Genomic DNA, 288,358 nt, shown 5'->3' with positions numbered 1-288,358 from the left:
TGAGGGGTTTATTTCAGGAATAACTGACTTGTGAGACTAAAATCATCTACACTTGGTCCAGTTACAATCCATTATCAATACCTTCAAGCTAAGCCACAGGTCTAATCTAACTTAGTCACTAGACTAAACTATGGTAGAAATATCCCAGCAACGATGAGAAATATCACCAACTCAATAGTGTTACTTTTTCCCTAACAGTCAGTAGGTATTAAAAACTAGCTAAATGGAGATAAATTTCTACTTCTGGTTTGCAGCTTTTAAAAAGTAATGCAAACTCCTGGTTTTTGGATCTAATTGGTAGCACTGAGGTCATCCACAGCCTGTGAAACTTTTTAGCTTACTGAGACATTACCAATTAAAATTTTAAACTAAGATCCATGTATGTTTATTTTTTCCTGGCTAATACTAAATATTAAATAAGACAACACAAAAAAGCAAAGAAAATAGGTGTGTGTCAAATTAAAACCTATGTTTTTCCTTTAATCAGACACCAATCGTGCCTGATACACTGTCTAAAGGCAAATCTGAAGGCTGTACCCTGGTTATACACTTAGTCCCACTAAAGAACCTTACCGGAAGCCAAAGTTCAGACCCCACTCCACTCCTAAATGCTTCAGAGGGATGAGACAAGGGGAGACACAACCCACATGAAACCTAGAAACATAAGGCCTGCACAAGCCATATGGGCTCCCAAGATGAAGGATCACAAACTGACTGGATCCTAAGGACACTTTTTAACTCTCTTAGTTGCACTGGAGTTACATCGTTGTTGTGGCTACCGTAATTTTTCTGTCTTCCAGCCCCCAAAACCAGACCAGATCCTAAATGCTGTGCTGAAAGTTAAATATCCCACAATCCAGTTTGCCAATATTGCCAAATAGAGAAAGTCCCTTCCAAATCCCCAAAGCTGGCAGCCAGCTAATCTCCTGGGCATTACCAGGGATCAAGCAAGTTTGATATGGTTGGGAGAGATAAGACTGAAAAAGGGAGCCCAAAACAGCTACCCGACATACACAGCAAACCATGTCACCCTTTCTTCCCTCTGCAGACAAGGTGATGGCATTTCCAGCACAAGCAGATATCAATAGCAGAAAGTCCTGTGATCCTCTTCCCACCTCCCCATGTCTTGCAGCACAAGGAAGGTGGGAAGAAAGAAAACAGAAGGAAAAGGAAAAGACAGACATATGGAACACCACTTCAGCAGCTCCCAATGAATTAGCCCTGCCATCCCCCCCACCCCCAAAACCTTCTTTTCTGGCTCACATGAGTCTGCCTGGTTAGCATGGTGAACTATGGGCATAGCTCAGAGAATTGTGACTATAGCCTTTCAATGATAGAAGTACAGAGTTGTACCTTTCTATGAGTCTTGTAAGATATACATGTTTGGACAAACCCTTAAAGACCACTTTACTTCTCCCAGAGCTGAAACTTACTGCACAAGTAGTGTATTTGGTTTCTATGGAGTTCTTTGGGGAACAAGGTACTTAAGAACGTGTGAAACACCACTGGCTCTGCATTGTTACTGCAGCAAGAGCTGAACTGAACACTTCAGATATAAATACCCAAATTATTGAAAAATGGAACCCCTGTAATAAGGGGTTTTCTGTTCAAATAAGAAAGCAAATAGTAATTAAACCCAAAGATAATTTAGTCAGGATGGTAAGGGACAGTAGCAAGGCATTTAATAGTTAAGTATTCTGGATGTAATGCATATGTTGGATCCTAGTAATAAATAACAACACTGCATGCCTAAACGGAAATTTCTCTCCATGGGTCTGAAACTTCTTTAAAAAGATGGGTACTACATTAGTATCCCCACTTCTAAGGATGGGGATGGGACGTACATAGTACGAGTTGCCAGAAGGTTTAACTCCCAGTTCATCTTTTGTGCTCAGCCAACAAAATTTTTTTTTTGAGACAGAGCAAATCAGTTAAATAAAAGTCTAAGAAAAAGACCAAATGGAGATGTTGCCCAGTTCCATTACCGGCAATCTATTTGAAGGAGTGAACAAACAAGTTCTTTTTTTCTTCCAGAAAACGTGTTTATTTATTTAAATAAAAATTGGTGCCAGTAGAAACAATAAACCTTAAATACATGAGACAATTATATACAACTCAGCATTATAAAGTATATACATCATTTTTACTGATACAAATAAATTTATCCCAAAATAAAAGGATGGTGGATAAAGCAATGGAAAATGTGACAACTCGCACATGTCAGTCTCAGTTGGAAAGTTTCAGGATTCAAGTGATTCCAGGCAAAGTGCCAAACTTAATTTGGCTTCTCTCAGACTTAAAAAGCCCCTTTGGAGTAAATCTACCAAAAAGCTTTATATGGTCTGATCCAAAGTTCATTTAAATCAGTGGAAAGGCTCCTGCTGACTTGAGTGGATTTTGGACCAGGCCTTTTATGAGCACTGGAGACTTTTTCCAAACATTTTTATCTTTTGCTCTATCAGAAATATAGAGCAATACTTCTGAATACATCACATTACATTACATTAACCCTTCCAACTAGAAATAGAGTGCCTATTCCTAACTGGCAGACATATAAAGGGCTCTTGGATCAGTTAATTTCTGCATTCAGTGTTCATATTTTTCAAGTTGTCTCTCAAGCTCTAAGGTCAGTAGATAAATTATAGAGCTATTTTAACACAGGAAATATGTAGAGACATTTTGCAAGCACTTTCCTGCTCAATGCTTCAGACTGCAGTTCTTTTGCTCTCATGGCTACAAATAAATCCAAACATCATAATAAATTATAATAAAATATAATCCATAGCTGAAACAATCATCCTTTGATACAATAGTAACCTTTGCTTATTTAGAGAAGTGCAGAAATTTAGTAACCAGTGCTGGGCACTTGGGAAACCACAGTTCTATTGAATAAGGAAAAAATATTGTAATAGTGCTTTTTAACAACTATTGGTCATCACAATACGGAAATGCATGTGCCATATGCAACATGCAGTAGACAAAAGAAGCGACCTGTTGCCTATGTTGAGCAGAAGGGCTAAATACTCTTAGGTGTAAATGGATGCAGCTTTATTGATTTCAAAGTAAGAATTTAGCTCTAAAAAGGTAACTGGAAATTCTATCCTTGTAAACAATAGGAGCTTTGCTGAGGAGCCGGTATTACACCTTAATAAGTCCAGTTCTCTACTGTTTCACCCACAAAATGCCATTGAGTCTAAGAGAGCATAGCAAAGCAGAATTTATTCCAGCATTTCTAATCCTTACAGTTTGTAGCAAAGCTTCTTTTATATTACTAAATATACCTTTCTAATTGGTTACTCGCAGTGTGGGTTGGCATACCTGAATGAACTGGCATGGGCAACAGCAGGAGCAAAGATGAAGTGGCATGGATTTGAACATCAGCTTAGGACCCTCAGGATACTCAGTTTATGTAGGCTCTGTCATATCCATGCCATTGGGTCTTTGTTTCTATGGTTACTGCTATTAACTAAATTAAAACTAGCTTGGGTGTGCCCATCCTTCCTGCAAGCTCACCCTTGCCTGCAGTACAGACATATTCTCAGTCTCTGAAGCCTCTTCAAGTAAAATTGCAGTTGTCTGTGGTGCTACAAAACACACTCAGCAAAAGTAGAATCCCAGATCTATGAGAGTGGACATTAACCTTGCTGATTCACAACACGTGGGCACCTTCTCTCAATTTTTCCCAGACATTTGCAGAATTTTGAAATAGGCAGCAGATAGGGTGTGATAGTTACCTGGTAAGAAAAAAGTTATTCTCCATATTTTAGCTCTTACAGTAAAAATCTGAGGCATTAAAATTAAGCATTAGAGTCGCCTGTATTTTGTTGGTTCCATTTTGACTTGTGTGTCTCTGGGTTCTCATCTCCCAAATTTCAAGAATGTGTCAGCCTCTGGAGTACTGATGTCTGCTAAGAGTTCATCCAAGGTGGCACTGGAACAGGAAAGAAGAACCTTAAGCTCTCAACATGAATTCCACTCAGTAATGCTATGTTATTACTAAGATAGCTTGTGTAACTTCCTCTCAAAGCTCTGCAGGTGCTAGGAATTCCTATGGATGTTTTCTGAAGACCCTTCGCTGCTCTCATTCAGAAGGGATTCTGACACTTCCACTAGTTCAGCATCTGGCACCTCCTCTTGAATGGTGAAATGAATATCTGGTGAGGAAGACTCAGAACTCACACTGCTGCCTTCCAGTGAGCAGATAGCACAGGACAGAGATGGTACCATACTTTCGTGCAGCACGTTTAACATCGTGGGTATCTGCATAGACCTCAGTCCAGATATGGTTGGCAGAGGTTTCATGGCTGCGCCCCACTCCCTTTCCTCATCTTTGTAAAGTAGAAACAGATTGGATTTCTTCTCTTTCCTCTTAGATTTCATGTAGCCCAACATTATTCCCATTAAGAAGATTCCATAGAAAGACATGACAATCAGAATATAAAAGTACTCATTGCCATTACTGCTGTTCTTCTCCGGACTCTGGGATCCAACAGGGATCATGGATTGGGTTATGTTTGTATGATCCATCTCCAGCATTGATGCTGTTTTGCCAGAATTTAAGCCTAGAAGAGAATACATACGTTAGATCTCTCAATTACTGACATTTTTAATGCCCGAATTAAAGACCCACAGACCCTTCTTTGTCACTTGCACTGTCCTATCTTTTAAATGCTAGAGAACCAAACAGATTGAAACCTGCATATTCTGGATCACTTTCAACAGTAACATTTTAGTCTAATGAAATCTAATTTAAATACAAACAGAGAACATTAAATAAAAGCACACTATATTAAATACAATTCCAAAATATGACAAAAGGGCAGATCTACATGATTAGGAAGGAAAAAAAACTAGGTGGAAAATACTCTGTCAGTCACATTTATATAATTGAAATCAGGTTTTGTGTTGCTTATCAACACCTCAGAAGAAAAAGATAGTTATAAATGTTATTGCATTGAGTGGTATGAAGGGAGAAGAGAGATGCAAGCAACTTACGCAAATAGTTGTTCACTTTACAAAGCTCAAGAGACCTTTTCTCCACCAAATGCCGGGTGTTCTGAAAACTTTGCTGTGCTGCAAGCAGAATAAATAGCTCTCAAGAAATATATCATCACGTGTCCTAGGCACAGTTTATAATAGCTTTGTGTTGGAGTCAACAGATGAACTCAAGGCACTGCAGTTCAGCCCACTGAACTCTTGACAGCTGTGAAAAGAAAAAGGATTGGGAATCCAGTTACTCTTTTCTAACCAGAAACTGCCAGATTGCTCAGTCTGCAATCTGTCCCTTCCACTTGCCTCTCAAATGTTATATGCAAACAATTATACTGAGAGCACTTGAACATAGCGTGATAATTATTAATTCACCTCTGTCCTGCAATATAGAAAAATACCTTCTTTTCTAGCACACACTGAAAAACCCCTGCCAGAGCCAAGTGCACAGTTACTGCTTTCCCCAAACACTGTATGGACTAAAGTCTCTGATTGTCAGAGCCTTGTGCAGTCAAATTGTGAGAAAATGAGAGCAAAATGCTTCTAAATCAACACTGGCAATCTACACCCATTATGCTCCAATGTGCACAAGGGCACTCAAGAATCAGGCCCCAAATTCTGAATGGCCTTTTCATGGCCTAAATGGTACTTTTCAGTAGGACCATTGAGCTAATATTAATTTGATACTGTAGGGTGCTATTCACCTTGATAGTAACACCTAGTGAAAGGCCCTCCACACACAATAGCTAGACTGCCAATAAAAAGAGCTTCTGTGATTTCCTATCCAGGACACGCTGCAAAGAAATCTCTATGCCAGCCCCTGTATGCAGACAGAGTTTGGGGCAGGGTCATGGGAGGGGCCACAGCATCCATTAGATTAGCCCCATATCTCTCTCAAGTGGCTCATAGACTAGTGGGGCGGGAAGGCCTGAACAGCATCTTGGGATTTCATTCCCCATTTCTCCCCACCCCCACACTTTACACAGACAGCCCAATTAGTCAGGCCCAAGTACGTGACATGCACATCCCCCTTGCTGAACAGCTTCAAGGATGTTTATATGACAGGATACTTCAGCTCCAGGAAATATTTCACTGGTGCTTGTTGTTCTCCATTGCAGGTTCTGACCTTTTCACAGTAGGTTGTTAACTCTTTGTATCATCTCCAAATGTTTTACAGCATGTCCTCACAGCACGAGAGACTTAGAAATAAGATTGCATCCTGCTCTACATGTGGGTAAAACAAGGCAAAGAGAAGGTAAGTGGCTGAGCAACAAATTCATGATTGTATCAGCTGGAAGACCAGATCAGGACATTTTCAGTTCTGCTGTTCCCTATTTCTAATAGGCTCACCGGCAGGCAGGCAGACTTCAATAGCAGGATTCCCTTCCTCATCCCTTGAAACTGAGGATCCGCTCTCTAGGATGTTGATTGTAGCCTCTCCTCACACATTCCCATATGATAGCTCAGGAGTTGTTGAAATTGGACTAACGTCTGTTGGGATTTCATTTGACAAAATCTGTCTGAAACACCAGCTTGCCAAGTCTGGATTTTTCCTCCCCATTCCCTACAGATTACTGAACAGGCAGCAATATTAACCATTAAGTTTACACATAACTTAGTGCAAGACTCCCACTTGCCTGGTCACCTTTGGAGATTTTTCTTCCTCTTAGCTCCATGCTATAGCCACTCCCTAGATGACTTTCTGCCACTGCACACCCTCCACTTGGTGGCAGAAATTTGGAATTTAGAGCACTAAAGCTCATGGATCTAATTTTCTCCCTCAAATGAGAATATGAGACTTCCATAGAACTAAACAGGAGACACTGGTACTTACCAGCACAGAATTTGGCCTGGCACAATGCATTGTAGCAGGGTGACATTTCCTTCTCATGCCCGCAAGACTCAGCAAAATAGACCTTCAGGGAACCTGGTGGGGGACAAAGAGACAAGGAGAGATCTTCTGCAATTGCTGTTCTAGTCCCATAGCTGGAACAAGGACATGTGCACCCCGATGCAGGAAACTTTTCCAATCTAGACACTCATGGCCACTTATTCTGTATCGGGGTGTCACACATATTGCTTGCAGACCAGATCTGATCCAGCCACAGGATCCAGCCATTGGACTGACCCCATGCACTGCATTTGAAATCCAGACCTGGTCTAGTGTGCAGGCTGGACTCAGTGCCATGGGCACTGCACATAGCCAGGGGGCTGGCTTGGGGCATGTGGTACATTTGGCTCTGGTGCACATGGATGACCTGGGGTCTGTTCCAGACCAGCCCATGGAGCCAGTAGGCAGAGCTATCTGGCAGGGTGCTGAATGCAGCATGCACTCCATGCTGGCCTCTGGGGCCATGTGCAGTGCCCACAGGCTCACGTGCTGCCTGTAGTGCCAGCCCCAGAGCAGCACAGGGGCTGGCACAGGCATGAAATGCATGCAGCACCCCAGCAGACTGGCCCTACACATTGGCTTTGGCACAGCCTGTGGAGCCAGGTGAGTTTGACATCCCTGTTCTATATAATTAATGTGATTGTGGAGCCCCACTGACCATTCTCCAACGTTTCCCCTGGTACCTAACTTCTGTCCCCTGCTAACTGACATGCCAGAGTCTGGTTCTACTGTGTAGGGAGTAGAGTTCCCCCTTTCACCTACTCCACACGTGGTAAAGCTGTATGCAAACTAGCATAAAAATATTGGTGCAGCCAGACAGAGCACAAGGAAATTGCAGCTGCCACATCCCATACATTTATGCAATTCCCTGAACTGAATTGCAAAATGAGCTAAAGTCTGACTATTTCTCAAACAACATTGTAATTATGGTTAATCAGGCTGGCTACTGTCTGCAGGACTTTCCCAGTTGTCACCACATGCGACCCCAGATAGGAAATATACCGGGAAAAGGACTGGAGGGGAAGAACCTTATTGAAGATGTGCAGAGGGATGAGGAGACACTAAAAAGCCTGAGGGTATGAATGTGCAGAATTTCCCATAACAGTAATTCTGGTTCCCACACACCCCTAGTGTTACACATTAGCTGTGCTCATATACTTCTTTCATGAGAAGGATGATTTTACTCCCAGGCTGGTCTTCTGCAGAAGTCTGCTGCCCGCACATCCCCAAGGTTTCTCAAGTCACAAAACAAAAGAAGAGGATGGGCCAGCCAAGTCAGCCAATTATAACACTTTGAAAAGGTCATGGACTTGCTGCCATTTCCAGATAAGCTGCTCAAGACCCTCCCCTCCCGGTGAGTCTATGGCGACAATATGTGATAGGAAGTGCACAACTTCAGGGACAATTTTGTTCACCCATTTCATCCAGCCACAAACAGTCATTCGGGATCACAGCATCCCTACACATCGGAAATGATCTGATGGCAAAGGATATAACAAGGCACAGGAGATGGTACAGCATGAATCTATTCTCAAAATAAAGATTAGGAGAGGAATGGGAAATAGAACAAACACAGAATCCATTATCAGAACAACATGAACTATCCCCAGAGAGTCTGCAAGTCGCTGCAGGCTCACATGGAAAATACAGGCATAACCCTTTGTGGGCGTTAAAATCAGCACCAGGAGCAGGGCTTATCTGCCAGTTTTAACCTAGGAGTCAGGAAGGTTCTTGGCATAATTATTAAGAATTTGATCCAAGGAGATGCTGAGAACCTTCCAAGTCCCATTTGTTACATACAAAGAACTCAGATGCCTTTCTTCTCTGAAGCAACCATGTTACAAGTGAGATGAAAGTAATGGAAGAGAGAGATAAGAAGCACTAGGAGAGGTTAGAGGGAGGGGTGAAGTAGAGTTAAGTTTTAAGTGGAAAAATTGACAGAAAATCTAAAGCTGAAAGAATAACAGGAGATTCTCTTTGTACAGGTAATGACTGAGCAGTAGTTCAGAATAGGTGGACATGACAGCTGGGGAGAATTAGTATTTTTAGTTTACACCAAATTTCACACAAGCAACAATCAGAACCATAGAACAGTAGGGTTGGAAGGGACCTCAGGAAGTCATCTAGTCCTACTCCTGCTCAAGGCAGGATCACCCCTGACTAAACCAACCAATTCAGTTGTTTGTCTAACCTGGTCTTAAAATTTTCCAAGGACTGAGATTCCACAATCTCTCTGTGTAGAATGCTTACCCAGCTTCTTAGTAAGAAAGCTCTTCCTAACTGTGGATCGTGACTTGGATCTGACACCTGAAAGAAGGAGGCAAAAGGACAAGAGATGTTTGTATGCTTGGTTTTGATAGTTCTCTTACTTTAAAATGCCTGCACTGACACTTGGTCCCATTAAGAAACTTAAGCCTCTCAAAAAGCCTGATTCAAACCTCATGGAAGTCAGTTTCCATTAACTTAAATGGGCTTGGATCAAATCAAAAGAGAAGGTTAGGGCAGGAATGGCCGTGAGTCCCTTCCAAGTTCACTACTACTCAAAATCAACCATGCTTGAAGCTTTTGAGTTGAAAAGAGCTCTCTGAAACTTGAGATCTTGATTGTAAAATAGCCCTTTTGGGGCTAGTAGTTGGAGTAAAGTGGTAGTCTGGCAGTCTCCTGAGTCCTATCCCTATTTGTTACTGGTTTGCCTAGAACACTGATTCTCAGTCATGGTGTCATGATACACTCTTAAGAGTGCCACAGGCTGCCACAAAATATTAGCATTATTAGGTGTACAAACAGAACACTTACACACAAGTCACAAAATAAATCCAGGGATTTCAAATAGGAATCTACAGCTCTAGTGCCAAAAACATTCTTACCTGTTTTGATCTTCCTGAGTTCTTTGCAATGGAAAAATTGCTCTATTATTTTTCCATAGTCAAGAAATAAGTGAGAGCGAGGAGCTGGGATTTTCTATGGGGTGCTTTGAGTCTAAAAAGGGGTACCTTCCGTCTGAAAAGGTTTTGAGAACCATTGATCTAGAATGAAATGAAATGAAATAAATGAATAAAATGAAATTGAGTTTCAAATTTAATTGAAAATTACATACCTTTACTTAGTTGTCCCACTTGTAAAATGGTTCTAATATTTTAAATATGCTCTGAGGACATGATGCTCTAAAATATTTGCACATCACTTCCTGAAGGAATACTTACTGCTCCATACACAAAGTGCAAAATCATGACTATCTTTGTATATGTACGTATGTCTAGCACCTAAGCACTTCTCACATCACCATGAATTTCAGTGTCACTTTTCACCTCTCTCCATTGTTTCTCAAGCTGTTTAAACAAATTACAGTTTTATACTTATATGGCCTTTCTGGAAGGAGGTGAAAACAACTTGCTTCAGAGTCCACAACGCACCCAAATTAGAATATGAACACATAGAAAAGAAGTGAAACCCATTCCAATGAATTGTGGTTTGTTTAAGGCTAATATTAAAGGCCCCATGTGCAGGACACCAGCTGGTAATTGCAGCTTTAATATTAATTTGATAACACAGAACCAGTAGATTCTCCATTCTCAAACTATATTTCACAAATTGGTAAAACCTCGAGCATTCATCTTAGAAAATTACAACGCAGTAAGCTCTTGGTTGATGTTGAAAAGATACATTTTCTACCCCAAGACCTTTACAATTTATGTAAAGAGCATACAAATGTAGGGTCAAGGAGGAGGTTCTGTAGAGTGTGACATACTTACTTATACGTCTATGCTGGGTTTGAACTGTTTTAATTATATTTCTACTTTAAATACTGTTCAAAAGAGACGTCTGTCACTTTCACTGTCACCACTGGTGGATTGAATTATTGTATCTCAGGTTTTGTCCAAACCAAGAAAAATAGGAACCAGCATTGGTTATTAAACTAATAAATATGGAGATGGTAAGATTTTGACTTAAGTCCTCCAACGGAAGTCAGGGGAAGTCTACATGACCTGGTAGTTAAAATGGCAGTGATCATCTAAACTGGTGATCTTGCCATGAAGTTGTAATTGCAGCCCGTATTAGTGGTACTGTGTTGCATTTTCCAAAAGAAGCAGAGACATACAAGAAACAACAGTGTCTTTATCCTGAATGTTGACAAACTATTCAAGCTTCTGATATCCATAGAAATGCAAGCTGGGGGCCCCAAGGATGCAGGTTCAAGTCTACCTCTGAGAAAATTCAGGGGCCCTTAGTAGCCACTGGAAAATGTAGTTTCAAGTTGCTTTAAAGTAAAATTGAGAGGTCAGAATGGTCTTTAAAGATTGTTTTACATTTCTCACAATGGGCATAAAAAACTGATTAAAAAAATCACTTAAACATTCTCTGGTAAATGTGAGTGAGTGTGTTCTTCTAGGGCACAAAATAAGATGTTATAGCTTTGTCTTTCCTCATGTCGGTGTCAATCTCTCCTGCCACGACTTTGAAGAGAGTAATTAAAGGGAAACACCACATGAGAGGAGTGCTCACTTAGTTTTAATAACGAGCATCACAAGAAGTGTAACTCGGCTAGCCACCAGCTGTCAGTCCCTCAGCCGGTTCTCCCTACAAGTTCCCGATTCACTTATCAGTCCCCCAATGAATATTCACTAGGTGGGTGTTTGCAAGCCCGCTCCATTTATCAGCTCACAGCAACAAGTCCTTGCCACGGATCCAGACAGAGCTGCAGTCGTTTGGCTGAATGAGCAATCCATCTTCCAACAGGTTAGACACACTGACACTCACCGCTTCAACAAGAAATACAGGCCAATCTCTCTCTCATTGCCTGCGCCTCCTCACAGGGTTTCTTGCCATCTCTGGTGTCTAAAGCCTCAGGCTCCTCTTCCCCTTCTGGGGAAGCTCTGATCACACGGAAAGTCCTTTATACAATGTTTCTACCTGGCTGTTATTAATCTCTTGTTGTTTGCCACCAGCCAGGAAGGCTTAATTGGCAATTAAGCCTTTTGTTATTTCAATCTGATTGAACACCTCACTAAAGTCAGCAAGTAATAGATACTTCACGAAAGTCCACGACAGGTATTTAACATCCTGGGTGGGTGAACAGTCAATATGTCACCCAGTTCCATCCATGGGTCAAACAGAAAGTTCTCAACAAAATGGGTGCTTCGCCCAAACATTCCCATAACAGGAACAATGTCTCCCTGTTACAGTTAAGTCTTATTTTGATAAAAAAAATGCTAGTTTCTCCAAGGTATAGTTAGAAGTCAGGAAAGGCCAATGTTAAAATTACTCATGCCTTTTAACTGTGCTCTCTTGTGAACCTCTCCATTAGGATACAATCTTTAATAACATCCTCACATACTAAAAAATACAATAAAATACCACGAAGATTTTGGAACAATAGATCCACATTTGTATACAATTCACTTATTACTGCTCTCATTGTAGTAATTAGCCAGTATCACTATTATAATATAGGCCTTTGTCTTTCAATTCACGTTCTGGAGGGACACATGTCTAGGCAGAGCTCCACAGAATATGGGAGCTCTGCTCTAATATATGGAGAAAATCCTTAACACTACAAAATGCCCCAGTGTGACCAGGACAGCCCTGGCCTGAAAAATGGCTGACTTGGCATCTTAAAGTAATTGGGCTCTGGTCATAGTTTAAACAAATTTTATTTTGGAAAAATACCATCTTGCTGTGGAACCAGACAGAGACATCATAAAATAGGTCATCTCTCTGTGTGCTGCCTGCTGAACTGGAAGGTGTGAAGCCACCTCAGTGTGGCACTGCACATGAGCCAATACTGGTACCTGGTTGAGGCTACCATAGAGCATCTATATACATGCTCTGGGGTGGAAGGGGGCCTTTAATAAGAACGACTGAGAGCTACACTAATTAAAGCACCCACAGCACCACATGTATTCAGCATCCCATGCTTCAAAATGGTGGCGGGGATGCTTTAATTAAGCTTATTCAGCAAGCTCAATTAATAGAGTCTGCTCTGACCTGTGCTAATTAGCACACATCAGAACAGAGGTACATCACATGTATAGGAGCCCATCATTACAGTAGTTTTAGTCAAGTGCAGGTGTGCAGCTTTTTAATTTTTGTATGATAACTGCTTTTCAGCCCTTACAATGAAATTTCTAGGAAGTTATGATTGAGAAAAAGTAACTGGTTAAAATGGATACAGTTATACATCATTGCATTAGCAATAACTAAGATTTACCTCTAACAGAAGCTACACAATAAGGTAACTTTTGATTTTGAATTGATTTTCAGTAACTTATACTGGGATCTGAGCTCTCTTAGCCTAAACCAGGGGTGTCAACCTTTTTGCATGTGGGGCCAGACCACATACTTAATCATAGAATCAATGAGTGGGAAGGGACGTAGACAGATCATCGAGTCCAACCCCCTGCCATGGGCAGGAAGGAGCACTGGGGATGGCAGGGGTCATAAGACCCCAGCCAGGTGCCTATCCAGTCTCCTCTTGAAGATTTCCAGGGAAGGTGAGAGCACCACCTCTCTGGGAAGCCTATTCCAGGCTCCGGCCATCCTTACCGTGAAGTAGTTCTTCCTAATATCTAACCTAAACCTATCCTGCCTCAGCTTGTGGCCATTGTTCCTGGTGACTCCAAGGGGGGCCCTGGTGAACAGATTTTCCCCGAGTCCCTGCTGCTGGCCCCCAATAAGGTTGTAGGCAGCCACAAGATCCCCCCATAGTCTCCTCTTGCAGAGACTGAAAAGATTCAGGTCCCTCAGCCTCTCCTCATAGGGCTGGCCACAGAGGCCCTCAACCATATGAGTGACCCTCCTCTGGACCCTCTCCAGGTTCTTCATGTCCCTCTTGAAGTGCAGCGCCCAGAACTGGACACAGTACTCCAGCTGCGGCCTGACCAGCACCGCATAGAGGGGGAGCAAGACCTCTCTGGACCTGTTAGTGATGCCCCCGTTGATGCATGCCAGGTGCATTGGTGACTCATATTCATCCTGGAGTCAATCCTGACTCCAAGATCCCTCTCTGCCTCTGTGCTGCCGAGAGGGTCAGCCCCTAACCTATAACCATAATGCTGGTTCCCTCTCCTGAGGTGCAGCACTTTGCACTTGTCCTTGTTGAACTGCATCCCGCTCAGATCTGCCCACTTCTCTAACCTATCCAGGTGTGCCTGGATGCGGTCCCAGCCTCCCAGTGTATTCACTTTACCCCACAGCTTGGTGTCATCAGCGAACTTGAACAGGGTGCTCTCCACACCCTCGTCCAGGTCACTAATGAAGATGTTGAACAGCACCGGCCCTAGGACCGAGCCCTGGGGAACTCTGCTGCCCACACCCTCCCAGGTCGACATCAACCCATCCACCACCACCCTCTGGGTTCACCCCTGAATCACCCATGTGACTGTGCATTCGTCCATGCCGCAGTCCCTCAGCTTGCACACCAGAATTGGGTAGGACACTGTGTCGAAGGCCTTCTGGAAGTCCAAGAAAATGACATCGACTTCCTTCTTCACATCTAAGCTCTTTGTTACCTGGTCATAGAAAGAGACCAGATTAGTCAGGCAGGATTGGCCATGTTGCTTACCCCTCAACATCACTTCTCCTGGAGGGCTCTCACAAATGTGGCCCTTGATAATTTTTTCAAAGACCTTCCCCAGGATAGAAGTAAGGCTGACTGGCCTGTAGTTGCCAGGCTCTTCCTTCCTCCCCTTCTTGAAAATAGGGACCACATTGGCCCTTTTCCAATCCTCAGGGACTTGGCCCAAGCACCAGGAGTCCTCGAACAGCCGTGCCAATGGTTCCGCAATGACACCAGCCAATTCCCTCAGCACCCACGGATGAAGGTGATCCGGGCCCACCAATTTGGACACATCTAAGCCCTCCAGGTAATCCTTAACCAGGTCTGAACTAACAGTCCGGGGACTCACATCCTTCCCAGGCCTCTCTACGCTATCACCCAAGAGTGCCCCATTGTCAGCAGACAGGAACATGGAGGCAAAGAACATATTGAAGAGTTCTGCCTTCTCTCTTGCATCCATCACCAACTGTCCTGTCCTGCCTCATATAAGTCCAGTGTCACCCCGAGACTTCTTCTTGCTACCTATATACTTGAAGAAGGACTTTTTGTTATCCTTAATCCCAGAAGCTAATCTAAGCTCCAGTGCTGCTTTAGCCTTCCTTACCAAATCTCTACAAGCTCGGGTCAGGGAGGTGTACTCCTTCTTTGTCCCTGCCCCCTGCTTCCACCGCCAGTATGCTTTTTTCTTTGCCCTCAGGCCAGCCTAGATATCCACGCTCAGCCATGAAGGTTTCTTGGACCCATTTCCTGCCTTCCTGCGCAGAGGAATTACATCCTGCTGCGCCCCAAAGATAGCCTCCTTGAGGAAGGACCACCTTTCCTGGACCCCCATACTAGCTACCCCCTGGGCTTCGAGTGCCTGCCTGACTACTGCCCTGAGCACGTTGAAGTTGGCTTTCCTAAAGTCAAGCATTTGTGCTGTGCTAGTTACCCTCCCCACCTTTCTCTGAATAGCAAACTGGATCGTTTCATGATCACTGTCCCCTAGCCTCCCTTGTACTAGCACCTCCCCCACCAGGTCGTCCCCAAAGGCTAACACCAGATCCAGTATGACGTTTTCCCTAGTGGGGATGAGTACCTCCTGCATGAGGTATAGGTCCTGTACACACATCAGGAACCTTCATGAGTGGCTAGACCTGGCCGACTGCTCCTCCCAGTTGATGTCAGGGTAATTCATATCACCCATGACCACAACATCCTTTGCATGCACGGCCTCCCCCAGCTGCCTGGAGAATTCAAGATTCAGCTCTTCCTCCTGATGTGGTGGCCTGTAGTAAACCCCTACCACCAGATGCCTCTCCCCCCACCCTCCTTGAAGTTTGATCCACAGGGTCTCAGTTAAGCCTTCCTCTGGTCCCATTTGGAAGGTAGAACTGGTATACTGTTCCCTAATGTAGCATGCAACGCCCCCCCCCAACCTTTTTTTCCCCTTCCTATCTCTTCTAAACAACCTATAGCCCTCTATGTCTACTGCCCAGTCAAAAGTTTCATCCCACCATGTCTCCACTAGGCCAACCAGGTCAATTTTACTACTTGCAAGCAGGAGAGCAAGCTCCTCCTGCTTGTTCCCCATGCTTCTTGCATTAGTGAAGAGACACCTTTATCCCCCTGTGGGAGCCCTGGACACCCCCTCTTCCTGAGAGACAACTGGTCCTTTGGTTTATACCTGAGCTCTTACCTGGGCAGGTCCTACACCTGGTTGCTCCTGTGGATCCCCATACCCCAACGAACTTAGTTTAAAGCCCACTGGAGGAGGTCAACTAGCCTGTAAGAAAACAAACTCTTACCTTTGGGGGAGAGATGGAGACCATCACGCCCCAAGATGCCCTCTGCTCTGAAGTGCGGGTTGTGGTCCAGGAAACTAAATCCGTCATTATGACACCAACTCTGGAGGCGTCACCCAGTGGACCAGTGAGCCATATTCAAAGACCTCACAGGAAGTGGTATCACATCAGGAAGTGATGTCACGTGAACTTTGACACCAATGAAGTTGCAGAAAGTGACAATGAAATGGGTCTAACCAGTTCAAAACTCTCCCTTTATAGCATCCACCTCTGCCACTGTTCGGGACAGGATACTGAGCTAGATGGACCATGGGACTAATCAAGCAGAGCACTTTTTATGCTCTTATGTTCAGAAGCTCTTATGTTCTTTGGCCGAGCTTCCAAACTATGGCTGAGATTGCAAAAAGGGGTAGGTAGGCATGTTACAAAGTTGTCATAAAAGATTTGGAGCCCTCTAAATCCCATTCATTTTAATGGAAGTTGGCCTTTTGACTCAGCTTTGAAAATCTCAGCCCAAGGTGCCAACTAAATAAGTCAAAATATATTTTGCATTTCTATGCAGTGCATCTATGTGGGGCTCCCCAAGCATTTTACAAACATGAAATGAACCTCAGGATGAGCCCAGCCAAAGCAGCAGGGGCTCAGTTGCACTTTCCCCCTACCTGCACTGATCAGTCCCAAGTGGCACATGGCTCCGCTGCCATTTCTGCTGGCTGGTGCTGATTCGGGTGGGTCTATCCCATTCGGAGCAGCACGCAGCTGAAGCTGGCTTCCCACATGCTACTGGGGATGGGAGGAGCCTGGCCAGGTCACCATCGGCCAGCAGAAGTGGCAGCGGAGCCGTGTGCCGCTTGGGACTGACTGGTGCAGGCAGGGGTAAAATGCAGCTCAGCCCCTGCCACTCTGGCCGGGCTTGTCCCATCCTGAGCAGCACACAACTCTGCTGCTGCTTCTGCTGGCCGGTGCAGACCCGGCCGGGCTCCTCCCATCCCCAGTAGCATGTGGGAAGCCAGCTTCAGCTGCATGCCACTTTTCCTTGCCAATGCTGACCCAGCTGGGTCCGTCCCATCTGGAGCAGCATGCAGCTGAAGCCAGGTTCCCATGAGCTGCTGGGGATGGGAGGAGCCTGGCTGGGTCTACACCTGCCAGCAGAAGTAACTGCAGAGCCGTGTGCCACTTGGGATGGGACGAGCCCGGACAGAGTGGCAGGGGCTCAGCTGCATTTTCCCCCTGCCTTTGCCGGTCAGTCCCGAGTGGCACCTTGCTCCCATGCCACTTTTGCTGGCCGGTGCCAACCTGGCCAGGCTCCTGCCATCCCCAGCAACATGTGGGAATCTGGCTTCAGCTGCATGCTGCTCCAGATGGGACAGACCTGCCCAGGTCGGCACCAGCCAGCAAAAATGGCAGTGGAGCTGTGTGCTGCTTGGACTGACCAGTGCAGGTAGGGGGAATGTGCAGCTGAGCCCCTGCTGCTCTGGCTGGACTTATCTTGTCCTGAGCGGCACACTGCTACTCCTCCTCCCCCACATACCACGTCAGCAGCATTAAGCTGACACGGTGCATGTGGGAACCTTGTACCTTCCCCAGCCCTTCAGCAGCCATTAGGAAGCTGCTGAGGGGCTGGGGGAGGGACAAGGGGTGGGATTGAAAGTAAACCGTGTTTACTTTCATTTCCCATCGCAGCACCACAGGCCATGTGGCCCATGGGCCGTATGTTGGACAAGCCTGGCCTAAACTGTTCAAAGAAAAAGACTGCCTGTTTGAGTCACAATTCTCTCTTATAATAGTTCATTTTATAAACATAATTTTATCAACTTGGTCTTCTTTGTAATGAAATGCAATAAACAAAATATTTTACATTTCCTTACAGTTTTCCTCTGATTAGTAATCTGGGGCAGGGAAATGTTTGATTACAGAATAAAGTTTCACTGCACACAAAATCATTCATTAATCAGTAAGACAGGCTCACAACCACCAGAGTGCCTCCTTGGCTATGCTGTACCAATATGTACTTGCCCACTACAACTTGTTGTAAAGTGGGATTTTTACCTCTTTAGGTGTTCTTCAGTAGCCTCCCTAAGACTCTGGATGATTGTTGGTGTGTCTTTTGTGGGGCTTCTCCTCCCCTACACCCCACCCCTTTCCACTTGGGTGTTGTGGATTAGCCTCAATGAAGGCCAACATGGAAGACCAAAACAGGTAAAAATGTTTTTGGCACTACAGATTCAGATTCCTATTTGAAAGCTCTGGGTTTATCTTGTGAATCATGTGTAGGTGTTTATATACCTAATAATGCCAATAATTTGTGGCAGCCTGTGGCACTCTTAAACGTGTATCATGACACCCTGTTTGAGAATCAGTGTTCTAAACAAACCAGTAACAAATAGGGATAACATTGCACATCTAACATTACTGTGCAGCTAATTAGTAAAAGTTTCCTCCTGCATTGAGGCCCAGTAATGAGGATGCTGGCAGGAGATCAGACTGTGGCCCCGTAGTCTTGTGAAAATTATAACATCATGATAATTCAGTAAAAATAGCTTGGATGATGTGGTGGGAAGGTCAATGATGTCAAGTGCTTTCCTTCAGCAGGTGGTGTTTGTTGGTGCAGAGTGTACCTTTCACCCACACAGTCTCACATCCAGCATACCCCTTAGTTGGCATGCATCTTGGAGCAGATTCCACCTGGCCAAATGCTGTAGTGATGCAAGATGCATTCCTCCATGCCTATTTAATGCTCTTGGTTCCACCAATTCCCCACTACAAGGCTCTGGGTTCACAGATGATTGACCAGGATGTGCAGTGCCAGGGGAGTCCTGGGCTGGGTCCTCCCCAGCAGGTTTTGGCAGTGCCCATTATGCTACTCTCTCCCAGTTGCAGCTGATCTGTGTACTCCTGTGGGAGTCATCACAGGTGCTGGAGAATGGTGATGAGTCCAGGCCACTTGGCCCATCAGCTGCAGCAATCAAGCTGATGCCTGGTTCACTTCCCAGTGCCACCTGGGTGATCTTGGCTTTTGGAGTTGGATGAATGGAGTTGGAGCTTAGCCCCAGGGAAAGCATCCAGATTTCTGCCTGGTGTGCAGTGTCTGGGTTCTCCCCAGATGCTCACATGCGTCTCCCCTCACAGCTCCCCTTCTGGGCTTCTTTTGGGCCCAGAGCCTTCAGGCACCAGACCAAACAGCAAGGCTCCCTATAGCTGCATGGTGCCGGCTGGCCACCCAGACACCAGTGCTATGATAAGCAGGGCGTGAGTGCTTGTCACAATCAGACTTCTGTTATCAACAAAGTAAACTGAAAGCTCTAGTTTCTCCCAGTGGTAAATGCTTGCTTCATGGATGACACATATAGGGCATTTATAGATATGCTCCAGAAATGCGGGGGGAGGGGGAACCTGGAATGTCACATGTATCAGCCTCCCTGTGCTGAAAAATGGTGGTGGGGGTGCTTTAATTAAAGCTGGTCAAATGAGCTTTAGTTAGTGTCCCCACCACCATTTTTCAGTGTGGGGATGCTGATACACATGATGCTGGAGTCTGATGGAGCACAATAATTACCACACTCCAGCAGACTTGATTAATTGCGTCTGTTCTGACACTTTGTAATTGCAGTGTGTCAGAGCAGCATTGCTGCACATCTATAGGTGCCCATAATTATCATTACTAAATAAGTATGATTATATTTCGGAGTTATAAACTGGTAGAGAAGTAAGAACATATAAGACTATGCAGTAGGTACCTTGAAAATATTAATCAAGCACTGCAGTATTTGATTTAATTGCAGTATTTTTCATAAACAGTAAAAAAGGCAAGCGTTTTCTATTAAAAAAATTCTGAAAATTATTTCAGTGAAGGCTTTCATATTTTTTACTAATGCTATTATGAAAATCTTATGGTGTTTTCACTGGGTAGTGATACTGTAGTAGCTATAGCAGTAAATGTTGACGTAGGGGGCATGTTATTGATGCTTATTGCTAGTTGAATAAGGCTGTTGTCATCCCACAATTGTAGAGAGGGACTTTTTGAAAAAATGCTGCAAGACAAGTTAAGAACTGTTCATAGGACAAAGAGAGAAAATGATCTCAGAAATGAATAAATGCATTACTGTCCAAAAAATACTCGACGCTTAAGCTGGGTCTCTAGACTTTTCATTCCTTTGACCCATTTAGGATTTTTTTAGGGTGCTTTCACCCTTCTTGCCACTTTCACATCAAGTAGGTTTGCTATCTGATTTCATGTTCTGCATTCACAGTTCGTTTGCAAATTGTATTGTTTTTCCCTATTCTGCTTTTAACTGGGGGGGGTCACTGTTCCCCCGAGCACCGTCAGGAGTGACCAGGAATAACGGTCACAAGTTGGCAGAGGGTAGGTTTAGGTTAGATATCAGGAGGTGCTACTTCACGGTCAGGACAGCTAGGGTCTGGAACCAACTTCCAAGAGAAGTGGTGCAGGCTCCTACCCTGGGGGTGTTTAAGAGGAGGTTGGATGCTCATCTTGCTGGGGTCATTTGACCCCAGTATTCTTTCCTGCCATGGCAGGGGGTCGGACTAGATGATCTGCTCAGGTCCCTTCTGACCCTAGAAACTATGAAACTATAATTTCTTTTAGCACCATAGGCCCCATCCAGACATGTGTGGAATGTTTGGTTCCCTGGGGATAACTAGTGGCGGTGTACCTTGTGCCATCATTAGTTGTATTCAGGGAATGCTGACGCGTGGGCAAGTTGCCCTGAGTGTGGTAGAAGAAGCCGGGGCCCTGGGGGCCTCCTGGGGCTGCAACAGCAGCAATCCTGCCACGCAGAGCCTGTCTGGTGGCAAGTGCAGCTCCAACCAGCTAGGCTCCAGCTTCAGGCAGCACACACTGTTGCCATGTGAGCAACTCCACTTTTTTTCCTCTGTGGTTTTTGACCCCTAGACCCCTTTTGATCTCTGGAATCAAAAGCTATCCAGGGGCCAAAATCCCGCTTCGCACTGCTCCCTTGCAATGTGGAGAACAAAAGAATGTGCAGTATGTGGTGCTGCAAATGTGTTTGTGGCGCCACATACCTCACAGCAGCACTCATCTGGATGCAGCCATAGAAACCAAACAGTTATTTGTTTTGCTTTGTTTCCCCCAGAGAGATTATTTATAGCAAACTGGAAGCATTTATGTGAGACTTTTACTGTGGAATTGGCTAATTAGCTACGCAGTAACGTTGCATATCTACACATGCACTCCTGGAGCATGTGCTCTGGCCTAATTTAGGCCAGAGCAAACTAATTTACTCCACAGCAGGATAGCACTTGTAAATACAAGTATTATCCTGCTACAAAATAAAAAAACTCTGCAGTAGCACATGTGTACATGCTGCCCTCGCTGGCTGGGGCATGACGGTGCTTCAATATGGGAGCTTCCTGGTGGCTTTCCCTGCACTGAAGTGACTTTGTGCCCCAGCCAGCCCCTCCACAGCACATTGGGTTAGGGGGAGTGACCCTGGGCTGGAAGGCTGACCTCCTAGGCTGCCTGCCAGCAGAGCTGCTCTGACCTGGTTTGATTTGCATGAACAAACTCTAGCGCTTACCTCACTGGAGTTTATTGCTCCCAGGTGCACATTTAAATGGCACACCTGGAAGCAATAAACTCTGGAGTTTATTCATATGCATTAACTGCATATGTAGATGTACCCACAATGACAAAGATAAAATTGGTATTCTCCATGGCAGGAGTGGTCAGAACATGGCTTGTAAGCCATATGCAGGTACTAAACAGTTTAAAATGTGGCTACTAAAAAATAAGCAGCAGTTAAATAAAATATTTTTCCCTATATCTCTTCATTAATTATTTTTTATTTTTTCCATCCTGTGTTTATTATTTATTTTAAGAAGTGATTCAACCACAAACAATTGTTTGAGCTGAGGGGGTGTGCCCACATCAGTGCCTCTGAGGCATGTGGATTTTGGGAGTTCTGTGGATTGTGGAGCTCAACTGTGTCAAGATTTTAGTGTACAGCTTGGAGGGTTAGAAAAGCTTGACCGCCTCTGCTCCAGAGGTTACATTTCCCATTGAAGCCATGAAACAGAGTAAGGACAATAGATCCTGAGGATTTAAAGTAGTCCTATTATTGGCCAAGATACAATGGGAATTCTTGTGGTCTACCTTATGTCAAACAAGTTTTAAAAACTAGACAGGAAATTAATCACTGGGGAAATTAAATACTCTAAAGGCAAAGTGACAGATGTTGCCTAGGTTTAACTACAGCCAGCTCAGTTTTCATTTTCATGTTATAAGAAATGATAAAGCTGTCAATATTGAGAGAAATGTGTGCAACGATGCCTTACTTCCACGGCCAGGCATGCCATCTAATCAAATGAGATTCTGGGGTGTGCAAAGAATACAGTATGAGGCACACTGTTGCTTTTCTGTATGAAGCATGTATTCTGTTTTGCCAACATATAGGAGAGATTTCCTATGATATAACTATTAATAATCAATATTAACACTCTTATTGATGCCAGCACCTAAATCCAGGGGAATCGAAATATTGTAAGAAAAATAAAAACAAACATTTCACAAAAGGGCTTCACAGCATCCTCAGCACAGAAATACTACTCCCTTGGGGAGTAACAATTGTGCTTCACTTACAGCTCAGTAAGAATGTCAAATTGATTTGCCTTTCCCATGTACTGAAAACATCGCTGACAGCAATCTTCAGGCCCCTCTCTCAAGAAGAGGTGTGTAGCAGGAGAGAGAAAAGACAAATTGTGCTCCCTCAGTCCCACCACCAGTACAGTCCAGCTGAAGTCAACAGAGGTGCTTGGCCTTAGATGAACAAGCTGCACTTCTCCACAGTATTTTGTTTCAAACCCTGGAAAAATGTTTGCAAAGTATAAAGCTGCCCATGTTGTTTCATAGTCATGTCAGTGTAGCATCCCAGGTCACTATGACCTTAATCGCATAACAGATGTTTTATTTTTATATGGATAACAGATGCTGGATTCTATCTCTAGTAAACAAGGCACTCAGGCTCTCCTTCAGCATAAGGCTCGTGCATCACATATATTTATAATATTTCTTCTGAGCTTTTTTCTTGACACATTCACATTCATTGCAGCTGTTACAAGGAAATGCCATTCTTCTTTAATATATCAGCTCCCCTGTCACCCTATACATTCATGTGATTGGAAGTGTAGCACATGGGCCCATACTCTTTTTTTGTGCGAGACCCCTTCAATGCCCATGTGACAAGGTGGCATCCATTATTTATTTGTGGCTCAGGGGAGCCAATCTGATGATTGTGTTCAGTTCTGGTGCACAGAAATCTGCATATCTGCTCCAAGAGGAGAAGGCAAGAAGGTAGTCTTGCTCAACATAAAGAGCATCTCTGTGAATACATTTAGCTAGGAAAGGCGAACGTAGGAATATGATTTTTTGGAATTCTGCTTGACAAGGATATGAGAGATCAATGGCAATTTCCAGACTCCTAGCCTGGAGTCCTGGTCTCATTGAAATCCACGATAATTTGCCATTGATTTTAGTATGACCCAGGATTTCATCCCTGGTATGCAGACAGCAAGTGGGGGCTAATGAATTGGTGGTTCCTAAAAAATGACCACCTCCCAACTTCAGGTTGACTTTTGACCTAGATCTCTGGAGAGAGGTAGCAGTGCAACCATGGTCAGCCTTCAATTATGTTGGTGAATCACTGCTTGTAAAAACCGGTTTTCAGCAGAATTTCAAAATAAAGGCTTTGTTTGGATTACAAAGTCGCATCAGTGAAAGCTCCATTGACAAGGTGTCACTGATAAAACTGGTTCAAAGTGAGTTTACACTTGGCTACTTGTGCCACCACATCAAAATGAACAGATATAAGCATGTTGCTCTGTGGGTAGATATTCCAAAGTCTTTTACATCACATTTAGACATAGTGGGTGCATCTACATGTGCCCTATGGCACCATTGTTACTGCACCGTCATTTACTTCCTTTTGGAAGTACTAAATGACGGTGCAGTAACAGCTGTTACTGCATTGTGCCAGCGGTGCATGGTTATTTTTAGCCTCTACATCGCTGTAGCAATGCGCTATACTGAGAGAGTGTGTCTCTACAGCAACATAGCTGCAACCTGATGGTTTGGGCCCACTGATGCTACGTCGCCATAGCACATTGCTACAGCGATGTAGCATCATGTGTAGATGCACCCCGTATCTCGTCAGAAACGGTCAGTGGGAATAATGCCAAAGAGAAAGCCTTGCCAATACAACCCCCTCAGGTACAGAACAGGACTTCTCAATACAGCTGTAAGAAACCACGCTTCTTAAATTTGTAAATTGAAAATAAAACACAGCTTGAATCTTATTAAAAATCCGGAATCTATGGCCTTAAGAGGTTCATTTTAAGTGGTGAAGCTAGGAAAGATGTGCTTTTTAAGTACAGACATTTAGCTTGAAGTTCTGAGTAAGATACAGTTGGTCCTGAGATATATTTTTAATAAAAGAAAAATTAGAATTACCGCAGTAAAATTATTATTTTCCCCTTTTTGTTCTAAAACTGTAGCTGCCCCAGTGTAAACAAAGCACAGCAGATGCACAAAAATGGATGTTGTATTTTGCTCTACATGCAACAAAGGATGAGTTGGTATTTAATAAATCTAAGAGACAGGACAGGAAACAGTATAAGAAGAACTGGAAATTAACAGCATCTTAATATGACTTGAATACTGATAGGAATTTACTTAGTAGTGACATGTCAGGTCTTGGGTGAGAAAAAAATTTGAGATGAAATAAATTTGAGGAAACAAAAATATATTTTATTCCAGAGGAGAAATATCATCAGTAATATACCCCAGGAAGATATTTGGAGGTGAATGAAGAATATGAGAAGGTTCCATAAATATTTATTTGAATTATAAAGAGAACTAGCAAATTGCCCATCATCCCCTCATCCTCTCTGCCAGCACCCCACTCCACTGCCACTTCCAACGAGCAGGGTAGGGGGGCAGGGGCGGCAGCACTGCTCCTTTCCCTTCATCCCCACCGTCATGGTGGCACTGTGCCACCTCTGAGGAACAGGGCTGGGGTGGGCTAGCCTTGCCCCCCTGCTTCATCCCTGCTCCTCCTCACTGCCACTGTCACCTCCTATCCATAACACTCTTGGAGTACTTTGGTTGTTTCAGCAACCAATCAGAGTGCTCCAACAACGTTACAGGCAGACAGACAGACAAACTAAGCCCTTTATTATATTAGAATTTTCACTGGCTATATTCATGAACCTCCCTTTCATGAACAGTTAAACAATCAAGATTCAGCAGAGTAATAGTGAAAAGTAAATTTGAAAGGAAATATTAAAATAGCTCCTGAAAGCATTTTTGAGCTATATAATCATTTAAAAATCATCAATTTGTGGTATAAATCACCCAGTCAGGAAATAGAAAAATATAGTGTTTATGTGATTGCTCAGTACAGCGTGACAAGTTTTTTGCTACTACGTTATAATCTGGAAATCAATTTCCTAATTTCTTCACCAATAAACCTGTCTACAGAATGTTTTCAAACACAAAACTATCTGTCTTCATATAACTTATAACTAGAAAAAATAGTCACACTCGGATAGTTTTATTAACTGCAAGTTATTTACTCAGCTCCAGTGAGTATTACACACTCTAGTGAAGCAGAAATTTCTGTTGAAGTGCAATCACATAATAAATGCATTTATTCATCATTCCTTTCTAGACGCTTATTTTTTTCTTCCTAAACCAGCATTTCCTATCCAAGTCCTTAACTCTCTCTGTGATTAAAACAGGCTCTCTCTCTCCTGTCTTGTTCATATGAATATCCCACCTAAGTGGTCCAACCAGAGCACTTTGCCAGAACTCTGTCACTTTCAGCATGTCTTCCCTCCATGTCATTTCCTTGGCTCCTCATTGGACTATATATTATATTATAGATCAAAGCACAGAAGGGACTGGTGGTCTCCTAGTTTTATCTCCACTAAGGAAACCAATAATTTTTGTTTCAAGTCTGTAACTTGTGGTTCAAATACAAATTCCATTTTCATATATTCAAGGTTGTACATCACGCAGTCCCTGCTACAGTTTCTGTACTTGTTTCCCTCCAAATTCCTTCTCCCCACTCCACAAATTATTCCTGCCTTAATACCCTATCCATCTCCTTCATCACAATAGGAATGTAGAGAAGTTCAGGCAGTCTGTTGGGGTGGTACGCTAACTATGGCACTTCACACAGTGCCATCCGTTAGAGTGCCATTGAACCATTCTGGGTGGGAGGGACTTGGAATCTACTGCACTGACCCAGGCCAGCAGGTGGGGGCGCTCCAGCAGCATCCCAGCAGCTGCCCCTCTCCCCAGCTGCACCCTCCGCCCCCGCCCCCACCAGCTGACAGCTGTCAGTGGTGGCCTGGCAGGAGCAGAGAGAGAATAGACCCTCCTGCCCACCCCCCCGGCTACCCCTGCTGGGGTCTTGCGCAGAACTTAGATAGGCTCATCCCATGGGGCGCCCTCCCCCACAAGCATCTTGACAGCAGCAGCTGTGGCTGCCACACCTGGAGCTGTTTGGGGGGTGGGGTAGGACATAGCTGTCCCATCTCAGATGCCCAGCCTTACCCCTGCTGGGGTCTTGAGGGGGAGTTGGACTGGGCCCATGTGGCAGGGCAGGCTCCCTGGAGAATTGCTGTAGTACAAAATTAAAAAACCCATGAATCACACCCAACTGGTTATGATATATTATCTCTCCCTGTAACCTATATAGAAAATCCTCAAACAATTGCAACCCATACTAGAAGGAGACCTGATTCTCAAAGAGACCTTCTCAGAAGCACCCATCCTATCCTGTAAACAAGCAAACATCACCTAAAGCAAACTTCCTATGGCCCAAAACATACCAAATGGATCCAGACCATGCCAGGACAAGAAATGTAAAACCTGCCAACACATCACCACCACCCTCACAATTACTATACCCCACAGCAGAGCCATCAATGTTCCTGGATCTTACAGCTGCACCTCCAGAAATGTAATATATCTCATCCAGTGCACCAAATGCCCTGATGGAAAATAGGTAGGAGAGACCAGACAACAACTGTGCACCAGAATGAATACACACTGGAAATCTAGCAAAGACAGGAATACCCAATTACCTGTGGGGGCACATTTCTCACAAAAAAAACCCTATTCTCTGTCCAATCTCTCAGTTCTAATCCTCACAGGGAATTTACAAAATACCTTTCATAGAAGATCCTATGAATCATCAGTCTACTGGATCCAACAAATCCAATGTCTATACTGACATTGGATTTATGACACATTATAACCTGCCTAACACCTGACTCCCCAAGTAAACCCTCCACTTTTTACCAACTATTCTCATTCCCTCCCCCCACCACTCTCCTGTGTCTCATCCTTTGACTACAGCTTCATTCATTCCCCCTTTCCCCTGCCCCCACCTGTCTCTCACCTACTCACCACCTCAATTTACATTTTAACTGACTGGCTTTCTTGCAAAATACTGTCTTCTGACTGCTTTGCCACTCCCCATCCAGGAAGAGCACAGACCATCTGTAGATGCTTCCTCAGCCTGATGAAGAGTGTTTGTGCCCAAAAGCTTGCTAAGAAGAATTTTTCCAGCTATTTGAAACTATGAAAGATATTGGATTTACCCAAAGAAGCTTGTCTGCCGGATTCTCTAAAGCACTCTGCCCTACTACATCAGATGAGGATTAAATTTTCACACTATCAACCATTTTAAGTGCTCTGCAGCCATGAACATTTGTTGTGTTACAGCTACAGAGTGCTTTCAGGGGCCTCATTGCACAAAAAAATGTAACTTCTGTACACATCCAATATCTCCTTCCATTCTTCCAGGATCTCTCTAAACCTGAAATATGCTTCATAAATCCGACTACCAAAGCATCTTCATCTTATTCACATTCCCTCTAAAAAACAACTAAAACTTGAGTTGTCTATGAAAAGAGAAGGGTTAGGAAAGGTGACATCATTAGAAAAGGAGAAGCGAAATACCCATCTAGATGCGTGTCTCACTTAGCAACTGCAGGATCTCATTACTTGTCTTTGTTCTCTATTGCTTCTTTCCCACATTTCTGCTGATGACCTATCTTTGCTGGGTCATATCAAAGCAAGATGTGTTTCTCTGGGCAGGGACCATATCTTTCTTTAGTGAGATACCAAACATATTTTTGGGAACTGAAATAATAATAAAGCATCCCTGTTGGGACTATTTCTAAAACCGTCAACTTCTGAACATGTTCAAACAGCTGTCATCTAAAAAAGAAAGCTGTCAGATATGGCTCCTGCTTTCCCCAAAATATGAATATATTCCCTACCACATATCCTGAAGGGTTACCTTCAGTTCTTACCCGTCTGTGTTTGGTGTAAGGATTGAAAAAATAAATATTCTAACAACTAAAGTGCTGTTGTGTTTTTACATGTTCTCATATTCCTTAAGGGCTGAACCATTTTTATTCAAGTTTGATAAACATATTTCCTCAAGCAGAGCCAAGACCCCCATTGTGGAAGGTCCCCTGCACACAGAGATCCACGTACTGCACACAACACTGACAATGGGTCCATCTTTCTGATCCAGAGCTCAAGCACAGCCAATTTCCACCCAAAATAAACACCTGTGAAATCGCGTTCATCTGAAAACAGAAGGTCAGCTCAAAAACTTTTATATAAATGAAAATCCTGTTTAACCAGTCACAGGTGTTCTAGATATAATAATAGTAGCAATATTGTCTATCTACACTCTTACTTAGGTCAAGAACCAATTCCCAGGTATTTTTAAAACCCCTAGTTTGACCCCGCAGGTTTCCAGCACACCCTCAGAGGTATGACTTAGCATCTTAGGATCTCAAGGCGAAGCTTCCTCATTAGCAGTAGTGTAACTGAGGGGGAAGACTGGGGCAGCAGCCCTAGGTGCTGCCTTCATAGGCACAAGAGAGGGGCACAAAAGAAATGGCCACCACAGTGGCAGCTGGTTACAACATCACAATTGGCATGGCAGGAGCCAGTAATGGCCAGGTATTGGCAGTCACCCCAGGTGTGGACTTGCCCTGCTGTACTAGATTAAGTATTTACCTGAGCTAATCCAGATTGAAGCCCTGGAAACCCATCAGTGATCCCTTTATATCCCACTGCCTGTCTCTACTGTCTAAAAGACAGCAAAACAGGAGAGACAAAAAATGGACATGACTCCTCAAAGGCCTCTTTTTCAGTTTCCTGTTCCTCTGTTATGAAACCCTTTTAGGAATTTATATGCCCACCAAGTCTCGCCTCCTAAGCTTTGTGCAGAAAAGCAAGGTAATATAGATGGGGAGAGGAAGCTCAGGGGACCTGAGGGTGACCCTTAATAATTTCCCCAAATAGAGGTATAGAAAACCCCTTAAATTTAGCTCATGCAATGTGCAAGAGAAAAGTATAGTTCTCCTGGATTAAAAAGTTCACAGTTACACTTTAGGAAGCATTTGAAAAGATCAACATGCCTACGAATAAATTAATGGCACAGGTTTTTTTTTTTCTTCTGACCTAATACCTGACAAGCCAGTACTAGGTCCTTGACTTCAGAAAAGCCGACTTTGACAAGCTCAAGAGGCTTGTCAGTCAGGCCCTCAGTGACCATGACCCCAGGGAGATAGGAGTTCAAGAAGAGCGGTTGCTTCTCAAGGAAGCGATCCTCAATGAACAAGCTAAATCTATTCCAACACGGAGGAAAGGCAGCAAGAAGGCACAGCAGCCCTCCTGGCTCTCCAGGGACCTAGCAGACCTCCTGAGGCTAAAAAGGAAAGCCTACAAACCAGGAAAGCCAAGGCTGCAACTGAACTCCAACTAGCTTTGAGCATCAAGGACAACAAAAAGTCCTTTTTCAGATATGTGGGGAGCCGGAGGAAAAGCAAGGGCAACGTTGGACCCCTGCTAAACCAGATGGGGCAACTGACAACTGACACCCAGGAAAAAGCCAACCTATTAAATAGATACTTTGCGTCAGTCTTTCATCAGTCCCACGGGACGCCCATGCCTGCTGTGGGACAGGGAGATCCGGGTGATGGGGATCCCCTACCCTCCATAAATGCTGAACACCTTGAGAAGCTGGATACCTTCAAGTCAGCTGGCCCTGACAATCTGCACCCCAGGGTACTCAAGGAGCTGGCGAGCATCATAGCCCAGCCCCTGGCATGGATCTTTGAAAACTCCTGGCCCTCTGGTGTAGTGCCCGAAGACTGGAAGAAGGCCAATGTGGTGCCGATCTTCAAGAAAGGGAGGAGAGTGGATCCGGCTAACTACAGGCCCATTAGCCTGACTTCTATCCTGGGGAAGATCTTAGAAAAGTTTATTAAGGAGGCCATCCTTGATGGACTGGCCCAGGCTAACATTCTAAGGGATAGCCAGCATGGGTTTGTTGCAGGTAGGTCTTGTTTGACCAATCTCATTTCCTTCTATGACCAGGTGACCTATCACCTGGACGAGGGAGAAGAGATTGATGTCATATATCTTGACTTCAAAAAAAGCTTTTGATCTGGTATTCCATGATCACCTTTTGGCCAAACTGGCCAGTTGTGGCCTTGGCTTCACCACGATCTTCTGGCTGGGAAACTGGCTCCGTGGTTGGACCCAGAGGGTTGTAATTGATGGCAGTCACTCCATCGTGGTACCCTGTGACCAGTGGGGTCCCTCAAGGCTCTGTCCTTGGACCCATCCTGTTCAACATCTTCATTAACGATGTGGACATTGGAGTCAGGAGTGGACTGGCCAAGTTCGCCGATGACACCAAACTTTGGGGCAAAGCATCCACGCCAGAAGATAGGCAGGTGATCCAGGCTGACCTGGACAAGCTCAGCAAATGGACAGATGAGAACCTGATGGTGTTTAACACCGAAAAATGCAAGGTTCTCCACCTTGGGAGGAAAAACCTGCAGCATCCTTATAGGCTCGGCAGTGCTACGTTGGATAGCACTACAGAAGAAAGAGACTTGGGGGTCATCATTGACCACAAGATGAACATGAGCCTCCAATGCAATGCTGCGGCTAGTAAAGCGACCAAAACGCTGGCTTGCATCCATAGATGCTTCTCGAGCAAATCCCGGGATGTCATTCTCCCCTTGTACTTGGCCTTGGTGAGGCCGCAGCTGGAGTACTGCGTCCAGTTTTGGGCTCCACAATTCAAAAAGGATGTGGAGAAGCTTGAGAGAGTCCAGAGGAGAGCCGCACGCATGATCAGAGGTCAGGAAAACAGATCGTATGATGATAGGCTGAGACATGGGACTCTTTAGCCTGGAAAAGTGTAGGCTCAGGGGTGATCTGGTGGCCACCTATAAGTTTATCAGGGGTGACCACCAGGATCTGGGGGAACGTTTGTTCACAAGAGCACCCCAAGGGATGACGAGGTCGAACGGTCACAAACTCCTGCAAGACCGTTTCAGGCTGGACATAAGGAAGAATTTCTTTACTGTCCAAGCCCCCAAGGTCTGGAACAGTGTGCCATCGGAGGTGGTTCAAGCACCTACATTGAACACCTTCAAGAGCAAATTAGATGCTTATCTTGCTGGGATCCTATGACCCCAGCTGACTTCCTGCCCTTTGGGCAGGGGGCTGGACTTGATGATCTCCCGAGGTCCCTTCCAGCCCTAATGTCTATGAAATCTATGATATCTAGGTAAATTCCCATCAGTGTTCAAGTCGGACAGTAATGCCAATAACCCAACCATAGGGCCTGACTGAACATCCTTATATTTGTTAAGGAGTAGCTACTCCTAGAAATCATTTTTACTGAAGTCACAGGGACCAGTCATATTATTAGTTGCTCATGAGTGGGAGTAAGGGACTCACAATCTGCCTGTCATGGTTTAATCGTAAGTGCAGGCAGGTCTTCCAACTTCTTGACAGATGGAAGGAGACATGACAGTTAGTCAGTCAGTGGTGCTTGGCAGTGGTGTGGGAGAAGAGCCCAGTGCTTTTCTCCCACACCACTTGGCAGTTCTTGAGTTGGCCACAGAGCATAGCCTTCAGCAGATGATTTTGAGGCACGTGGTCCATGTGTCCCAGCCAGAAAAGCCTGCAAGCATTCAGCATAGTCTGCGAAGACTGTAGGCCAGTTCCCTCAAGGATCTCATTGTTGGTGATCCATTGGTCTCAAGCGACTCCAAGGATTTTTCTTAGAAAGTGACAGTGAAAGCTGTTCAATCTCCACTCCTGCTTGGAGTCTGTGACCCAGCTTTCACAGCCATAAAGGAGGGTACAAGCTTGATAGACAAACACTTTTGTGTTCAGGGTTAGCAGCTTATTGTTCCAGATATATGAAGTAAATTTGCCAAAGGTGACAAAGCCTTGCCAATTCTCACATCAAGTTCTCTGTCAAAGCTAAGTGAGCTGGTAAAGTTTGAGCTGAGATAGAAGAAGTGATCAGCATTGTCCAGAGCTTCATTAATTATGTAGATTTTGAGTGGGGTGTTAGTGCTTTGTGACATGACAACTGTTTTCTTGATACTGATTACCATGCCAAACATGGTGCACGCATCAGAGAATTTGTCCACCATGATCTGCAATTCATCAGGTGAGTTAGAAACTGATGCTGCATCATCTGCAAAGAGCAGATCCCAAACAGTGAGCCTTTTGCCCTGAAATCATTTGATGCTGAACAAGCTGCCATCTGTCCTTGATGTAATTAGTATGCCAGATTGATCATTTCCAAAAGTGTATTTAAGAAGGATAGAGAAGATGCTAAAGTCAGTAGGTGCTAAAACTCAGCCTTGCTTCATGCCAGAATCAATGCTAACTCAGATGATGTTTCATTTTCATACTGGATGGTTGCCTTCATTCCTTCATGGAACTACTTGAATAGGGAGAACACCTTTTGTGGACAGTCAGTTTTTGACAGGACCTTGTAGATGCCATCCAGCTAATGAAGTAAAAATTTCCTTTGATTGAAGAAGGATCAGGCTCACCATGAGAGGAAGCATGGAAACAAGCTTAACCCACTTACTCCCATTCCACGTGGGCTAAATATATGGAAAAATGTAGCATAATTGGTGTCTGCCAACTAGTGTCCAACCCTACTCACAGGCTGCCATTCTCAGGTGCTTAGTAAAGTGGTATTGCTCATGTAAAATGTCATTCTAATGATGCTCCCATTACAAGCATACATGGTGTGAAGGCATGTTTTCCTGGCAGCACTCCCCCCATAACTGGGGGGTCTTGTGGAAATGCCATTAGTCAGCTGGATGAGCTTCTAACTCTCACCCTTTTTTTTTTTTGGTCAAACAAGCAAATCACATGTGCATGTAGCAGAGTTCCCTGTGCTGGCTCTCTGTACTGCTGCCAAGATGAAAAACTTAGCAGAAAGAAAACAAAGGATTTAACTATACTGATGTAATAACACTGATGAAACTTCTGTGTGGACAGGCCCTAAATATATCTCTCTTTCCACCCACAACAGTTGTAAAGATTTCACACAAAACGCAGACACTGTATACACAGTTCCAAAGATGTGAAGCAAGGTAACTAAGGGAAATATGAGACCAATCAACTTGTTATGATGAAATAATCTAAGTAACAGTCAAAATATTGATTCACCATTTTAGATTTGCTTCTTGAACAGTTTCTGTGGTTTATTAACACTAGACAAAAATATTTAAAAAAAACTTAGGTGTATTGAAGAATACAACTAGCCAAACCTCCTTAGTAAAATATACTGCTCCCATCTACAACATGGTCCAGATGACACCCTGAATCCAAATACTGCTCAGCTTGCTTATAAGCAGGGTTGGCAAGCCAATTAATTGACCAGTCAAATATTGTCAATTGCCTAGATATTTTTTGACCAGTGACAGATTATTGTAATTTAAAAACAAACAAACATTTCTGTAGTTTTCTTCAAATAAATATTATCTTTATTGTTTTTGACACATTTCTTAATGGACATTTTTCTGAGTATTATTTGGACCTATTGGCATTTTTTAAAATTTTTGACCAGTCAATTGATCAAACTGTATTTGACTGTTCAAATACCCAACCCTACATAGAAGAGCACTCTGCTTAAAGTCTTGCAAGTAAAGCGAGCCAGATTCCATCCCTGATTATTAATTTTTTTTTTATCTCTAACCCCCATAATAAGTCTGCCTCTCCCTGTGTTTTAGAACCACTAGATTTTAAAACCCAATAGATCCATCACCAAAAAGAAGAATTCATAGATTCATAGATATAGGGTTGGAAAGGACTTTGGAGATCTTCTAGCCCGACGCCCTGCCATGGGCAGGATAGAAAATTGGGCTCAAATGCCGCCAGCTAGGTAATCGTCAAGCCTCATCTTAAAGACACCCAAGATAAGAGCCAGCACCGCTTCCCTTGGAAGTTGGTTCCAGATCCTAGCTACCCTAACTGTGAAGTAGTGCCTTCTAATGTCTAGTCTAAAGCTACTCTCCAACAACTTATGGTTGTTATTCCTTGTTACTCTGGGAGGTGCTCGGGGGAACAAGGTTTCTCCCATTCCCTGCTGGTCCTCTCTAGTAAGTTTATAGATGGCCACCAGGTTCCCCCTCAGCCTTCTCTTGTGGAGGCTGAACAGGTTCAGGTCCCATAGCCTCTCCTCATAGGGCCTGCCCTGCTGCCCCCTGATCATGCGAGTGGCCTCCTCTGGACCTTCTCCATGTTGTCCACATGCCTCCTGAAGTGCGGCGCCAAGAACTGGACGCAGTACTCCAACTGTGGCCTGACCAGTGTTGCATAGAGGGGGAGGATCACCTCCTCGGCCCTGCTTGTGATGCATCTGTGGATGCACGACAAGGTCTGGTTAGCCCTACTGACTGTGTCCTCGCATTGGCGGCCCATATTCATCTTGGAGTCAATAATGACTCCAAGATCTCTTTCCACCACTGTGCTTTCAAGAAGAGAGTTCCCCAGCCTATAGATATGCTGCCGGTTCTTACTGCCCAAGTGCAGCACCCTGCACTTGTCAGTATTGAATCCTATCCTATTCTCATTTGCCCACTTCTGTAACCTGTCCAGGTCCAGCTGTATCCTGTCCCTCCCTTCTAGCGTGCCCATCTCACCCCAAATCTTGGTGTCGTCCACGAATTTAAACAGGGTGCTTTTCACCCCCTCATCGAAGTTGCTAATAAAGAAATTGAACAGTGCGGGGCCAAGGACCGAGCCCTGGGGGACTCCACTGCTCACATCCCTTCAGGTTGAATATGACCCGTCCACCACCACTCTTTGAGTCCGGCCACTCAGCCAATTTGCGACCCATCTGACTATGTAGGCATCAATGCTGCAGTCACCTAGTTTTTTAATGAGAATGGGGTGGGAGACAGTGACAAAGGCCTTCCTGAAGTCCAGAAAGACTACATCTACCGTGACACCACGTCCAGTGGTTTTGTGACCCAATCATAGAAGGCAATCAGGTCGGTCTAACAGGACCTAACCATAATGAAACCATGCTGGTTGCCCCTGAGCATCATCCCCGCTGCTGACCCTTCACAGATGTGCTCCTTAATAATCTTCTCAAATAGCTTCCCCAGGATCAAAGTAAGACTAATGGGCCTATAGTTGCCCAGGTCCTCCCTCCTCCCTTTTCTGAAGATGGGGACCACATTAGCCCTCCTCCAGTCATCTGGTACCTGGCCAGAGCACCACGAGTGCTTGTAAAGCTGTTCAGAATTCAGATGCAGGCTGTGCTATGGTCCTTAAAAATAGCAATAATTGTACCGAAATAAACTACCACATCTCTAGCAATAGCCAGCTTGGATCTTGCTTGTCAATTCCTTGTTGCCAGAGTCACTTGCAGTGCATGGAAATAAATGCTGCTTTGGAAATTAAATCGCCACAAAACAGAAGACAGCTGGGTGTTATCTCAGAAAGATAGTGCATTTGGGTTGTTGGATGACATTCTAATTAATGAAGTGCAGCAAAACCCCCAGTTGTTCTTTTTTTTTTTATTATTTAAGAATACATTCCCTCCTCTTCCCCTAACCATTTCTGACTTTCTCTCTCCCCCTCTATTCCCTATAGATAAGTACAAGTGAGCTAATATATAGGATAAGCTCAGCATTTTATTTTGGTAGCAAGTTGGTTTTTGTTTTATTTATTTTTTCTTCTTGTTTTCAAATAAGTGCCCTGTTATGGATATCCACTGTTTTATATTGTATAACTATTATGTTTATACTGATTTTTACTGTTCTATATTACTGTTTTATTGATACTATATGATTTAGGACTACATAGGTAAGTTAGCATAAGTCATGTCAAGTTTCCATTTTGTTTGTCAAGTCTCCATCTTGTGTCCCTTGCCTGGGCATACTTTATTGTAACTCTATTATAATTGTGTGACTCATTCCTACCCCTCCTATGTAAATTGGTTCCTGGATGAATGGGGATGAATGAGGGTGCTTGAGAGACAATGGGAACAGGTCTAAAAATAGCTCCCTCTGAATAACCAAACCATCAACTCAATGACCCAAACATCACCCTGCCTTGACCCTCCTTGGCTCAAGATTTGGAAGACAAAGACTGCTGCAGAAATCAGTCAACCCACTATTACAGACACCTGAAACTGCATGTCCTTACCTAGAACTCTTGCCTAGGCACACCCCTGCCACTAGGGTCATAGAGGGTCTGCCCCTAAAAAAGGGGGCAGTGAAGACAGACCCAGTGGGATACCCTCTCCATCTGGATCGGCACAATGCCACACCACCTATCCACCTAGAGGCTCTACCAGAGACCCCACTCTGGACAACACCTTGCTGGAGAAGACCCTGACTGGCCATCGAGGATCAACTTATACCCCAGGATAGGTAGCTATCACTCACCTTCCTTCCCCCAGGAAAGGACTTGAACTCTGTTCCTCTTCCCTACCTGGACTTCAACCCTTCCACTGAGTCTGTGTGTGTGTGTGCGCCTGTGTGTGTGTGTGTGTGCGCGTGTGTGCCTGTGTGTGTTGTCTGTTTAATAAACCTGTTATATTTTGAAACCCCAAGTTGGGTTTTTGTCTGTTTCCTGACTTTTTCCTCCTTGCCACCACTTATCTGCTCCCTGATCTCTCAGCTTTCAGCCTCAATTTCCAGCCCCAATCTCCCAGCCTTCTGCCTCGCTCTTTCCTGGCTGTCTCCTCCTTGCCAACGGGCTTTTTCCCTTGCTTCCAACCCAGCACCAATGACCTCGAGTAACCCTGGGGCCACTTGACCTTAAGTAAACCCAAGCCTCAGTTTCTCAGCCCAGCTTCTCTCTAGTCCACCAGTTCTAATCCCAGTCCTGGCAACTTTCACTCCCTACACTTTCTCTCTCTCTCACCTTAACCTTCCCCCACAAGTATCCCAAGCACCCATACACACACTGTACCATCCAAGTTAGGAACTCACCAGTGTGCATGTGTAGGTGGGTGGTATGTGTGTAAACTGATGAATATATATTTTTTCATGCCATTGTGTGCATGATATACAAATTAGTGATCTGTGTACGTGTACTGAGTGTGTGCATATTGACAACTGATTGTTGTCTAATTTTTGATGTGTGTATGTGCTTGAATTGGTGATAGGTATGCATGTGCCTGGGCTGGTAATCTTGAGTGTGTATGTGCCCGAGTTGGTAGCGTACATGTGTGTGTGTATGCACCCAATTGATTTTTGAGTGCGCACATGTGCAATTGTGTCACACCCTCCCATCTAACAGTGCAATTCTGAAATCATGAGAGTTGGCCTGACCCCACAGGGCAACAGAAGAAATATACTGCAGTCTCCTTCACTTAGCTAATACTTGGCTTTAGAAATTATTCATCTCAAATTTGAGAATTAGGATGAGTTTTGCACTGGCTGTCCTAAAGAAAGATACAAGCTCCTTGTTAAATAAATACCAATTACAGAAAATAATTATTTTAAAGTATCTGTACTAGAATAGTGAACTTATATAGACTTTACATATATCCACATGAGTATATGTATACTCATATAGACTTACATATAGTGACTTCCCCCACAACAGTAACTTATTGATTTGCATTAGTTTAAATAGAAAGTGAATCAAGCTTTCCCCTCCCCCCAACGCTTGTTTAAAATACATGGCCTGATGTCCAAAAGCAGAAGAAGAGAGGCTTCTCAGAGGGAACTTACCGTGCAAGAGGAGACATGAAGTTGAATGAGCTTGTTCCAAATTTCCTACTATTTTCTTTAAATCTATATTTGGTGATGTAGTGAAGAATAAGATACTCTGATGAGTTGATTAAGTGATCAGTTGTGGATCTCTAAAAGCAATAAGGCATCTGACCTTGTAATGGCAGGCAAGCACATGGCCTTGGACACTAATGAGGTTTTTCCCTGCCTGAAGAGTATAGGATTAAGCCCTATGCATTTCACAAATCCTCCTAATTAGTACCAATGTTGTCAACTCTTGCATGTTTATTGATACCTGGGGGCAGATATTCAGCTACTGTGAGCTGTCATAGCTCCATGTACAATTGACACTACCTGAGAATTTGTCCCTTCATGTTATTCTTAAAGTTCCAACAACTGGAATCAGAGTGCCAAGAAAGTCACAGCTTTGGCAGATAAAGTTTGTAGTGGTTTTAGGGAAAGGCTCCAACACCAGAAATCAAATACAAAGAACCCAAAATATTTTTGTGTTTCAATTCCCTTGATTTTGGGGGTATGACTCTTTTCTATGCTTGAGTTTAACAGTGCTTTAACACAGTCTTAAACAGACTCAGAAGAGTCCCACTTGTACACTTTTGCTGCCCCCCTGAGAATTCAGTAAGCTTTGGTTTTCTTTAATTTATGTTTGAATCTCTCCATATTCCCTAAAGGATTGTAAGTGAGCTGTCACATTTCTCAGCCACATTTCCCTTGTGTTCCAATCTTAAACAAAATGGCCAAAAGCTTCAGAACAGGGCAGGGAAATCAGTCATTCTAGGCAAAGATTAGGGATTTTTTTGCTGACTGGAAAATATTCGCCAGAACTGTAGCCAATGTGAACAGGATGGATTGGAGTAGACTGCAGCAGACAGTGCTGTGAAATAACACAGTATGTGGTTTGCAAAAAAACAGATGGGAAAAGATTGGAAATTCCAGACTGATATTACTCCATTATTTTGCTTTTACTGGGACAGTCATACTGTTGTCCTCCCCCTATTTTCCATGAAGTGTGCAATGAAAGCACTTCCATTTTGTTGCCGTTCATGCTACAGTTAGCCTACACTCATTGAGATCAGCAGTACTGATCAGAGAATCTGAGGCAAAAAAGAGCAATCAGAGTTCATATAACTAACTTATATTTGCAGAGAACATTCTATTCAGGGATCTCAAATAACTTTATAAAAGTTAGATTCGATACATAAAGCATGTGTTATTATAATTCTTATTGACTTCGGTGGGCAATGTATTTAAGACTTCAGTAAATAAATAATATTTGGGCTTTCTCTAGCATTAGTCATCTTCTAGGGATGTCAAAGAACTAGATCTCAAGGTCTCAATATGAGTAGCTAAAACTTGAGACACCTCCAATCAAAATAATACAGCTTCATTTTCTTTATCTCAGTTTGCTTGTCTAGAAAATGGAGGTAACTAGCACTTCTTCGGAGTTGAGAAATTTAAATATTTTTGGCATAGAGCTTTGAGATCTCTAGGTGAAAGGTGACATAGAAAATTATATTATTTATTTTAAATGTAATGTTATTTATTTCTGACATGTTGCTGTGACTGGGAGCTGAGCTCAAAAGCTCTCATCTCAATAAGAACACAGAGGTTTTCCGCACAAAACACCTACTATATTTTAAGTATTTAAAGGAGGAGGAGAAGGAAGGAGAATCTTTTCTGAATATCTGCAACATATTTCTATATGCACTTCAGCAGGGAAAAGTGGTGAGAGAGAGAGCGCGTGGGACAGGGAGAGAGATAGCATGCAAGCATGTCATGAAAGACTGTGCTTTGTCAAGGAGGGTTTGCTTTGTGGAAGGCCACTTACAATTCAAAGTAGACAAAACTAAGGTAATAAATAAAAAGCTTAAAACAACTCCATGAATCTCTAAGAGCACTTAAGGCAACTCTAACTTGGAAGTGTAGGTCACTGTTGTTCCTCTAAGCCTAGGCATTTGGATCATTTTTATTCAGAGAAGGGTCTAGCATGCTCCATCTTGAGGATTTATCTGTGATTGCCTGATTGTTTTGAGCTTCTTGCCTCTTCATTTGAGCTGGTCAAATGGTAAAAATCCCAGAGAATCTACTGTTGCTGGCAGAGTTGGATCTGTTAGTTTTATGCACATTTGTAAGATTTGATTCATTCACAAATCACGATCATTTAATTTACACTGTTCTAAGAAGCAAACTCTTAAGTTTGCAAACTCTGAGAAGCAAATTCAAACTGAGAAGCAAACATTTCCATTTAAGAAACCTATTTCATCCAATTAAGAAGCAGAAAGAATGCGACAAGATGCATCAAACCACATGAACAGCAAATAGCAAGTTATGGAGGACAACTTGCAAGCAGTTGGAACTTGCTCAAACCAATTAGCCAGAAAATATTCATCTGTAATAATTAGCATTACTCACAGTATAACTTACCTGAAACAAGTAATTTCACAAAGAGTATGTGATTTGGGTAATAAAACATGCACAATGAGCTAACAGTATCTTGATACCTGTCATTAACAATCTACCAGTTCTGGCACAAATATCTAGTCTCCAACCCTAATGATCAGAGGGAAAAATGAGGGAAGAATTATACTGCTTTGTATCTAAGGAGCATTTCCACTGCCCTGTTGCTCTTTCTGTACATGAGTCTCAGGCCTCCAGTGTTTGTTCATTTGATACCCCAAGCCAGTGGGATTTAGCCTGAGTGTATGAATAGGTTCATGTACACTAGATATGTATGCTGCAGGCTTGATTTTCCTTCTTGTTATTCCAGGTATATAGCAGTGTGACTCTTATAGACTTCAGCACAATTATCCCAGATTTTCAATTTTCTTGTTTGTGAGTGGGTAGAGATTAAGACCTGGTGAGTATAATCTCCTTTTTCCAGTTATGCTTTCTGTTTGCACCAGCTGCAATGTTTCTATATAGATTTTTCCAAAACAAAATTAGAGATTTTTTTTTAAGTAACATGATGTATATGTGTAGAGCAGCCTTGCCTAAGGGTGAAGGTATACATTACACATAGACTACATACTAAATCTATGGAATGCTAAGCAGTGTTAAAGTTAGAAGGTGCTGCTGTGAGCAGTCACACGTTAGGGTTACTACCACCTCTTGCCCTCCCTGCTCTGACATGCCACTAGAGGGCTGGTAAGCAAGGGAACAACTAGGAACCAGGACACCTGGGCTTTAGCCCTACTGTGGGGAGAGAGGTAGAGAGGCTGAGAGCGATGTATCCTAGGATACACAAATTGTTCATTTTCTCTCTGATAAAGCAGACTGAAGTCACAGTAACATGAGCTGGTAGCATAACACAAAGTTAATCCTCGCCTGAAGTGGCGTAATCTTGAGATGCTCGGAGGGCATTCAGCACAAGTTAACAAGCTTTAACATGTGGATACTCTTGCTTTAAGTGCCCTTAGTATAGTCTAAGCATAATGTGCAACTTCACCCTAGATCTTCTTATGGCTTATACCACCTAATGCACCAGGATATTATCTCCCACTTTTATATCATGTGCTCTTCACTTAATAATTATAATTAAAAAAAAAAATCTCTACTCCCAAAAACTTAACTGAAGGGTTTGTTTGTTTTTTTTAAATGTTTGCATTTGTTTTTCGTTAAATATGCAGGATGAACAAGCAGTTTGCTAGATTCCCAGTGCCTTTAACCTTTCCATTCACCATGATGATCATTATCATTCATCCTTAGAGTCTCATATATTTTTCTATGGAGAGCCATCAACACTTAAAAATGACTACATCATAGTGATTTATATGAGCTAGCTCACTGGTTCCTGAAAATTGAGTGTGGCAGACAAAAAGTTTAGTAGCTGTTGCTCCAAAAAGGGTGCCTGTCTCTGGAACCCACATGCATGCATAGGACTTGCTTATACACATGGTCTGCTGGAGGAGCCCTTCTAAAACATACTAACCATTCATCGGGATGTTTCTAGGAGTTGTGGGGGGGAGGGTGGAATTTCTGATGGATTTGTTTAAGGAGCTAGTTAGTGCATATTTTAAAACTACAAGGAGTGCAAGCCTCACAGTATTGTGTGTGCGCACATATACTTGCACACAATTTTGGTTTTGTTCCCAAAATGCATGACTGCATACATATGCATGCATGCACATGAATTAATATCTAGTTATTAATTAAAAATATGTTATATCAAATAAACAAGCATAAAAAAAATCTTTGCCTGAAGTGATACCTTAATAATGTAATTGTCCTAGAGCCTCCTCAAAATGGCATAATCATAATCTTTCTATGTTCTTTTCTTTTGTCTGAAGGAAAAAATTATGCTGCAAGTCTACACATCTAAAACTATGAGATACATTTTTCATTTTTGACATTGGCTCGTGACTGCCAAAGAGTTTCCCCAAGTATATTAATGTAATCTTCCCTTCCTTGCGTTGGTAAATGCAATGAGATCATAATTTTTATGGCCTGTTTTTCAAGTGTTGTCAACTGAGAATATTCAAATTCTGGTTGTTTTGACTGTGCATATGAATTATATATCACAGTTTCCCTGTCTGGATGCATATAACTTCTAGAATGAGGATTCTAATGTGAAGGTAAGAGGTTATGAATTGATGATTTAATTGATTAGTTTTGACACACAAATATCATTCTTTTATCAAACGGTCCTGCCAATAGACTTTTTCAATGACATGTTTCTGGAAAGCAAATCCATAAGGGGCTCAACATGCAGCAGAGCAAACTTGGTAAAAATTCAAATGAATGTTCCTGGAAGAAATTACTCATTGTTCTCCCAGCTCAATTTGCCCACAACCAACCAGCTAATGAAATGTATATATAGTCTTTTTGACAGACAAAAATAATAGCTCATAAGAGAAAATTCAAACTTTTCTCAAGGAGCCAAGGAAAAGGAGATGATCCAGTGGTTAGGGGCACTATATTGGCACCGAGGCTATGTAGGTTCAATTCTGTTGCACCAGAGATTTCCATTGTGCGAATCACTCAGGTGCTTGGTTTCAGTGAAGCTATGATCATCATTAACACTAAGTGAGGATCTTCCCCTTGGCCTATCTGTGCCTCAACTTCTCCAAGGACAAGGATAATGCCATCTTTTAAGTGTGTTGAGAGTACAAATTCATTCAAGATTGTGAGGTGCTCATATACTACAGCAACTGGATGTGCTTAAGACAGATGACAAAACTGTTGAAGTCAGTGCATGTGTCTACATGTACATTTGATCTGGGACCAGTTTACTTGCAAGTAAACTCGCCAGTCAGTGCTCCTGGGCAGGCAGCCACACTTGCAGGGATGTGGAAGCAGATTTGCTACTCCTAGTAGCAAACAGCTCCCACATCCTGTGGCCCTGTAATGGTCCCCTGCTACCACGAGGGGGAGTTTGAGGCTCTGGCTGCAGCTGCCAGCAGCTGGCAACCATCTTTTCAAAGCAGCCCCACTCCCTGCTCCCTGGCCATCTGCCTCCCTGCACCATGGCTACTCCAGACCCTTTCCTGGCAGTGATCACCAGTGCCCCAAACTCCTGCTTGCCACAGGTTCTGGGCAAACTGCACACCCACCAATAGGGGCCATGGCACCAGGTATGAGGTGCTGACTGGCCACCTTATCCTGAACTCTCTGATGTAACCCAGCTGGACAGCTGCCCACAAACCTTCACATCCCATCACCCACCCCAGTACCTCACTCACTATAGACATTTCTCCAAAAAACACTTTACTGCCCTCACAACAAACAGACCCCCTCCCTTTCCTCCCTCCCCAACAACAGAGCCCCTCCACCACCCATCCCACCCCACACCAATAAAACACCCTTTTCCCCATGTGAACTATTTACAAGTGAAGTGCTGTGCTGGTGTGCATGCCCTCCCAGAGTACAGGGGTGGGCACCTAGGGATTGGAGCCTGGGGACAGATGCCCAGCACCTCAGCCTCTGGCTGTTCCTCTGCAAGGGTTTCCAGCCTATGGGGGTGGTACTGCACCTTCACCCAGGACCATGGGAGGACCTGTTGCTAAGTGATAGGCTGGTGCCATGGAGAGATGGGGGCTAGGGTCAGTGGATGGGCAGCGGGAGACATGAAGGCAATCACCAAGGCCAGGATGGTGTCCAGCACCTGGTGGTCATCCTCCCTGGCCTGCACTGCCCTGGCTATGACTGTGTCCTACTCCCACAGGGCCTCTATGCGGTTCCAGTACAGGGCCAGGAACTGCACCCTGAATTCCCAGGCTGCCCCACAACCTTTACCACCACCTGGAGGGCTACCTCTAGCTGCCCTACATGTCCTTGCCCCCCACAGCTGATGAGAACATCACTGCATCAACACATTCCCTGGCATGTGAGAGGCCTGTCCCCACCTACCTGCAGGGGGCATGGGCTATCCAATAAAGTTTTGCACTGTTCTAATGCCCTCCTGCATGCTGTGCAGGCAAAATCTGGGTCCCAGGGGAGTGTAGTCAGGATGGGCAAGGAAGGGGGTGCAGGGGCCAGAGTGGGGATGGCCCTCCCCCTACTATAGGGCTTACCATGCAGGTAGGGCTGGCATGCCCAGCAGCTCTAGCTGGTCCTGGCTGGAGGCAATGGTGTGGATGGCATCCAGGTACCTCATATAGGGCATGGATTTGCAGGTGCTCCCCAACCAATGACCGTGGTCAGTGATGGAAACCCACTGTTCCCACAAGGCCTTGACCTTAATGCAGTCTGCCATGCTGACCAGTCATGCCTGCGCTCCCACATCCAGCCTGAAAGCCCCTCATAGATGTGCACTTTGGAGCACCCACCCCATGTGAACTGCTGCTGCACCTCCACCTCATCCCACAGCACCATGAGTTCACCAGTTTCCTCCTGTGACCAACTGGGGCCCTAGGTAGTAGTGTGTGGCATCGATTATGATGCCATCAGGTCTCCCACACCAGCTCTGTGGGCCTCCTTACAGCTATCCCTGGGCTGTCAGGCCTGGGAAGGTGCCTGCAGCACCCAACGCAGGGGGACAGCATGGGACTAGGAGCTGCATGGCAAGGCAACATCTTGCAGCACATACAGGGTCCAGGTAGGCTGCTGGGGGGTGGCTGCAGGCAGCTTGAGCTGGACCCAGTGGCCTGGAGCTGGCTGCAGCTGGGCCCAGATGCTGCAGTACTGGATGGTGCCAGCCTGGCAGCTGCACAACACTGCAGTGCCAGGCAGTGGCATTAGGAAGCAGACAGGCTGACATAGGTAGCCTGTGGCCTGTGCAGAGGCAGCAGAGGCCAAGAGTCCCCCCACACTCCATGCTGTTGTGCTCCAGGGCCCAAAATGAGTGCAGGGTTTTAAAGGGCCTGTGGGCTGGGGCTGCCATAGAGGTAGCCCAGCCCTGGGGCAGGAGATGCTCTTAGTCCTGGTGCCCAGGGGCTGAGCACAGGCTGGCCCTCTAGTGGCAAGGCTCACTGGGAGCAAATTTGCTCCCTGTTGGCATCTACACACCTGCTACTGAGCAGTTACTACTCACAAGTAAATTTGTTACTTGTATTTGCAGGTAGCAAATTTACCTCGGGAGTAGTGAAGTTTACTGCACAGTAAGCATGTGCACATGTAGATGCACACAGTTACTATGCACTAAACTACACTGCTTTGCAATAAAGTATCTTGTGTAGATGCATCCAGTCAGAAGGGGAAAACATAATAATACCGTGATCTAGTTTTCAATGTTTCTGTCTGGGTGAGGACATGAGACTAGCCAAAGACCAGACGAGTAACTAACAGAAGGTGAATACAGGACAAAAAGTGTATAAAAACACTGCACACTGCCAGTGTCCTTTAAAGTAAAACAAACCAGAACAGGTGAAAGACAAATATTAATATCATGCATAGGAATGGACTGAATCAAGTTACAGTATTTCATGGATCCTACTGAACTGGACTTAGAGACAGTAAGTTAAAGCTGGGTTGCCAAGTTTAACTGGATACACAGTGGTATGTATTATAATCAAACTATTTAAATATCTGAGACTTAAATCTTAAGCATTTTAATATTTGAAACTTAAAACAACAGAGCAAGGAACAGAAAAACAGCCCCCTTAAACCACTATTAAAAACACATTCATAGGGGTGGGTCAGACTTGAGGACTAAAGCATTCATTGTTAATAATGCTTCCAACAGGAACAAAAAACCATTAAGAAAAGAATATTTACTGACTTCCTCATCCTCCTCTTCTACTCCTACTAGAAATTTACTGTGGAAAATAAAAGATTTTTCCCCCATAATACTCCACTTCCAATGTGAAAAGATGCACAGATTGTGACCTGCACTATTCAAACAACTTCCATTTGAGATGGTCACATGTGCCTCCACAGGAAACCAGTAGAGGTGACATGGTTCTGAACCTCCAGGACTTGAGTTTATTACCCTGGGAAAGACAGATTGAGCTAATCATCCCAGCATCAGAAAGATTTAATTATTGATTCCTTCCTCTCATAAAACATTGTTCATCTCCTTGGGGAACTGACTTACAATAGACTCCATTATGTTTATTTTCTGATCTACCCGACAAGTATTTAATGGGAATGTTATTCACTAACAGCAGCTGGGCTGGTACAGCTCAAAACTCCAGAGTGTCCAGCTGTCCTGAGGTTCCAGAAGTGACATTGGGATCATTGTAGAAAACAGTATGGATAGATTTAGGTTTGGTTAGGATGTAATTACAGAACTGAGGGAGGGAGGGGCAGCTATTATGTGGAAAGACAATGTACTAGGATCCACCTCTGTTACTCCCTGATTCACTATTTTCTATGTCCCCTCTCTCAACCCTCCTTCCCTCCTCACCAGGCATTTTCTAAAGAATACATTACACCTTCCCCACCTTTCTACAAAAAAATAGGCATATAGCTATGCTTCTGTAGAGTCTTTCTTTTGTTATAAAGGATAAAATAGAGTCATAATGGAGTTTTATGCACTTTCCAATAAAGAAATATTTCTAGTAAATAAAATAGAATGCTTATTTACCTTACCCACACACACCACACACACAAAACAGGGAAGGTGTAACTGCAGGTTACTTTGAAGCAAAATTCACCACTGGCACAAGGGGTACAGATCTGTTGGCAATACAAAAAAAAACACAAACCACTTTTCATCAGCAGAGAGCTTGGCTTTAAAGTTAATTGATGCAGAAGAAAACAGAGGGAAGGCATATATGGTTATTTTAGATAATTTGGCACTAGCTTCAAAGTGTGCAAACATGACCAAATTACATGGTAGGTGATATGCCTGACAAATAGCATCGACTTTGATGTCAAACACATGTGCATAAAGAAGGGCAGAATTAAATGCTAAACTGGGATGTGAAGAACAAAGTGCTTTTTTTTTCTTTTAATGTTACGGGGGAAGAGGAAAGGAATCCATCATTACTAGAAATACAAGGAAACAGCTTGAGTAATGGAAAGTTGATGATTCACTTGCAGCCAGGGGTAGGTGCCATACATCTGTTTAGAATTCATACACCATTACCAACTTATGAACTTGGTTGCACAGCCAGTGAGACCTGAACAACAGGAGAAATAATATTAAGTGGATGGATTATAGACATTAAAACCTACTGTCCTGGTAGATTTTGAGGAACTCTTCTTTCTTCGGAGATATGACATGTTAATTATGTTTGTAAAAAATGTTGCACTTAGAAAGCGGGTTTTTAAACCTAGTGCTCTGAGAATTGACAAAACATTCAGTTGATGAATAGCAGAAAGGCCTGTTTTAATAACTTTCAACAAGCTACAAAACTAAATAATACAAAAAGACTCCTTCCCAATATAAAACAAGCCATTAGTCTTTAGTATTATCTTAGCTGCACAAAGATCTTTACCTAATGCAGGCAGGAAACAATTCTTGTACAGCCTCAAAGCATGAATCCTTCACTTGTTGGCTGGGTGGCAGGATGGCTTGATCTGGACTGCACACACCTTGCTGGCAAATCTGCTTAGGGGATCTGTGACAGAAGTTCAATAAACTGATTTAACCTAAATCAGTTAAATTCTGATACTACATCCATCCAGGTTCATTTTAAACTGGTTTCAGGCATTTTGAAAGTGGTTTATGTACACTGTACTTCTGTTGTGTTACAGATTTGAACCAGTTTCTGATCATTTATACTGGGTTGTGTGTAATTTCTGTCCCTAGCGTGTGTAATTTAGGTAATTTGATAATGAAATTCACCCTGTGAATAGAGTCCACACAATAACTAAACCACTTAAAATGTCAAGTATAAAGAATAGACTAGGATTATTTTATTATGCAGTTAACATAACTGAAGTCAGAAAGGTTATTCATACCAGAACATGGAAACATGGCCAAATAAAGTCCTAAATAAATCCAGTAGTCATCCTTGGGCTCCAGAGCACTATTCTTCCAAATTTAGATAAGATGTGCCTGGTTAATTTATAAATCTGTCAGATGCTAAGAGACATTAGACAGTCTGATGGTAGTTGGCCAGATTATTTATGATTAAGGCAGGTTATTTGTCACTGCCAAGAATGGGAAAAGCCTGGGCCAAAAACAATTAAAATAATTAAAACTTCAGGTAGAGGGAAAAATAGGAAGTTATAACAAACACTATTTTGAACAATAAGATGTTTGTTAGGGGGAAATTATAATAAAGAAAGGCTGGGAGTTTAAATGAAGTTAAGTGGAACAGGAGTTGGGAACCTAACTTTTTTAATTATTCATCTTTGATGGTTCCAATCCATGTAAGTGAACTTCATTTTACAGTTAATAATATTTAAACATTGAAGAATAAGAAACTAGGAACTTGAAGCTGCCTATAACCCTGGAGTCACAGGGCACGTCTACACATGCAGCAGACTGCACAGTTGTTACTGTGCAGTCATTTAGTACTTGCTGAAGCAGCTGACCGGCAGTGTAACAAAGACTATGATACTACTTCTGGGGAAAAAAGCACTACAATGTATGACTTTTGTCAAGGAAACAATCGTGATAAGAACCATGTACTTTCATTAATGAGAAATGAACCAGAAAAAGATTGAATGTTCAGTTCAGAGCAGCACCCCAAAGTTTGGATGCTTCTCCAGACCTTCTCAAATGTGAAGATTGCAAGCATACACAAGCATTTTTGTTCATTTCTACACATCTTGTATCTCAGGTCAGAGTAGAAATATCAAAAGACCATCATATAGAATCTGGAGCTGCAAAAACGAATGTAATGGGACAGACATAAGCAAAACAAACATTTGTTTTAACTTTCAAAATCTTCCAATCTGGTGAAGTTATTGAGCTTGCTCTCTATTCTTATTAATCAGATAACAGTTCAGGAAGTAGCTGTTCTCTGTTCTATTTGAAATGCTTAAAGCAGGGGTGGGCAAAATACAGCCTGTGCGCCAGATTCGGCCCATCAGGCAATTTCATTTGACCCGCAGGTGCCCACCAACTAATTGTACCCAACCCAACCCTTTCATCCACGAGGGTGGGAGTGAGGTACCCACATATACATACACTCCCACAACATACCCTATTGCAAATCGCTCCTGCTCTCGTGAGCAGAAGGGCCCAGCCTGGGCAACATGCAAGTTCTGGGCAGGGTTGCTGCTGCCGCTACTGCAGCACTGAGGGACCTGCTCAGCTACCCCAGTGTCCCATTTGCTCCAGCAACCAGGTAGGGAACCACCAGGGGCGGTGGGGGGAGATGGAGAACAGCAGGCGGGCGGAAGTTCGGATTGTGGAGCTGGGGCTGGCAGCAGAGGGGAGCCTGCACCCAGGGGGACAGCAGGAGTGCGAATCTCGGGTGGGCAGGGTGTGGGTGTAAGAGAGGATGGAAACCCTGCCACACACACACACACTCCTTCCCACGGTACACAGCCCCTACCAGCAACAGCAGCAGGTGGGGGCACTTGGGGCAGTTGTGCCTGGTGCAGGCACTGCCACTGATGGTGTGTGGCTCTGGCCAGGGCTACACATGGGGAAAGGAGCACAGTCAGGCTGGCCCACTTCTATGATGGGGCTCCATGCAGTACACATGCAGCTCCTGCATTTGCACACCACTGGGGGAAGCCCTGCATGGTGGACTTGGCTATCTTTGCTGCTGGGGGTGGGGACCTGGTTTCCCTCTGCTTCTGGCAGAGTCCGAGGACCTGCATGACAGGGAGGGGTGAAGACAGCTGACTTCATCGCCAGGGCTTTCCCTGCTGGCACCTGAGTGCAGGAGCTGCACATGCACTGTGGGGAGCCCTCCACAATAGGAGGTGGTCAGCTGCACTGCACTCCTCACCACCATGTGCACGCTTGCAACTCTCAATAGCTCACGAAACTCATTAAGTGGCCCTCCAGCCAAAATAATTACCCTCCCTGGGTTAAAGGGAACTATAGAACATCTCAGGTGCAGCCAGAAGCGACAATGTTTACCTAATCTGACAACAGAAAGCAGTAAATCTCCATGGCCAAACACAAGGGCACAGCTGCAGACCGTTTCAAAAATGGCTATTTGGGTGAAAATCTGAACCCTCATGCAGTGAGGGTTCAGATGAGGACCTTTCAAAACATATTCTATAAGTCCTTCCTGCAGCCTTGAGCTGTTTTCAGAACAGGAATGGAGGAAAAGGGATCCAAGGGAGTTCAGTTTGGGGGGTTTCCCGCCCCCACTGGAGGGTGGGAGGGTATACTGGAGCCCCCCTGAGGTGTGGGGAAGCTGCAGTTCACTCACTCCACCTTCCAGCACCAGGTGGGAACTCCTAGAATAAGCTCCCTTTGCTCTTTTTCCCCACTCCCATTCTGAAACAACTAGGTCTTGCAGGGAGCTGGCATGGAGAAGGGTTCATTGCTAGGGGAAACTAGCTGCAGGCTTGCAAGCAGCAACTAGATTTCCCTCCCCCTGGAACCAACAATGTACTTCTGTTTGGGCTGGGGGATCGTTGTAACTTAGAACACTTCCTGCAAAGCATTCTCAGCTACAGCAGGGAGCTGCACTTCTGTCTGCACCCCTCCGTTTGCTGTCTGAATGTCTAATAATCATCATTGGCTGGCAAATTATTTATACTGGGAATTTCTAGCATAAATAAGGCCATACTAAAAAATATTGGAGATTTCTTGAAAAAATAACTGAAGAGAGGGGGACAGATGAAAACAATTACAATCAGAATCACTGGTAACTTAGGAGTGCCACTTTTCAATTATCCAAAATTGGTTTAGGTCCTTGAAAGTGGTCCTTAAAAAAAAACAAGGAACAAAATTGCTGCTGGCATATGCACATGCAGTTCTCTTCAAGTCATGTTTATTCCAGCTGCAAACGTGGTCCAGGGCACAGTATTAGCTTCAACATCTGTCATGCCTCTAGGCACAGATTTTGCAAGAGCATTGGAGACAAGCTCACGCACACACAAAGTTGCAGAAAATTATGAGGAGGCAGATTCACACGACAAGTATATGAATCCAGAGCAGCACCATGCCCCCAAGTCTAGGATATGACTGAATGCAGAGCATGTCATTCCTTTATGTAATTACACAGCAGAGACGTAAGCCAGTCTTCTATAGCTGTGCCAGATACAGCAACACAAACCCTGGCAAACATAGAAACTAGCAGTAGCATCCACAAAATTTGTGCTCACTCCCTCCAACCCCCACTGTACTATCTCCCTCCCAGCTGGTAACCAGCAGAGTAGGACCAAGGATTAAAGCTAAAAGAAATGCAGAATGGAAACGAAAGCAAAAAGGAAATCATGTTTAAAAAAAATCAGTTTAATATTTGTCTATCTTGTCCTTAGCACTACATTGTAATTTCTTCTTCCTTCAAATTAAAACCAAAAAGAAACACCCCTATTCTAAAAAAAACCCCTCACAAATCCCATTTCAAAGGTAACTCACTTCTCAAAGAAAACTCCTCATTGACATCAATATAGGCTCTGTTTCAAGCCTACAGACACTTGTCTAATAAGGAACAACTCTCTTTTTGGAACAAAATACACGCAAGTGAGTGATTGACATGCACCTGATGCAAGACTAGAAGCTTAAAAGCCCTGTCACCTTTCACTAGACAATACAGAGCTTTAGCATTTTTCTGATCAAGGGCACTTGTATGTGATAATGGGGTCATGTGTACATGTGATGAAAATGTCACTGTGTGGCTTAATGGCATCATGCTGTATATGTGCAGCAGTTTGGGGGCTTTTAAATGAGTTTGCATCATTGTAAACTAATCTACAACTAAAGTACATCCTGATGTAGTTTAGTTTGCAATGATGTGTTGCAGCTATCAGTCAGCTCACCCCACACCCCAGCCACAGGAGAGCTAGGTAGGCTCCTCAGAAAAAAAGGATTGGGTCCCTCACCACTTCTGCCTTTAGCAGGTGCCTGATTCTTTGATTTTATTTTATTTTATTTTTATTTGTTGGCAGAACCTGCCTGTCACCTCTCCCACAGCTGGGGGATGAGCTGCCAATGAACCATCCCAGAATGCAATCCAATTCTGTTGCATCCAGTCATCCCTCTTCACCCACACAGCAATGTGAACACGTTCCACATCATCGTGGACCAGCATTTCCCCCACACCTAGGCATCACACAGGTATATTTGGGTGAGAAAAAAACACCCATCTCATTCCTCATCACAATCCTACTATTCTCGCAGCCCCCAAGAAGGCCACTCAGCACATAACAGCCCCCCACCTATCACTCACACCAGTTTTCTTCTGTTATGCACAATTGGAGGACAATTGGAGTTGGGCAGGAAATTATTTTCTTGCCTTGTGAATATTTTTGAGATCTCAGACATGGTTTTGTTTTGCTCTAGGACACAAAAGACATCTTAAACCTTTTGATTAGACACCAGAAATACAGATCAAATCATAACCAAACACCTGGAATGAATGAGACAGTTTCAAGGGTCTGCTCGAAATTCAGCACTGGGCTATCTGGTTGTTTAGTCAGCCACTTTTAGTCTTTCTTGTTCCACTTTGCATAAAAAACCTAAATATTCATTAGTTTTGAGCAAGATTGATCATATTATTGGGTGGTTATGGCACTCATGTGGAAAGTAGGTGGCCTAGGTTCTAGTATTCCTGAATAAGGCAGAGTAGAGACTTGTATCTTGGCCTCCCACAATCCCATGAGTGCCCTGACCACCAGCTTACTGTCTGTCTCAAATCTCTCTCTCCTCTCATATAGATAATATATATTTTATTTTCCTTCCTCCTTGTATCTTGAGAAAACCTACCTGCTCATAGTCGTGTCAAAATGGGTATGTTCCCATGAAATACTTCACTGAATCAGCATTTTCTGACAGTTCTATAGTTTTCTCAAGAAATTTAAAATCAGCTGTAGGCACAAGCAACTGGCTTGTTGTGGGTTTCTGAATGGGAAAAAGTTGAGAATCAGTGAAGGAAAGGAGTAGACTTTCTGAACATAGTTAACCTTCATTGTTAAACTTAAACCTTAAGAGTTAAAGTATAAAGAACTTATTGCTATCTATTGACATCATTCTTCGGTAGAACCCAGACTAGCTATAGAACAATGCACTAATCAGTAATTAACATCTACAAAATATATTCAGTTATATCCAAGATGCAAACACAGAATGGAGAGTTGGCTTTGTGCACCATTTTGGGGGAAAGAAAAACATTAATTGCAAAAAGAACATGCCCCAAGATCATCTGTTATGCATCAGCATTTGTTTCGCATGCTTCCCAGGACATGCAACTATTGGAAGAATCTGTGCAGTTCTTTCTCACTTTAACTCATATGTCAGACATCATAATTATCTCTGACCTACTTGTACAGCTTCCTGAAAGTACCATTGATGAAAGAAAGAACAAGAAATTATAAAATGGAAGAAGACAGTTTATGAGAGAATTTGACTGAATTTAAAAGCTGTTTGAGAAAATTATGCTGGCACACATCCAGGAGGGGCCAGCAGGGGACTGCATGCTTAGGGGCAACCAACACGGGTTCGTCAGTGGCAGGTCCTGTCAGACCAACCTGGTGGCCTTTTACGATCAGATCACCAGATCATTAGATGCAGGGGTAGCAGTGGACATAGCCTTCTGGAAGTCCAGGAAGACTTTCAACACTGTCTCTCACCTCGTTCTCATTAAGAAACTGGGGGGCTGTGGTGTAGACACCCACACAGTCAAATAGGTTGCCAACTGGCTGGAGGGCCGCATCCAGAGGGTGGTAGTGGATGGGTCCTTCTCAACCTGGAAGGACGTGGGCAGTGGGGTTCCGCAGGGCTCGGTCCTCGGGCCTGCACTGTTCAACATCTTCATCAGCGATTTGGACGAGGGGGTAAAAAGCACCCTGTTCAAATTTGCTGATGACACTAATGTGGGGGGATGTGGGCACACTGGAAGGATGCAACGGGCTACAATCAGACCTAGACAGGTTACAGGGGTGGGCGGATGAGAATAGGATGGGTTTCAACACAGACAAGTGCAAGGTGATGCACCTGGGGAGGAAGAACCGGCACCATACCCACAGGTTGGGGAACTCCCCTCTTGTCAGCACGGAGGCGGAAAAGGATCTTGGGGTCATCATTGACTCCAAGATGAACATGGGCTGGCAGTGTGGGGAGGCAGTCAGGAAGGCCAACCGCACCTTGTCATGCATCCACAAATGCATCTCTAGCAGGTCCAAAGAGGTGATCCTCCCCCTCTATGCGGCACTGGTCAGGCCACAGCTGGAGTACTGCGTCCAGTTCTGGGCGCCACACTTCAAGAGGGATGTCGACAGCATGGAGAGGGTCCAGAGGAGGGCTACTCATATGATCAGGGGACAACAGGGCAGGCCCTATGAGGAGAGGCTATGGGACCTGAACCTGTTCAGCCTCCAAAAGAGAAGGCTGAGGGGGGATCTAGTGGCCTGGTATAAACTAGTCAGGGGGGATCAGCAGGCATTGGGGGAGTCACTGTTCCCCCGAGCACCGCCAGGAGTGACCAGGAATAACGGTCACAAGCTGGCAGAGGGTAGGTTTAGGTTAGATCAGGAGGCGCTACTTCACGGGCGGCTAGGGTCTGGAACCAACTTCCAAGAGAAGTGGTGCTGGCTCCTACCCTGGGGGTTTTTAAGAGGAGGTTAGATGAACATCTTGCTGAGGTCGTTTGACCCCAGTACTCTTTCCTGCCATGGCAGGGGGGTCGGACTAGATGATCTGCTCAGGTCACTTCCGACCCTAGAAACTATGAAACTATGAAATGGTTTTATATAGGGTGACCACCTTTTCCAAAGTGGAAGGGGGGCATATGCCTGTTTCTTCCCCCACTCCTCCTCCTCCCATGGCACGGCTGGAGCAGAGCCGAGTGGAGCCCATGGGTGACGGGGGCAGATGCAGTCTGCCTGCTGTGGGCTATGGGCTCCCCACTCTGCTGTCCTGCTCCTGGGAGTCTTGTGCCAACTGTGACACCATGCTGAAGTGCCCCTACCTGCTTGGTATCAGTGAGGAGCATAGCTGTGCAGCTGCTACTGGGCAGGCAGAGGGTGCCTTGGTATGCCAGAACAGCCAGCATGATGCTCTCTGGGGCAGGACACCAGGGCAGGGAGCCCTAAACTTGCATCCTTCCTGACCCCATGCACAAATCTGTGGGGCATATGCCCCCTCACCCCCCATTGCCCCCTCCCGAGGGGGGCCCAGCAGGGAGGTGGCTGTTCTGGTCCCTACTTAGGAAGAGGCAAAGAAATCGTTAAACATGTTAGCTTTGTCATCTGGTGTGACGACCAAGTTTCCCATGGCATCCTGCAAGGGCCCCACATTACCCGGGACCTTCTTTTTACTCCCTACGTATTTAAAAAAGGACTTCTTATTGTCCTTAATCTGGGAAGTTAGTCCCAGTTCCATCTCTGCCTTGGCCTTCCTAACTACCCCCCTACATCCCCGAGCAACTACAGAATAGTCCTCCCTGGTGATGACCTCTTCTTTCCATTGGGTGTAAGCCTCCTTTTTAGCAAGGAGACATTCCCGGATGCTTTTGGTGGGCCATGGAGGCTTGTGTGCTCTCCTGCTCCCTTTAATCCTCGTTGGGATTACCTTCCTTTGGGCTTGGAGGATCGTCTCCTTAAGGAGCGACCGCTCTCCTTGGACACCCGGCTCCCCTCCCCTCCAGGACCTCAGCGCTTCTCCAACTATCCTCCTTAGCTTGTTGAAGTTTGCCCTCCTAAAATCTAGGGCCGCTGCCTTACTGCATGCCTTTGCCACCTTGCGCTGGATGGTGAATTCCAGCAGGCAATGATCGCTGTCGCCCAGGTGGTCGAGCACCCGCAGCCCCCTCACCAGGTCATCACCTGTGGCCAGCACTAGGTCCAACAAGGCGTCTCCCCTGGTGGGGCCGTGCACCTCCTGGGTTAGATGGAGGTCCTGCACAAGAACCTACGTGAGCGGTCAGACCTGGCTGACTGTTCTTCCCAGCAGATGTCTGGGAAATTCATGGTCCCCCATGACTACTACATCCTTAGCCTTCACTACCTCTGTGAGCTGACCCAAGAATTCCTGGTCAAGCTCTTCTCCCTGGCTGGGAGGTCTGTAGTAGACTCCCACTGTTAAGTCTCTTTCCCCTCGACTGCCTTGTACTCTAACCCAAAACACTTCAGAGTGCCCCTCCCCTGACTCCTTGCTAATTGATGAGGATGTGTATTCCTCCTTAATATAGAGCGCCATGCCCCCACCTCTGTTTCCTATCCTGTCCCTCCTGTACTGCCTATAGCCCTTGACATTGACCGTCCAATCATGCATAGAGTCCCACCACGTTTCCGTGATCCCCACTATGTCCGGCCTGGTGTCAGCCAGCAGGAGGGCAAGTTCCTCCTGCTTGTCGCCCGTACTACAAGCGTTTGTGTAGAGGCATTTGAGGCTTCCTGCGGGTGTGTGTACTGACCCCCCTAGTCCCAGCGTTACCCTGGCCCCTATCTCTTACCTGTTTGTTCACTTCGCTCGTTGGTCTGGGCTGGGCTGTGGTTGTCGGTGCTGTTTGGTCTGGCAGTCTGAAGCCCTCATCTTCCCCTTCCCCCGACATGTCTAGTTTAAAGCCTGCCGGAGGAGGTCCGCCAACTTTACCTTAGGGGGATCAGCTGCTGCTGCCCCTGCTGCTGCTCCATGCGTTTCTGCTGCTCTCGCCTCCGCTCTGGGTCAGGTAAGGGGGCACACGTGTGCCTAAGACACATGTGTGCCTGTGTCCTTCCTCTCCCCGCTGCTCCTAGCTCCCGAGTGCTGGAAGCTACGTCAAACCGCGGCTTTTAAAAGCTGCGGTTTGAATTTCCCAAATTCAAATCATTTTGTTTTACAGTAGTGAAAGAAGGGAGGTGGCAGTCATTTTGAAAGGACTCTGATAAAGCAGGAAGGAAGTGCGCTGGTGGCCGTCTATGGAAAGGAGAAAATGAGCAACAAGGAATCAACCTCACATTTGTGAAGAGTAGGAAAAGGACATCACTTCTTACAATAGACAAACTGCGGAGGCAGAACTAGGAAGCCCAGCACATCAGGCTGTCTTATGACTTCCATTTCTGTAAAGTCTGAATGCTAATACATTTATCCTTACAGCATCCCTGGGAGGTCAGCTATCCCGATTTGACAGATGGAGAACTGAGACACCAAGAGATTAAGGGACTTGTCCAGTGTCATACAGGAAGTCTATGAGGGAGCAGGGACCCAAACCTAGGCTTCCCAATTTCTAGACTAATGCCCCAACCACTGGTACATCCCACCTTCCTGAAGGATCTCCTAGCAAAAAATTTTTAAAAATCAATAATGAAGTGAAAGAAGAGCTTCAGAATCATATACAAATATCAAAAGTGTCAAAATGAACACAGTTAAAAAGAAATATTAGAAGCTGAAAGAAGATGGGATGAGAAATCAAACATTACTACCAATCTGGATGAAAAAAATTAGAAAAATGAGGACAGAGATGTAATTAAAGCAGAAGGAATATAAAATGCAGGAACAATTAAAAGATTAAAGATATTCAAGACGATACTGATGGTTTTTGGAAATGCTGAATGATATTTCCTATCTTGTATTATTCTGAATAATATCTATTATATTTTGTAGGATTAAAGCCAAATAAAAACTAAGCTATGTATCACCCAAGACTTTTCATAGGGATATATAACGGCAGAAGCCAGGCAAAAAAAAAAATGAAGTGACTTTCCAAAGTCACAGGGTAAAAGAGTGAACCCATTCTGGACTATGTGGCTTCCTGTTTAGCCAGTAAAGGCTAAACAGTCTTAAATAAACAGTAAAATTAGCTATATATTATAGACAGATACCCTATATTCAGTGGTTACCACCAAGATGAGCTTTCTGCTTACATCAGAATTAAATCCCAGTTTTAAATCAATAAAAAGTAAATTAATGTAGGCTTTGGATTTTATACACATGCAGTGCTCTCAGACTAACTGAATTTTTACATCATATATAAATGCAATATATAGTATCTATGCTAGGAAGCATATTTGAAACACTCCTCCCGAAAATATGGGTCACAGTAGTTTCTTTTTTGTCAGATTTTTTCACCTGACCAATCAGCATGTACAAACCCCAGTGCATGCCTGGGGAAGCACGTAGGCATACTCCCAGGTCACTTTTGCACCACATTACTGGTCTGAATGAGCTAAACTTAACATTGTCAAAAGTATTTCCTTAATTCATCATAATATTATAAATATCCTGCCAAGAGAGTTTTCCCCCTCAGTATCTACTTCTTGGCTGTCGCTGACACTGCCAGAAGCAATCTCAGGGGGTGCACGTGCACCTGCGTGCAACCCCTATGCATCACCAATGCTAGTCACATCTACATGGCAATCTTTTGGTGCCCAGCAGCAGTGCCTACAAGCATGTCACCTTCTTTGCTGGCTGCTTCCTAAGCCAGAAGCAGTGTGGCTACATCCACAGAGTACTGTGCTTGGGGTAGCCCTGAAGTCCCATGTAGGTGTTACTACAAAGCATCTGGTTTAGGAGGCAGCCTATACTGTGAGTTTGAAAGCACTGCTACCAGGCATAGAAACTTTACCCTATATACACTGTTGCTACCTACCTGACTTACTAAGGAAGATTTAGCAGATACCCAAAGGAAGAGAATTTGGCAAAAATAGATGACGGTCATCTTGAGGATGGTGGAAACACTGACAGGGCCATTGGAGCAAAATGACAAAAATCAAGGGAACAACTAGTGTTGACAGGTACAGGGTAGATGTAGGGAAAATAAGGAGAAATTCTTGCCCTTTAAGCCTTGAGTAACATGCTTCCCTTTATAGCCAGTCTCTTTCCGCCAAATATTCGTTTGTTTGTCAGATGAACACATTCCAGCTGATGAACTACAGCTCCCTGGAGACAAATCCAAGATTCTTTCAAACATCCACTGCTGAGAGTTTGCTCTCTAGAACCTTGTCCGTCTCTCTTCTGCCATCATTGAAAGAAGCAAGAATTGGGGTAAACTTATTCCTGAAGCTGCCTTAGAAACTGAACTACAAGGTCCACTGCTTCCTACTTTGATGTTTTTAAGCTCTTCAGCAGAGAAATCCCAGTTGGACAAGTTAAGGGAAGTTGGGGAGATTGGATGTGGATTTGAAGGAAAGCCCTCCTCCAAGAAATCAAGGTGGTGTGAAGGAACTGAGGTGCAGGAACCTGGATATTTCCTTCTGATCTGTCCCATGGAAGGAACATGGGACAAATCAAGGTGTAATGACGGGGTATTTCTTGGGCAAGACAGTTGGTTTGATAGTGGGCTTAAAATGAATGCATTACTTATGGTTGAGTGGCTTAGAACAAAGTGTTCTAGCAAGAGCCCGTTCCCTTCAGCTTAAGTCAGACACAACACATTTGGTCTCTTCAAACTTTTCCTTTTACATTTTTCCTTGTATGTAATTTTTCTTGAACAATGTGACAAAGGTCTTGCACTGTATGTTCTGGTTTCAAGGGCTGCTTGCCATCCCTATCTTGGGACTTGCTAAGAATGCAGTCTTAAAAAAAATTATTACAGACTTTTTTCATACACTTGTTTAGGGGTGGACAGTTATTTTAGCTGGAGGGCCACTTCACAAGTTTGGGTGAGCTACTGAGGGCCACACAAAAAATTAATGAAGATATATTTTTTTAAAATTATAGATGAATCATATGCTAACTCAATTATGTACTATAAAATATATTAATTTTATTTGAAAAAATAATTTTTGTCCCAATTTAAGTTGAGTAGTATATAGAGAGGCTGGTCAAATAAACTTCAATCAAACATGGGTTAAAAAAACTGCCAGCTTGTGGCACTGCGTAGGGCAAGGCAGAAGGTGGGGCTGGGACTGGGTCTTCATCTGCCAGGTGCCAGGGAAGCTCTGCTGCCTCCAGGCTCAGGGGCAGAGTGCCCGCTGTACAGTCTTAGCTCCCGGGGAAGCACCTGCCAGGTCTGAACTGCAGGCAGGTGGGGAGCTGCTGGCCCAGCCCAAGTCAGGGCACTGGGGCCCAAGGCAGCTCGCCCAGGGCCTACTGGTTCTGCCCAGTGTCCCACACAGTGCCAGCCCAGGCTGGAGTCAAAATCACTGCCTGTGCTGTCTGCCTGCAGGCCAGATAGTATCAACTGGTGGGCTGGATTTTTCTTACCCCTGCACTTGTTGAACTAATGCATCAAGTGAAGGTATAAAGGAGAGAATGATGCTTGAAAGGGTTAGAGGAATATTTGTTGTTCATTGATTCTGTGTGGTCCATACTTGTGATAATTGTTTCCATATTTAATTGCTTATTTGGGCTCCGCTGTCTCAGAAAAATTTACACTCACATTGATTGGAAAGGCAAGCAACTTCATGGCCAAACTTCAAGAGTTTGGAAAAACAGAGCACTCACTCTGTCGACAATGATGTCAGCCTACAGCACTTGTGTGCTTAGCTCTCTATTGTATAGCAGTGAAACATGGGCTCCTTATGGCAAGGAAGAAATAAAACTTATTGAACAGTTTCCATCTTCAGTCTCCACCATATTCTGGGCATAACATGGAGTGACAAAATCACTCTGGAATGGGCCAGGATACCTAGTATGTTTGTGCTCCTAAGATGGATATGTGAACCACCCTCTATTGGTAAGGACATGTGAACCATATAAGTGATGGCTGAATGCCCAAGGACATACTCTATGGTGAGCTGACCACCGGCAAACAGCAACTTGGACAGACATCCATTTCGTTGATGTCTGTAAGAAAAACCTTTGTGAGCTGTGCATCGATGGCCAATGCTGGGAATCAATTTCTTCAGACCATTGTGAGTGGAAAGCTTCTGTGAAGCAGGGCCAACATTGCTTTGAGATGGAAGTTTCAGTAGTGAGCTAGAGAAGAGGCAGACAAGGCAAAGCAATACTTGGCATGCCAGTACAAGCTCAACCAAATTTGTAGGTGCAGCTTGCTGTCACCCCTTGGACTCTTCAGTCATTTAAGAAGCTGTGGCGGTGGTAGCCAGTAACCTATCAAGGGCACAGTCCCCATGGGCTCCTGCAACTGATAGCCGTCAACGATTCAATTATTCTCCAGCCCAAATACAACAGCTTTTATGTGGACTGTTATTTAACTATTGCCACTAAAATTATAGCGCCAGTACAAGTGTCAAAGTTTTTTCAGCTACTCAAATGCCAACTCTTACCTATTTTACCACCTCTTCTTAGATTTCTCTGAGTACATGCAGCAGTACTGATATTTTTAAAATCATTATGGTTCCAGCAGCTTTGAAGTAGTGCTGTCTCTAAAACTGCTGTCATCTACTCCCTGTCATATCTGCCTGGATATCCAAGGGTCAAAAAAACCCTCCATGTGTTGTGAGAACTGAGCATGTGGTATGTGGTGCCACAGATGTCTGTGGCACCACATACCACACAACTGTGTTCGACTGGATGCAGCCCAGAAGGGTACAGGGCTTTGTTTGCGGCACACTAGCAAAAAAGTTTGGCTCCCACACCAACCCCACCAGACGAGCCACCGCCGGACCGGATCCGGAGGGCACCGCCTGAACCGCACCCCGGCTTCGCTTCACTTCAAGAGGATTCTTCTGCCATGGACGACCCCGTTCCACCCGAATTGGACCCCTGTGATTGGACTTTATGGATCGAGATGCTTCCTTCGAGCCACTTCCTCCACCATTGCGGACCATTGTAACGGGTTTGTGTGTGTATCTCGGTCCTTTCTCTCTCAGCGTTGCGAACCCCCTCCCTCCCCTTCCCCCATCCCCCCACCCCCGGGCTTAGTTGGCTAACATTGTATTGCCTGTAACCTAGTCACGTTCCCCTCCTCTCCCCCATCCCTCTGTTGTTAGTGCCTTGCTCAGGCGCTCTGTATTTCCATATCAGCTTTGTCATCTTTTTTCTGGATTCCCAATCCAAAACATCTAATAGTGTTCTTGGTGGAAAAATCTAGGCTGCTAAGGCTGGGACCAATTGCTCTGTCCCAGTATTGTTTTTGTCATTTTTCTAGGTCTTGTTTACTCCAAAACTGCGGGAACCAGATACTGTAGCCTGTGAGACTTCCTTCATCTGGCCTTGAAGGACTGGTATATCCCATTAAAATCATTTATATATTCAAGGGGCTTGATACTTTCTGAACCTCCAATACACTATGTTACATCCATTTTTGCATACACACAGGACAGCTGTTTGATGCTCTTTGCAGACAATTGCTGGGTGGTGTTGCTTAACTTTTATTGTATATATTACACTTCCTCTATGCATACAATCTTTACCAGAGTTTCCAGAATTATTTTCTCTAAACAATCTACCTTTTCATTTTACCATTGTTTTGTCCCAGTTCTGGTTCTTTATTTTTAAACTCTTTGGGGCTTTCATCTTTACTTTATTGTGGTAAATCAGTAGTTTTCAGAACCTTTTCAAAACACTTTTTCTGTTGTAGACTCCCTAACCTTGGCTCCACGGGTCAGGCAACCTGCCTGGCAATGCCAGTACGTCACCTCCTAGCCCACAGTGCCATCACTCCCAGTCTCACTGCAGTATCCCTGATGACCTATTGCAGAACCCCAGGGCTCTGTGGAACAATTTAAAAACCACTAGTGTGGCTTTTGGCCTCTAGCTTCATGGCACTAGACACATTCAATCTTTTTTTTTTAAAACTGTACCTTGAAAATTAAACTCTAAAAATTAAGGTTTTCAAAACAATTAAGTAACATTTTATCTTTTTTTTTTTTTTTACTTCACCCTGAGATTAGGTGCCATAACTTTTTGCTCTCTTTTTTTCTCATTATTTGAGTAATCATACAAAGAGCCCTCTACAAAGAGTTTAGCAGCTGTAGGACCTTAGTAAAATCAATTCAAATGAATCAAATTATCCAGAATAAGTTTAAACTGTTTAAATTGTCCAGAATAAGTTCCACCATTAGAAAAATATTATTCAAAACAAAGCATACATAGAGGAGTCTAGCATCCTCTTATGCCTGCTCAGGAGACGCAACAAAATGGAAAATAATTCATATCCAGTCAGTACCATTTCTACCTCAGAAAGTCCAGAACTATTGAAGACCTGAACTATGGGTGCATATTAAGATGCAAAGTAATAGAACTGTATTTCAGAGCAACAAGATACTAACATGATTGGCATTATAAAAATAAATATTAGGTTATCATATTTAGACAAAACAGAGACCTAAGAGATTCAACACCAATTTATTCCTAAACAGATCACATGGCTGATATTCCTACATTTATCTTGAACCTTTGTCATGTAATCAACATAAATGTGACAGGATCCAAAAGCCAACTCATATCTTTAAGCCTATATTTATATTCTCAGAATATGAGGCGGAGGGGGGTATTGTCACCCTTCCCATACAAGGGCAACCATATAAAGGTTTAAATTGTAGAAATAATAGAAGAAACAGCATTTATATATCGTTTACAAATTGCTTAGCACATTACTGAAGTACTAAATATTGGCACCACACAAGAATAACACACATTTAAGATGTACTATGAACATTTATACTTTGGGAGAGAAAAATGAAACTGAAGATAGAAACAATATAATCTGTCTCCTCTCTTGGCAAAATCATTTCCAACAAGGGAGAAAAAAACAAAGCAAAACAAAAAAACAAACCAAACAGGCTTCCCTTTGGGGATGTAACATTCCAAGTGATTTTAACTCATCATCTTGAAGGGTGAAATGACATAGTTTAAAGACAGATTTTTAGGTAACATTGTTTTTGCTTTATTAAATTCAATGGCTCAGAGGGATTCAGGGATTAAAATAAATGCCCTCTTTTTAGGAAGTGTAAAAGCAGGAAGTACAGGGCCTAATTTATGAAACTCAATCTTACTTAGCTTTATTGTTTTAAACTTAAATCTTCAATTACAAATAAATAATTCATACAATATACCTCACTTATGATATACACTTGTCAGGTAGTCCATAGTAATAGCCAAGATTATATTGGTTATTTAATACAAACTCATTTTCAATTACAGTAATATACAACTGGTCCTTTGACTACATTTTCAGTCTGGTCCAATGTGTATGTGGTATAAAGAGGACCTTCCTCTTACCACCATAGAAGACAAAGATGTACACAATGTTATTACAAGCCCAAAGAAACAAACACATCACATTTATTTTTTTAGAAAGGCTGTATCAAGTGGTCTAAGTGGAATTCTAATGCAGGATAAAAGCTTGCGAATTTTAGCAGTATAAAGGGTTAATGCCAAGGATTTTTATCCTTTGTGGCAATTCCTGCATAAATTTACAAGCTTTACAGGATGTTTTATGTATGGCTTGAATTCCATCCATTTTTCCATTCTATTTAGAAAACTGATAGCACATAGGATGTGTTATCCTTGAAAATTTCCAATTTTCACACTGCTTTTAACTTCAGCTATGTAAAACATTTTACCACTGAGAAGACAGCTTCCCCTTGAGTACAGTCACATTTTTGTAAACTGCATTATTATTAGCAGCAGCAGCAAACTTGCAAGGTCACTTCTGACATCTAATCGCTAATTTCCCAACCATTCCCAGAAAAAGAAGTTTTGTTTATATGCAATATGAAACACTTTTGACATCCAGCTTGAAGGGTTAGGATGAAGTCTGGAAGAATTTCTAAAATAACACTTAAATCAAAAAGACACCAGGAGATTCCTCCAAGTGTTTATTTTCCACTCCTGGCTGTGCTTAAGCCACTCAATCATTTTTATAATACAATGCAACTGTCATAACTATGTACATTTTCACATGGGACTAATGTGAATTAGCTAATGATTCTTACTATCCCTTTTTTGATTCAGAATTACAGAAAATCTTCAATTTACAAGATCTTTTTTCCTCAGAAAAAAGGGTCTCAGCAGCCTCTCAGCTGCATTACCCTTCCCCATTCTTATCTTGAGAACCTATAAAGCATGAAGGCTAAACTCAACCTTTATTTTGAAAAGTTCATAGTCCTTTTCACCGCTGAAAATATGAACTGCTCCTACTGCAGAAAGTCTATGACCAAGATTTCTTAACATCATAGGTTCTTTGCAATCCATGAATAATGTCACACAAAAGTTTGCTGCGACATGGGGAATCTTTTCCATTAGAATACTGATTTTTAAGTTATGGAGGACGAGAGGACAAACAAGGACCCCAGACCAGCTCATTGTTGGAGTGACACAACACCAAGGTTTCCATATGCTGCCTGCTAGTTGTTTTTTCTGCTGAGTAGCCTACGCATCACACAAGGTGGGAGAGGAGGGGACAGATAGGACATCATAAGAACATGAGAACTGCCATTTACTGGGTCAGACCATAGTTTTATCCTGCCCAGTATCCTGTGTCACACAGCAGCAGACTGAATATGGAAAAGGAGAATGAACAGGATGGAGAGCAAGGTTTCTTCCACTGTTTCTCTCTGCTTGCAACCACCAGCATTTAAGGTGTAATGAGTTCTGATTCAGAGGCTGCACCCCTTAAGTGCCAAGCTCAGTAGCTACTGATGCACCCTTTCCTCCAAGAACATGTGAAATCCCTGAATCCAGTTAAAACTGTGAGCTTCCACAACACCTTGGGGCAATGAGTTCCACACTTTAATTACACTCTGTAATTACATCATACTCCACTGGACTAATATGGAAAAAATATGTGACTCCTGCATTTTAGTTTTGTTACACAGACTCCCTTTGTGACCCTGGTCATTTCATACCATCTGTTTCAGAGCCTCCTCCTGAGGTTCATGAAGTACTCATAACACCAAATGGGTTCAACCTGGCAAGGCAAGCCATTTACTTCCTCACCTTTTTAGAAAGGGTTATAATACTTACCAAAATATTTATTAGGTCCACCTGCATGTCTTTGAGATGGGAAAATAAAATTATTTTTATTGGTTGATACTCCTATTGAGTAAATAAAACATGCTATTTATTCTAAACCAATTCTATACTAAAGAAACAAGAGTAATTTATTTATACCAACTTTAAGTAAATCAGGGTATGGACAAATAAACATTTCAAAAGCTTTAAAAGGGCATGGGAGCTACTGCTTGGAAGCATGCAACAACCAGATGTAACAATTACATCTGCATAATTCTGCAGCAACACAGGTTGCTTAAATCCACTTAATTTTGACCATGAATGAAGCAGGGTTCAAGCTGGAGTGGTTTTATTGCACTGCTGTTGCCATAGAATCACACAGATGTAACAGTGACTCCTAGTATCAGTACCCTGCGATATTAACACAATTGTCAAGTCTGTCCATATCCTCAGAACTGAGAAATGGATTTAAAACCAAATGCCATACAAAACACCCCTGAATATAAGATGACTCCCCCCTCCCCGCATAATTAGATTCTAACAACAGAAAATATATACATTTATTCTAAGTTTCCATGTAGGAAATATAGTTATTGGGGGATCATCTTAAATTTGTCCTGTCCCATCTCCCCCCCTCCCGCAATCTCAACTACTGCAGGTGATGGAGGGAAAAAGTGATGATGGGGGCAGTAATGGGAAGCAGAGGGGGAAGCAGTAGTGGGGGCCTTGTGGTAAGGCAGGTGGGCAGGCAGGCAGCTTGCCATCTGCTACCTGTCCCCCCTACTTATCCCCCATTGTGCTTGCCCTCCTTCCTGCAATCTCAGGTTGCCCCAATTCCCCCTTCCCCACCTTTTCCACGCCACTTCTGCCACCTGCAGCCTCAGGTCCCTACCCTCACTTCCTCCCATCTCCCTACCCTGAAGTCTCTCCCCCTCCTGCCTGCCTCCCAACCCGCTTTGATCCGAGCCAGCAGGCTCCATCCCAATTGCAGGCCATGGCACAGAACATGGCTCCAGCTCCATAGCAGCAACGGAGTCAGCACTGCTGACCCAGCCTGGCCTTGTTACAACAGCAGTGGGGATCCAGCGCTGCTGCAACAGGGCTGGGCTGGAACAGCAGTGCCAGCTCCATGCCGCTGCTATGGTGCTGGGCTGCAGCCATGCTCCATGTCCCGGAGCTGCAGCAGGGATGCAGCCTGCCTGTACGGAGCAAAGGTAAGGAGGAGTGCAGCAGTGGGAGAAAGAAAGGGAGAAGCAGCATGGGGGGAGGAGGTAGAGCTGGGAGACTGGGGGTTGTGAAGGAGTGGCAGGCAGGGTGTGCTGAGGTGGTGGGGCAAAGGCAGGCAGCAGTTGTGGCCTTGGCTCCAGCCCCAGGGTGGGGTTGGAACTGCAGCAGCTGCCTGCCCTCCTGTCCCTTCCCTCGCTGCCTTGTGCTTGATTGTAAGGTAAGGGGCTTTTTCCCTTGTGCTAAAAGGGGTAAAAAAACCCCTCATCTTATAATCAAGTAAATATGCTATACAGGGTGGGGAGATGGTATACAGTTAGGCTGCACTCGAAACTTATGGCTGAACTGGAAGAAAAATGAAAACTAAAGCTAAAACACCTGTCTATTTTCGAATTTCATCCAAAAGTGAGTTTCAGCCCTTTTAACAGCATCAAATATCTTTTACAATTCTTCTGGAATAACCAAATTCAGAATTTTTAGTATGTCCTGCAGAGTGCACAAAGTGTTCTTAAGATGCTGGACTTATTTACTTTACCAATTTTACTACCATGACTTTCTAGACTAACAACCCCCCCACTCCCCAACATTTACAACCTGGAACAACATACGGCCTCTGTCCTTTGGAGTGCAAATTTTATTAGTTAACATTATGCTTTTCAGTGCCTATGCCACAGCACAAATCCAACATTTTTCTATATCTAAAAAGTAGTGAGACTCTTATGAACTTAACAGCTTACCTCGTCAATCAACTAGGAAAAACCTTTAGATTTTCCTTTGGGTACCTGTCAGTCATTTATATTTTATGATCTGACTCTTGAGAAAATTCTGAATTGGATAACAATGATCTATCCATCTCATTCTTACAGAAGTATTATTCTGAACCTCTTTTCAATTCTGATGAATTAATCTGACCAATTACAGTAAATTTCACTGAAACAGTTCTCCAGACCCAACAGCTGGTCAAATTCAGCACGATCTAGTAAGTATCATTTAAAAAGCCACCTTCCGGAGCTAACTTCTGACTCCTTGACAGAAGATACATGTGATACATTCAGCTTTCATCAGTACAGTGAATCAGGACTTCTATAAAACCACACTGGTTAACCAAAAGGAAGTATCAATTTAAATATCGTTTCAGAATAGAATTGTTCAAAGTTTGTGTTTTGAATCATCTTCTAAGAACTCCCAAATTAAAGTTTTACAAATGCCAACAGCAGCAATGGGTGGTTTCAGATGCAATAAGTATTTTGAGGAGCATATACCCTCTAATATAACAACAACAAATCAATATCAAAACTTACATTTTTTACATTATTATTATTATTATTATTATTATATTACATATAGCATATAAGAAAGAGAAATCTGCATTTAAACCCCCGTTTTTAATACCTGCACTATCCCAAAGTTTATTGATACCCTTCCACATTCCCCAATGACCAGGACCAGAATGAATGTTCTTTCTAAATATATTAAAAAATAAAAAATACACATGAAACATGTCTAGAGGCTGTCACTTTAGACATAAATAGCACCCAGAACTCAAGACAAAAACTATTTAAAAACTGAGCATCCTTTTAAAAAAAAAATCAAATCAAGAATTCGGGTGCAACAATTAAACCGCCAACCATGTAAAATAAATAGAATTATTACTGACAACATACTCTACACATCTACCTTCAAAGCAAGAGGTATGAAAAAGAACATGGCATTATTAATTGAAGGGGAGATTTTCAATGGTTAGGCAACCAGTGCGAGTTGGAAACCACACTGCCATTTGAGCCTTTAAAAAAAATGTTCCCCCACTTCCCACTACACAAATATGGGCTGCAGCTGGATTGAACCTGACTGATAACAATTTTTCACAAGTGACAAAGCAGGAAACCTGAATTGTGTGTGTAAGGCTGAAGGACAAGATACAATTTTTTCTTAAATTCTCCTTTCTAAAAGGATATTGTCTAACTCAATTCATTTGACTTAGCATTTTACAGAACTTGCTAGCTTTAAACAATATAACTTCTGTACAAAATGGCCTGAAAATAGTTTAAAAGTTCCTATTAGACAGGTTTTTCACAGGAATAGCTTTGCTGTGTTAAATAGCATATTTTGCATTACTAAAACCTAAAACAGCAATATCCTGCAGAAATGTCTACCTTTATACAGTGCTGTGCATTTCAGGTAATAATAAAATAACTTAAGAAGAAACCACCAGGCACATGCATCAAGTGTATTTCACAAGTCAGAATGTCAAACTTTTTTTTTCTTCCCAAATGTATACAAAACAATTGCACATTAACAAATAATCTGGCCTCTGTCCAATGACAATTTGATTCATATGCATTTTCAAATTTACATAATTTCACAACATCAATAACTTCTTATATTTAAATACTTATGTAAAAAAGGCCCCCAGAATAACCATTTCTTATACAGCCAAGTCATCTTTCTATACATCCAAACTTTAAAAAGTTACAAACAAAACATTATACAGGATATATAAATCATGTTTAAAAACTTGAGGCTTCAAAAATCATGGTTTCCCAAAAGGATTCAGGAAAACCCACACACTTACAAGGTAGCAGAAAAATGGGCAAAGAGAGAGACAGACACAAGTTTGCTGCCTTAACTTTTTACTAATCTTGCAATCAAATCTTGTGATGCTATCAGACGTAACAGTTTAAGCTGCAGATGAGGAAGGGTGTTTGTGTGTGTTGGTCTCAAGTGTTGAGACCAGTGATTCAAGTATTTCCTATTTGATCCAAGCTCACTGTCACAAAGCTGTACTGGAAAAGATGAGTTAGTTTACACGTTTCTCATACATTCGGTCAATGTCTGCTTGGTAGTGTATTGTAAGCTCTTTGCGTTTTAGTTTGAAGGCATCTGTCACCAGACCAGTCTCAGGGGTCCAAGGATCAGGGCTCAAACGAATTTTTACTGGTATTTCAAATTTCTCCAGATTAGCTGCAGTGATAAAAATGACAAATAAAAAGAGAAGATTTTTAAATGCTTTATCATGGTTTGGGGTTTCTGGTAACTGAAATAAAAATGGAAAGGCAGGGATTGTACTCTCCCATGGAAAAATTCATGGTGTATGTAGAACAAGAAATATTCCTTAAATGTTCTGAAGTTTGCCCAGGAAACCTCAGCACTGTCTACCAGTTAAGCCATGGAATTTGTGAACACTTATACTCCCCATTCATACAGCTTGTTGAAAATACGCCCCATGAGCTAGGCCTGTAATGCTTCTCCTTCACATACATACATGCAGAGATCAGGATGGCTCACTCAGAATGAACAGCCTTTCCCATGTTCTGACACTTACACTCTGACAGTGATAAAGGCAAGGGCCAGTACTCATACACCAGATTTTCTGCTCTCCTTTCTTTATATAGAAAGCTCAAGAACACATTGATTACTGTGGTATCTTCCCTTTCGATAATACCTATCGACACCAGCAGAGCACCAGCCACATACTGCTTATGTAAATGTCAGCAACTTCATATCAGAGAGAGAAGTTTGTTACAGTGGCCATGAATAGGCACTAAGTTCTATAAATGTTTCCAGGAGATGGGGAGCAGTACAGGTGTTCAGCAGCCTGCAGCTCATCCCTCTCCCCATGCCTTCATGAAGCCAGGGTGATCCTGGTCTGACAAGGCTTAGGGAGAAGTAGCTGCTTCACCCCTTCCAGTCCCCAGAGGGAGTACAGCATCAAGAAAATCCTCCCCACACCTTCCTCAGACTGGGGACATCCAGTTTGGAGAATGGGAAAGAGGTACCTTGCCTCATCCATTCTGCTCCCATGTGCTGTCAGCACAGCCTACATATCAAGGGGAGTGAATCATTATAGAAAATTCTGTTTTATGAACAAACTGTACAAAATGAAACATCCTTTCCAAACTGATGTGTATTTTGTTTCAAATACAAATGCTCCATCAGGCAAATATGAATTACTCACCTGTCCTAGCAGCCTCAGCTAGCACTTTCAGGACCTCTTTTTCTACTTCAGGACTGTTACAGATCTCTTCCCAGGTTCCTTTAAATCCTTTTTTTCGTGCTAATTCTATAAGCTCCTTTTGATTTGGCACAACAAATACAATGACGTAAGAATGGAAACTGAAAAACAAAACATCACAATCATTATGGTCAGTGTTCCCACTTGACTATTCATGCATTACTTAGTATCAGATGTGTAGAAATGCTTTAATCAATCTAGCAAATTAATGATCCCAACATCCCTTAAGATGTGCTGTAACTACAAAATATAAGTATTACATTCAACACTTTGAACTTGTAGGATTACAAATATATAAAAATATTTACTGAAAAATTGTTAAATATCAAAAATTGCTTCCATGGCAAGCTTTGCAATGGATCAATTTTTTATTTTACTGAAATCTTTTACAAGTTTTTAAATTTTCCCCTCTCTTGACCCTCTCCTTTTTTCCTTCTGTTCTTTCACAATGTACAATTAAATGATGGATGTCTTGAATTATCCACAAAGCGCCTTGTTTTCTTCTACTATCAATGTTTTTGAAAGTTTTGAGAACTTACACTGGGGTGGGAAAAATATGGCACATGGGCTGGGTCAGCCCTGCCAACTGATTGGATTTGGCTTGTGCAGGGGCACCCTCAAATTGAGTGGATCCGGTCCACAGCTGCTCCTGCAGCACCCCGCATGGGGCCGAACCCCGCATGGGGCAGCCGGTGCTGTGCTCCAGTCAACACCCACTGGCCCAGCCCTGGCCAATGCACACAGCTTTCAGCAGGACTGCTCTCAGTGTGACTTCTGCTCAGCTCCCTTCGCCTCCAACGGCAGCTCCTCCTCCCGTGACGGCTGTGCCACTTCAGGCTGGAAGGAAGCTTCAGCCAGGCAGCTCCTGCCCCAGCATGCAGGGTTCCAGCTCCAACTCTTGGCTGCCTTCCACCCATTCCGCCCACTCAGTGTGGGTGTCCATGTGGGTGGAAGACAGTCAGGAGCTTCACCTGGGCAACTCCTGCCCCAGAGCATGGGGCTCAAGCTCCAGGTCCTGGCTGCCTTTCACCAACTCAGCAGCCTGCACCATCTGGGTGAAGTGGGTAGAAGTCAGTGGAGACCTTGGCCAGAGCCCTTTGTACTGGGGCAGGAGCTGCCCAGCTGAAGCTTTCTCCGGGTCTGGAACAGCACAGAAGGAACCAATGCTGGAGGCAAGGGAAGCCAAACAGCAGCTGCACCAGGAACAGCCTGCCAAAAGCTGGGCATGCTGGTTGGGGGCAGGCTGGAGATCAGCCCCATGCAAAGCAGGTGTTGGGGCAACCACAGGCTGCACCATCTGGGTGACTTCTGATGCATGCACCCCCCTACCCCCTCTTTCTCCTCTCACCACTGGCTGGCTCCTCGGACTTAACACTCAGGCAGCACCCCCTGCCACACACAACTACTCCCACTCCTCGCCCCCTAGACAGGGCAGGGGCTGCCCTATGATTCTGGCCTCACCTGCCCATCTCACTCCCACTCTTCCCCGCCCACCCGCAGCCCCATCTCCAATAGGGAGTTTTGGTGAATTGTTGCGAAGGGAGGGGGGTGCTGACCCTGCCTGCAACAAGTATTCAAAACTTCCTATGTTATGCACAGCCACTCAAATATTAACACATGAAATATAAATGAAGTATAAATATAGCACACATACCACAGGCACACTTCAAAACTTTCTGAAAATGTTAAAAATATTCCATGACCACATATATAAAACTCTTTTCAAACAGTAAAAAAACCTTTATGTTAACAGAAATATAGGTGACCACTATAGCCCGAATATGAGAAAACTAAAGACACAAAGAAGTAGAAATCTTAACCGTCTTACCTGCTTGCATATGCACAAATATTATCTACCAGTGGAAGGTTCTTCAAAGCTGCTTCAACTTTGCCAAGGGAGACATATTCTCCAGCCTGGAGTTTCACAAGATCTTTTTTACGATCTATTGATGAAGGTAAACATTATATGTTATTTACAAAATGAAACGTTCTTGGCTTGATTCTATTCTGTGATTGACAGACACCTACAAAGGATATAATTATGTTTGGTTTTTAAAACAAGACGACATGCACCAGATAAATTTAATGTCACATTCCCGATCTGTGGCATGCCAAATCTGCCAGCTTAACAGATTTTACCAAACACGGTCCATATTTAATTGCATAAAGCCATTTCCCCTTGTAATATGTGTTCATTTACTATGCGTTTCATTTAAGGATATCTTTTGGTCAAAAAGATAACTACAATGAATACTGTGACAAAAAATAATTGAGAAAAGCAGGCTTGTGTTGAAATTTACAGGCTTCAAGTTGGCTGGTTTATACTGTACATACACAGCTGTACATACACAGCTTTTTGTGCCATTTTATTTTTGCAATTTAGATTTTAACTGCAACTACCCATGGGCAATAACTCCCAAGGGTTTACCAAGGCAGCCTGCGGATGGTCCCTTCACTGATCATTCTCTTGGGAAGCCAAGCTAGCCAACTTTCTTGCTAGGTATTATCCTGATGACTACTTTGCATTGGTCTAAACTGAGATTAGAATGTGGCCCATAAAATAAAACAAACAAAAAGTCTCTCTATATCAGTCATCTTCATTTTACAATTCTTAAATTGCTACCACAGTATCCCCAAGATTAATCAATACCCTAAAGCGCCAACTAACAACAGTGTAGGTGCTGTACACTTTATAAACCCAGGTTGTTTATTTAGATGCTTGAATATGGATTTAGGAACCCAACTTAAAAGCACCTATTTTTTAAATTTTGATCCGACTATATTCCTCTTCTGGTGTCTTTACTAAAAAAATCAAAATAGCAGAAAGACAAAGAAACGTACTTTATATTACCGAGAGCATACTGCTAAACACATACAACTACACATACATGTTCAAATGATCTAAAAAATTCTCATGGGTCTGTTTTCCTGGTAGAAAAATTTACCTGGAGGTGCCTGAACAGACATTCAAATGCTGAGCCCTGAAGTGCAGAGAGTCTGCAATGCTGACACTGCAGTCAGGAGGACCCTGTACACACATCTCAGACTGCTCTCTGCAGTTTCCCTTAGTCTGCCTAGAGACAGACTCACAGCAGCACCCAGAGCAGCCCTAATTGGCTGATACAGGGTCAGCATGCCTCACCCTAATGGTGTAATGTTCGGATTGTGAAAAGGGTGTATTCTATTTCCTGCTTGGCTGGGACAATAGTCTACTGAGTGACAGAGTATCTCCCTGGGAAGACGGAAACAAAGCACTCTGGGATGCTGAAGGACTGTGCTGTGGCTTCTCTCAAAAGAGAACATGTACAGACACTGACTCTCCCAGGGGAAACCATCCCAGGAGAAAGCTAACTTTGATTGTTTCTGGGTTATTTTTCTCCTGGAGTGGCCACTTTTGACTTCCACAGCTAAATCACTATTAAGATTCTCAGGGTGTGTCAACATGTTTATTAATGTGCTGTAGTTACTGTGCATTTATATTTGGTACTTGCTTAATAAAATACTAGCTAAATGCCCAGTATCTACAGTTACTATGCAGTAGTGCTGGCATACAGTTTTTCTGTGACACTTACTGTGCAGTAGCCTAATACTACTGCACAGTAGCATATTAGCACAGTTTTTGCCTGGTATGTTACTGCGCAGCATTATTAGGCTACTGTGCATTAAGCATCTCATGTGGATGCTCCCTAAAAGAATGAGAAAAGTACTCCATGTTAAACTTTCACATTTCAAATTAAATTTGCTGTGGTTGAAAAATTATCATATTCCTTTGATACATGTTAATTTGGACTCAAACCCTGCACCAATTTCTCCATTACTTGAGCATCTGGTTAACAAAAACACTACAAAATATTATCTTTAACTACACATTCATCTAACCTGTTAATTTTGAAGTAATTAAACACATTCTCCAATAACTCACCAATGATTTTTAGACAGCCATCTGCATGAAACTCTCCAATGTCTCCTGTATGGAGCCACCTCTGCCCATCCTTATCCACAAAGAAATCTTTTTTGGTTCTTGCATCATTTTTGTAGTAGCCCATAGTCACATTTTGGCCTCCAATAAGAATTTCACCTCTAGGATATGGTTTATCGGTATTGTAGTAGCCACCTAAAAATACAGGCCATTTTTTTTAAACATGATGTTAATGTAATTTAAAAAACCTGAAGTTAAAAAAACTGGGCAATAAAGTTGTTCCAAAGGAAGAATATATCGTTTTATTAAAATGTTGTCTAGATGTGTATTATATGTAGAATCATTTCAATAAAAATATATCATGTATTTTCCCAAATTTGATTTTATATAGCAGATCCTTAATTAGAGAATAATCTTTTGGTATACCAATCGAAACAAATTTCCAAACAGTTTAATTGGAGCAAAAGTGGATCAAACCACTTGCAGCATTCAGTTTACACAGAGGTGAGAAAAAAGTTCATTAAATGGGAGAAATTTAGAGGTAAGTGGAGGACCATCTCACTGTCTACACATCACATAAATACCATTTCAAGGGATTTAGTAATGCATAAATCTCTAATTAGTCCTAGTAGTAGTAGCTAATACTCCAAACTAGTGAAACAGATCCACCATCCAAATTAGAAAAGGCTACAAAGATGATCCAAAGAAAACTGAATACTTCTGAGGTATAATTTAACTTATTTGATTCAGCCTGTAACTATCCATTTCCATTCTACTGGTCTGTTTTATAAAATTCCTATTACGTTAATATGAAGTTCATTGCAATATTTCCTGACAAAGAGAAGAAGATGAAGAGACTGTGTACGCAGTGTACATTGACGGCCAATGACTACAATATTCTTAAGGTAGCAGACAGAATCCTGTCTCTGCTTCCAGTTTGTTTATCTTAAAGTAGATGGGTATGTGCATATGCAAGTAAATGTCTACATAAATGACATAGTAACATAAAGCTATAATGAGAGCTGTTTAAAATATCATAGTTATATTGATAATGAATGCTGTAAGTATTTATATTACAAGCATACAAGTAGTAAACCTTGAACACAGCTCAATCTTTCTCCTCCCCACCCCCAACATACACTTTCAGGTTAAATTTAACAACAACACCTTTTTTCTCCCCAAATACAGGTCATTAACTACAGACAGTTCTTGAACTGTTAGTGCCCTTGGAAAAATCTCACACGACACTCAAATCACGAAGAAAGGACCCAAATGTTTAAATGCTCTAAAAATACTAAAATACAAAAGCACCCTCCGTACCAAAAACAGTGTTGCCTAAGGCTCAGCGTATTCTATTCAACCTACAATTTCATGTTAAAACATATCAAAGCATATTTTAGTTGAACAGAAACTGTTCACAGGTTTAAATATAGTCCCTTTTTAATGGCCAGATTTGAACTGCAGTTTTGGATTCACACTTTATGTGGAATGTTGGGCGAAATCCTTGATCCCAACAGCCGTAACTTAAAATGTTAAAATTCTAATTTGTCCTAATTTTTGAGGGATGTGGGGAAGAGGAAAGCATGCAATTGTATAGAAATCCACTAGGGGTGTATCAATAGAGATTTTTGGGGCCCATACCAAAAGCCAATATTCAAGGAAGCATACCGGCCAATGCTGATCTGATTTCTGATACAGCTGCCTCCAGCTGGCAAGTCCAATGCGGTGAAAGAGGAGGGGGGAAGGAAGGGGGGTGGGGTAGAAGATCAATGCCCCCTGCAGTAAGGGAGGAGGCAGGGACAGGTACCACAGCTTGCAGGGGAGGAGGGGAGGTGGCTCCTGCTGCTACTTGCACCTTAGAAGGGGGGGCGGGGGGCGTGTGCTCCCTGGATCTACATGGGGCTGGGCAGGTTGCAGCCAGGGCTGCACGGGGCTCTTCTCAGCGAGGGCTGGGCTTGGAGTGAGTGCTGGTGGTGCTGGGAGGATGCTGTATCCACACCATATTTTGTCACAGCTCTGCTCCCAGACCACTGCCGCCAGCCACCTGGCACAACCAGGCTCTTCCCAGCACATGGGTAGAAACAGGGCATTAAGCCGGGGCTGCGCCAGGGGGCTGATGATGGTGGTGAAATTTGGGGTGGATGCAGCATCCTTCAAGCCCAGCCCCTGCCAAGAAGAGGCCTGGCACAGCCCTGGCTGCAGTCCACCATGTCCTGCACATATCCAGGGGGCACACGCCCCGCACCCTCCCAGGGTGCAAGCAACAGCAGGATCCACCTCCCTCTCCCCCAACAAAAGCTGTGGCTTTGGCCTCCCCCTACCACCCCAGGCAGCCCCTCCCCCCCCCACTGCAGGGGGTGTTGATCCCCTATTCACTACACCAGACTTAACATCTGGAGGCAGCTCTCCAAACTGCCAGCTCTGATCCTCGCTGCCTGAGTGCTGTGTTGCAGCTGTGTACAGCACGGGCATTTATCAGACAAATTAATCAGCCCCATTGGACTGATATCTGATCCAGCTAGTTTTCTTTATATTGGTACCAATCCAATATCAGACCGATGTATCAGTGCACCTCTAGAATCCACTGACAACTTTTTATTTTGTTTCATTGGAAAATGCTAATTCATTGAATCCAAAATGTTTCACTATTTGTTTTAACAAACTTCCAGTGAAACATAGGCAAGGCTCCAACAGAACTCTGCATGGTTTCCTGCCAGCAGACCTTGTGGGCTGTTCTCTAGCTTTGAGGCTCCAACGGACCTTCCAAATGGGCTGCCTCCAACACATTCATCCAACAAGCTAGTATTATTTAAACTCATTATTGGGATTCTTTCACTTTGAAACAACAAAACAGTCAGCCTAATTCCCTGATTTTGTTATACTATCCACTTCTTGAAGCAGACAGTAATAATTTTCTATAGCCAGCCTTTAAAATTACTGTGTAATTCTAAAGACTTCCTGATGAAAAGATACTCTGAGAGGATCATCAGACCATCAAAGAACCAGGTGCAGCTCCCTAGTCCTGAGATGCCCAGTTCCAATGCCAGTTAAAAGTACAGGGCACAGTTTTAATTTACAACGGAGAGGACTGAGTGACATTATACAGCCCAATAAATAAACACTAACTAAAGTTCTTGCACACACCAAAGTTCCATTATATAAACGGTCTTCTTACCTTCTTCCCAGTTCATCAACTTGATTTCACAGCAAACCAAAGGTGCTCCCACTCTCCCTGTAGTATAGTCCCAAACTAAAATAATAATAATAATTTAAAAAATCAATTAATCACATGGCAGAACCAAGAGCTTCAACTAGTAGTTGGGCAAGCAGCCATTTAAGGCAACAATTAGTAAAATTTAAGAATCTAGTGAGACGGGATTTTGAATCCCTCTTCTGAACTGCACCATTCTTTCTATTTTTATTGTATGACTTAGCAGGATGGGATGTCATAAAAGACAAAATGAAGAATAGTATGCGTTTGCTAACAGCACAGCTGTCAAAGTTCAACAACCCCTTCCTACTGAAAGGAGGAATCAGCAGTCCAAGAACAGACATCTTTTATTCAGGTTTCCAATTCTGCACAGAAACAACAAAAATGCTTGTGAGAGATCAGTAGTTCTTGGGCTGCAAAACTATCCTTTCCTTCTTTCTGTCTGTCCGTCCGTCCGTCCATCCACCCACCTACATACATACTAGAAGAGGGAAGGGTGAAGACAGACTAACAAAAGAATCACCTCTTCTAACACTTCAAATCAATGGATATTTTATTATTTTCTTTTTTAGAACAGTTACTGATAATGCACTGCCCACAAGCATATCCTTACTTGCAGATCCCTCTCATGCCCTGAACCCTTAGTTAAAGAATTCTTGTCTCTCTCGGACATAATGGGTATGCTTTAACCCTGCAAAGGGATAGAGAGAAGCGAATGCTTCCCACAGATCCTGTACTGCATTTGACTGAAGGAGGGAAGAAAAGCAGGATTCAAATACATATATGGACAACACTTCCCAAAGAACTCCAGTTAAAGTAAAGTTACTTCTTTTCTTCTTTGAATAATTATCCATATACCTATTCTCACTTGTGGATGACTCCAAAGCAATGCCAAGATAATATGGAAAGACAGGCCTCAAAATTCTCTAAGTGAACAGCAATTGTAGGATCACCTTATCAAATATAGAACAAGCTCCTGTGACAGTCTGGTGCTTGGTAAAAGGTACATATTGGGCTCCAGATAGCAGCCCCACGAATGCATTGCTGGGCCTGAATGCTGTATAGGGAGGCTGTGGAAGTAGCCTTGGTTCTGATAAAATAGGTCTGTACCACAAATGGTGGTTCTTCCTTGAGTTTCACAGTAAAGATTGACACAGCCAGAAATCCATTTAAACACTTTCTGATTTGAGATCACATTGCCTTTAGATCTCTCAACTAGAAAGACAAATGGCCATACAAAAGTGTAAGAATTTTTTGTTTTATTCAATATAGCCTGCTAGAGCTCATCTAACACCTACAATGGAGTAAGACCTCAACTGGGAAGATGCGAGACTTCAGAAGGAAGACTTACAAATTAATTTGCTGCTCCAGAGAAAAACTCACAACCACCTTTCTAAGAACATTTTTAGACAGAAATTTCAGGTGAGTCCCAAGGATACCTTATCAGGGTAAAGTGTGGTGGATAAAAGATTCACCATAAACACCAGGATTTCCTCCACCCAAGTGTGCACCACCAGGATGGCTACCAGCAAGAACGAGGTATAGAAAGAAACACGTTCTTCTCCACGGCAAAAAAGACATCTACCACACGACGACCAAACAAGAATCAGGGCACTGAACAAGGGATATAGATACAATCCCAGACAGTACTGAGAAATCCAAAGCAAAGATGTAAAGGGATATAGATACAATCCCAGACAGTACTGAGAAATCCAAAGCAAAGATGTAAGAGCAAGTTATTCTTGCTACCTTCTCAGGAAGACTGACTCCAAAAGGAAGGACAGAGATCCAAACAAAGACAAAGCCTCTAAAATGGCAGGACCTAGTGGCACTGTATTATGTGCAGATGTCTCAGCTGACAAATCACAGTTTGCAGGCTTGAGGAAAATTTTCAGCTTTTCTCTCTCAGATGGCTAAGTGGAATAAAAACAGAATAAAGAAAAAACTATGATTTTAGAGAAGCTCTCTAAGAAGTTGAGCATCTCGTTTATTTGGTAGGCCTCAGCTGCTCAAAATCTCAAACGTGTTATCTTTCAGATCAGAGGCTGAGAGGAAAAGAATTATGCACTTCCCTGGGCAAAGGGCATAAGGGAAGAGAAGACCAGAATATATCTTGTGACTATTACTGGGGCAGGAGTGGGCAAAATATAGCCTGCAGGCTGGATCTGAGCCACTAAAGGATTTTATTTGGCCCAGGTGGGTCCCATGGCTCTGCCTAGCCCAGGCATGGGGGGCAGCCCAGGTCATGGTGTATGTAGCTGGGCCAGCCACCCCCAGGCATGTGGCAGGAGATGTGGCATTGGTTGGTCTCCACTTCCTGGCAGCCCCTTCTGGCCACAACCACTAGTATCTCCACTGCTGCCAGACCTGGCCCCACTGTCTGGGCACCAAAAGCCACGGGTGCTAGATGGAGAGGAAGTGCGGGTAGGCAGGGTCTCCATGGAGACTGCCCCAGAACTGCTGCAGGCACAGCATGCTCAGTCAGGCAGATCAGGTGAGCAGGGAGTGGCATTTGGGAGTAGGACGGGCAGGCAGGGGCCAGGTCCAGGACCACAGGGCTGCAACACTATGGGTCCAGGGCCTGGGGCAGAGTCATGATCTGTTCTCCATATGCCCCTACCTGTAGAACAATATCTGTCACAGGAATGTATGGGGAGTGGATCGCAACTCTGTCCTGGGCCCTGGCCTCCAGCCACACACTGTCACCGCCACACGATCCCAGACCTGGCCTCTGCCCACCTGTCCTGCTCCCAGATGCTGCTCCCCACCTGCCTGGGGCACCATCCCATCCACCTGGCTGAGTATTCCCTGCCTGCAGTGGTCCTGGCTGGTCTCCATGGAGACTACCCATCTACCCACTCCATCTACCACCCTTCAGGGATAGGCGCTGGGCAGATAAGCCCAGGGCCAGATAGAATCAAATGCCTCCCCACCCACAAAGCCCCAGTTCAGCACCTCCCCAGACCACAACAGCTCAAAATTCCTCAAGTGATCCACCAGCCAAAATAATTCCCCTTATGCTAGGGGAAAATTTCTCTAATTAAGGGATCAGATTAAAAACACCCATAAGCCAGAAATAGGGCAACTGTATATGTGGACGATTATTTCACGGAGAACCTGATGTTTTGCAGTTCTATACACTAAAAAGGACATGCAACTCCATCTTCTGCCTAATGACAGATGTCAAATTCGATGCCTTCTGAATATAACAACGATACAAGATGTATCCTCTACTAAAACCAAAGTGAGTTTTTGTTTATCCTTCAAAATAAAAGGAGAAGAATATGCTGTCCACTGTTCAAATACATCTTAATTTTTCACTGGCAAAAATAAAAAGTGGCCTATATAAAATTAAAACTTAGCATAATGTATACTATTCCTAGATACCATGTGGTGTTTTGACAAATGTATAGTAGTTAATGTTTGCTATACTTACTTTTCTACTCCTTTTACTGTGTGAATTTGATATGGCCTCTACAAAATTTAGATGCATTTTTAGGTGACCGCATTTTTCTAAAATAAGCTGCCTGAAGTTACCTATGCATAGGCTTAAGAATGTATCTAAAGAAGTTACCTGATACTTCAAGTGTTAAGTACCCAGAAGCTACAACTGATTAATTATGATATTTATAGAATATGAATAACTATGCACTGATTCAGCTGAATATCTCACGGTATGCTCTAACATTCTTATATATAATATCTTATGATATTATTCATGTGACTTTGGGAAACCCTGGTTCAAATTAATTCACTATACACCTCTGACAACATCCCTCAGGGTTTGTTCTCTAAAACAGCAGCACTTTTTTAAAAACAGTATTCTCACGTGTTTTTTTCTGTCTTTGTTCTAAAATGCAAAATCCCCACAGTTTCAAGGTAGACAATATTTGGCCTTAGGCCACTGAAAAATCTAAGATTATATATAATCTTATGACCCTGCAAGTCTAAAACCAGAAATACTGGAATACTTTGGAAAAGGGAAACATTCCAAAGGATCCAAATTAAACTATAAGAATTACACTTTTAAATTATGAGATTTTAATTCTGGAAATATTTTAGATTTTTTTTTTAAAGAGCTTTTCCCTGTTTTTTCCTAGGTCACTTCAATTAAAAAAAAAATAAAATAACAGGCTCATTAACTACCTTAAAAACTTAAGTTTCTATTAATTGACTCACCATTTGTATGAAACGCATTTCAGGCTTTAGCTTTTTTGAGGGGAAGAAAAAGCACAGCACAGCACATTGGGCATTACACTGGATACTCTTACAAACAGCACAGAAATGTATTATTAGCAGGGATCTGGGTTTTCCATTTCCCACAGAAAAACAGAGTAAACTGGATTTTGCCTTTTACCAGAGGCAAATGTGGATTTCTCATTTTACTAAAGAAACCCGTGGATTTTGCTATTTTGCAATGAGCTCCCTGCAGGCTAGCAGAGTTCCAGCCTGCAGGGAGTGGAGAGGAAGTGGGATCAAGGCAGAAAGACATAGGACACCATGTACATAGAAATGCACATGGCCCCAGGCAGCCTGCAGAGCAGCTCCAGCAGGTAAGTGCAACAGGAAAGAGGGGTTGAGGCCCCTGTAGGAAGGGAGCTGGGCAGGGCTGCAGCTGCTGCCTAGCCGGGAAGGGCTTGGGGCCCAGCACCATAATGTGTGGCTGCAGGGGCGGGCTGTGGGCTTGAGCTTCCACCCTGCTTCCCTCGTTTAGGGTGACCTGGTGTGGCTGGGGACAGCAGGGCCATGCAGGGATTCCTCGCTGCTGTGAGCTGTCCTTCCGCTGACGCCCTGCTTCCCTCTGCAGTGGGGCTGCAGCAAGGGCTGCAGCATGGGGCTGCACCCCGCAAAGCAGCAGCAGGTGCTGAAGGCACATTGCCAGGGCAGTAGGGGGGCTGCTCGCAGCAACAAGGAATCCCCATGTGGCCCTGCTGTCCCCAGCCATGTTGGGTCACACCTGCTGGGCTGGGGAGGCCCTAGGGGAGGGAAGCAGGGCAGAAGCTTGAGCCTGCAGCCTGCACCTGTCCCAGGTACAGATCTGGGGGGTGGGGTCCCACCTGCCCCCCAGGAGTACGCACGGCAGCAGGAAGCTGGCTCTTCCTCTCCCCTGGATGAGCTACCAGCGGCCCCCTCCTGCTCCCTGCTGGGGCCCTGTAGCTGCACATTGCAGCCCTGGGCCCCAAGCCCCACCTAGCTGGGCAGCAGCCTCACCCTGTGCCTGGCCCGGGTACAGATCTGTGGGGCATGGGTCCTTCCTGCCCCCTGGGAGCACATGCAGCAACAGGGAGCTGCCCTGCCCAAGCCCACAGCGGGGGGGAGTGGGGGCAAAGGTCTGCAGACCCAGGTCCGTAGCCCTGGCAGCTGGGGGGCCTCTCCAGGAGGGTTGGGGGAGCAGGGGCTGTGGGTAGGGAGTGAAGGGTACTTACAGGGCCAGGGGGGTTCTGGGAGGGCCTTTAACTTTACACATAAATTTGTGACTTTTTTAGCAGAGAATTTGGTTGGTTGTTTAAAATCGGGGAAAACCAGGTTCCCTGATTGTTAGTTAGTATTTACTGTTACTCAGGTTTATTTAAAGCAGGGGTGTCAAACTTATCTGGCCGAGCCAGAACTGTGGTGCAAGACTAGTCCAGATGCCAGATTAATGGCATGGATCAGACCCACAGATGCTCCCTTCCCCACATGCCAGATCCAGTAGATGTGGTACCCACTGTAGCTGGTCTGGGACCCATCGGGAACAGGCCCGGCATCCTCGGTGCTTGGCTGCAACCACAGGAACAAGACATGGTGTGGGGCTTTTTCCCCCTCCAGCAGTTCCCTTCTCTCCTGAGAGCTTGGCAGCCAAGCTGGCAAGAGCTATGGCAATGGAGTTCCAGCATCACCAGGGTCTCTTTCTGTGGCAACAGCCAAGCACCTGGACAAGAGCTGCAGCACTGGCGCTTCAGCAGCACTGCAAGAAGTCTGATACCATGGCTCGTCTCTTCAGTGGCAGCCAAGTGCTTGGGCAAGAGCCGTGTTGCTCAAGCCTTCAGCAGTACTGCAGGAAGAGGCCTGGTATCATGGGCATTTGGTTACCACTGCAGGAACAAGCCATGATGCTGGGGTTCTTCCTGTGGGGCTGCTGCAGCTCTAGAATCCTGGGTCTCACCCAGGTACTAGCTGCCACTGCAGGAAGGCCGGCTATTTGGGACAAAAGTCTGAACTAGATAACCTGGCTCTGGGGGCCATATGTTTTAAACCTCTGTTCTAAAGCATCTTACTTGCACACAGGTCAGCTTTCCCTAGCCAAGTCAATAAGGCTGACTTGATTCAAGTCTTAGAAATTGTGTACATTACCTTATATATCAAAAAATTTGTGACTACATATACACAGCAATATTTATTTACATATTCTACCTCTACACAAAACAAAATCACTGCTGGAGAATATACAAATACAGACCACAGTTTTCAGATGAGCAAGGTGAATACAGACCATCGGTGATTGTTCCTGCCCCAGAAGATTCAGTTAAGCCATATCCTTGTCCCACAGGACAGCAGAAACATATGTTCATAAATCGCTGAGTTACTGCAGAAAGAGGAGCTCCTCCACACAGAAGGATGCGAATTCTGCCACCTAGCAGCATTCGTACTTTGTGAAAGATAAGGCTAAAAAGACCAAAAACGACAAAAAGATATTTTTATTGTTTGGGACGGGGGAAAAAAAAAACCCCTAAAGCTTACACTGACTTCAAATATCTTTCTTAATTTTGCAATGTAATATAATTTTAGTTTCATAAAACAGCATGCTAAATTTTAAGCTTTTTGACAAAAATTCACATGAAAAGGTTTTAGCTTTTATTTTCATATATTACTTGACAGGATGATGAAAACAGTCTTAGGGATGTATTATTGAAACTGTAAAGCCCTATGAGCTGTTTCTTATTGAACATTATCAAATAACTGGAGAAATTTACTGAGGACTAAAACATATACCTAGCTGGCAAAATTTGTATTCGTTAGGGATGCACCAATAAAGATTTTTTGGGCTGATACCAGGGGCCGATTATTAATGAGCCATATCGGCCATTACCTGATTGCCAATAAGCAGCCCTGCCGCTTGGAGAGAGTAAGTCTGTTGGGGGGAATGGGCAGAGTGAGGGGAAGGAGGGAAAGAAGGAAAGGGGTGGGGAGAAGAGGGGGGAAGAAAAGGGTGTGAGGGGGCAGATTGAGGCCCCCATGGTGAGGAAAGGAGTGGGGTTGGGACTAGGGCAGGTGCTGCCCAGCTGAGGCAGTGCACAGGACGAAGCCATGAGCAGCTTACCCAAGCAGGGTTACAGGGGGAAGGCTGCTCCTGCCACTGCAAACACCCCTGGGGGAGGCATGGGGGGGCATGTACCCCCCGGACCTGAACAAGGGTGAAGCCAGGTTGCCAGTGCGGTGCTGGGTTTTTCCCCCAGTGGGGAGGAAGCTGGGTTGGGGCTGTGCTCAGGGCAGGAGCTACAGGGTGGGCTAAAGCCATGCCAGACTTTACTGTAGCCCCCTCCAAACCCCCTCCTCCCAGCACTGCCACCACCCACCCCAAGAGCAGCCCTGACACCGCCCTGCCAGGAACAGCCCAACACTGCCTCGGCCCCAGCCTGCAGCAGCATCCCACAATCACCCCACACATAGATCTGGGAGGCACATGCCCCCTCATACCTCCCCCAGTGGTGCATGCAGTGGCAGGAACAGCCCCCCCTCCCTCCCGTGGCCCCTGGATGAGCTGTCCCGCACCTCACTGTGCCCTGACTGGGAAGAGCCTGCCCCAGCCCCATTCCTTCTCTCGCTGCAGGGGCCTCTCTCTCTCCCCCCAACTCCCCTCCTTCCCTCCCCCAAAGACTTACCAACTGCCAGGCTGGCCCGCACGCATGCTGTGGCTGCTTACATTCATGTAGCATTTATCTGGGACATTAAAGTCAGCCACATCAACCAAAAGGAGCCAACTGTCAATTATGTCAACATCAGGGTCAGCTCTCCTCATCCAGTGCAACTACCATTTTGATGAGTATTTAAAACAAATATATGAATAAAAACAGAATGGAAAAATTTACCTGTCACAGAGTGGTGTAGTGTAGCCTTTTGAAATTTGGTCCATTTTATAATTGTAAGCCAATATAAATAGATTCCGCTGGAAACCGGACATTGCATTCACTTTATTCATAACATTTTTGTAGATCCGATCCATTATTTCCTAATTACAGAAAAAAGATTAAATATGACTACGTTAATATCAACACTAAAATGCATTTCATAAAAACCTATGGTCTAGAAATGCTAGTACAATTTCAAGCAACAAAATCATTGCCATTTTCCCCTCTTTTATTCGTTACCTGGAGCAAAATCTGTCAGGCAGGCCAAGGAGTAAAATTTGAGCAGAACACTATGCAATTCTGACCTACGTACTGCTAATTAATGTTTGTTGCTGACTGCAGCTAAAGTGTATTGAAGTCTATGCATCTCCTAACCAGTTTCTCATGCTCTATTGGCAAATGTGGTGTGGAACCAGTGTATCAGCTAGCTAGCTCAGTATTTTCAAGTGCAATAGACAAGATTGTTTCTGATTCTTATTTTAGGGGATAAATCCCTATAGCCTTCTTGCTATGGCTTCATTGCTAGTAGAGCCTACAAAGGGACAGTGCCCTAGATTTAAAGTTAAATGGCAAGATATAGATTAATTAAGACAGTTATGAAGTTTTAATATACAAAGAGTATGGTGACTAAAATATTTTATTCTAATAGTTTGCACTGCATTCTATCTCAGTAGCTTAACTTACTGCAAAAAGTAATGTATTTTATAAATAACATATACTTTTCAAAGTATGCACATCTTCCCCTCCTTCCTCCCCTTAAGCCTACAAATGTATGGAAATTTATCCCAAGCCCTACTTTCCACAGTCTTTTTATGAAAAGTTGGCAGACTCATTGTCAGGCACAATTCTTTTTAGAAGACAAGAGAATGAATTTTTCATGCTATTTAAATTTTGCTTAAAATTTTAAATTTCCTTAAAATGTACATGTTGTTGGACAAATGCAATAAAAATCTAGCCTACAGATCATATTTAAATACACTCATGTAAATGACATCTAGGTTACCTACTATATGCAGTAAAGAGTGACAGAAGCTGAAATATCAGGAGATGGATTAAGTTTTTTCAACTTTTTTATGCATGTTTCCAAATCGCGTTGTCATCCAAAAGGCATGAATGTTAACAAATTGTAAGACAAACTCATAATTCTGGATGACTTCAATATGCATATCAGGTCACACCATATAACCTGACAGACTGGTGAAAATGGAAAAGGAAAGGGCAACAGCAACAGTCTGTTACTCCAATAGGGAGTGCACCAGTTTTGTAATTACGAAGACTATATTTTTAGCTCCCCATAAAACACTTCCTGGAATCACCCGTCCCAAATATTGACATTTGTCTGCAACATTACCAGGCAAAGAAATATGCATGATAGCAAGATTACCAAGCCCGTGAAAGGATCGTCATCTCATCTGTGCAAATTTCAACATACATGTCAAACCACCTACAAATCCCCAGAACAAAAGCCTTTGAAGAAGCTATACGTGACCAGAGCCAAGGTTTATCCTTTAAACAAGAGCCACACAAAATGGCAGCTATCAGCTGAATACAACCTCTGGCATCACTGAAGCTAACTGGACATGCTTCAAGAAACTGAGCTGAATGTTGTTAATACAACTTTGATGGTCAATGAAGCCGACTGGAAGTCCTAGAAGGAATCTACCTACATTGCTGGTTTGAACTCTTGGGGTTCAACAGTCCAAAAACATCAAAACAGGTCAAGGAGAACATAAGAGAGAGACAGCTTGGTGAGATCTATCACCAGTCAGCGTGGGGTGACTGCTAAAATACCAATATTCAAGAAAACTGCTTTTAACAACATTCACAATATTCTTCAAATCTAAACTGAGATCCAAATGAAACAAGAAAGCTAATGAGCTCGCCACACTTGAACTGAAATGACATGGAGAAGTTGTATGATGTACTTAAAATAGGGTATGGGCCTCTTTCAGGATTTCCAATCCTCTTATGAGTTCAGATGGAAACATTCTTCTGAAAGAAAAGGACTAAATTATAGAAAGATGGCCTAACTATTTTGAAAGCCTGTTTCAAAAGGAATCCAGCATCAGTAATGAGTCTATTGATGAAATACTTCAGTGTGCTGTTAATGGAATTCTTTCTACACAGCTTAATGTCTCAGAGACCAAAAAAGATGATCAAAGGACCTAACCTGATGCCATTCTGGATGAAATGTACATAGCTGGCAGAGACTATTTAATCCAGTGTATCAAATATCTTTTCTGTCAACATGGCATTAAGAAGTGACCCTCCCAGAATATTCAGAAATTTCTTTTGTCCACACACCCACACAGATTAATCATTTAATACGCAACAATCATTAGGAAACCTCCTTATTAGACATTCCTTTCACGATTTTTCCAAGAAAGATGCCAAACCACTTTAACTTTCCATGTCACTGAGAAATTGCTGCCTGAAGGCTAGGGCATTTCTAAAGAAAGAAGAACATCAGACCTACTTGCTGCACAGCAAATGTAAAAAAAAATGCACAGAGCAGAATATTGTGTCCTTATTGCTCTACACAAAAGTCTTTTGTCACTATCAGCAGAAGGCATGCTGACATTTCTAAGATTTGCTGCCCTGACCAATTTACAAATTCACTAATTTCACTGCGAAGGTTAGACAATTTCATAGGGAGGTGATGTAGGAGCCATGGAAGATAGAGATATCTCCACTCTATGTCTACTAATAAATGATGCAACAGAAGGCTGTATTCCTGCATCAATACTATTCAATGCATCATTTGCCACCATATTGTTCATTGCTTATATGATTTCAATAAAGGTATTCAAATTATAATCAAAGCTGTTTAAACCCAGACAGCTTCAAGTGAAAATCATTCTCTAGGAACATGTCCAGGAACTTCTATTTGCTAATGACTTGGACCTGATACCCATGCCTAGGAAGATATGCAAGTCATCATGGGCTACTCTGCACTCATACATTCACATTTTGCACTATTAGTTTTAAAAAGAGTGAGGTAATAAATTGGTCTATTCTTAAAAGCCAATCACCTCCCTGGATGACACAGGCACTAAGTTATACATTAATTAAGCACCGAGTTGCTCTCATATAAAATTCAGTTTCCAAAAAAAAAGTTCTAAAGCCAGCAGAATCATCAAAATTATGGATTAGTGGATGCATAACATTGTAAATAAAATGGAAAGTCTAAGAGATAGCCCTAACCTCTTTAGTCTTGTGAAAACTGCCATTTGACTGTAATTTAAATGGTTTAAGAATAATAAAGAAAACGAAAAGACAATATAGTTTCCTGAGTTCTGTACTGATCATATATGCTAAGTTATAAGTATTATGATTATGGAGCTGCAACAAGGACAGTCTTCTCATGTTGTTAGGATGTCTGATAATCAATCACCGCTCCAAAAATAACCAGCCCTTTTATGGACAACTGTGCTCTGGTAGCCATGTCCATGTTCAGCATTTAAAAGATGAAAGGGTTGTTTAAACACAACCTTGAGTCAATGCAATGATGCTCATGGGAACAAGAAACCCGTGAGTGCAAGACATGGTACACAATGATCCAAGGTGTTACATCTGCTTTGAGAATTAACCTATCAGGATGCAGAACACAAGCATCTACAACAAAAACAAACATAAGGGTCAGCTCTCCTCATCCAATGCACCTACCATTCTCAGTCTATTCTGCAACCATGTTTTAGACAAAACTGGAATTAATCAGCTACCATTTGAACAATGAAATAACTTTAAAAGGTATTAAACTTACTGGTACAGCTGCCATTAGGGTTGGTTTGAGCACAGTAATATCTCCTTTACTTCCTTTCTTTATTTTTGAGGACTAAGAGAGAAAAATAGGAGGAGGTTATGCACAAAATTTTATCATGCAAAAAGAAATACAATAATTCACCTAAACTTGAAGAGTTTACATAGCTTTCACTTTAAAAGCTGAAAATCAGACCAGTATTATTTCTGATATATAATATACTGATTCATACTTTGGAAATAAGAAGTTTCCACCATTGCTTTCCTATAATATTTTGAAACAAATTAAAAGTGTTAAAAAAACTCCTTGTCTGACATACATAAACTACGTACCTGATCAGATAATGTCTGAGGGGATGAGTAACCAATACGGCATCCATGTGATAAACAGACAAGTTCAGCACTTAACTCCAGCACATGAGCAAGAGGCAAATAGCCAATATAGATGTCTTTTTCCCTGAAAATAGTTTTAAAAGACACAATTGTACTGTAAAACTATTTAGCATTTTCAGGAGAACCATTCATCTTAATATAAATGAAACATCCTAGGGAACTAGAAGGGGTGAAAGCATGTCTGTATCTAAGAACTAATTTCATGTTATTGAGCACAAGGGTTTGTTTCAGAATTTGTGAAGCGTCTGCTTTAAATCTGGGACAGATAAGCAAAGCACGTTATTTGCTTTACTTAACAGGGAACAAAAAAATTGTAGAATGATCACCTGTAACTGAAGTGACAAAGAAATCTCAATGGGCACAATTCAATACAAGTCGAGTACAATCGCAGCAAAGAACTAGAAAGGGGAGTGGCCTATGATGAGTTTTAAGCTCTCTATGTCATACTGGTACTGGACTTCTCCAAGAGCTTTAGCATTCCCAGGCATAACGATGAACTCACAGCACTTTATGGAATCTAGGCAGCATTGGGTACTACAGCTCTGTCCTTGTATACATCCTTCCAATCTCGTGGCTATTTTTTTTTCCAAGATTCAAAATATTGCCAATACATGCTTTAACTTTTCTCCCAGTAAGAGGTCATGCCCTTAGCTTGAAGTAGGCAAGCAAATTAATAGCACTCTTTGAAAAAAACCTGAAGAAAATGGTCCAATGCCTGCTCGCAAATGAAAAATATTGCTCCACCAGCACAATGCAAGTCTCTGCTATAACAGTAAAGCTCATCTGTGAGAGGAGATACTTTCTACAGGGCCAATCTGAGACTAGGAGTTCCCAGAAGAACAAAGGACCAAAATTCTATCTATTTTGTTCCATGTAGAAGGTACATGGCAGTGCATGCTTTGACCTTGTCTTCTCTAATAAATCTTATCAAAACAAGACATTCCACTGCATGTATTTTCCTCTATAAAAGGACAGTATGAGGGAAAAACAGCACAAAAAACATTAATCACATCACTTTAAGCATTTCTGGCAAGCACTCCAATATATCAGAAAGGTAAGTCTGATACAAAATATGATTTAAGAATCCATATGAAACAGCTAACATGTTTAATAACAATTGATCTAGAACAGCAGTTCTCAACCTTTTTAGACTGATGCCCCCCTCAGAAAATGCCAGCTCTTAGTTTTCATTAATTCTTTGTGGAAAAAAAATTCTGTTGGAAAGAACTCAGTCTACCATAGGTTAGAATATTTTAACACTATGAATTCCTAGTTGAAAACTCTTGGCTTATTTTGTTAATACTTAATAGTGCTTACACTGCATGGTACCCCAGTTGAGAATCACTGATCTAGAACTTCATGTAATTACAACACATCCTTATGAAAATTGTCTTGGGTTTGGTTACTGATACATACCCCAAATGTGGAATCCTTTCTGCCATTCCAGTTATACCAGAAATAAGATTGCAATGAGAAATCATAACTCCTTTTGGAACTCCTGTAGATCCACTTGTGTACATGATTACTGCAATATCGGAAGGTACAGGCCTGGCCTGCTGCTTGTTTACTGTAATTTTAATTTAAAAAAAAAAAAAAATACACAAAAATGTGTAGAAAGCATACAGAACTTTGACATCTTAAACACTAATATATATAACATTCCTTATTCTGACAGACAGCTCACCGGGCCAGATTGTAGCCAATTCTGTATGTCTTCACAAGTAGTAAGATAAAAGTTATCCCCAAAATTGTTTACTCCAGGTGCACATACTACATAGCTATAACAAGCAAAGAGAAAGCCTCTTGTGAAGCTTCTACACATCCTGCACACATATGGATGGAAGGGCATGTGGTGAGGGGAGAACAGACAGAGCTCTGGCTCCAATCTCAAAAGGCACATATGATTTCACAGAAATAGCAGTGACCCAGTGTATATCCCCACCAAAAAAGTCTGTAAGAAGCTGAGAGCATGACTGAGCCAATTTGCTTCCTGTATGCTCCTGGGCCAGAAGGACTCTGTTTTACACAAATCTCTGGTTGAGCTCAACTAAAATCCTTAAGCCACACTATGCTCTTATGCAACATCCTCTGTGAAACTGGGTGTAATTTATTTAAAATGAAAGTCTCCACAGAATTCTGGGGATTTAGGCTCCAGTTCTGAACACATTTACTTGTCCTTTACGCCTATGAGTAGTCCCACTGACAAAGAGCAAGTTCATCCAGCCCCACCAGCCAGATGAGGGAAACGGGAGTGCCATACATCTCCCCACACACTGGAGCCAGTATGCAGGGACATCCATTACGGGCAGCTCCTGCAACATGCGCTGGCACCAGTCTGGAGTGTGCACTACTTGCAGTGCCCCACAAGACTGGCCCCAAGTGCTGGCTCCAGTATGGGCTAGGGCCAATCTAGTCGTGAAGCCAGCATACAATGTCAGTGTAATGCAGTCGCCAACTTGTGCACCATATACATTACACGGTTGCCCAACATATGGCCTGCCGGCCGCCATGCCATCCACCAAGCCGTTTTCTGAGGCCCGCGGTGTTGTGATGGGAAACGAAAGTGAACACCGTTTACTTTCGTTCCCACCCCTTCTCCCTCCACCAACCCCTAAGCAGCTTCCTAATGGCTGCCGAAGGGCTACGGAAGGGACAAGGTTCCCGCACACACCGCGTCAGCTTGACATTGCTGACGCAGTGTGTGTGGGAAGAGGAGCAGCTGTGTGCCACTCGGGATAGGATTAGCCCAGCCGGAGCAGCAGGGGCTCAGCTGCACTTTCCCCCAACCTGCGCTGGTCAGCCCCAAGCAGCACATTACTCTGCCACCGCTTCTGCTGGCTGGTCCCGACCCGGCCGGGCTCTTCCCAGCCCCAGTAGCACGCGGGAAGCCAGCTTCAGCTGCATGCTGCTCCGGATGGGACAGACCCACCCGAGTAAGCACCAGCCAGCAGAAGTGGCGGCGGAGTCTTGTGCCACTCGGGACTGACCAGCGCAGGTAGGGGGAAAAGTGCAACTGAGCCCCTGCTGCTCTGGCTGGGCTCATCCTAAGGTTCATTTCATGTTTGTAAAATGTTTGGAGAGTCTCACATAGATGCACTGCATAGAAATGCAAAATATATTTTGACTTATTTGGCTGGCACCTTGGGCTGAGATTTTCAAAGCTGAGTCAAAAGGCCAACTTCCATTAAAATGAATGGGATTTAGAGGGCTCCAAATCTTTTATGACAACTTTGTAACATGCCTACCTACCCCTTTTTGCAAATCTCAGCCATAGTCTGGAAGCTCAGCCAAAGAACATAAGAGCTTCTGAACATACGAGCATAAAAAGTGCCCTGTTTGGTCAGCCCCATGGTCCATCTAGCTCAGTAACCTGTCCCGAACAGTGGCAGAAGTGGATGCTATAGAGGGAGAGTTTTGAACTGGTTAGACCCATGTTATTGTCACGTCCTGCAACTTCACTGGTGTCAAAGGTTACGTGACATCACTTCCTGATGTGATACCACTTCCTGTGGTGTCTTTGAATACGGCTTGCCAGCCCACTGGGTGATAAAAAGTTCATGATCCGGCCCCACATTCAAAAAGGTTGGACACCCCTGATATACAATACGTAAGGGTAGACCCAGAATATGACACATGCAGCACACAGGGTGGGTCTGAGACCAACCCGCCAGTCATATTTTTGACATGCCTAAATAAGATTATTCACATGCATGAAGTTAAATACATCCATAAATGCAACATAGTGGCTTTCATTTGCATTGTTTATAAAGTTAAACATGTTGTGCAGATGAAATTTACCTTTTATGTTCAAGGTCAAAAAGAATAAATGAAAGTTTTATATCACAAGGAGAGCTACTAGTGCAACGCCTAGAGAGGAGGCTGACTAACCCATTCCATTATAAGGCTCTGCTTTTAGTCACTTTTAACTGCCAAATTTCAACTGTTTGGGCTGAAGTTTTCCATGCAAGGTGTCCAAAATTATGTTTATTATTTCACCAAAGTAAGTTCAACTGCTTCCCAGAATAAGTTAAAGAAAAGCATGTTGTTTTGTCCCAGTTACAAAATTGTTTTCAAAATGTTTGAGTAACTAAGGTACAAACAGGGAAACATAGGCGACTGGTAGGGGGTGCATGTGCCCCAACTGATGGGGCTGGTGCCCCCACAACGGCTGACACTGATACTGTCGGTAGGGCTGGTGCCCCCCTGGCAGGGGGCAGCTTCTGCAGGTGCCCCCCCAGATTCAGGAGGTATCAGTCACTCATGCAGAGAACCGAAATCCCTCAAGTCAGGTATAAATAATTTGCCTCCTCTGAAGAAACATCAAAGTCTGTCTAAATTTTAAGATTCTATTGGACTTTGGCAACATATGCACTAATGATACCCAAACCCAAGCCTAAAATTGCAGAGTAGGATTTTTTTCCAGTAATAACCCTCCTGACAGCTAAAGAATGCAGCTTTGGACATAGAGACTGAACACAGAAAGGCATGTAATACTCCCACTGCTGGCGCACATCATAGGGGGTGGGGAAAATGAAGTACCCAGGCTAGATTACAGCGAGAGAAGAAGCATAGCAGACAGAGACAAGCTGTCAAGTGATAAAGGCACCAGCTGAAAGATGCAGAGCAGAAACAGAAGAGGCTCTGTATCTTAGTAGGCAAGGAAAGAAGGGCCTGGAAATAAAAGCACACTCCTGTCAGACCTTGAAATAGGATCCAGGATTTCAAAGTCACCTAATTTCTCTACTGCCTAGCAATTGGGCTGTAAATACTCCTAATAAAGCAGCATCTCATCCCTCTCTAGCAACTGGTCCAAGTAGAAGAAAATATCTTGCTACTCCTGTCTATAACTCCATTAGATCAGGAGTTTTCAACCTGTTTTTTAGTCGGTGTACGCCCAGTGGCTAATTAAGAAGCAGGGAGGTGCCCCTGCCGATCGATGAATGTGGGGAGAGGGGGTACAGCCAGCAGCTGATCGATGAGAGGGGCCACAAGCAGTGGCAAAAGCAAAAGCACCGGTGGCAAAACCAGAAATGCCACCAACAAAACCGGAAGTGCCCTGCTTCTCCACGCCTCTGCTGCATGCCCCCTGGAACTTTCCTGCATACCCCTGGTTGACAACCCCTGCATTAAATTAAGAGGCGTAGGTTTATGCTGAATCAAGTGGTTCCATCTCTACTAATGATCCATCCCAGAGCCAAGATGGTGGTTATAACCAAAATGAGTTTGGGGGGAAGAGGGTTGGTTCAGTTTTTGTAAAATGTGGAATACTACTACATTTAAACTAACCCAACCATTGAATTCATCTTACAATTCCAATGTTAGATACGCCAAAGTTACCAAAATTAGGGTGACAAACAAAATTATTTCAGCACCCCTTTGCATGTACTTTGATATAGACTCTTATTGCATGATCATATGTGATTTTTCTCCAGGGAACTACTACCTCATTCAGTGCCAGGGACAGACAGTGCACAGAAATTAAATAATTCAGTATGAAATTTAAAGGTCAGGACAGCCAACCCTCTGGCAGCAAAAATAAGATTAAACTTGCACAGCAAATAAAGCTGTTATTTATACGACCTCTGATTCACTTGTAACAGAAGGTGAAAAATGCACAATGAAAGAGGCAGGAAAGTACACAAAAAGAAAGTATTTTCTTGTTTATGTAGTACAATAGCATCTAGAGATTGGATGTCTCTCCCTGATCATCAAGGGTTCCCACACTTACATTTGTACATAATCTTGTATTTAGCAAGACCAAAAAAAAAAAAAAAAAAAAGGGATTTAAATATCTAAAAGGGACAGGGGTAGTTGGAAGGTGGGATCAAATTCAAAAACTTCAGCATTGAAAACTCCTGGTCTGCTACCTCTAAACCACACAAAAGCCTCAGTTTAGTCCAGGCTGAGCAATTTGGCACCGATTTCATTCCTAAGCCCAGTTGGGATTGAGAAACTAAGTTCTCCCCTGAGGGGGTTTATCAGCGAGGCATTTTCACAGTACATTTATAGGGATGACCATCACATAAAATGCAAGAGCTGTTTAATATAAGATACGAGTCTCCCAAATGACTGCCCTAATAACTAGGCTACAGAGTAAAGCTCACTTTGGCTCTTGCTCTGGTCCAGTGATTCTTGATTTCCAGCTGTGGATAAAAGTAACACTAAACCATTTTAAAATGGACTGTGGGGAGAAGGAGCATGAGCCTGGAAGAGGGCATGAGCTGATCCAATATAGAGTTTCGTCTGTCCACTCCCAGAATTGTACAGTGCAACTAAAACACTGTAACTATAAACCTGAATTAAACAGATTTAAAAGTTGCAACAGTTTAGTTGTGATATCTTTTACTGAATCAACTTTATCACTGGGAGAGATGCTGAACAAAACTTTCAGGCCATCTTTGCTTTTCATAGATTTTCTAGACCATCACAGCTACAACAACACTCCAACAATTTAGTTTCTACTTTTAATGGAATAGAACAGGGAGATGAAACAGACATATCTGATCACCTTTAAAAAACTATATTTTAAAGTGGTTTAACTACTTATGTCGTTAAACATCCTCTTTTGCACAGTGAAGCAGCTTCAACAAGAGAGGTGAAGAATGTCTCCACCTCAGAACAATCTATAATAAGCTGGGGGTCAGGGCACACTGTCTTGGAAGATGACAAAGGTGGGTCAGAAAATCCTCAAATCACAGGGAACAGAACTTGGGAGTCCTGCATCCTGGGTGATTATTCCAAAACCTGGATAATCATAAGGGTAATTTGGTCCAACCCACTAAACAAATGCAGGTAATGCCCCCCATCCTAGTAACTATGGTTTAAAATAAAATAATGATTGCTTCTCTGTTTCTGAAAGACAGGTCTTCTGTAACCTGAGATAAAGTCCCATCCTGTGAACCCTGAATGGAAGTTCCCTGCAGCCCTGATTAAGGTGCCTCAACATTAAGGGTGGAAAGAGATGTCAGCTGACATCTCATTTTTATGGTGGCACAAATGCTGAGAAAATAGATAGATGCCTTTCGTTGCATCATGTGAAAGGAAAATCAGTTGCACAACAAGAAGCGGTAACAGACTCCACCACTTTATTGTGGTTGACACCTATTACTTTTGTGGTGCTTTCCCCATTCAGCCACACCCATACCTAGGGTCCGTCTAGGCAGGGGAAAACCACACTCCCCCATTCAGCCAGACCTTCCAAAGGAATCCCCCCCCAGAACAACTGCAAGTGCAGAGGGGGAATGTAAGTATCCTCCTCCCTGTGCTTGCAGACACATGCAGGGAGAATCCCTTGCAGAGAGATTTCCCCACACACATCTCCAAATATGGAGGAGGGACCTCTGTTTTTTTGCAGTGGCGACATGCAAGGGGTGCATGTGCACCCGTCAGGCTGCACTCCCCACTTAGGCAATGGGCAAGGAGGCAGGGGGAAGCTCTGGTACCCCCCCTGTGAGCGCCAGCAGGGGAACAGGGCCACCAGTAAAAGCAGCCACGCCACGCAGCCATGCCAGAAGTGATCGCAGGACATCTGGAAGCAGTGCAGCTGCTGTTTGGTGAATGAAATCAGCTGCTGGGGGACCCCTGCCCTGGTCAGCTCGATCAGCTACTAGGGATTCCCCTCCCCCAGTCACTGACTGGTGTGTGTGGAAGGGGGGGCATGTGTACCGGTTGCCCATGGTTTTTTGAGTCCCCGCCCTCCACACCTGTAGGCATGCATGAGGAAATCCACTGCAGAAGATTCTCCTACACCCTAGCACAGGGGGCACCTCTGCAAACCAGGGTTTCCCTCCCCTCCCCCCACTTACAAACATGCTCTAAGTTGGGACACACAAACCAGGGATGTCTGTAGACGTCCCTGGAGTGTGATCAGCTGTGCTGAGATGTGTAGTGACACTGCTGATCATGCTTCACTGAAGACATCGGTTTCTAACCTTAATGTAGGGCAGCAGGGGGTTAACGTAAATTGCATCCTTGGTATTTCTTATTGGCTGTATTAAAGCAATTACCCACTCAGTCTATTGACTCTAAGCAGCTTCAGACTCAGCACCCTAACCTTCCCCATGCATGGTCTAGAAATCTGAGATGTAAAGAGGATTCTGGATTCTACTTGGGAGCTTCAGCATCCTGGATTCTACTTGGGGGCCAGGTCCCTAAATTATGCACTGCAAAACTCAGTTGCAACATCTTAATTTCTCCTCAGATCTGACCTTAAAAAAAACAAAACAAGATTTTCACAGATGGTCACTAATTAAATGTTCCTTATTTTATGGATGTCCAACACCAAAGAGACAGGGTCAGATTTGCAGGAATGGTAAGGATTCACAAATGCACTAATGCTCTATGGGCATACCTACACATGCTTTTATATGCACCTAAACTTAATATGCCTATATTGCTTAATGCACCTAATTCACTTTAATAACCAAGTGCTAAGGCACATTAACAAGGTGTGCAGAACAACTTGGGACTCAAGTTAGTCCCAAGTCAGTTGACATACACAGCGTTAATATACTTTAGTGCATCTACGTGTATGTTAAGGCACTTCAGCTATTTGCACCTAAATTTGATACCTGCAAAAGCAGGTAGATGCACGTGTAGACACACGCCCTTGATGAGCCTTAAAATCAGGTTAAAGCACCTTAAAATCAGCAAGTGTAGATGTGCCCTATGGGAGTCACCCATTGGCATTTGGCATGTTCATTCGGGCACTCAAAATTGCTAGTCACTTTTGACAACTTGGGTCTGGTTTCCGAACCAAATATAAAAAAATTGGGAGATAAATACTACCTCTCACCTACACAGGAAGGTTGTAAAGGTAATTAACACTTTTGAAATGCCCAGATACTTTTTTAGTGATGAACGCTACAGAAGTCAAAGGAGAAATGAGTAATTCTGTACCCAGCATGTTGCCCATTGAGTAAGCATCCATGTGCTGAATAACGCAGGGGTCTAACAGCAAAATGTGCTTATGTAATTACAAGATTTCATAATGCTTGCGGGCAAGAAGGATGAATATATGTTTTATGACCACACTTTAACAATAACCCCTAACACTTGAGTGTTTTACTTTTGCAAAAGTTATTCTTGAAGTGCAGTTTTTGCATTTAATATTAGAAAGGTTGAAGCACTGAACTTTCTGTTGGTTGGGTTTGAAGAACTGCAATAATACACAGGGCTAGTACCTCAAAAGAAGAATTATTCTTGGAAAAGGAGAAACTGAGCACTTGAGCACTCAGTGTGTTGGGGAAAAAACTGCCCAAATTATAAGCCCCATGTAATCCACAGCAGATGTACTAACAACTAGGTGTGTGCAAAGTAGGTCCTATTCAATTCAGATTCAGCCCAAATCAGGGGCAGTGATTTGATTCGTTGAGTCAGATCACTGTCTCCATTCAATTTGGCCAAATCCAAATCTGAAGATTCAATGCTGAATCAGAGAATCACGATTCAGACACAGACACGGCTTCAAATGTTTTTTCTACATACCTTGAGGTACCAGCGTGGCTTGTGAACGCTGAGATGCTGGGGCGGATGGAGCATCTCACAGGAGTGTGGGGGGCCCCTCCATGTGCTCAGCAGTGAACCCGGAAGTGGAGCGGAAGTACTTCCCCCTGCACACACCCCCCTTCCCTGCCCCGCCCCCCCAGCTTGGCAATTGGCTGCAGAGGGACCCCAGGTGCCCCCCCACAGACCCAGGAAGGACCAGTTGCCAAGGGGGTGTGTGCAAGGGGGGGGGGGGGCTGCATGCTCCCCGGCAGACCCGGAAGTGGACAAAAGCAGTGCTTCTGGTCCCCTTCCAGGTCTGCTGCTGAGCACGCTGGGGAGCCCCCCAAGCTCCTGTGGGACACTTGATGCGCCCCAGCATTGCAGCATTCATGAGCCAGCTGGTACCTAGAGGTATGTAGAAAAAATATTTAAAGCTGTGTCTATGTCTGAATCTCTAAATTGTTCCGATTCAATTCGGAGAGATTGAAGGGTCCTTTGATTCAATTTGAAGATTAGGCCACCAAATTGGACTGAATCAAATCAGGGAACAAAGCTTTGCACAGCCCTATTAACCACCCACCCCACCTCCCAAAACAACTCCAATAAGCATTCACATGACCTGATTATTAATAAAAGGATTCTGTAACAAAAAGAGGAAAATACCAGAAAAGAAAGTGAACATATAAAAGATATGAACAAAGGAGAAAAACCAACTCCTTAGAGCCAAGAATCAGAATTTTCTCCTAAAATTAAATCAAGATAATAAATATCACTGGAATTCAGATTTCCGATTCTAATTTGGTGAAGAAATTAAAATAAAAATTCAAGAGACTGGCATAGCAATTTTTTATATCTTCTAAAATACAACAACCTAAAACCTTAGACATGAAAATTTTTCAGTTAAAAGGTTTTATAAGCATGTATTTATACCCAAATTTAACAACAGAATTAGTCAATGTCATTTACCATAAAATATATTATAATATTGTATGTGTTCTGAATATCCTGGCTATTTTAAACTAATGCATGTTGCTCACTTAGGCTGAAAAATAATGACCATCTTAAAAATTATTCTTCAATTTACATGAAATTTAAAGATGGTAAAGGATAGCTTTAATGCAGAGTCCCTCAAACCCACTTTGCTGAAATGTCTCAGGTAAAAAGTGGGGAAAACGTGAAATTCCATATGCTTTCCTACGTTTTTTGAAGAACAACTTGTTAATTTTACTCAGGTTTAACAGGACAATTTTCTCAACATAAATAACAACCATCCCCCAACCCCACCGTCCCCGCCCCACCAAGAAACATGAAATGACATACTGTTGTCTGCCTTGGCACCCATAGCTTGTACAGAAACCATAGTGTGTACAATGACACCCTTGGGAAATTCTGCCCATGTTGTTGGTTTGCCATCCACAGTAATAATATGTCGCAACAGTGGAACTTGAGAGACAATTTCCTAAGGAAATAGATATACATATTATTCTATTTTATAAGGAAATCAGGTGTGGTAAATTTTGTGCTAGGAAAACAACATAATATCTTTATAGACAAGTTAAAACACATTGATTTAAACCAGTGACTGATAAATGGAGCAATTTTTAGCCTTGTGAATCCTGCAGCTTCCTATATTCTGATTTGCAGGACTCTAGAAACAACTACAGTAAAAGCTGCCTTAACCGGCACCTTACAAGCCTACATGCTCTATTAGCCAGCATACCAGCTTGTAAGGTAAAAGTGTAACCAGAAATGCCCACCATGGCACTTCCAGGTTTGCTGAGCCCCCCAACCTAGGGCAAAGCAACCTGCGCTGCCGAGCCCCCACGGCCCAGGGAATAGCAGGCTGCAGGGGGCCCGCCTCCCTGTCCCTCAGGGCCCATGGGAGGGGCGGCAACACCCCAGACGTGGCGGAAGGGGTGGTGGCCTGTTCAGGCCTCTCAATTAACCAGCATATTTTGTTATCCAGCACCCACTGTTCCACATGGGTGCCAGATAACAAAGCTTTTGCTATAATTTAATTTTGCATTTAAAAATAAGAACAAGGACAAACGTTCATAGCCATGTACTAAATTTTAGGTGCTACAACTTGCAAATACTCTTTTTAAGACCAAAAATTATGATTTTTCAGATGCATCAGGCACTTAGGATTCCCACTGAATCCTGTTGAAAAAGGGCATATTGCCAGGTCATGGACAGTTAGTAGCATTAAGATCACAATAGATTATGTACTCGAATGATTTTTCTATACTATTAATAGAAGAAATGCTTAATTAAGATTTTTAAAATGCTTAAAATTGAAAGTATGCCATTCCAGCATGTAAAAATACACCAAAATGCATAGTTAAGTATTATTTAATTAACAAAAGCAAAATCTAAATTCTGGAGTGATTATAAATACTGACCATAATTCTAATGAACAATTGGGGAAAAAAGTAGAATGCTAAGCAGAAAAAATTCTTCTCCCACCCACCCATTTAATTTTGGTTTTCTTGGGCCCAGTATAGTTCTTGAAATCACCCCAACAGAAATTTTAAAAATTACGGCTGGGGAGTCCTAACTCTAAATGGGGCAACACAACTTAGGAGGCTGCGCAATGAATTGAGTTATACCAGCTAAAAAGGGATCGAGAGACTATATAATGTGCTTCACAATGAGTACACTGAAATGCAATGAGAAAATAGATGCTCTGTCTGCATTCCCTTCTGTTGAACTAGGGTCTCAAAATACTATGGATCTGCACAAACCTATGGAGGAAGGTAATAAGTGAGCTGGAAGAACTAATCATCTCACAAATGGTTTTTGTTATACCTCTTGGGCTCTGAACCGACATCACACTTGTGGGAACACAAAGCTTTATACGGGGAAAAAACATCAGGGTACAGACATCCTTGCCAAGCCACAAATGCCGAAAATGTCTATACAATAATACTATTAAACAGTTTGTCTCACTTTATCACAATGGACATCTATATGATTATGGTGCACCAGTTGAATGTACTGTTGAAAGGCAGAGGTGCATCATACATTCCTGGCACATGGGGACCCTAGGATCAGAAAGCCTCTCTCCAATTCCAGGTTACTTGTGTACTGGAGATACCTAAAACCTGTATGTGTGATGTAGCTGGGTGGTGCAAAGTTTTTTTAAACATCCCAGCACACCCAACAATCAGGTAATTGTCAACCCCAGACACAGCAGTCCTGGGGTCAGCCGGATTACACATGTGGGGTTTGGTTTTGTTCGTTTGTTTAAAGTCCCAGCACACTGAAGCCCAGCTTACAATCATGTCCCTGTGGCAGAGGAGAGAAGGGAGCCAGAGCTAAAGCACTTCCCTCACTGGGGATTTTAAACCCTGTGCCTGGCAGCTCTGGGTACAATACCAGGCCATGGGGATCAGAGGTTTCTAGCAGGATTTGAAGTCACCAGCAGGGGAGAACCCTTCAGTTCCCAGCCCAGGAATCCCCCACTGTGGCAGTTCAGCCAGAGATGCCAGCCACTTCTGCCCAAACAGTTCCAGTCTCCAACCAGACCTGGGGCTGTTCTAGCCATCCGATTGTCAGCCATGATCATCAGCTTACCACACAGGGGACTTATTCTTCAAACCCATTTTGAAAGGTGAAATGTGGGCAAGCCAGTCCTCATTGTAAGACACACTGCAGCACAATCAGTGCCCTTCTTTTGCCACAGTTTGCAGCCAACAGTGGCTAGGCAGCAGCTCTGCAGAAAAGGACCTGGGGGCTACAGTGGACAATAAGCTGAATATATGAGCCAACAATATGCCCTTGTTGTCAAGAAAGCTAACAGCAAACTGGGCTGCATTGGTAGGAATGTGGCCAGCAGATCAAGGGAAATGATTCTTCCTCTATTCAGCACTGGTGAGGCCACATCGGAGTATTGTGTTCGGTTTTGGGCCTCTCATTACAGAAAGGATGTGGACTAATTGGAGAGTCCACCAGAGGGCAACGAAAATGGTGAGGAGGCTTGGGGACACAACATATGAGGAAAGACTGAGGAACCTGGGCTTACTTAGTCTAGAGAAGAGATGACAGAGGGGATTTAACAGCAGCCTTCAACTACCTGAAGTGGGGTTCAAAAGAAGATGGAGCTAGACTGTTCTCAGTGGTGGCAGATAACAGAACAAGGAGCAATGGTCTCAAGCTGCAGCAAGAGAAGTTTAGGTTAGCTATTAGGAAGAACTCTCTCACGATGAGGGTAGTAAAACACTGAAACAGGTTACCCAGACCGGTTGTGGAATTTCCATCCTCGAAGGTTTTTAAGACCCAGCTAAACAAAGCTTTGGCTGGGGTAATCTACCTGGGGATGGTCCTGCTTTGAGCAGGGGGTTGGACTAGATGACCTCCTGAGATCCCTTCCAATTCTAACTTTCCAACCCCAAAGTTCCAACCCCAACTTTCTATGATTCTATAACAACTGTAATGTCTGTTTATAGCCCTTAAGAATGAAAAAATGCTTTATTCTTATTCAGTCATCTTTATGGAAGTAGTTACAGATGGATAGTGATTACCCATTTTAGAATTTATAAAAGGGAAATTCAGTTCTGTATCCAAGTTGCTTATAATATGAAACTAAATCCACAAGTTCATTACAAATCATTCCAGATTGTTATCTATGTAAAAATGAAGACGTACGTACAAATAATCTAGACCACTTTTAGTATGGTTGCAATACCCTGCTCAATTTAACTTATTTTTGCAACTTCTACGCACCATGTTATATCTTGATTGTAATAAGTAAGGAAACTACTACATTTCACATTACTTGGAAATTGGATTAAACATTTTTACAATTTCTGAAAATGACACTGACTCAAATAAAATGGGCATTACTCTAAGATCCACTCTACTGAAAAAAATCCATATTTACTCTTGCATATGCACTTTATACATTATTTTATTCTTCCTAATTCATTCATTTTTGATCTTGCAGGATACTGAAAACAAAGGAATCATGGTTCAGATTTTTCAAGGCAGGGGTCCTCCCCCCCAAGCACACAGGCCAGTTTGGGCCCTTGACACTGGGTCATCCAGCCTGCAGGGTTCCCAACAGGTATGTGGGGAGCCCTGTGGGCTGTGGCCCTGTGCACTAGATTGGGCAGGGCCAGGCAGCGGCGCCCAGGGCCCTGATCCCTGCATGGGGAGCCAGGTAAAGGGCACCTGGGGCCCTATCTGGCACACAGGGGCAGCACAGTGCTTCATACCAGAGCATGGGGGCCAATCGAGCCCACAAACCAGCCCCACACCATTCATCTCGCCCCCAGGGACAAAATCCTGGGCACCACTGATTTAAGGTATTCAGGCATTTTTTCACTTAAGTATTATAAGGCCTCAGTGATTTGGCCAGTTTAGTATCATTTTCACAAGTGACTACACCTAAATCCGACTGATTTTCAGTTAACTATTCTTACAGTGTGGAGACAAAAACCCGTAGATAAAAAATTCTTGCATTGTAAACAGCAAGAAACTTAATATATTTGTTGGGCAATAACACATACATCACATTTTAAATCTCAAGCACCACTGGATCACAAACTTTGGCAGATTTTTTGCTTACCTTCAGTTTTGTTTGCATCAAATCTTTACTAGTAATGATGGTGTTCACCTCAGTTTCATTTAATCCATGTACTATTGCTGGACCTCCCAGAGTAGCATACAGTGTAACAACTGGGGAAAAATTAAATCTAATTAACATCTATTATACATTTTCAAGCTATTTCAGAACTTCTAATAAAGTAGAAGAAAAGAGGCTTCACATCAATCAATTCTAGATCAGGGAAGAGAACCTGTTTTGCTAGATAATGTAAAGACCAGTAAGATGTGCTGTTTTATGAAAAAGCATGCCATAGGCATTTAGAAGAAGTGAATGCAACTTGTAATTTGCTTACAGGGGGAACTAAGAACAAGTACTGCCTACATGAATGTTTATCATCAGAAAAATAAAATGTACCAAAATCATAGAGTCCTGTATAACTCTCTAAATCCACTTCTTAATCCTTATGGCTTTAAGCAATCTAAATGCAGACACCTGTTATTAATTTGTTAAATATGCTACACTGCACTGAGTATTCATCTTGTATGCCGGGGGAAAATAGTTGCTTGAGTTTTCATCCCAAAATTCATATATGCCAGCCTTTTGGAACCTGATAACTGATCAGAAACTACTGATAAATTATCATCATTTAAAAATATAGACTCAGATTTCCTTCAAATTAAGCTGCTAAATTTCTTTTAAAATTCTTGTCAAATATAAAAGATTCTCTGTAGCAAACAGTTGCATCTGGAAATCTTCAAATGTAGATTTTGACCCTACTTCATAAGGTAATACACATTTATACAAACCAATAATTGGTATCCCAAAATCCTCATTTTTCATGTAACTTTAGAATGCTCATGTGACTGATCACCCTTGAGGTACTAAATTCCTTATTCTTCAGTGCAAAATGTTCCACAGCTGCATAACATTTTGGGGTTACTTTACATTCCTGAGGCAATGAATAGTTTCTTAACAGATTTAACATGTCACAATAGATGCACAAGTTTTCTGATTCAGTATGGCACATCCTAATTTTCTATCTAGTGTTACCCGTCAGCTCCATGTTCTTGGGGAACACTGACACAGAACACAGACTGTCTGACTCACAAAGAATTGCCATCCTCCCCCCCCCACCTAAACAGAAACTGATTAAGATGCAGTGAGAGATGCACCTAAAACCCTCCAGATAAGGGTGACAAAAGTGCAACAACTGTCCTAGGTCTCATTTGCATCTGAGATGAGAACAGATGATCATTCATTTACACGAGAGATGGAGAACAGAAAACCTGAAGCAGAGACTGCAGTAAATTCTGGGATCAGCAAAGCAGGGAAGCCCTGCATGATGGGGCAGCTGTGTTCCAAATGCTAATCAACCCCCACACCCAGCTCAGCATTTATCAGACCAGTTCTAATCTGGATTTACAAAGGACTTTTCCTCCCCCCCGCACACACCTCTAAGCAAAAGTAAGTTTATTGGGCATCTCGGGCCGTACATTCCCTGGTCCCACTATGGGAGGCCTATGTAAACTTAATTGGCTACAACACGGTTGCCGGGTTAGGGAACGCTGAGGCAATAGACCGAGTGAGAGGGGGTATGGGCAACATTTGAACAATGGTACGGGGTTCATCACAGCATCCAGCCCGTTGGAGCCCTGACCACAAGTGTTGTCATACTTTTCCCGAGACGACTGGTGGAAGTCCTCTCCACAACAGGTTATGAACATTCCAATAATTGCCTTAAGTCTGTTAAAAGACTATAGTAAGATCTGGAAAAGTCATGCTAAGCTGAGGCTTGTTCACAGCAAGTAAAAATCCAAAAACCCTGATGCTGCAATCTATTGTTTCTGAAGACACCAAGAGAGATCCCATCAAGTATATAATGTCAAGCTGGCTCCCAAATAGGTGGCTCCCAAATAGGTGTTTCCTGAGTATCAATCAAGTTCCTGAGATGTTCCAGACCAGAAAACCCCTTGTCAATAGAAAAGCCAATTTGATTTACAGTATTGAGAATGCTTGAAAGAAGCTGAACTGGGGGTATAAAAATCTGTAAAAGAAGCAGCAGTGTGTGTGCTGACACCACTCGCTTTCTTCTGGAGAGGCTGCAGGAGGAAGATCATCTCCCTTCAAGGATCGTGCTGAGAACTTTGACCTGTCAGTTTTGCAACCTGAGTGCCTTAGACTGGTGAGATCCCAGCTCTCTCTCTCTTTTCTCTTCTCTCTCTCTCTAAGCATAGATTTCTGAACTTGAACTGTATTAGTTAAGCTTGAGCTAAGTTTCCCCAAATACTTAGTGAAACCAGGGTATACTGTAACTGTTTGTGTTTGTTTTTCCTTTGCATGTCTATCACTATTTGTGTCAATATATATTTCATCTACTTAGCAATAAATAACTTTTAGTCAAACTGGTGGTAACTGGGTATATTTTGCCTTCTTTACTTCTCTTTCCCCACTTGCTCTGCAGCAACGCCCCTCTTACCTAAGCTAAAGATCCCTGTGAAGCCCAGAAATACTGTGGGGTCTGCTCATCAAGAGACTAAAAGATTGGGATGTGCTGAGTTCAAAACACATAAGGGGATCAGCTTGTACAGGCTGATTGACCCAGTTTGACTCAGACGTGCCCTAATGAACTGAATGCTGGCCCATGAGGGTGTCATCTGGACACCCAGCCAGATTCAGAGGTATTCTGTTTAACTGTGTGCTTGTGTCTGACTGTAGTTTATTGTTGCTCTGATGAACTGATTCTTGGCATATGAAGATGTCAGCCTGTCCATGCTGATCAACCTGGCCAGGTCAGGCATGTCACGTTAAGTGTGTGTTTGTGTGTATGACTGATTTGGGGAGTGGAGGAACCCAGCCCCACTGAACTGAGTCCTGCAAGATAGCTCCATTGGGGGGTGAGGGCTTGCAGAAGGGAGAGATACAGCTCCATACAGAAACACAAGTAACACAAGCAGCACATTAACAGAATTACCAAGACCCTAGCCCTAATAAATGAGCATACCCCAAAGTAGCGGGCAAATCTGGTAACACTAGTCAAGCACAAATTAAGGTAGACAAGACTGATTAAAGCTCTTTCTTGTGAAGTGGTGAACCACTAAAACTCACTTTTTGGAAGACTAAAAAAGTTACTCCAATCCAAATTTAAATATGCTTATGCCTTTATCTCAAATGCCCTATTTTACAAAATATTTTTAATGATAAACTTAGAGACAGTATTGCTGTTGTTCACTACCTATATCTAAATCTCTGAAAACCAAGAAATAGTTATCTATGATTCATGGTCTTTAACTTCTCATGATATGATGCATTTGCCCCAGATCCATTTCAGTTATAATTAAAAATGGAAGTTTCTGCAATACTTCAAGTGCTTTAGCAAATTCATATGCTGGCATTATGATGACGACCAAACGAAATTATGCAACTGTTGAACTATTCAATTAAATTATGTTTTGGCTTTCAGACATATATAACTGTTAAACAGATAGAAAAGGAGAGAGAAAATTCTGAAGGTAAAGTCTCCTTTCCACACCAAATTCAAGTACCATATGTACTTGCATACCACATGCAGCCCTCGAAAATTAGTGCAGATCTTAAACAGGGAAGAGGATTTCTGTGCTAGAACTGAAGCACAGGGACACTGCAATGGCTACCCTGGGATACTAATGGATTCCTAGGCTCTGCTTCTCTCACAGTGACAGGGAGAAAGGGGCACAGGGCACCTACAGCTCACAGTTTTAACCCTTTCAAAGCCATAGCTGAATTGTCAGTAGCTTTTGGCTCAGCAGTCAGAACTTGCTACCAAGTCAGCAGTGGCTATAGAAAGATTAAAAATGCAGCTTTTAGCCAGTCCAGATGCATCCATGCAGACAGGATCCCCCTGCAGTCAGGATTCAGTTTCAACTTTGTGAGGGGGAAACATTTCTTTATTCTCCCTTCCCAAAAACAAGGTGCATGTGTATGTCAGAAAATACAACATTATGGTAGTTAAATGTTCTCATCTTGGAGCATTATCCAAATAAAAACAGTACCCACTGAAACAGTAAAATGTACATAAACATTATTGTTTTTTTCCTAAAAGTTATGCAAATAAATAAATGGTTCATCTTGAATGAATGCAGTTATCTGCTAAGGAATGAGGAAATAAGTATAAGTTACTGGTTTGCATACTATAGTTACATGAGCTATGACATTTCATACTCTAATAATTAAAAGAGTTATTCTATCTGTCCCAAATTTCCTAATGATACAAATAAGAACAATTATTAGGTTCACTTTTGCTGTGCTTAGTTGAATGCATTAAGTTGACCAGATATTAAGTGGAAATCTTTACTAATACTGGCACCAAACTGTTGCACAATGTTGTCACAATCAATCTTCATGAATAAATACTTGTTCTTCCTTGGCATTAGGTCTTTTTAGGTATTGAGTCCACACCTAAGCAGACCAACAAGAATACTTTGTATTACAGAAATATTAATCCTTCCAAAAAGAAGGCTAGAGGTACCATGATGAAGAAATAAGGGAACAGTAATACACCATTAATCAAATATAAAGAGGACCCTGAATATGAGGCAGCTGCCAAATAATTAGATTCTATATATGGAAAATTTATAAATTGGTTATAATTTTCTAGGTATCGAATCTAAACTATTAAAGGTTTGCCTTGAATGTGTCCTCTTCCCACTGCTACAGCAGGGAAAATAAAACTGGGGGTCAGATAGTCCCTTTGTCCTCTGTCCCCCTCCCCCTAAACTTTTTCTCCCTGAAGCCCCTTCCCCTCCTCCTTACTGTCAGACACACAGGGAAATTATGACGGGGGTCCATAGACTTAGTTCATCCAGAATTGATGCGGTTTACCTTTTTTTTAAATTGCTGCAAGTTTTAGCACAGGTACTCCATAAACAGCTTTCAACTACTTGAAGACTAGTTCTAAAGAGGATGAACCTAGACTGTTCTCAGCAGTGGCAGATAACAGAACAAGAAGTGGTGGTCTCATGTTGCAACACGGGAAATTTAAATTATATATTAGGAAGAGCTCTCTCACTAGGAGGGTAATAAAGCTCTGGAACAGGTTACCCAGAGAGGTGATGGAATCTCCATTCTTGGAGGTTTTTAAGACCCAGCTAGACAAAGCCTTGGCTGGGATGATATAGTTGAGGGTGGGGTCCTGCTTTGAACAGCAGGTTGGATTAGATGACCTTCTGAAGTCCCTTCCAACCCTCATTTTCTATGATAAACACACTTTTAAGCAGCATTTTCATACCTATTTATATATGGTACAAACTATGCATGATATTAGTCCAAAAATATAAAGCTCATGATTTACCACATTGTTGGACCCTAGCCCAAAAAACTGAGTCAACAGCATTTCAAGCCATGGTGACCCCACAACTCAGCACTGCTCAGTCTGTGTGCATACTCCAAATACCCACAATGAAAGAGCCATGTGCTAACTAGACTCACACCCAAGACAGGAACCAGGTGTTCTTGTCTGGAGGATCCCAGGACTATTGACCTGAAAGAAGGGTGTTTGTACCCAAGAACTTGCAAAGAAGAATTTTTCCAACTATTTTAATTGGTCTAATAACAGAAATCAGTCTTATCCAAAGAACCTTGTCTGCCTGTGTCCTCAGACCAACACGACTACAACCAACAGTCCTGAGATCATCCAAAAATTTATATGAGATGCAGAGCAACCTGATCCTGCTCCACCTCATGGAGGGCAGAACCACACTAAACAAGAGGAGACAGAGGGATTCTCAGGTTAACTGTTTGGGGCAATATTTTGTATTTTGTGATGTTTGCCAGGCATTTAAGGCTGAAGAAACAGGAATCATTGAAAAATGGAAGAGAAAACGTGCAGCTCAGCTGTGGGAGCAAAGAAGAAGTCAAAATGTATTCAGTATAGCAACTCACTATCAATTGAAAAAGCCTCAGCACTGAGAAGAACTGTGTGCAATGTTTTATTCAGCTGGGCTGCACTAACCAATCTTTGTTGTAGGTTCCTAAATCGCCATGTTTGCCCAATACAGCCGTGTGTAAAAAAATTAAAAAATTAAAATGTGTTCTATAGTCATGCTGTGTGCTGCCTGCATTTAGTCACCTTCATGGTTGGTTTTTATCACTAAGCACATGTTGCTTTTGGCAGCAGTTTAATGATAGACAATGTATTTAATGAGTTTTATCTGTATGTCAATGTAAGACAAGGGGCTTTTTTTCGCCCCTATGCTAAACCCTCATTTGTATTTCAGTAAATATGGTAATTTGGACCATACATGAGCAGACAACCTACTGAATTCTACCCTTGCTAAACTGATTCATGCAGACTTTATGAAAAACTGATGCATCTCATTTTATCCAAAACATTTGGGACATCCGTATATTTAGGACATTCAAACAAATGGGGCTTTCAGATAAACTGGTAAGTGATATAATGCATATTTCTAGCACAAAGAATTAACTAATGTATGGTTAAATAAATTTCTCTCCGATGGGGGGGGAGGGAAATCAGCACCTATTAAGGTCTTATTTGAAACAATAACATATTTTTCCAATTTGATTCTTTTCTTCATTTTCTCTGGGTTTACTTAGAAAAAATATATTTCCTTTCTGAAGTCTAACATCACAGTTTAAGAACCACTGGTTTATCATCTTGCACCCATAACTATATAAACACACTCTGGTTGAAACCCAGGCTGTGTTAAAGTCAATGACAAATTTCTCATAGATGTCAACAAAGCTAAGACTTCTCATCATATTATTACCAGATTAATTCTTCTGTTCACAAACCAGAGTAATACAAATCAGACTTTCCCTTTTATTTAAGATTCAGTGCAACAACATGGATCTAAACATCACAATAATTTATTTTTACTTGACATATTGATTTCACTTATTTTAGTCTTAGACTAAAATAAAGGCTATGAGAAAGAAAATGCACTCTTTTTTAAAATATACATTTTTAACAAAGTAGCTCATTCTTAGGAATGCTTCAAAAATGTCTCATATTAAAATAACTGCAAAACCAAATTTGATAATTAAAATTTTGGGGAAGGGCATTTGAAGACAGAACAAACAACAAGCCAACCAATGGGACAAACAAAAATCTACAACGCAGTTCTAGAAGCAAAAATAACTTCATATTTTCCTAAACCAGAATACTAATTAAAGAGTGAGGAGAGCTTAGTGCAACTCACATGTTGAACAGATTACGATCACTAGTGGTTTTTTCACCTTTGTTATAACCACTTATTAAAAGTGACACATTCAATCACCAAAACTGTATTACATTATCAGAAGCAGATCTATTTACATTGCTCTTTAGCTCTTATCTGGATTTAGAGCTGCTGAAAACTTTAATAATATAATCGCCATTATAACAACAACAAAACTACAAGTTAATTTCTTAAATTCACTGTTATATTTCAGAGTACTTAGGTTCTAATATCACTGGAAAAGCTGTAGCATATAAAGATAAATAATTTGTGGAACTACTAACTCAGAATTGCATGCTAAGAAAAATTCAAAAGCAGACAATTTTCTTTAATCAAAAAGTAAATAGTTAACCTTTTTTCCCCCCCTTATTAAAATAGTTTATCATAGTTCAGAGCTGTTGCAGGGCAAATGCACATGCACATTGTTTTCTTTAATTTGGTGGGAGCAAAGTACAGAAGAGTGCCTCTATTCGTTCCCACGAGCTCTCTCCACTTAGTCCAGTGACCCTTGTTAGATAAACAACTTGTCAGAAATTAAGTTTCCTCAAGCCAGCAAGGTTACTGAAACTCCACAATGCTTGGAAAGAAAAGTATAATCTCTTGCATAATAATTTATAAAATTAATTATTCATCTACACAAGAAAATGAGTAAAACACCAAATCAGTTATGTGCTGAGAGGTTTATATAGTGTACAAGACTGACATCACAGAGCAAAAGAAAAATGAGCTATCACAGCTGCAATCCATATCACCAATTCTGATCTGTAAAGTCCTCACTTCTCACCTAAGGTACCTAACACTTTCTTAGGCACATCTGTTGTTTTTAAAAGGGTAGAGGTTGTAACCACGTTGGTTTAAGGCAGGGGTGGGCAAAATGCGGCCCACAGACCAAACGTGGCCTGCCAGGCCATTAAATCCAGCGCACAGGACCCCTAAAAAATTTAGAAAATTAACATTTATCTGCCCCGGCTGCCTGTCATGCAGCCGTCAATGGCTTGCCAAAACTCAGTAAATGGCCCTGCACCCAAAATGATTGCCCGCCCCCAGTCTAAGGACATAGACAGACATGGTTCTCTCGGTAAGTCTGATATCTTTATTAGACCAACTAAATAGTTGGGGAAAAAAAATTCTTAGCAAGCTCTTGGGTTTAAAAACCCTTCATCAGGCTGAGGAAGTATCTGCAGTTGGTGTGTGCTCTTAATGGATGGAATGAAAAGTAAAGAAGCCAGAGGATGGGCTGGTATGCATGCAAGAAAGACAGTCAGTGAAGATGTAAACTGAGGAGTCAGTGGGTGAGACACAGGCTGGGGAGGTGTGTGTGTGGGGGGGAAATGATGCATATAGCAGGTAAACAGTGGAGGGGTACCTGAGGAGTTGGATGTCAGGCAGGTTATACTGTGTCATAAATTCAATGTCTAAATTTAGTCCATGATTTTTTTTTTTTTATATCCAGGAGGTTGATGAAGTAAAGTTCATAGGCTCATCTATAAAAAAAAACAAAAAAAAAAAAAACGGGTTTTATAAAATTCCCTTTGAGGATCAGAACTGAGAGATTGGATAGAGAATACTTTTCCTGTGAGAAGTGTGCCTTCATGGGTAATTGGGCATTCTCACTGTTAATACATTTTTGGGGTGCGTTCATTCTGGTCAATTGCTGTTGTTTGGTCTCTCCTGTGTATTTTTCATCAGGGCGTTTAGTGCATTGGATGAGATGTATTACATTTCTGGAGGTGCAGCTGTAAGATCCAGAAATGCTGATGGTTCTGTTGTGGGCTGTAGTACATAAAATCTCTGCTACTTGGCATTTAACTAACCAGAGATCCCATTAAGTGGAATTTCTGGCTGGGTAGGGGAAAGCAGCTCACACGCAGCCATCACCACCCATGTACGGCCACCACCACTCCCCCACTCTGTATCATCTAAAAACCCCTGCTGGGGGGTTTCACATAACCAGAATTTTTATATAAACAGCAATCCTCTTATCCCAGGGATCCCCGATAACAGAGATTTTACTGTAATTCTGGCGGTGGTGGAGATATATATTGGCAGATTTTGTATTTCTTGTCATGGCATTGTCTGGATCCATTCAGTATTTTTTGAGCCATAGGAAGTTTGCTGTTGGTAATGAGGTTAACAAGGGTCGGTGCTTGTCTGAAGGCTAGGATGGGTGGTTCTGGGAATCTCTCTTTAAAAATTGGGTCTCCTTCTAGTATGGGTTACACCTTCTAGTATGGGTTACAATTTTTTTGAGGATTTTGCATATAGGTTCAAGGGAGGGATAGGTCATAACCAGGGGTGTGCAAGTTGTGGGGGTTTTCCTTCTGTACTGCAGCAGTTCTTCACATGGTATCCAGGTGGCTCTTTCAAAAGTGAGATCTTTCTCTCTGAAGGAATGTCCTTGTTGAGAGAAAGCCTTTTAAGATTTGCAAGGTGGCAATCCTAGGTATTCTCCTCAGTACAAATTCAGTGGTATCTGATGGCTTGGCTGTATATCACAGCTTTCTTGGTACGTTTACAGCGATTGCTGGTTCTGTGCAGACATGTATGTTGGTCTGTGGGTTTCTTGTATATTGTGGTCTGTATTTTACCATTCTGAATACTGATTGTGTCTAAAAAGGAGATGGTGGGGCTGGACTATTCAAGAGATAGTCGGATGGAGGGATGGTGATTGTTGAATTTCTGATGGAACTCAATAAGATTGCAGCTTTTCAATCCAAATAATGATATCATTGATATATCTTAAGTATAGTAAGGGTTTGATGGTGCAGCCCTCGAGGAATTGTTCTTCCAGGTGATTCATAAAAAGGTTGGTATACTGTGGGGCCATTTTAGTGCCCATAGCTGTGCCCATGGTCTGGAGGTAGTGTTGGTTATTAAAAGTGAAATTGTGTGTGAGGATGAAGTGTTTAAGGTCAGTAATATCTTTGGGTCTGTACTCCGAGTTCTCATCTTACTCTTGTAGGTATGCAAAGGCAAGCTTGGATACCTTCCTGGTGTGGGATGTTGGTTTATGAGCTGGTCACTAGGAGGTTGTTGCTGGGAAGGTGGTCTATGTTTTTAAGTTTTCATAGAAAGTCAGTAGCGTCTCAACCAAAACTTGTTCTTTGGCTGACAAGCGGTTTTAGGATTGGTCTGACAAAACCTGATATTCCTCCATTAGGTTTCCATGGTTGGATATGATAGGTCTGTCAGGGTTCCCTTGTTTATGGATTTTAGGGAACATATAAAAAAAGTCCCTGGGTTAGGTGGGGGGGGGATCAAGGTCTGTAGTTTACTTGGAGTTCTGATGGAAATGATTTGATGGTATTTTTGAATTTCAAGATAAAAAGAGGAGTAGGTTCCTTCCTGTAGTTCTTTGTAGTAGATGGTGTCACAGAGTGGTCTGTTGGCTTCTTTTACATAGTCATCCTTAACTGTGAAGACTATGCCTCCTTTTTTATCTGCTGGTTTTATTACTATTTGGTGGTTAGATCTTAGAGATTCTATGGCTTTTCTCTCTGATAGGAAGAGGTTTGTTATGGTGATGTGTGTTGTTGATCATTTCATTGTTCATTCTTTCCCTGAAGCAGTCAATATAGAAGTCAAGGTTAGAGTTTCATCCACTGTGAGGTGTCCAATCTGATGTTTTGGGGGTTGTTTTTTTGTGGGGGAGGAGGGATTGATCTTTTCCTCAATGTTATCAGAGGATGAGCTGTTATTGGAAGTGGATTCATTTTGGTTGTGGAAATAACTCCCCTCATCCCCCATCTCTCACCCACTGACTTCTCAATTTACATCTTCACTGACTGGCTTTCTTACATGCATGCCAGCCTCTGGCTTCTTAATATTCCTTCCATCCAGGAAGAGCACACATCACCTGCAGATGCTTCCCCCAGACTGATGAAGGGTTTTTAAACCCAAAAGCTTGCTAAGAAAAAGAATTCCAACTACTTATTTGATCTAATAAAAGATATCAGATTTACCCAAAGAACCTTGTCTGTTGTTTTTAAAAACAGTCTTATGGACAAGTTTTAGAAGTACAGCTTCCATTTGTGGATGTGCTTATGATGTTGATCAGAAGAGAAATCAGACAAATGGAAAAAGCCCTTAGTGTTATGTTCACCCACTGACTCCTCCACCCACTGCAACTGATAGCAGCTTTGACACTAATTCCAATATAGCTATCATTTCACTCAAAATTTCAAGTGTAGACTCATTCATTCACTACTGCATGTCAAACAGATAAAACGTATTTTTCATTTAAACACACACCCCTCTCCTGAATGCACCAGTCGCATCTGTACTGGCTGAAAAACCACAGGACACCCAACTATGGAACGCTGAGTTATAACAAACAAATTAAAAAGGAAAAGGTAATGTGTGACCCCTTACATTTTAATGGTGTTACTAATGTTGTTACTAAAGTGCTAACCACTTTATCATTTTAAACTAATGAGGCAATTCACCCTCCAGCAACTTAATTAAGTTCAAAAAATGTATAGGTCTTTATTTATTTTGAGAGTATAAAATGGAATACATAGGATTTTTCTGACTACCAAATCATCTGACTTTTGTGCAATTTGTAAAACAGATAAAGTACAGTGAAATACAAGATGCAGAAACAAAAGCCTAACAGCAAGTTTCTATATACAGGCTGTCTGACAACGGACATGAAGTGTTTAAACTCAGTGCACGTAATTATATAATACATATCTGTTATGTCATAAAAGACACCACATTTAGATTCCATGCATATGGTAAAATATTGCAGAAATAGTAAATCTGCAAACTGAGAAAACAATAACATTCATACACACACACACACACACGCATGCAATTTAGCAGTGACACAAAAAATGAATCATTAGCCATAATACTACTTAAAATTTGCATTTCTTACTAAATAATTCATGATGCTTTAAGTGACTACGTGAATACTGCATGATAATATCATCATCTGCCAGCAAACAAGTCAGCCAAGTTCACACAAGATCATATACAGCTTAGACACTTACTACTATGTCAAACAGTGAGCTGAAGCACGTCTCAGGGAGGGAATTTTTAACATTCAGTCAAAAAAAACCTTCCCACATACAAATACACGTATACCATGTGTTTAATTCATTCATTCAGACATCTTAAATTTTTTCTGTTAATTCACTATATTATTTTTTAATAAAAATAAAATAGCTTTTCATTTCCAAAATAAATAATCACCCTCTGCATCTTATTTCATAGCTTATTTATTCAAAATATAATGAATTCCAAAAAAGTTGAAAAAAAGAATGAAGCTACACAGGCAATATATTTTGAGAACACCAATCAGGAACCTTCTCATTTGAGAACTGCCTACATATATCTCCATTCTTCATAGATCAGAGAGCAATAAAGCTGCCCTTACTAAAGATGATAGCCAGAAAATATTTAAAAATTAAAGGTCTGCTTCCCAAGACTATGCACCATGCCTACCAGTTAAAATTTAAAACAGTAATAATAGAGAGAGGGCTAGAACTCCACAAAATAACCACACAAAACTGTGATAAAGTCATTTCTCAGATATACAGTACAGTACAGTACACTCTGGCTAATCTGCCTATGGCATTATCCATCACTGGCAGAATTTTCTATTGTTCCAATTTTCTACAACCCCTACTCCCTGCACCATTATCAACTCCAAATAACTGGTGACTACCTAATAATTTCCTGTTCTTTGCATTCTCTTTGGAGTAGCAAATTAACCATGAAAAGTACCAAAACTACCTTAAGGCAGTTGGTGCATACTCATATGCTGTAAGTACTGGAATACATAAATGTATGTTCACGAAAGAATTGGATGGCACATAAGAGCCACCTTTAAACCTTTGCTAGGCTTGTTAATAAAATCTATAACACCTCCATATTGAGAGAGACAGAGAGAAAGAGAAAGAATCTTACTCTTATGGAACTAATAACTTAAAGCTTTCTTCATACTTAGTTTTTGCAACCTAGCCATCCCTGACAAATCCTGAAGTTCAATAAAAGCAAAACTAAGAATTCAAACAACATGCCTAGAATAGAACTGGCTGAATATGTTGTTAGGGGACACATTGAGCATGTGGGAGACCCAAGTTCAAGTCTTCCTCTAATTAAGGAAGAAACCAGTATCACCTACCTCCCAAAAAAACAAAATCAACAACAAGTCAGGGGTTGGCAACCTTTGGATCATGGGCCAGATGTGACTTGTGGAACCATTATATCCAGCCCACCACAAATGAGCGCTTCTGCAGTATTTTGAAGTCTTTGCCAAGAAAGCAGTACTATAGAGGGAGAGCAGTGACTTCAGCTATAGCAGGCAAAATCCAGCCCACAGGCTGAATCCAGCCCACCAAGCCATTCTATCTGGCCCACATGATACCTAAAAAATTTAGAAAATTAATTATTTTCCATGGCTCCCTATCAAAGATGAGAAGGTAGCAATGGCAGCAGGACCCAGGAGGAGTCAGCAGGAGGACCCAGCAGCAGCAGCTGCAGCAACAGCAGCAAGGCCTGCCTGGCCCCACCCCACTCCCAGCCCCCAACCAGAAGGTTCTGCCTAGAGGCTTCTGGCCTGATGACCCTGGCACTGTTCCCCCGCACTCCTTCCGTCTGGGACTGGTAACTCAGATAAGAACGGGCAGAGGGAAGTGGGGAAGAAGGATCACTGGCGCAGCAAGAGCCAGCCCAGCCCGGCCAGGGCTCTGCAGTTCCCAGTTGACTCCTGCTGCAGTGTACAGTACTGGCCATACGACTGGGAACAATGGAGGACTGGCTGGGCCGGGCTGGCTCCTGCTGCACCCTGTGATCCCAGCCATACAGAGAAAATAGAAACGGGACTTCCAGTCCCAAGGTGGGGACCAGGGGGCAGGGCTATCCCTGCAGCCATTGACAGCTCACCAGAAGTCATTAAGTGGCCCTCCAGCCAAAATAATTGCCTGCCCCGAGCTATAGCCAGGTTGCAAATAGCCTGCACGCAGAGGTAGGCTCTGCAGAAGTCCATCCTCCTTTTCTCCCCAGCACACTGACAACCCCTGCCTCAAGTGAAATAGATACAACAGAAAAAGGTTAAAGGCAATCCATCCCAGACCACCCTGCAATTTGGTAGTTGGGTTACTCTCCTGGGAGGTAGGTGATACAATTCTTCTAAGGCTGATGACCAATCTGAACTCAAGCATCCTCTATCCTGGGTGGGTTGCCTAACTACTGGGCTATTGGATAAAAGGTGAAATACAATTACTTCCTGCTCCCCCAACTTGTAAATCTAGCCTTTCATTTCTTTTACTTTCAAATGCATAAAAGCAAAACAAATATGAGTCAGAACAATGTTTTTCATTTCAGTGAGAAAAAACTAACAAATTTGCTCACCTCAATTTGAACAACAAAAAATGCTTTAGTCAAGTCACTGAGCTAAAAAAGGTCACTTTTATACAACTTTATTACAGAATCAGATTATTCCAGCATATTAAAAAAAACCTCAAAAAAAACAAAAAACCCCATACTGCTTAAGCACTGAGGTTCATTCTCCTGGTTGATGTTATAAATCAATAACCCTCTATTAAGAGCCAGATAAAAGGGCTTTTCCCCTGTAGCTCAAAAGGTGAAGGATCATCAGTTTTATCAATAACCAGAACCATGTGCACATGCAAGTGGTATTTTCTGAACAGGGGGAAGGTTTTGTATCAAGCTATGCAAGTGTTGTGCCTCAAAGAATTTGCCTACATCAGGGCTGGACAAAATACAGCCTGCCAGACCATTCTATCTGGCCTGTGGGGCCCCTAAAAATTTTAGAAAATTAATATCTATCTGTACCTGACTCCTGTCAAAGATGATAGGAGGTAGGGGCAGTAGGACCCAGAGGGAAGCCCCAGCAGTCTCCTGCAACAGCAGGGCCCTCCCACCCCTCCCCCTCCCAACCCAGAAGCCCCTGCCTAGCAGGGTTTTCTGGCCTGGGACTGTGGGACTATTCATGGCTGCACCAGTGTGGCAAACTCAGGTATTGGGGGAGGGGCAGGAGGCAGGGGAGGGCCACAGGGATTGCCCCCATCCTTGGAGCCAGGCCAGCTCCTGCTGAACCCCACAGTCCAGCCATGCAGTTGGGAGCTGACAGGTGGGTAGGAAAGCAGCATGGGGGATTTTCTGATTTTCAGAAGTAATTAACACCCAGATTTCCACTGAAGTCACTGAAAGCACAAGTACTATGAAAAAACAGATTGTGTGAGTGCCAGAACATGGATTTTTGGTAGTGCCATCAGCAAATTTAGCCAGAATTGAGTATCCAATGTAATTTGTATTGAAGCAACTGTTTGCCTCCAGAGCTTAAAATTCTAAGCAGATAAGACAGCAGATGAGAAAGAAAAAAAGGAACATAGCCTACAGAAACAGAGGAAAAGAGCAAGTTGTTAGTCATATCAAGAACAGAAACCAGTCTCTGTAATCCTGTCCACTGCACCATACAATCTTTCTTTACTGGTAGCCCAGGCTGAAAATTCTCTACTATTTCAAAGGCATAGTTTTTTGGCTGCTCAGCCAAAAGTTACTGCCAATTCAGCAGCAGCTGCAAGAGGGCTAAAACTCTAGCTCTGACACTGAAAAATAGACTCCACCCCTGTTGAATACCAGGCTGGAAAGAAGCAAAGCCTAAAACAGCCATTAGTGCATTTTCATGCTTTTATTCCAGTGCAGAAGTCGGCTTATCCACATAAGACATATACCCAATTTTGGAGGGCTAAATTTTGGGGGGAAAGGTGCTATGTGGTATGTGAATAACTACAATCATTTTTCTACCAGGGTAACATTTGCCAGTCTTCCAAATGCATAATCTGACCCTACTTCCAAGACAAGAGATATGGAAAAGGTGTTAGAAAATAAGGCGGTTTTGTTTTCATAAGCAACAAGTCTCCCAACCTTAAGTGTGACAGTGAAAAAAATACTCATTTTATCCTGCTTTTATACTCCCCAAATAAATGAAGAAGCAGCCACAAATGCCCCATTCTTTCAGTGACATCAACAGAAGCAGAAACCATCCAACGGACAAGTTTATTGGAAAAATAAATCTACTCAGGTTCTCCCCAACTTCTAAAACCCTAACTCAATCATAGCAACTTTCAGAGATGACTCATTATGGAAACAGCATTTGGGACTCATCTACCAGAATGTTTTATTTGCCTGGTGGACAGAAAGACATGCAAGACTCTTGATCACTGTGTTTCAATGTTGATCCTGGTTTCTTTGACTTAATGAACAGTTGGATTTGGATGATCATAAGCCAAGGCTAGTAGCATCTGCTACAAACACAGCGCAAGTGGGAAGAAAAAAAAAAAATGGTTCTCCCTCAGAAGAGCTATCCAGAAGTCTCTCATGGCAGGGATCCACAAAAATGTATGCAGTAAAGCTTGAATTTCATCTATGCCCAGTAAATCATATCCAAGCAGAATTACAGAGATTGCATAATGGATGAGGTCCCTTAAAGAACAAGTTTCAGTATTGACCATATATCGTAATGAAAACTAGTTCTTTAGCCAAAAGAGCATCTCCTAGAAATTGTTGCATTAAAATAGACAACAGTAGACAAGTATGAGCATTAATGAGGTAGTTGGTCAAAAGGCAGAAAAAGGAGGTAGTTGCTAGACTCACGTTGCAAGTTCCTTATAACAGTGGGTAGAATCCTAGAAAATGAGGGTTGGAAGGGACCTCAGAAGGTCATCTAGTCCAACCCCCTGCTCAAAGCAGGACCGTCCCCAATTACATCATCCCAGTCAAAACTTTTGTCTAGCTGGGTTTTATAAACCTCCAAGAATAGAGTTTCCATTACCTCTCTGAGTAACCTGTTCCACAGTGTTTTACTACCCTCCTGGTGAGAAAGTTTTTCCCTAATATCCAACCTAAACTTCCCTTGCTGCAACTTGAGACCATTACTCTTTGTTCTGTCATCTGCCACCACGGAAAACAATCTAGCTCCATACTCCACACCACAGACTGGGTTCTCAAACTGTTGCCATGAGGCTACATTAACTGTCCCACATATTTTACCAGATCCTATCAAATTATAAGAATATATATATACACAATGATCTGTGAGAAACTAAGTGTTACTTCATAGAAGTTGTGAATCACTGCCCTAGAAGATCTCTACCTATTTATCCTACTTACCAAGTATACCCACATATCTAAATAAATATTCCAACAATTATTCAAACAAAACAAAGCATAAGTAAAGGAGCATCATAAAAGTAACTAACATGGACTTCCTGGAAGAATTAAAGTAAAACAAGCCCTTAAGCAAAGCACCAATAATGCCTACATAACCACAAACAAGATGTAAGCAAGGAAGCTACAATGATTTATGCCAGCTTCTGAAAGTTTTCATTCTGGAACAGCTGCAGCCTGTTCCAGGGACTCTGGTCTAGAGCTTTGGTGCAAATACAGACCTTCAACAAATGCAGCATAACGTCATCCAAATACAATGAACTTCTTTTTACCATTTTTTTCTTATTTACCACTCATTTGTTCCCAAATAGGATATCTCGGATTCTGCTTTTACCATATGACACTGTGTTTGAAAAAAAAATAATTTGAAGAGAAACCTGCTCTGCCTAAACTGGACATACTGGCTCAATCCTGGATGAGTGAATTGAAAATAAAGGGATAGTCCAAAATGAAGGAGTAGTATTGTTAAAATAGAAGAAGTTGTATTATTCAAATAGAATAAGAAAAATTAGAGACAAAATTAAGGCAGATAAACAGGGTTGAGGAGAGCTGGCCAGCCAAACAGCATAGAAAACTAAAGTTCAAATTATTTAAATTTGGTTCATTCCATTTAATACGGGAAGCTCAATTTGACAGGTTATATAATGAAGGTAGAAAGAAAATTAGGTAAATCTCAGATTCACAGTTCTGATCCAAAATAGTAAAATCAAACTCTACATCAAAATCAAACTTCCAAAAGTGACAAGAGTTACAAATGTCCAACTAGAAACCTAAAGCATGTTAAGTGCAGATAAACACTGAACTCAATTTATTCTTATAGATTTTTCATTATTTATTTCACTGCAGAAGAATGATGGCAAAGCCTAGAGATATGCAGACCTAAAGACAAAAGAAGGCTTTTTATCAACACATTTTTTCCACAGATAAACAAGTATAAACTAGCCTCAAAAGGAGACAGATTGAGACTGTATACAGGATAATCCAGGATGCAGAGGGAGGACACAGATTTATTCACCTAAGGTGAAGTAACAGAATAGAAGTAAAAATCAACTTACACTGCTGCAACAGCTTTTTTTCATTTTCAGTATTATATATTCTATACAGTCATAAAATATATTTAAAAGAAACTCTTAGAGCATTCTGTGAATATTTGCATTTTTGTACCATGCTACAAAAATCAAAAGTCATTAAAATGACATGTTCACTTAAGAAGAGTACTTACGTCTGTAGTTGAACATAAAGCAGGCCTGAGCTGCAATCATCCACTCCGCTCTAGTCTCACAGAAGATGGCAATGTTTGACTTTGGTTGCTGCCCCAGTATGCCCAAGCCATTTCCAAAATTAACAGCTTTAATGTAGACGTCATCATATGAGAGCCAAGTGTATTTTCCAAGGATAACCTAATGAAGATTATTAATATAGATATATAGAATGAGTATAATTTTAAAAGAATAAGCCTCAGGGTTTCAGTGAAGACAATAATATAGTTTAAGCTTAAAAAAGAAGGCTCTCAAAACTCTAAAAAGCAGTGATATAATATCCTTTTAGTTGCTATATAAAAAATATGTTTGCATTAAACAACTTAGGTATGGGAAGCCCCCCCGCCCTCCCAGGATGCAAGCAGCAGCAGAAGCCGAGCCCTCCCCCCTCCCAATTAGCGCCCTGCCCTACCCCAGCTGGGCAGTGCTTGCCCCTGCCCCCTCCCTCACTGCGGGGGGAAGAAGGTGTTAGAAATATTATTAAAAATGTATTATCAATAAGTCTTGTTAAAACAGCGCAGCTGTCAGCCCTCCCTGGTGAGAGAGCTGGGAGAGCTACTGAGAGCTCTTTGTATTAAGGTATCACTCTCTCTTTGTTTTGCAAAGTTACTATCTCTTTGTTACAGTAAAGCATATACTCCTCAGCTTTTCTCATGCAGATAAGAGTAAATTGCAATTCTAGCCTTGAAGCAAGGAAAATTTAAACTCTTGTAACCTCAGATACTTTCTAACCATGCGCAATAAGCTAATACATATAAGCCTATCCGCCCCGCATACTTAAGTAGTTAATTATAATACACATGCGACGTATGATTTGATGTATTCACATACATGTTTGTATGAATCAGAAATGAGTTGTAAAAGTTCCTCCTTCTGCACACGTGGTCAGGAGAGAGGGGATAAAGCCAGCTGGGCAGTTTCCCTCGGGGGCAGCAGAGTGTTTGATCTTTTGTCTCTCTCTCTGACCCTATTTGCAAATATATACCTTTTGTGTTGCTAATAGAGTGTGTCTGTGGCTAAAGGTTTTTTTTTCGCCTCCCGAGAAACGAACCGCGATTTTTACATCAATAATTGGCGCCCAACGTGGGGCTTCTCGAGGACTACCCCGGAATTCAGCGACGGAGCGCCTCCGGTACCAGGGGAAGTGCGCACCGAGCCGACTTTGGACTCGCCCCTGGAATTTGAGGTGTAAGTCAGAATATCCGGGAAGTTAAAGGAAGTATCCCATGTAAATTCTGAGTTTCTGGAGAGGCAGACACACTTTGGAATTTGGATCGAGATCTCTGGGGTATCTGAGTGAGTATACGAATTCCCTTTGCCCAATCTGGTGTACGGATCTAAAACAAAGGATGTGTAAGTTTGCTGAGAAATTCTAGGCTCAGCTCTCATTGTAAATCATCTGTTGTTGAGATCTTTTTGGTATTTGGTGTGCCTTGGGCGCACTCTTGTGGGCAAATGGGTACGAGTCGCTCTCGTGTAGGAAACAATATTGATACCCCTCTAAAAGTCTTATTACGTCATTTTAATAAATTTGCAAAGCCGGCTGATTATGGAATAAAAATGAAAAAAGGTGATTTAATTAAGTTTTGTCAACTCGAGTGGCCAACATTTGGGGTCCACTGGACCCCGAAAGGATCCTTTGTGCTAAAAGAAGTGATAGCTATCCATGAAATTGTTATGCAGAATGGGTATTGGAATCAGTTTCCTTATATTGATTGTTGGTTGTGGGTGGTTCAAAATCAGCCACCTTGGATTAAGAATTACTTAGCAAAGTCTCATGTGATGGTTGTTAAGACTCGAGAAGGACCGCCTGTACTCCCTGAGTCTAATGAGGGGGGGGATTCTGAATTTGCTGACTACCGGACCCGCGCTCCGGTTGCCCTGTCAGGTAGCGAAGATGAGTCAGATGCCTCCTCGGGACCCAGTCCTTCTGCACCACCGCCCCCTCCCTTAGGGAGACCACCACCGACGTACCAAAGCATGCCTAATGATTTAGAGCGTGAGCTTCAGCCAAGTGCCCCATCTGAATCGGGGAATAAGGGTTATTATTTGCGCAAGCCTATAGAGTCACAGCCGGGGCTGAACTGCCCGATGCGAGAGGTAATCGGAGAGGGGGGCAATGCAACTTTTGTCTACACCCCATTTAGTACTTCAGATTTATTTAACTGGAAGAATCAGAGCCCCTCTTTTCGTGAAGACCCTGAAAAGATGAGGGACTTGTTCCGATCTATTGGGCAGACTCATCGACCCACTTGGGCTGATGTCCAGATGATGCTCCAGACCCTCCTAACCCTGGAGGAGAGGAGATTAGTGTTGGGGACAGCGGAACGTATTGCGGCAGCTAGAGTTGAGTCAGAAGGTGCTGCTGGTCGTACTCTGCGTGATACCTGCCCTGTAGAGGAGCCCAGATGGGACAATCATACTGCAGAGGGAAGAGAGCTGAGTGCACGGTATCTGGGAATTATAGTGGAAGCAATGGGAAAGGCAGTGCCTCGGGTTACCAATCTGTCTAAGTTGTATGAAGTGAGACAGGGAAAAGAGGAGGATCCCTCAGCTTTCCTTGGGAGGCTGTATGAGGCGTTTCGCAGGTTTTCGGATCTGGATCCAGAAGCCCCGGATAACCAGCGCATGGTAAATCTTATGTTTATTGGTCAATCTGCTGCTGATATCCATAAGAAGTTACAGAAAACTGAGGGAGGTGCTGGGAAACCGATTTCAGAGCTGGTGGAAATTGCATATAAGGTGTATGGGAATCGTGAGCAAGTACAGGAGCGCAAGGAGGATAAAAAGGCTCAGCGACAGATGGCAGCACTAGCAGCTGCTATAACTGGAGGGAACCCTGGAAAGGCTGGGATACAGAAAAGGAAGGGAGAAAGAGTGGGAGCAGATGTTTGTGCTTATTGCAAAGAGAAAGGACACTGGAAGAGGGAATGCCCGAAGTTGAAGGAGAAGAGAGAGGGGGAACCGAGAGGTCACCTCATGCGGGCAGAAGAAAAGGGTGAGGACACAGAATGAAGGGGACGGGGATCTAAGACCACTACCCTTCGGGTTGGAGCCCGAGAGGATCCCATGGTAACCATTAGGGTTGGTGGCAAAAACTTTGAAGCCTTGGTGGATACTGGGGCTACATTTTCAATGATTCCAGAAAAACCCCCCTGTGCAGGAACTAGTGAACAGCATGTACTTGTGGAAGGGATTGAGGGAATGCAAACCCAACTCCCTGTTTGTAAACCACTCCTCACCAAGGTGGGGGACCATTTGCTCGAGCAGCCCTTTGTGTATTCTCCAAGTTGCCCGGTTGCACTCCTTGGGCGGGACTTACTCACAAAATTGCAAGCTGAGATCTTTTTCAGAGACGATCAGATGGTGGTCCAGCTACCTGTCAAGCAGAGCTCGAACTATCAGATGGCTCTCCTGGAGGACCGATGCCCTGCAGTAAGTCCAGAAGATCACATGATTGGAGTAGACCCCTCAGTATGGGCTGATGGAACCCCTGCGCGAGCTAAGTTCGTCTCCCCTGTAAGGATTGTACTCAAGGATGGGGAGGGGCCCGTTCGGGTAAAGCAGTACCCACTCAGCCGAGCGGCCAGAGCTGGACTCAAGCCGTTAATAGAGAAATATAAGAGGTACGGATGGCTAGTGGAAGGGTCCTCGCCCTATAACACCCCCATCCTTGGAGTGCCGAAGGCAGACGGGGTCTCATACAGACTGGTCCAAGACCTACGAGCTGTAAATAAGAAGGTCCTTTCAGATCATCCTGTAGTCCCGAACCCTCACACGATCTTGACACAAGTACCGGGGGAAGCTAAAATATTTTCAGTGCTAGATTTGAAAGATGCTTTCTTCTCTATTCCCCTTCACCGAGAGAGTCAAAAATTGTTTGCTTTTGAATGGGAGGATCCAGATACTTTCCATAAAACCCAACTCATGTGGACAGTTCTTCCACAAGGATTTATAGCAGCCCCCCATATTTTCGGACTTGCCCTTCAGAAGGACTTGGGGGAATGGAAGGGATCACACCCCGCAGTGACTCTCCTCCAGTAAGTGGATGACCTGCTAGTTGCAAGCCCAAACTTGCAGCTCTGCGAGGAAGCCACCAGGTCACTCCTAAACACTCTGGGGAAAAAAAGGATATAAAGTCTCTAGAGAGAAAGCCCAAATATGTCAGCCTGAAGTCACATTTTTGGGATATAAGCTCTCAAAAGGAGTCAGAGCCCTGAGTGCAGATCGCATACAGGCGATTCAAGGTCTAACCCCACCTAAGTCACCCAAGGAGCTGCGGGCATTCCTAGGGCTAACTGGGTTCTGTCGACTATGGATACCAGATTACGGTGGGAACGTTAGACCACTGTACGAATCCCTGACTAAGGAAAGTCTCACTAAATGGAAATGGAATAAAGAAATGCAGCATGCCTTTGATCTGCTGAAGGCAGCATTAACCCAGCCCCCTGCCTTAGCCATCCCAAACAGTAAAAAGCCATATCGACTGTATGTTCATGAGAATCGAGGGGTTGCATCAGGGGTGCTGACACAGCCATCGGGCCCGACCTGGAGACCCGTGGGATATTATTCAAAGGTTCTAGATCCAGTTGCACTCGGGTGGCCAGCCTGTCTTCAGGCTGTGGCAGCCACAGCAGTGGTTGTTGAAGAGGCCCAGAAGATAGTCATGGGTGCGGATATGGAAATACTCACTCCTCATGGAGTTCCCCAGATCCTAGGGACTGAGGGAGGGAAATTTCTTAACCCCTCCAGACAATCACGGTATGAAATATTTTTGCTGTCTAATCCAGGACTTACTTTCAAACATACTACAGCCTTAAACCCTGCAACCTTGCTGCCGGAGCCAGGGCAACCGACACATGACTGCCTTGAGGTCCTGAATCAGACCACGCAGGTGCGACCTGATCTTGCTGAGGACCCAATTGAAGACCCAGATGTTGAATACTTTGTGGACGGCTCCAGCTCTGTCATCGATGGGAAAAGACGAACAGGATGTGCAGTGGTAACCTTGGATAAGGTAGTATGGAGGGAGTCATTGCCGAGCTCATGGTCGGCACAGGCCGCGGAACTCACTGCGCTCACCCGAGCATTACAGCTGGGGACAGACCAGCGGGTTAATATATACACTGACTCTCGCTATGCTTTTTCTACAGTCCATGCGCAGGGATTATTGTGGAAAGAAAGGGGTTTCATTACTGCCTCTGGGAATAAGATTGCTAATGGCCCCCAGATTATCAAACTACTAGAGGCACTCCACCAGCCTAAAGAGGTAGCAGTCATTCATGTGCGGGCCCATGGGAAGGCTGCTGAGAAAAAGCATAAGCTTGGAAATGCAAAGGCTGATGCAGCAGCAAAGGAAGCTGCATTTATTGGGGGAGAAGCGGAAGAGGTATCCAAGCAGGCCATGTCCCATGCCATATGGCCATACGTTCAGGATTTAGTCCCACAGTATTCCCCTGAAGAAGATAAATTTGCACAGAAAGCTTGTGCAGAAAAGAACTCCCAGGGGTGGTGGATAGTACCAGGAGGGAAAGTCATGATACCCAGGCCATTGCTTCGGGAGGTGCTGCAACAGCTCCATGCAAGAACCCATATGGGAGGTTTGGCCATGGGTGATCTAGTGATCCGCCAAGCAGTAGCCCCAGGGCTATATGTAGAAGCTCAGCGCATTGCTACCAAGTGCATCACATGCCAGAAAGTAAACCCTCGAAGGAAACCCCCTGTGCCAATGGGAGGTAGACCCTGGGCAGCGTATCCTGGACAGGCATGGCAGATTGATTTTGCCGAGCTCCCACGGTCCGGACATCACGGGTTTTTACTTGTCATGGTAGACCAGCTCTCTGGTTGGGTCGAGGCCTGGCCCACCAGGACTGCCACTGCAGCTACAGTAGTGAAGTATTTGTTACAGGAGATCATTCCCCGGTATTCCCTGCCTGAGTCCATCGAGTCAGATCAAGGACAACACTTTGTGGGAAAAGTGGTTCAAGAAGTCGCACAAGCTCTCAAGGTTACTTGGAAACTACACACACCATGGAGACCACAGAGTTCAGGACAAGTGGAACGCATGAATAGGACTTTAAAGGCTTTGCTCACCAAAATCTGTATTGAAACACGCCTTAAGTGGCCTCAAGCATTGCCGCTAGCTCTTACTTGCATTCGAAACACTCCCCGACGGGGCCTCAAATTGACCCCATATGAAATTATGTTTGGCAAGCCGCCTCGAGTCTTACCCCCTGGGATGCAAGAAAATGTAACTTTTGAATTAGGTAATAGTGAGCTTCATATGTATGTTATTGCCTTGCAGTCTGTCTTGTTTTCTCTTCACAGGTATGCAGCCTCCTTTCAGCGTCTGCCTTTAGATGTACCGGTACATGACTTCTCCCCGGGAGACTGGGTCTTGGTGCAGCGGTGGAAAAAGGAGCCTTTGACTGAGAGGTGGAGTGGCCCTTTCCAGGTACTTCTAACAACCCACACCGCTGTAAAGATTACTGGCCATGATCGTTGGATACACCATACCCGTGTGAAGCGACATCCACGAGCATTAGAGGACATCAACTCCCGAGACGAACTCACTCCGGAAGCTGAGTCGTCTTCGGAACAAGAAGCCAGCAAGTGGAGCTGTGAACCTACTGGTGATCTCCAAGTGCGCCTGAGACGGCTTAATCAGAGCTCAGAAAATTAGACAAGAAAGTAAAAGGGAAAATATGGTGGGAATCTTAATGTGCCTTGTTGTTATCTGTATAATGAAAGGAGCAGAATTGAGCAGCCTTAACCGCTGGCTCACACCCTCGCTTTCCCAAATTGCTCCCCCAGGGACAAATTTGTATGTTGATATGATGGAAAGAATCGCAGGTACTTTTAATCTTACCAACTGCTGGGCCTGTGGGGGGCTCCAAGAGGCCAGAGAACAGTGGCCTTGGAGGGCTTTTCCTTTGGCCCCAAAATGGTTGGTCAGTGACAAGGCGGATGTTAAGAGTACTGGTCAAGAATGGGATGAAAACCGCAGCTGGGATCTTTCCCAAGTGGCATTAGGAGAGTACTGTATTAGCAGTAATGGTACGGGGAGAAGTTTGGGACATAGTCAGTGTACATGGACATTGAAATGGGCCCAAATATGCACCAAGTATGCTGATCAATGGAATTCTGCTGTTAGCATCCCAATCTCCCCGCAGATGCAACAGACCAAAAAGACAAAGAATAGTACCTTTCGATCCTAACCCTACCAGATGTCAGGCATATGAAAAGGCCCGAGGTGAATGATTTACCTATGTCTATAGTTGGAAATGGGTACACCCGAATGGCACGGTGGCAAAGTTTAATACATATTGGAGTGCCTTAAATGACACAAATGAAATAACCAAGTGCGAGTATAGGGATAAAGATGGCGTATGGAAATGTCAGTTTAAACAGAGTAACTATTACACTGACCCTTTAGGGCAGACGGGCAACAAATACTATCCCCTTCTTTTCCACAGCCGTGACCCCCTAGCCTTGGGAGGGGAAAACAGGGCCCTGAAAGGACATTATTGGATTTGTGGAAGGAGAGCCTATACGGTACTACCACGAGGGTGGACAGGAACCTGCTATGTTGGAGTAATTGTACCATCTTTCTTTTTGTTACCATCTGAGGTCAGAAATAAGCTGGGAGTCTCTTTGTATGATGATTGGAAAAGGGCCAAGAGAAGTATTGATGTAAGTTTGACACAGGGTGGCTCCCAAAAGTGGAAGGAGGATGAGTGGCCTCCTCAGAGGATTATTGAGTATTATGGACCAGCTACATGGGCTAATGATGGAAGTTGGGGTTACCGGACACCAATTATATGCTAAATAGAATCATCCGGTTGCAGGCCGTCTTGGAAGTAATTACTAACCAGACTGCCACTGCTCTCGAGTTGCTGGCTCGACAAAGTTCCCAGATGAGGGAAGCCATATACCAAAATCGAATGGCTCTAGACTATTTACTCGCAGAGGATGGCGGAGTCTGTGGAAAGTTCAACCTTTCTAATTGTTGCCTCCAAATAGACGACAACGGAAAAGCGGTCTTAGAGATTGCCAAAGAGATTAGGAAAATAGCCCATGTACCAATACAAACGTGGGAACCTACATGGAGTAAAGACTGGTGGTTTCAATTATTTGGAGGACCCTGGTGGAAAAAAGTAGGATTTGTGCTTTTGTGTGCTCTGACTGGTTTGATTTTTATCCCTTGCCTTATTCCTTGTCTCACTAGATTGATAACCACCACAGCAGAAGGAATGCAGGTCGCAGCAGCTCCTTTGAAAGCACAGACTGTAGCAAAAGTCATGGTCCTCAGAAAAATTCCTCGTAATTATCTTGATATGCCCAAATGAAGTAAAGATCAGAAAGCATCTTGAGGGGGGATATTGTTAGAAATATTATTAAAAATGTATTATCAATAAGTCTTGTTAAAACAGCGCAGCTGTCAGCCCTCCCTGGTGAGAGAGCTGGGAGAGCTACTGAGAGCTCTTTGTATTAAGGTATCACTCTCTCTTTGTTTTGCAAAGTTACTATCTCTTTGTTACAGTAAAGCATATACTCCTCAGCTTTTCTCATGCAGATAAGAGTAAATTGCAATTCTAGCCTTGAAGCAAGGAAAATTTAAACTCTTGTAACCTCAGATACTTTCTAACCATGCGCAATAAGCTAATACATATAAGCCTATCCGCCCCGCATACTTAAGTAGTTAATTATAATACACATGCGACGTATGATTTGACGTATTCACATACATGTTTGTATGAATCAGAAATGAGTTGTAAAAGTTCCTCCTTCTGCACACGTGGTCAGGAGAGAGGGGATAAAGCCAGCTGGGCAGTTTCCCTCGAGGGCAGCAGAGTGTTTGATCTTTTGTCTCTCTCTCTGACCCTATTTGCAAATATATACCTTTTGTGTTGCTAATAGAGTGTGTCTGTGGCTAAAGGTTTTTTTTTCGCCTCCCGAGAAACGAACCGCGGTTTTTACATCAAAGGGTTGATCGCCCCCTCCCACGCCCCTTCTCTCCCCGCTCCCCTTCTACTACAACAGACTTTCCAGCTGGAGGCAGCTCTCTATGCTGCTGGGCTGTGTTCCTTGCTGCCTCAGTGCTGTGCTACAGCTGCACGCATGAATGAGCATTTATGAGCCAAATTATTGGCACCGTTGGGCTGATTCCAATTTTCTTTATATTGGTACTGATCCAATATTGGACAGATTCATCGGTGCACCTCTAACTGGCCCCCCAAGGTATTTCTATTGGCACCCCAAGCTGTTTGCCCACTACCAATCCAGAGAACAGCACTGATTTCAGTTTCATAAAACATTAAGGCTACTTTTATTTCTCAGGCCATGGAGTGCCTGCTACACAGGTGGAAAGTAGAGGTGTACCAATACATCAGTCGCATATCAGATCATCTCCACTAAAAGGAAAATTGACATTAAAATCGGTAAGGGTGCACCGACAGATTTTGGGAGCTGATACCGATAGCCAATTTTTAAGGAGGCATATCAGACAATACCGATCCAATTTCCGATACAGCAGCATCCAGCTGGTAAGTCTGTTGTGGCAAAAGGGAAGGGGGAGGAAAGGGGTATGAAAAGCCAGAGCAACACCCCCCGCCGTGAAGGACGGAGTAGGCCAGGGGCTGGAGCAGATGCTGCCCAGCCAGCGTGGGGCACAGAACAGAGCCATGGCTCATCCAGGGGGTGGGGGAGATACCTGTGGCTGCATGCATCCCAGGAGGACACAGGGCACAGGGGAGTTGGGTGTGTGCCCCTTGGAACTGCATGGGGTGGAGCGGGCTGCAACTGCCAGCTAGAGCCAGGGCTACACTGGGCTCTTCTCAGTGGGGGCTGAGCTCAGGGCAGGCAGCAGTGGTGGGGGGCTGTAGCCACCCAAAATTTCACTGTAGCCCCCCCCCCCCCCACCGGGCAGGGGCTGCTGGGAAATGGAGTCCAGCTGCCAATGGAGATCCACCATTTTGCCCACCCTTACTACAGAGGCCTGGTCTACACTGAGTTTTGCTAACAGAAGGTTCTGTCAGCAGAACATTGACTGTGCCCATATTCATAGCAGCTCTCCTGTGGCAGCAGAAACCCTTTGTTCTACTGACAAAACAATACCAGCACTGCAAGGGACATAAAGTTTCTGCCACATACTTTCATGGTAAGTACAGATGGTTAAAAAGCCAGAGGCTAAATCAATTCAGTCTTTTCAGGCTAGTCTAAACTGTGTTGACTAAACCAATAAGCAAGTGAACAGACATTCACTTCTCATTCCAGAAATGCAGCTACATGCCTGCAGTGGCTCAGGCCAGAAGCTAGAAGGCACTACAGCACTCCATCCTGCCACTGTCAAAGGGAAGAGAAGACAGAAGCCCTTCAAGGCTTTCCTGCCCTCCCTGCTTAAGCGGAGGGGGCATGGCCAGGCCCCAGCCTGGAGTCAGCATACTGAGACCAGAAGGGGGGCTTTACACCCCCCTCCCTAGCTCACATAAGACCCCAGCCCTAGTCTGCCTGGTCGGGGGGCAGCCCCTGGCAGGCTTCTTTTCTCCATTCCCCACTGGGGCAGCAGCCCCTACCAGGGTTTTACCCCCCCCAAAGGGGAGGGATGCTCCAGCCAGCAGGTCTCAGGCTGAGGTAGGGAGGCCTTCCCTGGCTGCACAGGACCATAGTCTGGCACTCACCCCTGCTCAAGCAGAGACCCGTGGGCGGGACCACACCCGAATTGAGGGCTTGCAGGCTGAGGCAAGGAGGAGATTTAAACCCCCTCCCTCGCCCTGGACTCCAGCCATGGTTTGCCTGGGGGTCAGGGCAGCCCCTGCCAGGCTTTTGCCCCCTTCCCCATTACTCGCTCTAGTGAGGGGGGACATGCCCACATCCTGGCCCAGGGCTTGCATGCTCAGGTGGGGGAGGGTAGGTTAAACCCACTCTCTCAGCATGCCAGCGCTGAGCTGGGGCATGGCCATGCCCCCTACCCTCTGCTTGATGGGAAAAAAACACTGGTAAGAGCACCCCTCTCCCCCTCTTCAGAGGGGAGCCATGGGGGGGGCAGAAGCATGGCAGGGGCTGCCCCCCAGGGCAGAACCAGTAAGAGAGGTTTAAGCCCCTCCTCCACTGCTTGTACCTCCCTCCCGCCCCTGCAAGGGAACCCAGCCAGGAACTACCTGGCAAAGGCAAAGAAGCCAGGCTGGCAGGCTGAGGTGAGGTGGGGGAGAGGGAGTATAAACCCCACTTCTTCTCCCCTCCACAAGCAACCTCAGCCAGGGACTACCTGGCCCCACCTCAGCTTGACAGCCTGACCAGCATCTGGCCACAACTGTGCCTCTCCACTCAAGTGTGGAGCAGCTGAAAAGCCAGGCAGGGGCTGCTTTGCCCCTCCCAGGCAGTCTCTGGTTGGGGTCCCTTATGGGGGTGACGGGGGGGGGGGGGAAGGGCAGGGTTTAAACCACCTCTCCCCTCCCCCCCTCCCTCAGCCTGCCAGCCTGGCCAGTGTTGGGCTGGGCTCCTGCGCCCCTGCCAGGCAGACCTTGGTTGGAGTCCTAGACAGCAAGAGGGGGCTTAAAGCCTCCTCTCCCTGTCTGCCTGGCCCCAGGGTCCACTCCGATGCTGAGTGGGGGAAAAAAGCCTGGCGTGGGCTGCTCCATCCTAGCAGGCAGACCCTGCTGCTGTCTGAAGCTGGATTTCCCATCCCCACCTCTTCTAAGCTAACCAAAGTAGTACCACTGCTCTGGCTAGGAAGCACAGAGGCAAGGCCAACCCTGGTCTCTGGAGCAGATAGCACAGCACAGCCCAGCCCAGGGCTGCAAAGCTCCCTGGGATGGTGGGGTAATGTGAGGCAACTAGAATCAGGAAGGGGTCTGGGACAGAAGTTCCATAAATCAGTTTGACCTAAATCAGTTAATTCTGATATTTCATCCAACCAGGTTCATCTTAAACTGGGTTTTGGCCATTTTGTAAGTGGTTTAAGTACACTGAACTTCTGTTCTGTTACAGGCTTAAACCAGTTTCTGATTACTTAAACTGATTTTTGTGCAGCTTCCATCCCTAGCCATGCTCTTTTAACAATTAGTCCCTTCTAGGCTGTACTAGCTATGCTGGCAAAGCACCTGCTATAGTGGTGCCAATGACCGGCAGGAACTGTGCAGTCACCAGAAACTAATCAAGTGATTTCATGTGTAAACTTTACTGTAGTGGCATCCGTCTGTTGGCAGAGGGTACTTTTTATACAGGCAAGTCTCAAGAACATCCTGTGAACTCACATTTGCTGCCTGCATGTTCATTTCTCTGTGTAGAGCTCTGAGATAACTTGGAAAGTACCATATTTTTGCATATAGCACACCTCCGTATGCAGTACACACCTTCATTCTTTAGGAAGGAGTCTGAAGGGCGGAAAAACTCTATTGAGGTAGGTAAGCAGTAGCAGCTAGGGAGCCAAGCCTGCTCCCAAGTCTTGTGCCAGCCCTGCATACCAGTTAGGCCTCCATACCAGTCAAATATGTTGGTCCAGGGCTGTGTGAAAAGTTTGACCCTGTACGCTGGCTCTGGAGCCACATGTTAGATCAGATGCAGCATGGAATCCAGAACCACACTCCAGCTCCAGAGCTGTGTGCTAAGGCTGACTCCATGTGCTGTCTCTAGGGTTGTATGTCAAGCCCAGGACTGTGCACCATGTCCAGGAAGGACCAGGCACATGGCTCCAGAGCCAGCACATGGTTTCAGTCTTGGCAAACAACCCCAGAGGCAGCACACAGGGTCAGACCCACCAGGTAGCTACAGAGCCAGAACAGAGTCCTAGGCAGTGCATGGGGTCAGACCCAGCAGGTGGCTCTGGAGATGGCATGTGAGATCACACCTATCACACCAGGTCCAGGGCTATATGCCAGGTTGGATTAGGCATGCTGAGTCCTGCCGTGTACCAACCCTATGCACGCCAGCCCAATCTTGCTTGTGGTTGGAGAAGTGGCCTCTCCAGGGGTCTGGAAGCTTCAGGGGAAGTAAGCAGTGGGAGCACTGACTGCTGTGGCTTCCAGAGCTGTGACAACGAACATTGTCCTCTGCTGCCCCTTCCCTCCCCACACCTTATTTCTGGACCCAAAGAGATTGTTTCCATGCATAAGATGTGCATCTCCATTTTCCCCAGCTGGTTTGGGGTGAAAAGTGCAAAATATAGGTGAGAAAATACAGTCTTAGAGCATAGCCTTACAGTTCACTGAAGAACTTTAGTCTCATACACCGACGTCAGTGGTTAAAAAGACGGTGTGGGGGAGAATACAAAACTGAAACTAGAACATAAATTATAAAACCAACAAGCACTCACTGCATCTTTCATCCACATGAGTTGTTACCAAACCAACTTCTTTAGCAATAATGAATTTTGAAAGTATGTCTCAAAAACAAACTACCCAACAGTCAGAAAAAAGTATTCTAATTTCCACAGAATAAATCTTCTTCCAAAAAACCCAAAAAGTGTGACACAGCATACAAGACTAAGACTTTATTTTGGAGTTATTATGCAAACACCTCTATATACATTATGCAAACACAAGTGCCACTTACAACTTGATTCTCTAGTAGCAATTCCTACAACTATGTATTCATTTATATCTAGGTTGGATAGTTATAACCAGTCAGGAGTTTTTTTCTTCAAAAATAACTTATTTTTGTTGGAAAATGCAGAAGTGTTACAGGAATGTGTCAATCCAGACAAGCTTTTGAGTTGGCACCTACCTGTGCTACCTCAGGCGATTACCCATGAGGCTTGGGTTCCCCAGTTGCCTGCCAAGAGGTCCCCCTATGTAGCACAGAAGTCCAGACCGACTACATGATTTTGACACTGCAAAACACTGCAGATCCACCAGTTCATATTTGAATGTTGAACCTAATCTGGGGAGGAGGAAGTGGTGCAGGAGATTCTTTAAAAAGGCAAGGCAGAGCAGAGGGTCTGTATACCAGAAAATGCATTAGTAGCTCTACAAAGCCACTTGTAACAGAGACAGAAGCCCCACTTTTACTACCACCAAGAGCTACAAGAAAGAGGGAAAAATTACCAAACAGTTCTGACCATGCTGCACCAAAGAATCTACCTGCGTAACTTCAAAAATATCATCGTACCTAATTTAATACTGCCTGATTAGAGTGGCAACCAACGCAACCCCACAATAAAGGACACCGCTGCCCAGGTGAGGGGCAGGACCACCAACATGCACTTGGCCAATTGCAGAAAATTAGGGTTGGAAGGGACCTCAGGAGGTCATGAAGCTCAACCGCCTACTCAAAGCAGGACCATTCCCAACTAAATTATTCCAGCCAGGGCTTTGTCAAGCCAGGCCTTAAAAGCCTCCAAGGATGGAGGTTCTACTGCCTCTCTAGATAATCTATTCCAATGCTTCACCACCCTCCTAGCTAGAAAGCTTTTCCTAATATTCAACCTAAACCTCCCTTTCTGCAACTTGAGACCTTTGCTCCTTGTTCCGTCATCTGCCACCACTGAGAACAGTTTAGCTCCATACTCTTTAGAATCACCCTTCAGATAGTTGAAGGCTTCTATCGAATACCTTCTCAGTCTTCTCTCTGCCAAACTCAGTAAGCCCAGTTCCCACAACCTCACCTCAGAAGTCATAAGCCCCAGCCCCCACACCATTTTTGTTGCCCTCCACTGGACTTTCTCCACCTTGTCCACAACCTTTGTATAGTGGTGCGGGAGCGGGGGGAGGGGCACTGGCCCCACTCATGCTGCTGATTGGCTGAGGTGGTGGCCCATCAATCAGCGGTGAGGGGTAGGGCCACCACCATGGCCAGTCAGCAGCATGGGATGCGTTAGGGTTAGGGCCAGGGCCAATCAGCAGCAAGAGCCATGGCAACCACAAAAAGGCCACCATATCCTTCTTCCCTCACTGTCTGGTTCAGAACCCTGCTCCTCCTGGCTGCGCACCACCCTACCTCTAGGCACAGCCAACAGACTCGTGAGGACAAATGATTGCCATGGATTTCCACCAATGAACTGAAAAACAGAATTTTCTACAGTCCATTCCCAATTCAGAATTGGACAGGGGATAAAGAGTTTAAAAACAAGACAATCAGGTACAAAACAGAACCAATGGCCACCTACTGCTAATATAAATCTGCAGAATACATGCTCAGGTCAAAACAACAAATTACTTGGAAATGAAAAACTGAATCCCTGAAGAAAACAAGAATAAAAAAAAATGTCAAATGTAGCACATTCAAAAAGTTTTTTACTTAAAACATTTGTCATTAAATTGTATACCAATTTTGTACAAAACATCTTAAGGATGGTTCTACTAGCACTTCCCTTCACCAAATTTTAGCGATGTCATAGGAAGCAAATACAATAGTGGAAGTGACACATCAGAAAGATAATGCCGTTTGGGAAGAGATGGGGAAAAAAATGTATCTTCAGAGGAAATTTTAAACTTATACTTCCTGTTCTCCTCTCTTTCAGCATCCCTTAAGAGTATATGTTTCTTTGGGCCCCCCTAGACATGCAGGTAAAGGCATGATGGGATCTAATGTACAAACCACACAATCATGCCTTCTGTTATGCCACATGTACTACATGATCCCAGGCTCCCCCTGAACCAGCAAGAAGCAGGTTCACATGAGTAGTAGCCCCCTCAGCTGACGGGACTCCCAGCCACAGGGGCATCCCACAACGCTTGGGGCTCAGAGATCGCAGTAGCTGTAATCTCCCAGCCGTGAGGCACTCCATGCACCCCCATGGCTGGGAGACTGCAGCAGATGCAATTTCCCAACTGCAGACCCCCACCACACACTCCTAGGGCTGGGAGAGCACAGCCGCATCCCACAGCTGCCAGAACCCAGAGTTCAATAGCTGCAGACTATATAAATCCTAGCACTGCCTCATGGCTGCTGGGACCCAGTTGCACAGCTACAGGACACTGCTGAGACCCAGAATCTGCAGCTGCCAGGGGTGAGAGTTCCCTCAGCTGCAGGTCTCCCAGCTTGAGCTCCCCATAGTGCATCCCTGTGGCTGGGAGCCAAGTCAGCTAATGGGTCTCATAGCTGCAAGGGCAGACCCTACAACAGGTGCAAATTAAAGCTAGATAGCAGCCAGCTGTAAACTTATTACACATTTTCAAGCAATTTTATAGCTGGTTGGACTTCTTACAGTGCAGCTTAATTCGCCTGTGTAGCCAGTTTAAATTAATTGTACAATTAATCTGGTAATTGTGGGCTACAGGTAATGTGTAGAGGGGACCTTTGATTCTTATTCCCCGATTCCCACCTCCCTACCCCATACTGCTCATGACATGACATGACATTACCCTGTCTCTAGGCAAGTGCCCCTTCTTTCTGCCTTGCCTGGTTCTTTTATATAAGCCTCTGATGCACTGGTTTCTTTCGCCCCCTTGCCATATTTATGGCTACCTTATCTAAAAATCCATTTCTCTCTTCATGCCCTATCCTCCTCTTCACATCTCCATCAAACTCCTGTCCCTGGTCTACCCTCATCATTGCCTCTGGTTCAGTACAACTCCTAGAGCAGGGGAAGGGGGAGAAGGAGAGGGCAAAAATACAGCCTACGGGACAGACCTGGTACATCAGGCATTTTCCATCTGGCACGTGACACCCACTAACTAATTGTATGCCACCCAGCCCTTCCATCTACTAGGGTGGGAGTGAGGCACCCACATGTACACCACCCCCAACATACCCTATGGAACCTCATTCCCACCCTAGTGGGTAAAAGAGCCTGGCCAGTATGTAGCTTCTGGGCAGAGCAGCTGCTGCCACTGCTGCAGCCACCAGCGCACCTGCCCAGCTTTCCCAGTGTACTGCTTGCTCTAGGCAGCAAGTAGAGAAGCAGTAGGGATGGGGGGGCAGATGCAGCTGGGTGGAGGCAAGGAGAACGGGGCTGGGGCTGATGGCAGCATGGAGCCCAAGCGCAGGGAGTGGTGGCAGCAGCAAGAGAGAGCTCAGGTGGGTAGAGCGTGGGAAGGAGGGAGTGTGGGGACCCCTCTCCACACTCCGCCATGGTGTGTAGCTCCTGGCAACAACAGCAGCAGCAACAGGAGCAGGTGGGGGTGCTTGTGCCCTGTGCGGGTGGGTGTTAGTGCCTGGCACTGCATGACTCCAACCAATGCCACACACCACAGTGAGGAGTGCAGCCTGCATGGCCAGGCTGCCTCTATAACCAGGGCTTTGTGCACATTAAGCTCCTGCACTCGTGTGCCACTGGAGGGAAGCCGCGCATGCTGGAGCTGGTCATCTTCCCCGCCCCCTGCCACACAGGTCCCAGGGCTCCACCAGAAGCGGAGCAGAGCTTGGCCCGTTTCCCTCTGGAGTCCCAGGACCTGCGTTCCAACACATGGGGTTCCAACACATGGGGTTTCACTCCAGTAGTGTATGAGTGCAGGGGCTACCTGCGCGCAGCAGGGAGCCCCCATGACAGAAGTGGCCTGGGCTGGCAGGCTATGCTCCCCGCTGTGATGTGCAGCACTGGCTGGAGCTGTGCACCACCAGGCACCAGCACAATGCATGAGCACCCTGAGTGCTCCCACTTGCTGCTGCTGCCAGTTGGGGCTACACACCATGGAGGGAGTATGTAAAGGGTCCCCACACCTGGCACCTTCCCTCACCCCACAAATGCCACACACCTACATATATACCCCCAACATATCCTACTGCTCCCCCATACACACAGCCACACCCCCTCAGAAACCTCCTCCACCCCCACCAGACACACACCCCTACCACATCCCCTACACAATATACAAGACTAAGACTTTATTGTTATTATGCAAACCACCTCTATATACACCATGCAAATGCAAATCATAACAAAAATATTTTTGTAATGAAATTAAGTTATTGTGTTTGAATTTTAGTGAATGGTTTTTTGTCATTCTAAAATGACAGCCTTCACCTGCCCCAAAAGGGAGTCTTTCTGGGGGGGGAACAAAGGTCAGGGGTTAGAGTGGGACTTCCAGTCTCAAGATGGTGAACAGGGGGAGGGGCAAATGTCAAGGAGCCAGGCTACTCATACAGCCCTCAACAGCTCACTAAAACTTAAGCAGCCCTCCAGCTGAAATAATTGCCCACTCCTGTCCTAAACCTACATCAGTTAATAAAGGCTGTTCTCTTTCCACATTTACCAAGGTATCTTTTAAAATCATCCCCTAACTAGCATTCCCCAAAATACCAGGATGCAGTTTCCATTGGCAAGGCTTACAAAAATAAAATGCCTGATCTGCCCTGGTAAATATTAATAAGTTTCTTTGGAATTTTGATTTTTTTTCTTCAGACATTTTCATCATCTTGTAGAAATATCTACTGCCTTAAGGATAGAAAAATAAGTGCAAAAAAATGCTCTACTGGGTCAGAAAGTGGGCCTTATTTTCATCATTTGAAGCATTAGAAATTAATAGTTCAAACTCTTTTTAAGGTAACATGCAAAAGGTATCTTGAGTTAGTTTAATATTGTATTTAGTCACAATCAGTGCCAAGATGAAGATCAATTTTACAAAGTTTGACTCTTAATACATAAAAACAATCCCACCTTTAAAGAACAAAGCATCACTATTAATAAGTATACTTTCCAATATACAGCATTCAATGCCAATCTTAACAGCCAACATACAATATAAAAATCCTCACCCCTCCAACACTAGCATATATGCTGAATTTTACAAACTTGAATACACATACACCTAAAGTTAAATTTTGGTGTTCGCAGGAGTACAGTCCAACAGACTGAAAAGTAACAAGAATTTCTCATTTAGTAGACTTTTTATCCTAACATTAAGGCAGAAATACAGGGCAGTAAAGTACTTCTAAAAACACCCTTGAAAAAATGAGTCAGAATAGTGGAAAGAGAGATAAATACTGCCCTCTAGTGCATACTTTATGCATCTAAGCAGCAAATTGCTAAAAAAATAAAAGGATAACATAGATTAAATATACACATTCTACTTGGTTTTTTTAAATGTCATTATATAATCAATGCTAAATTAACATTTGGAGGTCCATTTTTATGCATAAATAACAACAGATTAGTATATTTGTGGTAGCCAGAACTAGAGGGGTTACTATCATGAGCAATAAATATATGCTCTTGGAGGCATTTGGCAATTGTCTAAGCAGTTAAAATTAGCTGATGCAAAGCTTGCAAGTTTGCAACCTGCAACTAGAATTTGTCTGTCACAATTTAACCAAAATGTTGAATCTAACTGTTTGCACTGATCATGGGACCACTGAGCCCCAAAAATAAGCAGAGCTACAAGATTAGCCGATCTAACAGGTTTTTTAAAGGTCAAGCCATAACAAGATCTGACCACCTAATATGATTAGCACATTCCAAGAAATCCAAGAATAAAAAACTTAAGGGCAGAGTCATGCTAATTTCAAACCTCAAAGTAATGTGGTATAATATGCTTATTGGGTGAACCCGAGTTTGGGCAGTAACCTTTCATGATAATTTCCAACACCTTTTGATCCAACAGGGTAACAGCTATAGGGCAAGATTGACAGTGGCTCTAAAGCCAACAGATTAGCATAAAATTAGGCATAAAGGAACGCGCATGTCAAGTGACCAGTTAGAAGGACGGGACAAAAGGACCATCGCTGTACCAAGCCTGAACCCTGGACTCCCAGCGTGAGTCAGGACTGGATCCTGACCAAGGGACCTTCCTGGTAACCCCTTGGACAGCATTGATCGGGGATGTCTGACTTAACTGGAACAAACTGGCACGCACCTGCCATAGAGAGACTACCAATAAGTTGTCAACCTCATGTGGGAACTCTCTGTCATTCTATCTGTTGTTATCATTCACTATTAGCTCTTTATTACTGTACTATCCTTTTGTTGTATTAACCTTCCTACTAACTGTTGTATGCTAAGCTATAAGTAAATTTCATAGTTTCATAGTTAGTAGGGTCAGAAGTGACCTGAGTAGATCGAGTCTGACCCCCTGCCATGGCAGGATAGAGTACTGGGGTCAAACGACCCCAGCAAGGCGATTGTCTAGCCTTGTCTTAAAGACCACCCAGGGTAGGAGCCAGCACCACTTCCCTTGGAAGTTGGTTCCAGATTCTAGCCGCTCTGACAGTGAAGTAGCGCCTCCTGATGTCTACTCTGAATTTACCCTCTGCCAGCTTGTAACCGCTATTTCTAGTCACTCCTAGTAGCACTCAGGGGAACAGGGACTCCCCCAATGCCTGCTGGTCCCCCCCCCGACTAGTTTGTAACAGGCCACTAGATGCCCCCCTTAGCCTTCTCTTGTGGAGGCCAAACAGGTTCAGGTCCCGTAGCCTTTCTTCGTAGGGCCTGCCCTGCTGCCCCTGATCATGTGAGTGGCCCTCCTCTGGACCCTCTCTATGTTGTCCACATCCCTCCTGAAGTGCGGCGCCCAGAACTGGACGCAGTACTCCAGCTGCGGCCTGGCCAGTGCCGCAGAGGAGGAGGATCACCTCCTTGGACCTGCTTGAGATGCATCTGTGGATGCATGACAAGGTGCAGTTGGCCTTCCTGACTGCATCCCTACACTGCTGGCCCATGTTCATCTTGGCATCAGTGATGACTCCAAGATCCTTTTCTGCCTTTGTACTGATGAGAAGGGAGTTCCCCAGCCTGTAGGTATGCTGCTGGTTCTTCCTCCCCAGGTGCATCAACTTGCACTTGTCAGTGTTGAAAACCATCCTATTCTTATCTGCCCACCCCTGTAACCTGTCTAGGTCCGATTGTAGCTTATTCCTCCCTTCTAGCGTGCCCACATCTCCCTACATCTTAGTGTCATCAGCAAATTTGAACAGGGTGCTTTTTACCCCCTTGTCCAAGTCACTGATGAAGATTTTGAACACTGCGGGCCCGAGGACCGAGCCCTGCAGAACCCCACTGCCCACATCCCTCCAGGTCAAAAATGACCCATCCACTACCACTCTCTGGGTGCGGCCCTCCAGCCAGTTGGTGACCCATTTAACTGTGTGAGTGTTGGCACTAAATTTGCCTTAATTCACTCCCAACTTGCCGCCTCAATCCCAAACCCAGCAGCCTCATGGCTGATACACTCTCAGCGCCTAGTCGGCCTGTGAAATATTTTAAATAAATACTTAATATATTTTCCAAAGATAATTATATTAGAAATAGAATCATAAAAGCTGCTTGGATATTTTCTCATTTCACTCCATAGAGAACACAATTATGGCAGAGACACATTAATTTATACTCTATTTTAGACTTTTCTCCATGCAAGTTAACAATTAAGACTGATTTAAACCCTAAAGTGCATATTTTAGTCTTGCTTGCAAAATTTATCTTAATATCAAGTTCTGAAACTTTGGAAATTTGTGTTATGCATGTAAAAGTCCACCTCTTTACAAAAATCTGCAAGTGTTTGCATCTGTAACATCCTGCAGTGACTTAATTATGCCGTGTGTGAAAAACATGTTTTTACCAGTCTTTAATTTTGCACTTCTTACATTTCACTCAACATCTCCTTCCTATTATGAAACAGGAAGAAAATAGGGCTGTGCGAAATCTCACTGGCTGCTTCGTTTCAACACTGTTTTGACTCATTTCAAGCTCAAAACAGCAACATCGAAACGAAAGGCTTTGAAACAGCCTCAAAATGAAATGAGGGAGTCAAAACATTTTGAAAGTTTCAAGACATTTCGAGTTTCAAAGCTGGGCTTGCCTGCAGCTAAAGAGAAACTAAAGCAAAGAGGTGGGGCAGTGGAAAGTACTGTTCCAATATTAACATGTGTAGCTGGCCAGTGACTGTTATCCTTTCCCAAGGTCCCTTCCAATCCCAATGCTCTGGGGGAGGGACAGAAAAACAGCATAAAAACCACTGTTTGAACTGAGCTTTCTCTGCATCTTCACACCTACAAGTGACACGAGTTTTGCTGTGAACAGTTTGAAGTGCAGTTTCCCAGAAACCCCTCCAATTATCTCCTTGAAAGCTGGGAGGCTTCATCAGGGGCTACCATGCCTGCAGTTTTCACCCTGCTGCACCTTAACACACACACGTGACACAAGATTTGCTTTCAAGGCTTAGGTGAAGGGGTTTCTGGAAAACTGCACCTCAATCTCCTTAAAACTTGACAGACTTCATGGTCTCAGAAGGGGCTCCCATCTCTGCAAGTTTCATCGGAATCAGACAAGAAATGACAAAGTTATAGGCGGTTGGTTATGTGCTTCCCCATTACAGCCTATGAGCAAAATGTCGAAATAGCAAAAGTTTTGACAAAACAAAATGGAACAGTGCTTTTGAAACTAAATGAAACTCTAAACAAAACACTCTCTCATAGAAATGGCAAAACAGAAGTCGAAACGGTGCTGTTTCACACAGTCCTAGAAGAAAAGAAACTCTAAATCTAATTTCTATAAAGCATTTGACACATTTTTGTGATAGCCATCCTTATCCCTCTCGTCTAATGTAAATAAATCCAATCTCATCTCTCTGTTGAGTTTCCCATAACCCTAACCCTTCTAGTCACATCTCTCAGAACCATTTGTAATTCTAAAATTTTTAAATAGGGTGGCCAATACACAACAAAGCTGTATCATTGATCGTATCAGCATTATTTTTCCTTATTATTCTTCATTTTGTTCCCTATACAACCTAACTTCTAGTTTGCTTCCACAACCACAGTTGCAGGAGTTGGATACTACTATTAAACAGTAAACAAAGGAAAACAACAACAAAAATCCTGTTTTCTTCATAAATACCTGTTACCACCATTTAAAGGAGTTTGAAGCTCTCTCCCAAACACGTGTGCTGCATTTAGCACTATTCAAATAAATCCTCATTTGCTAAATTAAAAACAAAAAACCCCCCCAAAAAACTGCATTGCAAAGGTATAACTAGCTAAAGGCTAATTCAGTGAGTTGGCAATGAAAGCAAAGTATGGCTTCCAATGGCTGTATTACTAATAATAATGCCTGAGAACTCAGCTTATCTTTCAGAACTTATGGGACCTATAAGGCTAAAAAGATACTTGAAAATATACCGTTCTCAAAATATACCACTCTCTTACGAACTACGCACATTTCATTTGGAAATCATGGACACAAATGTTACATTCCTAGCTGATCTGTTATAGCGCTTTCCTAGAGTATAACCTTACCTTAAAGCAGGGGTGGGTAAAATGGCAGGTCTGACAGGCAGCCATACTCCATTTCTCAGCAGCCCCTGCCTGTGTCACTGTGGCTGGTTTCCATGGAAACCCTGGGAGGGGCAGGGCCATGACAGTGTGGGGCTGGGGTTTCCAGGAAGACTGGCCCAAGCAGTGCTGCTGATAGGGCGCATGGCTGGACAGGGAGTTGCTCGGGGGCTGGGATTCTGTGGTGCGATCCGGAGTCGGGGCAGAGCCGCGATCCGCTGCCTGTGCACTCCTGCAAGCACTGCTTGCCATAGAAACTGGAGCCCCATGCTGTCACAGCCCCACCCTTCCAGGGTCTCCACAGAAACTGGCCACAGTGACACAGGCAGGGGCTGCTGAGAAATGGAGTCTGCCACGGGCTGGCCTGTGAGAACTTCTGGTAGGTACCATTTTACTACTGTACAATATACTCATTTTTTCTTCATCAGTTTAAATATTGGATAGTCAAAAAGCTCATTCTGCCATTTTTTTCTCACTTAAGTCCAACGTATACTACTGAAAATTATTTTTTGTCCTTCAAATCTTTAAATAAACTCTCTTCTTTGAATTTTATTTTACCTCGGAAAAATAAATGTTATAAAAAGATGATAAAATTGCCATCACAATATGCTACTCCCACAGCAGCATACTGATGGGATACCGTCACTAACTTAGCACACTACCCTACCTTTACTTCTAGTCCTGAAAAGTACCTGGTATAACCTATCTACACCTATAATGTAAACTGTTTCTTATGAAAGCTTATGCCTCTGTGAATTAGCTTGTCTATAAGGAACTGCTCTGCCTTGCCTTATTTCTACAACTGTTAGCTATTTGGGGTTCTCTGCAAAGACACTAATATTATCTAAGGATATGCCTGCAGCAGCAACTGAAGAATAATGTAGTTATATTCAAATCAGCAATCTAGCCAGTATAGTATGGAGTTACAGAGCAGCCATGCAAATGTTTACCCAGATTCTTAGGTGGATTTTTCAGCCAGCCCAAACTGCTACAGGTGCACTAGTACCAATACCAAAGTTAATTATTTTAAAGCTTGAGTGCATGCACACCACATTTTGGTCAAAGTAGTGAATGTCTAGAGTACACTGAAAATGAAATAAAATGAATCCCTCTGTAAAACTTATGAAAATTGTGTAGCACGCTCATAAAACCGTACTTCACTGGCACTGGACGCCCTGCAGTGTGCTAATGTTTCTGGCATTCATTTTGGATAGAAGAGCTATATACATTATTTCACACTGGTGAAATGTAACTAGGCAATCTCATACTTTTACTGATAAAACCTTTTTATCAAACATAGCATCTTTTATTCTCTCTGATCTCCTTCCAGGAAAATCTTTTCAGATCTATGAAAAGATTCCCAAGATGATATCCAGGCTGTACTAAAGTCAAAGAAAATTTTGTTATCGACTTTTAACGAGTTCAGGATTTCATGCTTGCTGTATTGTAAACTCAAATGATAGAATCAAATTTACATTTCAGAAGCAGTATAAAGACTGCAGTTTTGTTCTTCTAAATTTTGGACTGTTTATTTGTATGGTACAAAATAAGGAACAGCAACCCAAAAATGTCATTCCCACAGCCCAAATTCATTTCTTGGTCATGAACAGAATTACAGTAAAAGCTCCGTTAACAAGCACCTTACAAGCCAGCGTACTGGCTTGTAAGGTGAAGTGAAACTGGAAGTGCCCATTGTGGGTGGCACTTCTGGTTTTTGAGCCCCCACGGCCCAAGACAAAGCAGCCTGAGCTGCTGAGCCCCCATGGCTTGGGGGCATAACAGGCTGTGCAGGGCCCACCTCCCTGTCCAGAAGGGCCTGCAGGGCATACGGGAGGAGCAGTAACGCCCCGGATGCAGCGGGAGAAATGGCGGCCTGAACAGGCACGGATGCCTGTTCGGGCTCCTCAATTAACTGCCATATTTTGTAATCCAGCATCCCTCTTTCCCAGGGGATGCCAGATAACAGAGCTTTTACTGTAGTTAAATAGACCTTCCTTTAATTTTTATTACAAAATATTACTTAAAATTACAACCTTTTTCTTATTTTTTCCAATTAAATTGTTTTCCACTAAATTTGCATCTGTCCTCAAGATTTATAAGTATAAAAAATAAAGATTGGACTGCTCTCCTATTGACATTTAAAGTTGTTAGTATTAGATAAATATATAGGTTGTGTAAATAATCATAATTAAAAATAACTATTAATGGATTAATGTCAGAGATGTCAAGTGGGGCTCCAGCAGTGTCTGTTATGAGCTCATGGCTGTTAGCACCAGATTTATGACCCAGATACCTTGTCTGGGCAGACCCAAAACCATCAGACGGACCTTGACCTTTCCATTTGATAACAGGTGAATTTTACTGATACACAGTGACAGCAGGTAATAATGCAAACACTTCTATACCTACCAGTCCTAGAGCTGTCATCAGAGGAAAGGTACATCTAGCCAGTACGCGAGCTTCACCATGAGGTTCTCTCTTGAATGTCAGATGTCAGTAGCCCGGAGGTTGGAGGCCGAGGCCTACCCCCTCCCAGTGGGGCAGGTGAGACAGGCTGGTGGTATGCCCTCTATCCATAGCGGCCTCGGGTTCCCCTCTTTGGGACCCTTTGCTGCTCTGAACTCCCTTCTTTTGTATTCTTTTCCCCTCCTAATGACTCTTCATCTCTGGCCATCATCACCTGGTCTCTGTGAATGTCACACTGTCCATGTTCTGTCCTATCAGCAAATTCCTTTGTTTCACAAACCCAACACATGCACACATGCTAATTTGGGCTTTACCAGTGTCCTTCTAATTGAGTCCGTTTCCACAAAACTGGAAATCTCAAGGGCTCTGCAATTGGGCACAGACCTGGTGCCACCTTATTTCACACTATGGAACACTGGTGCATCTTTAATTTCACAGTCCATGTGTCTGTTTGCTACTTGCCTGTATCAGATGCAGCAGACCTTGATGAAACTGTCATAAACAGTTCCTGGAACATTGTTCTAATGCATATCTAACTTTACCTATAAGCCAGTTTCCAAAAACAAACCTCTAAATGCCATTTTCTAGCCATCAATGGCCACTTGCTATTTTAATCCTTTTGATTAATGTCTTAGATCCAGAGATACAGTGCAAATTACAGATTTGGGGATTATTCAAAAAACTGGGAGGGGATGCAGGATGGAATTCAAATTCAAAGTGATCTCGATAAAAATGAAGAACTGAGATAAGCAAAACAAATGAAATTCAAAGACAAATGTATACAAGGAACGAAAAATCAAATGCAAAAAATTCAGAAGAGAGATACCCAAGTTGGCAATAATACTGATAAAAAGGATCCAAAGTTTCTACTGCATATCAAATACAACACGAGTCAGTCAGTAATGTGATCCTGATGCAAAAACAAACAAACAATCAAGTGCATTCTAGGGCTGTATTAACAGAAGGATTGTATGCAAGACATGGAATTATAGGACAATGCAACATTCTGCTTAGGATGACTGGCGTCTCCGTCAAGATGGCGGTGGTGTTTTTCAAGAGGCTGGACAGATGTAACAGGGATGGTTCAGGAATAGCCCTTCCATAGATGCAGAATTTGCTTGGACCCTTGCTTGGCCTTCTAATTCTAATTCAGCCAGATGAGGAAGGTGGCCAATATAAAGCACTGTCAAGTGCAAAAAAAAAAAAACTACACAAAAAAGGAGAAAATATCCACATTTGCTAATGTATTTCATTTATATTCCCCTTGGGTATTTGAAATTGTAGAATCTTTCAGACTATATGATTTCCAAGCTGAGTTCTCAACAGTAGCATAATACTCAAAATTTCTTCAATTATCAGGGATATCTAGGGTATAGGTTGTAGCTGTGTTGGTCTCAGGACATAGGCAGACAAGGTTCTTTGGGTGAATATGGTATTCTTTTATTAGACCAATTTAAATAGTTGGGGGGGGAAAAATTGTCAAGTCTTCACGTTTAAAAACCCTTCGTCAGGCTGAGGAAGTCTCTACAGTTAGTGTGTGCTCTTCCTAGATGGAATGAAAAGTAAAGAAGCCAGAGGATGGGCTGGTATGGATGTAAGATAGGCAGTCAGTGAAGGTGTAAACTGAGGAGTCAGTGGGTGAGAGACAGGCTTGATAGGGGGGAGAAGGGGGATGAATGTAGCAGTTACACAGTGGGGAGGTATTTGGGGAGTCAGATGTCAGGCAGGTTATAATGTGTCATAAATCCAATGTCTATATATTTAGTCCATGATTTTTTGTATTCAGGAGGTTGATGAAGTAAATTTCACAGGTTCATCTCTGAGAGGTGTTTTGTAAGCTTCCTTTGAGGATTAGAACAGAAATTGGAGAGACAGTGGTTTTCTTGTGAGAAATGTGTCCCCCATAGGTAAATGGGTATTCTTGTCTTTGCTAGATTTCCAGTGTGCATTCATTCTGGTGCGCAGTTGTTGTTTGATCTCTTCTACGTATTTTCCATCAGGGCATTTGGTGCATTGGATGAGATATATTACTGTCATGGGATGGGGTCCCCAGGGATGGCTGTGATGCCCCTAGGGCTCCGTGACTGTTGCCCAACGGGCACCTTTTTTTCTCCTGCCATGTCTTGATGTACTTATAATAAATAGGGGTCTGCCCTCAAGTGCGTACTTGGACACGGTTCTGATGGACCGCACTGAACCCTGTGGGTACCACTCCAAAATGGACGCCTCACAGAACACCCTCAGCCTTATGGGCTAGATGTGTAGCTCCAAACCGCCCCTTTACCATGCCCCAACCCTTGCAGATGGCATTCACATCCTGTCTGTCTCTGCACCCCCTGGTGCTGATCTCTCCACAACCCTGTCTCTGCCCCACCTGGCATTGAGCTCTCCACAGCACTCGTCACTGTGCTCTCTCTGGCGCTGGGGTCTGCTTACCTCCCGTGTTGCTGCGCTCTCTCTGGCGCTGGGGTCACCACACTGTAGTGGGCCCCCAATAAGGCCTCCTCCTTCCCCAATAGCCTCAGCCCAATCCACCGGTAAAACAGCAACCTAGATATGAGCCCCCAAGCTACAACATAATATAAACAGTTTAGGGTGTGTTCTGCAAATGTCAAGCTTCCCCCCAGCACTAAGTGCCTTGTAGGCCAGGGTACCTGTTGAGCTCCTGGAGCCCCAATAGCCCTAAGTGCAGCATATCAGACAGCCAGTCTCTGGGCAATTTCTCCCTGGAGGCTACCTCCCCTTTGGCTGCTGAAAGAGAACTAACTCCTGCTGATCTCAGCCTTGGGGTTTATAGTGCCCAGGGCCCTGCCTTCTTCTGGTCAGCTAACTGGGTGCAGGTGCACGCTAATTCACTGAGCCTGTTACCATAGTAACCTGCACCTGTGGGGCTTCTGTCTGGGTCTAAGGGTCCTCTCCCTAGGCAGTTTATGCTCCTAAAGGAGCAGGCACCTCAGTGCCCTGTAACAATTACATTTCTGGAGGTGCAGCTGTAAGATCCAGGAAAGCTGACAGTTCTGTTGTGGCGGAGGTGATGTGTTGGCAGGTTTTGCATTTCTTGTCATGGCATGGTCTGGATCCATTTGGTGTGTTCTTGACCTGAGGAAGTGTGTTTCTGGTGATGTTAGCAAGGTTCGGTGCTTGTTTCAAGGCTAGGATGTGTGGTTCTAGGAAGATCTCTTTAAGAATTGGGTGCCTTTCTAGTATGGGTTGCAATTGTTTGAGGATTTTCCATATGGGTTCAAGGGAGGGATGATGTGTCATAACCAGCAGTGTGCAATTTGTGGGGGGTTTTCCTTCTGTACTGCAACAATTCTTCACAAAGTATCCGGGTGCCTCTTTCAAACATGCAATCTCTTGCTCTGGAGGAGCGTCCTTGTTGGTTGAAAGCCTTTTTAAGATTGGTGAGGTGGCAATCCTGGGTGTTCTCCTCAGTGCAAATTCGATGGTATCTTAGGGTTTAGCTGTATATCACAGCTTTCTCAGTGTGTCTAGGGCGATTACTGGTTCTGTGCAGATATGTATGTTGGCCTGCAGGTTTTTTGTATAATGTGGTCTGTATATTATCATTCTGGATACTAATCATCGCATCTAAAAAGGAGACGCTGGTGCTGGAGTATTCAAAGGATTTCTGATTTGCTGTTTGAGCGTACAGATGAGGGCCTGACTTCCACTAGACCAGTTTTACTTCAAAAAAAGGAGACTAACTCATCACGCCACCACTTGCAAAAGTGAAATGACCCCTGGCAGACAGTCTGGTCCAATGCACAGGTGACACTGGATTCTATTCTTGCATCTGCCGCTCACTGAGCAAATGACTTTAGACAAATTATTTCTTAAGAAGTGATACTGTAAGTAGTATTAGATGAGTAGAAAAAAAGCACTGTATTAATAAAAGTAAAGAATTACTTACAAATTTCAAGACTGTTGCACTGAAGAAGTAGTGCGAGAATATCTTTACCAAAAACTAGATGCTGAAGAATAAATTATATGAATGTAAAATGATCAAAAAGCCACTGAGATCCAATAGTATTGGGGTTCTCAAATTGTGGGTCGTGACCCCCTGGAGGGTCACGAGCAATTTAAAAAGGGGCCACAACCTTCCCAGGGGGGTAAGCACAGTGGCACAGGGAAGCAATGCGCGGCAGTGGCACAGAGTGGTAGATGACAGCAACAGCTGCCGTGTGCAAGCTCCCCATCTCCCGCCACCACCATCCAGAGCTCGGGGTCACAGAATCACAAAGTTTGAGAACCCTTGCAATAGTAAATCTGTTCAAGGGGATCAGTGTCTCGGAAAATAAGTAAAAGACATTGTTTTACACATATTTTCCATCAGCTCAATACTTGAAGAATAAAACAATTCTTAGAACAGGGCAATTCTTAGAATATACACTCTACAGGAGTTGTGACCAAAATATAGCTCATGGGCCAGATCTAGCCCACAGAGCCATCATCCAGCCTGCAGGGCTCTCCATGGGTCTAAGAATTTGGCAGCAGGGGAGCAGTGGCAGTGTTAACTGCCATTAATCCCAAAGCTGCAGCAATTAATGCTACTGCCACTAATCCTGATGCCATGTTTCCTGACTTGTGGGGAGATCCATGCCTAGATAACACAACTCTGCATGACAGATGTGACCCATAGGACTGACCTCCCCCAAAAAGGATGCAAATCTCACTCCCAAAAAAAGACGCAAATCAATTCCTACTTTACTGATAAACTTTACAGTCAAAACACTCAGCTAATTTAAAGTGGGAGTTCAGCTAAACAAATGATAAAAATGAGCAAATCGCATGGTAAAATTTTAGGGTCTAAAGTTTTGTTTGCTCAATATTTTATCAAACATTTAGACAACACAACATTTTTTATCCTGAGATGAAAAGGCTAAGGAGTTTGAAAGCAAACTGATGCAATAATGCTGCCATGTGGAACAAAAGAGTACAGCATTAAATGTAGCACTATCTAAAAACAGTTGTCTCAAACTTAACTAAAATTCCACAATTCATTCAAGAGTCATAGAAAAGAAAATTGAAGTAAGTCAATGTCTCAAGTTCTCAGCCTCCTAATACCTTGAAGATACTTACATGTATAGACTTACTTGCATGCTACCAGTTATGCTATTAACAAAAAAACCCCAAAACTGGTAAACAAAACGTTAACCCATATTCAGAAGTGTTTCTGTATACATGCTAAACTTGTCTTCATTTCTTTACAGTCAAATGAAATTGGGAGTTCCATATTAAGAGAAATTTTATGTACCTGTTCTTTATAAACACACAATTTTGTACAGTATTTCTCTCTTACTGGAATATTATCACCAGGAGTGACAAAGAACTTTAAATCACCAGCTGGAGTTCCTCAGCAGAGGAAATCTAAATAAAAACTAATATTTATCCACTAACATTTGTATATGACATGGGGAACATACCCATGTGTGTTTTAAATATATGTATTAATATATTACAAATTTCATCTATTTAATACATCCTTATTAGCACTCAAAATATTTTTTTTTTCCCCAAGTGAGGAATCTGTTATACCTCCCTCAAAACTAATCTTTATATACCTTTCTACTCTTCCTGCAAGTCCTCCACAACATACTACCTGTTCCTGACCAGAACATCACGCCAGGATGTGCTTGCCTGATGACATCACATTTGACATTAACCCCAGTGGAGCATACATCAGGGAAGGGGGAGCAGTGTTTAATACTTTTTCCAAAGTCATATTACATAGTTAAAATAAATGTAAAACACTGAAGGAAATGACTTGACTTAGCAAATATGCTGCTGCATAGAGAAGTATGTCCACCAAAACATCATTAGAAACCTGGATTTAAGAAATTATAAGGGTGGATAAAATTCAACAATTTAAAAGCAAAATAAGTAAAAATCTGATTTTTTTAATTTAATCGTATTATTTGATTTTTTTGTTAAGATGCTTTTTTTTAAAAAAAATCTATATAAGGGTAGTTATAATTTAAAATATGTTAAAGATCAAAGCTATCATCATGGAATAGGGATTACAGGCAGTCCTCAACTTACAACTGACTTATGACAAACAGCATTTATGACGTTTGTAAACTGACACCCTGTTTCAAGGTTCGAATTCAGATTTCACCTTTATGACGTTTGACACAGCTGCATCCAGTTGCTAAGTCTGGTGTAGTGGGGTGGAGGGAAGGGGCATGAGGGGGCAGATCAACACCCCACAGCAAGGGAGAGAGATTGGTGCAGGGAGGGGGTAGGGCAGCTCCTGCCACTGTGCCACAGGTCTGGGAGAGCATGGGGACGGGGTGGAGCACATGCCCTGGATCTGCATGGATCATGCAGAGCAAGGGCTGCGCTCCAGATGGAAGGTGCTGAGAACAAGGGCTCTGCCCTTCCGCCACTCTCCCAGCCAGGATGGGGGGCACAGGATGGAGCCACTGCACTGCCTCAGAAAAGCAGCGTGCAGCAGCAGAAACAGCCCCAGCCTCACTGGGTTTTGCTGCAGCACTTCTGGTTTCACGTGCTGAACGGCCACTGGGGGACCCCCTCTCTCCCAGCTTGATGAGCCACTGAGGCATAGGGTGAAGAATGGGGTGGGCCACCCAGGCCATGGCCTGACCAACTTTTAACACGTTAATTCAGCTAGCTATGTAATTTTAAAAATTGCTATACAGTTTTAACCAGAATGACAATTGCATGTTTGTGGGTTATATAATTAACTTGCTAAAAGTTGGTCAGGCCGTGGCCTGGGAAGCCCACTCCATTCCGGAGCCTATGCACCCAGGGACTCCCCACTTCTCAACCAGCTGCTAGGGGTACACTGACCAAAGAAGGCTGAAACATGCCCCACTTCCCTCAAGTTAAATGAATAGAGGATTGCTGGGGGTAGAATAGACCTGGCCAAAGAAGACGACTATGGGGATAAGTGCAAGGAGGGAAGGGCAGAAAAATTAAATAGAAACCTTTTGAACAGAATATTCCAGAAGCCTTGAGGGATAAGTTTCCAAGTATAGCCTTTCTCCTGATTTGAGATCTAGCGAGGGAATAGTATGATAGATTTTCCCTTCTATCATGGCAGCAGACTTGCCAGGCCATAAGAGAGACTCCGTTTGGGAATATTTTAATGAAGTTCCTCTACCCGTGGGTAAGACAGGCATGCATGCAAAATGGAAATAGTGCAACAAAGAAATGCAAGGCCTGGTTGCCTGAATGAAACATCATGAAAAGCACACTCTCTCAGGAAGAAGAGACTTTGAAGATGATGAATAGAACAATGATTAAAATTGAGGCTTCCTAACCAGTGATTTAAATTGTGACTTAAATCAAACTGATTTGATCAAATCCACCCTGGAAACTACAAAGTCCTGCTGTACAGAAATACCCTCTTACTCAGAGACGTTCAAGATGTACTTGTAGAGTAAATGACTATTTGTTAAGAATCTATAGTTCACCTTCTATAAGACTTCATGAAAAATAAAGTCCTTCCAATTCATATCTGTTATCTCAAACCTACAGCCCTTGGCAAGCAAAATTCTCAGTAAACTTCACCATGACCCATTCATTTATGCTTTACCGACAAAGCATCCAATAAAGGCACCATTTCTGGTTGGTAGTATGTCCACATATTATACTGACTATGAAAATTTACAGGAGTAATATTGTTCACTGACTTTAAAGATCCCAATACAAAATTTGAATTCATTCCCCATACTTTTCCTTCTCCATCTCAAGATTTTTAGCAAATAAAAACTTAAAGTATTCAGAAAATATTTATGTACAGTGATTTCACTACTGCTTTTTTTTGTTTGGCTACAGCCATAAATGAGAGTATCTAACTCAAGAATGCACAAAGAGGTTTTAGATTGTTCTTAAACAGTGATTAATGAAAGAACAGGGAATTAGAAGACTTAAATTAAGTAGGCATGGAAAGAACTAAAGAAAAGAATGTCTTTTTTTTTAAATGTGAAAAAAACCTTAGTTCTTCAAAATACCTATCACCCACATGGAACTACTGCAGAGAAGAACAGCCATTACTGATTTTTAAAAAGTTATTGAAGGCAGACAATGAAATAACTTACCTTTTTAAAAACTTTTCCAGAAGGCTGGATTTCATCTTCCTCTTTCAAGACTTCCCTTGTTCCCAGGAGCGTCTTGTCCTTGAATTTAGTTTTAGCATACTTGAAAACTTTGTCAAGCGTATCACATCCAGGATATAAAACTGAAGCTAAGCAATGCACGCTGTTAACAGATCTGTATGCATTACCAGGCTGGTTATTCACAGGTTTAGCTTTAATTTGCTTTGATTTTGCAATAGCTTGTCTTGAGCCAGATAGTATGTACCATGGAATATATGTTATAAGTGAATACAACAAGATTATAAAGTTTATGAAATGAAGAAGAACGGGATTTATGGTATGCTTTAGCTTCATTTTGGCTATTTCCGAAGTTTGTTAAGTCACAAGGAGAGTTGATTACATGGAGAACAATGAAGATCTGAAAGGGAAAGAAAAAGTGAAAAAAGTTAGGCTTTCAAAAGTTAGCCAATAGTCCTATTTAAATATATATTTTTATTATTAGTTTCTGATTTAAAAACTTGGAGAGGACCAGCACATCAATTTACTCATTGAATAGTTTAAGATAAACATCTACATTTTAATTTCATATTATAATATTTTTTCATGTAACATCTTGGATTAATTCCTGCCCAATTTTTCTGATAAATATAGGTACACATATAAACTAACAGCAGCTAATTTAGCCAATCATAATAACACGATATCCATGCCTAGAGCTTAACTTGCAAACTTCAACTCCTTCGCTAGTAAGCTATCAACCTTCCTAAAAGCTTGAATAGCAACCTCTGCTGCTCCCCACACATGAATTATAATAAAAACCCTAAAACCCAAAATCTAATTAATGCATAAATCTCCCAAGTCCATTAAAAGCTGTATTTGGTGGACACAGCAAAGATCTGTTCCATGGATCCCAAACCAGGTGCACTGAATTCCTTTGTAGGACCCTGTCAGCAAAGGAATGTTACTATTTTCTATATGGGAATATACTCCATGACATGACAGGATTTCATTCTTAGTTACTGTATACAAAGAGTGCATTTGTATTATAAACATGGCATTTGACATAACAATAAAAGATAGACATTCTAACCACACCATTCTGAACTCAGAATGAAACCCTGGTCCATTTAGAAGTCAACAGAACTTGAAGCACTGAACAAAAACCTGGTCCCACTTAAGTCAGGTGTGGTTCTTTTTTAATATACATGGTTTTACTGCTATTATAGAATCATAGAAAATTAGGGTTGGACAGGAACTCAAGAGGTCATCTAATCCAACCCCCTGCACAAAGCAGGACCATCCCCAACTACTTCATTCTAAACAGGGCTTTGTTAAGCCAAGCCTTAAAAATCTCCAAGGACAGAAATTCCACAACTGCTCCAAATAATTTGTTCCAGTGCTTCATCACCTTCCTAGTGAGAAAGTTTTTCCTAATATTCAGCCTACATCTCCCTTGTTGCAACTTGAGACCATTGCTCCTTGTTCTGCCATCACTGAGAATAGTCTAGCTCCATTCTCTTTGGAACCTCCCTTCAGGTAGTTGGGATCAAATACCCTTTGTCTTCTCTTCTCTAAACTAAATAAACCCAGTTCCCAGACTCTCCTTAAGTCATCTGTCCCACCCCATGAACCATTTTCATTGCTTTCTGCTGGACTCTCTCCAACTTGTCCACATCCTTTCTACAGTGGGAAGGTGGGGGCAAAACTGGACACAACACTCCAGATGTGGCCTCACCAGTGCAGAATAATCACTTCCCTCCATTTCCTGGTAATGATCCTACTAATGTAGCCCAGTATGCTGTTAGCCTTCTTGGTAACAAGGGCACGCTGCTAACTCATATTCATCTTATTGCCCATTGAAACCCCCAAGTCCTTTTCTGCAGAGCTGCTACTTAGCCAGTCAGTCCCCAAGCTGTAGCGTGCATGGGATTCTTCTATCCCAAGTTCAGGACTTGCACTTGCCCTTCTTGAACCTCATGAGATTTCCTTTGGTCCAGTCCTCCAATTGGTTTACATCACTCTGAATCCTATTCCTATCCAGTCCATCAACTACTCCCCCCATCCCAGTAGGCGTCATCCCCAAAACTTGCTGAGGGTGCAGTCCATCCCATCTTCCAGACCATTAACGAAGATGGGCCGGGGTGGGGGGCCAGGGAATGGGGGTCCCTACACCTGTCCCTCAGGCACCTGTCTTAGGGCCTTGGAGGGGCAGGTGAGGGAGCTCCAGGAGGAGGTTAGCAGGCTGAGGGGAATCAGGGAGGCGGAGGATAAAATTGACGGTTATTTCCTTTCCTTTGGTGCGTGGCCCTGCAGGGAAGAGCCCCAGGCGGTACCCCCTGCAGCAGAATGGCAGAAGGTCCCCTCCAGAGCCAGGGCTGCTTGTGGTGGCGCAGTACGAGCTTCTCCAGTCCAGCTGGGGAACAGGTATGAGGCCCTGGCAACACTGGAGTAAGAGGAAAGTGAGGAGGAAACCTCTGTTGAGGACGTCACTCCATGCATAGATCGGGCTGAAGGAGGCAAGTTGACCTGGAAGAAGAAACGCTGGGTACTCATCATAGGCAACTCCATCCTGACAGGAACAGAGGGTCCCATCTGTCGCCAGGATCCCATGACACGCGAGGTTTACTGTCTGCCCAGAAAGCAGATTCAGAACGTGACGGAGATGATCCCAGCCCTCACCTGGCCCACTGATTACTACCCATGGTCCTAATCCATGTGGGCACTAATGATGCGGCCGGGAGCAGTCTAGATCACCTGATGAAGGACTACCAAGCCCTGGGGGGCAAGCTAAAGGACACAGGGGCACAAAATACCTAGGTAACAGGCAGGGGCCCAGACAGTCCTGGGATTGGGGGGGGGTAAGGCACATACACCCTCAGGAGCTCTTAAATGCATCTAGACTGATGCTCGTAATATGGGGAACAAGCAGGAGGAACTTACCCTCCTGCTAGCCAGTACAAACCCAGACATAGTGAGGCTCACTGAAACTTGGTGGGATCCAACACATGACTGGGTGGTAAACATCAAGGACTATAGGCTGTATAGACGGGATAGAACAGGGAGGAAAGGTGGGGGTGTGGCACTCTACATTAAAGAGCAATACAACATCCTCAGCAAACAGCACTGGGTCTGAGGTATGGCAGACTGAGGTATTCTGACCCAGAGCACAAGGGGGTCAGGGGGAAAGGGACCTAACGGTGGGAGTCTACTACAGGCCACCTAACCAGAGAATTCTCTGGGCAGCTCGCGGAGGCAGTCAAGTCAAGGGACGTGGTCATCATGGGTGACCTAAATTATCTGGACATCTCCTGGGAAGAGCAGTCAGCCAGGTCTGACCGTTCACATAGGTTCCTAGCTGAATTACAGGACCTCCCGCTAACCCAGCAGGTGCACAGCTCCACCAGGGGAAATGCCGTGTTGGACCTGGTCCTGGCCACAGGTGACGACCTGATGTGGGGACTGCAGGTGCTTGACCACCTGAGCAATAGCAATCATCACCTACTGGAATTCACCATCCAGCACCAAGCACAGGGTGTCAAAGGTCTACAGCAAGGCAGCAGCTCTGGACTTCAGGAGGGTGGATTTCAATGAGGTAAGGAGACTAGTCAGAGAGGCACTGAGGTCCCAGAGGAGAGGGGAGTTGGGAGTCCAAGAAGAATAGTTGTTCCTTAAGGAGATGATCCTCCAAGCCCAAAAAGGGTGACAATCCTACGTGGATCAAAGGGGGAAAGAGCATTCAAAAGCCCCTGTGGCTCACCAAAAGCATCTCAAAAGACAAAAAGGAGGAGTACACCCAATGGAAGGGAGGGACCATCACCAAGGAGGAGTATACCTCCATTGCTCGAGATTGTAGGGGGGCTGTTAGGAAGGCTAAGGCAGAGATGGAACTGGGATTAGCTACCCGGATCAAGGATAACAAGAAGTCCTTTTTTAAATACAAAAGGGGTAAAAAGAAGATACCAAGTAACGTAGGGCCTCTGCAGGACATGCCTGGTAAACTGATGGTAGCACCAGGCGACAAAGCTAATCTCTTTAACAGTTTCTTTTCTTCCATTTTTCTGGGCAGGGGCAGGGGCATCCCCCCCACTGGGAATCTGGACAGACCCAGGACAGGTGCAACCAGGCCCAGGGTTAGTGAGGACCTAGTCAGGGAACTTCTGGAGGGACCAAACATGTTCAAATCAGCAGGTCCCAACGATCTCCACCCCAGAGTGCTGAGGGAATTGGCAGAGGTCATTGCGGAACCCCTGGCACAGCTTTACAAGCATTCGTAGTGCTCTGACAAGGTGCCCGAGCACTGGAAAAAGGGCCAATGTGGTCCACATTTTCAAAAAAGGGAGGAAAGAGGACCCAGGAAACTATAGGCCCGTTGGTCTTACCTCGGTCCTGGGGAAGGTCTTGGAGAGAATTATCCAGGTGCACATCTGCAAGGGACCAGCAGGGGAGATTATGTTTACAGGCAATCAACATGGGTTCATTAGAGGCAGGTCCTGTCAGACCACCCTGGTTGCCTTCTACGACCAGGTCGCAAAAGCCTTGGCCACAGGTGTCACTGTGGATGTAGTCTTTCTAGACTTTAGGAAGGCCTTTAAAACAGTCTCTCACCCAATCCACATTAAAAAAATTAGGCAACTGTAATGTCGATGCCTACACAGACAGATGGGTCACAAATTGGCTGGAGGGCCACACCCAGAGAGTGGTGGTAGATAGGTCATTTTCAACCTGGAGGGAGATGGGCAGTGGAGTCCCCCAGGGCTCGGTCCTCAGGCCCTCACTGTTCAGTATCTTCATCTGCGACTTTAACAAGGTGCTTTTCACCCCCTCATCCAAGTTCGCAGATGACACCAAGATGTGGGGAGAAATGAGCACACTAAAAGAGAGGGGCAGGCTACAACTAGATCTGGACAGGTTACAGAGTTGGGCAGATGAGAACAGGATGGGTTTCAATACTGCCACGTGCAAGGTGATGCACCTGAGGAGGAAAAAAACAGCAGCATATCTACAGGCTGGGGAACACCCTTTTTGTCAGCACAAAGGTAGAAAAGGATCTTGGAGTCACTATTGATTCCCAGAAGAACATGGGCCGGGAGCGTGGGGACGCGGTCAGGAAGGCTAACCACACACTGTCATGCATCCACAAAAATGCATCACGAGCAGGTCCAAGGAGGTGATCCTCCCCCTCTATGCAACACTGGTCAGGCCACAGTTAGAGTACTGTGTCCAGTTCTGGGCGCCACACTTCAGGAGGTATGTAGATAGTATAGAGAGGGTCCAGAGGAGGGCCATACAATCAGGGGGCAGCGGGGTAGGTCCTATGAGAAGAGACTATGGGACCTGAACCTGTTCAGCCTACACAAAAGAAGGCTGAGAGGGGATCTGGTGGCTACCTACAAACTGGCTAAGGGGGACCAGCAGGCATTGGGAGAGTCCCTGTTCCCCCGAGCACTACCAGGAGTTACAAGGAATAATGGCCATAAGCTGACTGAGAGTAGGTTCAGGCTAGATATCAGGAGACGCTACTTCATAGTCAGGGCAGCTAGGAGCTGGAACCAACTTCCTAGGGAAGTGGTGCTCGCCCCTACCCTGTGGATCTTCAAAAGGAGGCTAGACAATCACCTAGCTGGGGTCGTTTGACCCTAGCATTCTTTCCTGCCTATTGCAGGGGGTCAGACTTGATGACCTGCTTAGGTCCCTTCCGACCCTACCAGCTATGAAACTATGATATCGAATAAAACCAGCCCCAGGACTGACCTCTGAGACACTCCGCTTGATACTGGCTGCCAGCTAGACATTGAACCATTGAGTACTACCCACTGAGCCCAACAATCCAGCCAGCTTTCTATTCACCATTCATCCCACCCATATTCCTCAGGTTGCTTGCAAGAATGCTGTGAGAGACCATATCAAAAGCCTTGCTAGAGTCAAAGTACATTATGTACAATGCTTTCCCTGCATCCATAGAGCCAATCATCTCATCAAAGAAGGCACTCAGGTTGGTCAGGTATGACTTGCTGTTAGTGAATCCATGCAGACTGTGCCTCATCATCACCTTCTCCAAGTACTTAGAAATGGATTCTTTGAGGACCTGCTCCATGATTTTTCCAGGGACTGAGTAGGGGTGCACCAATAGAGATTTTTGGGGCTGATACCAATATCTGATTTTTAAGGAGGCATATCAGCTGATACTGATTCGATTTCTGATACAGCACGGACAGCTGCCTCCATCTGGTAAGTCTGTTGTGGTGGAAGGGGAGGGAAGGGGCATGGGGGGCAGATGAACCCTTCCCCTGTGATGAGGGAGGAGGCAAGGACAGGTGCTGCCCAGCCAGGGTGGGACAGGGCAGCTCCCACCACTGCTTGCACTCCGGGAGGGCAGGGGGAGCATGCGCCCCTGGATCTGTATGAGGTGGGTTGGGCAGGCTGCAACTGTGGGCTGGAACTGGGGCTGCACCAGGCTCTTCTTGCCCGGGGCTGGGTTCAGCCCGCGGGCTACAGAGGGGGCTGTAGCTCCCTCCCAGCACAGCCCCAGCTCTTCCCAGTGCATGGCAGCTCAGCCCTGGCTCCAGCCTGCAGCTGCAGCACACCCACCCCAAGCAGATCCAGGGGCACATATCATCCCTCCACCCATACCCTCTCCAGATGCAAGCAGTGGCAGGAGCCACCCTCCCTTTACACCCCGCCACCCCCGGATGAGCATCCCGGCTAGGCAACGCCTGCCCCTGCCCCCTCCCCCCTCACTGAGGTGGAAGGTTAATCTGCCCCCCCGACTTCCCTCTACCATTCCCTTCCACCACAGACTTACCAAAGGCAGCACTCCACACTGCCAGGCTCTGCTCCTCACTGGCTGCATGCATACGTGAGTATTTATTGGCCAAATGAATCAGCCCCATTGGGTCAATTTCTGATACAGCCAATTTTCGTTATAAATCGGTACCAATCTGATATCAAACTGTACCTCTAAGACTGAGGTAAGGCCAACTGGTCTGTAGTTCCCTGGATCCTCCTTCTTCCCTTTCTTAAAGATGGGCACTATGTTTGACCTTTTCAAATAGTCTGGGACCTCCCCTAATTGCCACAAGTTTTCAAAGATAAGGGCCAGCCACGCTGCAATCACATCAGCCAACTCCCTCAGCACCCTCGGATGCATTGCATCTGGCCCCATGGACTTCTACGTGTCCAGCTTTTCTAAATAATTCCTAGCCTGTTCTTTTGTCCCTACTGGCTGCTCACCTCATCCCCAAACTGTGCTGCCTGGTGCAGTAATCTGGGAGCTGACCTTGCCTATGAAGACCTAGGTAAAAAAGGCATTGAGTACTTCAGCCTTTTCCTCATCATCTGTCACTAGGTTGCCTCCCCCATTCAATAGGGACCCTAGTTTCCCTGACCCTTCACATCACTTGCTAGCTGGAACTCCAGTTGTGCTTTGGACTTCCTGACTTCATCCCTGCATGCCCAAGCAATATTCTTATATTCCTCCCAAGCTGTTTGTCCAAGTTTCCACTCCTTTTTGTGTTTAAGCTCACTGAAAAGCTTTCTGCTTAGCCAAGTTGATCGCCAAGTTGAAAAAAAAAGTCTACTGTGATGGAATAACCAAGGTATGTTTTCTCATCAAACACACCTAGGTAATAAAAAAAAAAAAAAAAAAAAAAAGTTACAAAAGCTGGTATCTGACAAGTACTGCTCTTCAGTCATTCTAGGTAATGAAAAGTGTCAAGCTGATATAACCCAGTAGGCAGCTTATTCTGTATGGACTTTTTAATGAAAGTACATAGTTTCAAAGTTTAAAATATTTTACAATATGTAATAATTTTGTAACAAGAACTGCAAATTATAAATCAAATGATTAACACGGGTTTTAGTCTCAACTCCAGACATTCATTTAATAGTCATCTCTTATTAAAACATATAATAAATTACTATTAAATGAATGTCTGGAGTTGAGACAAAAACCGTCAGTGTTAATAAATGACAATACGTGAAATTCAAGAAAAATGCATCAACTCTGATTTCTCTTCAAACATCATAAATGGAAAAACAAAACATATCACCACCACTGCCATTTCTGTATTAAAAAGTTTCTTTTTATTCAAGAGATCTACCAGCCGGCTTCTAATATCATTTTTAATAGTTACCCATATCCATAAGTCAGGTAATTAGGAGCCCAAGGGAAGTAGAAACTAAAAAGTTTTCCTTCTTCATTAACTGCCTGTATTTATTCTCTGAAAAACAGATGTCTCTACATCGAGTCCATTCATGGATAAGACCGGAACAAGAATACACGTGCTTGTCATATGGTCTCCAAATCCCCATTCAACAACCTGAGAAAGTACCCTGCCTAAGACACTGGCAGCCCTTGTTTCAGAGTGATGATTAGTTGAACAAATACAGAAGAAAATACGTACTCTGTACATGTTATATTTTTCATATATAAACATTTCTGTTTTATTTCTAAATAAAATTGTATGAAAGAGTACCACAGAGACAGCAGTCTATTTCTGGACATGCTAGTTATCTTTTGGTAATATCCCATTATCTTCATGTATCCTTGGAAAACCTGAGGAATATCTATTATTTTCCCCATAAGTTAGTCATTACATTCTGGGGAAAAACAACAATTCAATCATGTATGAATTCATGTCTCAAAGAATAAGTCATTTAATTGCCTTTCATTTGTAGAATTAGACAAATTACATCTTCTAGGAATGCTTTTCATTTGTTAAACTAAGAAAGAAATCTTCTATCAAAGCTCTCCCAGGATATGCTGATACAGTCAAAAGACTCTGATTAACATGTTCTCTCAATTTTACTTTTTATTTGTATTATAGCAGTGTCTGAAAATCCCAGCCAGCATCAAGGCTCACTATGCTAGGTGCCAAAACACTTAATAGAAGTCCCTAACAACCTGAACAACTCACATGCTAAATTGATAAAACAAAAGGTGGGTGAAAAGGACTGGACAGAAACAGGAAAAAAAACTGTAACATTTCAATTAGCAAAAAACCAAAAACCATAGGAAACAGGCGCTGATTAATTAAAAATCCTTAAATAGGTTAAAGGGCAGGCTAGGTAATCTGTGGAAGAGATTTATGGTCTTAGGCTGTCTTAAAAGAGTACTTAACTCAGATAATCATGTTAGCTGACAGGCTATTGAACTGAATAGTACTCTAGAAGCACCACTTTGCTTGTATTACTCAGTGACACAGACTATGCTATTTTAACACTGGATCTAGCATTCAGATAATAAAAATTTTTTTTTTCCAGGGAATTTTATCCGCACTGTAAAACTGAGAATTATCTGTATACAACATAGTCAAGAAGAACTTTGTATTTTGCCTTTAAAGATGAAGGCTTGATTTGCACATGCAAGTATGGAAGAGTCACTTCCTCCGACTTGCCTATGATATTCCTATTAATCTCTAGGGTGCTACTGGGTTTTTTCCTTTTGCACCAGCAATACACTGTTAACTTAGACTTGGTTTGCAATTTACAAGTCTTCTGCAGTACTACCAGTCATTCTTGTTAATGCATTTAACCATTCCTTCTTAAATGTAGTACTTTGCACTTGTCCTTATCGAATTTCACGCTCTCTCTTTTAGACTATTCTTCCAATTTATCAAGGTCAGTTTGAATCCTAATCCTGTCATCTGAAGAGATGTTTCCATTGGTCCAGGTGAAGTATCTAGGCTGATGCTTCCTGAGCCCACTCAGAGGGCACAGCAGTGCAGCTACACAAGGACCTGAGAATAAGTCTGAGGTGTGGAATGCAGCAGAGATGGAGAGAATCAAGGGGATCATGGGCACATGGTGCTTTAGAAACAGGTCCTGAACATGACATACACAATACAAAATAAATTGTCAACTGAAGCTAAATCTTTAAGGAAAAAGAAGCTGCTGCTCTATGCAAAAATACTGCTTTCAGTGTTACAGAAGCGTATTTATACAATACAGCCACTATATAGTTGTACATGATATAGGTCTTGAATGAGCAGCAACCAAATGCCAGAGATGCAAAAAGAAATGAATTGTGGGAGTGAGGTGGCATAGCCTTTTAAGAGTTTGGGAAATGAACTAACAGTTGCCAGGGCTGATTCATCTTAGAATATAACCTCTGATTTGACCCCATACTAATACTAGTCTACTGCTTACTTTCAGAATCAGACTTCTGCTCAGTGAAAAACAGTAATCCCCACAAGAATGCACTTACTAATCGACCAGCTTATCTTGAAACAGCTACACCAAAATAAAAGGTGAAAGTGTAAAGAAAAAAGGAACCTTATGCAACTTTTCATCATGGCAGGTATAGGTGTGACAGCTGGTACCAGATGCGTCACTCAACTTATCCAAAAGAAGTTGTTACAGGCAGGAAACAACATTGAAATCTAGAAATGAAAAAACCTAATTACATAAGGCAGTTACAAAAGCATACTGGTTGTACTTTCACCTAATTTGTTCCGTCAGATTTCCAAAGTTACTATATACAAACTAGGCAATTGCCTGTCCAGAACGGGGGGGGGGGGGGGGGGGCGGCACAGAGCCCCATGTCCCACCCCACCATTCAGGCCCACTCTCCCATTACCTCCTGCTGCTTGGGATTCAGGCCCACTCCTCCCCCCATGCTGGGCCAGGGCCTGCTCCCCACCTTCCGCTTGGGGTCTAGGACTGCTCTTCCATTCCGCACCATGGCAGTAGGGGGAGGACAAGAGCGTGCACAGGCCTGCTCCTTCCTTCCCCACCACCACAGCTGGCCCTGCAAGTGGCAATGACAGAAGGTGGAGAAGGGCAAGCTGAGGCCAGTGCCAGTGTCCTTGCCCTGCCACAGCATCACAACCCCACTCCCCTCCCCTGCACCGCCACTGTTACCTCCAAGGAGCAAGGGGGGTGGGGGGCAGAAGTCCAGCTCTGGTGGCCTCACCCCCCCCATTCCCACCTACAGGGAGCAGCGCGGGGGAGCGAGGCCAGTGCTGCACCCTGCCTGTTCTGCCCTCTCCGTTGCCACCACCTCCAGGGAGCAAGGCAGAGGGGTGAGGCCTCCCTATCGCTCCATCCCCAGTATCCCCACCATCATGGCAGCAGACTGCCACCTGTTCGAATGCTTCTTCATGCTGTGACTGGCTATTTGTCAGCCAAGCAGAGCACAAATAAAGCATTACACAGACTTAGGCTTTTATAATACTAGAATTATATAATGGCCGAAATTGAATACTCAAGACTTTTTTTCCCCTGTAACAAAGAAATTTACTACCAAGATAAGGAAATTATTAAAAATTCCATACGGTCAGTTTGCTTGACTCAATATATTGCCAGATGTAACACATATGGGATACAAATTAGAGTGCGAACCAAGAAAAAGGGACTAAGGCAGGCATAATACAGCCCATGGGGCCCCTAAAAAACTTAGAAAATTGTTATCTGCTCATGGCTGCCTGTCTAAACTGATGAGATGCCAGCAGCAGCAGGACCCAGGAGGAGCCACCAGCAGGACTCAGGAGCAGTAAGATCCACTGGCAGCAGCAGCTGCAAGGCCCTCCTAGCCCCACCCTATTCCTATGGTTTCCAGCTGGCTCCTACTGTGTTCTGCAGTCCTGGCCATGCAGCTGGGAACCGTGTTCTGCTGGAGTGGCAGATGGATGGGCAGGGGGGAAGGGCGGGAAGAAGCAGTGGTGGTGGGCAGGAAAGTATGGAAATAGTGGTGACAGCAGCAGCAGGTCAGGGAGGAGTGGCAGCAAGGGGGCAGGAATGCAGAACCAGTGCCAGTGCCCCAGGGCCAGCAGAGGCATACCCACACACACCCCACATAGGCATACCCACATGCTCCCCCACCCCATACCCGCCAACACACCCCCTAAACACCATAGCTACCCACACCCCCCACAAACCCCACACACCTATACCCTCCCCCACACACACACCTACACACACCCACAGCACCCCACAAACCTATACCTTCCCAAACCCCACCCCCACAATATACAAAAGTAAGATTTCATTTTAAGCTATTATACAATTACCTTTATGTAGACTAAACAAAAGCATGTAAAATCAGGACTAACTTTTTTTTTTAAAATCAAAAGTGTATGTTGTAGTAGACGTTTGATTTTTAGAATACAATTTGATTTCTTTTGCCAGTTCCAAGATGGCAACCCCATTTGTTGAAAGAAGTCCTTCCAGGAACAAGAGGAGGGACTTTCAGTAGCAAAAGTCAGGAGTTAGGGGGGCAGGACTTTCAATATGATGACCAATATGGTTAGGGGGCAGGGCATCAAGGGGCAGAGCTACCCATGCAGCTCTTTGACAGCTCGCCAAAACTTGTTAAGCAGCCCTTCAGCCAAAATAATTGCCTGCTCCTGGGCTAAGGGAATCTTGGTTTCCAACTAATTCTCCAGAGGGAGGTTTAAAAATCAGGCAGAAAGTGATGCATTTCAAGAAAAAAAAATGGTACAACTACTATATTTACTGGAATCCAAGACATTTTTTTTTCCCTTCTAATTAACAGCAAGGTGGAGGAAAGCCTTGTCTTGGATTTGAGTACTAACTGGAGCAGGAGGCTACTGTAGCTCCAAGCCTAGGGCAAAACTGGGGCCAAGCTGCCATCTGCCCCAGCACAGGGTGGCTCATGCTGCAGGGAAATCACAGGGAAAACCATACAGTAAATGCAGAACACCTGGGGAAGACTGCATAGCCTGGGGGGTGAAGTGGGCAGGCAAGGGGAACCACCCATAGTGTGTGGCTTAGGGAAAGAACAGGGAAGACCACACGGGCTGTCCTCACCAACACTTTACCCAGACCCTGCCCTGCCCACCCACTGTGTCTGCCACTGTGTCTGCCTGCCTGGGCCAAGCCTGGGGCTGCAACTGCTGCCACTGACTACCCTGGAATGAGGCCCTTCTGTAAGGGCCACAGAACATAAGGTCAAGTGGCCAGGGGATGGGGGATGGGGGGGCGGGAAACAGGCATAGGCACAGAGGGGGTAGAGAGTAGGAATCAAGCCACCTGCCCCTCTACCAGTGTTTTTTCTCTGCCTCAGCAGTATGGAGGGAAGAATGAAGATAGCCCCCAATAATGAGATTCTTTATATGGAAAATTACAATAGAATCTACTTATGGGAAGGGGAGGGTTATCTTAAAAATCCAAGTAGTCTTGGACTTGTGTAGTAAATACAATTTAAAACCACATCAATCCAAGCAATCTAACTGAAAAAACACTCATCTATGCTTACAAAATATGTCACTGATCTTTTGGTTTGTTTTGTTTTCATCTTGTTCAGGAAAAAATGGACAGTGTTACTTCATCCCAGTTATATCACTAAAGACTTATAATAAGAGCCACAAACAGGTATAGTTGTGTCCCTTGCTCATCCTGAGAAAATACTATAGTAGTTCGGAAAAAAAAAAAAATTACAAAAAAGATAAAATAAAAAACAAACCACAAAAAACTCCAAAAAGGGAAGCAACACACACCACCACCACCACCATATATGAACATATTTTTGGACAGCACCAACTGATTCCACTGGAGCTACACCAATTTACTTCAGCTGAGAATAGGGCCCACCAAATTTATCATCTGCATCACTCTCAAACCTCAAAAAAATTTCTGCTGCCTGTTTGAAAAACATCCTGTCAGGTGCAAAACTCAATACTGAAGTCATTATGTTGTCACAAAGCTGATAACAGTAAATAGTCCTTTTGGTAACACATTTCACTTTGGGAACTAGCATGAACAAAGCCATGCTGACAAAACGAGTTTCTGCTGGTGTAAACTGCATTTACATAAGGGCTTTTAAGAACTAAGTCACCACTTTCTTACTCTTAGTATAAGAGTTTCTACAAGTGCAAAGTGAACAAGAAACACTACCATTCTGGTGTGGTAGAGTACTGCACCCTCTATACTGTGGGGTAAGTAACTACATAGATACAGAAAAAAAATGGAGTAAATTGGGGCAAAGATATGTGAAGACCTTTATACCATCAGTAGATGTTAGGCAACCACAAATATTAAGAAAATAAGAATCATTTTAAAAAGACACACTTCCAAAAGTTTCATTTAAATTTATGTACACTTTTTTCTTTTTTCTTACATTTAAGTACATGTCAGATGTAGGCATGCAAAATAAAATAGGTAACATTAAACCCAACTACAAAAATGCAAGGCTATGCTGTCCCACAATATGCCCCATTGTAATACATAATAACAGTGCTCGTGCTTCCTTCTTGATCACAAACAAAGTCATGAAAGACCAGAAGTCTGGAAAACATTAATGTAATAGTCTCATATTCAATTTACTGCCTTACTCTCAGACAATCAAATTTTTTATTTAGAAGGTTGTATTTCATTGAAGAAATATTTCTAAGGAAAACTTCATAGCAGTAATCATATGTTGACCTTACTTCAATAAACATCTATGTTTTATTTACTCTTAAACTCTACAACCTGAACCTATATATTCAGCAACTGCAGACTGTTCAGAAGGGTGCGGGTTTGGTTGTAAATTATGGATAATGATCAGACTTGTAGAATTTTCAGACATCTGTAGAAATAAATCTTTCCTACCAAAGTATTTCAGCTTATGATCTACTTGTTCTAAGTATTCATTATTCCTGCTATATCACTGGTTACACAACTCACTCAGCTTTCTCTGAATAGATGACCCAAGATTTCAAGATCGCCAAACCCAAAGTTCATGTCATATTGGCAAACAGATAGATTCCTGAATATTCATTACATTTTAAGATCCAGTAAATCTTTTGACTAAAACTTTTTTTTTATGAATATTCAGAAAAAAGTAGATAAGAAGAGGCTTTAAACACAGGTTTCATTTGCAAACAGTATCTAAAGTTTTGTGGGGAGGGAAGGTTGATGGGGGTGAAAAGGAGGCATGTTAACACTACAGCTGGGTTTTTTTAAAACAAAAGCATCCAAGAAAATGAACAAGCCTTGTGACACAGAAACTTAAAATGTAAAGTTTGTCTCTAAAAGTTCTCATTTATAGGGATTTCCTTTTTTCCTTTTAAATTACAGCACTTCATTCTAGTCTATTTCAGCTGGAATCCACTAGTTGAGGTGTCAGACACTACTTATTTGATTCCTAAAAAGTACTTTTTACCAAGATGTTTCCTAAAGAGAGAGAGAAATTGGTATTATTCTGATCTTTGGTGGGAAAGGAATGGTTCTAATATTAGGAATACTTATTATTAGTCAAACTGGTTTTTACAGAACTCCAGTTATAAAATTCACATGGACAACTACATTGAGTTAAGCCCAATAAGTTGTCACTAGGATGCTTTAAAACTTAGCCCCCTAAAAAAAAAAAAATGGAGTCTGGCATTTTGAGGTGGGTTAGGGACTGTGGAACAGACTACTGCTGTCATGGGTCTGAAGCTCACAGTAAGGTTCAAAGGCTTTTGAGTTGCTCATCGGCAGAGTGAGTAACAGGAGCAGGCCCCTCACCCAGTGTTTTGGCACTGCTCCTCTACCATCCACATCTCCCAGGCAGTCCCATCAGCACAGGGAAAGACAAAAGTAACATCTCAGTGAGGAAACTCCAGGAGGCAGGAGATGGGCTCTGGTCTGAGAGACTTCCCATGGGAAGAATCCCAGGTCCCCAAATAAATCAGTCAGCTCCGTGCAGATGCCGGGTCTTGAAAACGAGTCAAGCGGGGGGCCGTTGGGAAACCGGAGAGCCCCTGCGCTGAGCAGAAGCGGCTTCAGCCGGAATAACAAAACCCGTCTGGAGGAAACAGCGAGATCTCCGCGTGGCCGTTTGGGGGCCCCAGGGCAGTCATCCCTCTCTCCGCGCCCGACTCGGGCTTCCCTTACCTGCGCCCCCGCCCCGCGGCCGCTCCGCCGGCAACACGCTCTGCCATTCACCCGCCGGGCGCGGGGCGGCGTCTCCGTAGCAACGGGAAATCCGCTTTGTGACGCGTTCGCGCGAGGCCACTCCCCCCGCGTGCAGCCAGACGCCCCGCTCGTACTGCGGCGGCGCGGCTCGGCCCGGCCTCCCGCTTCCCCGCGCCTCTCTCCGGCTCCAGTGACTGAGAGAACCGCGCCGATTTCGGGACCTGAAGAGCGAGGCAATGGCTCGATGAGCACACCGCAAAACCCTTCCACGAGCTCTGCTCTCCCTGCCGGTTTAGATGAAGAGGGGCTCTCCCCTGTTGGAAAGTTCTCTCTGTGTTCAGACTTTAGAAAATGTGTCTTGGTATTCCCACCCCCTCCCCACCAGTGTTGCAACGTTCCCCAAACTATCAAACGTGGGAGCAGGGCTGGACACAGCCATGGGCGAACCGGGGGCCCAGACAGAAAGGGGGGCCGAAAATGATAATATTTATTATCAGCATAATCGCTGAGGAAGGGCGGCCACATACTAAAAGTTCACCGGGAGCCACCAGAAGTCTAGGTGCGTGCGTGCTGCTTGGGAGGTAGGTTGGCTGCCCAAGTCACCTTCAGTTGGCCATAAACTATTAGAGCTACAGGGTAAGAATGCCTGGTGTAACCACCAGCTTTATTTGCTGTTCAGGAAACTATCTGGGTTTCACTGTCCTGCCCAACTTGGCACATGCTGATCCTGGAGTGGAAATACTTCTTTTATTAGTCTCCAAAGGCGGCGGCGGCGGCGGCGGCGGCGGCGGCGGCGGCAACCCACACAGAAGAAAGAGCAAAAATCCCACCCACTAATTTAGTTTTCCCTCAAAACAGTGGAAAAAAGTCCTGCACAAACCTCTAATAAATGGGGAAGAAGTCTGGAGAATAATTATAACCATCCCCCCTTTCCCCAAGGTTGTAAGCAAGCATTAAAAAGCAAAAACTTAACTTTAAACTTTAAAAAAAAAAAATCACTAAAACACACCACTCTCCTAATACCCCCACAATTCAGCTGAATGGTATCATTACTACAGTACATACTTGGTTATCTGATCTTGTGAATCATGGGCATTTATATTCCTAGCACAGCTAATATTACACTACCCTTGAAAGGCTTTCATGCAACCCCCAGGATGTTGCAGCAACTTGATTGAGAATCACTAATAGAAACTTCATCCCCAGCATGGGCAGGTGCAGGATTTATTACCAAGAGTCAGTGGACAGTGCTAGTAACACCTGCACCCACAACTGCTACCCAAAGCCCAGCTGCTCCAGTAACCTATATAATCCAAGGCTATCCAGTACCACCTGGCTTCACGGAATAGTGTAAGACCCCCTACCCAATGGATAAATAATCTGTTCCACATATGCAGTCTCACCCTGTTGTATAGTGATTAGAGACCACCTAAGTGCCCCACTGCTGACTTTATAAGGAGACTGCATTCCACTTACCATCAATTTCAAAGCTTCTGAAGTGGCCCTGATATTACTAGAGTCTGTCTATTTCAAGCCTGTTACTACAAACAAAAGATGCTCTGCTCTAAGAAACAAGGTAAGGAGCCTTAAAAAGGTGCAAAACACTTACTGCAGCTGTCTTGTAGTTAATAAGTACTGTTTATACTGAGTTTGGATAAGTGCATGCTCCAAGCAGATCAACTTCTTTCTAGTCCCAAATCTCTGCACTTAAAATGGGAGTACACTGTACTTCTTGTACAACATTACTAAGATCCACCAATGCCGTATTTTAAAAGGTTTTCTTCACTGAGTTAGAACTTTTTTTTTTTTTTTTTTTTTTTTAAACTGAAGCATTACATTTTGTATACTTTGATGAATAAGCCCTGCTACTACTACCACCACCCTTACAACAAACACACCCTTTTTCAATCATAGAGATCCAAACATTGTACAAAGAAAGCCAGCATCATTAAAATGGAGCTACAGAAAGGTGAACTAACTTGCCCAAAGTCATTCAGCAGATCAGGGCCAAAGCAGAAAAAGAACCCAGCCCTTGTAAGTTTGTCTTCTGCTCTGCCCATTCTGCCACTGCTTCATGAATAAGTCTTATTCATTGCTGATTAGCTGGGTGCATGGATTTATCAAGTGTAGCCAACTCATCCCCCTTAACTTTCTCATAGAAATATATAGTTATCCAAACACTTTGAAGTATAAAACAAAACAGCATCTACAAGTACCTCTGAAGCATAAAATTAGTAACATTGGGTAAGACAGTCAAGCATAGTTGGTAGTAGTTGGTAGGGTAGGGTCAGAAGGAATCTGATCATCAAGTCTGACCCCCTGCCATGGTGTCTATCCAGCCTCCTTTTGAAGACCCCCAGGGTAGGAGCCAGCACCACTTCCCTTGGAAGTTGGTTCCAGATCCTAGCCACCCTGACAGGGAAGTAGCACTTCCTGATATCTAGCCTGAATCTACTCTCCATCAACTTATGGTCATTATTCCTTGTTACTCCCAGTAGTGCTCGGGGGAACAGGGACTCTCCCATTGCCTGCTGGTCTCCCTTGGTCAGTTTCTGGCCACCAGATCCCCTCTCAGCCTCCTCTTGTGGAGGCTGAACAGGTTCAGGTCCCGTAGCCTCTCCTCGTAGGGCCTGCCCTGCTGCCCCTGGATCATATTAGTGGCTCTCCTCTGGACCCTCTCAATGCTGGCCACATCCCTCTGAAGTGTGGCACCCAGAATTGGATGCAGTACTCCAACTGCAGCCTGACCAATGTTGCATAGAGGGGGAGGATCACCTCTTTGGACCCACTCGTGATGCAGCTGTGGATGCATGACAAGGTGCAGTTAGTCTTCCTGACTGCATCCCCACGTTAGCAGCCCATGTTCCTCTTGGAGTCTATAATGACTCCAAGATCCTTTTCTGCCTCTGTGCAGACAAGAAGGGAGTTCCCTAGCCTGTAGATATGCTGCTGGTTTTTTCTTCCTTATCAGTATTGAATCCCATTTTATCCTCATTCACCCACCCCTGTAACCTGTCCAGATCCAATTGCACCCTGTCCCTCCCTTCTAGCATGCCCACTTCTCCCCACATCTTAGTGTCATCTGCGAATTTGAACAAGGTGTTTTTCACCCCCTTGTCCAAGTCACTGATGAAGATGTTGACCAAGCCCTGGGGGACCCCGCTGCCCACATCCCTCCAGGTCAAAAATGACCCAATCCACCACCACTCTCTGGGTGCGGTCCTCCAGCCAATTGATGACTCATCCAACTGTGTAGGCATTGACCCCACAGTCACCTAAATTTTTTAATGAGGATGGGATGAGAGACAATGTCAAAGCCTTCCTGAAGTCCAGAAAGGCCACATCCACAGCAACACCTGCAGCCAAGGCTTTTGTGACCTGGTCATAGAAGGCCACCAGGTTGTTCTGACAGGACCTGCCTCTACTGAACCCATGTTGGTTGCCCCTAAGCATAATCTCCCCTGCTGGTCCCTTGCAGATGTGCACCTGGATAATTTTCTCCAAGAGCTTCCCCAGGACTGAGGTAAGACTAATAGGCCTATAATTTCTTGGGTCCTCCTTCCTCCCTTTTTTGAAAATGGGGACCACATTGGCCCTTTTTCAGTCCTCTGGCACCACACCAGAGCACCATGAGTGCTCATAAAGCTGTGCCAGGAGTCCCACAATGACCTCTGCTAATTCCCTCAGCACTCTGGGGTGGAGATTGTCAGGACCTGCTGATCTGAACATGATTTGAAGCAGGACCTCCTGATTTGAAGCAACTCCAGAAAAATTATCATCTAAACTTTGGAAGGCTTTGAGGAGCTCGTTCCAGTTACCTACAGGTTAAGTTTCATACCTCCATGTTCATAAAGCTGAGAAATACATATATATATATTCAATCTAAGGGAGGGGGAAACAAACAGTCAATATTAAACACCATTTTTAGGAGGGAATTTTACTGTTTGAGAAACCTTTTAAAATGTCAAGTTTTCACATTAAGGGATCCGTAGTCTAACTGCTCATATCCTTGACATACAGTATGTACAAAAAATGTACTGTAGTAGTAAAACAGCTATGCAAATAATGCAACACACAAGGGACTCTAACAGGAAGCTAGAAGGTTCCTATTACTCGAGAAAACTGTAGCAGGGTGAGCTGACTCAGGGAAAATGAGCAGCTAAGGAACTAGCTACCTGCTAGCTGAGTTGTAGACAAAAGCCAGCAAATGACATGCATAAGGGACAACCAGCCAGGCTGCTCAGGGGCTAAGAGCTGCAAAAAACAGCTAAGCAGCAGGCAGGGCCTTAGGGTCACAATGAGCACACCTGTGATGATGACTGCTGAGCCAGGTGACCAGAAGCAGGCAGGCCTTAAGAAGTATATAAGCTCAGGGCCTGTGCCTACACATGCACTCTGGACCTGAGGCTCAGAGAAAAGAGTTCCAGAGCAAGAAGGGCCAGGAGAGCTCCTACCTTGCCAGGAGTGCTACCTTGGGGGAAGCAAACAAAATGCTACTTCCTCACAGAAGAATATGACCCAGGATAAGGGGAATCCTTGTACAGATAAGTACTCACTGTTTACAGCTGGACCCAGAGTGGGTTCATTAGTGTTACAGCCAGAGGCCTTATTCCTTTGTTATAGTTCATACGTGTGGCAAGGGGCGATTTTGGAAGCCCCAGAGGTACCCAAGGGACATGTGACAGTTTTGAGCCCAGCCAGGGCACTGACAGTCAGCACTTGTAAAGGGATGAAGCCAAAGCTTGAGAAAGTCAGAGCAAGTAGTAGCTAAGCAGGGTTAGGATCCCAGTGCCCAAGAGGGGTGGAGATAGGGCCAAAGGCCCATAGTCATAGGGATGTGGAACAGCACCCAAGGGGTGAGGATCAGGGTCAGGGACCCAAAGCCCAAGAGGGACTAAGCCAGAGCCCAATAGGATGGGGTCCTATTGGGCTAGGGCTGGAGTCCAGAAGCTGGGATCAATACAGTAGGTCTGAGCTAAGCAGCCAGCAAGGGAAAAGGGGCAGAAGCTAAGTAGGCCGACAAGGGAAACTGGTTGGACAGGCAGCAGCCATGAGGCTAAAAAGGGGAGATGAGGAAGCCATGAAACTGTCCTTAAAGCAATGAGTAATTAAACCATAGCCAGTGAGAGGATGAAGTCATGCTCAGGGATCCCTAGAGCAGCCTCCCTTTTACAAGTACATATTTACACCAAGATATGGCACACAAGCAGAGACACAACAAGAAAATACTTTCTGATGCATATATATTATAATAGGGATGCTGAGTCTGTTCCAAGTAAATTACTTGGCTATGAATCCTTGCAAAGAATAAAATGAATGGAAGCAAAGTGAAAAGCTACTGCCAATAAAATATATCACAGGAAAAGTTGCAGAGCAGGGGTAGTGAACAAAATAAAATGACTCATAATTCCCAGTCCTCTAACTATACCACAGGTAGAATGGTTGTCCAAGAACCAATACAGCCTCTTGGAAACCCCGAAGTTTTCTACTGATCTGAGATCAGATCTTCTAGGTATTTCCACCAGGAGGCAGACTCTGCTTTCAGATAAGCAAGGGGAAGAAAAAAAGAAAAGAAAAAAAAAAAACCAAACACACACACACCACCACAAACCAACCCACATAACAGCTTGATCCTCTATAATACAACTCTTTTTTTTCTTTTATTTCTCTGAAATGTTATTCCCCTCTTTTAGAAGCTTCAAGGAAGCAGTACTTGTAGTCAACTTAACATGGTAAGGGTCAGGATAGTCTGTTGCTTTCAAGTGACAAATGGGTGAAAGGAATGGGTCAATACACAAACTGACAACATACAGCAGCAGAGTATCTACTTACATCTTGAAAAGCAAAGACTGCAATACAGTTTCAGAAGCATAAATTAGCCTTGAAGGACTTCAAGTTGGAACATAATTCTACTAACGTTTCATCTGAAGCTTTGAAGGGCTTGTAGTCTTCAAGGCAAACAATGAACATTTATATAAAAAGGATTTTCATTTATCTCTAGGCAAATTACAGCTTCCACAAGAGTAATAACTAACCATTTCTTTTCTTGAAGTTATGCATTTAAGAAAATACCTGCCTGTCCCACTCCAAAATCTTGCACCAGCAGGGATATCAGTGGATCCTGGAAATCTGCAGATCTAACCATCTACTTAACAACATTTTTCAGTCTGTAGAATTTTCACTGCATGCATGCAGTAAGACGGTTGTACATTTTTTGCTTTTATGGTGTGTCTCAAACAAACTCAAATAAAACACACCAGCAATAGCCCTGATGTCAAAAGAAACAAAGCTAGGAACAAATTCCTTTAATAAATTTCAGATAAAACGTTAGTTTGCAGAAAAGAACATCATGAGGGAAAATACTAACTGAATGAGTGATTAAGAAGGAACTTCTTAGCCAGTTGCTGAAAGGAATTAGGGCATCCATACCACTGATGTGCCATTCTGTTGAGGCCTCATATCAAAATTCAAAAAATCAAAACTGTCAACTGGAAGTTCTCAGATAAGAATCACTGCTTTAACCTTTGTCACAACAGAGGTCCTGCTGCACCCTGGGCATCACAAGGAATGAGAAGGTAAGCGCACACTCCTAGGGCAAGATCCGATGAATCCAGACATTGACAAACCATTTGTGGTGTATATGGATGCCTTAGAGTGGGCTGGGGGCAGCATTAATGCAGGCAGATGCCCAGAGGCAGAAACACTCCATTGTGTAATGGAGCAGAAAACTGTTTCCCGGGAAGAATAACCATGCAACAGTTGAGAGAATGTTTAGTCACTGTGTGGGATCTTAAGAAATTACACCCTAATCTGTTTGGGTGACATTTTACAGTATACCCAGAACAAATCACCACTGGCTGGGTTACATCAGCTGAACAGTACTAATGCCAAACTGTCCAGGCCCAGTTGTTCCCTCTCACTGCCCAGACCAACGCACACACTTGTCCCTGCCTGGCTGTTCCTTCTCCCTTTCCAACCCCTGTACTGTGCAAGGAAACAAGTATACACTCCTCCATGCTTATCTACTCCTCTCCTCCCACACACCACTATCTGGTATGAGGAGGTAAAAAAAAGTCATTTTTGAAATGGGGTGCTACTCAATTCACAGACGTTACAGAAGGATACCTGAAGTGTAAAGTGTTTGAGAACCACTGGACTGAAGACTTCACCAACAGTTTAACATTTGTCAAGAGTTTGAGTTATATATATATATTAGTTTAAAACTTCCAAGTTCCATTTGCTCAGTGTTTTGGATGTCACAACTCTCCAGTCTTCTACAGTAAGGACTTTTTTTTTTTTTTATTAAAGAATGAAAATTGGCATAACGTCTGACGTACCAGTGATATATCCTGGAAAACGAGGCGGCTTTCAGTATTTCACCAAATCAGTTTTTACTGACTTAGATGTCCAATACAATGACGGAGAGAAACAAAAGAGACACATGTACCTCTCATGTAATGGTGCCAAATAGGGGAAAGAGAAAAAAAAAAAAGTCTTTTCCACTCCCCATGGAGCCAACAATCATGACCCTCCATCTCCCCACTCCCAACACATTCTCTCACAGTAGAAAAGTGATATTCCCTAGAGCAAGGGTTGAGAATATTTTTGGGCCAAGTAACAAAAAAATCCCACAATCTGGACTTCGAAGATTTCAAATGTGCCAGGGGCAAACAGTAAGGGAGAAGCAAGGGACCCGATTCTTGTTGTGGCAGCACAACCCTGGCTCCTTCCCCTCTGTGGCTGGCATGCATGTTGTGGGGCGCACAAAGCCAAGCTGAGGCTCTGGACCCTGGCACATCAGTTGCAGCCTCCCAGCTGCCTGTCACATCCAGAGCCCAGACCAGATATTCCATGCCGAGGAAGATGGACTCGCATGCCATGCTCTGGCACATGCCGGGGGTTGCTGACCCCTGCCCTATGGGTACATTTTTCATTTGGTAATTAAAAAAACATATTGTGAAATCATCCCCGTAGCGAGCAGAGTGAGCAGACTGGCTCACTTACAACTATATGAAATGCAGCATCCATGAATGTTTCTTGTCATCTGTATTATCTAGTTCCATAGATTACAGTCTGCTCCAAAGCCTGTATGCTTTTATTCAATCATTTGTGGAAACTAATCTCTGCAACACCAAACATTATTTGTCTCTCCACAGGTTTACAGATGGATATCCCTTTCATTATCATAACCAACCAATTCGCAATTGAGCTAAAAAATAAAAACAACTTATTTTTATAGAAACAGGCTTTGACTGTTCTTTTACACTGTTTTTCATTTAGCCTTAAGAACATTTAAACTAAACATAATAAGGGACAAAAGTATGTTTTTCCCTTCAAAAGTAGAAAAAACAAAATATTTTCTAAAACTTTATACCTCAAAAATGACTTACCTGGTTTACATTTAACTTTCAAAAAAATATTTGTTTTGTGAAGCAAATCATTAAAATTTCCAAGTCAAAATACATTTTATAATAAACTAGAATTGTGTGTGTAGTGAAGTGGGAGAAGAGCTCCTGCCCTGTATTATAATATACTGTCAGACAGCAGTGTTAAAACTGCTATCCAACTAGGTGAAAAGGACAGTCTCCAAGCTAAACTCTCTTTGTAAGGTCCCCTTAAGACTGTTTCATTAGTGGGTTTCTATTTTCTCCCCCAACAAATTAAAATTATTAAAAGGACAACTGGTGTGACAGACTCCTCTCTTTCCTTGATCTGGAAGAGTTAAAAAAGGAACAGCCACCTGTATTCCAAACTGGTTGGTTCCATTAACTAAGAGGTGGTTTACATGATAATTAGACATAGTTAACCATGTTAGTCTGAAATCAAATAGAAAATATGATGAAGCAAACTTCAACCCACAAAAGGTTGTGATCTCTCTCTCTTTCACACATACACATCATATGGTGTGAATCTACCCTGCCTTTTACATGTCAATACCAAAATTATGTTCTTGTCTGCTCTGGAAGTCGACTGGTGAATTAACACGATCACAAAGGGTATTGTGGGATAAGGCAAGGGAAATATTTTTAGCAAAACTCAACAACAATAATTTCTAAGAACTACTTAAAGAAGTGCCCAAGGATTTTGTTCAATATCAGTATTAACAACCTTTCAAATAAGGTACAAGGAATTTGAGACCATGCCTTCCTCCCTCAAAGAGCCAGTATTTTTTAACTTTAGGATTATCAGTAAAATCAAGTTTTATCTTCTGCTGCTTTGCTGGGACACCATTTTTCAAGAAGAACCAGGAAAGCAAAAATAACTATTTCAATGAGTTAAACTGGATATATAAAACATATACAGCTGCAAAAAGGTCTCTTCTACTCCTAAACAGAACACTGTTCTCTGCCATTCTTTCACTTGGCCATAACAATCTATGAATTCATAAATAGGACTTATCAGGAATTTCCCCATTTCAAAAAATGCTTTTCATTACAAAAAGCTGATAAAACCATACCAGGTTTTAATGAAAGTTTCAATACGAAGTTCTCTCAGGTCCAGGATATAATTGCTCCAAAGAAGTAACTGACACATCCTCCAGACAACATGGTAGCCAATAACCTGACTGTTAGATATTCACAAGGGATGTAAAAGTCTCAAGTTCACAGCCCTGCTATTCCTGCCTGGAAGCAGGGACTTAAAAGGTGAAGTGATATCCACAGTAAATCGCCACAACCATGCGGTTAGAGATTCGGTCTCCCTTTCTCTGGTCCAATTTGTATTTAATCCATACAAAATGAATTGGCTCCAACACCAGAGGTTGGAAGAGAAGAGTAGTTTACATATATCCAGTAGCCTATTGTGGATTCCGCCCAAAATGAGGACAATGATTCGATTCATTGATTCAGATCACTGTCCCAATTCAAGTCACCGGAATCTGAAGATCCAATGCTGGTTCGGAGAATCAGCTATTCAGCCATAGACACAGCTTTCAATTTTTTCCTACATACCTCAAGGTACCTGGCATGGCTTATGAACATGAGGCAGGTAAAGCATCCCACAGGAGCATGGGGGTGCGCATGCTTAGTGGCAAACCCAAAAGAGGACCAGAAGTACTTTCAATCCACTTCTGGGTCCACCGCTAAGCACGTTGGGGAACCCCCCGCACCCGTCCAGCTCAGCAATCTGCTGTGGGGGGACCCTGGATGCTGCCCCAGACCCACAAGGCACCAGTTGCTGAGCCAGCAGGGCACAGGGAGGCCCTCCAGCGTGCTCCCCAGCAGACCTGGAAGTGGACAGAAAGTGCTTCTGGTACACTTCTGGGTCTGCTGCCGAACCTGCTGGGGACCACCCCCCGTGCTCTGGTGGGACGCTTCATCTGCCCCACCATCTCAGCATTCATGAGCTGCCTGGTACTTGAGGTATGTAGTAGATAAAGCTTTAAATGTTTTTTCTATGTCTGAACAGTCAAAACTTTCTCAATCAATTCAGAGGGTTCCAATGCGATGCAGAGAGATTAAAAGGTCTCCCGATTTGATTCGATTCAGATTCAGAGATTCGGCCACCAAACTGGCCCAAATCTCCACCAAACTGAATCAGCAACCAAAGCTTCACACTGCCCTAATATACACATTCCTTGCATTTTTTTTTCCACAAAAACAAAATCTAAAAGATCTCTGTATAGGTCCAATGCACAACACAAAAAATTTCAGGAGTCTCAAAAATGTTCACTGGAATAAGATACCATTTCTCTATTCATGACTACAATCTGATTATTCCATCCTTTGGTATAATGTGCTTAAACCTCTTCAAAAGACTCCAAATGACAAAGAAATCTCCTCTAAGACCAGCAACTTATCTAATTGACTGGGTACCAGAGAATAAGCACCCAAAGCAGTCCTACTACTAGCTACTGCTTTTTTTTTTTTTTTTTTTTTTAAGGCAGCCCCGAAATCTAAAACAATGACTCTACAGCAAACCAGAGAATTTTCCACAGGAAATTTTCCATTTCTCAAAATTCATTATTTCATAAAATTCACTAATAACAACAAATGGATGCCAATATAGTATTAGGCAAGCTTGGCAGTTTTAAAGTTATAATTAATGTTTTTCAGGTGATTATCCCTAAGAAGTGTGAGAGAGAGTACATATATGTTTCATTAATTTGTAAACAGGAGGGTAAACACACTCACATAATAATCCAAACCAAAAATTAAGTTATGAATTCACCTAACTGGCTGTGCAGGTCAAATCAAAGCCAAAGCTAAAATTCTTATTTCGTCTCAGACTGCAAGTGAAAGCAAACCCAAAACTAAGACTGTGATTAATTTTTGTTTCACTTCCAGTTCAGCAAACACACTCATTTCTTTCCTTGAGTTGGGGAAGTTGCAAGTGTTTGCATAAGATCTGTTAGGTTTTTACTGCTTTGTTTCAAGTAGGCCTAATCAGAAAAATACTAGTGTGTGGAATCATTACAGTGAAGTTCAAGCCACGGAAGGAAGGAAGAAACTTGGTAGAAGTAAATATTGTGGGCAGGAGTATGCTAACAATGCAACAAGAATGAATAAACATTTAATATGTAGAAACTGTCCTGAAAGAGTACAAGCCATATACAGAAAACTAATAATAACAACCAAGTGGTGGAACAACTTCATCTGAGAAAAGTCTGCTACAGTAATCCTATGCAAATAAACAAATTAATATGTTAAACAACACACAATATAGACTAGCATCTATATTGTTTGAAAACATTATAATTTTACAAATTTGTTAATGCAACTCTGGACTATTATTTATTTAAAATATTTGTATCCTGCTTTTCTGCTTGCCCCAAGCACCCAAAGTGGCTTAGGCTTAACAATATTTTTTTTTAATTACATAATAGATAAATAGTTAACTATTTCAACCCAACACAGCAAGCTTAGTCCTCTGGCCAATGGTAGAGGCCAAACTATACTTCCCTTTGGCTCTGTGGTCCCAAGGCAACTAAGCAGCAAGTTAAGCAGCTGTGTTCTTTCTAGCAGGGAAGGGAGAAGCCAACTCCCTGCTGCTTCTTCTGATGGATGAGGCCAGACTAGAATGGCTAAAATCCACACCCCCCAACTTTTGTTGCAGGAACTTGATAGCTCAAGTGAAATAGCAGATTTACAAAAAATAGAAAATGAAAATGTTGCACTGCTAAGTCTGGGGGAAGAAGAAGCAAGATCCTCACTTTCAGGATCACTGTCACCAGATATGCAATCCACCAGGAGTAGCTGTTCAAGACAGTCAAGCTTTTTATCAAGCTTTGTGGACAAAGTGTCAAAAGAAGATCAAGAAAAAAGCAGATGAGACATTAGTTCGAGCTGTATTTGTGAGTGGTATGCCTCTTTTCATAACTAAAAAATCAATACTAGAAGAAACATTACAAACTAATTCACCCATCATATAAGTTACTGACACGTTATCACTTATCACATTCTCTCTTAGATAGAGTATGACAGAGTTCAAACAATGCTTATTCAAAGGACTGGTCAAGCAGAATCATTAACTGATGTCAGATGAATGGATGAATATGCAAGGAAATCCTTTATTGAACATTATGTTAGCAACACCTGAACCAATATTCCTGAAAGCAACTGCTGCCAAATCTTATCATCATACAGGTGAATACATAGCCAAATTACTGACAAGAGATTGAAAGTGCAGGTCCCTGCAGGGTACAAGCCCTTGTAACTGATAATGCAAGTAACATGAAAGCTGCATGACAAATATTAAAGGCAAAGTATCCTCATTTAATAGTATCTGGCTGTCTTGCTCATAGGTTGAATCTTCTGGCAAAGGACATAGTGTGAATACAATGAAGACAATACCCGCAAACTGCAAAGTGATTGAGAAGGTATTCAATAATCATCATGTTGCTAATCAGACTTTGAAGAAGTTACAGAAAGAGCAGCAGGGGAAGGAAAGTGCACTTTTACTGCTGGGAGAAACTAGATGGGGCTCGGCTACAAAGTGTTTACATAGTTTGCTGTGCACAAAGATCTGTTTGCAGTGTGCTTCAATAAAATGACACAGTACCCCAGATTATTCCCGTGAGTATTCGGAAGCAGATTCTCGACAATGATGTGTTCTGGGTTTGAGTTCCAAGAGTATTCAATTTGCTACTACCAGTTTCAATGGCTATCAAGAAACTTGAAGGAGACACACCAAACCTTTCAAATATTTCACAGATAATCAGACAACTAAATGAAAATCTAAATGAGCTTTTGCCTTCTTCACCTCTATCCAAAAAAATTGTAGTAGTAAAACAAATGTTTACTAAGAGAGCTGAGTCTTGCTCTCATCCAGTTCATCTAGCAGCAAACCCTTTGGATCCTCAACACAGAGGACAACATTTATCAGAAGATAATTTATCTGCTGCTCTCCATACAATTATGGAAGTAACTAAGAATGTCCCCAACATCAATGAAAATAGCCATAATGACAGACATTGCCAAGTACCGCACAAAGCAAAACTTTGGAGCAAAGACATCATTTGGTGGGCAGCAGAGAATGGGTGTGAGAGGAGACCTAACTGCTGTCCAGGATTGCTCTAAGGATCCTAAGCATTCCACCAACAGCAGCTGCTTGTGAACAGAACTGGAAGGCTTTCAGCTCAATCAAGACAAAGACAGGAATAAACTAACAAATGAATGCACTACTAAGCTTATTTCTACTTTTCAAAATCAACTGTTTCTGGAGAATCAGTCAGTAGCACAATTAGTGAAGAAGATGCAGTGTAGTAAGTTGCCCTTGCCCATACTCATTGGTAAAACCATCCTTTAGCAAAAGAGAATGTGGCTCAAGTAGTTCTGAATCAGATTTCCCTCAATCCGATTGTGAAATGGAACTAATAAGTAGTGCTAATAACTAATAAGATGATTCTACAGATGTGACAGTGAAACTGGAGGTGCCGTAATGACCTCAGAGGAAGAGTTAAACTCTGTTGAAGGAGATGAGTACACAACAACAGCATATCATGCACAGTTCTTCAGGTGTGCTAAAATTAGCGTATGAACAGTTTTCAGTGCCTTTAGTTCTTTCCCTTAAATTTAAAAAATGTAAGGGAAGTACATGCTATTGTGTATTGTCTACCTTTTTACAAGTATTCCAATAAACATAATTCCTTTCTACATACAGGTTTGAATATAACATTTAAACCACATTAATTGTGCTGTATTTATTTATGTTCCTAATCAAATATTTCAGTTCAAATACTTGTGGCTATCTGGGACATAAAATTAACATGGAGGAGTACTTTTTTAGTTTTGTTTACTAAATAAAAGTCAAACATGGAGACTTTTTGGGATTAATTTGTATTAATCCCTACAAGAATAAATAAGATCATGCTCTATTTAGAGCATTGGGAAATTTTCCAATTCAAAATTTTCCAGAAAACTCAGATCTCTGCAACAAACTACCTAACTCAAATTCTCACTAAGCCACAAGGCCTTGATAAAAACCCAGATGCTAGCTTCATCCCCTGCCCCCTCATCAATACAAACCACAGCATCAGTGGGACCACCCTCACAAAATATAACACCCAGAATTCATTCACCTGCTCTTCTAGTAATGCCATCACCTGCTTACAGTGACCCTTTGTTGTCTACATTGGCCAGACAAGGCCATCCCTACATAAAAGAATGAAAGGACACATATTAAGCATCAATTCTGTAAGTACACAAGAGCCCATGACAGAACACTTCAACCTTCTTGGACCTTCCATCTCTGATCTCAAAGTAGCTGTCCTTAAACAAAAAATTAAAAATCAAGTTAAACATGAACTCACGGAAAAAGAAATCACCTATAGACTGTCTTGCATTAAACATGGTCTAAGGAGAAACCACAGATTTCTATTCCATTACCTGAACTAGCTATTAACTCCAACCACTTAGTCATATGTCCCTCAGTAATGGGTTAACTGCCTTGCTTTCCCTACAGCCTTTTTAAACCCACCGTTTGCCTCTCTCCACAGTGTCCCCTTTCCCTGTCCATTTCCTTTGTATTTAAATTCCTTCCTATTTAAACCTTTCTTTCTGCAAGTCAGTTCATAACATATGACAAGGCCACAGGCTATGACAGCATATGCCTCTCTGAACCAGTTAGTTTCTAAGGTACCACCATGTTCTACCTTCAACCTGGAGTCTTTCATAGCTAGATTTCCTCAGATAAACATGCTTTATTCTTCACTCTCCCATCCTTTGTCTTTGACTTTCTATTCCACATCATCTCAGGGGAGCACAACTGTCATTCAGGCTTGTAGATCAAATGTAGTCTTTGTAGCTAGGGCTTTTATTATCGTTAATGCCATTGATGTGCATAATATTAAGCAAATTATCCAGAATGCACATAAAATTTCCATTTTTTGTTATTACTTAACCAATATACATTATTCTGTATCTGCATATCATGCAAATGTACTGCATTGTCTAACTCTACCGTCTGGTTCATAGTATAATTTCACCCCATGTAACTGCATGATTGGCACTGGAGATGGTGAAGGGGAAGAAGTTGTCAGAACTGACAACTAAAAGCCCTGAAACTGTCAGAAACTAGCAGATTTTGTAGGTTCTAATGCAGCAGTACTGACAGCCATTGACTTGGTATTTAATGACCATTTTTTTTTTATTAAGTTTGGGTGAGTAAATACTCCAGGTAAAGTCATTTTAGTGTAAAGTCATTTTTCAGGACCAAGGCTAGACACTTAACCATAATAGTACACTCTACTTTGAAAATTGGAACCAAAGCACTACCTGACACTAAAAGCTAGTTAGAAGCCAATACTGGAACTTCCCAGACTGCAAGTGCTTCTCATGCATTCTTACAAAGAATGTGGATAGCTACATTCTGATGAACTCCAGTGTCAAATATATGGATATACTTGAATTTGACATAAAAAATGCTGGAACAACTGAAGCCAGGTCCTTACCAGAATTTCAGAGAAGACTAGAAGTGTAAGAAGGCATTTTCTAGATACAGATGCTACCTGGTTATATGACAAGGACACAAGGAGGAGGAGGACCTGGTTATATAGTTCTAGCAAAAAAGTTAGACAGGACCTCAGGCTTTACCCAACTTTAGCCACGCATTGCTTTCAAGAGATGATAGCGGCCGTGTTAATAAATCTTCAGAAAACATAACCTGATTCCAACCATAATAACTCTGGTCTTGCATGGGTTCAACTGTACCAAATACTCTTCACTGAAGAGTAGATTTCTTGCAGGCATTCTGGTATTCTAGTAACGATGTGATGGTAACATCATTTGAGATTTAGATACAGAGTTAATCACTACTGAACCATTTACACTTTTTCAATAAACTAATGTAGATATTGAAAATAAATTTATATTAAACTCTACAAGGTACATATCAGCTATCACCACTAAGTCAAAAAACAAATGGAGCCAACATAGTGTTACAGTATTTATTCCTGTTGTGTCATGTAGGCCAAACATCAGTACTGTGTTAAAAGTTAAAGACAGATCTAGCTGGCATATACAGCCATAATAAAAAAGTAATCTTTTAGAGCTGTCTCTGTGCTCCACCCCGGTCAGAATCTTAACTGAGACATCCAGAACATCTGCTGATGTCACATGTTGTTGGAGCTTGGTAGTAACTACTTTTCACAATTATTTTGCCCAGAAATGGGAAGTTACAGATGGCACAGTTAGAATCAAGAACCGGCTTACTGAGGATTGAGCAACCAGCATTTTTCAAGGCATCCAAAAGCTGTGCTATTCTACAGGAGGCACCATTTCAAGCAGTAGAAGGCACAAGCTGGAATTCTAAACTGTCCACGGCTTTTGAGATTCATCACATAATGGGTCAAATTCAGGCAGGAGTGGTCAGAGAGCAAATCAAAAAGATTAAAGCACAAGCTGGGCTCTTCTGGCTCTACACATGCAAAACACTGCATAGATCCAAGATGTGTCCCACTGTCCAATGGTAATGCTGATTATTACAGACACACTGGACAAGCCTTGAAATCATAGAACTTAGTTTCCACCATCCCTTCATGCACAAAACCACAAAAGGATGACCAAGGCTCAGTAAAACTTAAAAGAAATACTCAACTGAGCCAAGCATCTAAACTGCACTAATTACTCTGAAGTGAACTAGAAGAAAGCAATTTTACCAAGAGAGAAAAGAAACCCAGAGGCAGCAATACCCAACAGCCAAGTATCGAGTCATAACTAAACAGCTATAAAAAAGAATTACTTGGCAGTTTCTACCAGGACTTCTCAAATGTCTTCCAAGAATGAAGGTACACATTCAGCCCTAGTGGAAACACTATCCAACAAGCTCCAAGCTTGTAGATCTCATACCCTTGGCTACACATGTAGCTCAGTATTATGCAAGTCGGGCATAAACATCCTGCTACCTTTATAGAGTAAATCGAAAAAAACAGTACTTCCAAAAGAAGCATGAAAATGTAAAATGAAATGATTCATTTGTTAAAAAGTCAGTGAAATAGGTGAATAAGGTTGGAGTGCTGTAGCTGTGAAGCATACAAGAAGCAGAGGTTTCTCCTGATCAAGTGGCCTTCCAAGTGTACCTTCCTCCAAAAAACAGAAAACTTAACACCTGAATGCTTGTCCAACTGCTCTCCCAACTATGCAGTTGTTCCAGTAAAAGACATCTGAAAAATTCCCTCCTTTTCTTGCATATTAGTGAAATATTCTGCTCTTCATTGGGAGAGAGTACACTTAAACATATTAGAATTCCCATTACATTTTAAAATACACCCATGACTATTGGCTGGCTATCAGACTGGCACTGATAAAAGGAGAAATGACATTATCAGCTATCAGCCTTTTTTGGTCATTGTAGCTGATAATTACAGCCACGTGCCCGGAGCACCCTGGAAAAAGTAGTCCATTCCCCACACCCTGCCACCAGCCCAAGCCTGAGGCAGACCACAGGTCCTGGCAAGCAGCAGGAGAGGGATGGGGCACCAGGGAGCAGTCACAGGACACCACACTCAGCAAGAAAGGTACTGTTACCAACTCCTGCTGCTGTTGCTACCACCATGGCGAAGTCACACGTGCAACAGGGGCCTGAGTGCCAGGGCTACCACAGAGATGTAGGGCTGTACATGGGCAAGGTAAGGAGCCTCACGGGGGACATTCTGCTCCACCAAACACTTCTGCAAAAGCAGCTTCTCCCTGACAGCCATGGAAACTTAGCTGTGTGGGGTCCACTGGCACTGGTGCAATGGCATGCTCTGGGGCTTCAAAAGCACCTAGTGCCGCTGTCCATATGAGGGTCCACCCTACCCACCCAGGACAGCAGCATGGAAAGCAGGGCCGCAGCTAAGAACCATGGGTGAGGGGGCGGTATACATGGGAATGAGTGTACATGGTGACCACCTTCCCCACTGAGGGCCGGAGCAGGCAGGAGGTGCGTCTGTGTGAGACAAATGCAAAACAAACAAAAACAGTCTGTCAGCAGTTTAAAATGCCTTGCACTATTAGGAAATATTGGTTATCAGATCAGCATTGGCAGATATGGTTTGTTAATCATTGGCTATCAGTATCAGCTAAGAAAATCTTTATTGGTGCACCCCAATTTTTTTTATTTTTTTTTTTACACAGAGTATTATTTTCACACTAGGAACACTTTTGAGAGAATGATGAGAACCAATAACAATAATCCAAGAAACTAGTAAAAAAGAACCAGTAAAAATATTAAAATGTGATCTGCAATAGATAGTTTACCCAGTTGCTGGTAGCTTTACCAGTATATGAATGGCCACAGATTAACTAGTTAAATATGCTGTTAGTGAATTTTTTTTACTTTATCAATCATTCAGGTCACATTTTGTCTAGTTCTGCTGCAGCCAAACAGGCACCATGCTCCAACAGTATTTTGATAGATGTAAAATCAAAGCATAATACATGCTGCTGCACCACACTAGAGCAGGAAACAGCTTTGGAAGGAACGGACATGGCAGGACCTGAAATGGGAAACTTTAAATAATTTAAATAATTTTAATTCTAACCTTCTCTCCCTACAAAAAAAAAAAAAAAAAAAAAAACCTGTTCAGTGATGACAAATGCAAATTAACGTACAAGGGTATTTCGGAACATAACAGTAATTTAAAAATAAAACCCATTCTGTTCATAGCGATCATTTACTGAAACATCTCCCTTCTCTACAGTCATAAACGATGGGTGCATTTAACAATGCCATCATCATTTCCCACTGCTGTATGTCTCCCCACACTGCACACAAAATGATTTTATTTAGAAATCATTGTTATGTTCTGAAACATCTTCATACATGGGGAAAAATAACCTCAACTATACAGATACCTGGAGTGGCCAGCTTGCAGCACACATACCAGAAGTGACATTGGCACCTGCTGCATGTGACATGCAGATTTTGGATGCCCAGTAAAGGGAGGCACCAGAATGGAGTCAGGGAGCAGATCAGGTGTCACTACCAATAGCTAGGTTAACCTTTCCCTGGCCATGCAGCCACTACTGATTTCAGGACCCTAGATCCTTGCTCACGATCAGAAACTGTGTTAGTTGCTGGGCCAGGGAAGGGTTAAGCTGGCTCTTGGCAGGGACACCTCCTCTTGCAGATGCCTCCTGTCTGGGCTCTGCTCTGCACAGCTGGAGGGTTAAAAGCCCTGCTGCCTCCACTCCAGCTTGCAAAATTTATGAGGTGCAGGGACTAGAGCAGCACTTGGAAAGGGGGCAGGATTTAACTTATAGCATGCCTGTCAAAATGGCTGACCACCACTGACATGCACAATGCTGAACTTGAAACCAGTTACCACTAAGGGAAGAAAAAAAAAAAAAAATCTTGAGAGTCATCACAGATAGTTCTCTAAAAGCTTCATCTTAATGTTGAGTATCAACAAAAAAAAGCTAATAAAACAACAGGCATTATTAAGACAAACTAAAACAAAACAGAAAACATTGTTATGCCACTATATAAATCTACTGTGCATCCCTATCTTGAATACTTAAATACCTATAGTTCTGGTCTCTATGTCTTACAGAGGATATAGTGGCATTAGAAAAGGTAGAGAGGGGCCAAAAAGATGATCGAGGTATGGAGCAGCTGCTGTACCAGGAGAGAATACAAAACTTACTGCTCTTCAGTTTGAAAAGGAGAAGGCTGAAATGGATATGACAGAAGTCTATAAAACCATGAATGACATTGATAAAAGTGAATAGGGAACTGTTATCCACTAAGTCCCCCAGAAAATGTCAGGAGGCAGGTTTAAAACAAACAAAAGGAAATACTATATTAAAAAAAAGTGTGTAGTTAACTTGTGAAATGAGGTTGTAGAGACAGAAAGTATAATCCAATTCAAAAGGGGACTGGACAAATTCATGGACGAGCGGTGTACCGCAGGGGCAAGCAATTATTTTTGGCAGAGGGCTACTTACCCACTTTTGGTAAGCTGTTGGGGGGGGGGGGGGGGGGGGGGGTCGCATGGGTAGCCCTGCCCCTTGGTCACCATCTTGGGACCAACGTCTCAGGGCCTGCACCTGTGGGGCCCAGAGCAGGGCGCAGGCTGGCGGGGTCTGTGGAGCCAGGCTGGGCTGCACCAGCAGGGAAGCAGGGAGCTAGCCCAGCTCCACAGAGCCACTACTGGCTGGGACCCTGTACTCCTGCCACCCTGCTCTGGGCCTCGGGACACCAGCGTGGGCCCTGTGCACCTGCTCACTCCGTGTCCCCCCAGCCCCACGGTACAGGTGGGAGGCAGTGCACAGCCCTGACCCCCTGCTCCCTGGCAGGGAAGGAGCTGGTGCTGAGCATGGGCAAAGGTGGCCCTTTGCCCGTACTATAGCTTGCACTCCCTGCTACTGCCACTCACAGCCCACGCAGGGCTGTCCTGAGCAGGCACAAGCAGCCCCATGTGGGACACCGACCTAGGACAGGTGAGGGGCCGCTTTTCCCCAAGCTCAACACCAGCTTGTATGCCACCCCTCACTGCCAGCTTGGGCCCTGTGCCAGCTCCGGCCTCACCCATCAGGGCTGCACGCAGCGGGAGCAGCTGCAGCCCCCCCCACTCACTGTGCCAGGCAGTGTTTGCTGTTGTTGCCCACCCGGAGCTTGCATGCTGGGTAGCCCAGAGATGGCAGTGGCAAACACTACCTGGTGCAGCAAGCGGGTGGGGGGGGCCACAGCTGCTGCCACCACAGCACAGCCCCACGGGGCAAGCCTGGAGCCAGCACAGGGCCCAGGCTGGCAGCAGGGTGGTTTACAAGCTAGTGCTGAGCATGGGAAAAGAGGCTTCTCCCCCACCCCATGGCCAGCGCTCCATGCTGCAGCCGCTTGCAGCCCTACTTGTGCCTGCTCCGGACAGCCCCGCACAAGCTGCGAGTGTCTGCAGCTGTGAGCGTGGGCCATGGGCTGGGGGAGGTGCCGCTTTTCCCCAGGCTCCTTCCCTGCCCATGGTCCTTCCCTGAGCTTTTTGCACCAGGGCAGCCACATGGTGCCAGGTCAGAAGCCCCAGAGGCTGAGGGGGCGGGGCTGGGCAGGCCCTACTATTGCAGGAGCCCACTGGGCTTCCCCAGGATCCTACTGCCCCTGGTTCCTATAATTTTTTACAGGAACTAAACACAGACAAATATTACATTTTCTAAATTTTGTAGGGGCCCCACAGGCCATATTTTGTCTACCCCTGGCCTACTGGGACCTATTAAAAACAACAATCAGTATTCCCTGGTCCAACATCCTTAAACTAATGATTGTTGATGCCAGGGAAGGTACAAGAGGTAAATCCCTCTAGACAGGCCCCATTCATATACTCTCCTTCCATAGCATCTACTACTTGCCACTGCTAGAGATAGGATACTGAGCTAGGTAGACCATTAATTCAACCCACTGTGACACGTACATTAAATTCTTCTGCTGCTTGCATAGAAACAAAGCCATACATTTTCAACAAGATAATTAACAAACAACAATTAATGCAGAAAACATGCATCTTCATCTACATTTTAAATATTAGCTCTATTTAGTCACTGAACATGATATGAAACCATTTCCACAAGCTCAGCAACCAGAAGAATAGATGGTATTCATCTGGCTTGACATCTCTTGCAAACTAGATTATGCAGTTTTATTTTTTTTTCCATTAAAGTTAAATTTCTTCCAATTCCTCAAAATATTCAGATTTGTTAAATAAGAGCTGCACACCCTCCCCCTTTCTCAAACCTCACTTAACACAGGAGCTAAAGATCTTCTCACCTGGATGCATATATACCTCTTTTCATTCCAACTAACTACTGGTATCAAATTTAAAAGAAGACAACACCCAAGCAGGTACTGCTTTTAATATCACTTCCATTAATTCCACAAAGCATTAAAACTGTTACAACATTCTCGCCCTCATGCATTATTTCCACAACATAAAGTCCAACAAATGCAAAGAGATTATTATGTTCCACTGAAGAAATAAAATCAAGCAGTGAGAGAACTCCCACCACTTCTGGATCTTAGTTTTTTTGCTAACAGAAAACATAAATGCCACAGCAAAATTTTGCAGTTGCATGACAGGAAGTTGTGTCAAGTAAAGTATGTTTTCCTCTCTATGTATGTTTGCCAGACTAACGAAACAATCAGAAATAATCATCAAGTCAAGTCAAAAAGTCTGTTTAAAAACATCACCTAATAATTGCGTGAAAAATTTTCATGATCTTCCAGTGAGATTTCTGTATTATCCTTAATCAGCAAAAATTAGCATACTTAGTCCTAAGGGGAAACAGAAGCAGGTATATAATGCCTACTGATCTGAAAAGGGACTATAGATTGACATTTTCCCCCTCATTTTCTCAATTAACAAGACTGTATTAGTTCACATCATTTTAAAGTAAGTAAACAAGTATTTCTGTCATCTTTCAGACATAGTGAGCTACACTTTTTAAACACATTCATTGCCATGGTGTTTAAGGAGAAAAAGATTATATTGAACTAAAATTGATTTAATTTCCTCAGCTACTGTGCCACTAACTACAAAAAATGCAAAACTAAGCTCCTTACCACCCTCCCCATTATGGGCCAACATCTTCATTTGTACCATTTCTTTAACAGATTTTGTAGCATGTTCTGTAACAGCAGACTGATTTGTAAACTCCCAACAACTGTGTTTAGATCCATGCACCTGTACAAAACCAACTAACCAACAATGCTCTCAGTGCATGACCCAGGAGAGGAAAAAATTCAGACCCATCAATGAAATAGTTACACAGCTACTGAAGTCTCTCTTTAATATGTATGCTTCTAAATCCCAAACAGCATTCCCCATCTTTATGGAAATACCTGAAACCACAGCCTAATTCTCTCTATTTAGTACAATCCCCACCGATACATTTTTTCCAGCTAAAACAGAAAACAGGCTTTGACTACATACCACTTCAGGAAATGGTACCTCACAGAATTTATTTCACTGCTGAACTATGAGACAATTGTTATAGAAACAGAAACAAAAACATCTACTTTATCAGTAAGCTCATTTGCTAACTATTACATAAATAGTTAAAACCATTTCTGAGAACACTGGTCTATTATTTGCTATGTTTACCTGTACAAAGAAGTAATTAATGATTGGGAGCAAACAAATTCCCTCTCCCCCTTCTCTAAAAAGGGCAAATAATCCCTTCAAAAACTGGGGGAAAAAAAAAGAAAAGATTTTACGCTTTCCAGGTCTTCGCCATTTCTTCCAGCCCTGGCAATTCCAACAGGGCAGCCCCACTGCTTTCCCTTTTGTGTGAGGAGCAGTGATATTTGGGGGACCGGAGGGGGGCTCTTGTATAGCACCAGCTGCATGGACATAGAAGCCCACTTCACTTCCCAGGCACAGCTGTGCCCGAGGCCCCTGGCACTCCTCGGGACCCTTTTGTTTAAACGTTATCGCTGGATTTTTTTATTTTTTTTTTACAGGCCCAACCTCAAAGTGCCCGCCAGGCTGGCAGCGTGTGTGCAAGCGGGCCCACGTGTGTGTGTGCGCCCACGCGAGGGGGTGGTGCCCGGGTGGAGGGAGGGGAGCGCCCCGTGTGCCCAAGGGTGCCCGCTCCGGGCGCACACAAGGCGCGGACGGCCCTGAGCAGGGCAGAGCAGGGCTCCCGGCCCAACGCTGCGCCCGCTGCTCCCTCCCTCCACCCCAAGGCCCGCACCCAACTCCTAGCCCTGCCCCCGGGCCCTTTAAAGAGCCACGTGCCCCCACCCCGGGGCCGAGCTCAGCCGCGAGCTCCAAAGGACCCCGCCGCCGCCGCCGCCGCCGCAGCCGCCGCCGCACTCACCACCCCGGTGCCCCGCGGCTCGCGCCAGCGCCGAGCAGGAAGGCAGCGTAGCGCAGTGCGGGCCCGGCCGAGCCGCCCCCCCTCCAGTGCATGAGCGGCGCGTCCGGATTGGCCGGCGCGGGGTGGCGCGCGCGGGGCGGCCTGTAGGGAAGGGAGGGGGCGGGGCGCGCGCCGGGGTTACTGCAGGTCGCTCGGGGCGCGAGGTCAGTGGCTGCGCGCGGCTGCCGGGGCGGGCGGGAGACCCACGTAGCAGCCGGCCGTTGCCAGCCACGCTCTTCCCCGCCGGCGGCCTGTCAATAACTCTTGCCTGGCCGCGCGCGGTGGCGGCCCTCAGCCATGCGCCGCCGCTGGTCTGTGCCCGGCGGGGAGGGGGGCTGTGAAAGCCCGGCGCACGCTGGCAGCTCTTTCATAACAGATTAAATTATCCTATTGGAAGCTCAAAATTAACATATTTGCTGAAAAAATGATTACGTTAAGAGTTGTGCACGTTAAGAGCCCGTGCACATCGTACATGTAGAGATACGTTATTTACTTTCTATTGCTGATAGGGAGCGGGTGAGAACTGGGTCAGAGGTGAAGCATTTCTTTCGAGGCAGCAATCCTAACGAAGTGCTGACAAGCCCACAAGTTGGTTAAGACTCTCTGAGGGTGACTTGGGTTTTGCATAGGCAGCATCAGTTAGCTGCCTCAAAAATTATTGTACATTTCGAACACTTTTACTATTATTGATTGTGCCACATACAAGGGTTGAAATGATCATACGAATAGGATAATTATCATACACCTGGCAACACTGGCCTGCAAGGCCTGGAGGGCAATCTGGCGTGGCCCAAGACTAAGCAAAGAGCACAGTGGGGCCCTGAGAAACAAGGTGCAGGCTCTGGAGATGGGCTCCTGGCTCCTTAAATGTTAATAAGACAAGGCCACCCCAGAGCAGGGCTTTTGTACTGGCCAGAGCATGGGTATCTCATGACAGAAGTCTTTGTGAGGGAAGCCCTTCCAAATTCAAGCCGAAGAGAAGCCAGCTCTAGAGCTGTCACACCTTTTCAAGCGCTACCCATAATTAGTTGCCTCTTACAGCTGGACAGTCCTTTTTAGCCTGTGATCATTACTTTGCATGTAGGGCTGATCTAATATTATTGTACAGTTTACCAGTCAGTTGCACAATACATGTAGCATATCGCAATGGGGCCTCACTGTAACATGCTCCATGTAAATGCATAGCCCAAGGACTTATGTGCACTTATCCAAACCCAGCATGAATAATGCTAATTTCACAAAAGCCTGCACTAAGCTTTTCCTACTTTGTTAAGAGCTGGTTGTTTCTCAGAGATTGCATCTACATGAGGCACTGACTATGCAGTCATTACTGTGCAGTCGTTTAGTATTTGTACAGTTGCACCGAGGAACTGCTTTCTCATGACCCTGTGTACTAGCACATGACTACTGTGCAGTAGCATCACGTCATGCTTCCTGCCATGCAACACTGCTGCACAGTAGGCAGGGGCTACTGCACAGTCAGCATCTCGTGTAGATGCAGCCAAAGCACCTATAGTCTCTAATAGCAGCCTTGAAATTGAGGAAGCAGAAGCAGTTCACAGATGCCCAAAAAGCCTTGAAATTGATGGGTTCCTAAGTAGTTTCACTTATTTTTGCAGCTAAAGGAAAATCAGTACAAAACAGACCACGGAAGAGACAAAGGCCCCACACTTCATTAGTTTATGCACTTTATCAATATCAGAAAAACAGTTATGACCAGGGATCCTGGTTTTCTCTGTTTAAAAATTGTAAATTCTCTGATAAAAACACAAATTCTAAAATAAAAACCACAAAATCCACAATTAAAATGAAACTGCACTAGAGAGAGAGAGAAAGAGAGGTGTATCAATTGAACACAATGTTTTAGTGATATATTTATAATTTTAAAGCAATGTGGAAGGCTACCAGTGTCTCAATCACTATAATAAAATAAATTGTAAATACCAATACATTTTGATATTTGATTTTGGGTTTATCATGGAAAATCAGAGTTCCCCCTGCCCCCTTCACTCACCAGGATGCAGGTCCAGGCCCCTCATTCCCAAATCACAGCCCCACAGCCCTGCTGGTGCCCCTTGCCCCCCACCCACAGCCCCCTGCCCCGACTCAGACCTCCCAGAGGGGTCCCCCAACTGCCAGAGCTACAAGACCAGAGACCCAGCTCTGCAGCCCCCCCAGCTCTGCAGCAGCACCTGAGGCCTGGCTGCCACGCTTGAAAGGCGGTGGCTGCTGCAGAGGAACAGTGAGGCGTCCAGCTCCCCCTTCCACACAGGCAGCATAACCGGAGTGAATCCCTTAGTGGGGGCAGGTGCAGGCTGCCTACTGGGCTGCCTACTGCAAGCTTGGGCCTCCCGCCCTGCTGCTTTCCCTTGGGGCCTCCATGGCCCAGCGGAGGGGAACCTGGTGCAGAAGGGCAGAGTGGGGCAGGCAGGTAAGTTTATTGCTGTTGTTGTGAGCCCCACACCTCCACAGTGAGTCGTCACTTGCCTGCTTGGTAGCAGTGAGGGGCACAACTCTGTGCCATCACGCACACTGCTGCCAGGCAGGCAGCATGCGCCTTACTATGGTGGTGCAGAGCTCACAGTGGCAAGGAGTTTCCCCACTCAGCCCTGCTCTGCCCTGCTGCACCGGGTCCCACCTGCTGGGCAGCAGAGGCTCTGAGGGGAGGGCAGCAGGATGGGGAGCTCGAGCCCACAGTGGGCCTGCCCAACTCCCTCCCTCCCTCTGGAGGGCTCAAACCACCCCCGCCACCAGACTTACCTACAGGAGCTGCTCTCCAGGCTGCCTGGTGGCCATGTACATGTGTGTGTGCCCACATGCACATGGCACTCCCTGCCTAACCAGCCTTCTCTTGCTCCCCCCAGCCCCTTACACTGGAACTCTGACAGCCTGCAGGGAGCTCTTTGCAAAAGTGGAATATCCATGTGGTTCTCCATTAAAATGAGATATCAATATCTGCATTTTTCTCAGAAAACCAATATCCCTGGTAATGACATAAGCAATAGGCAGCATATGGAACTTAACTGTACAATGTACAAGTGGAATTCTATTTTAAAAGGCTAAGTCTGTCTGTCTGTCTGTTCGTAACGCTTTATTCGCACTCTGATTGGCTGACGGAAACAGCCAAATCAGAGTGCTCCAAGTGTGGGGGAGCATGGCCATGATTCTGAAGCGGCGCCGAAGACCAGATAAAGTGGGGGGAAGCCAAGGCCAGCAGCTCCTCCAGCCCACTCCCTGAAAGAGGCACAACAGTGGGAGCATGGGGCATTAGGTGGTGGCACTCCATCACACTCCCCCACCCCTCGTCATTCTTGACAGGCAATTGGCTAGTATGTATATATATGTTGGAAAGGTAGGATGTAAGGTGCAGTAGTAATGATCGATATTTTACTCACTTCACCTCACCACATTTATGCTGTGCCTGAGTGTGTGTGTGTTTGTCTGTCTGTCTGTCCATCCCACTTTTCTTTTAGGTGTTTACCAGCCAGCAGGGCATATTCAACACCAAAAAGCCATAGGAGTACTGGTACCCCCCTCTAGTACCCTCTATTTTCACTAGACTGCTGGAGGAAATGGTCTACTCCTCAGCATTAAATATTTCCTGGGTACTTAATCTCCTTCAGTCTTTGGCTAAAATATTCCTGCTCACTTTCAAAGCTCCCAAAAGATTTACAGATTATTTTAGGTTTTCTGCTGCATGGATTCCATCTTCAGAGGCACATGACCTGTAGAAATGTCACTGTAATTACATGAATCTCCCTTCAGAGAAGTAATGACTTTCAACCACAAGTAGTCAAGTGGTATTCATAGCTAGAAATAATCTTCCAGTAAAAGCTCTGTTATCCAGCATCCCCTGGGAATGGGGGATGCCAACTAATCAAATATGCCAGTTAATCAAATGCGCACCGTCTGGTGCACTTCCTGGCATCAGTGTGTCAGGAGACTGGGGGGGGAGGGCCACGCAGGGTGCTTTGCCCTGGGCCATGGGCCGAAGAAGTGGCAAAGAAAAACTCTGCTCGTGACAACAAAACAGGAAGTCCCCCAGAAGTGGTACTTCCAGTTTCGCTTTTGCCGCATCCCTCGGATGCCGGTTAATAGAGTTTTCCAGCTAATAAAGTGCCAGTTAACACAGCTGTTGCTGTAGTAAAGGAAGGAAGTGATTATCTACTTACAGTCTAAGTCCTAATCAAATTTTAAACAACATAGTCTCCAACCACCAGTTCTGGGTTTTAACTCTATTTAAAAAATAGTGACTAAATACCTTGCCAAAAATATTACCTTTCACATATTCAGCACAGAAGCTACTATAGTGATGGAGAAGATGCAAGTACCTAAGCAAATAAATACAGCTTTAAAACCATTTAATTTTGGTTTTGGTGAAGCATACATGAACTTTCTCACAGTAGGTGTTCCAGTGTACTGAGGCATTAAGATGACAGATTTACTTGACTATTTTTTTAAAACATAGAAATCTTTTAGATTAAAATATTACTAACCTTGTTTTTATTTGAATTTCATTAATTCCTTACAATGCCAATCTTCTCTGTGAAAAAATTAGCTGGATTGTTACATTTGGATTATTAATTATGTAGAATGAACAGCTCCATATTCAATCTCATTCTCTTCGGAAGGGTATGGAAGACCTCAAGGAATTATCTACAACAGTTGACTGACTGTAGGATACATTGTGCAATACAGCTAAACCAAACTTATATGGCTACTTTTACCTGTGTACCATTTCCCTAATTCAAGACTAGCTCTGAACTTCAAAGTTTAGGGTAGTTGCTATCACCTTAAACAAGGATGCTAATGAATGCCTGACATAATGATAATTTATGATGTTGATAACTGTCCTAAAGGAACTGAACAAAAACCACTATAGTTAGTTCATAGAAACAAACCTGGCATCAGATGCTACAACTGCTCTCTACTGCTCTGGATTCATATTTACAGTATCAACCCCCAAGTATCTAGTCCCCCCACAAACATTATTTCACAAATAAGGATTTTTAGCTTAATGTGATATTGATAACTGGTGTAATGAAAAAACCCGCACAAATTAAAGCTTGCATCTGCCAAAGGACTGTCAAAATAAAAAAGAATCTGTGAGAGTGACTTTAATTCCTAGGTACCTCAGCACTCAGTACAATTTTTGATGTGATAAACTTCTGGCAAGTAATTGGACTGAGAACAGGGACAAGACATAGATAAGAGACTATGACAGGGGCAGGCAATTATCTCAACTGGAGGGCCACTTAATGAGTTTTGGTGAGCTGTTGAGGGTCACAAGGGTAGCCCTGCCCTTCAGCAGGTGCCCTGAACCCTGGTCACCATCTTGGGTCTGAAAGTTCTGCTCCTAACTCCTGACCTTTGCCGCTGGAAGTTCCCTCTCCTTGTCCCAGAAGTACTCCTTTTGGGACAGGAGGGGATTACCATTTTGGAACTGAAAAAAATTAAATCTTATACTAAAAATCACACCTCTACAATAACATAATTTTAATTTTATTTCAAAAAATATTTTTGTTCTGATTTGTACATATAGAGGGGATTGCACAATAACTCAAATTAAGTCTTACTCTTGTATATTATGGGAGGGGGAGGCATTTGGGAAGTATGGGTGGGTGGGTATGGGATTTTTGTGGGTTGCTGTGGGTGTATGTGTAGGTGGGTGCGTATGTAGGATGGGGTGTATCCATGTGTGTGGATGTGAGGTGTGGGGGAGGGCACCATGCAGTTCCCAGCTACAACATGGGGCTCGCGGGACTCTGGCTCTGTGCTTCTATGTGGGGCTCCTGGCTAGAGTACCAGGAATCCAGTGTGGAGACACAGAGCTGACCCAGCCTGCTGGCACAGGACTCCCTATGGCTCCTAGCCATCAGGCCAGGCTGGCTTTGTTTTGGTCTTGGCATTACAGCTGGGAACCGTGCACCACAGGGCCGACCTGTCCAGCTCCATGCTACTCTGCATGGGTCCCAGTCTTGCAGCTGGGAACTGCATGGTGTTTGGAGAGAACAGGCCAGGCCGGGTCAGCTCTGTGACGCCATCGGGAATTGTGTGGTGCTGGGTGGTGCTCAGCTGGCTCCATGCTGTGCTGTGCCGTAGCATGCATTGCTGCTGGGACCCGCCAAGAGCCAGCCAGACTGGCCCTACACTGCCAAGCTCCCTGCTGCAATGCCAGGACCCGCACAGAGACAGCCTGGCCCATCCCACCCCAACCCGATGGCAAGGGAAACAAGCACCACTGGGCTGGGCCACCTGGCTCTGTGTGATGCCACATAGGTCCTGGTGCTGCACCCAGGAACCATGTGTTGCTGGGCCAGGCCAGGCTGGACCAGCTCTGTGCTGTACTGCACAGGTCCCAGTGTTGCAGCCAGGAGTTGCATAGTGCAGTGTGGAGCTGGTTGGCCCAGCTGGGTCCCTCCCAACAGCATGCAGTTCCCAGCTGCATGGCTAGGACTGCAGAATGCAGCAGGACTCATCCCAGCCCCCATGGTTCCCAGCTGGCTGGTGCTGCCACAGGCCCTGGCCCTGGGACCCCGTGTCCCACCCACCCACTCACTGCCACTTCCCTCCTCCCACCTGCCACAACTGCCCTTCCTCTGCCTTTTCCTTCCTTCCCTGTCCACTGCCACTGCTCCCCTCCACCCCAGCCCACGCACCTCTCCACAGCACACGGTTCCTGGCTGCGTGGCCGGGACCACAGGGCACAGCAGGAGCCAGTCCAGCCTGACCAGGCCCCTGTGCTTCCTGGCTGCATGGCCAGTATTGCACAGTGCAGGAAGAGCCAGCCAGCAACAACAGGGGCCTGGCTGGGCCAAGCTGGCTCCTGCTGCGCCAGTGATCCTGGTTGGGAAGCTTCTGGTTGGGAGCTGGGAGTGGGGCAGGGCCAGGTGCGCCTTGCTGCTGCTGTCACTAGATCCTGCCACCAAGATCCTGGGTCCTGTTGCTGCTGGCCCATAGTCATCTTTGATAGGCAGCCACGGGAAGATAATAATTAATTTTCTAAAAATTTTAGGGGCCCCATAGGCTAGATAGAATGGCTTGGTGGGCTGGATTTGGCCCACAGGCTGTATTTTGCCTGCCCCTGGACTGTGAGATAGTAATAGAGATAAGAGAAGTCCTAATCTCTAAGAAGTAATGTTGGAGTGGAATATTAGCAGTGGAAGATTAGTCTGAAAAGCACAAAGACTGAACGCATGCTCACCTCAAAAAGTAATAGCATAGTTGTTTTTTTCTGTAACCAATAACTTTGGATCACTTTAAAGCATAGTTTTTAGACATCTGGTCCACAGTGCTGCTCCATCCAGCTAGCCAGGCTACTGGTGGGCAGGGAATTTGGGCGCATGGCTCATGGAGGGCAGAGCCTGCTGTAAATTCTGGAGTCCCAGAGTCCTACTGGATATGGCCCTTGGTGGCAGAGCATGGGTGAGAGCTGTGCTGATAGTCCAATCACCCTGCAGCCTTTTCTTTCTCTATACATGCCAAAAGTGTAAGGTGTCCCAGAATCCAAGGGTTTAGGAGGGCAGGGCAGGGCACAAAATAACAAAACAGATCAGGATTTATGATTCTGAACAACAAAACATTGTGGGAAAGTTTGAAATTGTACAAGGAAGAAGGATCACAGGCCAAGGTAGGTGGTAAACAGCAATTAGATAATAACAGGTTATTAGATTTAAGAGTTCAAAAGAAACAGGAACAGTGCTACTCAGCAGCAAACTGGCACTCCTAACTGTTCAGAGGGAATGGCATTTCTGAAGAAGAAACATCAGAGTGGCTTTCTAGCAGATCCTCTTGTTTAAACAGCAGCATGACAAATAGGACAGTTTAAAGGTAAGAGAATACTCATGCAAAAAAAGAGACCAAGGTTTGTGACAAACTTTCATGGGGTTAACTTTAGCCTTTCAAATTCCACTCAGCTAAAGCAAAAGACACAGTTGCAGACTAAATCACAAAACACAGACAAGATGTAAGATCAAGCAGGTGAGAGTGTCAAGTAATCCTGTCATCCAAGTACCAACTGTATGTAATATTATATCTCCTTTTTATTTTATTAACTTATGGGTCCTTACTGGCAGTGCATAACGCAGAATAAGAACCCAAGTTCTAAACACTCCTAAAACCCCTATGCTGGAATTTCAAAATAGGCTGGAAACAATTCCTTGGTTCTGAACACCACCAAGCTTTAAGAGAGGGAGAGAGAAATTTTTATATCTAGTTATGATCTTGTTCCACATGCCTATGTGTGTTATAGATTGAACTAAAACACCAGATCTGAAATTTACCTGAACTTTGAGTGGTTTTGAATACAAATCCAAAAAGCCCTGTGCATCTTGAATCCATCTATATGCTATGACACTGCCACTGACAACTTATTAACTTGTCTTTAGACATCCCTATGTTACCAAGTGGAGTGGGACATCTCTTCAACAATATGATTGAGACATTTTAATAAATTAGGCTTGACTTTCAGAGATGCTGAGTACTATCTGCTCTCACTGATTTCAGCTGCAGTTGGCCATTTTGGCAAAACTAGCCACATTTCCAATTCATAACTTAAAAAACTTTTTCAATTTGCAACCCTGTCACAGAGTCCAAAGTAGTCAAGGTATCTGGAGCACTTTTGGAATAGGAATTGCCTTGCAAGTCACTGGGAAGTTCAGCATAGATATGATCTTTCTATATGCAGAAACTTATAAACAACACACACTGTTTAGCACTCTTTACATCCTTCAATCCAGTTTAATAAGGCTGAAGAAATTAGCAAAATTCAAATAGGAAATGGACATCTGTAGGAACAAAGATACCTTGAACAAGATAGTTAATGCTAAAATAAAATTGAAATTGTTGTGCTTCAGGATTTAATCCAATCTCTAATGAGTTAGGAGTGGAAGGAGGTCTAGTGTAGGGCTTAGATTATCCCTTGTCTGCCTAATGTGAAGTTTCTTGCACATACCACTGAAGTATTGGTGTGGGTCAGCTTTGGAGGTAAGTTGTTGGACTAGATCAACTACTGGGGTGATCCAGTATAGAAATTTCTTTCTTCCTAATACAGACCAACATCTGAGAAAAAAAATATCATCTGTTAGGTACATTAATGCATTCAAAATTACAGACAACTATTCTATGGTAAAAAACAAATTTGCAGAGTATTTGAACTGAATATGAATGCTATGTAACTTGCCCTGCAGGAAAAGAACCTTTATACAATTCGAAATGCTTTATACAGTTTAGATGGAGTTCTGTAGTCAAGAAAACCTGTCCCCAGAGATGTTTCCAGGCAAGATTATTTATATAACTAAAATGCACTGTCTGCAAATTTCAACAGCTTCATTGCTGGGTAGTGATTGGGGTATTGTGGCATTAGTTTAGAGCCTTGCTCCAGACTCACGCTGAAGGCTGCCCCAATTAAATCAGATATAAATGGATCTCTCGTAATTCAGGCTTGGGAGTCCAAAGGAGCCAGACATTAATGATAGACACCTCATTTCAGTGTATTTATAGTGCTGGCTTGATGGGCTTTCTAGGCTCAGGCAAACCACAATTAACTGCTTCAACTAAGCCACCTGAGCAATGGCTCAGGGGTATGCCAGCCTGAACAGTCTAACTCTGAAAGAATCCTTTATTCATTTCGCTCTATTATGCAAAATACTCAGTTCAAGACAGAACACTAAAATGTTGATTATAACTTCTCTCTCCAAACAGATCTCTTTTTCAGGATAGGTCTACAAGGCACTAGGTTGGAAACAGTACAGATGCATTAGCATAAGGCTCCACCCAAACTAATACAGTATATGTGGTATTGTATTCTGCCATGTAGACATTCCCTAAGAATTTTATACTGCTGCTACATAAAAATCAATTGCAATGGACTTTACAGTCTTGCACTTTTTCCTTTATAGGGATAGAATTCTGCTTAAGGGGGGGCGGGATTTGAGAATGAGGTGGGTGTTCAACTTGTGTAAGTTAGGCTGGAAAGGCATTCTTAAAGAGGAAGCCTTTTCAGCATTTCCTAAATGTGGTCAGTTTCTGGATTTGCCTCATCTCCTTGGAACATAGCTCCACAGCTGTTTCCTCTTGATAAGGGTGTTCCCCTAGTTCACAGACTGGAATTTGATCACTGATCTGTTCTTGATCCATTAATTGATTAAAAAAACAAACTTAAGACCAAAATGGAAATAATGTAATTGGAGCTGATAGAGAACAACTTCACACAAGCATTGTAAGATCACAGGGAGTTCATGAAGAAAGTGGGCAACTACATCCTCATCTATCTGAAGCCCATGGCTTTAACCATGGTGATTTAGAGGTAACTGACCTGAGAGGAATAATGCATGAATGACTGTCAGGTCAATCTCCAGAAACAAGGGTTTAAACAAAACATCATCCTGTCAGTCTGCTACTTGATTATACTGAATTAGAGCAATGGTAAGGTACAGTAGGTATATAGGCAGCTTTTATTTTTCTCAGTAAAAAGCTGCTGGACTGCCCTATGCTGAAACATCTGCAACATTCCTAACTTCAACAGCAGTCCCCAGACTGCAGATCCATCCTAAGAATCAGAGCGCTGCACCCATTTCCCTGATAGCTCTTCCCCTGGCTGCACAGGGTGGAAAAATCAGCACAGCAGGGAATCTGGACCCGAATTAAAAAGGGTTCCTTCTGTATCATATTTCTTTACAAAACTTACTGATGAGTCAGTGTGTTACTTTCACATCTGGAGGATCATATTAAAACCTGCTATGATGGAAACATACATTTTTTCCTTTGCTTATATACAGCTGATACTATTACCCCATTCAAATTAATACCAGAAAATCTTGAACTAAGATTATCTTGAGGGATGCTGGTTCTGCCTTCTGGAATTTTTCTACACATTCTTATGGTGGTGAATCAGCTGTTAATAATGCCATAGGAGCCAAAATCATTGCTTCATTTTAGCCTACTGCTCAATAGTATAGTTTGTTCAGAATGGCCAAGTATAGACATTACACTTCTACTGGTATGAGTGATCAGAAATCAATCTATAACCATAACAGAACAGAAATTTGGCACACACAGACTAGTTTAAAAATAGTGGAACCCAGTCTAAGATTTGCAACCCTCCCATCCCCCCGGTCCACCTTCCAAAGGGCAAAGGTGTGTTCTGTTATTGATATAAAACTATACCTCTTACAGAAAACTGCATAACTTAGATCAATTCCTCCTCAGGCTTTTTGAATGTTGGTACCTAGCCAATATATGCAACTCACTGCTGGAAGAAGTTGCTTTCCCTGGCATCAATAATTTCAAATAGAATCAGCCAGGAGTTCCTCCAAATAAATGAGAGTAAAGTCAGGATTACATAGTATCATATGTGGTATCTTGTTTATGACAATGCTTCTGTTAAATTTTAACATGTACATCATGATGGATGTTATGAGAACCCTTGTAATATAGAATTTCACTACATGATATTTAGAATATTCATAAGGAAAACTGGGATTCAAAATGGGGATTTTTCACATCAGTTATAAACAAAATTATCAAATATTAGATAAACCTTAACATTTCTGGGAAAATATGAAATTGATCATTAATTTACAATCTAATCAGAGCAGAGCTTAATGGCAAACAAAATATTAGCAGGATTTTAGTATAATGCAAAGAACAAGATATTGCAGTTGAAGAGAGTATGAATAGCTCTTAAGTATTTAAGAAGTAACCAAATATTTGAAAAAAGAAAAAGTTCAGTAATTCCAATAGTTGCATGAATTTTAGCACCTGGTTTTTTGGTGGGGATAAACAGGGAGGGAGGGAAGGAAGTTTGTATTATGTATTATTCCTATTTAGAATGTGTCAGTCCTACAATCAAAGAACAATAAAATTGCCATGTGACTTGGGTGACCAATGGCACAATAAATAAATATTCCATGAACCAGTTTTAGATTTATTTTCATCTTGATTTTTTTCTTTCAATGTATTTTATTTGCAAAGTATCCTGTAAATACAAAAAAAAAAAAAAATCACTGACCAAAAAAAGGGACCAACTAAGAAATGGGATTGGTGACATCATTTGGGCAGCTCTATACAAAATTATGTAGATAAATAAAACAAAGCCATGATATACATTTATGAAACAGATTCTGTGAATGGAAACCTTGTGAAGGGAAATAACTTTACAATTAGCAGACTGGTTATTAGGGCTCCACGAGGCTTCGGACAGTGCTTCGGATCCAGAGAAGCTTCGGATACTTCGGTGTCCAAAGCAGCATGTCCGGATCAAAGCACTGGCTTCATTAGGCTTTCCAAAGTGCTTCAGAAAAGCTTCCGAGCTACCTTGGAGATCCGGCCATAAAGTATAATGGGGAATCAACGAAATATCTATTAGTTTGTTTTTTTGTCTGATTTGGATGAAACTTGCAGAGGTGGTAGCCTCTGCTGCGAGCATGAAGCCTGCCAAGTTTCAAGAAGATCAGTATAGGGGTTCGGGGGGAACTGCACCCCAAATTCTTGAAAGCAAAACACATGGCACATGTATGTGTTAAACCACAGGGTGTGAAAACTGCAGGGATGGTGGTCCCTGCTCATGCAAAGCCTGCCAAGTTTCAAGAAGATAGGTTCTGACTGTCTGTCTAGGGGCAGTTGATTGTCTGTACTGATCGAAGCAGGAACCCGGTCCAGAGCGCCAAGTCGGATTCCTGGCATTCGAAGCAGCCGGATCCAAAGCCAGATCAAATAGATGCTTACTCACACAGGCCTACTGGTTATATGACTCATTAGATAATTAGATACTACAAATCAATGTAACATTACAGTGCTGTGAGACATTGAATGAGTAATGCCAAACTTAAAAGAAAAAAAGCCCACACAAAGCACATGACTGAAACAGCTTTTTTAATGTTCACTTAAAAGATGAATCTCAATAAATTTGAAACAAACAACAGCAGCTTTGTTAAACAAACACATATTCACAAGTATGGGCACACCCCTCCCCTGCTCCCTGCCCTATGGACTATCTTTAAAGCATGTCCCACAGATGGTGGAGAGAGAGAGAGAGGGAATTGAAAGGTGCCTCTTAAAGGGACCAATAATTAGTTACATGTTACTTTTCTGAGGGAGGGTTGTCCTCAGTAAGACTGCAGTACCAAGAGAGTTGTGTTCCCTGATGCCCAGGAGTGGTTTCATAGAGGAAGAATAACCAGACTCCCAGATGTAGAGACATTAATAGAATAAAAGTGTCAAGCAGACTAGTTTCAACCATGTTTAAGAACCAGAAGTCTACTGTTGTGTTATTTGTTAGGATAACTCCCATCAAGTCGTGGCAGGAAAGAAAATAAAACATGGGCAGGAAGCTCATAATTGAAGCATGGGTGTTTTTTGTAATTTATCTAGGGGCACATGCTCACAGACTTTTGGTGCATTTGCCAGGAATGAAACCTAAATGGAAACGATGAGCATAGATTCACAGCTACCCGCGGACTGGCAACAAGCCCATGCCCTCACAGTTTGAATACTACAGGGACAACAAGCTCAAATGGAGGAGCTAGTGAAGGTAAGGGCTCCAGAAACAGAGGCAAAGATAATGAATTTGTTTAGACAGCAGGAGCTTAGTGAGAAGTTAGAGGCATGACCAATAACCATAAGTACCAGAGTAGAAGGAACTAGACTCCTGAAAATGATTGTGTCGAATGATGTAGAAGCATTTTTAGAGGGGTTTGAGAGGGCAGTGATTGCAGCAGGATAGAAAGGAATAGGCCATCCTGCTAGGGCTGTTGTTGATAGGACCAGGACAAGCAGCTCTATTGAGAGAAGGGCCAGATGCTATGAGAAGGTAAAGGAGGCCATATTATATAGGCTAGAAATTTCACCAGAGACATATAGGCAGAAGTTTAGGGCAAAGGAAAAACTGGAAGAAATACAGCTTAGGATGTTGGCCCAGCTCTTAAACAATGCTGCCACACAGTGGATACAGCCAGCTAGTAAAACCACGAAAGAGGTGGTAGATTTGGTCATTTTGGAACAGTTCATAAAAAATGTGGAAGTGAACACCCAAAAATGGGTAAAGAGGCATCAACCGAGGTCGCTAGCAGAGGCATTAAAAGTGACTGAGGATTATGCCAATGCTGAATTTGATCCCGAGCCCATAAGGAGGGAAAAGATAGGGAATGCTGGGATGGGGGCTCACTCAGAGAACCATAATAAGGGGTGGAGGAGTGAAGGAGCAAAAATAAATACTAAGGAAATTAGGAGTTGGGACTTGAGAGAGGTGATCTGCTTTACATGTGGAGAAAAGGGGCATACAGCAAAATACTATAACACGAGAGAGGGAAGTGAAGGGGCCCATGTTTCTCCCCATGAAAAGCAAATGGACTGCAGTTTTAAGAAACACAGGGAGCCATGGTGGAAGGCAAAACCTATAGTAGAGGTAAAAATAGTACACATAATTGTACCCACTGTTGTGGGTATGGGATGCATGCAAACCTTGCTGAGGTCAGATCTAGTGGCACCCAAGATTTCATAGATTTCATAGACATTAGGGCTGGAAGGGACCTCGGGAGATCATCGAGTCCAGCCCCCTGCCCAAAGGGCATGAAGTCAGCTGGGGTCATAGGATCCCAGCAAGATAAGCATCCAATTTACTCTTGAAGGTGTTCAATGTAGGTGCTTGAACCATCTCCGCTGGCAGACTGTTCCAGACCTTGGGGGCTCGGACAGTAAAGAAATTCTTCCTTATGTCCAGCCTAAAACGGTCTTGCAAGAGTTTGTGACTGTTCGACCTCGTCATCCCTTGGGGCGCTCTGGTGAACAAACGTTCCCCCAGATCCTGGTGGTCACCCCTGATAAACTTATAGGTGGCCATCAGATCACCCCTGAGCCTGCGCTTTTCCAGGCTAAAGAGTCCCGTGGCTGTCAGCCTGTCATCGTAAGAGCTGTTTTCCTGACCTCTGATCATGCGCATGGCTCTCCTCTGGACTCTCTCAAGCTTCTCCACATCCTTTTTGAACTGTGGAGCCCAAAACTGGACACAGTACTCCAGCTGCGGCCTCACCAAGGCCGAGTACAAGGGGAGAATGACGTCCCGGGATTTGCTAGAGAAGCATCTATGGATGCACACCAGCATTTTGGTCACTTTACTAGCTGCCGCATCGCATTGGAGGCCATGTTCATCTTGTGGTCAATGATGACCCCCAAGTCTCTTTCTTCTGTAGTGCTAACCAACGTAGCACTGCCGAGCCTATAAGGGTGCTGCAGGTTTTTCCTCCCAAGGTGGAGAACCTTGCATTTTTCGGTGTTAAGCACCATCAAATTCTCATCTGCCCATTTGCTGAGCTTGTCCAGGTCAGCCTGGATCACCCACCTATCTTCTGGCATGGATGCTTTGCCCCAAAGTTTGGTGTCATCGACGAACTTGGCCAGTCCACTCCTGACTCCAATGTCCACATCATTAATGAAGATGTTGAACAGTATGGGTCCCAGGACAGAGCCTTGAGGGACCCCACTGGTCACAGGGCACCATGATGAGTGACTGCCATCAATCACAACCCTCTGGGTCCGACCACGAAGCCAATTTCCCAGCCAGCGGATCGTGGTGGAGCCAAGGCCACAACTGGCCAGTTTGGCCAAAAGGTGATCATGGGATACCAGATCAAAAGCTTTTTTGAAGTCAAGATATATGACATCAATCTCTTCTCCCTTGTCCAGGTGATAGGTCACCTGGTCATAGAAGGAAATGAGATTGGTCAAACAAGACCTACCCGCAACAAACCCGTGCTGGCTGTCCCTTAGAATGTTAGCCTGGGCCAGTCCCTCAAGGATGGCCTCCTTAATAAACTTTTCTAGGATCTTCCCCAGGATAGAAGTCAGGCTAATGGGCCTGTAGTTAGCCAGATCCACTCTCCTCCCTTTCTTGAAGATCGGCACCACATTGGCCTTCTTCCAGTCTTCGGGCACTACACCAGAGCGCCAGGAGTTTTCAAAGATCCGTGCCAGGGGCTGGGCTATGATGCTCGGCAGCTCCTTGAGTACCCTGGGGTGCAGATTGTCAGGGCCGGCTGACTTGAAGGTATCCAGCTTCTCAAGGTGTTCCTTCACGAGGTCAGCATTGATGGAGGGTAGGGGATCCCCCTCACCCAGATTTCCCTGTCCCATAGCAGGCATGGGCATCCTGTGTGACTGATGAAAGACTGACGCAAAGTACCTATTTAATAGGTTGGCGTCAGTTGTCAGTTGCCCCATCTGGTTTAGCAGGGGTCCAACATTGCCCTTGCTTTTCCTCCGGCTCCCCACATATCTGAAAAAGGACTTTTTGTTGTCCTTGATGCCTGAAGCTAGATGGGAGAGTTAACAATACCTGTCAATATGGTCTGTATAAATGGGGCCTCATACACATATCATAGGAAGAAGTTATGGTTGACAATATTAAATCAAACAGAAGAAACTGCGGTAGGATTAGCTGAGTCCCTGCCTTGCCCTATGCTTTTAGGTACCGACTGGCCTCACTTGCAAGAGGTGGTTACAAAGCCTATGGAAGAACTGATTATGTGAAGCAGGTAGAAGGGGCATTATCAGGGGTGAGAATTACAGAGTAGGAACAAAATGCAGGAGGAGGAAGGAATAGACTTGAAGACATAAAAGTGGGGAGCTACTTTAGAGAATACCAAAAATAGGAGCTGCTGTTCGAAAACATGTTTAAGAGCTGAAAGTCTACTATTGTGTTACTTGTTAGAATAACTCCCATCAAGTCATGGCAGGCGAGAAAATAAAACATGGGCAGGAAGCTCATAATTGAAGCACTTTTTTCTCCCTGTAATTTATCTAGGGGCACCCACTCACAGGCACAATTTAGTTTTGTTAATATTTAATGTCTGTAGCTCCTTTCAGTTAAGCTCACATTCTCTAATATCGCAAATATATTGCTAGTATACAATCAAGTGTACATAATTATACATCCATTAGGTAGTAATTATTAATAATAACTCTTCAAAATATAAATTTTCACCTAAAGAAAGCATGTAAACTTCCTCAGATTTATAATAAAATCTGCACAGCACACCCTGGAACATTATCAGCAATTAAGTCAACCAAATAAATAAGAGGTGGCTTTAAAATAGAATTTATACTGTCCTTGAACTTTTTTCACAAAGTTTCATGTAATTATCTTGGCCAATCCAATTTTGTGTTTCCATTGATAGCATAAGGAATGAGAGAAGAATTAAAAGTATCAAATGTGAACATCCAGAGTCCAGACAAAGGTGGCCATTGCAGACTGGAACAAAAAATTGTCTGTTAACTACGTATCTTGAGATTCTGACTGAAATTTGTCAGATGCAGGATGCCTTTGGATAAGGGGGTGAGGGGTGAAGTCCTCAATGAACACTGTTTGTCATAAAGCAATTTGATAACCAACTAGAACATGAAGACTCTTTGGCTATTGTAAGCAAAAAAACATTTCCCTTGCTGTAGCAGGGCCCGAGGGGAAGTTGGTTTTATGCTCGTGGCATGCCCAGGATTTATTTCTACATAAGTTTGTACTTAGGCACAGGCAGCTGTTGACTTGCATATTATATGTGGGAGAATGAAGCAGATTTAAAGATATCCCTCTTCCCAGAATACTTTTAAACCTACCCTTCCCGCTCACCCTTCCTCCCAAAACACACACACACACACACCCCCACCACTTATCCTGGAGCAGTCTTGCTCTTTTGCTGGACCTTCTGAACAGATAAAAATAGCATGGCAAGAGTTACATATGCAGAAAGGATATAGCTGTGTCTTTTATGTACAGAGAGAGCAGCTACAAGTGACCAGGGAAACCTTTCCCATCATGGTAATAGAAAAGCTGATTGAGCTTCCAATGTTTTGCTGGGGTTTCTGTTTAGTTATCTACCTGGAAATCTTTTTCCTAATATAAATATCTTAGGATATAAGACTTATTCTGGAATCAAACAATCCTAGCCAAAATTTTCAAAATAAGGGCCCAAAATTTGATAAATAGGCTATCTTTTTTTTCCTAAAAGCATTAAATCATGTAAACTTGAAATCAGACCACTTAATTTGATGTTTTAATATGCATTTTACTATTTTGAGAGATACAGGATCTAGAATTTTCCAGCCTTGTGCACACAGTCTTCACATAAAGATTGTGAACAAGCACTCACAAGGTCCAGTTTAGATTAAGATATCTTACTTTAAACCACCTAAACTGGGAGCAATGTGTGCAGGTGTTTGCCACCGGCAGGAGCAGCGCAGGCAGCCCAAGGTAGCTTGTGGAGGAAGAGAGGGGCGGCAGGGAGAATACTGTTAGAATTCGTGTGGGGACAGTTGGCAGGTCAGGGGTGGGGGTGACAGGTCAAGGGGGGCATTTTAAAATAGCCCATTCAGGGTCAGGGACTAGGAACAGAACAGCTCCACAGCTGAGGGGAGTGGTTGGGCTTTCCCAGCCTCAGGGTTATGCTGTAAATGTATACATGTGTTCACCAGACTGGGTTAACCCATTGTAGTTGGGATTAATATAAAGTCAACCTCCTGAAGTGAACTAACTTACATCAGGCATGCCATTTTGGGGGCAATTTAAGTCCTGTGAATGTCTGTGTGACTGGGCATTTAAATCAACCTAACCTTGGTTAGGTTGAGCTAAATATAACACCTGCATGTACCCAAGTGCTTCATTCAGACTTCTACGGAAGAACGCAAAAAAGTACCTTAGAGAGACAAATCAGGCCTACAATTTAAATGAAAAGTCACAACTACACTTTTGTTTGTATATATTACATGAGTGACAAGCACCGATCCAGGTTTCAGACAAAATTATGAAAGCAGAGATTTTTTTTTTTAAAAAGGGACAGACATCTTTAGTGAATGTGAGTATTGTAAAAACGAACATAATGAACTAAAATGAAAGTCCTGAAATCTTTCAGAGCAATGGAATGCACAAATTGCAGCTCAAATGAACCTCTAATTATAGCTAAATTGTTCTTCAGGGGGGAAAATGTGACTTCTCTATAAAATGAGTCAGCTAGCCTCTATCCTGTGATGGAAACACTTTTGAAGCCCCAGTCCTAATTTCACCCTTATAGAAAACTTTGGCTAGACAAAATGGTTTAAACTTGAAAAATTGCCAGCTGGCTTTGAAAGTCAAGACAGATTTTCTTGTAATAGTGAAAAGAAACATACTGGGATAAGATTGATGTTGTAGCCATGATGGTCCAGAAATAAAGCAATATGCAACGATTTCTGTGTCCTACATTTGAAAGCTTGTTTAACTTTACTACATGGTTGGTCTGATAAAAGATATCACCCCAAGCAATCCTTGCCTCTCAAGAAATATAGCAAAAGTCCAGAGTTACAGGTTATCATTATTATGCCTCAATTTAAAATGCTCAGTTATTTGGTGTGGGAAGGGAAAAAACAAACAAACCAGTGAACATAAAATGAGGGACTGGTAAAGCTACTGTGTCAGGTGCAGACAGAGAAAGAGTAATCCTCATACAAGACTTCTAGTCTGTTAGAACACAGTCTGTGGATTGTTTGTGGGGATGCCATTTGTACTATCGACATATCCCTCTTCTCTGCGCACAAGTTTCTAATAAATCCTAAATGGCATTCAGCTTCCTTTCAACCCTCAGGACTTGGATCAAACAGGACAATAATTTTCCAGGTCATTTTACAGCACAGAAAGTAATACCCCAAAGCCCTGACTGCCTACTAGGCAAATGTTTTTAAGTCTGCTATAAATCCCAGTTTACAGATCGGATTTTTATAAGAGATTAAGTGAATTACTGCATATAAGGGGCAAAGAGGTGGGGAAAAGGTGTGGGAAATACAGTAAGATATAACCATTCCTCCTCACCTCCCTCATTTTCTTCAATTTATAAAACAAGAAGCTGTCACAAGAGCTGTCACTTGGTATCAGTGAATCAATCCACTTTTAACTGTTACCAGATTTAAAAATTGACACCCAGCCTAAGAAATGGATGCATCATAGAAATGTAATCATTATTTTGCTTTAATTGATTCACAGCTTATCATCATCAAATATTTTAAGTTAGTTTGTTCCTCTTGGAGGAGAACAGAAGACCTTTATCAACCATGCAAGAACCAGCTCAACAAGTTTTCTCCCACCTTATCTCATCAGAATACTGTAACAATGTTAGAGCCTGTTCCAAAGCCTACTAAAGTGAACTGAGAGATTTTAGTATACTCTGGATCTGATTCTGACCTTTGTAGAGGGACCTTTTCATGAGTAGGAAGGCTTCAGTCTTCACACTTATTCACATAAATTATTTTGATACAAGATTACAACGTACATTTTAAAGCAAATCTCAAGTTCAGAGGAGGTCTGATCCCATTGAAGTCAGCAGGAAAACATCCACTGAGTTTGATGGGAAAATAGATCAAACCAAAAAAAGTGTTATTTCAGCTGGGACTAATTCAGATCGGTAATTAATCAAGCTGTACAAATATTGCGAACTCCCCTCTTATAATCAGATCTTGCACAGTATTTCATTTGATTTTGTTAATCACGATTTATTGGCTGTGAGCTGGCCCAACTGCTCAATAGTGAAGTATGCAGCTTCCCAGTACAGCTTATTTAAAGATAATTCTTAACAAAGAAATGAAAAACCACATAGTCAGGGAACAGCCTACAGAGCAAGTACACAGCAATTTTCTCTTTGTGTACCTGATGCATAGCTCTGCTTCTGTGAAGTTCCTGAAGGGCAAGATTCCTACTTTTAAAAAAGATGAATGAAAACTTTTTGCTTGGCGCACAATTCATCTTGATTATAAAATGCATACCACTTTAAACACTTAGGGGGTTGTTTCTCTTTAAGAGAATACAGTCATGATTCACAGAAAATGGAAAAAGGAACATTCATTCATTAAGAGCCTGATCTAAGAGCCAGCTGTAGTTTCTTATCTAAAGTCTATGGTAGTTAAAGAGAGTCTAATTTAAGGTACAAATTCTCTCCTCATTAATTTCTTTCTTTCAGTAGAAATGTCCAGTTTCTGGTGATAAGACATTGCCAGAATATGCAAGAAAAATTAAAACCAAGAACACAAATATTTTAACTAAGTAAAAACTATGAAATTTTAATTAAAAAGCACAAGCTTTTCTTTACATTTTGAATAAAATAAATATTTGCAATAAAATCCTCCACTTTGTTTAAAAATCTGATGTTTTCGACATCTCACATTCTACAGTTTCAAAGCAACAAATCAAGTGCTGTTGATAGATACATTCTGAGTCATATTTATTCAGGCTGTACCATGAATTCTTTTACTAAACGGATTTTGAATCTGGGACTTACTGGATATGTCTAGCAGGGCTGTGCGAAGCTTCAGTTCCTGATTCTATCTGGTGGAGATTTGGCCTGATTCGGTGGCCAAATCTGCAAATCCAAATCAAATCAGGAGGCACTTTAATTTCTCTGTATTAGTTTGGTGAGATTCAGCAATTCAGACATAGACACAGCTTTAAAAGTTTTTTTCTACACATCTCAAGGTACCAGGCAGCTCACGAAAGCTGCAATGCTGGGGCAGATGGAGAATCCTACAGGAGTGGGGGGGGGTCTCCCCAGTGCGTTAGGCAGCAGATCCAGAAGTGGACCAGAAGTGCTTCTGGTCCACTTCCAAGTTCACTGCCAAGCATGCAGGGTCCCCATCCACCCCCCACCCGTGACACACTCCATCTGCCCCAGCATCACAGTTTTCACGAGCTACGCCTGGTATCTTGAGGTATGTAGAAAAAACATTTAATGCTGTGTCTATGGCCTGATTTGGATTCGACTGAATCGAATCAGGGACAGTGATCCAAAATCAACAAATTGAATCGCTGTCTCTGATTCGGGCCAAATCTGAATCAAATACAGCCCACTGAGCAAACCCCTTATGTCTACATGTGATGCTACATTACCATAGCAAAGCACTATGGTGACATAGCATCTGTGGGTGTCTACATATGACCAGCAGCTACTATGCTATAGTGTCACACTCCCACAATACAGGCTGTTACTTCCAAAAGGAAGTACTAAATCACAACTCAGTAACAACATCACCATAGTGACATATGTAAACACACCCAGTGAATCCTAACATTTGAATAAAATATTTGTAGCAAGAAGCAAATAGAACATTCTAATAACTCATACTATATGATCCATTTGTTATGAAAAAAACTTATCACTGATCAACTGCTTTTCTAGAAAACATTTAAACTTCCTTTAGATGTAAGTTAGGAAAAAGCTTATGTAAAAATGTGAAATTTCTACATAGTGATTTTCACTGCAGTTTTCAGTGTGCTTTCTAAAGGGAAAGCACATGATCTTCTTTATAAGGACATGGAAACACAGGAAGCAAGCAATAAAGCTGGTTCCCCAAAAAATGACATGGAAAAGCTGGAATAGAAGAGTTTCTGTTGCTTATTCCTTATCAACCATTGTAGCCAGTGCTGTAGCAAGAGCGGGGGACACAGGGGGGTGAGCAGCGTGACCACCCCAGGGGGTACCAAGAGGCACTGCCCAGCTGGGGTGGGGCATGGGAAGGAGCCACAAGCAGCTCATTTGTGGGGGGGTACGGCAATGGGGGAGGGTGGCTCCCACCGCTGTGTGCACTCCTGGGCAAGCATGGGAAGGGCATGTGCCCCCCCGGATCTGTGCACAGGGTGAGGGTGGGCTGCCGCTGTGGGCTTTGCCCTGGGCACCAAACTTCCTGGCCATGGCACTGACTGTAGCATTGTCTGAGGAAGAGCTACTGTATGATGTTCAATAACTTCAATGTAAGTATTTTTTTTTATATCAAACATTGAAGGCATGGTTATTTTTAAGAATATATTGAATAAACAGTGGCATATGGTAGGTGGACAAACTAGAAATGAATGTTAGCAATGGATGTTACCAAGTTACACATTTATTTAAGCCTTAATGTTTGACACCTAAACACACACAACAACAATGTAAGAAGAGTCTAAGAATGATAATGTTTGACCTGTTTGTCTGTCTTCCCACAATCTCTTCTGCAATCATAGACCTACTCTAATGTGCATTTAAATCAAGGGTGGGCAATTTTTACAGCTGGAGGGCTACTTACCAAAGTTTTGGCAAGCTGTCAAGGGCTGCCTGGGTAGCCCTGCCCTTTAACAGGTGCCCTGCCCCCTGGTTGCCATCTTGTGACCAGAAGTCCCATCTCCTAACTCCTGAACTTTGCCACCAGAAGTCCCTCCCCTTGCCCCGGGAAGTACTCCTTTCAGCGAGGATTTTGCCATCTCAGAACCAGAAAAAAACCCCCAAATTATATTCTAACAAACAAACATCTGCAACATTTATTAATTTGATTTGAAAAAATATTTTCCTAATTTACATGCATTTGTGTAGTGTACATAGAGGGGATTACACAATAGCTTAATATGAAGTCTTACTCTTGTATATTGTGAGCAGTGGGTATAGATTTGTGGGGGGATGTGGGGATGTGGGGTGTGGGCATAGACAGAGGGAGAAAATATTATTTGGGGGGAGCTGAGTGCATATATCAGCACAGGAACTACAATTCCCATCGTGCTTTACATGGTGCAATGCACGCACAGTAAACCTCTTCTTCCTCAACTGTGCGGAGCTGAGTGTGCATGGGGTGCTGGCCTGGCTGCATGCTGAGCAGTGCAGTGGTGCTGCTGCTGTCGCCAGCTGCCAAGAAATTAGTTTTTGGGGGGCTAAGCCCCCCCAAGCCCTGGCCTTCTGCCACCTATGGGTATAGGGGTTAATATGTGGGATGTAGATGGGTATGGGATTTGTTGGGGGGCTGTTTGGGGGAGGGTGGCTGGGATGTGTGAGGGGGTGTCTGCATGTATGCCAGTGCAAGAGGGGCTGTGGGTGGGACACCCTATGAACACACATACACACACTCCCTCCCTCATTGTTCTCTCTGTCTCTCTCTCTGTCTCTCTCTCCCTCCCTAATTGCATGGACGCACCCCTCCCACCCCCACAATGTTCCTGCTGTCCAGCAATGGAGCCAGGAGCCATGTGGTGCCAGAGGGGTGAGTGGGCAGAGAAGCGCTGAAGACGGGGGGTGGGGCAGGGGCAGTGGCAAACTGTGGGAGCACAGCTATAGCCGGGTGGCAGCACAGGGCCCGCACCATGTCCTGGGGCCAGTACCAGTAGGCTCCAGAGTGAGGCAGCAGGAGTGCAGGGTCCCAGCCGGCAGGGGCCCTATGGAGCTGGGCTGGCTCACTCCTCTCCCTGCTAGTGCAGCCTGGGCTAGTTCCATAGAGCCCTGCCAGCCCACACCCTGCACTCTTGCTGCCCCACTCTGGGCCCCGCTGGTGCTGGCCCCAGGACTCTGGCATGGGCTCCATGCTGCCACCCAACTGTCACTGTGCTCCCGCACATCCACTCACTGCCACTATCCTCCCCCCGCTCCTCCCTGCCACTTTCAGCACTTCTCTGCCTGTCCACCTAGCCTCTCTGGCACCATGTGGCTCCTGGCTACATGACCGCAACCACAGGACTCAGCAGAAGCCGGCATGGCCTGGCCCCAAGGCCTGGGATGATTGCCTGTGGTCCTCCTCCATCTCCTTCCTCCCCCGACTTTATCTGAGTTTCCCTCTCAAGTGCAGGGAGGTGGGAACAGCCTCACAGTCCCAGCCAGCAGCTCTGCTAGGCAGGGGCTTTCAGTGGGGGGTAGGGGATGCCGGGCCTTGGTGCTTAGTCCTGCTGTTGGCTTCCTCTGGGTCCTACTGGTGAACTTCAGAAACATTGTAGGCAGTGGGACATTGCATCACCAAGTCTCACATTTACTAAGCCTGATCAATGAGGAACAAATCCTAGTGCATCTCACTACATTAAAGATGATCTTAAAGACTGGTGAGAGTAAAAGGCTGAATGAACAGCACCAGTCCAAGGAACTGTACCTGTTTGTAATGCACCTAACCATTGAACAGCACTGGTCCAAGGACCGAGCCTTGTGGGACTCCACTGCCCACAACTTTCCAGGTCGATACAGACCCATCCACCATCATGCTCTGGGTGTGACCCCTAAGCCAATTTGCCACCCACCTGACCATGTAATCATCTACATCACAGCCTCTCAGTTTATCTATGAGAATATAATGAGATACTGTATCAAAGGCCTTCTTAAAATCCATTTTTATACATTGCATCCTAGTCTGTTCCACCCATTTTTCCAACCTGTCGAGATCCATAGTTTCATAGTTTCTAGGGTCGCAAGGGACCTGAGCAGATCATCTAGTCCGACCCCCTGCCATGGCAGGAAAGAGTACTGGGGGTCAAACGACCCCAGCAAGGCGTTCATCTATCCTCTTCTTAAAAATCCCCAGGGTAGGAGCCAGCACCACTTCTCTTGGAAGTAGGTTCCAGGTCCTTGCCGCCCTGACAGTGAAGTAGCACCTCCTGATATCCAGCCTAAATCTACCCTCTGCCAGCTTGTGACCGTTATTCCTGGTCACTCCTGGCAGTGCTTGGGGGAACAGGGACTCCCCCAATGCCTGCTGGTCCCCCCTGACTAGTTTATAACAAGTCACTAGATCCCCCCTCAGCCTTCTCTTTTGGAGACTGAACAGGTTCAGGTCCCTCAGCCTCTCCTGCCCTGCTGTCCCCTGATCATGTTTGTGGCCCTCCTCTGGACCCTCTCCATGTTGTCTACATCCCTTTTGAAGTGCGGTGCCCAGAACTGGACGCAGTACTCCAGCTGTGGCCTGACCAGCGCCGCATAGAGGGGGAGGATCACCTCTTTGGACCTGCTCGAGATGCATCTGTGGATGCAAGTCAATGATGACTCCAAGATCCTTTTCCGCCTCTGTGCTGACAAGAGGGGAGTTCCCCAACCTGTAGGTATGGTGCCAGTTGTTCCTCCCAAGGTGCATCACCTTGCACTTGGCTGTGTTTAATCCCATCCTATTCTCATCCGCCCACCCTTGTAACCTGTCTAGGTCTGATTGTAGTCTGTTGCTTCCTTCTACCGTGCCCACATCCCCCCACATCTTAGTGTCATCAGCAAATTTGAACAGGGTGCTTTTCACCCCCTTGTCCAAGCCACTGATGAAGATGTTGAACAGTGCAGGCCCAAGGACCGAGCCCTGCGGGACCCAACTGCCCACGTCCTTCCAGGTTGAGAAGGACCCACCCACTGCCACCCTTTGGGTGCGGACCTCCAGCCAATTGGCGACCCATTTGACTGTGTGGGTGTCAACACCACAGTCCCCCAGTTTCTTGATGAGAACAGGGTGAGAGACAGTGTTGAAAGCCTTCCGGAAGTCCAGGCAGACTATGTCCACTGCTACCCCTGCATCTAATGATCTGGTGATCTGATCATAAAAGGCCACCAGGTTGGTCTGACAGGACCTGCCACTGATGAACCTGTGTTGGTTGCCCCTAAGCATGCAGTCCCCTGCTGGCTCCTCGTGGATGTGTGCCAGAATAATTTTCTCACACAGCTTGCCTAGGATTGAGGTAAGACTAACTGGCCTATAATTTCCCGGGTCCTCCTTCTTCCCCTTTTTGAAGATGGGAACAACGTTGGCCCTCTTCCAGTCCTCCGGCACCACACCAGAGCACCACGAGTGCTCATAAAGCTGTGCCAAGGGTCCTGCAATGACCTCGGCCAATTCCTTTAGTACCCTAGGGTGGAGATCGTCTGGACCAGCTGACTTGAATATGTCCAGTCCCTCCAGAAGTTCCCCAACTAGTTCTTCACTAACCCGCCTGGATTCGTTCCCTACCCTCTGGTATATAAATCTATTCCAGATGATATACTAGCAGATTTAAATAAGCTAGAGAAATTCTACTATTCTGTTTTGAAAAAGCATAAGAGAAAACTACATAGTGTAGAACTGAATACTTATATTTTAATACTTCCTTATCAAAGGCAAGGGAATTTGGAAATATAGAAGGAATAAAATAGATCAGTCAGTTAAACAGAAGTTCCATAAGAATCTTAAAGGTTTAGCCTACAATTAAAAGTATGAGGAAAATTCTTTAAAACTAAAAAATCAATAGATAGATCGATAGCTCGATATAAAATCCTTCCATATCTTGGAATTATCATCAATTAATCCAAGACTGTTGCTATTCCTTGATGTTGCAAGATCCCACATTCAGATAGTGTGCCTTGGAAAGTAGATCAACAGCACTGCGGAAATCTGGAAGAACTCACCCTTACCTTTGTCAGGAAAGGATTAGAAAGATAAAGATTAAGGATAAGAGTTCATGGATAAGAAATACTACAGCATTCCTTTCTAAGCATGTAAATAGAAAATGTCTAACTCAGTTGCTTACACAGTCAAGAAATGCTGACCTTGGCAACTAAAGTATTATATAAATGTTTTTCAAAAATAAATATAGAATGCAATTTCCTGCATACATTCACATATACAAGTTTTTGTAAATTTATGTAACATTTTAAAAACATGCTATATTAATCCTCCTTTATCTTTTTTTAAGGTACTGAAATCCAATTGGTGTGCAATATCCCATTATCACTAGTAAAAAGCCATGTTCATGTGTGTGTCTGTTTCTCTGTGCCTGTGTGTCTGTGCGAGTATGTCTGCATCTGTGCCTGTGCCATAGATTCATAGATGTTTGGGTTGGAGGGGACCTTAGCAGATCATCAAGTCTGACCCCTGCCCTGAGCAGGAAAGAGCGCTGGGGTCAGATGACCCCAGCCAGTCCAACCTCCTCTTAAGGACCCCCAAGGTAAGGGAGAGCACCACCTCCCTTGGAAGCCCATTCCAGATTTTGGCAACCCTTACTGTAAAGAAGTTCTTCCCGATGTCCAACCTACATCTGCTCTCTGTCAATTTGTGGCCATTGTTCCTAGTTACCCCAAGGAGTGCCCTAGTAAACAAAGCATCTCCTATTCCTTGCTATCCACCGCCCCACCATGAATTTTTAGGCAGCCACTAGACGACCTTTCAGCCTTCTCTTGCTGAGGCTGAAGAGATCCAGTGCCTTCAAGCTCTCCTTGTAGGGTTTTCCCTGCAGGCCCCTAACCATATAAGTGGCCCTCCTCTGAACCCACCTGAGGTTGTCCACATCCCCTTTGAAGTGTGGTGCCCAAAACTGGATGCAGTCCTCCGAAGTATCACCTCCTTAGACCTGTTTGTCATGCACGTGTTAATGCACTATAAAGTGTAGTTACCTTTACTGATGACTTGGTCACATTGACAACTCATGTTCATCTTGGAGTCAACAGTGATGCCAAGATCCCATTCCACTGCTGTGCTGCCGAGAAGGTCCTCCCCCAGCCTGTAAGTGTGCTGGTGATTCCTTCTTCCTAGGTGCAGCACCTTGCATTTGTCCTTCTTCAACTGCATCCTATTCCATTCCACTCATTTTTCCCAACCTGCCCAGATCCCCTTAGATTCATTCTCTACCCTCTGATGTATTAACTTGACCCCATAATTTGGACAGAGTGCTTTTCACACCCTCATCCAATTCACTAGTGAAGATACTGAACAGCACTGGTCCAAGGACTGAGCCTTGTGGGATTCCATTGCCCACATCTTTCCAAGTTGATACAGACCCATCCACCATCACTCTCTGGGTGCAACTCCTAAGCCAATTTGCCACCCACCTGACCATATAATCATCTACGTCACAGTTTCTCAGTTTATCTATGAGAATATAACAAGATACCATATCAAAGGCCTTCTTAAAATCCAAGATGACATCCACCTTGATTTCTGTGTCTAAACATTTTGTGACCTGGTCATAAAAAGAAAAAGATTAGTCAGGCAGGATCTACCTACTATGAATCCGTGCTGGTTGCCCTTTAGCATTGCTTTCCCCGCTGGACTCCCAGAAGTGTGATCCTTAATAATTTTTCAAAGGTTTTCCCAAGGATAGAGGGGAGACTAACCAGCCTATAGTTACCCGGATACTCCTTCCTCCCCTACCTGAAAATAGAGACTGCATTGGCCCTTTTCCAGTCCTCTGGGACCTTAACTGAGCACCAAGCATGCTCAAACAGCCATGCCAGTGTCTGCTATGACACTGGCCAATTCCTTCAGCGCCTTTGGATGAAGATCATCCGGGCTTGCTGACTTAAACACATCCAGCCCCTCCAAGTGTCTCTTCACTAAGTCGGTGCTAATAGTTGGTGGGCCAGTTCCCCCTCTATGCCTGTCTATGATCTAATTAGGAGATTTGTCCTGATCTTAGTTCAGGAATACAGAGGCAAAAAACTCATTGAAGAGCTCAGCCTTGCCCCCCATGTGTCACTAATTGCCCTAGTTTGTGTTGTAGGGGTCCTATGCTACCCTGCACCTTCTTTTTGCTCTCTATATACCTGAAGAAGGACTTTTTGTTTTCTTGATTTTTTGTTGCCAGCCTAAGTTCCATTTCTGCTTTGGCCTTCCTGATTGCCTCCCCGCAAGCGCAGGCCAAGTAGTATAGTCCACCTTGGTAGCTACCCCTTGCTTACACAACCTATATGCCTCTTTTTTTTTTGCCCTTAGGCTTTCCTGGACTTCCCTGTTCAGCCAAAAGGGTTTCTTGGCTCCTTTGCTCCCTTTCCTGCACAAAGGGATTGTCTCCTGCACCTGTAGGATTGCTCCCTTTAGGAACAACCACCCTTCCTGGTCTCCTATTTCACCAATTCTCTTGTTCTTCAGTGCCTCGCTAACTAATCTCCTGAACACACTGAAGTTCCCCTGTCTGAAGTCTAGCACTTCTGCCCTACTGGTTATCTTTCCCACCCTATGCTGGATAGTGAATTTAATCAAGTCATGGCCACTGTCCCCTAAGTTACCTTGTGTCAGTAGATCCCCCACCAAGTCATCCCTTGTAGCCAGCGTCAAGTCCAGTAAGGCATTTCCCTTAGTGGGGCATCTCTTATGTTAGGTAAAGGTCCTGTATTCATTGTATTCCTGTGTCTGTCTGTCTGTCTGTCTGTGCGTGTCAGTGCATGCATGTGTCTGTCTGTGTCTCTGTGCCTGTGTCTTTGTGTGTGCACATGTGTGTGTGTGCCTGTTCATGGCAGGGAGAGTGTGTTTGTGTCCATGTGCAGAGAGCAAGTGAGAGGAGTGTGTATGCGTGTGTGCTCACACATGTGTACATTCAGCCATGGCAGGGAAAGGAGGATGGGGAGCAGGGAGAATAGGTGGGCATGTGTCCACCTACCCCAGCTCAGTGGGGCCCCTCTCCTCCCCTGCAACTGAACTCCCAAGCAGAGAGTAGCCTCCAATTTTGTGTTTGCCCAGGGCCCCAATACACCTTAATCCACCACTGAACAGGGATAAATCAAGACTGGATCCAGTCTAGTCATAGGAGCCTCAGTCCTGCAAAACTATTCCTGGAACTTGTGACTAATTGCCCAAAGCATCCTCCTGCTCTCTCAATGTTTGCTAGTGGTAGGCCCACCCTTGGACTATACTTTGTGCATACATCTCTATTCTTACTTAGGGCCCAGATTTACAAGCCCTACTGTGTCCCACTCCTGGAGCATAAGCATACATTAATCAAAGCAAATACCCAACCCAAGTTTTACCTTCTTGTTACCCCTTTTTCCATTGTCTATCTTCACTCATCAGTACTTTAATCACCACTCAACATTGGTAAAGTGTTATCTGGAATAGTCATAGGAGGCAGAAGGCCAGGGCGAACAGGGCTTAGTCCCCACCAAATGAGGGGCAGTGGGTAGGGCTGCAGGGGAGAGGCCTGCACACTCAGACACACAGCCAGGATTGCAGCCTCAGCATGTGGATTACTGCCCAGCATGGCAGCCAAGCAAGTTTTAGTCTACTCTGTGAAGGGGAAGGGTGGGGAGGGGCACAGATCAAGGCCTCCACAGTGCAAGAGAGAGTGGGGCAGGGGTCCCAGGTTGGGCTGTAGGACTATTGGAGCCCCAGGTGGCTCATCTAGGGGCACAGGGGGCTTTCCGCCACTACATGCAACCCAGGGGAGGCAAGGTGGGGCATGTGCCCAGCTGCTTTGTGCACAAGGCGAGGGTGGGCTGCCACTGCCTGGTGGGCTCTGCATTCCACTGCCACTACCCTGGGAGTGGCATGATGCCATGTGCCTGCTGCTGCTGGGCTGCGCTCTGTCCCCTGCCCACCTGATCGCAGTGGGCATGTAGTGTCACTTGGCTCTCAGGGCAAAGGCAGTGGGGCATAGGGCCCCAGTGCACAGCAACAGCCCACCCTCGCCCCATGCACAGATCAGGGGGCCTGTGACCCCTGGGCCTCCACCAGGGTGTACACAGCAGCAGGAGCCCCCCACACCTCTGGACAAGCTCCCCAGGCTCTGAGCATCCCATCACCCACCTGGGGCTCCATTCACCCCTGCCACTGCCCCATCCCCTCCCTCACTGTGGGGACCTTGATCTTCACCCCTCATGCCCCTTCCCCATGACAGACTTACCTGCTGGAGGGGGGGGATGGGCTTGTGCAAGCAAGCGCACACGTCCTCAGCTCCCCCGAATAATAATTTTCTCCCTCTGCCTATGAGAATAGTGTTTAGTTTTGTGCACCACCCTTCAACAAGAATGTGGACCAGCTGGAAAGAGTCTGCTGGAGAATAACAAAAGAAAAGGAACAGGAAGGGTACAATATAGACCTTGATCCTAAAGACAGTTGTGCCAGTGCAGCAAGTGAGCATAACAGTTCATGCCAGGGCATCTATTTCCAGCATAGTAGTCTTAGACTTTAAGCTCTTTTGGCCCAGCTTAGAAAGAAAGAACATCAAAACTAAATAAACTCTTGTTGCCTTCCTCAGAAGCCAATAACCTCTTCCAGAGACAGAGTGCCATTATAAGCTTGTCAAGCACTATAAGTATTTAAGTTGTATGATTAATAATTAGCTTCTACTCACATGTGAACACAACACTTGCTTTTAGAGTTACACAGCCAGATGAAATTCCAAAAAGGCAGCAATGACAACTGGCCATGTATTCTTCAACTGATAATCAAGTTTACATACTGAGAAAGTTTAAATTTTGAAAACAATTGGATGTCTGATGCCCCATTTGCTTCATTCATTGGCACAAATTGTGATTATAACCCCTCTTTGTAACAGGCTTAACAATGAAGTCTAAATTATTATATCATCAGCCCCGTTAACTAAATTCATGCCTATTTGAGTGGTAGATTGCTGAAACTGAAGTTAGACAGGAAGAAGCATTACTGACTGATGCAAGTTCTTCAGTTCTTGTTGGCTCAGAACATCTTTTGCTGCTGGTTTTCATTCAGTGGATGATTGAAAGGATGGAATAATGGCCCTTTTACATTTTTCACAGCAATAATTTCCCAGCTCCCTGAGACTTGGAGCCAGCATTGGCAAGAGAATATTTTTCGTTGTGCTTGCTAGAGGTATTGCTGCCCCCAAAACTAGCCATTTCAAGGTCACACCTAGACAGAGGATTATTAGATTTAGCTCTGAGAACCCTAAAAACCATTTCCCCCTTCCTATGGGTTTTATTGCATGGAATGCTAATTAACTAAAGTGCTATTACGTTTTTAAATTACTACGTTCTTAATAGCGCTAAATTTCTATTGGCTTCTGTGGGAGTTTTGCTCAGTTAAGGAATTCAGAATGTGACTCTAGGTATATGAACAAACACCACAGATGTTCAATTACTCAGAAGACAGTTTGCAGTCCTGAAACTCAAACACAAGATAACCATTAATTTTCAAACACTTCTCTAATGATTAGAAGTGTCAAATGTTTTTATTTAATGAGGATTCATGACTCACCACCATTCTCTATATCTTCTCCCTATTTATTTGTTTGTTTGTTTGTTTCCTCTTTATCCTATCCTTTAAAGGAAAAAAAAGATTATTTGTATAAGCAACCACCCCACAATCATCTCAATCTCCAGTTATTTCACTAGTCCTTCAAATGTAGGATAAAGCTGCAGTAGTCATCAGTTACACCACTGCAGAGTATCTATGCCAGAGCTGTGTTGGTGCAAATCCATGCTGACAAAACTGCAACACTGGCTAACTCGCATTCACTTCTGAAACCAGAAAGGCAGCCGGACCCCTGTAGTGGCCCATACCAGCAGCCAGGAGCAAAGACAGCATGCCTCCCAGCCTGCCAGCCCCACTGAAGGGACTCAGATGCAGCAAAGTAGACCTCACCCTTGACTGACTGCCCAGGTACACCCTCCAGACCCTTGCAGTCCCAGTGGGGGAATAGTCCCTCCCGCCAGAGGCTGGCTAGGTCCCCCATCCTCAGAGGAGCTTTCCCACCCTTGGCAGGGTCCCCCAGGCCCTGCCCCTGGTGCAGAGAGGGACTTCCCCTTCCCCCTGTTACCAGACTTAATATTAGACTTGGGGGGGAAGGTGGGGGGAAATGCACCCCCAGCCCAGCACTGGACCCCCAACCAGGTGCTGCCTGGCACGGTGGGGGCAGTGGGGAGGAAAGTCCCTCAGATATGCCCCCTCCTCAGTCTCTGGGCCAGCTGAGGGGGAGATGGGAGGGGCAAATCCACCCCCAAAGCCTTGCACCAGAACTCCAGCTGGATCCTGCCCAGCAGGGGGGATGGGAAGGCCACAGCAGGGGCTTTACTTCCTCTACCTGCCTGCTCGCCCACCCAGAGCTGGGCTGGAGTCCCCCAACCACACACTGTCCTCAGGATATGGGCCAGCTGAGGAGGAGACATGGCTGGGGGACTCCAACCCAGCTCCTGGCTAAAAGTGGGTGGGCAGGCAGGGAAAGTCAAGCCCCTGCTGCAGGCTCCCCTGCCCTCCCCACACATGCTGAGCAGCACCTGGCTGGGAGTCTGGTGCTAAGTTGGGAGGGGGATAGGTTTTCCCCCCACCCCTCCTTAGTTGACCCACAGGCTGAGGAGGGTTGTGGCTAAGGGACTCCTGCCCAGCTCCCAGCAGGCAGACAGGGAAAGTCAAAGCCCCACTGCGGGCTTCCCCCCTCACCAGACAGGATCCATCTGGGGGTCTGGTGCCTGACCAGGGGGAGAGTTCCCACCCACCCCCACCCCCACCGTCAGCCCAGAGGAGAGATAGTGCTCCAGCTAGGGAGCAAAGAGCAGGGTAGACCCACATCTGCTAGAGCAGACAGCACAGCCCAGGGCTGCCAAGCATCCTGGGATGCTGGGGGACTGTGAGTTAACTTGAAGTAGGAAGGGATCTGGGAAAGAAGTTCCATAAACTGGTCTGAGTCAGATTTTTTAAGTCAGATACTACATCCAACCAAGTTTATCTTAAAGCAGTTTCAGCCATTTTGAAAGCAGGTTAAGTGCACCGAGTTTCTGTTCTGTTACAGGTTTAAATCAGCTTCTTATCACTTGAACCAGTTTGTGTGCAACTTCTGTCCCTAGCCTTCATGATAAGAGGTAAAATTCAAGTATATGGAGTTCCCCCTCCCCCAATTTTTGGCAACTGAATTACAAGTCTTGATTAGAGCCATGTATGCAGTTCACTTGAAGTCAAGATTTCAGCTTATATGAGACCAAAACAAGATGGATTTGGAGTGTAAAATGTAACCACCCCTACTCATTGTTCTTGTGTTCCACCCCACCCCCACCTGCTCAAAGATCTAGCATGCTTCGAGTTTCTATAGCTGAAAGTATTTATTTTCTTTTTTATGAAGTTGATTAAAACCACAGCTGTTCATCTGAACTCTCAGATGACAGCTGCTTTCCCCTACTCACTCCCAGATTAAAATCAAACCCAGTCAGTCTTTCATAACTCATTCAAAGCACTGTGCTTTGATTTCAATAGCTTGGCTCATGCCATCCAAAGTTTTATTTTATTCAGTGTTTGCAAATGGCAGCTGATACCAGGGATCTTTGGAACTCAGATACCAGGGTGACGAGCATGCATAAATGCCTACATGGATAGATAGACTCATACCAGCTGTGCTCTGCTGCTGCTCTGGGGAGAATTTCCCCCTGTGGTGTCAGAAATCAGCAGCTGCAGGACACCAGAACAGGTATTTTGAATGAAACTGAGGGAATAACCTAATGTCCCAGCTGCCTTACCTTTTAGTGACTGGGTTCTTTATCTTAGCAACACTACAAGGCTGAAATTGCACATGCTATAAGTGTGACCTAATATTTCTTAAGTGATTGGGTTTGCTCCAAAAAAGTGTCAGAAAGTCCTGTGATCTGCAGCACTATCAGAAACTTGAATCAATACCACTGCAATCAGATATATCTGACATAGCTGTGTTAAACAGTTGGCAAAAAATCCAGTACAAAATTTTTAGATTAAAATGTTGTGGGCAGCCAATATCATTATTTTTTTTTATACACAAGTTGTATAGCATAATGTTCTACTGTAAATTATACACAGCTGAGATACTAGGATATACAAAAAATGTTCTGCCTCTAAAGATCACCAGCAGCATTAACAAAATAAATAAATTAGAATGTTTGGTATCTATAAAGTGATTTTTTTAAACAAACATTAGTGTTTATGTATTATTAGTAGTCCTCTGAAGCACGATAAGAAAACTAACATCATCAAAACTGCAGATTTGCCTCTGGGTACCTAAACCAACTACCTTCTTCTTTGGTAGGTGGTGATCACCTAACATTCCTGTTTGCTTCACAGTTCCAGCCAGGAAGCAAACTGCACTCAAAGCAGTAGTACCGAGCGGGAGGCTATCTAAAGACAGCACCAACTGTAAAGGCTATATAGGAATAGAACCCTCTAGTTTAGCATTGTAATTAAGAAAGCATTAAGCTTATATACCGACATCTTTTTTATGTCATCTCATTTAGTAGCCTATTTTGTTGTTCTTTTGTGTTTCAGTTGTTCACATATATAACCTCTTCATGCAAATAAGTTGTCACTTTCATTTTCCTTTACTTCCTAGATAATGTTTTATTAATAAGACCAGTAACATGACAGTAACAAGAGTTTACGATGGCTACTTACAAAACATGCTATTTAAAAGCTCTATGAAGACTGCTCATATCCCCAGATAAAGTGTATAAAAGTTAACTGCAAGATCTACTAAGTCATACCTATTTAGCTAAGAATCAGAAGTTTTCAGATCCCTGGATAACTTACTAATTTCTAGAGCTGAAAAGCTGAAAGGGATTTGCCCAGAAAACAATATCATCCTGGGTAACTTTATACCTACTCCGTCACCATTAAAAAAAGACCGTAACATTATAATATAATAAATGATCAAATCTGTAGTTTTCAACTATCCAGATCCTCACTTACGTACTTGGAAGAAGCTACTTACTCCAGTATGTGACCCAAGACATGCTTTTCATCTCTGGGGATTTCCTCAGCTCATACTGCCAGTGTAGATGGGATTTCTGAGAACCAAATGCCCCTGTTAATGAGGGCAGGGGATTGTACCTGTGGTTAAACACACACAAGAGAGCAACATTTGAAGATACAAAAAACTCATAAGAGTTCAAAAGCAAAGAAAGGAGAACTCTTGGATTACTAGGTGCAGCATACCCAAGCAAGGGATGGGGAAACTCATATTTTCAAAAATACTTACTGGGAAAGAAGGCCCTCCCAAGCACATGAGATGAGACTACTAGTAGGAAGCTAGTGTAGAGACAAAGCTAACAAGTAAATAATGTTAGGGCATCATAAATGAAATGAAACTTCAAATAGGAGACCAGGTATTAAAAGAGAGAGGAAAATGAATGCAAGTTCATCACAGCTATTACAGCCAATATATTTGCACTAATTTACTTAAAGGTCCTGGCTTTCCATACTGAATTCATACGAGTCTTCCGCTAATTCATCTACATCTCTTCAGTCCACTATACCCCTTCCTTTCCAAGGCTCCAATCAAGTCTTTTTATTAGCTGTGTGAGAACCTATTTGGGGAACTGAAAAGGTGGCCCAGGCTAGCATTTGACAAACCTGCAGTGCTCATCTCCAGTCACAGTAGACCTGCGGAACTAGTGGATTCCACCGGAGATTGGAGTGTGGTTAGTAGAGACCTACCAAACCTACCACAATTTCACAGATTTCATCGAAATCAGGTAATTGACGGTCTCCCATGATATAGCCAGTTCCCTGTGAAAAAGCACAGGGAACTAGCCATGTTAAAAAAAGTCAGCAAAGAGCCAGCAAAAAGCTGTTTCCTAGACAATCAGGGGGAGGGGGAAGGGAGCAAAAAAAAAGAAGTGAACTGCCTCTCTCTGAAGTGGGGGTAGGGGAAGAGTTGAAAAAAGTTCTCATCTCTCTGTCTCCAGAAAGGGAAGGGGTGCAAGAAAAGCCTGCTAAAAGTCCCCTTCTCCTTAAGTGGGACAGGGGGGCAGGATGACAACCTGAGCAAAGCAAATCAGAGGCTGAACCTCTGACATCAGCTCAGTCCAGGGGCCAGTCAGAGGTCAGGCTGGGAAGCCCAGAGGATACCAGCTAGGGCTGGGAGGAGGATAGGGAGTTATGGATTCTCAATCAATGCCTGGGAAGAGTGGGACTTCTAATGCCCCTCAGTCAATCAATGACCTACTTTGACCCCAGCTATTATATGGCTGTGAACTCAGGGGCCCCAGCCATGTAATCGGCCAATGGGACTGGTGAATTTGGTAGGTTCCTAGTGATTACACATGCAGCAACCTGCAAGGAGGTAGATGATCAATCACAATATTATTTCAGTGTAACACACAAGAACATGGATGCACAGAATACAATGGGTCAACCCTAATCCCACTGAAGTTAATCACTAACCTCTTTGACTTCAGTGGAACAAAAGGATTAGGCTTTTACTGAGGGTATAAACAGATTAAACAATTGTATCACTACCAAAGGACACTGATAAAAGCTGTAACAATAGAACTCTTAAATCTGCCTGATTCTGTGGATATCAGTATAGCAAAACCACTTCAGCTTTAACCCTGCTTCATCCTGGGTCAAATGTGGGGCATTTTACTGCATTTGTATTACTATATGATCACACACAAAATTTTCACCCATCCAAAGATGATTATTATAATAATGACACTTGGAAAGGTTCTCTGTAACCCAGTCAATGGCATTGGATTCAGCTGATACATACATGCTTTAAAGTAACTTTCCATAGTTACTGCCCATAAATTTTAAATTTACAATTAAAAGTCTCTTCAGGTTTGTGAACTAACATTTAAATCCACCACTCTCAGGTTCTCTGGATATTACGGTAGATTGAAGGTTCCAAATACTCCCCACCATAGCTGGAATTATATGGGGCTTTCCACGTGCTGAGAAAATGTCAAGTGTTTTCCTCTGAAATGTGCAGTGTTCCAAGAAGATATTTCTTGTAAAGTGAAAAGTTCTTGAGAACACTTTCCTACTGAGTATGCAGGACGGTCACACATTCAAAAGGAAAAGACAATTTCTGAGGAAATATGGAGCATAATCCCAACATCTAAATGGCTGGATAATTACTAGCGCTCAGCTTTTACCTGAGATGCAAAACTGGGACAGGCTCCCATGCATAACAGGGAATAGCGCTATGTGTAGGGGAAAGTGGACCAAAAGTTTTCCTGCTAGTTTCAAGTCCTTTCCCGCAGCATGGTATGTTTTGAAAGAGAGAAAATGCTACAGTCAGATTTTGTGCAGCTTTACATGCTGTGTAGTCCCACTGAGTGAAAGTAGTGATGAATTAGGTAGTTTAATATTAAAGAGCCCATGTACTCTAGGAAGGGATTCTGCAGTCTTGGGGATGTTTTTTGAAATAAGTTAGGACTAGAAGCAGTAAAGAATGTAGGTATCTCTTTTAGGTACCCAGCTCCCAAAATAGATTCCAGAATCTTGTGCTATGCACCTGGGCTCCCTGTACAGTTCATGGGGAGACTTAGGCATCTCAGACTGCAATCCATTAACCCTTGGCACTAAGGCAGGGGTGAGTCTGAAATCTTGCTCTTCTCTCAGGACTAATGCAGGATTCAAGGGAGGCACCCCTGCCTACTTGGGATCCACAGCTTAGATCTGAGAAGGGCACATTTTTTAAACCCCAGTGGCAGCTGCTACTTGTGCCTGTGCTTACTTCTGATATAACTGCCCAACTGCTAGACCAGGGGTGGGCAAAATGCAGCCCGGGCGCCAAATGTGGCCTGACAGGCTATTCTATCCAGCCCGTGGGGCCCCTAAAAAAATTAGAAAATTAATATTAATCTGCCCTGGGCTGCATGTCATGTAACCCTCGATGACTTGCTGAAACTCAGTAAGTGGCCCTCTGCCCAAAATAATTGCCCGCCCCTATGCTAGACCCTTCACCCAGGAAGTGGAGAACCTGGGGTCAGTTCCCTTCTCAGTCAGAGAAGTTTCAATGTGTGTCTTCCAAAACCATGCCCTGACCACTAGGCACAGGCTATTCTGGGTGTGGGAGGACTCCTTTGTTGATATTGTTCCATTGTGCAAAAAAGAATTCAAGATTCAAGGGACAAAGAATGAAAGACAGGAAGATAGGCATACAAAACTAAGTATTCTGTAATGTAGTGCAGGGCTCAGATGCCTATCAGATCCAGCCTATGGAGCCATTTATTACCCCATAGAATCAGGGGGCTTCTGTGCTATTTGGATAGTATTTCTGTGGTGGGGAGTGTTGCCCAAATGGCAGGAAGAAGCAATGGTGATGTCGCTTTAAAGGGGAGCAGTGACTGTGGTTGCTCTGACTCCAGCTCCAGCAGCAGTGGTGCAGGCTATCTGGGAAGCAATCTGCACTCAGAGCTAAGGTCTGTTACTGGGGTTGGGTGTCTGGTGGCTAAAAATAGCCTGGTCAGGCTTGGAGGAGTAGGAAGAGCACTGCACTGGGGCTGGGGTAAGCAGCTGGACTCTATCAGCCCCAGGGCTGATTTTACCTCTTTGAATACCTTTACAATTAGGCATTTAGATCAATCTAACCCTAGTTAGGTTGATCTGTCATTCCTGTACATACCTCAGCTCAATTAGAGATGCATACGCTTTTGTACACTGTGGCTTACTTTCATCAAATGCTACTTCATTCAGCATCTAACAAAGTGAAGTAGCTGCTTACAAAAGCTTATGCATCTCTGATTTAGGTAGTCTACCCTGCCTTTTGTTGTATAGATTAAACAGTCAATGGATAAAATGGATAAACAATCTGAGAGGCAAGTAAAGACTGCTGACTGTTTAGTTCCCTCCAGGTAGCCCACAGGACTAAGAAGGAAGTGGACTGGCCATGGGAGAGATGACTTCTACAAATCAGAACAGCTATTTTATACTAAATAGAGTAGGATTTGGTGAGGGCCTAGCACTACTGCACTGCAAAGAATAATTAACAAAGATTATTGTTTGTGTAGACTCAAGACTGTAAACTGGAGGGCTGCTGCTATCCATGGGCAACTGGTGCCACCTGAGTCAGGGGGGACACATGCTTCCCCAGTGGCCAGTCAGCAACTGGGGGGGGTCACCGCAGCTGACTGCGCCAACTGGGGTGAGGGAAGGAGTCCCCTGCGGCCGATTGCACCGACTGGGGAAAGGGGGTCCCCCTGCAGCCGATCACGCTGACCAGGAAGCACAAGCAGCGCTCCCAGAAACAGCCATGGCACTCCCAGAAATGACAGCAACACTTCACCTGGCATCCCCTACTCCCCAGCTGGCACTCGTAGGGGGGGCACCAGTGCTCCCTCCTGCCCCGCCTGCCTGTTGCCTAAGTGGGGAGTACTGGCTGTGACGGAGTGCACCAGTGCTCTTAGGGAGTGCAAGTGCACCCCTATGCACCCACTATGCATCGCCACTGCTGCTATCTATTGTCTTTGTACTAAACAGAGAGTGACACTCCTTGAGGAGATTACATCCATCATTGTTTTGATTCAGTGGGAGCTGCATGTACCCAGCATCTCTGAAGATCAATCCTGCATTTTCAGTGTATCTGTAAACCTTTTGGGGCATGTCAAGGTCTACATGTATAACAAGTATGTAAACCTGGTAGAGAAGATACTAATTTTTGACTTGGTACAGTTGGTGTTTTGTTGCCTCTCCCTTTGTGCGAGTTTGGTGTTTGAGCTTCATTTGAGTGCTCATCTCCTCTTCTTCCCACTACACTGCCCCCTTTTTACACATTCCCTACACTGCAAGATAAAGGGCGTTCTGCAGTTTGAAGTGCCAAGACTTGCTAAAGCGCTTATGCAAGTTAATTACTGTGCCTGTTTAATCCCATATAATGCAGATTAGTGCTGTCAAATACCATTCCAAGAGCAATTCATGTAACAGGCAGGCCTGCTGTCATTTAGCTCATTTAATCAGAGAAACCTCTGTCTTGAATAATACCAGAGATGATAATCTTGAAGCTAGGGAATGCAAACAGCACCATGAATGGAAATGTCCAACTGTGTTACAAATCAGTGTGCAATGCATGGGTGCAAAAGTTAAATGGACATATTAAGATCGTCTTTTCCTATGACAAAAAGGAAATTATAAGTGAAGGTATTGAACTTCCTGTTTCAAAGTAATAAGCATAATGAATAAGCATTTATGCCTCTAAGTTTGTTGGCCTTAGGTATATAGGTACAAACGGAACGGACACATGGCTGATGCCAGTGCTCACAATGAACTGCATGGCTTCAAAAGACCCCAAAAACCAAATTAGTAGTTTCTCACTAAATTAAGCACAATGTTAAAATACATTTCTACTAGAATGAACACCATTAGGATAAATAAATAAACAAATAAATACAATAGCTGAATAAAAAAATCAACAAAACAGAAAAAATGCACCTCAAAATATTCTCTTTTAGTGCATGTTTTAAATTCCAGTGTTTTTATTGCTTGGAATTCTGAATTCTGTCACCCAAATTCCTTGTATAATGACTGGAGAATTTCTCTGGGAATCTGAAGATTTTTTGGCCCAGAGGTTAAAGAATTTGTTTCTTTATGGGGACAGTTAAGATGTATTTACCTGCAACATCTCATGGACAGTAGAAAGGAAAACAACTTAGAATTTCAACAATCCATCTTTGAAATTAAAGTCTAAAGGTTCACAGTGCATATCTTTAGAGACTGCAAAAAAGTCTCCCACTAAACCAGGGAAAACTAAATTTAACATTCTTGATATTTCTAGATCACAACACCCCAACAGAAAAAAAATGCTCTAAAGATTCTATTTGAGCAAGATTCTCTCTCCTTCATTCTTATCTCTTTCTGGTGGGATTGGCAATACTCTGATAGCTCTTTATTGCTTAAGGCATCAAGGTAGACCACTAATGCCTTATTGACATGCCTCTGCATTTGTATCACAATGGTGTTTTCCCTCCCAAGTTCCTCTGAAATGGGTCTCATTGCAGAACCTGAATCATACTGATGACCAGAGGGCTAGGTTTTCCCTTTCTCATGGAAAAAAAAAGTGGATTTTCCTTTTAACTGAGAAAAACACAGTTTTTTTTTCATTTTGACAACGAAACACATGAATTTTCCACTTTTGCAAGGAGCTCTCTGCAGGCTGGCAGAGTTCCAGTCTTCAAGGGGTTGGAGGGAGCAGGAGGAGAGCAGTCAGAGAGGAGGCACCGTGTGCATGTGCGTGCTCACACATGCACATGAAAGCCAGGCAGTCTGGAGAGTAGCTCCCGCAGGTAAGTCTGGTGGGGAGAAGAGAGAGAGGGAATTGAAGGTCTCATAGGGAGGAAGGGAGGGAGTTGGGAAGGGCTGGGGCTGGGGCTGTTGCCCAGCTGGGGTGGTGCTTGGGGCTGGAATGCGTGGCTGCAGGGCCATGGACAGGACCATGGGCGGTTCCTCTGGGGACTGGTGGGGGAGCTGCACCACTGCTGTTTGCACTCTTGGAGTGGTGCAGGGGAGGCACATGCCTCCCAGATTAGCGCTTGAGGCAGGGGTGGGGGTGGACTGCCTGTTGCAGGCTTAGCCTCCCCACCCCGCTGCTCTCGCCCCAGGGCCTCCACAGCCCAGCAGGTGGGACCCAGTGCAACAGAGCAGAGCAGGGCAGAGCCAGGTGTGGAAGTTCCTTGCCACCATGAGCCCCATGCTACCCTGGCAAGGCACCCCCTGCCTGTCTGGCAGCAATGGGGGTGACAGCATGGAGTTCCTTCGCTGCTGCCGCGCAGGAAAGAGATGCCTCACCATGGTGCTGGGAAACTCCCAGCAGCGGGGCAAGCTTTCCCACCTGGCCCTACTCTGCCCTGCCATGCCATGTCCTGCTTCCTGGGCTGTACAAGCCCCACGGGGAGGACAGCAGGGTGGGGAGCCCCAGCCTGCAGCAGGAAGCCAGCACCCACCTCCCACATGGGCTCCACTCCATCCATGACACCTGTGGGCAGCAGTTGAGGCTCAGGAACTGCTTTGGGGAGCAGGAGGCTACAGACCCGGGTTCCTGGTCCCATAGCTCTGGCAGCTGGGGGCCCCTCCAGTGGGGTAGTGGGCTGTGGGTGGGAAGTGAGGTGGACCAGGAGGCCTGGGGGCTGTGGGTGGGGAGTGAGGGGGACCAGCAGAGCCAGGAAGCTGTGAGTAGGGAGTGAGGGGCACCAGCAGGGCCAGGGGCTGTGGCTGGGAAGTGAGGGGCACTAGCAGAGGTGAGGGGCTGTGGCTTCAGAGTGAGGAACCTGGACTTGCTTCCTGGTGAGCTAAGGAGACAGGGGGAGCTCTAATATTCCATGATAAAAAACCAAAAATCTAATACCTAAATTTATAGGTACTTAGTATTTTTTTTAATTATAGTGCCTGGGGCATTGGTAGGCTTCCAAACTGCTTTAAAATTGTAAATAGATCAATAAAATATTGTGTTCAACTGATAGTTATATATATATATATATATATGTATATATAGTGCTCTTACATTTTAATAATGCATTTTGGGAGTTTTAATCAGATAATTTGCATTCTTTATCAGAGAATTTTCTTTTTTTAAACAGAAAACCAGGATCCCTGCTGATGACTGTCCCAGGTCCTCCTCTGAATGCTCATTACCCTTTCTCAAGGGAGACTGCAAAGAAGCTTAAATTGTATCTTTTTTATTATGTTTAAACTGAAAATAACCTTATGACCTCAGGAGTGCATAAAAATGATGTGGTTTTTCCTGTATCTGTGTTGTGCAACCAAATAATAAATGTGCCTATTTAAATACAGCATATGTATACAAGTAGCAACATTTAGGGATAAATTATGGAAACTTATGGCACATACTTGACTTATGTTGAATTAAAGTGTCTGGTTTAATATTTTTATTACCAGATTTGCTGTACTTGATAATCAAGACATTGGGTAGGTTACTGAAAGCATGCCTATACTATACCAGACTATGTTAAGCAGCATGACCATGAGAATACATCCAGTCCAATAACGCCTGATCTGCACTTGCTGAATGCCCCAAAAAATCATGTAGCCATTTTCTGGCATATTCTCAAGACATGCTCAGTGCCACTCCTAGCCTGGGATGTATTTATTAGACCAGCAGCTACATGATGCTTTATCATCCTTGGTTGTACAAGTAAGAGCATGTGGCCAGGGAATGTTTTCATAGCAGTGCTCTTTATACAGTCCATGTAGACATGCTATGAAATGTCGAAAACAGTGTTGCTTTTTTATTATTACTGTTAGGCTTACAAAGACCACTAATGTTGTCATCCATAAATTTCTTTAGACCTCCTTACCTCTTTTTCTATTGGGCTTCAAATGAGAAAAGTAACACCAGTGTAATTGTGTCAGTAGGGGGTGTATTTTTGTTCATATATTTATACCAGCATGAGCTCCAACATGCATGCAGTTAGACTGGTATTAAAGGAGCTCATTTTACATTCCAAACTCAAATCAGTTTTACCTAGACAGGCATTTTACAAGCGTCCATGCTAAGGAGATTTTCTTGTTTTAACTTCTGTATATCTTTACAGTTCTTGACTAAACAAAAACTATGCCTTTCTTGTTGTATACCACACAGTCCTGATAGGGTGTGGTAGCAGAAATAGTTAAGGCATCCTGCTATAGCTCCAGAAGACATGAATTTGAAGAATCACTCCGGTTTCCCTAGTCAAGCCAATTGTAAATGGATGCCTGGTAATTTGTTGGGAGTTGTCACAGGCAGTTGGACACAATGCTAGCCACATCACTCTCTTGTGTGCTAGCAGCTGTCAGCCCCACAGCAGCGGGAGGCGGGGAGGAGTGGGCCTGGGGCTGATGCAGGGAAGGACCAGGCCCAAGGGTGGGAAGAAGCTGGCCTGCTGCGGGGGGGGGGAGAGCAGCAGGCCCGGGATGACCTGGCAGCAGCGGGGGAATGGGAGAAGAGGGCTTGGAGCTGACAGGGAGGAGCAGCGGGTGGGGAAAGAGTGGGCCCAGGCCCGAGAGGGGGAGGAGGCTTGCTTCTCCCCTCCCCCAGCCACTGCCACTGCCACTTCCACATGGGGTCAGGCCCGCTTCTCCCCCTCCACCACTGCCCACTTCTCCCTCAGCTTGGGCTTGGTTTTCCTTCCCCCCCCCCATGTGGGCCCAGGCCAGGGCCCACTCCTCTCTCCCCTCCCCCACTGCTGCCACATTGGGCCGGGCCCACTGCTCCCCTCACCACCACCATGGCAGGCCGGTTTCTCCACCCCGCCTTGAGCCTGATCCTCCCCCACACCCCTCTTATTAGACCCAGGCCTGGGCCCTCTCCTCCCCTCCCCCCAACACCGCTGCATCGGCCTGGGCCTGCTTCTGCCCCCACACTGCTGTGGTCGGCCTGCTTCTCCCCCCACCTCCCCCTAGCTGGAGTTGCTCCGTGGCCACAGGTATAGCCTGACGCATCCCTTGCCCAGCTCTGAGATTGCCCCTGGGGCTGCTGGTTCTGCTCTGTATGGCAGAAGGGACAGCACCTACTCCTGGCTCCTGCTCAACCCCAGCTCTGTCTCTGCGGTGAAGCATCTCTGTTGCGCAGATCCCCATCCCTGGCCATGCCCCAGTCCTGGGTGCTGCTGGCAGCCCTCCAGGGGCAGCATCGCAGTCACAGCCATGCAGGGGGCCAGACAGCTTGTATGGGTTTGAACAGGGCAAGCACTTGAATGCCCACATTTATGAGGCCATTTCATCCAGGATGTGCACACAAAGCCACTCCAGGATGGCACAGCAGTGCTGCATGATGACCAAGGTCTTGCAGTCACAGTGGGTGGCCATGACTGACTTCAGTCATCAGCCTGGTTGTACCCAGAAGACCATGCCCTTTATGTGGGACCTGACCCACATTTTGGCATCCCAGTAGCCAGGCCACACCCCGTGAATGCCAACAGCAGGGGTGGCCTGTCTGTGCCGACACCCCGCCCTGATGCCTCTGGTGACATGTCACCACAGGAGGGGGACCTCTGGCCTTCAGCAAACCTCCCTGGCTGTTGCATCCACTGGCAGCTCATGGAGCCCTGCCAAAAAGCTGCCTCACTCTCATCCCAGCCCCACACCCCATCACAAAGAGCAGCAGGCCACGCCATTGCTGGCTGCAAGCAGCACTAACTCCTCCCAATCCCTGGTCCTGCCCTTGTCCCCGCTCCCTGCCCAGCCTGCCCACACTCCCTTCGGCCCCAGGTTCCCCTCCACAGTATGCAGAGAGGTGGGACATGTTTCAAAACTTTATTGAGCAGCTTATGTCCCCACAGCTGGGTGGGCACAGGCCTCTCACATGCCAAAGAAGGCATTGATGCTGCCGGCAATGTCCTCCTTGGCAGTGGCGGGGGGAGGGGCAGGGACATGAAGCACTGCAGCAGGTAACCCTCAAGGCCATGATAGAGGTTGCAGGGCACCCCAGGTTTGCCCTCTGCACCATCACAGCTCAGGATCCTGAACCAGGAGTGCAAGTGGGCCCAAGGCACCAGCAAAATTATCATCAGCTGGGTATAGTGGCTCAGACAGCCCTCCACCTGCACAAACAGCTCATTGCACACTACCCAGGGCACACACAGCAAAAGCGTGCTCAGGGAACAGTGGCTGCATAGGGTGAGCCAGTCCTGGGGCTTCTTCCCAGAGAGGCCCCCTGCAGGGAGGGTGGGGGTACAGCCAGTCCCTCATGCCAGTTGCCTGGGAGCCCTGCACACTCTAAGCCTGGGCACCATGGGTTGGGCAGCAGCACAGTCACAGCAATTGGCCTGTGAGAGGATGTCTGTAGCTGCAGAAGTAGGTGCTGCTAGCAGCCTGATCTGGCCCACCCTGGGAAGGAGGCAGGGGCGGCAAGCTGCCTTTGGCCAGCATCCAGTGGGCTGGAGCTAAAGGGTAGGTCCAGAGCTGGTGCAGCATGTCTTCCAGAGTGTCAGCCCAGTGGTCACTCATCGTCCCACTCCTGCAACACAATGCACTGCTACCAGTGCTGGCTGGCGGGGCAGGCCCAGAGGCAGCAGGGCTGGTGGGACAGGAGGGTGATGGTGGTCCCAGTGGTGTTGTCCTGGAGGCTGTGGCTACCAGGGCTGGTGGGAGCAGCTGCATGGTGGACCCAGAAGGCCATGTACCAGTCATCCAGCAAGTGTCCAGAGCAGGTGGGGGAGTCGGGCAGGCACACAGAACAGTGGTGGACTAGTAGGACAGCTGCAGCAGCCCTGAGGAGCAGGGAACCTTGTCCTTGGGCAACAGGGCCAGGAGCTGGGGCAGGCAGGTCTGGGAAGTGCAGCTGCAGCAGAAGCAGAGCAGGCACATGCTGCCTGGTTCTCTACCACGCTGCTGCTCTGACACAGGAAGTGTCAGCCCTGAGGTCACAGTGTGGACAGTGTTTTTTCAAGATGGCTGCCAAGTGGCTCTGGCATCAACATAGCTGCCAAGTCCTGGCAGTTCTGTGTTTGGAGGCTGGCAGCCATCTGTCCGGAGGCTGGAGCTCCCCCCGGTGGCCACTGACCTGTGACTAAAGCTAGTCCCAAGTCCTACCACGCGTAGACACCTGCCAAAAATGCTTACTATGCATTAGCTTAATGAGAATTAAATTTAAGTCGACTTAAATTAACATGTAAACATGCCCATAAAGACCTACTCCTCCTTTCCTACATTGAGCATTGCTCTGGCTAGATGTGTTATCTTTACAGTGTTTCTCATTTTCCTGCTTAAGGATTCAAAACCAAAAGAACAATTGTTGTTCAGTTCACAGTTAACTCTGAGGAAAAAATGATTATCCTGGAGAAAAACACCTGAAGACCTCTCTCATCAGGAAGAAAGTTAGGTTACAACACAGCATAAACTGAGGACATTTTCAAATAAAATATTGAGGCAGCATGACAGGGTCTCCCCACCCTGGGCCCGAGGTAATCAGTCCATGCAGCTTTCACCCACTATGCCTTGACATGAATAAATAGATGTGAAGCAGGAGGCTGCCCCATTTTACGGCCTTGATGCCTTTGGTCAAATACACGGTTTCATGCCTCCCCTATATCATGTCCCAAGCCTTGCAGATGGCATCTGATTCTACTACTCTCCCAGAACCTTATTGGGCCACACTCAGCCTATCACACTTACATACTGACCCCTCGCTGGGCCACTCATACTCACTTTAGGCCTCAGGTCCCACTTAGTGGACCTTGGCCCCAGCCCTTTAAGAGTAACCCTGGATATTAGGTCTCAGGTCCCACTCAATGGACCGTGGCCCTCCACCCTTGGCCTCTCACTCCCCGAGACCTGATGCTTTTCTGTTGGAGTGCACTCCCCTAGCCTTTCCCTCCACAGGGTCACCCACAAGGCAGCAGGGGCTGAGGCTTTCTGGTGCCCCTTCCTCCCCTTTCACTGGGGAGGCACAGGTGTGGCATTTCTAGGGGCTGTCCCACCAGCAGCAGTCCCACCACACCATCCAAACCCAGCAGGGTTCAGTTTCAGGTCTTATCCAGGACCAGGCAAGCCTAGTCCTATCCTCAAGCTCTCCGCTGTTCTTCTCCGGAGTGCCTCTCTACATACCTGGGTCATTTTACCATCTCTGGCCCCTATTCTAGTACATCTCTGCCTTTGGGTGGTTCTACTGACCCCCTTCATATGGGCACAGGTGGCTCTGGCTTCCACCTCTCGCTGGTGGTCTCTCACTCAAGGGACCTTTACCCACCAAGGACCTAGCCCCACTCTCTGGCCAGTTGTGGTGCCAGGGTTCTCCACAGCCCTGCCCTGCCCCTCACTATGGGAACCTCTGCCCTTCAACCCCTCCTGAGTCCTAGCCCCAGCCTGGGCCAGTCAAGGTAAGGTTAAGCCCTCCTGTCCTCGCACACACTTATCCAGGCCTTTCTCTCTGAACCTATGCTCTTGTACTGGCTTTGGGGCCTTATGTTCCCCTCTGCTCTTTGACTGCACTGTTCTTCCAGCACCCCCTTCTCTCTGGCACTGATCTGCTAGCACCTCTGCCTCCAGGCTCTCTGGGGCAGCTCTCCTTCACTTGGCGGCCTGCTGGCCCAGCAGAGCCAGGTCACCTCTCCCCTTGCTTCTCACCTACAGGGTGTCCTCTGCGACCCTGCTCCTGTTGCCCCACTCTTATGGTGTCTGCCAAGCTACAGACCCTCCCGGGGTCCCTTGGAATCTTCTCCATCCCCAAATTTCCTATCATTTCCTCCCAGATGTTTCTGGGGCTGCTGTCCTCTGGCTGGGGAGTGCAACTCCCACAGTTGTTCAGATGCAGCTCACAGATTGCCTCATCAGCCTCAGTCTACTTCTTCCCTGGCAGTAACATGAGGTTCCTAACTGGCCACACCTGCTCACCTCTGAACTGGCAGGCTGCTTAACAAGGGCCAGCCTCACCTGCCACACTTGCTCTAGCCTGCTGACTGGGCTTTAAAGTGGCAGGCACCCACTATGCCCTGCCACCCACCTTCCCCATGAACTTCACTCTCCGGTGGTTTCTCCCAAGGAATTTCTCTTTCAGATGGCTGGATGTCTCTGGACCAGCCTATTGACCTCACAGTGGCAGGCATAACTGGTGGACTACCACAGGCAGAGAGAGGAAATAAATAAAGGTGAGAGGAGGAGATATATCAGACATGGGGAAAGCAATGTCCTAGAGAAGTAGCACTTTTCCGCAACAGCAGAATCATGGTATAAAATGTCAGAGGTACCAAGTAGACAAGAAGTGGGTGTATTTAACATTAAAAGCTGCAGGGAGTCAGTCCCATGACCCCTTTAAGCAAGAGCAGAAGCATATAGAATTCCCTCTTTGCCACTGTCTAACTCTGCTTCCTGTCCCTGGGGCAGTGGAAAGTCTTGTTAAGGTCACAAGACTTGTTAAGGTCACCTACTCATGGAATCAAAGAAAATTAGAGTTGGAAGGCACCTCAGGAGGTCATTTAGTCCAACCTGCTCAAGGATGGAGAGTCCACTACTTTTCTGGGTAGCCTGTTCCAGTGTTTTACTACCCTTCTTTTTGAGAAAGTTTTCCCCAATATCTAACCTAAACTTCCTTTGCTGCAACTTGAGATCTTTGCTCCTTGTTCCGTCATCTGCCACCACTGAGAACAGTCTAGCTCCATGTTCTTTGGACCCCACTTCAGGTAGTTGAAGGCTGCTATTAAATTCCCTCTCAGTCTTCTCTTCTCTAGACTAAATAATCCTAGTTCCCTCAGCCTCTCCTCATAAGTCATGTACCCACTCCTGAACCATTTTTATTGCCCTCCACTGGACTCTTCAACTTGTCCACATCCTTTCTGTAGTGGGGCAGCCCAAAACTGGACACAGTACTACAGATGTGGCCTCACCAGTGCTGAATGGAGGGGAATAATCACTTTCCTGGACCTACTGGCCACACACCTACCAATGCAGCCCAGTGTGCTGTTAGCCTTCTTAGCAACAAGGGCACACTGTTGGCTCATATTGAGCTTATTGTCCACTGTAACCTGCAGGTCCCTTTTTGCAGAGCTGCTTCCCAGCCAGTTAGCCCCCAGCCTGTACCAGTGCATGGGATTGTTCAGTCCTAAGTGCAGGACTTTGCACTTGTCCTTATTGAACCTCATGAGATTTCTTTTGGGCCAATCCTCCAATTTCTCAAGGTCTCTCTGAATCCTAGCCATACCCTCCAGCATATCTACTACTCCTCCCAGCTTGGTATTATCTGCAAACTTTCTGAGGGTGCACTCTATCCCATCTGATGAAAATATTGAACAAAACCGGCCCCAGGACTGACCCTTGGGACACTACACTAGATACTGGCTGCCAACTAGACATCAAGCCATTGACTACTACCCTCTGAGCCCAATGATTCAACCAGTTTTCTATCCACTTTACACAATAATGCCAACTCTCACAAACAAATCATGAGACTCGCAATTTGCAGGTCAAATTAACTCTGACTCATGGACTCAGGATAGAAACCTTAAATCTTGGGATTTTTTTCTTCTGCTGGACCTAGAGAGTGCTCAGCTTGTAAGTCTGTGGAGGGGAAGAAGTGAGTGGAGAGGGATGGAACGACTGCTCAATGCATCTGGACATCTGATCACCAACACCAAGGAGAAAACTGAACTCCTGAATGAGTACTTCACATCTGTATTCCACCAGTCTAAGAGTGATAGTCTCCTGAATGCAAATATGACACAGAATAGTCATAGCAGGGATGATCATCTACCGGTAGTTAATGTAGAGCTGGTGAAAAAACAGCTAAAGAGAGAGACTGGATATGTGTAAATCAGAAGGACTGGATGAACTCAATCCAAGAGTTCTGAACAAACTAGCTGACATCATTGCAGGACCGCTGGGGAACCTCTTTGAGAATCTGTGGTGCTCAGGAGAGATCCCAGAACAATGGAAGAGAGTCAGTATTGTGCCTATCTTCAAGAAGAGGAAGAGAGAGGACCCAGGGAACTACAGGCCAGTCAGCCTGACCTCAATCTCAGGAAAAATCCTTGAAAGATTGCTCAAGGAGTCCATATGCAATAAGTTAGTAGAAGGCAAAATTCTGAACAAAAGCCAGCATGATTTTGTCATGGGTAGATCATGTCTGACTAAGCTCATATCCATCTATGACCAGGTTACTTACTGTTAGGGTGACAATAATCTGAATTATTGGGGAGCATCGAATCTGTAGCTGAATAAAGTCTTTTAATCTGTGTCTCAGCAAAGCTGCTGGTCACAAGGCAGACTGATGTATTAAACTAATCTTGCAAATGCTTAGGCAAGTAATTTCTTTAACAATGGAATAGTGTGCCCGGTACATGATTCCTTGTATAAAGAAGAACAAGCAGCTCACCAGCTATCGTCAGGAGATAAGACAGAAGCAAGACCTTGGAGATGGTGCTGAAATAAGCAAAGAACAAGAAAGAACCAGGAAGTGACCAAGAGTATCTGAGCTCATGGTCTTACGCATGCACTCTTAGCAGAGAGGCATGTAAATGAAGGACATGCATAGGCAATTCCATGTTAATGAAGTAAACAATAAACAGAGAAGGAGCTTGAAATAGGAGGGGAAATGGATGGAACAGGAGGAGGAATGAAGACAGGAGAATGTTAGTGAGTGTGAACCAACATGTATAAAATGTGAAAAGAACTATTGTTCAGCGTCTAGTTTGTTGTTTTTTGTGACCCTTGTCCGAAGCAGTCTCCATTTTGAATAAAGCTGTTGCAATCAATGTGTGCTGGTGTTTGCTCCCTGATCTGCTCTGTCTAATGAGTAACAGGATCCATGGGCAATTGGATTGTTATCTCCCTAATTGTTGGGCACTGCAAAGAGTTGAGGTCTAACACTTACCACCTGGATAAGGAAGATGAGGTCAACGTCATTTACGTGCCTTCCCTGACTAAGGCAGCACCAGTTGCTCGTGCCTCAGAGTAAGCTAACAATCCAGGTGGACCTAGACAGATTAGATAGATGGGTGGACCAGGACCCGATGTCATTCAACAATGAGACTTGTAAAGTGCTCCATCTGGGGTGGAAAAATCCACAACAAACTTACAGGCCAGGTGGTGCTACACTAGCTAGCACCATGTCAAAAAGGGAACTGGGGGTCGTAAATGACCATAAAATGAATATGATTCACCAGTGTGATGCTACAGTTAGCAGAACAAACAATACGCTGGCATGCATCAAGCGATGCATCTCAAGCAAAACTAAGGAAGTTATTCTCCTGCTCTACTCAGCATTGGTGAGGCCACAGCTGGAGTACTGCATCCAGTTCTGGGCACCACACCTCAAGAACAATGTGGAGAAGCTTGAGAGAGTCCAGAGAAGAGCCACTTATATGATTAGAGGTCTGAAGAGCAAGCCATATGAGGAAAGGCTGACAGATATGGGACTGTTCAGCCTAGATGAGAGAAGACTTTGGGGGGACTTGGTGGGAGCTTACAAATATCAGGGGAGAGCATCAGGGTCTAGGTGAACAACTATTCACCAAAGTGCCCCTGAAAAATCAGGACAACAGTCACAAACTCCTAGAAGAAGGTTTCAGACTGGATGTGAGGAAAAACTTCTTCATGGTTCATGTGATCACTCTGGAATAGACTCCCAGCAGAGGTGGGAGGCACCTACCCTGGAGATCTTCAGAAGGAGACTGGACATACACCTTGGTAGGGTTATTTGACCCAGCAGTCTTTACTGCCCAGAGCAGGGGGACTGGACCCAATGATCTCATGAGATCCCTTCCAGCTCTAAACTTTTGTGAATTTGTGAAGGGGGGGAGGGCAGCAGATTGAGGTCCCCACAGTGAGGGAGTGGGGCAGGGGTGGGTCATGCAACAGAGCCACAGGCAGATTGTCCAGGGACATCTGGGGGGTCAGGTTTGCCCAAGAAGCCATGCACTAGCTACACTGCATGTCCCCTGCCTGCCCAGCAGGTGCCAGGAGGCACACATGGCATTGCACAGCTCCTGGGGCAAAGGTGGCAGGGTGCAGAGCTCCAGCCTGCAGCCTGCCTCTGCCCTTCACACAAATCCAGGGGGAACATGCCCCCATTCCTCCCCCAGGGGTGCACAGCGTGGGGAGCCAACAACCCCTCCCACACCATGAGCTGCTCGCAGCTCTGTCCCACAACTCATGACCTGACCTGTCTGCATGTCTCTGTGTCTGTCCCTCACTCCTAAGCCAGAGCCCCCCCAGCGCTGCTGCTGTTCCTCACTCCAGGCCCACAGTACCCCACATCCTGCCAGGGTGTGGGAGATCCCCACCCCCTGGGCTTCATACCCCCCCACCACATGCACACCCACAGCCCCCACACCTTCACAAATAACTTCTTCACACATACGCTTCAAAAAATAGCATCTCATGATTTATGTACCAAATCTTTTGATTTTTAAGACTTTGTATCATGATTTTTGACATAGTAGGGTTGGCAATACCTCATACAGTCCATTCATTCAACCTGTGAAAAGTATATGCAACTATAATGCAAGGATCTTAGCTTGAGTTAAAATGACTAAGGAGGCTTGCAGATGTAGGGGGAAAAAAATCCCAGTGCTTTACTGGAAACTCAGTGCGCCCTCATGCCATGCCTAGCGCACACCCAGAAGAGGAATAACATTAATTGCACCTGGTTATCTCAACATCTGTATAGACTGGGTGCTTTAGTGGGGCTTTTTTGGTGCTTTTGTCTAATAGCTAATTGAATCAGCTTCAGATAAAAGTGCCAAAAAGCCCTGCTAAAGCACCCAATCTGTACAGATACTACAGAGCCAGGGTGAACTAACATATTGCCCATAAAATGTTTGTGTTTTTTTCTCCACATCTGTCAGTGCCTTAACTGTCCAGAATGTTCTGGGGCAGTCCTGAATTTTAGGGCCGTGTCCCACCAGTGTTCACACAGAGTTCCTGTTACGGAACTTTTGTCCAAGTTTGAAACATTGGCTCCCACTAAACCAACACCCACAAACATTCCTCTGATTCCAGGCAATTTCCTGCTATGTCTGTTAACAAGATACAGCATGATGTTTCCTGGTGCCATGTGACTGTGGCTGGATTACAAGATCCCTCCAAACTCTGAATCAGAGTAACTGTGGTCAAATGCTGCTGCACGCAGGCAAACTAGCTCTACCTTTCAGGGTACAACTATACTACTGAATCTAGGAACCCTCATAAATATAGCAATACTAGTTCCACATCTGGAAAGTCTGGCCAATGAATGGGTGCCTCCATGTCAGCAGAGCTCTTCTAAAATAGCAGGCCCACGAGTCCTCATTTTCAGAGATTTTGAGCCTCCAAATCATCCACTGATTCAGCTGAACTGTTTGGCTCCCTCTCCAAACTTGCTGTCTAACTGTCTGGCATTATGTACTCCAAACCAGAAGCATCTGGAAAGAAAAGAGGCTCCTTAAGGCTTTTGCTTTTATAAAAATTGATCATTTTCAAAAGGATTTCTGATACCTGGGTTTGACGATAACTGACAAACAATAACTAAGGTGCGAGGGGTGCAGATGTAAATTTCTTACAGATGTAAATTTCTGTCTCAAATAAGTGACGGAATCTTTTTTTTTTCTTGTCTTCCCTCTTGTCTTTTAAGAGACTTGTATACTAAATCTTGTGAAAAATAAATGTGTGTTTAAGATTAAGATGCTACATGCAATGGCAGTATTGTCCAACTTTTCAACACCCTGGCTTTCCAACCCATCTTTTCTATTCATTCACCACAACAGGAAAGGTGAGTCACTTTGCTTTTGTCCCTCAGTTTCTTCATGTGTAAAATGAAATTCATGTAAAGCCCCCGGAGATCTGTAGTAAATAGTATTGGGTGTGTGTTAAGTGTTCCTGCCAAGGATTACAGGCCTTTGAAAGGAGGAGAGATGGTATATGAACAATGAGATCCTTCTTAACAATTGTGCCGTAGTATAATGTTTTTCCACAGCTCTACAATGCATTTTAAAAGTAATCTAGCTTCTGAGAGTCCTTTACAGGTGACCTGCTAAAAATATGGGTATTTTGGGAGTGGAATTATTACCATACCAAGTTCAATTACTCCAACAAGACCCAAGATTCTTAAGTTTCAACTGAAAAAACTAGTATCTTGTTAGATTCTTTTAACTTGATAGACAAGGCATCCTTCTAAATCTCTCTGTCCTAGGGGTGTCAAACATATGGCCTGCAGTCTAGGACCCATCCCATGCACCACATGTGGCATGGGGTTAGTCAGGGGTATGGTGGCCACCCATCCCCAACTGGGCAGGACAGTCCCAAAATGTAAACTTCAAATCCCAGTCCCAGCCTGAATGACTCCAGGACAGCATTTTTCCTGGATTCCCCTCAACGCAGTCAAATCATAGTAACTATAGTCCCAGTATCATATCCAAGGATCTTGGTTTTCCATTTGCCACAGAAAAATACGGATATTCTCCTTTGAAGGACAAAAAAAAAAAAAAATGCAGGAAACCACTGGTTTCCCTTTGCAGGCTGATAGAGTTCCAGCTTGCAAGGGGTTGTGGGGAGCAGGATACAGGGGGCACCACATACATATGCACGCACACACACACATGCATGAGTGTCAGTCAATGGTGTAGAGGAGCTCCCCCAGCTGCCTGCAGGTAAGTCTATGGTGGGGGGAGGCGTAGACAGAGGTGACCCAAGCAAGTCAGCCCATGCGGGGCCCCACTCCCACTCTGATCCCATGGCCCCGGACCCAAAGAAGGTGGCATCAGTGGCAGTGGGGGGTGGGGAAGGGAAGGGAGGGAAGGTGTGGGGGCACAGATTGAGGCATCCATGATGAGGGAGGGAGTAGGGCAGGGTTGGCAACTGGGGCTAGGTTCACTGCCCAGTTGGAGCAGTGGATGAGGCTGCACATTCTTGCTGCAGGCCCCAGGGCCCAGCCTGGTACTGAGAAAGAGCTATGGGTGGATTCTGGGGGGTGGTAGAGGGGGCTGGTTCCCCACCACTGTGCGGACTCCCAGGGAAGGGGGTGTGGAGGAGGCACATGCCCCCCCCAGATTTGTGCATGGGGCAGGGGTGGGTGCACCTGCCCATTGCAGGCTTGGGGCTCCTTGTCCTGCTTCTCTCCCCCTTGGGCCTTCTGTGGCCCAGTGGGTGGGTGAGACCTGGAGAGGGAGGGTGGAGTGGGGCGGGGAGGCCTGGTGTTCTACTTCTGCATTTTAAAAAGGTGGTCACCTTAATCATAGGAGAGTGCTGTATGTAGTGCTGGTGCTAGACTGGCACTACACTCTGGCTTCTGGGGTCAGTCCAGAGGTAGTGCATAGAACCAGTCTGGTGGATGCTGCATACAGCATGTGCCCAGTGGCAGCCCCCCCATTCCACCTGTAGTGTACTGGCTCATCCTGCACAGCACCTGTGCTGAGTGTAGCATCTGCCAGCCCCAGGGTTCACCCTGCCCACAGGGCTAGCATAACAGGTGTGCTTCCCATGGTGCATAAGTTAAACTCATCACTGCAGGCAGCACAAGAAAAGTAGGGTGCGTTGACAGCTTAGGGCTCCATTCAGACTTGCCCTTGAGCTAATGCACAGGGCTGGTCTAATGTGGTCACCACATGAAGCTCAAGCCTCAGGCTGACCCCCCATGCTATGTGCAGTACTGACTCCAGTCCACACACTGCATGCAGTGCCAGCCCTGAAGTGCAGTGTCAGTCCCTACCCAGACCTGAATTAATCTGTAGTCAATGTATTTTGATTGGATATAGATAACTACACCCACAAATGACACTAAAGACCAGATTGACTTAGCAGGGAACTCTTCAGTGAGAAAAAAAATAATCACAAAAAAGGAAAGCTTATAAGAAGTAGAAACTTGGACAAACAATTAGGGAAGAGTATAACAGTATTGCTCAGGCATGCAGGGATGAAGTCAGGAAGGCCAAAGCACAATTGGAGTTGCAGCTAGCAAGGGATGTGAAGGGTAACAAGAAGGGTTTCTACAAGTATGTCAGTAACAAGAGGAGGATCAGGGAAAGTGTGGGTCCATTATTGAACGGGGGAGGCAACTTAGTGACAGAGGATGCTGAAAAGGCTGAAGTACTCGATGCCTTTTTCACCTCAGTCTTCACAGGTAAGGTCAGCTCCCAGACTACTGCACCTGGCAGCACAGTTTGGGGAGGAGCAACCAACAGTGGCAAAAGAACAAGTTAGGGACTATTTAGAAAAACTGGACATATACAAATCCATGGGGCTGGATTGGATGCACCCAAGGATGCTAAGGCATTTGGCCTATGTGATTGTTGAGCCACTAGCCAACATCTTCGAAAACTCATAGCAATTGGAAGAGGTCCCAGGCAATTGGAAAAAGGCAAATATAGTGCCCATATTTAAGAAAGAAAAAAGGAGGATCCAGGGAACTACAAACCTGTTAACCTCACCTAAGTCCCTGGAAAAGTTACGGAGCAGGTCCTCAAGGAATGCATTTCTAAGCACTTGAAGAAGAAGATGATTAAGAACAGTCAAGATGGATTCACCAATGGGAAGTCATGCCTGAACAACTTGATTGACTTCTGTGATGAGGCATTCTAGGTCTCTGTTTTAAAAAAAACCTTCAATCTGCTATTAAAATCAAATGCCACTAATTTTATATATATAAAATTATATAAATATATAAAAAATATATTTACTATTTTAAAGCACTTTGGGAGTCTACCAGTTCCTCAATCACTATAATAAAATAAATTCTAAATACCTACACATGTTGGTCTTTTATCCCGCAAAATCAGAACTCCTCCTGCCCATTTCATTTACCAGGATGCAGGTCCAAACCCCTCACTCCCAAGCCACAGCCCCCTGGCCCCCCCCAGCCCTGCTGGAGGGACCCCAGCTACCAGAGCTATGGACCCAGAGACCCACAGCCCCATGCCCACCATAGCAGCACCCAAGCCCCACTGCTGCCAGTGGGAAGTAGTGGCTGCTGCAGCACAGTGGAGCCTGGCTCTCCCTCCCCCACAGGTAGCATAGCCAGAGCAGAGCCCATGGTGGGGAGACTGCCTGCTACAGGCTTGGGCTCCCCACTCTGCTGTCCTGCTCCTGGAGCCTCTGCAGCCCAGCAGGCGGGACCCAGCACGGTAAGACAGAGCAGGACCAGGCAGGGAAGCTCAGTCCCACTGCTGGGAACTCTGTGCCACCCTCGTGAGTCACCCCCTGCCTGCATGGCAGCAGCAAGGGGCACAACTCTGCTGCCAGCCCAAGGTGGCAAAGGCACATCTTGCCATAGTGGTGTGGGGCTCCCAGCAGTGACACCAAGCTTCCCTGCCTAGCCCCACTCTGCCCCTCTGCACCAGGTCCCACTTGCTGGGCTGTGGAAACCCCAGGGGGAGGGCAGTAGGATGGGAAGGCTGAGCCCACAGTGGGCAGCATAACCCAGCTGCCACCCCATGTACATATCTGGGGGCACATGCCCCCCCTTCCTCCTCCTGGAAATGCACACAGTGGTAGGGGGCCAGCCCCATCCCCTGCACCCCAGACAAGTCACCTGTGGCCCCATCCCACTCCCTGCTCGGGCTCTGCGGGGCACATGTTGGCCTTGGGCCCCATGCATCACTCCAGCTGGGCAGCAGGCCCAGCCCCAGATCTGCCCAACTTCCTCTGTATGGGCCACAGAAGCAGCTCTCTAGGCTGCCTGGTGGCCATGTGTATGTGTGAACACGCACATGAACATGGCACCCCCTGCCTGACCACCCTTGTCCCTCTCCCCTCAGGCCCTTGCAGGCTGAAGCTCTGCCAGCCTGTAGAGGGCTCTTTGCAAAAGTGGAAAATCTGTATATTTCTCTATTAAAATGAAAAAATGTCATTTTTCTTAGTCAAAGGGGAAAATCCACCTGTTTCTCCATTGTTCCATGGAAACGGAAAACCTGGATCCCTGATGATGAGATAACTGGCCCTGTGGATGTGGGTGGACCAGTGGATGTGGTGTACTTTGACTTTAGCAGGGCTTTTGATATGGTGTCCTACAACATTTTCACAGGTAAGCTATGTATGGGTTGGATGAATGGACCATAAGGTGGACAGAAAACTGGCTGGATCATCAGGATCAAAGGGTAGTAATCAATGGCTCAATGTCTAATTGGTATTAAATGGAGTATTCCAGGAGTTGGACCTGGGGCTGATTTTGTTCAACATCGTCATCAATTAACTGGAAGATGTGTACCCTCAGCAAGTCTGCAGATGACGCCACCAAGTTGGGGGGAGTAGTAGATATGCTAGAGGATAGGGCTAGGTTTCAGAGTGACCTCAACAAATTGGAGGATTGGATGAAAAGAAAATCTCTTGAGGTTCACTAAGGACAAATGCAAAGTCCTGCACTCAGGACTGACTGGCAAGGCGGGAGCCTTGCAGAAAAGGACTTGGGGGTTACAGTGGAAAATAAGCTGTATATGAGCCAACAGTGCCCTTGTTGCTAAAAAGGCTACCAGGATAATGGACTACATTGGTAGGAGGGTTGCTGGGAAATCAAAGGAAGTGAATATTCCCATCTGTTCAGCACTGGTGAAGCCACATTTAGAGTATTGTGTTCAGTTTTGGGCCCCCCATTACAGACAGTTTTGGAGAAAGTCCAGCAGAGGTCAGTGATAATAGTTAAGAGGAGAGGGTGAGGGAACTGGGCTTATTTAGTGTGGAGAAGGGAAGACTGAGAGATGATTTAATAGCAGCTTTCAACAACCTCAAGGGTGTTTGAGCAGGGGAGTGGACTAGATGACTTCCTGAGGTCCCTTCCAACCCTAATTTTCTATAATGTTATTTCTTGGCAGCATGGTACCACCAAGTCTGTCAGCCAATGTAAGTCCAGGAGAATGTGTAACACACATTATGAAAAACAAGATAATTAATTAGTACTTCTGGTGATAAAACAAAAAAGGGAAGAATATCCAGAAATGCCCTAGTCTATTTTGTACTGCAAGTTATACAAAAGGTAAAAAGCAAAAAGAAGTTGATGCAAGTCTTTATGCTGCCAAAGGTGTAGTTCACTGAAGCAAAAAGCCACTCCCTGGTTCTTAGCTTCAACTGCCTCTAGAACAAAAGCATGATTCAAAAACATTGACAAAGTTGAAGTCATGTTATTTGTTCAAGTCATTTTTATTGACTACTGGTACTATGGCAGCAGCAGTCAGATTATTGTTTGGGCTGTCATGGGAACTGCTTTTTTGTGGCATACATAATAGGCACAAAGTCCAGTTGACCCAAAAGTAGAATTGACAGCCACAGTTTACAAAAGATGTTATAAATCAGCAGACAGATTTTCATTTCCATATTCAGGGACAGCCAGAAAAACACTACCAGCAAATACCATCATGCAGATGAAATCCTAGCATTTCCAGCTTCTCCAGCATAACTACTCCTGCCTCCATTCATCTGAATCTGTTAGTAAGGACAGTGGAATGAGAGGTGCCATCTAGTGGAGCTGGGGATACAAAGGAAGAAAGCATATTTTGTTCTAGAGCTTTACTAGAATAATTCCCTTCTGTGATGCAAATGGAGGCTCTGTTGCTTCCTTGCATTGTTTATACAAGAAGCAGTGTGAGCTCATCTCTTCTCCTTCAGCTCCTTTTATCACTATATGAGGTTTTCAGTTGCAGCCTCTCTCTCTCTAGTCTGCAGATACCACTCCTCTTCCAAGGCATTCATTTGGGCACAAAGTGCTCGTGGAATTCTCAGTCATGTACAACATTTATTAACTAATCCTTGAGTAAGACTGATGTTTTTAAAACCTACAAGAATCAGTCTCTCTCAGGGCTTGAATCCAATCTCACCTATTCTGCTCCAACTCTACTGACTGCTGTAGAATTAGAAGAATTTATAGCAGCACAATATAGAAGAATCAAGTCCCCAGTATTAAGTTGGAATTTGGGGCACAGACAGAAGTTACATGTGTCACATGATCTACCCTTTAAAAGTACTCTGTCAGTGCCCTTGTGAGGACTAAATATAATAGCATTTATAATCACAGAAAGATGCATAGCAAATGAATAGTTCACTTCAAATAAATGTAAGGTACGAATCCAATAGTATTTCTTGGCGGTTCTTCGCAGATGAAGATGTTAGGAAAGTAACTGCTCATACAGGTTGCAGGCCCACTGGTGACTAATCAGTCCGACTTCAGGGAGGCAAATCCTGCTGCAATGGTTACACATATATGGCTGATTGCTGCTAGATGAGGATGTATCTTTTGTCCTACTTCTCTTCTCCTCAATGCTGACTCTGCTCTGACATGTAAAAGAAGGCTGTTGCCTTTTTGATTTGGAGCCACCAGTTATCCCAATCTGCAGCCTGTGTTTCCCACAGTTTGTGGTCAATACCACAGGCAGAAAAGGACCTCTTCAAGAGTGTCCTTGAAGCACTTGTGTGGGGTCCCTCTGTTGCTTTTCCCCATCATCTGTTCCCTATACTGCATAACCTTTAGTAGACAGCTGTCATCCATCTGGGCCATGTGTCCTGCCCACCACAGCTAAGTCTGCAGGAGAATCACCCCAATACTGGTGGTATTGGCTCTTTGTAGCACCTCCACATTGGTGACAATCCTGCCAGCAGTTCTTGAGACTGGCACGGAGGCAGCACTGATGAATGTTCTCAAGGAGGTGTACATGGCAGCGATAGAAGACCCATGGCTCAGCACCATACAGTAGAGTGGAGAGAACAACAGCTCTGTACACCTTGACCTTGGTCTGTGCCCATACGCTGTGACTATTTCAGACCTGCTTGTAGTCTGCCAAAGGCACTGCTAGCTTTTGAGAACCTGTTGTCTACCTCCTTGTAGGCGAGCTGCTGCATTTCGCTCAGTCCCTTCAGTAATAGTCTTCAGTAGCACATAAGCTTGGTGTGGAGCTAGCTAATGAAGAACTTCAGTTTTCCTTAGGCTGATGGTAAGTCTGAAGAGTTGTGCTGCAGTAGCAAAACAAGTGGTTATGTGTTGCAGATTGTGTTGGGTATGGTCCACCAGGCCACAATCATCTGCAAACAGAAGTTCACAGATGAGCTGTTCCAAGGACTTTGCATGAGCCTGTAGCCATCTGAGATTGAAGAGGTTTCTGTCTGCCCAGAAGTTGCTGTAAGCACCTTCCTCACCTTCCCCAGGACCATCCGATGCTTCCTACAGCATCAGGATGAAGAAAATGGTGAACAAAGTAGAGCCAAGTACACAGCCTTGCTGGACTCCACTGAAGATCAGGAAGGGACCTGAGAGGTTGCTGTTGTACTTGACTTGTCCATGCTGACTGTCCTGGAGTTGCCTGACTATGGTAAGTAACTTAAGTGGGTATCCAAGCTTTTCAAGAATCTTTTAGAAGCCATTTCGGCTTATGGTGTCAGACGCTTTAGTAAGATCGATGAAAGTGATGTACAGCCCTTTGTTCTGCTCCTGGCACTCTTTTTTATCTGAGCACAAATACCACATCCATCGTGCCTCTGTTTGCTCTGAAGTCACATTGGCTCTCCCGGAGGACCTCTTCTGCTATGCTAGGCACCAGCCTGTTGAGGAGGATTCTAGCTAGAATCTTCCTGGAGATGGACAGAAGGGCGATTCCTTAGTAGTCGGAACAGTCCGACTTGTTGCCTTTATTCTTGTACAGAGTGATGATTACTGCATTACACAGATCTTGTGGAATTTTCCCCTGCTCCCAGTAGACTATAAAGAGTTCATGGAGCTTGGAGTGTAGGGTGAGACTGCCGTATTTCAGGGCTTCAGATGTGTAGTAGTAAATTTAGTCGGGCTTCTGGCCTGCTTGAATAGATAACCAGAGACCAGAAGTACTGATGCTGCTTTTTTCAGTTACATCTTCTGAGATAAGGATTCCTGCATGCCTTATTACCCTGTGCACAGATGTTTCATTTAAGTAAACTGCCTGCATGTCTGTGTGCAATTTATTATCGTTTTGGTTTCTCCAAGATCATATTTTTTTTCTCTTTCTCTGTCTTAAGTATAAATATGCTTGTAAACTTATAGCGTAGGAGGATTCCTTTGAAACAGACAAGTGGGTGATTCCCCTTGCTTTATGGAATTATCCCTGTGATCACTGTATAGCCCTAATTAAAGAAAAGCTGGCTCTGTCAGTTCTGATTCAACCACAACGCAAAGTTTGATTTCTTCCACAGATGGAATGCCATCAAATTCCAGGAACTTTGTTGCTTTATCTGGTTGATAGCAGTGAAGATTTCTTTCAGTGTAGGATGCTCATCTAGTTCCTCCTTAACAAGCAGTTGCTTGACTAGGTTTATGGCAGACTCATGTACTATGAATTCAGTGCTAGAGAGAATTTGAAAGTTCTCAAACCGTTAGTCCATGACAGAGTCTTTGTCAGTGTGTAGGGTCTGGCCATCAGAGTTCCTCAGAGGGGCTTGGATTAGGAAGGTGGGGCCATAGGCAGATTTCAGTGCTTCATAGAAGCTATGAGTGTCTCCATTATCCAGATATAGTTGCATTCTAATTCAGCAAAATTAGTCCACCATTTGTTTTGGAAGCCACGCAGTTTCCGCTGAAGGGTATCACATCCCTGGTGCTAAGCCACCTTTCTCTCTTGGATAGTAGGCTGTACTAGAACGGATTCATGAGTGGTTCTCTTTTTTGTGAGCAGAGTTTGGATGTCTTTGTCATTTTCATCAAACTAGTCTTGGTTTATCTTAGTATTGAGCCCAGCGATCTCCTTAGTGGTCTCCAAGACTACTGACTTGAAGTGTTCTCAGAGTTCATCGGGTGAGGTGTCTGCAGTACAGGCTTGGCTTTCAAGCTCTGACTGAAGGGTTGTTTGAAATTTTTGTTGACAAGATTGATTTTGCAGCTTGGAAACATCAAATTTCTTGCGGGGGTTGCTTCTGTGTTTAGGCTGAGGCTTGAAGTGGAGGGACAACTTTGAGTAAACAAGTTGGTGGTCAATATAGCAGTCAGCACTAGGCAAGACACTAGCATGGAGGACATCCCCAAGATCATGCTGACGCACCAAGATGTAATCCATCAAATGCCAATGTCTGGAGTGGGGATGTATCCAAGTGTCATGCCTAGTGCTGGCTGCTATATTGACCACCAACTTATAACAGTTTTTCTGCTGGACCTGGGTGTTAGTTATTGCCATCTGCGTTTCTGCACAGAATTCCAGAAGCAAGTGTCCGTTGTCATTAGTTTCCCAATCCATGTCTTCCAAGCACACCTTTTCATGCTAGATAGTCACCACCAACTTTTTTTTTTTTTAAAGCAAATCACCCATAATGATGATTTTGTCTTTGGATTATATTTTCTGGATGAGATCGCAGAGGTCAGTAATAAAATTTCAGTTTGTCAACTGTGTCTGCCAGAAGGGTTGGAGTGTACACACTGATAATGGGGGCACACTGCTGATCATCCAAAGGAAGGTGTAGGGACATGATGCGATTGGAAAGACCAATTGGTAAGCTTTTTAGCCTGGAAGCAATGGAGTTCCTTATCATGAAGCCAACACCTGAAAGGCACTTCTCCATCCACAGTTTACCTGACTAGTAGAGGATGTAACCAGCACTGTGTTCTATTGGGAGATGTACCTCACTCAGGCTGCTACATCAATGTCTAGCCTAGCTAGCTCATGGGCAACCAAGACTGAGCATCACTGAGGGCAGCTGCTATCTTCAGCGTCCAGCATTGTATAAAGATGCCTGCTGAATTCAATGAGCTAGCCAAGTGGTAGGGAGATGAAGGTTTCTTTAGGCCACCTTTTCTAGGCCCTTCACCCATTTAGGAGTGAGCAGTACTATCCTTCAAAAAGACTGCTTGGATGCTCAGGGTGCTGCCAGGTGATGATGTTGATTCTCAGTCATCATCACTGAGCCTCCTACATGCAGGATTGGGACTGTGGCTCCCAGTGCCATCCTACATCTGCTGTTTTTCGCCCCCCTCCCGGCACTGTAGGACTTGAGGGACTTGTTTCCTTCCTGCCCACGCATGAAGCTTTAAAGTAGCTTGAAGGACTTGTTTCCTTTTAAAGGGACTTGTTTCCTTCCTACCCATGCATGAAGCTTGCGCTGAATGGTTATACTCTTTAGGTATGAAACTCATGTGCCATGGCCTGGTGAATTAGGACAGCAGCAGAGATATCTACAGGCTGTAGGTTTAGTTTTGGAGTATCCTTTTCTTAGCTGAATTGCCGAGCCAGGGATGAAGAGTTCCACCTGCCCTAGCTACGTGGGTTGGGTCGCTATTTGTCTGGAATCTTACCTTTGACCTTGTCGCCATGGGAGACCCTACCAGGAAAAAATTCCACGCGGCATCACTATTAGGATCATTGGGACATGCAAGCCTCTCTGCCACAACAAGGTTGCAATCCAGAGAGGAGTCCAGTGGTAAAGCCTGATATCAGCCACATATCAGCTCCAGCATTCTTTCAGTCAGCATTGATTCTTCTCACATACACATCTGTATTCTTTTTCCAGTTGCCCACAAAGTTGGGATTGATCCTTTAGTTCTTTAGTCTACTTTTCACACCTTGTTTCCCTGGTCCTCATGTTTGCTACTGTCATTCTGAGCCTTTGTCAAATGTACGAAGATTTTTACTGTATAAACCTCTCAGCATCTCTAGGAAGCTGCAAACTAATGTTATACTATGTAGTACACTAATAATTACATATAGCTGCTGTTGGATATTCCACCTCTCTAAGCTCTTCCATTTGCTCTAAACCTCTTTCTAACCACCTCTTTCTGCAACTCTTTAAAGAACGGGTATCCATAATTCCAATGGAAGGAACCTTATTAGAATTTGGACTAAAACTGAACTAGTTCTGGATTCAATAATTAAAAATTCAACCAACATAGAATTTCAGTCCGTAAGGCTTTCTTTTCCAATGCTGGAAAAGAAAACCTGATTTTTGTTTTGTGTTTGTCACAGGATGGGGTCCCCAGGGATGGCCATGATACCCCTAGAGCTCCTTGACCATGCCAATCCAGCACAAAAGTCACCCTCTTTCTCACCTGCCATGTCTTGCTGGTACTTTTAATGTAGGGATGCTGCCCTTGATCTTATTGTCTGGACACAGTCTTGCTGCTGTTGGCTCGACAGCCCCCAAAAAAGCTGGCTCCTCCTGCAGATAAGATGGGAAACTCCCTTCTTGAGAACATGGAGGCAGAAAGGGATCTTGGAGTCATTATTGACTCCAAGATGAACATGGGCAACAATGCAAGGTCCCAGTTGGAAGGGCTAACTGGACCTTCTCATGCACCGGTGCATCTCAAGTAGGGCCAAGGAGGTGATCCTCCCCCTCTACGTGACACTGGTCAGGCCACAGCTGGAGTACTGTGTCCAGTTCTGTGTGCCCCATTTCAGGAGGGATGTTGACAACATGGAGAGGGTCCAGAGAAGGGCTACCCGCATGATCCAGAGACAATAGGGCAAACCCTACAACGAGAGACTGCAGGACCTGAACCTGTTCAGCCTTCACAAGAGAAGGCTGAGGGGGAACATGGTGACAGTCTATAAACTCACTAGGGGGGACCAGAAGGGTTTGGGGGGACCTTGTTTCCCCTAGCGCCCCCTGGCATAACAAGGAATAACAGCCACAAGTTGTTGGAGAGTAGGTTTAGATTAGACAGCCACAAGAACTACTTCACAGTTAGGGTGGCTAGGATCTGGAACCAACTTCCAAGGGAAGTGGTGCTAGCTCCTGCACTGGGGATCTTTAAGAAGAGGCTTGATGCCTGCCTGGCTGGAGTCATTTGAGCCCAGGCAGGGGGTTGGACTTGAAGATCTATAAGGTCCCTTTCGACCCTAGTTCTATGATTCTATGACCCCACTGAACCCTATGAGTTCTTAGACTCCTTGGTGTCCTGCTTCAACATGGATGATTCATGGGACACCTTCAGCCTTGTGGGCTAGATGTGTGGCTTCAAAACCACCCCTTTACCACACCCCAAGCCTTGCAGATGGTATTGATGTTGTCTCTCCTGGGCCTTGCTATACACTTGGCCCTTTGTCCTCACTGGGCTCTCTGCCACCCTATCTGCACCCCACACTGGCGCTGGGCTCTCCGCCACACTGTCTCTGCGCTCGGGTCTGCTCACCCCCTTATCGCCACTCCCCTTTCTGGTGCTGGGGTCCCCACACTGTTGTGGGTCTTCAATGAGGCCTCTTCTTTCCCCAACATCCGACCTGTAGACCAGTACCCCATGGTTGGCATCCACATGGGGACGAATGACATGGCCAGGGGCAACCCTGACCATATTATGAAGGATTTCAAGGCTCTGGGTGACAAGCTTAAGAAGACAGGGGTGCAGGTGGTATTCTCCTCTCTTCTTCTGGTGAGTAGGCAGGGACAGTGACACAAGGCCCGCATTGGCGAGGTCAACCAGTGCTTACGCAGTTGGTGCTGCCAGGCAGGCCTTGGGTTCTTTGATAATGACCCATGCTTTTGGGCAGGGGGCCTGCTGGGGTGGGATGGGCTTCACCTCTCTCCTAAAGGCAAGCATGTCTTCTCTTCCAGGTTGGTTGATCTCGTATGGCAAGCTTTAAACTAGCATCGCCAGGGGAGGGGGACGCAGGAAGATGAGGAGACACCACCTGAGCAAGACAGGTAACAAATGCTGTGAGTGCCCAGGTAAGAAACAGGGGTCCAGACAGTCTCCCAAATTGGGGGGTGGCACACGCAGCTAGGCAGGGCCTTAAATGCCTATATACCAATTCTCGTAGTATGGGGAATAAGCAAGAGGAACTTGCCCTCAGAATAGCCAGTTCAGACCCAGACATAGTGGGGTTAACAGAAACTTGGTGGGATTCATCCCATGACTGGGCAGTTAGCATTAGGGGCTATAGGCTTTACAGGTGGGACAGAAAAGGAAGGAAAGGCGGGGGTGTGGCGCTCTATGTCAAGGAGCAATACATATCCTCTGCCAGCAAAATGGGGTCAGAGGAAGGGCAAGCTGAAATGCTCTGGGTCAAGATACAAGGGGGCTGTGGGGAGAGGGATTTAATGGTGGGGGTCTACTACAGACCCCCCAACCAGGGGGAGGAGCTGGACTGGGAATTTTCGGGCCAGCTTGCAGAGGCACTTAAGGCAAGGGATGTAGTTGTCATAAGTGACTTCAATTACCTGGACATCTGCTGGGAGGAACAGTCAGCCAGGTTGGATCATTCCAGGAAGTTCGTGGCTGAGATACAGGACCTCCAATTAATTCAGGAGGTGCAGTCCCACCAGAGGAAATGCCCTGTTGGATCTGGTCCTGGCCACAGGTGATGACCTGGTAAGGGGCCTCCAGGTCCTTGAGCACCTGGGTGATAGCGATCATCACTTGCTGGAGTTTACCATCCAGCACAGGGTGTCAAGGGCCAGCAGCAAGGCAGTAGCCCTAGACTTCAAGAGGGCCAACTTCAACAAGTTGAGGAGATTAGTGAGAGAGGCACTGGGGTTCTCAAGGGCAGAGGAACTCAGTGCCCAAGATGAGTGGTCATTCCTTAAGGAGACGATACTCAGGGCCCAAGGGGTGACCATCCCAACAAGAAGCAAGCGGGGCAGGAGTGCCCAAAAGCCCCCCTGGGTCACAAAGGGTGTCCGGAAATGCCTGATCGCCAAAAAGGCGGCATACACCTGGTGGAAGTGGGGGTGCTTCCTCTGCTCGGGCCCGTAGAGGGCTGTCAGGAAAGCTAAGGCGGACATAGAGCTAGGACATGCGTCCAAAATCAAAGATAACAAAAAGTCCTTTTTCAAATATATAGGGAGGATGAAGAAAGCACCAGGAAATGTGGGGCCCCTGCAAGATCCTCTGGGCAATCTGGTGGTTGCGCCAGAGGAGAAAGCAGATCTCTTTAACCAATTCTTCACCTCTGTTTTCTTGGGCAGGGACCGCGACTTCCCCACCGTGATGCAAGGCGGACTCGAGGGGAATGCCTCCAGACCTCAGGTTGGGGAGGACCAGGTTAGAGAGCTTCTGGAGGGGCTGGACATGTTGAAATCAGCGGGTCCAGATGCTCTCCACCCCAGGGTGTTGAGGGAGCCAGCAGGGGTTATTGCAGGGCCCTTGGCACAGCTTTATGAGCACTCATGGTGCTCGGGCCAGATGCTGGATGATTGGAAGGTAGCCAGCGTGGTCCCCATCTTTAAAAAAGGGAGGAGGGAGGACCCAGGCAACTATAGGCCCGCCAGTCTTACCACAATCCTAGGGAAACTCTTTGAGAAGATGATCATGGAGCACATCTGTGATGGGCCCGCCTCAGAGATGATGCTCAAGGGCAACCAGCATGGTTTCATTAGGGGCAGGTCATGTCAGACCAACCTGATTGCCTTTTATGATCAGGTCACAAAAGCCTTGGATGCAGGTGTCATCGAGGACGTAGTCTTTCTGGACTTCAGCAAGGCCTTTGACACTGTCTCCCACCCCATCCTTATTCAGAAATTGGGTGACTGTGGCATTGATGCCTACACAGTCAGATGGATTGCAGATTGGCTGAAGGGTCGCACTCAGAGGGTGGTGGTGGATGGGTCATATTCAACCTGGGGAGAAACGGGCAGTGGAGTCCCCCAGGGCTCGGTCCTTGGGCCCGCACTGTTTAATCTCTTTATCAGCAATTTGGACGACAGGGTGAAAAGCACCCTGTTTAAATTCGCTGATGATACCAAAATTTGGGGTGAGGTGAGCACACCAGTAGGGAGGGAAAGACTGCAGCTAGACTTGGATTGGTTACAGGGGTGGGCTAGCAAAAACAGGATGCGTTTCAACACTGACAAGTGCAGGGTGCTGCACTTAGGCAGTAGTAACCAGCAGCACACTTATAAGATGGCACACTCCCTTCTTGAGAGCACAGAGGCAGAAAGGGATCTTGGAGTCATTATTGACTCCAAGATGAACATGGGCCAACAATGTGAGGTCACGGTTGGTAGGGCTAACCGGACCTTGTTGTGCATCCACAGATGCACCTCTAGCAGGGCCAAGGAGGTGATCCTCCCCATCTATGCAACACTGGTCAGGCCACAGCTGGAGTACTGTGTCCAGTTCTGTGCACCCCGCTTCAGGAGGGATGTGGACAACATTGAGAGGGTCCAGAGGAGGGCCATTCGCATGATCAGGGGACAAGAGGGCAGACCCTACAGTGAGAGACTGCGGGACCTGAACCTGTTCAGCCGTCACAAGAGAAGGCTGTGGGGGGACCTGGTGACAGTCTATAAAGTCACTAGGGGGGACCAGAAGGGTTTGGGAGGAACCTTGTTTCCCCCAGCGCCCCTGGCATAACAAGGAATAACAGCCACAAGTTGTTGGAGAGCAGGTTTAGATTAGACATCCATAAGAACTACTTCACAGTTAGGGCAGCTAGGAGCTGGAACCAACTTTCAAGGGAAGTGGTGCTGGCTCCTACCCTGGGGGTCTTTAAGAGGAGGCTTGATGCCTACCTAGCTGGGATCGTTTGAGCCCAGTTTTTTTTTTTTTTCCTGCCCTGGCAGGGGGTCGGACTTAAAGACCTATAAGGTCCCTTCCGACCCTACTTCTATGATTCTATGAATAGCCTCAGCCCAATCCTCCAGTCAAAGAGCAACTAAAATCTGAGCACCTTGGATATAACATAATATAAGCAGTTAAGGGCATGCTCTGTCCCTTTAAAACATCAAACTCTCCTTCTAGTCCCAGCCTTGGGTTTTATATTTGCCCAGGGCCCTGCCTCTTCCAGTTAGCTGACAGGTACAGGTGCAACCTAATTTACTCATTAGCCTGTTGCTTAGTAACCTGCACCTGTGGGCTTCTGTCTAGCTCTTAGGGCCCTTTCCCTAGGCAGTTTCTGCTCTTACAGGCACCTTAGTGCCCTGTACTAGTGTTATTTAATTGTTAAATAATTTCTGCATTTTACCCAAAGATAGATACATTTCAGCAACTAATTAAAATCCCCTATGCATAGTTTATGTACTAGGTTATAAAGCACTTTGGAGACCTTTCATGAACAAGGGTACTATATAAATTTAAGTTATTATATGATTTGTAAATTTAGTATAGTTAAGATTTTTCCCTGAGTTAGCTTCTTGTAGAAGTTTTCTAATAACTTTCCAAGCTTCATGTGCATGCTGGGTTCTGATAATTGCTTCTATGAACCTAGATTAGAGCTTTAGTGCCAAGTGGCGCTAAATTTGTCCACTGACATTTCATGTCCCTTGTCATTCAATGACTTGAGATCAGTTTTGCTCCTCTTATATTAAAATAAAACTTTGCTATTAGTTCCCAGACCATAAAACTCTGTCAAAGAAAATCAAGCCTGCCTCTCCTTGTTTCCCATGTATTACCATAAGTAATAAAATTGAGCAAGCCACTTTAAGTTCTCATTTAGGACCCTTCCTTTCATGTCACACCATCACTGCAAGCCATTGTCTTTCATAGATATGATTGCTGATGCAATTTGAATTTTGTAATAAATTATATGGTGATACACAAAAAGGACCTGAGTTCAATTTTAGCTGTGGTGACTGTCATATGCTAACTGAAATTAAAAAATAATTCTAGATATAATTAATTCCTGGAATGTTTCTAAATACACAAAGGAGCAGATCCATTGAGTCCAAAGTTGAGAATTTGTATTAGAGCTATTTCTAGTGTAGAACTGCACTTTAAAATAATTGTACAATAGACTAAAAAAAAAATTAAAAAATCAAATTACGGTATGTGGCAGGGTACTGTTTGTGCCTGCCAGTTTAAGACCTGGGGCCAAGCAGCCAGCAGGTGCTTAGTTGTGGCAGCCATTTCAGAGCTCTGGCCGCTCATATAAACAGGGCATTTTGCTGCTGGCTGGGGAGGCAGCAACATTGCCTGGCTCTGGAGGTAAGGAAGGAGCTGTATGGGATGGTCTGGAGGCTTCTGGTCCTGGGCATGACCTAAAACTGCACCCTGCCAGAAGTGGGTGGCCCGGTGGGGCTCTCAGTGGTGTGGGAGCCCCCAGGAAATGCCAAGCCAGTTATCACCCCAGTGAAAGGTGGGTAGGGGTGCCTTAACCCTAGCCCTCACCTTTGGGTGGGTTTGCATAACACTGGAGGCAGTTAGGGACAGGCATGGCTATGGCCACCTGAGCCCTGTGGGGTGAGAGACCCCGAAAGACCCTGAGGAGGGAGAGTGAGGGCCACACCTGGCTACAACTACCTGAGCCCTGTGGGGTACAAGACCCCAAGGAGGGAGAGTGGGGGCCAGGCATGGCTGCGGCCACCTGACCCCACCAGGGAGGGAAGCCCCATGGCCCCGAGTAAGGGGGGCAGAGATGAGTAGCCCCAAATGAGAGGGGCAGAGATGCGTAGCCTCAAGTGAAGGAGGTGGTATGGAGCCCCAAGTGAAGGGGTGCAGAATATAGAGAGCACAATGACATGCTGCTCCGGGGGGGAGTGAGTAGGCCCTGTGAGACCCTGGAATACCAGTCATGGTGTGAGATACCTCAGCTCCCACCACTGGGTAGGTAACCCCTAGTAGGGGCCAGAAGGCAGACCCCAGAGAGACAGTGGGACTAGAGGCTCAGAGGCCTAAGGTAGAATACCTTTGACTGGTCAATGCTGGGGCCAGGACCAGAACGGTCAAAAGGGCCAGGGGCCCACCATGAGGGATGCCCAGAGCTGAGGGCCTGGGGTCCTGACTGGCCTTGGCAGTGAGGCCAGGGCTTGTGTGGCCAAAGGTCCTGGGGGGACCATGCCCGAGAGGGGAAATAGTTTCAGGGAGCTAGGCAGCCTGAATGAAGGTGGGGCATGCTGCCAGAATGGAGGGATCTTAGAGGGGTCCAAACTGGAAGAGTGTGGGGCTAGTGAGATCAACCTCTAGATGCCATCTGCAAGGCATGGGCTGCGGTGTAGGGGAGGTACGGAGCCACAGATAGCACCTCCTGGCATTGGGGCAAGGAAATGGGCAGCCTCCCACTTAGTTAACAATTAATTAAATGCCATCAAGGCGTGGTGGGCGAGAAGGCGGGTGGTTGGCCCAGAAACAGGTGGCTGGGGCATTGGTAGATCAGCCCCAAGCAGGCCCCCTGTTACACGGTACCATTGCATGCAAACAGATAAATGCATTGGTGGATGTATAAACAAATGCCAAGGAATATATTCTAATTCTCAAGTTTAAAGTCACTTTGATTCCACAAGAACTGGTCGTTGGAAAGTTTTCACATTTATTACTAAAAGTGGGCCTAAACTACAGTGTTTAAGGATGGAATCAGTTCTAAATCCAACTTTCCTAGCATCCCACACTGTTCTCTTTCAGAGCTTTTGCTGTTTAATATAAAAGGGCATTATACCATACTTACAAAGAACTCTTAAACTCTGGTTAATAAACAGAATAGGTACTTTCTCCGAAGTATTACAAATCCTTGTGTAACAAGGAACCTGAACCCTGCTAGCCACACTCCCAGGGGGAGCAGGACGTTTGTAGGCCACAGTGGCCAACATCTACAACAGCCAGCCTCAACAAGAAAACAGACCTCAAGACTAGGGTCTGTTATGGACTCTGGGAGAGTGAACAGCAGGAACAGCCTAGGATCATTAGGCTAAGTAGAGGCAGCTGAGCAAAGATGCAGCAGGCTGGGCAGGCTGATTAGCAGGTAGAGTGGAGACCCTGTCAGCTGGAGAGCCAGCTGACAGGAAAGGGTGGAGCTCTGGGGCCTGGGAGTTAGCAAGTTAGTCTGGCTCTGCAGGGAAAGGACTTCCTTGCATGAAGTGACTGCAGCAGGGCAGCTGGCACCTAAGCTTCCCAGAGAGCTATAAGACAAAAAGTTAAGGGAGACATATAGCCAATGGGGAAGTACTGACCCAATGGGAGACACTAATGCTGAGTTTGTGTCTATGTTTTGATTCAGCTACTGGAGGATAGACTGTGGCTAGTAGGGGTGGTATGGAGGTGTAACAGGAGTGCCACTTTCGGAGCCTCTCTGGACGCGCGGCTCCGCCCTCCTGCAATGGGCCGATTGCCCGCTTACTCTCACCTGCCACGCCTTGATCTTACTTATGATTGATGAATGATTGGAATTAGTGGGAGGCTGCCCATTTTTGTGCGCCCCGATGACAGGGGGCGCTGTCTGCGGCTCCTTTTCCTCCCCTGCACCACAGCCCAAGCCTCGCAGATGGTGCTGGTGTGATCTATCTTGGGCCATGTTATTAGGTCACGGCCCTTTGTTTGCCTTCGGGGCTCCTTGCCGCCCCCCAGGCTCTGGGGCTCCTCGCTGCCCCCCCGGGCTCCGGGGCTGGGCCAATGCACCCCCAAACAAAGCTGTGCCCTCTCCAGCACCAGGAGACCCCACGCTATTGTGGAGCTCCTATGAGGCCTCCTCCAACCCCTTATAGCCTCGCCCAGTCCTCCGGTGCAACAAAACACAAAACACAAAGCCCCTGGGCTACAACATAAAAGCTAGACCACTCTGGTCAAAAAATAGAAATCTCTCCTTACCAAAGAGAGAGAGAGCTCATCAACCCCCAGCAGGGACCAGGGGTGTTCCCACCATCAGAGTTCTCTCCTTGCTCAGGCTGAGTTCCTCCTCCCTCGGCTGCTGAGGGGGGAACTGCCCTCCTGGGCCTTCTGCCTGGGCTTAAGAAGGGCTAAGCTCCGCCCCTTCCTGGCTCTAGTCTTCCCTGGTTGCCAGGACAACCAGCACCTGCACAGTCCTGGTGACTGGTAGCTGTGCTTCCCCTTTCCCACCACTAGGGGTCTCTCCCGAGCCATTTCTGCTCTCAGTCACATAGCACCTGAGAGCCCTGCAACATGAGGCCATAGTAGTGCTGAGGAGTACCCAACATACAGCCCAGGCAAGGTCAAGGACCACAGAAGTGCAAGCAGCTTTGCTTGGGTCAGGGAACTGGGCTAGATGCCTAGCAAGACCACAGGGAATGTTGGGACTGTGAAACCAGTTCAGATTAAGTAGGCCTAGGCTTAAGAGTTTGCAGCAAAAGCAAGTGCTGTGTTAAAGCCAAGAGGACTGAAGCCTCTAAAGCAGTGGTCACCAACCAGTCGATCAGGATCAACAGGTCAATTCTGGTGCCTCTTGCAGTTGATCCTGGGCTGGGTTGGTGGGGAGGGAGCCTGAGCACATGCCTGCATGCACAAGTGCCTCCCCATCCCCCAGGACAGCAAGTCAGTCGGTGGGGGAGGGAAGGGGTGAGGACCAGATTGAGGCCCCCATGGTGAGGAACTGAGTGCAGAAGCAGCCTGGTGAGTGGGGCCCCAGCCTGCTGGGTGGTGGGAGGAACGAGCCCAGGTGGCTTATCCAGGGGCTGGGGCTTGGACCCTGGCAGAGGCCCCAGGGGGCACGTGTCCCCCATCTGTGCCCGGCAGAGCCAGCTACTGCTGTGGGCTGGGCTTTGCGCCCTGAGCCCTGCTGCGCCTCCCCAGAGAGTAGCCCGATGCCATGTGCATCCTGCCACTCCCAGGCAAGCTGCAGCAGGGCTCTGGGTGCAAAGTCCAGCCCACAGTGGGAGCCACCTCCTCCATGCACAAATCAGGGAGCATGTGCCACCCCCCTGTCAAATGTAGAGCAGCGGTCAGGGAGGGAGTTGGGGCTGGAGCAGGGGCAGGTCTTGGACAGCCGGGTTGGGACAGCTGGGGCTGGGCTGTTCCTGGCGGAGGATGTGGCTGCGCTCTGCTCAGGCCAGGCAGCGACAGTACTAGGAACAGGGCTACAATGCTGCCGCTGGGCCTGATCTCAGCATGCCCATAGCCTCTGCCAAGATCAGCCCAGCGCTGCCTCCCAGCCCCTGCCCCTCCCTCCCCCTGAGGGCATGGGTGCCCCAGATCTGTGCAGGGGAGGGCAGGCTACAGTTATGGGTTGGGGCCAGGAGGCAGCACTGAGCTTATCCTGGTAATAAATGCAGCTGTGCTGAGATCAGGCCTAGTGGCAGCATCACTGCACACAGGTTGGGGGGGCTACAGTGAATTGTTCAGGGGCTGCAGCTCCCCTGTAGCCCCACACCCAGTGCTGCCACATTCTCTGCCAGGAACAGCCCAGCCCCATCCAGCAGCTGCAGCCTGCCCCTCCTCACCCCGTGCAATTCTGAGGGCAACTTCCCCCTCTACCCTCCTGGGGTGAGTGTCCCCCTCTGCCCTTCGGACAAGCTGCTCACGGTTCTGTCCCACCCCACCCCAGCTCTGCAGGGCCTGTCCCTGTTCCAGCCCTACTCCTTCCCTGACTGCTATTGGGGCAGGGGACAGATTGAGTCCCCAGTGGGGAGGGAGAGAGGGAGTGGGGCTAGGGCTAGGGCTGGGGCCTTGATCCGCCCCACCGCCCACAGCCCTTTCCCCTCCCCCCACCCCTCCCTCCACAGACTTACCTGCTGGGGGGGCATGCCTTCAAATAATTTTTTCTCCCTCAATCTCCTCCCCTTCTCCCCACCCCCCCAGACTTACCTACTGGTCAGGGGCAGGGGTGGGGGGACAGAGAACAGGGTGCCGGCACAGTATAGGTCTTGAGTTCCTTTTAAATTCCAAAAGTGATCTCTGACTTAAAAAGTTGGGAGACCACTGTTCTAGGGGTTCTCCAGCTAGGGCTGGGGAGTGCGGTGGGTGAATTGAACCCCCCCCAGCTCAGGGGAAGAGGGGCTCCAGTACACCTGCCCCACCTTCCAGCAGGGGCTGAAAAACTCCCAAACCAAACTCTGTCCTTTTCCCTTCCCCCCATTCCCATTCTGAAAACAGCAACAGGCTGGCATACAGAAGTTAGAGAAGATGCTCTGATTTGAAATGTCTTTATTTGACCCCTCATACAATTCAGATTTTCACCCAATCAGCCATTTTTGAAGCTGTTTGCTGCTGTGCACTTGTGTTTGGTCATGGCTATAGGTTGCTTTCTGTGGCCTGATCAGGCAAAAATTGTCACTTCTGTCTGTGCCCAAAATCTCCCAGAATCACTTTGATTTTTGCTCTAAACCAGGGGAAGGCAATTATTTTGGGTGGAGGGCCAATTACCAAGTTGTGGCAAGTTATCAAGGGCCACATGGGTAGCCCCACCCCTTGACAGGTGCCCTGCCCCCTGGTCACCATCTTGGAACCAATGCCCCAATGTCTTGGGATCAATGTCTCAGGGCCAGCACTGTTGGGGCCCAGAGTGGGGCGCAGGTGGGCAAGGGTCTGTGGAGCTGGGCTGGGATGCACCAGCAGGAAGAGGGAGGAGCTGGCTTGGCTCCATAGAGCCCCTGCTGGCCGGGACCCTGTACCCCTGCTGCCCTGCTCTGGGCCCTGCTGGCACTGGCCCTGGGACACCAGGTGTGGGCCCTGCTCCTGAACCTGCTTACTCCCAGTGTCCCCCAGCCCTGCAGTACAGGCAGGGGGCAGCATGCAGCCCTGACCCCCTGCTTGTTGGCAGGGAAGGAGGTGGTGTGGAGCTTGAGGGGAAAGGCAGTCCCTCACCCGCCCTGTGGCCCACGTTTCCTGCTGCAGCCACTCACAGCCCACATGGGGCTGTCCTGAGCAGCTGCAGCCTGGGGCGCTAGCCACAGGGCAGGGGAGGGGATGCTTCCCCCCCACACACTCTGCACCAACTTGTAACCCGGCCCCGCTGCCAGCCTGGGCCCTGCGCTGGCTCCAGGCTTATTTGTCAGACATGCACATGGCAGCAGCAGCTGTGGTCCCCCCACTTTCTGCACCAGGCAATTTTTTGTTGTTGCTCCCTGCCCGGAGCTTGCGCGCTGGCCCCTCACCTGCTGTGTGTCCAGTGCCCTGAGCTACTGCCACTGACAGCCCACCTGGGGCTGCCTGTGCCTGCTCAGGACAGCCCCATGCTAGCTGCAAGCAACTGCAGCAGGGAGTGCCGGGCACAGGGTGCGGGAGGGCCACTTTTCCTCACGCTCTACACCAGCTCATCCTCTGCCCTTCCCCCACATCTTACCTGCACCAGGGCAGCCAAATGGTCCAAGGCTGGAAGACCCTAGTGGGGCTTCCGGCTGGGTGGGTTGGGGCCAGGAGGGTCCTGCTGTTGAAGGAGACCTCCAGGGCTTCCCCTGGGTCCTACTGCCCTTGGTTCCTGTTATCTTTGATTTTAAATTTTCTAAATTTTTTAGGGACCCCGCAGTTGGATAGAATGGCCTTGTGGGCTGAATCTGGCCTGTGGGCCATATTTTGTGCACCCCTGCTCTAAACTTTCTGATGTTGAACAAGCCTCCATCTAGTCTGGTTCAAAGATAAATGCCATCACTGCTGTCCATTGAATAGCCCCATTCATGACACTCATTTATTGTAAATATCTGTGTGTGTGTGTGTGTACAGTTGTGTGTGTACAGGAGTTTCATAGTTTCATAGTAGCTAGAGTCGGAAGGGACCTAGGTAGATCATCTAGTCCGACCCCCTGCCTTGGCAGGAAAGAGCACCGGGGTCAGATGACCCCGGCAAGGTGCTCATCTAACTTCCTTTTAAAAATCCCCAGGCTAGGAGCCTGCACCACTTCCCCTGGAAGCTGGTTCCAGGCCCTAGCCGCCCTGACTGTGAACTAGCGCCTCCTAATATCTAATCTAAACTTACCCTCCACCAGCTTGTGACCGTTATTCCTGGTCACTCCTGGCAGCACACGGGGGAACAGGGACTCCCCCAATACCTGCTGATCCCCCCTGACCAGTTTGTAGCAGGCCACAAGGTCCCCCCTTAACCTTCTCTTGTGGAGGCTAAACAGGTTCAGGTCCCATAGTCTCTCCTCATAGGGCCTGCCCTGCTGACCCCTGATCATACGAGTGGCCCTCCTCTGGACTCTTTCCATATCGTCCACGTCCCTCTTGAAGTGTGGCGCCCAGAACTGGACGCAGTACTCCAGCTGCGGCCTGACCAGTGCCACATAGAGGGGGAGGATCACCTCCCTGGACCTGCTCGAGATGCCTCTGTGGATGCATGACAGGGTACGGTTGGCCTTCTTGACTGCCTCCCCACACTGCCGGCCCATGTTCATCGTGGAGTCAATGACGACTCCAAGATCCTTTTCCGTCTCCGTGCTGGCAAGAGGGGAGTTCCCCAACCTGTAAGTGTGGTGCCGGTTCTTCCTCCCCATGTGCAACACCTTGCACTTATCAGTGTTAAACCCCATCCTATTCTCATCCGCCCACCGTTGCAACCTGTCAAGGTCAGCTTGTAACCTATTGCACCCTTCTAGTGCACCCACATCCCCCCACATCTTAGTGTCATCAGCAAACTTGAACAGGGTGCTTTCTACCCCCTCATCCAAGTCACTGATGAAGATGTTGAACAGTGCGGGCCCGAGGACCGAGCCCTGCGGAACCCCACTGCCCACGTCCTTCCAGGTCGAGAAGAACCCATCCACTACCACCCTCTGGGTGCGGCCCTCCAACCAGTTAGCGACCCATTTGACCGTGTGGGCATCGACACCACAGTCTCCCAGCTTTTTGATGAGGACAGGGTGAGAGACAGTGTCGAAAGCCTTCCGGAAGTCCAGAAAGACTACATCCACAGCAACCCCTGCGTCTAATGATTTGGTGACCTGATCATAAAAGGCCACCAGGTTGGTCTGACAAGACCTGCCACTGATGAACCCATGTTGGTTGCCCCTGAGCATGCATTCCCCCGCAAGGCCCTCCTGGATGTGTGCCAGGATAATTTTTTCAAAGAGCTTACCTGGGATTGAGGTAAGACTAACTGGCCTGTAATTTCCCGGGTCCTCTTTTTTTCCCTTTTTGAAGATAGGGACCACATTGGCCCTCTTCCAGTCCTCCGGCACCTCACCAGAGCACCACGAGTGCTCACAGAGCCGCGCCAGGGGTCCCGCAATGACCTCGGCCAGTTCCTGTAGAACCCTAGGGTGAAGATCGTCTGGACCAGCGGACTTGAACACGTCCAGCCTCTCCAGAAGTACCCTAACTAACTCCTCGCTAACCCCTGGCCCAGGCGTGTCTCTCCCGGGACCCGAGGGGGGCCCAGCAGGGAGGTGGCTGAACTGGTCCCTACTTAGGAAGACAGAGGCAAAGAAATCATTAAATATGTTAGCTTTGTCATCTGGCATGACGACTAAGTTGCCCATCGTGTCCTGCAGGGGCCCCACATTACCCGGGACCCTCTTTTTACCCCCTATGTATTTGAAGAAGGACTTCTTATTGTCCTTAATCCAGGAAGCTAGTCCTATCTCCATCTCTGCCTTGGCCTTCCTGACTGCCCCCCTACATCCTCGGGCGACTGTAACATAGTCCTTCTTGGTGATGACCCCATCCCTCCACTGGGTGTATGCCTCCCTTTTAGCAAGGAGACGTTCCCGGATGCTCCTAGTGAGCCATGGGGGTTTATGTGTCCTCCTGCTTCCTTTGACCCTTGTTGGGATTAGTTGTGTGTGTGTGTATAAATCTGTAGGTATAGGTGTGTGTGTGGATGTGTGTGCATAGGTGTGTATAGGGGTGTAGGTGTGTGTAGGTGTCTGTGTGTAGAGATGTGTGTGTGTCAGTGTGTAGGGTGTGTGTGTAATTGTGTGTATGTGTACACGTGTGCATATTTCTGTATATCAGTATGTGTATATGTATATATGTGTGTATAGGGGTGTACAGGGGTGTGCATTTGTATAGATGTGTGTGTCTGTAGGTGTGTAGGGGTGTGTATGTGTATAGGTGTGTGTATGTATAGATGTGTGTAGAGATGGGTGTGTGTCAGGTTGTGTGTGTATAGATTGTGTGTGCATGTGTATAGGTGTGTGTGTTTGGTCTGTGTGTCTGTAGGTGTGTGTGTGTACATATGTGTATATGTGTGTATAGGGGTGTGTGTATAGAGATGGGGTGTGTGCATATAGGAGTGGTGTATATGTATGCATGTGTGTATGAGTGTGTGTATAGGTGTGTGTACATGTATGCATGTGTGTGTACATGTGTGAGTATATGTGTGTATAGGAGTATATGTGTACAGATTTGCATGTATGTATATAGAGGTGTGTATAGATTTGTGAGTGTGTATAGATGTGTATGCATAGATGCGTGTATACATGTGTGTGTATAATTGTGTGTGTAGCTGTGTGCACATGTGTATGGGTGTGTGCATGCATAGATTTGTGTATAGATGTGTGTATAGATTTGTGTATAGGTGTGCATAGATGCATGTGTATACATGTGTATATGTGTAGATTTGTGTGCATAGATTTATGTGTATGTATAGGTGTGCATGTATAGATGTGTACAGGTGCGTTTGTAGGGGTGTGTGTATATGTTTATATATGTGTGTGTACATGTGTGTATATATGTGTGTACATGTACATATGTATATACATGTGCGTGTGTGTGTAGATGTGTATATGTGTGTATACGTGTATATGTATTGGTATGTGTATACACGTGTGTATAGGGGGCTGTGTGCCCAGCTGGGGTGAGATCCCAACCCCAGCTGGGGGCAGGGAGGCAGTCCAGCTGAGCTGCCTCACCATCCCCCGCGCTAGATCGCGCTGCCTCCCCACCCCCGGCGCAATCTAGCTCCCCGCCCCCGCTCCCCACGGGATCTTGCACCAGGGTTGGAAAGTCAGCCCAACTGTCTGCTGGACTGACTTCCCATCCCCAGTGCTATGGTCGAAATGTTTCAGCTAGCCTCATTTTGTTTCGAGGCTAGTTCAATGGCTTTTGTTTCATTTGAATTTTGCTGTTTTGACCTCAAAATGAGTCAAAACAGTGTTGAAACAAAATGGCCATTGAAATTTCACACAGCCCTAGTGAACACATGTTCACAGCAGCTCTCTCCCCCCACCCCACACAATTCCTGCCCCAGCTAAGCCCACTCCCTGCCTCCAGACTCTCCTCAGGAGGAACTGGCCTGGGCAGTGCAGATGGGGTGGAGCCAATCTGGGACTTTTGTCTGAATTTTCACTAGTCAGCCAGGATGCCAGGATAGCCTACAAAATCCAAAAATGTCCCAGCCAAACTAAAACATATGGGCACCCTATGTATGGCATTTACTGAGCTAGTGCATACAAAGTAAACAGTTACCTAGCCTTCACCAGAACCATATTAATAGCCCAAATCCTGGGCTTGTGACCTCTGTTTCATGAGTAGAGCTGTGTTTTAAGTCTGTGTACTGTGTACCAAGTCTTGCTTTGAGAGAAAGATCCATTCATAACATCTGAAGGAGTAGGCTGTCACCTGCAAAAGCTTATGCTTCTCTGACCAAGTTCGTCTCATGGGGCCCTTGTACATGTATGTGATGGGGGTTTAGTCCTTCAGGGTTGCATTCTATGCCCCTAAATAGAAATGGTGGGTTTTATTTTTCCGTCAGTGTTTATACATCATCAGCCTTAAATCTCATTAAATGCTCAGGGCTATTCACAGTAATTTACTGCAGGGGTGCTACATAACAATCCATCCTACTGATCTCTTTATACTAAAAATCAAAGCAGGGGGCACTATACACTGCTAATCCTCACTACAGACCAGTGATGTCTATAGCTGACAGCTCACTGATATGTACGGATGACTGAAAGTGGTGTGATTTAATTAATTTAAGTGTTGTTTCATTAGTTGCATTAATTTTAATTTTCACGCATCTTTTAAAAATTTTTGAACTTGTTACACTAATAGTTTAAGAAAAATATTCTTATTCTTTTCATTCCTATCTTTTTTAGTCTTATCTTGTTTTTTATTTTTCTATTTCTATGTCATCAAGTAAACTTTATTTTGTGTGTAAATCCACTTGCTTTTTTATTTCACTCCACCAACCACACCTTTGAACACGGCACTGAAATTCTCTGAGCACTTATAATGTGTACAAATATGCGCCCCGTTCATTTCCTGTATGTATATTCATGCACGTATTGGAGTGTTGTGGTGTGCTAATTGGAACTCCAATAATACATTCTCTGCATTGTTGCACAGGTGGTCCCAACCCTGGAAGATTCCTGGAACTCCGCTTCTGCACCCATATTCCTGCGCTGTTGGGGGTCGTTGTTTCATTCATTGTTTCCCTTCCATCCCCAGCCACTGCTCACCATGTGTCTGTTTGGGTCTGTGTTCCTATAGCCCCACAAGTCCTGTTTTCCTCTGGCTGTCCCCTATGCTCTGCCTGCCAAATTCAAATCCACATATCAACCATCCAAGCTCCTCCCTCAGGCTAACAAGAGACCCTGGCCTTCTGACTGGACATACCTCCTGCTGGGAGACAAAAGCAGAGAGCCACTTCATTATCCTCTCCCCCTATGAAAAGGGCAGTGAAATTCTGTGAGCACTTAAAATATGAATGAGCATCCCATGAATTTCTTATTTCTTCATGGGCACATTGGGCATCAAGTTAATGTGACCAGCAGTATGTAATACATTTTAATGTCCTTGGCGCATTTCACTCCCCATACATGCAAAGCAAAGAAAAACCTGTAGACTTCCGCTCTCTCCAACTCCCCCCACTCCCCCTCCATCACTGCGGTCTGCTCCCCTCCACTAGAGACAATGTACTTATGAGATGGACAGAAGTGTTGCAATGAACATTTTAATTTTATTTATAGAAATACTCAGTGGTAACTGCTGAACAGTTTAGCATTCAGTGCTGATCCATTAGTAGCCTACAGAGCACCTTCTCCATCTGCAGCAGCCAGAATGTGTGCAGCAAGGCAGTTCTGCACAATGGCTCCCTGTCGAGCATTTGCATGCTGATCATAGGGGGCACCGTACCCTGCCTGCCCACGTGTCTGTCTGGTTGCTGCCTCCCATACTTCCTCAGACCAGGACTTGCTGAACACCTTCCCCTGGTCTTGCAAATACTGTGGAGCATGCAGGCTGCCACAATTAATGCTGTAATGTTTTCTGGCTTCACCTCAAGCCTGTAGTTCAGTGACCTCCACCATGCTTTCAGACCACCAAAGGCGCATTCAACAGTCATTTGGCATTTACTAAGGTGATGAGTAACTAATAGGTAGTCAGTAACTTCCCCTTCATATGGCTTCATGAGCCAGGGCAGGAGGGGGTAATCCGCATCCGTTAGAGTTAAGTGGAAGCATGGCAACACCCCAGATCACTGCATTGGGGACACTGAGCACATATTGTCCTTTCTCCATCATGCCAGGCAGCAACGAGTTTTGAAAGACAAGTGCATCATGCACACTGCCTGCCCAGCCTGTATAAATGTTAGTGAACCAGCCTTGGTGATCAGCTACAGCCTGGAGGATCATGGAGGCAAATCTCTTCCTGTTGATGAATGACCAGCTCCCTTAGGATGGAGATAGGACCAGAATGTGTGTGCTGTCCAATGCATCCATGCAGTTAAGGAACCCCATGGCCTTGAAGCCTGCAACTTTCCTGGGATTATGGAAGCATATGAAGCTGTTTGCCATGCAGCTGGCATAACTCACATATTGCCACCCTGGCCATGCAGGGGACCACACTTAATTGGTTTCTGATGATGCAGAGGCTGGTGGGGGTGGTGAATTTAATGATGCCCATGGCCACCCTCTTTTCTGGTGTGATGGGGTGGTGCATGACAGTGTCTTATGTGCACAAATGTGTCACTGCTTGTGCAGAAGCTCTCGAGCTACTGTTGGTCATCCCAAGTCAACAGTAGGATGCGCTCCCACCAGTCAGAGCTGCTTGCGTGGGCTCAGAACTTGCAATCATTGCTCTGTAGGTTGATCCACAGAATCCTGTCAGCCTCGAGATCCATGGCTTTCCTTCAGTTTTCCAACTCCAGCTCATAGCCCATTGACTGGTACAGAAGACCTGAGAAGCTGTTACCCTGCTTTGGCATCTGTAGAAAATCCATCATAGCCTGTATTGCATTCAGTAGCAGTATCTTTACATTATCAAGTGTCCCCATTCTCTGGTTGGACATCTCCAGGGCATTCAACAGCATCTGGTTCTCCTTGCAGATTCCATCAGGATTCATTGAAGCCATGTTGTTATGCAGGACACTATAGTTAGTTTAGCTTAAAGCACCACCTGCTTGCGCTAAGTGGGTTGAATAGGTCAGGCTGTTGAATAGGGTCATTAGCATTCTAACAGCCCTGCTCTTTATGTTTCAATTCCTACCTACCTCAGGTTCCTGTAACCACGCTCCTCTAAAAACAAAGCCTACCAGTGCCTCAGTCACTATAATAAAATAAATTCTAAGTACCTATAAAGTTTTGATATTTGACTTTGGGTTTTTTATCATGGAAAAATCAGAGCTCTCCTTACCCCTCCCCCCCCCGGCTTCACTTGCCAGGAGACAGGTCCAGGCCCTTCACTCCCCATCCACAGCCTCACAGCCCTGCTGGTGCACCTCTCTTCCTACCCACAGCCCCCTGGATCCTGAGCCCTGCCAAAGGGTGGGGGGGGCAGCTGCTAGGGCTACAGGTCCAGGGGCCCAGGTCTGTATCCTCCTGCCCCCCACAGCAGTGCCTCAGTTCCAGCTGCTGCCCATGGGAGGCAGCAGCTGCTGCAGCAACAGAGTGGAGTGCACAGCCCAACTCCCTCTTCCCAATGGGCAGCACTGCCAGAGTGGAGCCTGTCAGGGGAGGGGGCAGGAAGGGAAGGACTTCCCACTGTGGGCTCAGGCTGCCTACCCGCCTGCCCTCCCTCTGGGGCCTCCACAGCCCAGTGGCAGCGCAGAGCTGAGTCAAGCAGCTGGGAGCTCTGTGCCACCATGGCAAGGTGCCCCACCTACCTAGCAACAGTGAGGAGCACAACTCCACATTGCCACCCCTGCTGCTGCTATGTGGGCAGGGGTCACCTCACCAAGATGGTGTAGGGCTTGCAGTGGCAAGGAGCTTCCCCACCCAGCCCTGCTGCACCGGGTCCCATCCTGTGATAGGGGCAATGCCCCAAAGGAAAACTTGTTGGGGAAAGAAGAACTTCCGAGTCAGCAGGATGCACCGGCAAACTGGAAGCCGGGTGGGAGCAAAACTGTGGCAGGAAAAAATGCCATGGCAATAAAAGAAAAAGGTAAAAAAGAAGACGCAAAGGCACGGCTGGTCCAGGATGAGCTGGGGTCAGCTCCAGCCCTGGCACAGACCCATTTTATAGCAGCGTGCCAGCACCAATTCACTGCCCGGCCCCTTAGTGCAGGGGTAAAAGCTCTGCCAGGAGCAGAGTCAAGAGGACCGGAAGCGAGACTTCCAGTGGGCCCAGAACAGCCCCAAGAGGAAGAAGATCCTGAGGGAAGCAGTGGTGGCTGCCCCAGGAAGGGGCACATAAAAGACAGAAATGCCCACAAAGACTAAGGCACATACCTGGAGAGGAGGTGGGGATTCCAGACACCTCTGGATGGGACTGGATGGCCAAGGACCCTGCAAAGGGGAAAGAGAGCTGGGAGTCCAGACCAGAATAAACTGCACAACGGGGGAACCAGGATGTCACTGGTAACAAGGTACCCTGGGGCAGCAAGGACCACAAGTAAGTCACAGTAGGGAGCCCAGACCGAGTGAGGTCCATACTTTATTTTTCCTTCAAGAACAAAGACCAAAGGAAAAGAAAAAAATATCTTACAACTGTAGCTCACTGTGGGAGGGGAGGCAGAAGGCCCTCCTCCCAACATGTCCCAGGACCCTGTCAGGTGAACTGCAATACTCACTGCAGAGACTGGGATGGGCAGCAACTGGAAGGAAATGCCAATGCAGGCTCAGTAGTTCTGCAGCTGCCTGAGCCTGCGGATCAGCAAACCTTGGGGGCAGAGCCTGAAAACAGTTCGGACTTCTCAAAAGGCAGCCGGGGAGACACCCAGCTGCAAGGAGAGAGAGGAGGACGACACTGCCAGAGACAGCTGGGCGGCAGAGCCAAAGGGAGAGCAGCAAGATGCCAGCAGGGAGAAGCAGGACATGGAGCCGTGTAGGAGTGGTGGAGTTGGACACAGGGCAAGGAGCCCTAGCATCTGCCAGGGAAGCCCAGAGAAGATGATCAGGGAAGGCAGGGGGGTGGGAAGCCTAAGTTGGCTGGAAGGGCACGGCAGGGAGAAGAAGGTCGTCCCCTCAATCCCAGGCGAAGACCAGGCTGTGCTGGAGCAATCAGGTACCCCAGTGGGGCAAGGCAGCAAGCGATGGAAAGACACTGCAGGCAGATGAGTGAAGAGGGAGAAGCAGGCAGCAACTATCCCAGACCCCACGGGAAAGGGGTGACTCCCACCAGGTGGTAGGAACAGGAGTGATTAACTCCTGGCCTGCTGGTCCCTGGCAAAAGTAACTGGAGGGACAGGCGAAGATTCCTCCTCTCATCCCAGGGAAGCAGAGGGGTTCCGGGGAAGCTGGAGTCCTCTGTACTTCATTGGCAGATGCTGAACATCTTTGCCTTGAGTGAAGAATCTTCTAAGTTATTGTTACCCTGGGCTGGGGTGTGTTTAGTTATCTGCGGGTTGGTCCAAAGGTAAAGGATAAACTTAGGAGTGATTGACAGCTGAACATACCCAACCCCACTCAGGTGGGCCTTGCAAGTGAGAAGAGATCATCCTAGGGAAGAGTACAGGGAGCAGAGCCCTCCCAGGCCGTGGATGTGGTAAGGGTGGGGTAAAGGGGAGGTTTGGAGCCCCACAAAGGAAGACCAGGGCCACAACCTCTCTGGAACCATTGACAGGGAACTGCCTCCCCATCTATCAACATCAAAAGTCATGGCAGTCGAGTAGGGGCAGTGCTCAGAACCATCTAGGTGGTCCTAGGGTGCGGTCTCACCCTGATGTCGCTAGGAAGGAAGGTGCCAACCAGAAAAGGGCCAAAGCCTTACAACACCTACCAGTGACACTCACCTTAAAGGTGATCAGAAGACAACATCTTAAGGTTGGCGTAAGGCAGGGTGTAGGGGAGGCAAAGCCCTGAATTGCATCACCAGACAAGCCCGGTTGCATAAGACCCCAGGGAAGGTGACATCATACTCCTGAGAATAACATTTTTTCCATCAAAGATGTGGTAGGAGAGAACCCCACTGATGGCCCTCTGAGGCAAGGAGGTTAACATCAAAGTGTCCGGATTCCAACGAAATGGTGACACCTGAGAGGTCTCCAAGATTTAAGCATGCGAGTGAATGCCACAGGAACCTACACACCCGCTGGGCTGCAAAGGCCCCAGAGGGAAGGCAGCGGGGTGGGGAGCCCAAGCCCACACTGGGCAGCCTGCACCCACCCCATTTATAGATCTGAGGGGCATGTGCCCCTCTGCCCCTTCCCCTCCAATCCACCCAGGAGTGAGTGTAGCAGCAGGGAGCAAAACCTGTCCCCCTGGATGAGCCTCCTGTGACTCCATCCTGCTGCCCACTGGGACCCTGCATTCCACCCCTGGGCCCCAGGCCCCACGGACTGCCCCAGCTGGGCAGCAACCCCAGCCTCAGCCCTGCCCAACTTACTCCCTCCCTCCCCCTGAGGGTCTCAAGCCCACCTCCCCCTCCCCTTTCAGACTTACCTGCAGGAGCTGCTCTCCAGGCTGCCTGGCCACCATGTTCATGTGCAACTGCCCTCCTCCCACTTCCCTCATCCCCTTACAGGCTGGAACTCTGCTGGCTTGCAGTGAGCTCTCTGCAGAAGTGAAAAATCCATGTGTTTCTCAGTTAAAATAAAAAATCTGCATTTTTCTTGGTTAAAATGGAAAATCCACGTATTTTTCTGTTTTTCAGCAGGAAATGGAAAACCTGGATCCCTGATAATAACACTATTTCAAATGGATTAAGGGAGCTGGTCTTTTTCCCTTTCCTGCTTTACCAAATCTTTCTCAGCATGCTGAAACTCAAACCTCAAAGACATTCAAAATAACCAACTCCCAAATCCTTTCAGTGGAGCCCACATTGTGGGCACCTCCACATATCAGTGTGGCAGAACACTTGCTGGCCCAAACAGAGTTGTACTGATATCACCATAAGAAACTACAGGTGCCTTTACACATGCTCCGAGAGAGAGAGAGAGGCGGGGGAGGAACTTAGTCTTTTGAAAGAGAGACTAATTAAAGCACCTGTAGCATCTTGTGTATTTAGCACCCCATGCTTTAATATGGCAGCAGGGATGCTTTAACTAAAACTCATTTGATGAGCTTTAGTTAAACCACCCCTGCCATCATTTTGAAGTGTTGGGGTAATGAATACACAAGATGCTAAGGCTGCTGCAGCATGCTAAATAGCATGCTCTGGCAAACTCGATTAACCCGAAATGTAATTACAGCGCACTGAAGCAGGTGTCCCACAAGTCTATAGGCACCCTATGTTTCAAGGTCAGCCTCAGTGTGCTGAGTCTTCCCTACTAAGGAAACAGAAAGTGTAATTTCAACAAGATCTTACTCAAACCAGTGTCAGACTCTCCTGTCACTGCTTGTTTCCCAACTTCCATAGTCAAGGTCTACATTAGCAGTGTTCCATAACTCTTCCCTTGTAGGG

General features: G+C 44.8%; 2 protein-coding genes across 8 annotated transcripts; both read right to left on the bottom strand.

The window, feature by feature from the left end:
- Positions 1–2,033: 2,033 nt before the first annotated feature.
- KCNE4 (potassium voltage-gated channel subfamily E regulatory subunit 4) lies at positions 2,034–5,120 on the bottom strand. Its single transcript, XM_090051931.1, has 2 exons — positions 4,996–5,120; positions 2,034–4,562 (listed from the first exon to the last, which is right to left on the bottom strand). Exon 2 carries the CDS (start codon positions 4,534–4,536, stop codon positions 4,039–4,041), a length of 498 nt encoding a protein of 165 aa, XP_089908057.1. The 5' UTR covers positions 4,537–4,562; positions 4,996–5,120; the 3' UTR covers positions 2,034–4,038.
- Positions 5,121–69,955: 64,835 nt separating this feature from the next.
- Positions 69,956–198,733, bottom strand: ACSL3 (acyl-CoA synthetase long chain family member 3). 7 transcript variants are annotated; one of them, XM_090051794.1, is made up of 17 exons: positions 198,584–198,707; positions 168,792–168,898; positions 162,899–162,943; positions 158,523–158,937; positions 124,815–124,992; positions 106,200–106,309; positions 101,951–102,089; positions 92,561–92,711; positions 91,085–91,208; positions 90,756–90,827; positions 86,954–87,093; positions 85,357–85,529; positions 78,849–78,923; positions 75,677–75,868; positions 73,583–73,697; positions 71,698–71,855; positions 69,956–70,703 (listed from the first exon to the last, which is right to left on the bottom strand). In XM_090051794.1, the coding sequence occupies exons 4-17, from the start codon at positions 158,871–158,873 to the stop codon at positions 70,540–70,542; spliced, it is 2,142 nt and encodes a 713-aa protein (XP_089907920.1). In that variant the 5' UTR covers positions 158,874–158,937; positions 162,899–162,943; positions 168,792–168,898; positions 198,584–198,707; the 3' UTR covers positions 69,956–70,539. The 7 variants fall into 7 exon arrangements, with proteins under 7 accessions (XP_089907920.1, XP_089907916.1, XP_089907917.1 ...); XM_090051790.1 differs by lacking the exon at positions 162,899–162,943; XM_090051791.1 differs by lacking the exons at positions 162,899–162,943; positions 198,584–198,707 and adding an exon at positions 174,336–174,354.
- Positions 198,734–288,358: the final 89,625 nt, after the last annotated feature.

The sequence above is a fragment of the Crocodylus siamensis genome, chromosome 6, assembly GCF_052110815.1.
Source record: "Crocodylus siamensis isolate JL-2025a chromosome 6, ASM5211081v1, whole genome shotgun sequence".
In the NCBI taxonomy this organism is placed as follows: Eukaryota; Metazoa; Chordata; order Crocodylia; family Crocodylidae; genus Crocodylus; species Crocodylus siamensis.
The sequence above is the reverse complement of the archived record's forward strand: the minus strand, read 5'-3'. Positions and strand labels throughout refer to the sequence as shown.

What these genes read in the sequence shown, in the direction of transcription:
- ACSL3 (XM_090051792.1), bottom strand. Translation starts at nt 158,873, where the DNA reads ATGAAGCTAAAGCATACCATAAATCCCGTTCTTCTTCATTTCATAAAC. An exon ending in ACTACACCACTCTGTGACAG is followed by an intron (nt 85,530 to 86,953) that starts GTAAATTTTTCC and finishes TGGTCTTTTTAG; the next exon opens with CCTTATCTTTCACAAAGTAC. An exon ending in GGCAGGAACAATCACCGATG is followed by an intron (nt 78,924 to 85,356) that starts GTCTGTATTCAC and finishes TTATTATTTTAG; the next exon opens with TTTGGGACTATACTACAGGG.
- KCNE4 (XM_090051931.1), bottom strand. Translation starts at nt 4,536, where the DNA reads ATGCTGGAGATGGATCATACAAACATAACCCAATCCATGATCCCTGTT.